General features: G+C 46.9%; 3 protein-coding genes, 1 long non-coding RNA gene and 1 pseudogene across 5 annotated transcripts; 3 read left to right on the top strand and 2 right to left on the bottom strand.

The window, feature by feature from the left end:
* The first annotated feature begins 25,325 nt into the window (after nt 1–25,325).
* Nucleotides 25,326–108,312, top strand: dhcr7 (7-dehydrocholesterol reductase). The gene is made up of 8 exons (XM_072466722.1): nt 25,326–25,491; nt 41,128–41,240; nt 61,870–62,092; nt 75,275–75,365; nt 88,204–88,417; nt 93,315–93,519; nt 96,079–96,210; nt 104,961–108,312. The coding sequence occupies exons 2-8, from the start codon at nt 41,134–41,136 to the stop codon at nt 105,423–105,425; spliced, it is 1,437 nt and encodes a 478-aa protein (XP_072322823.1). The 5' UTR covers nt 25,326–25,491; nt 41,128–41,133; the 3' UTR covers nt 105,426–108,312.
* Nucleotides 96,327–102,708, top strand: LOC140384745 (uncharacterized). Its single transcript, XR_011933131.1, has 2 exons — nt 96,327–96,763; nt 102,308–102,708. It is a non-coding gene; the product is annotated as an uncharacterized lncRNA (long non-coding RNA).
* A 16,626-nt stretch (nt 108,313–124,938) lies between the features above and the next one.
* On the top strand, nt 124,939–184,377 carry LOC140384740 (uncharacterized). Its single transcript, XM_072466719.1, has 12 exons — nt 124,939–124,952; nt 137,395–137,518; nt 139,313–139,572; nt 140,415–140,476; nt 144,569–144,840; nt 151,258–151,368; nt 153,719–154,315; nt 156,599–156,727; nt 162,229–162,810; nt 170,974–171,039; nt 176,045–176,689; nt 183,331–184,377. The coding sequence occupies exons 2-12, from the start codon at nt 137,416–137,418 to the stop codon at nt 183,657–183,659; spliced, it is 3,156 nt and encodes a 1,051-aa protein (XP_072322820.1). The 5' UTR covers nt 124,939–124,952; nt 137,395–137,415; the 3' UTR covers nt 183,660–184,377.
* LOC140384741 (L-lactate dehydrogenase A chain-like) lies at nt 183,963–211,493 on the bottom strand. 2 transcript variants are annotated; one of them, XM_072466720.1, is made up of 8 exons: nt 211,003–211,493; nt 210,147–210,310; nt 208,365–208,479; nt 201,021–201,194; nt 198,628–198,801; nt 196,773–196,878; nt 193,119–193,242; nt 183,963–186,220 (listed from the first exon to the last, which is right to left on the bottom strand). In XM_072466720.1, the coding sequence occupies exons 2-8, from the start codon at nt 210,270–210,272 to the stop codon at nt 186,056–186,058; spliced, it is 984 nt and encodes a 327-aa protein (XP_072322821.1). In that variant the 5' UTR covers nt 210,273–210,310; nt 211,003–211,493; the 3' UTR covers nt 183,963–186,055. The 2 variants fall into 2 exon arrangements, with proteins under 2 accessions (XP_072322821.1, XP_072322822.1); XM_072466721.1 differs by lacking the exon at nt 211,003–211,493 and adding an exon at nt 210,631–210,758.
* Nucleotides 194,061–194,318, bottom strand: LOC140384742 (small ribosomal subunit protein uS14-like; annotated as a pseudogene).
* Nucleotides 211,494–221,819: the final 10,326 nt, after the last annotated feature.

Raw genomic sequence — 221,819 nt, 5'->3', positions numbered from 1 at the left:
GGTTCCAGATTCCCAACACCCTCTGGGTGAAATGGTTTTTCCTCAAAACCCCTGGAAATCTCCTACCCCCTTTACCTTAAAGTCTACCCCCCGTCCCCGTTATTGACCCCTCTACCCAACACCACTGGTCACAGGCTTCCAGTTACAAAAACAACCTGCAACCGCCACCCTCTGCCTCCTGCCACTAAGCCAATTTTGGATCCAAATTGCCCCCGGATCCCATGGGCTCTTACCTTCTTGATCAGTCTCGCACGCAAGACCTTGTCAAAAGCCCTACTGAAGTCCAGATAGAGTGCATCAACTGCACCACCCTCATCTGCACACTGAGTCACCTCTTTGAAAAAATCATCAAATAATAAGACGTTATCCCCTTTTGACAAAGCTATGCAGAGTATGTTTGATTAATCCTTGCCTCCCAAGGGGAGACTAATCCTGTCCCAGAATTTTTTCCAATAGTTTAACTACCACTAAAGTTAGACTCACTGGCCTGTAATTTCCTGGTTTATACCTAACACCCTTCTTGAATAAGGGTACCACATTAGCTGTCCCCTAGTCCTCTGGCACCACTCCTGTGACCAGAGAAGAATTGAAAATTCGTGCCAGACCCTCTTCAATCTCCTCCCTTGCCTCCCACAGCAGCCTGCAATACATCTCATCTGGGCCTGGGGATTTATCCACTTAAGCACACTAAAACCGTTAATACCTCCTGACTCTCAATGTTAATTTGTTTAAATTGTTAGAAGGCAAATGGAATTTTGTCCTTCATTGCTAGAGGGATGGAGTTTAGGACTAGGGAGGTTATGCTGCAGTTGTATAGGGTGTTGGTGAGGTCACACCTGGAGTATTGTGTTCAGTTTTGATCTCCTTACTTGAGAAAGGACGTACTGGCACTGGAGGGTGTGCAGAGGAGATTCACTTGGTTAATCCCAGAGCTGAAGGGGTTGGATTACGAGGAGAGGTTGAGTAGACTGGGACTGTACTCGTTGGAATTTAGAAGGATGAGGGGGGATCTTATAGAAACATATAAAATTATGAAGGGAATAGATAGGATAGATGCGGGCAGGTTGTTTCCACTGGCGGGTGAAAGCAGAACTAGGGGGCATAGCCTCAAAATAAGGGGAAGTAGATTTAGGACTGAGTTTAGGAGGAACTTCTTCACCCAAAGGGTTGTGAATCTATGGAATTCCTTGCCCAGTGAAGCAGTAGAGGCTCCTTCATTAAATGTTTTTAAGATAAAGAGAGATATTTTTTGAAGAATAAAGGGATTAAGGGTATTGGTGTTTGGGCCGGAAAGTGGAGCTGAGTCCACAAAAGATCAGCCATGATCTCATTGAATGGTGGAGCAGGCTCGAGGGGCCAGATGGCCTACTCCTACTTCCAGTTCTTATGTTCTTATGTACATCACAGTCCTGATTTCTATACCTTATATACCCTTCTCCATAGTGAACACGGATGCAAAGTACTCATTTAAAGCCTCACCTACATTTTCTGGCTCCACACACAGATTGCCATTGGTCCCTAATGGGCCTTACTCTTTCCCTGGTCATCTTCTTGCCCTTAATATACTTAGAAAACACCTTGAGATTCTCCTTTATTTTACATGCTAATGTTTTTTCATACCCCCTCTTAGCCCTCCTAATTTATTTTTAAGTAACCGCTTGCACTTTTGATATTCCTCTGGGGCTTCCGCTGTTTTGAGCTCTCGGTATCTGGAATAAGCCACCTTTTCATCCTTATTCAACTCAGGATATACCTTGACATCAGGATTCTCTGGTGGAGACCAGTACTAATCAGCGCTCAGGTGAAGCCTCGCCGTTGCGCCTGGTAAATCCCGGGTGTTGGCTAAATGCGGCCTCAAGTAGGTTGTGCATATTTAAACTAATCAATGGATCATTACAATATTATCTGGATCACACCCGATTGCTCCAGGTGCCACAAGGTGGGTGAACCGCGCGGGTTTTCACCCAGCATGAAGTCCGATTTGGGCCTCAGCCCCGATACATCCGGCGCGCCCAAATCGGCGCTGGCCGCAACATGGTGTTAGGATCGCGCCCATTGTGTAACAAGGTGTACGTTCTATCAGAACACTGTGTTTAATAATTCATGCATCTTAAATTGCATGGGAATAGAGTTGTACGGTTTGTGTGTATTTGTCTTTTCTTTACTTCAATAAATAGTGTTTAATAATTGTTACCCGACGACTGGGCAATTTATTCTCACTGGGACTTCACTGTCTCCTCCCAACAAAACAAAATTGTACACCCCCACAAACTGGTGTTCCAAGTTGGGATACCCTCGGAAATAACATCAATGTGCTTTGTAACAGAAAATTGGGGGCCTCCTGTCCGAAATCTTAGAAAGGCTCAGTTAAATGGGTGCAGGGAATTTTTGACTTTTGAACGTAATGGGGGTGAGAAACAAGTGAAACCAAGTAAGAACATGTCATATTAAGTCAGAAGGCTCAGAAAATGGCTCTTGATCTAGCTCAATCTTATCTGGATGTAGACAATGTAACCGCAGCAAGTTTTAAAAGTGTGCCTAAAGCCAAATTGAGGGAATTGGCAGATAAATTGGAGGTAGTCCTACCTACGGTAGCTCAGAAGGCTGAAAAAATTGAAAGCCTAGCAACACATTTAAATATACGAGAGGGGTTAGCCAGATGCAAAATTCGAGAAGTGAGGATTTTGAATTAGCGAAGCTTCAATTACATAGAGATGTAGAAATTAACAAGTTAGAGATGCAGGAAAAAGAGAGGGAGAGAGCGAGATTAAAAGGAAAATGGTGACTTCCAACTTCGTACACTGGCAGCAACAACTGAAAAGTTAGAGCAAACAGTGGAGGAAGGTGGTTCTCGATGAGAACCTTGTGGGGAGATGTGTAGAATCATAGAATTTACAGTGCAGAAGGAGGCCATTTGGCCCATCGAGTCTGCACTGGCCCTTGGAAAGAGCACCCTACTAAACCCACGCCTCCACCCTATCCCCGTAGCCCACTAACCTTTTATTTGGACACTATGGGGCAATTTATCATGGCCAATCCACCCAACCTGAACCTTGGACTGTGGGAGGAAACCAGAGCACCGGAGGAAACCCACGCATTCACGGGGAGAACGTGCAAAGGGCTATGGGCAAGTACCTCTGACTGAGAAGGTAAAGGCGATCGCCATTTGTGTGATGACCCGAGGACTTTATCAATCCAAAACCCACGCAAACATGGGGAGAATATGCAAACTCTACACAGACAGTTACCCGAGGCCGGAATTGAACCCGGGTCCCTGGAGCTATGAGGCAGCGGTGCTAACCACTGTGCCACCGTGCCGCCCATAATAGTTGTAATATTTAATAATATGGGACAAAAAAGATAAGGGCTGAGAAATGAAATATCTCTCAAATTAAGACATTTAATTGTTTAAAAGTGGGGGCTTGTCATGAATCTGCCTAGAGACCGCACAAGACAGTGTTCAAAGGGCCTCAACTGGTATGTGTGTCTCCCGGTGGTGAGTGGAACTGGTGTACAGATAATAATCAAGTGTGAATGGTTTATGGACGAGAAGCAGATTATAGACGATTGGGAAGGTTTCTGAGAAAAACATACATTAATGTATGGTCATGGAGGTTGATGGGCGCTGTAGGGAAATAGTTTAAATCTAAATTTTAAAAATATTGTGTCTGGGAAAGTACACTGTGGGAACGCATCAGTTGTACAGAACCCAGACTGCAGATGTGACAATGTAATAAAGTGAGTACAGCCAGGAAGTTAGATACCAATGTGAGTGATGGTAAAGACCACTATTCAGAAGTAACAATTCACAAGTTGTAAACCAATAGGAGACAAAAGCGAGGGCAGTATCAAACCATACAGGTATAAGGTTACTTACTAGCGCACGTGTTGCCTGTGTCTTCTCCTTTTTCTCTTCACTTTGCTCTCCTTCCATTGTTTTCTTCCTTATGCGCCGCAGGGCTGTTGTTTCTTTTGTAGTTACTAACTTGATTTTTGCAATAAAACTCAATCTCGCACTTCCATCAGACCCTTGTCTCTTAAGGGATCCTACAGGGACAGACAGCCAAATACACAGAAGGCATAATCAAAGAACAACAAAGGTATAATTGCCCAAATCATAAGAAGCAAGACAGGCAGTTACCATCTAGCAGTCTCAGAAAGCAGACAGGCCAGTTTCCAGCCTCCAATCCTGAAGGTCAAGTTTACAGCAAACAAGTCTTAGAGCCAAGGCAGTGCATAAAACCTTTGCAACAGCAGTTTTAAAATATCTTCAATGGACCAGGAAAAAGACGGTTCCCAGATATGAGTATCATCACTATTGTGCGGTAACATTTGCTGATTATTCAATTTGGATGTTTGAGGAACAGGGGAACTCTTTCAGATTTCAGGTATCATAGATATATTATGTAATATTGGGCAGCACAGTGGTTACCGCTGTTGCCTCACAACAGTGAGATCTGAATCTGTGTATGAGATGAGTCTGTGTGCGTACGTGTTTGAGAGTGTGTATTTGTCCAACATTGGAATCCAGCTTTCCAATATCACTCCTCCCATTAACCACTTGAACCAAAAGAACAGCATCACTCCTTTTTTAAATCTAACTTTAATTATAATAAATGATAAATAAATGGAAAAAACTTGGACAGATCATTTTTCTGCATGTTTGTACCTATTGCGTGAAAACAATCATTTTTTGTGGTTTAACTCCTCATCGTAATTGTTTTGCAGGGGTTCCATCAGCACTCTTGGGAAGTCTAAAGGTTCTGTGGCTGGAAACGTTTGGGAAACTCTTTTCTGCGCCATTCTGTGACCCTTGGACTACAGACCAAGTCAGTGAATAATCTTACCTGGGGCAGTCGCCTGAAGCATCAAAAGATGAAGTTTAATTAATGGGCATAACACATGATTGATGACAGATGAGAAAACACCATTAAGAGCTACCTAAACAACCTGAATATTGTCAAGTCTGCTTAACCCTGTGGTCCCTATGATAAGAACATTGATGATCTGGATATGAATGTGGTGGTATGATCAGCAAGTTTGCGGACGACACCAAAATTGGTGGTGTGGTAAATAGCGACAAAGAAAGTCTCAGATCACAGGACAATATAGACATACTGGTCAGATGGGCAGAACAGTGGCAAATGGAATTTAACCCTGAAAAGTGAGATGTGATGCATTTTGGGAGGACTAACAAGGCAAGAGACAATGAACAGTCGGATGTTACGAAATACAGAGGACCAGAGGGACCTTGGGGGCATGTTCATAGATTCCTGAAGACAGCAGGACAGGTAGAAGGTGGTAATTAAGGCTTATGAGACACATGCCTTCATTAGCCGAGGCATAGAATATTAGAGCAGGGAGGTTATGATAGAGCTGTATAAAATGCTCATTAGGCCACAGGAAGAGTACTGTGTATAGTTCTGGTTGATGCTATAGGAATAACAATAATCTATTATTGTCACAAGTAGGCTTACATTAACACTGCAATGAAGTTACAGTGAAAAGCTCCAAGTCGCCACACTGCGGCGCCTATTCGGGTACACAGAGTGTACAATTCACCGAACAGCACGTCTTTCGGGACTTGTGGGAGGAAACCGGAGCGCCCGGAGGAAACCCACGCAGACACGGGGAGAACGTGCAGACTCCGCACAGACAGTACCCCAAGCCAGAAATTGAACCCGGGACCCTGGCGCTGTGAAGCAGCAGTGCTAACCACTGTGCTACCATGCCACCTAAGATGTGATTGCACTAGAGATGGTACAGAGAAGATTCACCAGGGTGTTGCCTGAGCTGGAGTATTTCAGCTTTGAAGAGAGGCTGGGGGTGTTCTCCTGAGAGCAAAGAAGACCGGGGGGGGGAGGGGGGGGGGCCTGCTGATTGAGGTGTACAAAATTATGAGGGACATAGGGTGGATAGGAAGGAACTTTTTTCTTTAGTAGAGAGGTCAATACCCGCAGGGCATAGATTGAAGGCAAGGGGCAGGAGATTTAGAGGGTATTTGAGGCGAAACCTTTTCACCCAGAGGGTAGTGGGAATCTGGAACTCACTGCCTGAAAGGGGGGCAGAGACAGGAACTCTTTCAACATTCAAGAGGTATTTAGATGAGCACTTGAAAACCATAGCCTACAAGGCGACAGTCCAAGTGCTGAAGAATAGTCAACCCCGGGCGATGGGACGAAGGGCCATAAATAGAGTGACTGACTGCAGTGTCCACCCATTGGGGGTTACTCAGCGACTTGGTAATGTATGTCCTGAGGGAATGGTGGCATGTGTACCAACCTTGGGAGAGCTATCATGGAACAGACTGAATTGGCGGCTATTGTTCGTGTTTAAACAAACATCTGTCTGTTGTCATATAAACACTAAATGCTTTCTCCTTTCAATCGTTATCTTTTTTCTTTTTTCTGGACATTATCTTTTAGATATCCTTTATATATATATTATCAGTTACTATTATATTATTATCATTATTCAATGTTCAATAAAATTGTTGTTTTAACACAATACTTGTCATTCTATTCATTCCTGTTACATCCAGAATACAGCTACGAACCTAAGTGAGAATCTCACAACTCCTTACACAGATGGATATAAGAGGTTATATGATTAAATCCAAGGTTATCTCCAGATTTGCATACAACCAGAGTTACTGTTGCAGGTTGCTTTCTTTTTCATAATTTCATTTTAATATATTCTCTTTGTCTGGATTACAGTGAGGACTATGGATGGTTGAAAAGTCAACACTGAGGAGTACTGGTCGGAGTTGTAACAAGAGATTTCAGCAATGCATTCCGAGTGGTTAATCTCAGAGCCCAGGACAACATATTCGGAATGGCTGTACCTGCTTGGTGAATTGAAATTTTCCAAGATTTGAGATCGAAAAACTGTGGTGGGTGAGGGTGTCAAATGACAAGGAGTTTGGGAGCCTTCAGTCTAGCGAGACAATGGTTCATGCTTTGGTGGTCAATCCTGTGTTACGAATCACTTTCTGTGGCTCAGGAACCCTGCTCCGATATTGCAGTCACTGCAGCATTTGCTGCAGAGGGAGACAGTGAGCTGAGGAGGTGCACGATTGATGCGCTGGCCTCTGATTTCTCTGGGCTCCGTCCACAGCCAGCTGAGCTCTCTGTTGTCCACACTCTTTCCTACGCCCCTCCAAACACTTTCTCCAGAAATCACGGCCATTGGCGGCTGTCTTCCAGTTGGCAGTGTCAATATCACCATCTTCATTTCACGCTTGCAGGTGTCCTTGTAGAAGAAATATGAATGCTGATCAGGTTGTGACTCAAGTGGCCAGTTCATCGTAAAAATGTTTTGGGGTATATGACTGTCATCCATCCAATGAAATAAAAACAGAAAATGTATTAAAACGCATCAGGTTTGGCAACATATATGGATAGAGAATCAAGGATTAACTTTTAAGGTTTAATTTGAAAAAGAGTCATGCAGTCTTGAAACATTAACTCTGTTTTTCTGTACACGGCTGTTGTCAGAACTTTTTTTATTTTTATTCAACATTTTAACATTTTTCACAAACAGTAGCCCCCCCCCCCCCCCCCCCCCCCCCCCCCAACCCCGACCTCTTGGCAGCAACAAGGTCCCCAAAGTGCTAAATGAACAATCCCCATCTGCCTCTCTCAGGGCAAACTTTCCCTTTTCCAAGACCAAAAACTCCCAGCAGATCCGCCAGCCATGCCAAGGCACTAAGGGGAGAAGCTGACCTCCAACCCGACAGGACCCGCCTGCGAGCAATCAACCAGGTGAGGCTAAGACATCTGCCCATGCCCCCTTCTGCAACTCCGGCAGGTCCAACACCCTGAATATGTGGATGCTGTCAGACCTGATGGGTTTTTCCAATACTTACTGTTTTTATTCCATCAGCTCTCACCTTAGGCATTAACCTGATGTGTGCTGCCTTCTGAGAAAGGACAGCAGATTTGTGCTGCATAGTATCACTGTCACTCCCCCAGGGTGGCAGCTCAACAATCCTCGCAACCTGTTGGAGTACAGATGGCTGAACTGCTGTGAAATGCTGCAGACTCCTTTCCACAGCCATAATGGCAGCAGTCTGAGGCTGCATGGTAACAAGCAGAGATTTCATGACCTCAGTCTAAGCTTCCTCTGAAGCACTGAAATGCTGGCTGAGACATCAGCATCAAATGCTATCCGCAGAACCCAATCCCCAGTTAGAGCTAGACTCCTCCATGCTCCATGACAATAGCAACAGGATTTCTGGCAGGAATGACAGAAAAGCGAGCATCTCTTTGTGCATATTCATCTGTCCATCAGCCTTTTCCTGTATGTCTCCCTATCAAAGTCTTTGTCTGAGTTCTTTGCAACAGAATAAAACTTAATCCTCTGAGGAGCTGGCACCCATTCTATCCTTTCCTCCTGCCATGGCTGCAGCTCACTTATGCCCAATGACTCACCACATGCAGGTGCCATCCCTGTACAAGGCATCTTCTGAACTGGTGGTTGCGATTGTCGGATTGAGTGATGATACTCCATTCTACTCAGTCTGTTCTTTCTCTGGGCCTTCAACCCCCCCTCCCTCGCCCTTCACCGTTTCACTGGTTGGCAAGTGCCAGATCTGCTGCATCTGAAAGCATAAATGCACAGGAGGGAGGGGTGGTGGTGAAAAGAAGAGCTGTGCGCTTACACCATCTGTGGCTTATACCAGATTGCAGGTTAAGGGTAAAATGGAAATTCAGAAGGTGCATTCGGCAGGAACAGACTGTCATTCTTGAAAGCTTCAGTACTGTCACTGATCACAACCTCATTGACTGTTGCTCCAGTTAGCCCGAGCACATCTCCTCAATGGGGTCCGTACATATTGTTTTGGTGGGTGAGAAGGAAACTCTTTACTTTTGCTTAAAGCCTGGCCCATGCCTGTATTCTGCTGCTGCTGTTTACTATGTGCCAACTTGTCCGCAAAAGATTAGAAAGTTTTGTCACTGAGCATGTTGTGTATTTCGGCGATGTGCCTGCCACGGTTGAAGAGCTGGCATTATGTGCAAGATGTGAGGGTGATGCTGACAGCAGTGTTAAGTGTGTGAAGATGAGGTAAGGAATTGGAGGTTTGAGTCATTGTTGATAGAAACTGGCGATGAGTAAGTGCTGAAGGGAATAATGTTGGGGCCTGGTGGTACAGTTGATAGGATTTGACATTCACTGATCTTGACCATTTGTGTGAGGTCTTTTAGCTTCTTACCACACTGCATCCAGGTACTTGGCGCCCGATTGTTGACATTGATTGTCACAGCCACTTTATTGCACTGCCTTCTGAGCACTGGTCTGGAGGATTTCCACTGAGGGAAATAGAATCTCTCCTCTGGGCATCTGCGAATCTAGTGCAGCATCGAAAACCTGGGACATACTCTGTTACCTTCTTGTGCAATTTTGGCTCCTTGCAGAAGGTTTTTGAATATTGGGCATCAGTTTCAATCTCTGTGACAGCCAGAATGCACCTTGCCCTTCAGAGGTGCAACCTGGCTTTTAAGTGGAACAGGTTAACTTTCAGTGGTTCTCTCCTTGCACAAACTTGGATTCCCCAATGAGGGATGCAGTCACCCAGCTGTGTGTTCACTGCTGAGTTTTACACCACAATCATGGAAATGAGCAGGCAGCACAAATTTAATATGGTGCCTGGAAGCAGATTCAACCGTCAAAAGAGTTGCTTGATATAAAAAGAAGGAACCTTAACACGTGAAGGCCACTAAAGGCAAGAACTGGCATTCTGAACTGGTTTATCACTAAGAAGCTAATCAGACCTTGAGGTCACCTTCAGATAAGGAAATGATGGAACCTTGGAGTAACTGAAACAGAGAATTGATAACAGAACGTGGAAACAGATGGCTTCGATCACACTACTGTTTGGACTCCCATGTGAGGCACTGAATGATTTACTACCTTCTGGTTTGCGAATTGCCAAAATCTGTCCACGCGCCCAAGGACAAGGTTTAGAGGAAAGAAGATAATGCAAATATTCACACAGTGAGCATGCAGTGAAAGTTGGACATAAGGAGGCATTTTGGCCTCTTCAGAGCTGCAGTCAACAAAGAACAAAGAACAACAAAGAACAAAGAAATGTACAGCACAGGAACAGGCCCTTCGGCCCTCCAAGCCCGTGCCGACCATGCTGCCCGACTAAACTACAATCTTCTACACTTCCTGGGTCCGTATCCCTCTATTCCTATCCTATTCATGTATTTGTCAAGATGCCCCTTAAATGTCACTATCGTCCCTGCTTCCACCACCTCCTCCGGCAGCAAGTTCCAGGCACCCACTACCCTCTGCGTAAAAAACTTGCCTCGTACATCTACTCTAAACCTTGCCCCTCTCACCTTAAACCTATGCCCCCTAGTAATTGACCCCTCTACCCTGGGGAAAAGCCTCTGACTATCCACTCTGTCTATGCCCCTCATAATTTTGTATACCTCTATCAGATCTCCCCTCAACCTCCTTCGTTCCAGAGAGAACAAACCGAGTTTATTCAACCGCTCCTCATAGCTAATGCCCTCCATACCAGGCAACATTCTGGTAAATCTCTTCTGCACCCTCTCTAAAGCCTCCACATCCTTCTGGTAGTGTGGCGACCAGAATTGAACACTATACTCCAAGTGTGGCCTAACTAAGGTTCTATACAGCTGCAACATGACTTGCCAATTCTTATACTCAATGCCCCGGCCAATGAAGGCATGCATGCCGTATGCCTTCTTGACTACCTTCTCCACCTGTGTTGCCCCTTTCAATGACCTGTGTACCTGTACTCCTAGATCTCTTTGACTTTCAATACTCTTGAGGGTTCTACCATTCACTGTATATTCCCTGCCTGCATTAGACCTTCCAAAATGCATTACCTCACATTTGTCCGGATTAAACTCCATCTGCCATCTCTCTGCCCAAGTCTCCAAACAATCTAAATCCTGCTGTATCCTCCGACAGTCCTCATCGCTATCCGCAATTCCACCAACCTTTGTGTCGTCTGCAAACTTACTAATCAGACCAGTTACATTTTCCTCCAAATCATTTATATATACTACAAAGAGCAAAGGTCCCAGCACTGATCCCTGTGGAACACCACTGGTCACAGCCCTCCAATGAGAAAAGCATCCTTCCATTGCTACTCTCTGCCTTCTATGGCCTAGCCAGTTCTGTATCCACCTTGCCAGCTCACCCCTGATCCCGTGTGACTTCACCTTTTGTACCAGTCTACCATGAGGGACGTGGTCAAAGGCCTTACTTAAGTCCATATGGACAACATCCACTGCCCTACCTGCATCAATCATCTTAGTGACCTCCTCGAAAAACTCTATCAAGTTAGTGAGACACGACCTCCCCTTCACAAAACAGTGCTGCCTCTCACTAATACGTCCATTTGCTTCCAAATGGGAGTAGATCCTGTCTCGAAGAATTCTCTCCAGTAGTTTCCCTACCACTGAAGTAAGGCTCACCGGCCTGTAGTTCCCGGGATTATCCTTGCTACCCTTCTTAAACAGAGGAACAACATTGGCTATTCTCCAGTCCTCCGGGACATCCCCTGAAGACAGCGAGGATCCAAAGATTTCTGTCAAGGCCTCAGCAATTTCCTCTCCAGCCTCCTTCAGTATTCTGGGGTAGATCCCATCAGGCCCTGGGGACTTATCTACCTTAATATTTTTTAAGACACCCAACACCTCGTCTTTTTGGATCTCAATGTGACCCAGGCTATCTACACACCCTTCTCCAGACTCAACATCTACCAATTTCTTCTCTTTGGTGAATACTGATGCAAAGTATTCATTTAATACCTCGCCCATTTCCTCTGGCTCCACACATAGATTCCCTTGCCTATCCTTCAGTGGACCAACCCTTTCCCTGGCTACCCTCTTGCTTTTTATGTTCGTGTAAAAAGCCTTGGGTTTTTCCTTAACCCTATTTGCCAATGACTTTTCGTGACCCCTTCTAGCCCTCCTGACTCCTTGCTTAAGTTCCTTCCTACTTTCCTTATATTCCACGCAGGCTTTGTCTGTTCCCAGCCTTTTAGCCCTGACAAATGCCTCCTTTTTCTTTTTGACGAGGCCTACAATATCTCTCGTCATCCATGGTTCCCGAAAATTGCCGTATTTATCCTTCTTTCTCACAGGAACATGCCGGTCCTGAATTCCTTTCAACTGCCACTTGAAAGCCTCCCACATGTCAGATGTTGATTTGCCCTCAAACATCCGCCCCCAATCTATGTTCTTCAGTTCCCGCCTAATATTGTTATAATTAGCCTCCCCCCAATTTAGCACATTCATCCTAGGACCACTCTTATCCTTGTCCACCAGTACTTTAAAACTTACTGAATTGTGGTCACTGTTACCAAAATGCTCCCCTACTGAAACATCTACCACCTGGCCGGGCTCATTCCCCAATACCAGGTCCAGTACCGCCCCTTCCCTAGTTGGACTGTCTACATATTGTTTTAAGAAGCCCTCCTGGATGCTCCTTACAAACTCCGCCCCGTCTAAGCCCCTGGCACTAAGTGAGTCCCAGTCAATATTGGGGAAGTTGAAGTCTCCCATCACCACAACCCTGTTGTTTTTACTCTTTTCCAAAATCTGTCTACCTATCTGCTCCTCTATCTCCCGCTGGCTGTTGGGAGACCAGTAGTAAACCCCCAACATTGTGACTGCACCCTTCTTATTCCTGATCTCTACCCATATAGCCTCACTGCCCTCTGAGGTGTCCTCTCGCAGTACAGCTGTGATGTTCTCCCGAACCAGTAGCGCAACTCCGCCTCCCCTTTTACATCCCCCTTTATCCCGCCTGAAACATCTAAATCCTGGAACGTTTAGCTGCCAATCCTGCCCTTCCCTCAACCAGGTCTCTGTAATGGCAACAACATCATAGTTCCAAGTACTAATCCAAGCTCTAAGTTCATCTGCCTTACCTGTAATACTTCTTGCATTAAAACATATGCACTTCAGGCCACCAGACCCGCTGTGTTCAGCAAATTCTCCCTGTCTGCTCTGCCTCAGAGCCACACTGTCCCTATTCCCTAGTTCTCCCTCAATGCTCTCACCTTCTGACCTATTGCTCCCGTGCCCACCCCCCTGCCATACTAGTTTAAACCCTCCCGTGTGACACTAGCAAACCTCGCGGCCAGGATATTTATGCCTCTCCGGTTTAGATGCAACCCGTCCTTCTTATACAGGTCAGTGAGAAACCGAAGAAGACATCAAGGAAAAACCACGAGAAGACTAGGGGCTGGATTTTACCAGCCCTCTGGAAACTGGCTGGGAGGTGGGAAGACTTGTAAAATGTGGCGGAAGTTGCCGGGAGGGCAGCTGCAAGGATCCTTCCTCTTCCTTCTTATTTATTCCCTTATTTCTCCTTTCTTTTATTTTTATGTTGCATTTTTGATCCATGGATGATTTATGGACATGCGTCTTTAAGGCAGCCTGTGCTTTTAATTCAAGCAGAAGGAAGCCATGCCTGTGCTTTGAATGCAAGCAGAGGATTTGGAAAATGAAAGGAATGAAAATCGCTTATTGTCACAAGTGGGCTTCAAATGAAGTTACTGAGACAAGCCCCGAGTCGCCACATTCCAGCGCCTGTTCGGGGAGGCTGGTATGGGAATTGAACCTGCACTGCTTGGTCTGCTTTAAAAGCAGCTATTTAGCCCTGTGCTAAACCAGCCCCTTTAGTAGCAGGATGAGATCAGTGATAGCTCGGTTTGACTGATTTGGCTGGTGACCAATGTCTTGGCCTAAAAGGCGGTGTTCTGCCCGGTAACAGGTGGTGATTGGATCTGTTCCCACTGAAATGGTTCAGAGACCTCGGGAGCTTCAGCTTTGCTCTGGCAGCTAAGGGAGAAAACATCTAATTTTCACTCTCTGTTTTCTCCAAAAATAATCAGCTAATTCTCACCAAAAAGTCACTCTGGGAACCAACGCTCTCTGCGGAAGAGGCTGAGGCAAGCAGAATCCAGAATCTGATCACTCTCTCTCTGTAGAAAAGGCTGATGCAAGCAGAGACCAGAATCGTACAACTCTCACTGCAAGACAGGCTGATGTGAAACCAGGGACCTCTCCTGGAAAAGCTGTGAGTAAGATATTGCTAACTGCAAGGAAGATCATTACAGGCTATAAATCACAGACTTTAATCCACACTCATACTGTGAAGAATGGGCACAAAATAACTCATCATCGGATGCAAGGACTCTTATCGTTTGACCTCAATCCTTATTGTGTTACCCCTTTCCACTCCTCTGTGTTTGTCTGTCTTGTGTACGTGTGGGTAGAGAATGGGACAGTTAAAGGAGAGGCCAAGTACTAGCTTCTTGTTAAGCAGTTGTATTCACTGTATATTTCATATTTGTTCTTGCAATAAATAAACAGTAATTGTGTTGAAGGTTCAGAGCTTGAGTCAGGCTCTACAAAACCAAAATGGCATCTGCTGACCTCGCAGGTCATAAGACTGAACAATGTAATGTCCTGTGAAACCAGATAAGTCATTATGTCAACCCCTAATAAGAGGAAATAGTCCAGAGTGCGATCAACAAATTGCTTGACCATGCGAAAATAGCTAACAACCAATGGCTAACAGATAACTGGGGCGGGATTCTCCGACCCCCCACCGGTTCGGAGAATCGCCGGGGGCTGGCGTGAATCCCGCCGTTACCGAATTCTCCGGCACTGGATATTTGGCAGGGGCGGGAATCGCGCCGCGCCGGTTGGCGGGCCCCCCCCGGCGATTCTCCGGCCCGCGATGGGCCGAAGTCCTGCTGCTGGAATGCCTGTCCTGCTGGCGAGAATCAAACCACCTCTCTTACCGGCGGGACAAGGCGGCGCGGGCGGGCTCCGAGGTCCTGGGTTAGTGCCCCCACAGTGGCCTGGCCCGCGATCAGGGCCCACCGATCCGCGGGCGGGCCTGTGCCGTGGGGGCACTCTTTTCCTTCCGCCTTCGCCATGGTCTCCACTATGGCGGAAGAGACCCCCTCCACTGCACATGCGCGGGGATGCCGTGAGCGGCCGCTGACGCTCCCGCGCATGCGCCGCACGGCAAAGGCCTTTCCCGCCAGCTGGCGGGGCGGAAATCACTCCGGCGCGGGCCTAGTCCCTCAAGGTGGGCTCGGCCCCCCAAGATGCGGAGAATTCCGCACCTTTGGGGCGGCGCGTTGCCGGACTGATTCGCACCGTTTTTGGCGCCGGTCGGCGGACACCGCGCTGATTGCGGAGAATCCCGCCCCAGATGTGCAAACAGACTATCTCGAAGAAAGAGTAAAAGAATCAACATCAGGAGGCACTAGGCGGTGACAACCCGGGATCAACAGTCACAGAAGAAACAAAGAACCTGAGTGTGATTCAGCGACCAGGGACAACTGCCGAACAAGCACCTGGCCAAGCCTTGAAGGGATAGTATCTTATTTATGTTTTGAGTAGTGATTGAGTAGCAATTACATGTAACTGTATGTGATTAAGCGTTAGCAATAAAGAAAGATTTACTGGCTGATTGACTCAGAGTGTTATTCTGTCAGACATCACGTTACCTCACTGAGACAGAGACCAGTGACGGTCAACAGTGTTTAAATGTACAAACCTGGTGACTATAATTATTGGACAGCCAAGGATCAAAGATTTCTGCTATTTTTCAAAGAATTATTGGTTAATTCACTTGTGTTGTAACTCCGGCATGAGTGTGGCTAGAATTGACCATGCACTGGCAGAGGGTGTTGTAACAAAGCCCAATGTCTTTCCATTGCTACGGAATAGTCCCAGAAGTAGGAAAGGCTACAGCTCAGATTTCCACCGAGCTGAGGTGGACAGTCAATTAATTTAGTTAAGTGTCCAATTAAGAGATCCAAACATGCTGTGGGGGTGACTCAACATGACCGACCACTTCTAATCCCTCACAAAGAGAATTGAGAACAGGAGAAGATAAGACCAGTGGTCGGGGGCCCGAATCGACCCCAGGCCTCGAAGACCGGATACAATGTGCTTCCTCGGACCTGTGCGCCCAGCCTCCAAATCAAGGTTGCTAAAGCATTGCAGCCAATTTTCAAACTCAATTAGGAACTCGCCTCCCATTTCTCACAGGAGACCGGGTTCACACACACTCCTTGTCCACCCCCAATTCCTGAGTCGGTCAGGATAGACATCACCACCATGCAGCAGGATTTCTAAGGACTGAAGGTGGACCGCCACCAGGGAAATTGCACTATCAAATACCAGGATTGTCTTTGCACTTCCACCATTCTCTCCAGGATACTGCGCAGTGTATCAAAGCAAGCACCAAAGACCTGCACCACGGGGCCGTGATCATCATCCAGAATATAATTTGCATTGGCAGCAGGCATCTCAATGCAAGCAGCGTCGCTGAGGCGTGGGGCCACTCACCAGCGAAACGTCACTTTATCCTGGCCTCATCTCAGCCACCTCCGACTGCCTCAATCAAATGAGAATTCGCTCTGATTTACTCGGCTCCTCATCACAAAACTCCAACCGGGGATCATCCAGGAAAAATAAGTGACCTTGCTCCAACTAGGAACAAACATGAATTCACCACACTTTCCTCCCCCTTTACATCAGAGGTTCCTGCAATGGAACACATTATAACGTTAACAATCAAAATTTACACTATGAACGATAAATAAACACAAGTCAATAAGTTTGATCAGGGTTTTCAAAGTGCAGGTGCGACACACTGGCAGGTGTCGGGAGGGTTACAGAGGAATCGATCGCGCCATTCCCGCTGTGGTCCTAATCGTGGGAGATTTGGCCAACGGCCGCTACTGGCTTTTAAATTCATTTTTGTAAACAATGCAGCAAAATGACAAATTAAGTACATGGCAGTAAGCAAGGAAAAAAGCTCAACCTACATGAGTGCAATGTTATAACTGGCTTGATACAATCATTAGACATAGCTTGATGCCTCTATAGCCCCACCAGAGACCAAAAAAGAAACAGGATAAGGCCATGAAACATGGTAAAATGGTGCCCACCCTCCCATGCAGCGGTTGCTCGTAATTACCATGAGAGTTCAGGATATATTTTCACACCATGTTTGGGGACGCACCAATATACGTCTCCCTCAACTTGAGCTGTACCAACGGCACCAATGCCACAGCCTCCTTTCCTCAGATAGGCTCGAAGGGCAGAATGGCCTCCTCCTGCTCCTATTTTCTATATTTCTGTGTAAACCCGTCTGCACCCATGCAGGAACTAATCGCAGATTTATATCCACCCTTACTAAAGAAAAGAAAATACCCCAAACCCCAGTTCTGTAAGGAAGTTACATAATCCACACAGCACAACTTAACCCCAGTCTCAGGCTGTGTACAGAACAAATATCATTCCATACATTTGTATAGAGAGAATCGGCAACAACAAGTTCGGATTCTGATCAAGCCTTCACAGACTCCCAAGACAAACAGAGAGCTACCAGAACTAAACTACAGGGTAACAAAGGATCAACTGGGCTGTGCTGGGCCACCGTGCTAAAATCCAGACTGGGCTGGCCCTATGTGCTGCGAGGCAGGCTGGGCCTCTGTGCTGTGAACCGAGAGCCCCCATGGGTGGCATGGTGACACAGCTGCCTCTCCAGGATACACCCTGCTGGAGCGACTGCTGCTTCCAGATGTGGAAGGGGAGGGAAGAATTAGGGATATATACAAGTGGCTGGGAGAGCAGGGAGGCGAGCCGGTGGTGACGATCAAGGAGAAATGGGAAGCGGAGTTGCGAGGGGTGATCAATTGGGAAGTATAGAGTGAGGCACTGCATAGGGTAAGCGGGACCTCCTCATGTGCAAGAATGAGCCTGATATTGTTTAAGGTGGTGCACAGGGTGCATACGACACGGGCAAGAATGAGTGGGTTCTTTCAGGGGGTAGCAGATGAGGGTGAGAGGTGTGGGCGGGGGCCAGCGAATCACACGCACATGTTTTGGGGTTGAGAAAAATTGGGAAGATTCTGGGTGGGAGTGTTCGCGGTCTTAGCCAGGATAGTGGAGGAGGAGGTGGACCCGGAACTTTGGTGGTAATTTGGGGTTTCAGAGAAGCCGGACCGGCTCATGGAGAGGAGGAAGGCCGATCTCCTGGTCTTCGCCTCTCTGATTGCACGCCGGCGACTTTTGCTGGAGTGGTCGGCATCGCCACCGGGGGGGTAGCGGCTTGGTTGGATGACCTGTATGTCTTCCTGAGATTAGAGAAGATAAAGTATGAATTAAGGGGCTCTTCAAGGGGGTTTGAGGAAAGGTGGGGGATGTTTGTGACTGTGTTTGAGGGGCTGTTCGTCGCGGGGAGGGGGGGTGAAAAAGGGGGAAAATCTGCACAGACTGTGTAGTTGGTTGCTGGGAAGTATGGTTCCCGGGGTGTTTATTCGCTGTAACCAGTTTTGGTACATGTTTGTAATAAAATACATTTTTAAAATAGCAATCTGCCTCAGCGCCAGGGACCCAGGTTTGCTTCCGAACTTCGGGCAGGATGTGGAGTTTGCACCTTCTCCCCGTGTCTGCGTGGGTTTCCTCCGGGTGCTCCGGTTTCCTCCCACAGACCAAAGATATGCAGGTGAGGTGGATTGGCCATACTAAATTACCCCTTAGTGTCCACAGATGTGCGGTTTAGGTTTGGTGCAGGGGTAGGGTACGGACCTGGGTACGGGGTGCTCTTTCAGAGGTTGTTCTGACTCGATAAGCTGAATGGCCTCCTTCTACACTGTAGGGATTCTATGATTTTATAATAGATTCATGATTCCATATTCCCCTGTTGCATGCCGAGCACCCATTAATGAGGAAGAGAACAAGCTGCTCATTCAACCAAAAAACATCCCACCCCGGTGGTGGGGCAGCAGGATAATTAACTAAAATACAGGACTCACCTCAACCCCAGGCACTGGCGCACCGAAGAAGCAATACTCAGCCTCTCAGGATGTCCCTATTAGGCACCTTCAAGAAGAACCATCCCAAGTTCCAGGGGGAAACAGGATACGAGCCACTGCACTGTATCTAGCCTAGCCTAGCACTGCTGGACACAAAGGAATCAGTACCCCCAGGACCACCAATACACCCCAACACCCAGACCCCAGCTGGACCTGCAGCTCTTCAACCACATCCAGGAAAGTGCACCCCCATTTATACTGAAAAAGATAAAAAGATGATTATGCCTGCTCCAGCCGGGGAGGTCCCATTGGATAGGATTGGTTTTGATTTGTTTTATTTTCACATATACCGAGCTTCAGTGAAAAGTGCCACCCATACATGGGTATGGCTGTGTCCGAGGCTGTTGGGGCAGTTGACAATGGTTTGATGGTTTCCTGCTCGAACCGATAATAGAATGCATTGCGTTCATCGGAGAGGGATGCAAGGTAAGCCTTGCCACAACCGACGAGTCCGTGACATTAGTCTGTGACTCTAGCTTAGTGTGGTATTGACTCTGCATCCCTGAAGGCTTTGCAGAGGTCGTATCTAGATTTCTTGTGTAGGGTCGCCTGTCTTGAATGCCTCAGTCCTGGCCTTCAGTAGGGAATGAATCTTCCAATTAAACCAGTTTCCATTTGGGGAACATGCATACTACCTTCTTTGGCATGCAGTCTTCTGCACACTTGCTGGCGAAATCTGTGACGGTGGTGGCATACTCGTTTAGGTTGGTCGCTGAGTTCTTGAATATGGACCAGTCCATTGACTCCAAGGAGTCACGTAGGATTGTTGCCACGGACTAGCACCACACGACCTTCTTATTAACAGGATTCTCCCGCTTAAGTTTCTGCTTGTATGCCGGGAGTAGGAGCATCGCTGAAGAGAAGAAGAATCATCAAGGCACCCAACAACTAGGGACCCTGAAAGCTCCCCAAATGGACAAGAGGGCCTCCGCCTTGACCAATGGACGTGGACGTCTCTCCAGACCTTGCGGGGGGGGGGGGGGGGGGGGGGCGGAATGAGGGGTGTTACAGCCTCTTCGGGTGCCATGGACTATGCTCCATCCGGTTCCCTAGAATTACATCTGTGTACGAGCTACGCTGGTAAAAAGGCAACAAGAGAACCTCACTGTACTGTGCAGGTCGGGGAGGGTGACCCGATTGGGGCAAGGAGTTGGTAGTTGTGTTGATTGTGTAGACTTAAATAAAGTGAGTTCATTTTATCCTACCGTGCGTTTCCATGTCTCTTTCGTTGGACTGTACACTTTTCAATAACTAAGATATCATCTAGGCAGTACTTCACTCCTTCGAGTCCACTTAGAATTTGATCCATGGAACAACACAGGTCCAGGCGTGATGCCAAATTGAAGTCTTTTGTATCTGAATAGACCTTTGCGTCATGATTGTCAAATAGTGTTGTAAATCTGGATTTACATTTATCTGAAGATAAGGTTGACTATGGTCAACTTTACTGGAATGTTGGCCTCCAGCTAATCCAGCAAATAAATCATCAATTAAAGGCAGAACTCTCTGCACACAGTTCCGGATTGATAGTGACTTTAAAATTGTCACATAGGCGTACCGAACCTTCTTTCTTCATCACAGGTACTAATCAGCATGGCCCAATCACTTACATCAATGGGTTTGAGGACCCAGGTCTTGACCAGCCTCTCTAATTCTGCCTCAACCTTAGGCCTGATGGTGTATGGTACTGATCTAGTCTTTAAGCATCTGTCTTAGTTTTTGTCCTTAATCTTTAGCTTGACTGAGTTCTCTTTCATGCTTCCCAGTTCTCCATTAAAGACAATTGTAATTTTCTTTTAAATATTAGGTAGACCTGCTTCGGACTCCGACAAGAGATTCATTTCAGTCCAGTTTAGCTCGATTCTCTCCAGCCAGGTTCTCCGCATTAGGGCTGCATAGTTACCTTGAGGGATGTGCAGGGCCAAGATTGAAGTCTGTCCGTGTAGCTGCACATTTGCAGCGATACAGTCCCTCAACAGAACCACTTCCCTGGGTATATGTTTTAAGTGTTATCTTTGCTGGTTTTGAGGTGATATGACATAGTTTCTCTTGGTTCATAGATTATCATAGAATTTACAGTGCAGAAGGAGGCCATTCGGCCCATCGGGTCTGCACCAGCTCTTGGAAAGAGCACCCCACCCAAGGTCAACACCTCCACCCCATCCCCACAACCCAGTAACCCCACCCAACACTAAGGACAATTTTGGACAGTAAGGGCAATTTATCATGGCCAATCCACCTAACCTGCACATCTTTGGACTGTGGGAGGAAACAGGAGCACCCGGAGGAAACCCACGCACACACGGGGAGGATGTGCAGACTCCGCACAGACAGTGACCCAAGCCGGAATCGAACCTGGGACCCTGGAGCTGTGAAGCAATTGTGCTATCCACAATGCTACCGTGCTGGTAAACATTTACTGGTACCAATGGGATGGCTGCACCAGCGTCCACCTCCTTTTCCACAGGTTGTCTGTCCAGTAATGTACTGACCCAGTAACAGTTTGTTGCATCCACAATGGCCAGTACGTTCAATGACATTTTGTCATCTGACTGTGACTCTGGTTCATTTTTGTATCACATGGATCCTTTTCTATTTGGTTTTACATTTAATACACTTGGTTCTTGCTTTTCATAGTTGTTGTTTGGAACTTGTTCTATCTTTCTCCAACACACATGTTCGATCGCAAAGAATCCCTACAGTGCAGAATTAGACCATTTGGCCCATCGAATCTGCACTGACCCTCCGAATGAGCGCTCTAACATAGGCCCGTTCCCCCGCCCTATCCCCATAATCCCGCCTAATCTTTATACACTAAGGAGCTATTTATCATGGCCAATCTACCTGACCTAATATCTTTGGACTGTGGGAGGAAACCGGAGCACCCAAAGGAAACCCATGCAGACACGGGGAGAATGTGCAAGCTCCACACAGTCACCAAAGGTCAGAATCAAACCAGGGTTCCTCGCGCTGTGAGGCAGCAGTGCTAACCACCGTGCCACCGTGTGCACCCTTTTACCACAGTTCCTGCATTTTGCACGAGCAGTCTGCTGCCGCGTGCCCAGTTTTTGCACATCGGTGGCAATTTCAAACCTATGTTTGCATTTGGGTCCCAGCCAACATTTTATGGATTCTAGTGCTCAAACTTAATTGTTGGGCTTCCTTAGCTGCTAATTCCATAAAGATCGTGACTTCTAAAGCCTTCTTTAGGTTTAACAGTATAGCATAAGATGTATTCTGTAACTTGTGTCATCCTTAAAAATTGGTACATTTGTGAAGAAGTATTATCTTGTAGCAATCTTTTCTTGTTTAATATTTTACTCCTTTGCTAAAAGTTAATTGACACTCCTGTGACTGTTCACCCACAGTAACAAAAAAGAAACGCTAGTCAATTGAGCCAGGGTTCCATTCTGAGGCCTTACCAATCAGCTGGGATCGTAACAACCATCGCTTCCAAATCCATTTGCAAGTCACACTCCACCTTGACTTGAACATACACCATCTTTTCGTCATTGTTTTTGCGTCCACATCCTGGAAATCCCTCCCTAATTCCATAGTAGGAACATCATCTCCACAAGAGTGGCATTGGTTAAAATCCAAGGCCCAGCCATCACCCTGTGAGGCATCTGGAGTGGGCAATAAACATGTTTTTTTACCAGCATCGTGCACTTTCTGAGAACAGAATAAACAAGGGATGGAGAAACAACATGGAGGAGAAAATAGAAGAGAAAAAATATGTCAGAAGTGTCATGTGAGAGTACCTTTAAGAAATGGGTGTTTAAGAAATGTACCTTTAACAAATGGGTAGTATCAGTGATGTCAGAGCTGGGCTGTCTGTCAGCGTTTTACTTTTGTTTTTGAGCAAGCTGCAGGGTGTGTTTTAGTTTTGTTTTCAGTGTTGGAGCTGAAGCCAGACAGAGCAGGTGTACTGTTGATCTCTCTGCCATGAAAAGACTGTCTCTTGATCATTTGGTGAATTCAGAATTATAAATGTTCTCAGTAGTGAATGTAAACCTAATGTGCTTCTGGTAAAAGGTGTTTCTTTTGTCTTCTGGATGTTGTTTGGGAAGTTATGAAGCATTACTTAGTGTTGTATTCTTTGGGGGTTGTATTTGAATTAATGGTTGCTAAGATGTTCACTGTATGTTTTAAAAAGGTTAACTTGAGTTCATAGAGTAAACATTGTTTTGCTTTAAAAAATACTTTTCCATTTCTGCTGTACCACACCTGTAGAGTGGGCCGTGTGCTCCCCATACCGCAATCTATTAAAAGTTGTGGGTCAGGTGAACTCCATGATACACTTTGGGGTTCTCTAAATCCTGGCCCATAACAGAAGCCAAAATAATAATTAAAAATGAAGAAAGAAATTAAGTATATCAAATATTTTTATGTTTGTCCCCAGTTGGAACAAGATCACTTTTAAGATTCCGATCATGTGACAGATGAATGACATCATTGGTTGTTTGCACGAGCAAAAACTCGGAAGGAAACAGGCTGAGCTCAGGGGTAATTTGTTTGAAAAAATAAGCGAGGTAGTGCGAAAGATTTTGTGGCACATTGTGCTTACGCAGCTGAAATGCTTAGGCCAGGACACACTGCCGTAAGGTGTTTAGTCCTCTATTGTTAATTGGCTCTGTTGCTTTCTAATACCTCATGCAAATAGCTACTGTTCAGATCTGAATCTTCAAATGATTATCACTGGGCTATTTGACTCTGGAGCATCACAATCTCCATACAGGTTTCAATAGTTAATGTGAAACTGTCAGCTTGTCCATAATTAGAAGCATAGTTTCAGCCACTGTGCAAAATGAAATTAAGCCAGACTGTTCAATTTGGTCCGAGAGTTTTAAGCTAGTTTGTGAGCGTTCATATGCCTCCAAGATTATGAGGGGCATGGACAGTGGATCGTCAGAAGCTTTTTCCCAGGGTGGAAGAGTCAATTACGAGGGGTCATCGGTTTAAGGTGTGAGGGGCAAAGCTTAGAGGGGATGTGCAAGGGATGTTTTTACACAGAGGGTAGTGGGTGCCTGGAACTCGCTGCCAGAGGAGGTGGTGGAAGTAGGGGCAATAGTGACGTTTAAGTGCGTCTTGACAAATACATGATTAGGATGGGAATAGAGGAATGCGGACCCCAGAAATGTAGACGGTTTTAGGTTAGATGGTCAGCATAGTCAGTGCAGGCTTGGAGGGCCGAAGGGCCTGTTCCTATGCTGTACTTTCCTTTGTTCTTTGTAATCAAGGACTTCCTGGAAATGTCATGGTGTTTATGGTATGATCTACCAACAACAACTTTTATTTATATAGCACCTTTAACAATGTTTCATAGAATTTACAGGGCAGAAGGAGGCCATTCAGCCCATCGAGTCTGCACCGGCTCTTGGAAAGAGCACCCTACCCAAAGTCAACACCTCCACCCTATCGCCATAACCCAGTAACCCCACCCAACACTAAGGGCAATTTTGGACACTAAGGGCAATTTATCATGGCCAATCCACCTAACCTGCACATCTTTGGACTGTGGGAGGAAACCGGAGCACCCGGAGGAAACCCACGCACTCACGGGGAGGATGTGCAGACTCCGCACAGACAGTGACCCAAGCCGGAATCGAACCTGGGACCCTGGAGCTGTGAAGCAATTGTGCTAGCCACAAGGCTACCGGGCTTCCCAAACAAAATTTGACACCCAGTCCCATTGTGAGATGTTGGGTCAGAGAGGTGGGTTTTAAAGAGTGCATTAAAAAAGGTGCGAGAGAGGCAGAAAGGCAGAGAAATGTAGGTAGGGAATGTCAAGGCTTTGAGTGGAGGCTGCAAAAGGCATGGACATCAGAGGTGGTGTGATTAAAATCAAGGATGCACAAGAGACCAGAATTGGAGGAACACAGAGACACCGGAGGGTTGTGGGCAGGAGGGGGATGATGGTTGTGGGCAGGAGGGGGATGATGGGGAGCTGTACTCGAATTAGAATCGCCCACTTGGAGCTGAGCTGATATTAGAAATGCATCAGGTTTGCAATTAAAATCCGGTACTTTGATGGCTGGGGAAGCAGGCTGAGAAGTTTGTATGTGTAATAAGAGACACACGCAGTCCCTGTTTCAAGGGCAGTCATGCTGAAAATATTGTCAACATATTCTGTATATCTCCTAGTCCATTGAACCAGTGATAATTGGGGGAAAACCAGGTCATCTACTTTCTGGACTAGGTTCAAAAAGGGAATGAGTGGATTTACAAATGTACACATCATCCTCAGGCTAAAGTTCACCTGATCCTTGTCTGAATGGGAAAGATGGCCAGACTGCCTGGACCCCTCCACCCACATCGGACTATGGGATGGTTTGAGGTGCTGGGACCAATGGCTGTGCAAGACAAGTCCCTCCCGGTGTGAGATGAGAGGAGTGTGGAGAGGTGATTGGAGAGTGTCTGGGTGGGTGGAAGCTGCTGCTGGAAGAGGCGGAGCTGCAGCCGGGGCTGGGGCTGGTACTGCCGCTGGAAGCGGAGCCGGAGCTGGGGCTGGTACCGGAGCTGCCGGTGGAAGGGGGGCAGCGGGTCTGACAGCAGCTTCTCACAGAGCCTCGTGGGGGGCAGAGCGCAGGGTAAGGATGTTTGCAGTTTCCAGTCGCTCTTTTGTTTATTTTGCTGCCTTATCGCGGTCAGACCTCAGCGTTGGGTAAATGTTTTTGTTAACGGTCCTCTCTCTCTGCACCCTCCTCTGGGGAGCAGTGTACAGTCCGCGCTGAGGGGGTTATGGGGGGATGATGGAGGGTATGGGGGGCGAGGGATGGTCTGGGGGTGAGGGTGAGGGAGAGGGAGCGTCTGGTGCGGGTGTGAGGGAGGGTCTGGGGGGCTGAGGGTGGGTCTGGTGGTGAGGGAGAGGGAGGCTCTGGGGGGGGTGAGGGAGGCTCTGGGGGGGTGAGGGAGGGTCTGGTGGGGGGTGAGGGAGGCTCTGGGGGGGTGAGGGAGGCTCTGGGGGGGTGAGGGAGGCTCTGGGGGGGTGAGGGAGGCTCTGGGGGGGTGAGGGAGGGTCGGGGGGGTGAGGGAGGGTCGGGGGGGGTGAGGGAGGGTCTGGGGGGATGAGGGAGGGTCTGGGGGGGATGAGGGAGGGTCTGGGGGGGTGAGGGAGGGTCTGGGGGGGTGAGGGGGGTTCTGGGGGAGGGGGAGGAAGGGTCTTGTGTGGGGGTGTGAGGGAGGGTTTGGGGGGTGAGGGAGGGTCTGGGGGTGAGGGACGGTCTGGGGGGCTGTGGTCAGGTCTGGCAGTGAGGGAGAGGGAGGGCCTGGGGGGTGAGGGAGGGCCTGGGGGAGGTGAGGGGGGGTTCTGGGGGGGGGGGTGGTGAAGGATGATCTGGGGGGGTGAGGGAGGGTCTGAGGGATGATCTGAGGGATGATCTGGGGGGGGTGAGGGATGATCTGGGGGGAGTGAGGGATGGTCTGGGGGTGAGGGAGAGGGCGAGGGAGGGTCTGGTGCGGGTGTGAGGGAGGGTCTGGGGGGCTGAGGGTGGGTCTGGCGGAGAGGGAGGGTCGGGGGGGGGGGGGTGGTGAGGGGGGGTCTGGGTGATGAACGCTGAGCGATGCCAGCTCTCTGTCACCCTTCGTGCGAATGGACCGGAATAAAGACACCATCTCCCCGGCTCTGCTCTGTGGCACTGGGATTGCATTGACACACTGGGGGGAGGGGGAGGGAGGGTCTGGGGGGGGGGGGGGGTGAGCACACGCCCATCCTCTTGGGATTGAATTGACACACTGAGCACCCCCCCCCCCCCCCCCCACCCCCACCCCCCACACACACACAAACCACTCAGGGGAGGGGGTGTTTAACCCAGCCTGATGCCCCCCCACCACCACTTAGGGGAGGGGACCCTGACCCAGCCTGATGCACCCCCCCCCCCTGCGGAAGGGGGCCCGGCCCAGTCACTAACTCTGAAGTACAGCTGGAGGCTGCAACTGTTACACATGCAGTGTTTAAAGGTCCCAGCACCATGGTGGGGGAGGGGGTGGCTTGAAGTCCTCCCTCTGCCTAATATTCAAATGAAGACTCTCTTTCTCTTCCTATAAAGCAAAGCTCAGAGTTCAGACCAGTGACAGAAAAAAAACTTCATCAGAGTTGAGCTCAAATGTAAACCGGATTTTGTTCTATTTCTCTCTCTCCCTTTCTGAAAAGGAGCAGATGTGGTGAGGAGCGGATGTCAGTGAAACCAACAGTATAGTTGGACTGCAGATAACAGCACAATAGAACTGAATAAATACATTTAATCAGGCTAAAAGAGAGAACAAATAATGTAGGGCCCTTAAGTGATATATTTAGTGTGTGCAGGTGAATCAACAGATCAGAAGAGGCGGAAGAACATTTGACTACTTTGAATGTGTATATATAGCAGCATGTGTACAGGAACTAAAATCCTGGTTTGATTTCACGCGAATGCTGTTGATTCCCAATTTAATTTTGCGCTCGCGTTCAGCCCCTGGACACCAGGAAACCTGGTCTCGCTTCACCTCCCAATTGACAGAAACTGTACCACTGCTATATAAATGAACCGCAAACCAGAAGTTCAACTTTGGTTACAGCCAAGCTCTGGTGTAGCACATTTGTGCTGCCTGACTGAAAGTTCTATTGTGCTTCTTGTAAATTTGCATAAATGTACAGAACTGCAGCCGCCAGCAATTTTAACAGCCATCCAGACGTCCACAAGTCAGGTCTTTAAATTGAATGCTGACGGTTTAAAAGAATCCTGCATGCTCTGAGGATCCTTGGGCATTTTTTGCATGAGGTTTGACACCACAGTGGCGTTACACTCCATTCGGGTGGATGGTGGGAGGTTGTTTACCTTGTGGGAAAGACTGGAACTAAGGGACACGTTTTTTTAAAAGAGGCCTCCCGTATAATACAGATGTGAGGAGTGTTTTTTTTCTCTGAGGCTGGATAGTCTGTGGGCCTCTCTTCCCCAGAAACCAGTGGAGGCCGGATCATTGTGTATTTTAAAGGCAGAGTTAGATAGATTCTTTATTGACTGAGGAGTCATAATAATAATCTTTATTATTGTCACAAGCAGACTTACATTAACACTCCAATGAAGTTACTATGAAACGCCCCCAGTCGCCACACACCTGTTTGGGTACACTGAGGGAGAATTCGGAATGTCCAATTCACCTAACAAGCACGTCTTTCGGGACTTGTGGGGGGAAACCGGAGCACCCGGAGGAAACCCGCGCAGACACGGGGACAACGTGCAGACTCCGCACAGACAGTGACCCAAGCCGAGAATCGAACCCGAGACCCTGGTGCTGTGAAGTGACAGTGCTAACCACTGTGCTACCGTGACACCCAAAGGGTATATCTAGGTGGTAGACAAAAAAAATGGACCACAGTCAGGTCAGCGATGATCTCCTCAAATGGTGAATCAGGCTCAATGGGCCAAACTACTTACTCCTCCCAATCCTTCATCTGGAGACACACTCGGCCTTGTTTTAAAATGACTTGGGGCTGTTATTTCAAATTGACTAACTTCAGTAGCAATGTAAGGTTAGAAGCTAAACTCGCCCCAAATTGTGCAGAAGCTGTACGGCCAATAGTATTAGAAGTCATGTTGAGCCGAATGGAATTCTTCTGAGGTAATAATTTAGTGGACAAGAACCGAGCAAGGTGTTGCTACGATTTCCAAAAATGTCTGACCAAGCAACACAGGTTCTTGAAGAAGCCCAGCGATCGTGAAAGTAATTACAAATTAGCCGCATGAATTGAAACCCCATTTGGAAAGCAAAGGCAGGAGATGATGCTTCATGTTCCGCTGCCGTTAGAGAGCCACAATGCAAGAGTGTGTACTGAATCCTTTGCTGTTCACACTATCATGAAATGTACATTTTGCAACATCATAAAATGTTCTGATGTTGCAAAACTTCATGGGCAGATAAATTAATAGGACAGATTTCGAGGTAATTCAAAGGGCTCTGGATAAATTGATTGTGAAGCAGTTTAATGTGAAGAGGAGTTGTGAAATGTGTACATAGTGAAAAGATGTCAGTTTGAAAAGATGGAATGGGATTATGATTGGTGACGAGAAGTTTACTGCCAATATGAAGCTACTATTAACAAAAGTAGTCAAGCGCATGGATACATCCTAAGGAGATTTCATTATTGCCCGAGTTTTGCAGTAAAGCAGTGAAGCAACAGTGCTTGCTACTGACCTTGAGGAAAGCTCCCCATAAAGATCTAGCAAGATGTGTTGTGCAAACTTCCCCTTTGCTATGGAGTTGATGTGTCTCATGACCTACCTCCTTGAAGCGCTTCAAGGCCACTGGACGGTAGCCGTTGAGGGACGCTGCCTGGTTCTTCTTTGGCACCGGCATGATGGTGGTCTTGTTGAAGCAGGTGGGGACCTCAGAACGAAGTAGGGAGAGGTTGAAGATGTTCGCGAACACACCCGCTAGTTGGTCCGCGCAGGACCTGAGGGCATGACCAGGGATTCCATTAGGACCAGTTGCTTTCCGAGGATTCGCTTTCAAGAAGGCCAATCTGACTTTGGAGGCTGTGACGGTAGGTATGGGTGTGTCCGAGGCTGCTGGGACAGTTGGCAACTTGTTGGTTTCCTGTTTGAAATTAACATAGAATGCATTGAGTTCATTGGGGAGGGGTGCTCTGTTGCCGGAGATTCTACTCGACTTTGCGTTGTAGCCTGTTATGTTGTTTAAGCCTTGCTACAACCGCCGAGAGTCCATATTCTATGCCCGCTTTGAACAGTCAGCCAATACATCAGTGCTACCCGCCCCAACAGCCTTGGACACACCTATACCCACTATTACAGCCTCAGAGGTAAGAGCTGCCTTCTTGAAAGTGAATCCGCGGAAAACAACAGGCCCCGACGGAGTCCCTGGGCGAGCACTCTGATCCTGCGCAGACCAGCTGGCGAGTGTATTCGCAGACATCTTCAACACCTCACTCCTCCGCTCTGAGGTCCCCACCTCCTTCAAGAAGACCACCATAATACCAGTACCAAAGAAGAACAAGGTAGCCTGCCTCAACGACTACCGACCTGTGGCCCTGGCATCTGTTATCATGAAATGCTTCGAGCGACTAGTCATGAGACGGATCCACGCCAGCCTCCCAGACGTTCTCCATCCACTGCAGTTTGCCTACCACCACAACCGTCCACAGCAGATGTTATCTCCCTAGCCGTACAATCAACACTCGGACACCTCTACAACAAGGCCACCGACTGCAATTCATAGTCTACAGTGCCGCCATTATCCCGACAAAACTAATAACCAAACTCCGCAATCTTGGACTTGACCCCTCCCTGTGCAGCTGGATCCTTTACTTCCTCACCAACAGACCGCAATCTGTCAGGATAGGTAACCGCACCTCCTCTACAATAGTCCTCAACACCGGAGCCCCGCAAGATTATGTGCTCAGTCCTTGACTGTACTCCCTACACACACGACTGTGGCAAGATTCAACCAATTTTATCTGTAGGTTTGCGGATGATATGACCGTGGTGAGTCGTATCTCAAACAACAAGTCAGACGACAGAAGGGAGATAGATCACAGAATCATAGAATTTACAGTGCAGAAGAAGGCCATTCAGCCCATCGAATCTGCACCGGCCCTTGGAAAGAGCACCCTATCCAAGCCCACACCTCCACCCTATTCCCGTAACCGGTAACCCCACCCAACCTTTTTGGAAACTAAGGGTAATTTATCATGGCCAATCCACCTAACCCGCACATCTTTGGACTGTGGGAGGAAACCGGAGCACCCGGAGGAAACCCACGCACACACTGGGAGAACGTGCAGACACCACACAGACAGTCACCCAAGCCGGGAATCAAACCTGGGACCCTGGAGTTGTGAAGCAACCGTGCTAACAACTGTGCTACCATGCTGCCCACTTGGCTGCATGGTGTACCAAAAACAACCTCTCTCTCAATGTCGGCAAAACCAAGGAACTGATCATTGACTCCAGGAAGCATATGACACACACCCCTGTCTACAACAATGGCTCCAAAGTGGAGATGGTCAATAGCTTTAAGTTCCTGGGGGGTCACCATCACCAACAGTCTGTCCTGGTCCACTCGCGTTGATGCAACAGTCAAGAAAGCCCAACAATGGCTCTACTTCTTACGGAAGCTAAAGAAATTCGGCATGTCTGCACCAATCTCACAAACTTCTACAGATGTGCGATAGAGAGCATCCTATCCGGCTGCATCACAGCCTGGTATGGCAACTGCTCGGTCCACGATCGCAAGAAACTACAGAGTGTGGTGAACTCAGCCCAACGCATCACACAAGCTTGCCATCCTTCCATTGATTCTGTCTACACCTCCCCTGCCTCAGGAAGGCAGACAGCATTATCAGAGACCCCTCCCACCCAGGCATTGCCTTCTTCCAGATTCTTCCATCAGGCAGAAGGTACAGAAGTCTGAACATCCCTACATCCAGATATAGGAACAGCTTCTTCCCCACAGTTACCAACGACTCTCCCTCGGACTGATCTGTTCCCTGTAAGAACACTATTCACGACGCTCTATGCTGCTCTTGCTTATGTCGTACTTGCTTTGTTATTTTACCCTTATTCCATACTGTAACTAATTACTGATTTGTCGATGTACTGTGTAACTTTTTGCATTCACTGTAACTATCTACTTTTTTTTTGTCTACTGTGTTTCGAGGGTATCAAACTATTCGGAAGGACAGAGTGGATGGTAAGGGAGGTGGTGTAGCTCTGTATTTAAGGATGATATCCGGGCAACAGTAAGGGATGACATCGGTGCTATGGAGGATAAGGTTGAATCCATTTGGGTGGAAATCAGGAATAGTAAGGCGAAAAAGTCACTGATAGGAGTAATCTATAGGCCACCAAATAGTAACATTATGGTGGGGCAGGCAATAAACAAAGAAATAACGGATGCATGTAGAAATGGTACAGCAGTTATCATGGGGCATTTTAATCTACATGTTGATTGGTTTAACCAGGTCGGTCAAGGCAGCCTTGAGGAGGAGTTTATAGAAGGTATCCGCGATAGTTTCCTAGAACAGTATGTCATGGAACCTACGAGGGAACAAGCGGTCCTAGATCTGGTCCTGTGTAATGAGACAGGATTGATTCAGGATCTCATAGTTAGGGATCCACTCGGAAGGAGCGATCACAATATGGTGGAATTTAAAATACAGATGGAGGGTGAGAAGGTATAATCAAGCACTAGTGTTTTGTGCTTAAACAAAGGAGATTACAATGGGATGAGAGAAGAACTAGCTAAGGTAGACTGGGAGCAAAGACTTTATAGTGAAACAGTTGAGGAACAGTGGAGAACCTTCCAAGTAATTTTTCACAGTGCTTAGCAAAGGTTTATACCAACAAAAAGGAAGGACGGTAAAAAGAGGGAAAATCGACCGTGGATATCTAAGGAAATAAGGGAGAGTATCAAATTGATGGAAAAAACATACAAAGTAGCAAAGATCAGTGGGAGACTAGAGGACTGGGAAATCTTTAGGGGGCAACAGAAAGCTACTAAAAAAGCTATAAAGAAGAGTAAGATAGATTATGAGAGTAAACTTGCTCAGAATATAAAAACAGATAGTAAAAGTTTCTACAAATACATAAAACAAAAAAGAGTGGCTAAGGTAAACATTGGTCCTTTAGAGGATGAGAAGGGAGATTTAATAATGGGAGATGAGGAAATGGCTGAGGAACTGAACAGGTTTTTTGGGTCGGTCTTCACAGTGGAAGACACAAATAACATGCCAGTGACTGATGGAAATGAGGCTATGACAGGTGAGGACCTTGAGAGGATTGTTATCACCAAGGAGGTAGTGATGGGCAAGCTAATGGGGCTAAAGGTAGACAAGTCTCCTGGACCTAATGGAATGCATTCCAGAGTGCTAAAAGAGATGGCTAGGGAAATTGCAAATGCACTAGTGATAATTTACCAAAATTCACTAGACTCTGGGGTTGGTCCCGGCGGATTGGAAATTAGCAAACGTGACACCACTGTTTAAAAAAGGAGGTAGGCAGAAAGCAGGTAATTATAGGCCAGTGAGCTTAACTTCGGTAGTAGGGAAGATGCTGGAATCTATCATCAAGGAAGAAATAGCGAGGCTTCTGGATGGAAATTGTCCCATTGGGCAGACGCAGCATGGGTTCATAAAGGGCAGGTCATGCCTAATTAATTTTGTGGAATTTTTTGAGGACATTAACAGTGCGGTAGATAATGGGGAGCCAATGGATGTGGTATATCTGGATTTCCAGAAAGCCTTTGACAAGGTGCCACACAAAAGGTTGTTGCATAAGATAAAGATGCATGGCATTAAGGGGAAAGTAGTAGCATGGATAGAGGATTGGTTAATTAATAGAAAGCAAAGAGTGGGGATTAATGGGTGTTTCTCTGGTTGGCAATCAGTAGCTAGTGGTGTCCCTCAGGGATCAGTGTTGGGCCCACAACTGTTCACAATTTACATAGATGATTTGGAGTTGGGAGTTGGGGACCAAGGGCAATGTGTCCAAGTTTGCAGACGACACTAAGATAAGTGGTAAAGCAAAACGTGCAGAGGATACTGGGAGTCTGCAGAGGGATTTGGATAGGCTAAGTGAATGGGCTAGGGTCTGGCAGATGGAATACAATGTTGACAAATGTGAGGTTATCCATTTTGGTAGGAATAACAGCAAAAGGGATTATTATTTAAACTATAAAATATTAAAACATGCTGCTATGCAGACAGACCTGGGTGTGCTAGTGCATGAGTCGCAAAAAGTTGGTTTACATGTGCAACAGGTGATTAAGAAGGCAAATGGAAGTTTGTCCTTCATTGCTAGAGGGATGGAGTTTAAGACTAGGGAGGTTATGCTGCAATTGTATAAGGTGTTAGTGAGGCCACAGCTGGAGTATTGTGTTCAGTTTTGGTCTCCTTACTTGAGAAAGGACGTACTGGCACTGGAGGGTGTGCAGGGGAGATTCACTAGGTTAATCCCAGAGCTGAAGGGGTTGGATTACGAGGAGAGGTTGAGTAGACTGGGACTGTACTCGTTGAAATTTAGAAGGATGAGGGGGATCTTATAGAAACATATAAGATTATGAAGGGAATAGATAGGATAGATGCGGGCTGGTTGTTTCCACTGGCGGGTGAAAGCAGAACTAGGGGGCATAGCCTCAAAATAAGGGGAAGTAGATTTAGGACTGCGTTTAGGAGGAAGTTCTTCACCCAAAGGGTTGTGAATCTATGGAATTCCTTGCCCAGTGAAGCAGTAGAGGCTCATTCATTAAATGTTTTTAAGATAAAGATAGATAGTTTTTTGAAGAATAAAGGGATTAAGGGTTATGGTGTTCGGGCCGGAAAGTGGAGCTGAGTCCACAAAAGATCAGCCATGATCTCATTGAATGGTGGAGCAGGCTCGAGGGGCCAGGTGGCCTACTCCTGCTCCTAGTTCTTATGTTCTTATGTTTCCTTGGTCGCAAAAAAGTACCTTTCACTGTACTTTGGACAATAAATAAATGAAATCAAATGTAGGTAGTCAGTGACTCTAGCTTAGTCTAGTATTGTCTCTTGGCATCCCTGATGGCTTTGCGGAGGTCATACTTGGATTTCTTGTATCGGTCTGGGTCGTCTGTCTTGAACACCTCAGATCTGGCCTTCAGTAGGGAGTGAATCTCCCAGATAAACCACAGTTTCCGGTTGGGGAACGCACGTACTGCCTTCTTTGGCACGTAGTCTTCTAAACGTTTGCTGGTGAAGTCAGTGACAGTGGTGGCATACTCGTTAAGGTTGGCCACTGAGTTCTTGAATATGGACCAGTCCACTGACTCCAAGCAGTCCCATAGGAGCTCTTCTGTTGCCTCGGACCAGCATTGCACAACATTCTGAACCAGATTCTTCTGCGTAAGTTTCTGCTTGTATGCCAGGAGAAGGAGTATCGTCGTGTGGTCCGATTTTCCGACGTGCTGTCGGGAGCCGGGTCGGGCCTCCGGGGACCAGGGTTGCTTCCTAGGCCGGGTCCGGCGTTCCGGAAACTGGTTCGGGCCTCCAGGGGCAGGTGTCGCTTCTCAGGCCGGGTTGGGCGCTCCGGGAGCCGGGCCAATTTCCACGTGAGGTCCCGGTTGGACTTCCACGTCGGGCCCCTTCCACTTCCAGGTCAGGGTCGGGTCGTTGGAGGAGTCCTGCCGGGTCGGGTCAAGAGGCGTCGGAGGATCTTCAGACATGTAAGTAAACAAAAGAGAAAGGTTAGAGATCGTGTTAGAATTAAGTTTTAAAGGGTTAGTATGGTTATAAGAGATGTAGGAACAGGATCTGTGGGAGAGAGCTCACGGAGAGCCGCCACACACCGGCGCAATCTTGTGCAGGTTTATGTAAAACTAAAATGATGGCGAAATATCTGTGGAGGAATAATAATTTTTATTAGTGTCCCAAGTAGGCTTCCATTAACACTGCAATGAAGTTACTGTGAAAATCGCCAAGTCGCCACATTCCAGTGCCTGTTCGGGTACACGGAGGGAGAATTGAGAATGTCCAATTCATCTAACAAGCACGTCTTTCAGGACTTGTGGGAGGAAACCGGAGCACCCGGAGGAAACCCACGCAGACACAGGGAGAACGTGCAACTCCACACAGATGGTGACCCAAGCCGGGAATCGAACCCAGGTCGCATGCGCTGTGAAGCAACAGTGCTAACCACTGTGCTGCTACTTTGCTGCCCAAAGTAGTTGGTGGAAGCATTCTGGAATTTTACTTATCTTTTGCGGATCAGGAGTTGTTTCCTCTCAACAAATCTGTTCTCTGGTGCTTCATTTGCAGTTGGTTTCCCCCTTCATAAAACATAGAAGACTGGTAGGTTCCACAATGGAGCAGCTTGTGTAAGTTAGCATCGTCAAGATATTAGAGGAGCAATGGCCCATAACAGGTTTACGGCAACTTGTTTGCACGACAATTATGGTGTTACTCGTTAGGATTGTGTCACAAGCATCAAAACCAGCAGCCTCTACCACCTAGAAGGACAACAGCATCAGGTGCATGTCAATACCACCACTTGCAATATCCACACACCATCCTGACTTATAATTTTATCACTGTTCCTTCACTGTCACTGAGTCAAAATCCTGGAACTCCCTTCCGAATGACACTGGGTGTACCTACACAGAGGTTCCCAACCAGTGTGCCACGCAACACTGATGTGCTGTGAATGCTCCACAAATGTGTCGCAAAATAAGATTCAAAATGATTCAACCTTATTGAAAATAAAGTAAATCTAATCTTTTTTTTCAGTCCTCTGGTCGGCATCTCAAAGTCACAATGAACCTCTGGCCTCAGAATGTTTTATGTTGGTAATCTGAACCATGCGTGAACCAGACATGCACGGTTCGGATTTTTAACATTGGTCATGCGCATGGGACTAACCGATGTTTTTTCAAATAAATCCGTTCTACCCATGCGTGGCCCTTTTCCCGGCCGCCGCATGCATGGTTCTGAAAGCATCAAACATTCCGAGCCGCGGACGTGTCACCCTTTCCCGGCTGACTCGTGCGCAGGAGATCCCGGGGTCTTCAGGAATAGGAGATGCTAACCGCAAGGCAAAAAACCAAAAAAGGGCGCAAAAGCCTGGGAGAGGCGAGGGAGACCGACCGGGGAGATGTTGGAAAAAAGACGGGGCAGAGTTTTTAAAAATAAAAGTTGCCAGTAAGAGAATAAGACAGCGAAACAGGGATCAGTAAAGTTAAGAAAAGGAGAAACAGGCTCCAATATTGCATTTGACATGTAAATGGGGATTAGGCTTTCACTGTAAACTTCTTAAAATGGTGGCTTTAACCTGTTTTGGGGGGTTTTAGAGATAAAAGGCTTTTGCGAGAGGGCAGTTCAGTTGGAGAAAATAGCAGGTATGTCTTAAGATCTTTTACCACATATAGGTGTGCCGTGACGCATAAAAGGTTGGGAGCCACTAGACCACAACACATTGGCCAAGAAGGCAGTTCACCACCACCTTCACGGAAGAGCAATTAGGAATGGGCGATACATTCTGGGCCTTGCAGCGACGCCCGTGACAGAAATTCAATCATAAAAATGTTTCCTGTCTGCACTGATGTCTGTGAACGTGAGACAGGTGATTAGACCTGAATCTTCAAAAGCCCTTCGCATATTTAGCTACAGTCCCTATCCTGTAACGTTGTTTGGCAATGGGGAAGTAATTTTAATCTGCCCAGTTGCAATCTGACTTTCATTAGGAACAACCTCTGTTAATGTGTGTGCCAAGCAGAATGACTTGGGTTCTCTGTGCTTTTGTCCCATTCGTTATGTGTTCGAAAGATTGGTTCTACTGTCTGTGGATTGGCATTTGCAGAGTAGCATTTTTGGACATTAAGATATTCTTCGTGTTTGTGATACATGGTGACAGATAGCGCTGGTTTGATGGAAGAAAGGTGTGCTGCATTAATAATCTGGCTGGTGCAAAATGCGAGTGCATGTTGCTTTTGAGTCAGCATTTGAGCCGAACATAACTACATAACAGCGATATTGCCACAGCTGTCCTCTCTGATCTCGCCACCTCCGACTAAAGTAGTGATTTGGAATTCCTGTTGCAAATTAGCAAACGTGCTTTTATACGGCGCCTTCCCAGGTGCTTTTCAGCCAATGAAGAACGTTGGAGGTGTGAAATTAAAACAGAAAATGCCAGAAAGATTCAGCAAACCTGTCTCTGTTTCCCTCTCCACAGACACTGCCAGACCTGCTGAGTTTTTCCAGCATTTTCTGTTCTTATTTCATATTTCCAGCACCCCCAGTATTTTGCTTTTAACTTTTTGAAGTAATTACTTTGTTTCATAAAACTCCTGGGAAGTACCTTGGGATGTTTTATTACGTTAAAGTTATATTTTTTAAAAAGTTGTTGTAGATGCTGTTATAACGTGCTGGTATCGTAGACTTTGACCAAATTGCCTGCTGTTTCATGGCACTATCATATGCATGCGTTGGCAAATGAACTATGATAAAGTGCCGTGCTGGATTTGAAACCGCATGAGTGACGCCTCGGATTGTCGGCTTGAATAATGCAGAATACAAAATAAATTAATCCTATGAACAGCCTCTTTGTAAATAACGTTTCCTTATTTTAGTAGTAAACCATTTTATAGATCATATCACCATGTTCTTTCTTCTCCCCCTGCTTTAAGGCAGCAAAGTCTTAACCCTGTGTCATAACAGGGAGTGTGCCTCCTGTTGTAAAGAGATCTCAAGAACTTAAATTGGTGGTAATGATGTGGCCTGCTACAATCAGCAGGAACCCGAGATTCCCCCGGTACACTGTTAAATAAACTCTTTTTGTCCTCCCTGGATGTTTTCCTTTTTAAATACATAACTTTTCTCAACAGTCTTGATTAGTGAAGACAAAAGCTTTTTTTTAAACACTAAGGACTAACCAGCGAACTGTAGGTGTTACAAGCCCACAAATGATTACAGTGTTTGTACTCGAGCCTTGACTTTTAACTGAACCCTCCCAACAGTAAATTAAACAGCTTGGGATAAACTACAGAGGGAACAGAAAAATACCAACAGCTACACAGAAGCAGGAATGCTTTGAATTTCAAATTCGCACAAAAGTCTTTTGCCACCTCATTGCTGATGCAAAATCAGCTGATGGGTGTTGTCCTGCATCACACTTTTTAATTCCCCGTAAAGATTCTCGCCCTTTCTTCAGGGAACAATCTGATCTTTTGTTTGCAATGGCGAGACTGTCAATTCACTTGCTCACCAACTGCGATCCCCTCCCAATTAGCAGCCAGAGGGTGGGCTTGTTCAAGTAAAGACTGGTGTGGATGGTCTCAGTTGCCTAAAAATTAATGACAAATTTTGCAAAAGGTCCAAGTGAGCAGGAACATGTGGGGAAAATGGGGAAGATCCTGTTAAGAAAATGAAAGTACAATGGGACTTCACCACGTGAGGGCTATCATGAGATTAGTGTGGCCTGGCAGTGTGTGTGGAATTTATACCGTATAATTGTTTGTATCCAATATTGATGGATGTACAATACCCAGTAGTTTCAGATAATAAGGTTAATAGAGGGCAGCACGGTGGCACAGTGGTTAGCATTGCTGCCTATGGCGCTGAGGACCCGGGTTCGAATCCCGGCCCTGGGTCACTGTCTGTGTGGAGTTTGCACGTTCTCCCCGTGTCTGTGTGGGCTTCACCCCCACAACCCAAAGATTTGCAAGTTAGGTGGATTGGCCACGTTCAATTGCCCCTTAATTGGAAAAAATAATTGGGTATTCTAAATTTTAAAAAAAGGTTAATAGGCGTTGGGTAATAATTATATTAAGTATATTCACAGTGGTATATAAAGAGTCATCCTGGTCTTACAGTGGAGAAGTAAGCTTTTTAGCGAGTAATAAATAGTCTACCAAAGCACCCTAGTCTCCATGTCTTCTTCACAAGCAGGCTTGGTAGTTTCCTCTAACCAATATTTACCTGTGCAATGTATTTTCTAATTATCCATTTATTTTCCGCCTTCATTTTTGTGCTGAACATTTTTTAGAAAATGTGCAATTGAAGGAAAACCTGCATATCTGTTCACATTAGTTTGGGCAACAAGGAATCAAGCCTGACATTCCCAAGTTCCTTACATCAACAAGTGGAGATGGTGGGATAGTGGTTGACGTTGCTGATCTAGTAATCCAGAGGCCCGTGCTAATGCATTGAGAGCAGGGTTGAAATCCCACCATGAGTTGAATGTCCTCTACCCAGACTTGGCCACAGCTTTAGAGAAACACCCACCCTCACTGGTAAACCTAGGAAGAGCAGCAAGGGGTGTTATTTGAACCTAGGTTCCAGAGGTGAAAGGGCAGTACTTAAGCCACTGTGCCATCCAGGTCCATATTTAAGAAAAGAAAGATATGCATATTTCATGACCAGAGGATGCCCCTAATCACTTTTCAGACCATTAAATACTAATCACTATTATAATGTGGGCAATGTGGCAGCCAATTTGTGCATGGCAAGCTTCCAAAACCAGATGATAACGACCAGTTAATCTGTTCTCATGATTTTGACAGAAATATTGACCAGGACAGAGCGCCATCCACTACTGAAGAGGCAGATTTCGCCTCAGTTTAATAATAATATTGTCACAAGTAGGCTTACATTAACGCTACAATGAAGTTACTGTGAAATTCTCCTTGTCGCCACATTCCGGCGCCTGTTCGGGTACACAGAGGGAGAATTCAGAATGTCCAAATCACCTAACAGCACGTCTTTCGAGACTTGTGGGAGGAAACCGGAGCACCCGGAGGAAACCCACGCAGACACGGGGAGAACGTGCAGACTCCACACAGACCGTGTTTAATGTCTGCCTGAGGCAGTGGCTTTGTGGTATTGTCACTGGACTAGTAATTCAGTGACCCAGAGTTATACTCTCTGGCCCCGGGCTCGAATCCCACCGGGCAGATGGTGAAATTTGACTTCAATAAAAATCTGGAATTAAAAATCTAAAGGTGATCATGAAACCATTGTCGATTGTCGTAAAAACCCATCTGGTTCACTGATGTCCTTTAGGGAAGGAAATCTGCCGTCCTTACCCGGTCTGACCTACATGTGACTCCAGATCCACAGCAATGTGGTTGACTCTTAAATGCCCTCAGGGGTGGGCAATAAATGCCAGCCCAGCCAGCGACGCTCACACAGTGCAGCAGTGCTTCAGTACTGCTCTGGAGTGGCAGTCTTGGGGCTTGAACCAACACCATTCTAACCAAGAGATGAGTGTGCTATCACCCTGAACCACCGTGAACACTGGTTATACAGGCTATGATATTTGTATTGGATTATGGGATGTTGTGTTGACTCTGTTGTGACCATGAGAAACCAGCAGAATAAAGAGCTGCCGTCAGACTAATACCCTGGGCAGTCTTGGCCATGCAATCGCACTGGCACGATTCCAGAAACCTCCACAAGGAAAATGTGCTTACCTGCTTGTAGCTGCGTGAATACCGCATGGAAATCCTTCTAGAAAAGGATATAACTTCAATAATTATACTTGTGGAACTGCTGAAACATTAAAAATTTGTGGCATGAATAAAACCAAATCTTGGGTTTCAACCCTCTCTGCCGATCTGATTACTCAGAGAATCAGAGTAAAGCCTCCTGTCAGACGATAACCATCTAATTGGCAGCCGCAATGATCTGTTTATGGTACAGGGCTGCCAATGTTGTTGTGAATAATAACTATGCCTTTATTTGCACATAAACCAACCACTACTTGTCTGTCCTTTTGTAACAGACCGCCATGACGGCCACACAATCCATGGAAGCTGTAAAAAGGCACAGCAAAGATCCTGCAAACGGAGTTGGCCCAAATGAGAAAGAACAAGTGGGACAATGGGGCAGAGCCTGGTAAGGAATGAATATTTAACAGACAACAAATCTTTACCACATGGAGACAATCTTGGGCCTGGTGGTGTGCGTGGGAGTTACACTGCATATTTACTCGTGTTAAAACATTACCTGAATTTCTAACTAATTCATTCTTGGTGAAGTGCTTTGAGAAATGCAATAAGGCACCATATAAATGCAATTCCCCCCCCCCCCCCCCCCCCAATTATCCATTTATTTTCGGCTTCATTTTCTTGCTGAATATTTTTTGGAAAACGTACAATTTAAGGAAATGCTGCATATCCATTCAAATTAGTTTGGACATCCAGGATTTAAGTCTTCTATTCCCAAAATCCTTGCATCAATCAATGGTAATGCTGATGGTCTAATAGTCCAGAGTGCATGGGTTCAAATCCCACCCTGGCAACTAGTGGGATTTAAATTCAATTGATAAAAAAATTTGGAATATAAACCTAGTTGTAGTAATGGTGACCATGCCAACTATCATTGATGTAAATTAGGGAAGGAAATCTGCCATCCTTGCCCGTTCTGGCCTACATGTGACTCCAGACCCACAGCAATGTGGTTGATTCTTAACTGCCCTCTGAAATGGCCGAGAAGGTTACCAGGGTCAAAGGCAATTAGGGATGGGCAACGAATGTTGGCCTTGTCCGTGACGTCCACATTCAATGAAAAAAACTACTTTACTTTTGTATAAATAAAGCAGGCATTTCATTGGAGACACTGACAAGAAAGGAGACATTTGGACAGGTGGAGGGATGCACACGATTACAGAGTTAGAGGTTTGGGGGAGGTTGCAAACATAGGGAGGGGAAGATAATTGGAAACAAGTAGAAGAGTTTTCCAGATGTTGCTGACTGGGAGGCAGATCAGGTGAAGAAGCACATGGATGAAAGATGGACAAGACTCCGTGTATTCTACTACCAGACTGTGTTGTAGATTTAATTGGTGGTACATTACAGTAATTCCACCCCCTCTAAATGTGACCCCCCACCCCAAGATTGAAATCGATGAGAACTCTAACTTTCCCAGTCGCTCATCGCTTTACATAGGAACAGGGGTAGACCATTCAACCCCTCGAGCCTGTACCACCATTTAGTGAGATCACGACCGATCTGTGACCCAACTCCATATATCTGCCTTTGGCCCGCATTCCTTAATATCTTTGCTGAACAAAGATAGGGCAGCATGGTAGCACACGTGGCTAGCACTGTGGCTTCACAGCTCCAGGGTCCCAGGTTTGATTCCCCGCTAGGTCACTGTCTGTGCGGAGTCTGCACGTTCTCCCCGTGTCTGCGTGGGTTTCCTCCGGGTGTTCCGGTTTCCTCCCACAGTCCAAAGACGTGCAGGTTAGGTGGATTGGCCATGCTAAATTGCCCTTAGTGTCCCAAAAAAGTATAGGAGGGGTTATTGGGTTAAGGGGACAGGGTGGAAGTGAGGGCTTAAGTGGGTCAGAGCAGACTCGATGGGCCGAAGGGCCTCCTTCTGCACTGTATGTTCTATGTTCAAACCAAAAATCTATCCATCTTTAATAAGGGACAGGGAGTCCACACCGAGTAAATTAAGAAACAAAGTTTTATTTACAGAAACGATACGTATGCTACCCAGTAGATGATCCCAACTGGGTTCCTTCCTAATCTGGTACCCGGTGCCTTACTGGCCAACCTTTTATACATGGGTTAATTGACATACCCCGCCCCTAGTGGGGGAGCTCGTATTCCGCGAGGATCATTGGAAAGAAGAGCATTGCCACCCTGTAGGTTCCGTGTGGGATATTACACAGTCTCAGACTCTAAATTAAAAATTGTTCTAGGTTCAACTGCAGTTTGTGGGAGAGAGATACAAACTTCTACCATCCTTTGAGTGAAAAAGTAAGAAAATACAGAGAGTCGTGAACACAGCCCAGTCCATCAGGGTAACCCACCTCCCATCCATTGTCTCTGTCTACACCTCCCGCTGCCTGGGGAAAGCGGGCAGCATAATCAAAGACCCCTCCCACCTGGGTTATTCTCTCTTCCAACCTCTTCCATCAGGCAGGCGATGCAAAAGTCTGAGAACACGCACTAACAGGTTCAAAAACAGCTTCTTCCCCGCTGTTACCAGACTCCTGAATGACCCTCTTATAGACTGAACTGATCTCTCCACACATCGTCCTCGTACACACTGGTGTACGAGGATACCAGAACTTGCAACGAGACCTGGGTGTCCTTGCATACCAGTCACTGAAGGTAAGCATGCAGGTGCAGCAGGCGGTGAAGAAGGCAAATTATATGCTGGCCTTCATTATGAGAGGATTTGAGTACAGGAGCAGTGATGTCTTTGTGCATTTATACAGGGCCTTGGTGAGGCCACACCTGGATTATTGTGTGCAGTTGTGGTCTGCTTATCTGAGGAAGGATGTTCTAGCTATAGAGGGAGTGTAGTGAATGTTTACCAGACTGATTCCTGAGTTCACAGGAGTGATGTACAAGGAGAGATTGCAGCGGTTAGGATTGTATTCACTGCAGTTCAGAAGAATGAAGGGGGATATCATAGAAACCTTTAATATTAACAGAACTGGACAGGGTAGATGCAGGAAGGATGTTCCCGATGGTGGGTGTGTCCAGAACCAAGGGTCACAGTCTGAGGGTGTGGGGTAGACCATTTAGGACAGTGATAAGGAGAAATCTCTTCATCCAGATAGTGGTGAAACTATGCAATTTGTTACCACAGGAAGTAGTTGAGTCTAAAACATTATATGGTTTCAAGAAGCAATTAGATATAGCACTTGGGATGAAGGGGATCATAGGATATGTGGGAAACGGGATTAGGCTATTGAGTTGGATGATCAGCCATGATAATGAATGACGGAGTGGGCTTGAAGGGCCGAATGGCCTCCTACTCCTATTTTCTCTGTTTCTAGCTTCTCTGCTGAGTATCGCTACACTCCATATAATAATCTTTATTGTCACAAGTAGGCTCACATTAACACTGCAATGAAGTTACTGTGAAAATCCCCTAGTCGCTATGTTGCTAACTTTTGCCTTAGTTTAATTGCTCTGTTCTATCACCTTTGCTCTTGAGTCACCAGGTATCTTTCTGATACCGCCACGTGGTTCAAGTCCGAGTAATGATCAATAATCCAATACACCGCTTAGTAAGAGTTAAATCAAAGCACATTTATTATATACAGTAATCAATACTCATGCATAAATTCTATGTCTAAGCTACTTCCTACAACTAACAGGCCAATACTTAACTTGGAACTGGCCCACCAGGTCAGGGAAACGAATGGTCTTTCTTTTGGGTTCTGAGCCTGTGGGATTCGAAGCTGTTACAGACTGATAGCTAGGAGCGCCTATCTCATTGCGAGCGTTGAAGTAAGACTTACGGGATGTTTCACGATGGCTGCACCGGTCACTGTCAAGGGTTGGTCTGCGTTGCTGAGTGACCCAGTTCGAAGACGAAGAAGGGTGCAGAAGGGTCGATTTGAACTTGGACCCTATTCTTATAGTCCCCAGGGGCTTCCGGCCTTTCAGGGTGGACCCTGTACCTGGTTCCAAGTGATTGGACTTTGTCCCAATCATTTGGTTCGATATTCTCCAATGCTGGAGCGATTCCTTGATCGATGGGCGATCTTGAGGTGGTCGTTCACCTCCCTTTGTGTAGGCTTTTGCTGGCGCCGATGAGTCTGGGTTGGCTTTGTGTGTCTAAAATGTTGCACATTGTTCCCGGGGATTGCTCATTAGTATGCAGATGGCTGGTGTTTTGTTGTGCTGATGGTTACTGGTATCGATCTTGTCTGGTCTTCCCAGAGGTGAATACACAGTCTACCTGCAGCTGCTTGTTTTAGTCCTGTTGGCTGATTTTCCCATCAGCCTTTGCCGTTCGCCATTTTAAATCGGGATTAGCCATTCTAAATTGGGAGTTAGCCATTTTAACTGGCTACAGCTACACTCTGGTACTGTTCGGGTACACTGAGGGAGAATTCAGAATGTCCAAATTACCTAACAAGCACGTCTTTCGGGACTTGTGGGAGGAAACCGGAGCACCCGGAGGAAACCCACGCAGAGAACGTGCAGACTCTGCACAGACAGTGACCCAAGCCGGGAATCGAACTTGGGACCCTGGAGCTGTGAAGCTACAGTGTTAACCACTGTGCTACTGTGCTGCCCGACCACTTAAATCATGAATAACATTTATTAATTAAATTTGAAAATGCTAATATTCCATTCAAAGGTTCACAATTGTCATGGAAGATCGTGCTTCGCACCGAATCAGATAGTTTCCATTTTTCTCCTGTCGCAGTACTAAGTCTGAACTCCTCTCGATGTCCAAGGAATAAAATGCATTTATGTTTTCTGATGTTGGGGGCTCCATGTATTGTTCATTACAGTTCTATGTATGTTTACATTGTATATTTATCACATGTTTATCATGTTGGAACAATCTGCTTGGACTGTAAGCAGAAAATACTTTTCACTGAACTTCGGTCCACGTGGCAATCAAGCTAAAGCTAAGTGCATCCTAACATCTCTCCTGAATGGCCTGGCCCTACGTTTTCAACTATACCCCCTAGTTTTAAAATCTCCAATTAGTGGAAATAGTTTTATGTACCTTGTCTTTCCCTGTTAATATCTGAAACCTCTCGATCAGGTCACACAGCAGCCTTCTAAATTCTAGCGAAAGCAGCCCTAATTTGTGTAATCATTTTTGTAAACCTACGTTGCACTCCCTCCAAGGCCAAAATAGCCTTCCTATGGTGTGGTGCCCAGAATTGTACACAGTGACTCCAAGTGGGGTCTAACTAGAGTTGTGTAAAGCTGCAGCATAACTTCTGTATCTTTATACTCCAATCCTCTAGATACAAAGGCTTGCATTCCATTAGCCTTTTTGATTATTTTCCGCACTTGTTCCTGGCATTGTAAGGCTCTGTGCAGCTAAATCCCCAAGTCTCTTTGAACATCCACTGTACCTAACCCCTTTACATTTCGAAAGTGCTCTGCTCTATCCTTTTTTGTTCCAAAATGGTTCACCTCACAATTGCTTACATTGAATTCCATCTGCCACAACTTTGCCCATTAACCTAGTCTGTCAATAACTTCTTGCAATTTTATGCTATCATCCAGGCTGTCTACAATGCCACCTAACTTTGTGTCATCTGCAAATTTGGAAATTGACTTTCTATGCCATCATCCAAGTCATTAATGAATATTTGAGGTCCCAACACAGATCCCTGTGGTACACCAGCAGTCACCTCCTGCTAATTAGAGTAATTACCCATTATCCGCAGTCTCGCACCTGCCATTCAACTAATTTCCCACCCATGCCAATAATTTACCCTCAGCTCCGTGGACTCCCACCTTAATACACAGTCCCTTATGTGGGACTATATTAAATACCTTCTGGAAGTCCATATAAATTAAATCCATCGACATTCCTCTGTCCAGCACCTTGGTCGCCTCTTCAAAAAATTCAATAAGATTAGTCAGGCATGATCTTCCCTTCACAAACCCATTCTGGCACTCTGTGACGACTGAAATTTCTCGAGGTGTTCAGTTACCCCATCCCTGATTATAGATGCCAGCAATTTCCCCACCAACTGTTATGCCAACTGGTCTGTAATTGCCTGGTTTCCCCCTTTCACCCTTCTGAAAAAGTGGAGTGATTATTTTCCAGTCCAGAGGGACCACCCCATCTAGGGACCTCTGAAAGATTCTAAGTCGGGCATCTACAATGTGCTCCCCTACTTACTTTAACACCCTCTGATGGAAACCATCAGGTCCTGGGTATTTGTCACTTCCATTAATTCCCTCATTACTAATGCTAAACTTGCGTTAATGGTATTATGTAATACATATTAAGCCTCTGTCCTTTAGCAACTATTAATTTTTTCGGGCTTCCAGCAAGTTATCCTCCTTTTCAACTGTAAATAATTTTTTTCAATAAATTTAGAGTATCCAATAATTTTTTACAATGAAGAGTCAATTTAGCGTGGCCAATCCACCTACGCTACACATCTTTGGGTTATCATAGATATCATAGAATTTACAGTGCTGAAGGAGGCCATTAGGCCCATCGAGTCTGCACCGGCTCTTGGAAAGAGCACGCTACCCAAGGTCAACACCTCCACCCTACCCCCATTACCCAGTAACCCCACCCAACACTAAGGGCAATTTTAGACACTAAGGACAATTTAGCCTGGCCAATCCACCTAACCTGCACATTTTTGGACTGTGGGAGGAAACCGGAGCACCCGGAGGAAACCCACGCAGACACGGGGAGAATGTACAGACTCCGCACAGACTGTGACCCAAGCCGGGAATCGAACCTGGGACCCTGGAGGTGTGAAGCAATTGTGCTAACCACGATGCTACCGTGCTGCCCATTATGCTGCCCCCACAATGCCCGTGCTGGGGGGGGGGGGGTGAAACCCACGCAGATACGGGGAGAATGTGCAAATTCCACACTGACAGTGACCTGGGGCCGGGATCGAACCTGGGTCCTCGGCGCACATGAGGCAGCAGTGCTAACCACTGCGCCACCGTGCCATCCTTAGAACATGTTGCTGCAGGAAACTATCCTGGACACATTCCAGAAATTCAACACCTTGCTGACAGGTGCAGTCTGCCTCCCCAATCTATGTGTAAGTTTTTAAAAAAAAAACATTGCTACTACTCTGCCTTTGCTACACAGTTGCATAATTTCTGCTAACACAATCTAACACCTCAGAACTTCTACCAGGGGCCGATACACAACACCCATTACAGTTTGAGATCCTTTTTTGTTCCTCAGTTCCACCCATATGGTCTCCACTGGATGCTTTCCCCATGTATCCTCCCTCACCATTGAGGTGATAGTATTTCTTTTTTAAAAATATATTTATTAAAGTTTTTTAACACAATTTTTCTCCCTTACAAACAATAACCCCCCGTAACAAAAAAAAACGAGAAATCGCGCAGAGCAAGATATATACATGACAAAATGATATATTTACACAGCTTTGTACACTGGCCCTCACCCGTACGTGCCAGTTTCCCCAACCCTTCATGTTATCTCTTGCTCATCCACCCTTCCAGGCAGTCCCCACCCCCCACCCCCAAGGTTGCTGCTGCTGCTGACCGACCTTCCTCTAACGCTCCGCGAGATAGTCTAGGAACGGTTGCCACCGCCTGTAGAACCCCTGCGCAGACCCTCTCAAGGCGAACTTAATCCTCTCCAACTTTATGAACCCAGCCATATCATTTATCCAGGCCTCCAGGCTGGGTGTGAAAGTGTACAAACTCAGCAATAGCATGATGGGAAAAATAGCCAACTTATGTAGCCATGTATAAGAAAGTTGTGTCAGCTAGTGCCAAGACCAGATCCTGACACACTAGACAAAGCTAAGAATCCACATAATCGTATCATACAAGGCCAGAAGAGGGAAAATAGTGCCTGACCTTCGTAAAACCTGATAACAAAGCCACGATCTAGGAATGTCCTAATAACACAACCTCCTCATGACCTAGGTCCATCTGCGTCAAGGCATCATGAGGGCAGAGGTAAAAACAAAATAGGAGCACGTCTTAAACCCTCTAAAGACAAAATACTGCAAATAAGCCGAGTCAGGGTCTTTCCATGACAACATGGTTAGTCAGAAGTTATGACTGTATTGACATTTTTGAACAAGGTCTATTTTTGTAAAATGATACAGCTTTTGTATAAATATTGAACGTTTTCTCCATGTCTTTGCGAGCTTGAGAAAGAATGAGCAGGTTTGCTTAACAGCTCTCTCTCTCTCCAAACTGTAGCCATACTGCATGCAGACTTTGGTCAATAAAGACGAAGTTAGTTTTATCGAAACACAGCTGTAAAGTTGTTTTCTTCACAGTCTTGAAGTAGGAAAGATTTTAAAGACGACATGGGGGGGCTTCGCCTCCTTCCACATTAGCAAGATCCTTCGCCGGGCTACTGGGGACGCAAAGGCCAGAATGCCAGCCTCTTTCGCCTCCTGCACTCCCGGTTCGTCCACTACTCCAAATATTGCTAGCCCCCAGCTTGGCTTGACCCGGACTTTCACCACCTGAGATATTGCTCCCGCCACTCCTCTCCAGAACCCCACAGACCTTCCTCGATCTCCTCCCCCAGCTCCTCCTCCCGTTTATCCTTCAACTCTTCTACCAGCGCTTCCCCCTCTTCTTTCAACTCCTGGTGTATTTCCGACACCTTGCCCTCCCCGACCCATACACCCGAGATCACCCTATCTTGAACTTCTTGTGCCGGGAGCAACGGGAATTCCTTCACCTGTCGCCTCACAAAAGCCCTCACCTGCATATATCTAAAGGCATTTCCCGGGGGTAACTCAAACTTCTCCTCCAGTGCCTCTAGGCTCGCAAATGTCCCGTCGATGAACAGGTCCCCCATTCTTCCAATCCCCGCCCAATGCCAGCTCTGGAACCCCCCGTCCATCTTCCCCGGGACAAACCGGTGGTTACCCCTGATCGGGGACCACACCGATGCTCCCATTGCACCCCGGTGCCGTCTCCACTGGCCCCAGATCCTTAGCGTTGCCGCCACCACAGGGCCCGTGGTATACTTTGTCGGCGAGAGCGGCAGCGGTGCCGTCACCAACGCCCCCAGGCTCGTTCCTTTACAGGACGCCATCTCCATCCTCTTCCATGCCGCCCCCTCTCGCTCCATAACCCACTTGCGGATCATCGCCACATTTGCTGCCCAGTAGTAGCTCCCCAGGTTTGGCAGCGCCAACCCTCCTCGGTCCCTACTGCGTTCCAGGAACCCTCTCCTTACTCTCGGGGTCTTATTCGCCCACACAAACCCCATAATACTCCTGCCTATTCTCTTAAAAAAGGCCTTAGTGATCACGATGGGAAGGCACTGAAACACAAACAGAAACCTCGGAAGGACCACCATTTTGACCAACTGCACTCTACCTGCCAGCGAGAGCGGTAACATGTCCCATCTTTTGAAATCCTCCTCCATTTGCTCCACCAACCTCATCAGATTCAGTTTATGTAGGGTCGCCCAACTCCTGGCTATCTGGATCCCCAGATACCGAAAGCTCCCCCCCGCCCTCCTCAGCGGTAGGTCCCCTATCCCTCTTTCTTGGTCCCAAAGAACAAAGAACAAAGAAATGTACAGCACAGGAACAGGCCCTTCGGCCCTCCAAGCCCGTGCCGACCATACTGCCCGACTAAACTACAATCTTCTACACTTCCTGGGTCCGTATCCTTCTATTCCCATCCTATTCATATATTTGTCAAGATGCCCCTTAAATGTCCCTATCGTCCCTGCTTCCACTACCACCTCCGGTAGCGAGTTCCAGGTACCCACTACCCTCTGCGTAAAAAACTTGCCTCGTACAGCTACTCTAAACCTTGCCCCTCTCAACTTAAACCTATGCCCCCTAGTAATTGACCCCTCTACCCTGGGGAAAAGCCTCTGACTATCCACTCTGTCTATGCCCCTCATAATTTTGTATACCTCTATCAGGTCGCCCCTCAACCTCCTTCGTTCCAGTGAAAACAAACCGAGTTTATTCAATCGCTCCTCATAGCTTATGCCCTCCATACCAGGCAACATTCTGGTAAATCTCTTCTGCACCCTCTCTAAAGCCTCCACATCCTTCTGGTAGTGTGGCGACCAGAATTGAACACTATACTCCAAGTGTGGCCTAACTAAGGTTCTGTACAGCTGCAACATGACTTGCCAATTCTTATACTCAGTGCCCCGGCCAATGAAGGCAAGCATGCCGTATGCCTTCTTGACTACCTTCTCCACCTGTGTTGCCCCTTTCAATGACCTGTGGACCTGTACTCCTAGATCTCTTTGACTTTCAATACTCTTGAGGGTTCAACCATTCACTGTATATTCCCTACCTGCATTAGACCTTCCAAAATGCATTACCTCACATTTGTCCGGATTAAACTCCATCTGCCATCTCTCCGTCCAAGTCTCCAGACAATCTAAATCCTGCTGTATCCTCAGACAGTCCTCATCGCTATCCGCAATTCCACCAACCTTTGTGTCATCTGCAAACTTACTAATCAGACCAGTTACATTTTCCTCCAAATCATTTATATATACTACAAAGAGCAAAGGTCCCAGCACTGATCCCTGTGGAACACCACTGGTCACAGCCCTCCAATTAGAAAAGCATCCCTCCATTGCTACCCTCTGCCTTCTATGGCCTAGCCAGTTCTGTATCCACCTTGCCAGTTCACCCCTGATCCCGTGTGACTTCACCTTTTGTACTAGTCTACCATGAGGGACCTTGTCAAAGGCCTTACTGAAGTCCATATAGACAACATCTACTGCCCTACCTGCATCAATCATCTTAGTGACCTCCTCGAAAAACTCTATCAAGTTAGTGAGACACGACCTCCCCTTCACAAAACCGTGCTGCCTCTCACTAATACGTCCATTTGCATCCAAATGGGAGTAGATCATGTCTCTAAGAATTCTCTCCAGTAATTTCCCTACCACTGAAGTAAGGCTCACCGGCCTGTAGTTCCCGGGATTATCCTTGCTACCCTTCTTAAACAGAGGAACAACATTGGCTATTCTCCAGTCCTCCGGGACATCCCCTGAAGACAGCGAGGATCCAAAGATTTCTGTCAAGGCCTCAGCAATTTCCTCTCCAGCCTCCTTCAGTATTCTGGGGTAGATCCCATCAGGCCCTGGGGACTTATCTACCTTAATATTTTTTAAGACACCCAACACCTCGTCTTTTTGGATCACAATGTGACCCAGGCTATCTACACCCCCTTCTCCAGACTCAACATCTACCAATTCCTTCTCTTTGGTGAATACTGATGCAAAGTATTCATTTAGTACCTCGCCCATTTCCTCTGGCTCCACGCATAGATTCCCTTGCCTATCCTTCAGTGGGCCAACCCTTTCCCTGGCTACCCTCTTGCTTTTTATGTACGTGTAAAAAGCCTTGGGATTTTCCTTAACCCTATTTGCTAATGACTTTTCGTGACCCCTTCTAGCCCTCCTGACTCCTTGCTTGAGTTCCTTCCTACTTTCCTTATATGCCACACAGGCTTCGTCTGTTCCCAGCCTCTTAGCCCTGACAAATGCCTCTTTTTTCTTTTTGACGAGGCCTACAATATCACTCGTCATCCAAGGTTCCCGAAAATTGCCGTATTTATCTTTCTTCCTCACAGGAATATGCCGGTCCTGTATTCCTTTCAACTGACACTTGAAAGCCTCCCTCATGTCAGATGTTGATTTGCCCTCAAACATCCGCCCCCAATCTATGTTCTTCAGTTCCCGCCTAATATTGTTATAATTAGCCTTCCCCCAATTTAGCACATTCATCCTCGGACCACTCTTATCCTTGTCCACCAGTACTTTAAAACTTACTGAATTGTGGTCACTGTTACCGAAATGCTCCCCTACTGAAACATCTACCACCTGGCCGGGCTCATTCCCCAATACCAGGTCCAGTACCGCCCCTTCCCTAGTTGGACTGTTTACATATTGTTTTAAGAAGCCCTCCTGGATGCTCCTTACAAACTCCGCCCCGTCTAAGCCCCTGGCACTAAGTGAGTCCCAGTCAATATTGGGGAAGTTGAAGTCTCCCATCACCACAACCCTGTTGTTTTTACTCTTTTCCAAAATCTGTCTACCTATCTGCTCCTCTATCTCCCGCTGGCTGTTGGGAGGCCTGTAGTATACCCCCAACATTGTGACTGCACCCTTCTTATTCCTGATCTCTACCCATATAGCCTCACTGCCCTCTGAGGTGTCCTCTCGCAGTATAGCTGTGATATTCTCCCGAACAAGTAGCGCAACTCCACCTCCCCTTTTACATCCCCCTCTATCCCGCCTGAAACATCTAAATCCTGGAACGTTTAGCTGCCAATCCTGCCCTTCCCTCAACCAGGTCTCTGTAATGGCAACAACATCATAGTTCCAAGTAGTAATCCAAGCTCTAAGTTCATCTGCCTTACCCGTAATGCTCCTTGCATTAAAACATATGCACTTCAGGCCACCAGACCCGCTGTGTTCAGCAACTTCTCCCCGTCTGCTCTGCCTCAGAGCCACACTGTCCCTATTCCCTAGTTCTCCCTCAATGCTCTCACCTTCTGACCTATTGCTCCCGTGCCCACCCCCCTGCCATACTAGTTTAAACCCTCCCGTGTGACACTAGCAAACCTCGCGGCCAGGATATTAATGCCTCTCCGGTTTAGATGCAACCCGTCCTTCTTATACAGGTCACACCTGCCCCGGAAGAGCTCCCCTGCCTGTAATACAAAGAGCTCACTCTTCCCTACATTGAGCTTATAGCCCGAAAACTCCCCAAACTCCCTTAGAGTCTGCATGACCTCCACCATCCCCTCCATTGGATCTGCCACGTACAGCAACAGGTCATCCGCATATAGCGACACCCGATGCTCTTCTCCCCCTCGGACCACCCCCTCCATTTATTAGACTCCCTCAATGACATGGCCAATGGTTCGATCGCCAATGCGAACAACAGTGGGGACAGGGGGCACCCCTGCCTCGTCCCTCGGTACAGTTGAAAGTACTCCGCCCTCCGCCGGTTCGTCACTACACTCGCCATCGGGGCTCTGTAAAGGAGCTTAACCCAATTGATAAACCCTACCCCGAACCCAAACCTACGCAGCACCTCCCAGAGGTACTCCCACTCTACTCGGTCAAAGATCTTCTCCGCGTCCATAGCTGCCACTATCTCCGCCTCTCCCTCCTCCGATGGCATCATTATCACGTTTAAGAGCCGCCGCACATTGGTGTTTAGTTGCCTGCCCTTTACAAATCCCGTCTGGTCCTCGTGGATTACCCCCGGGACACAGTCCTCGATCCTCGTGGCCAGCACTTTTGCCAGCAACTTTGCATCCACATTGAGGAGGGAGATCGGCCTGTACGATCCACATTGCAGTGGGTCCTTGTCCCGCTTTAGGAACAAAGAAATTGTCGCTTCCGACATTGTCGGTGGCAGGGTCCCCAGGTAATAGTATTTCTAATCAGTGAGGCTACTCCACCCCCTCTGCCGTCTTCCCTGTCCCTCCTGGAAACTTTATAATCAGACATATCTAGCCCCCAGTCCCGATCAGCCTGCAGCCTTGTTTCCATAAGAGTCACTGTAGTGTTGGGTGTTCTGATGTACAGATGAACCAACACGGTTGTATTTGGTACAACGCTGTTTTATTTCAACTTGTTATTTACAGTTCTGTCTTGATACTCTGCACGTGGTGACTCCCTGTGTGTGATGTTAATCAGGTCCTGTCTTGTCCTGGTCTCCAGATCTACTGGCCACCAGGTGTCGTGTTTCTTCTCTTATACTGTCTCCGTCCTTGTCTATGATTGGTTGTGGTGTTGTGTGTGCTGATTTGTCTGTTGGTGTGTCTATCATGATGTGTGTGTTTGAATATCATGACATCCCCCCCCTTTTTTTACAAAATTATGTGCCTACGTGGTGTGTCGTGAGTGCATCTAAAAGTGTGTGTGCGTGATATTTACAGCAGGTGCATGTGGCGTAACTATATACATGGGGCGATGTCGGGTGTGTCATGCTAACGAGGTTGTACAGTAACAAAACAGGAAGACGAAAAACTTTGAAGTGTGGTCCGGTCAAACAATATCTGGAATGATAAAACAGTAACATGTTACAATACAATAGTGTTTCAACTTTAACGTGTGAACAGTCTCATAAGTCCAATCTAGTAGGTATGCGACGAATTCGGGTTGACCGCCTCAAGGGTGGGTCGAGAACCACCGGCTGAGGTGCGAGCCTGGCCACGGGTGGCGATGGAAGGGGCATGATCTGTGGCAGCTCCACAAAGTCATCCTCGGGAACCAGGGGAAGGCCCGGCGTGTGTGCACTGTTCGGTTGCGAGCGTGGAAGGCGGCGAAGGGCTCGCTGATTGCGGCGACGCACTGATCCATCCGGCATGCGTACCAGGAACGAGCGGGGAGCCACACGTCAGAGAACATCGGCAGGTGCTGACCAGCCACCATTTGGCAGATGAATGCGGACTTTATCACCGGAGGACAGAGGGGGAAGATCAGTCGCCCTTGTATCGTACAGACTCTTCTGGCGATCACGCTGCAGTTGCATCTTGTGCAGTACCTTAGCATGGTCCGTTGTTGGTATCAGGATGGAAGGCACAGTTGTCCTGAGGGTGCGACCCATCAGTAGCTGTGCTGGTGAGAGACCCGTAGCTAGCGGGGCCGATCGATAGGCCAGCAGGGCGAGGTGAAAGTCCGATCCGGCAGCAGCAGCCTTGCAGAGGAGCCGCTTGGCAATGTGAACGCCCTTCTCCGCCTTTCCATTTGACTGTGGATGTAGAGGGCTGGATGTTACGTGTGTGAAACCATATGATGCGGCAAAGGACGACCATTCACGGCTGGCGAAACAGGGCCCATTGTCCGACATGACAGTCATCGGAATGCCGTGGCGAGCAAAGGTGTCCATGCAGGCCCTGATGACTGCAGACGACGTCAGATCGTGTAGGAGTATGACTTCTGGGTAATTGGAGAAGTAGTCTATGATGATAACATAGTCCATGCCAAGCGCGTGAAATAGGTCGACTCCCACCTTCGCCCAGGGGGACGTCACCAGCTCATGGGGCAGAAGCATCTCAGGAGGTTGCGCCGGCTGAAACCTCTGGCAGGTTGTGCAATTGAGTACCATTGAGATCGTCATTAATGCCCGGCCAATATACCGCCTCTCGGGCCCTCCCCCGACTCCCAAGTGGCCTTCGTGTATTTGATTGAGAATCATCTGGCGCATACTGTGCGGAATGACGATCCTGTCTAGCTTCAGAAGGATCCCATCAATGGTGGTTAGGTCATCTTGCACATTATAGAACTGCGGGCACTGCCCTTTGAGCCAACCTTCCGTCATGTGGCGCATCACTCGCTGTAGAAGGGGGTCGGCCGCTGTCTCTGCGCGTATGTGGGCCAGACTGGAGTCGTTAGCCGGCAGATTTGCCGCTATCAAAGCCACGTGTGCCTCAACTTGACATACAAACCCCTCCGCATGTGGTGGTGTACTCACTGCTCGGGATAGGGTATCCGCCACGATGAGGTCCTTCCCTGGAGTGTAGATCAGTTGGAAATCATACCTCCTGAGTTTAAGTAAGATGCGCTGGAGGCGAGGGGTCATGTCATTCAGGTCCTTGTTTATTATGTTGACCAGGGGGCGGTGGTCAGTTTCGACCGTGAATCATGGAAGACCATATACATAATCGTGGAACTTGTCCAAACCAGTTAGCAAGCCCAGGCGTTCTTTTTCAATTTGCGCGTAGCGCTGTTCCATAGGGGTCATGGCCCGTGATGCATAGGCAACCTGGGCCCATGACGACGTGTTATCTTTCTGCAGGAGCACTGCTCCAATACCAGATTGGCTGGCATCAGTTGAGATTTTGGTGGGACGAGACGTGTCGAAGAACGCCAACACTGGTGCTGTGGCAAGTTTGTGTTTGAGCTTCTCCCATTCCAGCTGGTGTGTATGTTGCCACTGGAACTCTGTAGACTTCTTTATGAGATGGCGCAGAGCCGTTGTGTGGGAAGCAAGGTTGGGAATGAATTTCCCGAGGAAGTTGACCATGAATCGTAGTACAGCTTTCTTGTCGGCCGGCCGCGGCATGGCTGTGATGGCGCTTACCTTGTCCGCATCGGGACGGACCCCTGATCGGGAGATGTGGTCCCCCAGGAACTTCAATTCGGTCTGGCCAAAGGCACACTTGGCGCGGTTGAGGCGCAGGCCATTGTTTCGTATGCGGGCGAAAACGCGTTGGAGACGATGTATGTGCTCCTGCGGAGTGGTGGACCAGATGATGATATCGTCCACATATACGCGTACCCCTTCGATGCCTTCCATCATCTGCTCCATTATTCTGTGGAAGACCTCGGATGCCGAAATGATGCCAAATGGCATCCGGTTGTAGCAGAATCTGCCGAAAGGGGTGTTAAAAGTACATAGCTTTCGGCTGGACGGGTCCAGTTGGATCTGCCAAAATCCTTTAGAAGCATCCAGTTTGGTGAATATTTTGGCTTGGGCCATCTCACTAGTGATTTCCTCTCTTTTAGGTATGGGATAGTGTTCCCGCATAATGTTATTATTTAGGTCTTTGGGGTCTATACAGATGCGGAGCTCGCCAGAGGGCTTCTTGACACACACCATGGAGCTGACCCATGGCGTGGGCTCCGTGACCCTGGATAGGACCCCTTGGTCCTGGAGATCCTGTAGCTGCAACTTGAGGCGGTCTTTAAGTGGCGCAGGAACCCTGCGAGGTGCGTGAACGACCGGGATGGCGTCCGGTTTGAGGCGAATTTTGTATGTGTATGGCAGTGTCCCCATGCCTTCAAATACCTCCTGGTTGTGAGCAAGGAGGGATTGGAGATTTGCGTTGAAGTCCGCATTCAGGAAGTCGGATGTGTCGTCTGGAGAGAGAGACATAATTCGCTGTACAAGGTGAAGAGCCTTCCATGCCTGTGCGCCCAGCAAGGAATCTTTTTATGAGGCAACAATTTCAAAGGGGAGTGTGGCCGTGTGCGTTTTGTGTGTCGCCTGGAGCTGGCAAGGTCCCATGGCCGGGATGACGTTCCCGTTATAGTCAACCATCTTGCACCGGGATGGCTGGATAGGTGGTTTGACCTTCATGGCACTCCATTCATCGCCGGATTGATGGTGTTGACCCTGTTCACATCAATGACTGAAACCCGGAAGGCACCTTGGTCATCTGTGCTATTTGGCTGGATGTCCTGATGTACGGGCTGGACGGTCCTGACGTGTCTGCGAGGTTGTCGGAGATGTGTAGGATCCATCGGTTGAACCGCTCGACAGTAGGCAGCGTAGTGGCCCACCTTGCCACATCGTAGGCATTGTCGGTTTTTAGCAGGACATTGCCCTTTTAAATGTACAGCTCCACAGTTGCCGCACGTCATGACGTCACGGCGTTCGTTACGCCACTGCGCATGCGCAGTTCGGTCTTGCGTCGGGCGCGCCTGCGCAGTGCGTCCCTCGATGTTGCCGTTGGTTTTGGCGTGCACAAGCGCGGGAGACCGTGAATAGCGCGGGAAACGGCCGCCCTCGTCCGGGCCGCGGGCTGGGAGATAATCAATTGCCTGGATGCGTTCGGCCTCGTGGGCGGCCTGGCTCGCCGATTCGACGGCTAGGGACCCCCTCCGTGCCGATTCGGTCACCTGAAATTGGGCAAAACGGCTGGTTGCATTTTCATGGAGGACACACGCTTCCACCGCAGACGCTAAGGTCAGGCCTTTAATTTTAAGAAGCTGCTGGCGTAGGCCACTGGAGGCAACGCCAAAAACAATCTGGTCCCGGATCATGGACTCTGAGGTGTTGCCGTAACCGCAGGACTGCGCGAGTATGCGGAGGTGCGTCAGAAAGGGTTGAAAGAGCTCATCCTTACCTTGCAGGCGTTGCTGAAAGATATACCTTTCAAAACTTTCATTCACTTCAACGTTAAAGTGCTGGTCTAGCTTGAGGAGGACCGTGTCATACTTGGATTGGTTCTCGCCTTCCGCGAACACCAGTGAGTTGAATACATCGATGGTGTGCTGACCTGCGGTGGTGAGGAGCATCGCAGTCTTTGTTTCGTCCGAGGCACTCTGTTTCTCGTTGGCTCGCATGTACAGTTCATGTACAGTTTCAATCGCTGCTTGAAAAGCTTCCAATTGGTGCCAAGGTTCCCAGCGACTTGCAACGGCTGCGGTTTGTTGGTGATGTCCATATCTCAGGATGGCAGGTTTGCCGGCAGGTATCGATCCACTCCTGTACCATGTAGTGTTGGGTGTTCTGATGTACAGATGAACCAACACGGTTGTATTTGGTACAACGCTGTTTTATTTCAACTTGTTATTTACAGTTCTGTCTTGATACTCTGCACGTGGTGACTCCCTGTGTGTGATGTTAATCAGGTCCTGTCCTTGTCCTGGTCTCCAGATCTACTGGCCACCAGGTGTTGTGTTTCTTCTCTTATACTGTCTCCGTCCTTGTCTATGATTGGTTGACGTGTTGTGTGTGCTGATTTGTCTGTTGGTGTGTCTATCATGATGTGTGTGTTTGAATATCATGACAGTCACTACATCATCTTTAGTTTGCATTTGCGCCTGCAGTTCATCTGGTTTACTCCTTACACTCAGCATTAGCATATAGAACTCTTAATTCGGCTATACCCCAACCTGTCCCTCAGTACTGATGCTTTCCCCTCCCACCACCTATTCATCATGCCCGAGCATAAAAGGGCTCGGAGCATAAAACATGCACGGCATTTTGCTGGTCTGTTTGCTAAACAATTCACATATTTGGTTTGTTAGTCAACAGAAAACCTTATCATTGTGGAAGTAAAGATACGTAACAGAGAATTAAGTATCAGGAGAGAGAGCCCCAGCCGTAAACATACTTCGTTAATCAATGATTATCTGAGCTGTACATTACTGGAAGACAGCAGATACAATCGCCAGTCTGGGTTGTGTTAGTTGACCTTAGATCGGATAATAGCAGGGCTTTTATCATTGACCTCTATATCGTTGTTTTAAAATTTAGAGTACCCAATTCATTTTTTCCAATTAAGGGGCAATTTAGCTTGGCCAATCCACCTACCCTGCATATTTTTGGGGGCGAAACCCAAGCAAACACTGGGGGAATGTGCAAATTCCACACGGACAGTGACCCAGAGCTGGGATCGAACCTGGGACCACGGCGCCGTGAAGCCGCAGTGCTAACCACTGTGCCACCGTGCAGCCCTTGACCTCTATATCCTTGCATTAGGGGCAGGAAATTCAGAGTTGGAGTTGTATCATAGAATTTACAGTGCAGAAGGAGGCCATTCAGCCCATCGAGTCTGCACCGGCTCTTGGAAAGAGCACCCTACCCAAGGTCAACACCTCCACCCTATCCCCATAACCCAGTAACCCCACCCAACACTAAGGGCAATTTTGGACACTAAGGGCAATTGATCATGGCCAATCCACCTAACCTGCACATCTTTGGACTGTGGGAGGAAACCGGAGCACCCGGAGGAAACCCACGCACACACTGGGAGAACGTGGAGACTCCGCACAGACAGTGACCCAAGCCGGAATCGAACCTGGGACCCTGGAGCTGTGAAGCGATTGTGCTATCCACAATGCTACCGTGCTCAACACCAACATATCCCAGAAGGTGACTGATTTATATAATACACTATCGTCCAGACGTCCAGTCCGGAAATCTATTGTTAAGAAACACTAGAATAGGTAGCATGGTGGCAAAGTGGTTAGCACTGCTGTCTCACGGTGCCAAGGACCCAGGTTTGATCCCGGCTCTGGGTCACTGACCGTGTGGAGTTTGCACATTCTCCCCATGTCTGCGTGGGTTTCACCCTCACAACCCAAAAGATGTGCAGGGTAGGTGGATTGGCTAAATTGGCCCTTAATTGGAAAAAATGAATTGGGCACTCTATAAATTTATTTTTAAAAACACTAGGATTTTTTTGAGCAGTCCCATGCAACCTGTGGCATCACTTTACGGTACTTTGGGAACAGGACATTCGGCCCAGTGAGGCTTACACCACTACAAAACATTATTGGCCCACTTAACGGGGCCCCATGGGCTTCACGCTACAATTGCTGGTCTCTCCGGCTCATTCGCCGGGACTGCGCTCGCCAGCCCCCGTTAACAAGGGAGAGCAACACTTAAACCGATCCTGCACAGCCAAGCCCACTCGGCTGGCAGCCATGCCTTGAGAAGATCAGCCCCACTATTTGCGGATGTCGACCTGGGCAGTTTATTGGATGCTGTTGTGGCCAGACTGGATTCCTTGTCACTCAGAGGATCAGTCACAGTGCCACCTGGGAGGAAGTGGCGGTGGCCGGCAGCTTAGGGAGTCTGACCAGGAGGACCGGCACCCAGTGCTGTAACAAGATCAATGACCACCCGCCACACAGGTGAGTTGGCACCGGAACTTCCCCCAACACCTGGCACAGCCCCCTGCCCAACACTGTTCCATGCCCTGGCCCACCGTCTCCCAATTATTGGTTTCTCACCACGTTACAGTGGGATCCTGATCTCACCAACAGGAGCAGGCCGGTTAGATCACAAACTGATCGGTGCCTGGCGTGGTTAGCGATTTTGGCCTCTCCCGCGTTTTAACAGCCTCATTGCGGTCCCGCTAAAGCGCAACGCAGCCATTAAATCACGACCACAGTATTGGAATAAGCAAATCAATCTGTATCACTGTTTTATGCTTCAAGTAGATATTTGTACCTATGTTGTTTTCCAGTTCATGCATTTGTGAGCAGATATTCTGAAGTCGTTCTATAATCTTCAGTGTTGGTGAAAAGAGAGACTGTTGAAGCTTTTCATTTTGCACTCATCAGGACAAACACAAGAATGCCAAATTACAAACGATCACAACAAATTACACAACAGGATAAAAGGGTGCTCGTTGGTTGGCAAGTTGACTCTGATTGGCCAAGGCCTTGCCATGGAGAAAGTGACATCATATAATCCAGAAAATTCCAAAATCCGGAGTGTCTCATGTATTCACATTTTGAAGTTTTCTTAATTTCATACATTGTTTAGTTCCATTTTTTGCTGTTGTACGATGATTCTCAAATTACCATTCGACTTGAAGACAATTCTAACAGCTGCCTGTGCTTGTTTTTTCAGGGAGGTGGATTGGTTTTCGCTGGCATCAGTTATCTTCCTCCTTCTCTGTGCTCCATTAATTGTATTCTATTTTGTGATGTCCTGTGACCAGTACCAATGTGCCCTGTCTGGTCCTCTCCTTGATTTATACTCTGGAAAGTTGAGTGTCAATGACATCTGGAGTCGAGCCCCATCCTTTAGCTGGACAGCTGCTAAAATCTACACCACCTGGGTCTGTTTCCAGGTACGTTTCTGTTTGTCGATTCTTTTTGTGGGTTGCCCATTCTGTCCCAGACTGGTGGTACAGACTACATAAACAATTCCACAGATATATGCCAAAAATGTACTCCTTTTCAGTGTCCCCAGGGCGCAGCCTCGGACTGAAGGGACGATCCTTTAAAACTGAGATGAGAAGGAATTTCTTCAGCCAGAGGGTGGTGAATCTGTGGAACTCTTTGCCGCAGAAGGCTGCGGAGGCCAAATCACTGAGTGTCTTTAAGACAGAGATAGATAGGTTCTTGATTAATAAGGGGATCAGGGATTATGGGAAGAAGGCAGGAGAATGGGAATGGGAAACATATCCGCCATGATTGAATGGCGGAGCAGACTCGATGGGCCGAGTGGCCGAATTGTGCTCCTATGTCTTATGGATTTCTGCCCAATGATGATCAGTGGACAGAAAATCGAGCACATTAATTTCATTTTGATGCCCTAACCAAGTTGAGCTGTATTGTTCAGTGGAGAATGAATCGCTTGTGGGTGGGGTAAGAGACAGATCTTTATGTTTGTGTATGGTTAGACTTGAGGCACCTTATGGCGCTGAGGACCTGGGTTTGATTCCCGGTCCTGGGTCACTGACCGTGTGGAGTTTGCAAGTTTCACTCCCACAACCCAAAGATGTGCAGGGTAGGTGAATTGGCCACGCTAAATTGCCTCTGAATTGGAAAAAATAATTGGGTTCTTTTTTTTTAAAGTTAACTTGAGGAATGTTTAATTACAAGGCAGCCTCTGTAAAACCAAAACTTTGAAGGAATGAAGGGGTGGAGAGGAGTAAAATGGGCACTCGAAGCACTGATTGTACAAAAACACGTCCAATAAGGTGCCTGTAAACATCCTGCAGTAGGATTTCTGCCAGGATATCGTGTCATTACATAAATCTTTACTTTAATAACAAAGAAAATCTATAAAATAAGGCTCCAGTAGCGTTGTGGTTCTATTTTTTTAAAAAAATATTTTATTAAAGTTTTTCAATCACAGTTTTTTCCCCTTACACATCAAACAAAAGAAAATTTAAAAGTACAAGTAACATGATAACTACAATCTAACATTGAGTAACTAACTAACATGGTAAACTAACCAAATAACATAAAAAGAAACTCCCCCCCCCCCCTCCCAGAACCCAAACATCTTACCCCCCCCCCCCTCCCTCCCCCCCCCCCTCCCCCCTGGGTTGCTGCTGCTGGTCATCTATCTTCCCTCTAACGTTCCGCTAGGTAGTCGAGGAACGGTTGCCACCGTCTGGTGAACCCTTGAGCCGATCCTCTCAGTGCAAACTTAATCTGCTCCAGTTTTATGAACCCCGCCATATCGTTTATCCAGGCCTCCAGTCCGGGGGGTTTTGCTTCCTTCCACATGAGTAAAATCCTACGCCGGGCTACTAGGGACGCAAAGGCCACGACATCGGCCTCTTTCGCCTCCTGCACTCCCGGCTCATCCGCAACTCCAAATAAAGCTAACCCCCAGCCTGGTTTGACCCGGACCTTCACCACCTTCGAGATCACTCCCGTCACTCCCCTCCAGTGCCAGGCACAACCAAAACATATGTGTGTGGTTTGCCGGGCTTCCGCCGCACCTCCCACACTTGTCCTCCACTCCAAAGAACCTGCTCAACCTTGCTCCCGTTATGTGTGCTCTATGTAGCACCTTAAATTGAATCAGGCTAAGCCTGGCACACGAGGAAGAGGAATTTACCCTGCTTAGGGCATCAGCCCACAAACCCTCCTCAATCTCCTCCCCGAGCTCTTCTTCCCATTTTCCTTTCAGTTCGCCCACCAGCTCCTCCCCCTCTTCTCTCATCTCCCGGTATATCTCTGACACCTTGCCCTCCCCAACCCACACCCCCGAAAGCATTCTATCCTGGATCCCCTGTGTCGGGAGCAACGGAAATTCCCTCACCTGTTGTCTTGTGAACGCCCTCACCTGCATATACCTAAAGAAATTTCCCCGGGGCAGCTTATACTTTTCCTCCAGCGCTCCCAAGCTCGCAAACGTCCCGTCTATAAATAAATCTCCCACTCTGCTAATTCCCAACTGGTGCCAGCTCTGGAATCCTCCATCCAGCCTCCCTGGGGCAAACCTATGGTTGTTCCTAATTGGGGACCCCACCAAGGCTCCCAGCACACCTCTCTGTCGCCTCCATTGCCCCCAGATACTTAATGTTACCGCCACCACTGGGTACGTGGTAAATTTTCTTGGTGAGAGCGGTAGTGGCGCCGTCACCAGCGCTTCTAGACTCGTCCCTTTACAGGACTTCATCTCAAGTCTTTTCCACGCCGCTCCCTCTCCCTCTATCATCCATTTACGAATCATCGCCACATTGGCGGCCCAGTAGTAGTCGCCCAAATTCAGCAGTGCCAGTCCCCCTCTGTCTCTACTACGTTGTAAGAACCCCCTCCTTACCCTCGGAACCTTCCCTGCCCACACGAAGCTCGTGATGCTCCTGTCTATTTTTTTTAAAAGGCCTTAGTGATCAGTGTAGGGAGACATTGGAACACAAATAGGAACCTCGGGAGGACCATCATCTTAATTGCCTGCACTCTGCCCGCCAGTGACAGCGGCTGCATGTCCCACCTCTTTGAAGTCCTCTTCCATTTGTTCTACCAGTCGTGTCAGATTAAGTCTGTGCAAGGTTCCCCAGCTCCTGGCTATCTGAATCCCCAGGTATCAAAAGTTTCTTCCCACTCTCCTTAAAGGCAGGCCATCTATCCCTCTACTCTGGTCCCCAGGGTGTATCACGAAAAGTTCACTCTTTCCCATGTTAAGCCTATATCCCGAGAAATCTCCGAACTCCCTCAATATCTGCATGACCTCTGTCATCCCCCCCACTGGGTCCGTCACATACAGCAGTAGGTCATCCGCGTAGAGTGACACTCGGTGTTCCTCTCCCCCTCTAATCACCCCTCTCCATTTTCTGGAGTCTCTCAGCGCCATGGCCAGTGGTTCAATTGCCAACGCGAACAGTAATGGAGATAGCGGGCATCCCTGTCTTGTTCCCCTGTATAGTCGAAAATACTCCGATCTTTGCCGACCCGTGACCACATTTGCTGTTGGGGCCCCATGGAGGAGTTTGACCCAGCTAACAAACCCGTCCCCGAACCCGAACCTCCTCAGCACCTCCCATAGATACTCCCACTCCACCCTATCAAATGCCTTCTCTGCATCCATTGCCGCCACTATCTCTGCCTCCCCCTCTACTGGGGCATCATTATCACCCCTAATAGCCGTCGCACGTTGACATTTAGTTGTCTCCCCTTTACGAATCCTGTCTGGTCTTCGTGCACCACCCCCGGGACACAATCCTCTATCCTCGTTGCCAGCACCTTTGCTAGCAATTTGGCGTCCACATTTAGCAGTGAGACAGGCCTATAGGACCCGCACTGCAGCGGATCTTTATCCCGCTTCAAAATTAGCGATATCGTCGCCTCCGACATTGTCAGGGGTAGAGTCCCCCCTTCCCTGGCCTCGTTAAAAGTCCTCACCAACAGCGGGGCCAGCAAGTCCACATATTTTCCATAAAATTCCACCGGGAACCCATCTGGTCCCGGGGCCTTCCCTGCCTGCATGTTCCCCAGCCCCTTGGTAACCTCGTCCACCCCAATTGGTGCCCCCAGGCCTTCCACCTCCTGCTCCTCCACCCTCGGGAACCTTAATTGGTCCAAAAACTGCCGCATCTCCTCTTATCCCTCCCGGGGGTTGGGACCTATAAAGTCTTTCGTAAAAGGTCTTAAACACCTCGTTTATCTTCCCTGCTCTCCGCACCGTAGCTCCCTTTTCATCTCTAATTCCCCCTATCTCCCTCGCCGCTATCCTCTTTCGCAGCTGATGGGCCAACAGGCGACTAGCCTTTTCCCCATATTCATATCTCATCCCCTGTGCCTTCCTCCACTGCGCCTCCGCCCTCCTAGTGGTCAGAAGGTCGAACTCCGTCTGGAGTCGTCATCTCTCCCTGTATAGTCCTTCCTTCGGGGCCTCCGCGTATTCTTTATCCACCCTTAAAATCTCCCCCAGTAATCTTTCCCTTTCCTTGGCCTCTATTTTCCCTTTGTGGGCCCTGATGGAGATCAGCTCTCCTCTGACCACCGCCTTTAGTGCTTCCCATACTACTCCTACTCGGACCTCCCCGTCGTCATTGGCCTCCAGGTATTTCTCGATACATCCCCGCACCCTTCCACAGACTCCCTCATCCGCCAGCAATCCCACATCTAATCGCCAGAGTGCACGCTGCTCCCTCTCCTCTCCTAGTTCCAGGTCCACCCAATGTGGGGCATGACCTGAGACAGCTATGGCTGAGTACTCAGTTTCTTCCACCCTCGAGATCAGCGACCTTCCCAAAACAAAGAAATCTATCCGGGAATACACCTTATGAACATGGGAGAAGAAGGAGAACTCCTTGGCCTTCGCCCTAACAAATCGCCATGGATCCACTCCCCCCATTTGGTCCATAAACCCCTTAAGCACCTTGGCCGCTGCCGGCTTTCTTCCGGTCCTAGATCTAGATCTATCTAACCCTGGGTCCAACACGGTGTTAAAGTCTCCCCCCATTATCATTTTTCCTACCTCCAGGTCCAGGATACGTCCCAGCATCCGCTTCATGAATCCCGCATCATCCCAATTCGGGGCATATACGTTAACCAACACGACCTCCGTTCCCTCCAGTCTGCCACTCACCATCACATATAGAACATAGAACAATACAGCGCAGTACAGGCCCTTCGGCCCACGATGTTGCACCGAAACAAAAGCCATCTAACCTACACTATGCCATTATCATCCATATGTTTATCCAATAAACTTTTAAATGCCCTCAATGTTGGCGAGTTCACTACTGTAGCAGGTAGGGCATTCCACGGCCTCACTACTCTTTGCGTAAAGAACCTACCTCTGACCTCTGTCCTATATCTATTACCCCTCAGTTTAAAGTTATGTCCCCTCGTGCCAGCCATTTCCATCCGCGGGAGAAGGCTCTCACTGTCCACCCTATCTAACCCCCTGATATCTGCCTCCGCTATCTGCTACAATGCTCCTAGCTTTGAATGATACCCGTTTCCCCACCAGTATGGCCACTCCTCTATTCTTTGCATCCAGCCCTGAGTGGAACACCTGTCCCACCCATCCTTTCCTTAACCTAACTTGGTCCGCCACCTTCAGGTGCGTCTCCTGAAGCATAGCCACGTCTGCCCTCAGTCCTTTCAAGTGCGTGAACACTCGGGCCCTTTTAATCGGTCCATTTGGGCCCCTCACGTTCCACGTGATCAGCCGCACTGGGGGGCTACCTGCCCCCTTCCTGTGTCGACTAGCCATCACCCTCTCTAGGCCAGTCCCACGTCCCGGTTCTGCGCTCCCACCCATTCCCCAGGTGGCGCATTCCAGCCCCGACCACCCTTTCTTTAACCAGTTCCTCTTTGATTTCTGCAGCAGCAACCCAGTTATCCTTCCCCCCCCCCCCCCCGCGCTAGATCCCCATCTAGCGTGATTGCTCCCCCCATATTACTTCCGAAAGTCAGCTGACTTCAACTGACCCCGACTTCTCCCGCTCACTCCTTGACCCCCCCCCGTGTGGGGAACTCCCATCCACCTTGCGCCTATCTTCCCGCCATCACCTTTCTGGCACGGGAACAAGGACAGTAAGCCCCGTATTCTCTATAGTTGTCCCGCCCCTTGTGGCGCAGCTCCCTCTACCGCCCCACACCCATTCTCCATCCCCCGCCTATGTCTCTTCTTTCCCCCCACCGGCGCCCACATTTCTTAGTGTCCGCCCCCTTCCCAATTTACATCCCTATATACATCGGCATTGTCATTTCCCCTCTAACATCAGTCCCTCAGTTCCGATCCAGTTTCTCGTTTTTAATAAAGGTCCATGCTTCTTCCGCCGTTTCGAAGTAGTGATGTCTCTCCTGGTACGTGACCCATAGTCGCGCCGGCTGCAGCATCCCGAACTTCACCTTCTTGTGTAGCACCTCCTTGGCCTGATTAAAACTCGCCCTCCTTCTCGCCACCTCCCCACTCCAATCCTGGTACACCCGTACCACCGCATTCTCCCATCTACTACTCCGTACCTTTTTGGCCCATCTCAGAACCACTTCTCTATCATTGAAGCGATGAAATCGCACAATTGTCGCCCGAGCTGGTTCTCCCGCCTTTGGTCTCCTCGCAGGGACCCGATGAGCCCCTTCCACTTCCAAGGGGCCCGAGGGGGCTTCAGCTCCCATCAGCGAGCTCAGCATCGTGCTCACGTAAGCACCGCAGTCCGCTCCTTCCACTCCCTCGGGGAGACCCAGGATCCGAAGGTTCTTTCTCCGTGCTCTATTTTCTAGGGCTTCAATCCTTTCAATGCACTTTTTGTGGAGCGCCTCGTGCGTCTGCGTTTTGACCGCCAGGCCCAGGATCTCGTCCTCGTTGTCCGTCCCCTTCTGCTCCACCACGCGGAGCTCCGTCTCCTGGGTCTTTTGTGCCTCCTTAAGCCCCTCAATTGCCTGCAGCATCGGGGTCAGCACCTCCTTCTTAAGTAGCTCCACACACCGTCTTAAAAATTCATCTTGGTCGGGCCCCCATGTCGCCTGGGCTTTCTCCGCCGCCATCTTGCTCCTTTTTTCCTCTTGTCCCTATCCTCGAGGATTCTTCGCGATGCATCCGCCGCCGCCGATATTTTTCTCTTTCGTTGGGGGGGACTCCCTGTTATCTCACCTCACACCGGGTTTCGTCTTGAAAAAATTCCCCGCTGGGGCTCTTTAAAGAGCCCAAAGGTCCGTTTGAGCTGGAGGCGGCGAAACGTGCGGCTTAGCTGGACATCGCCGCAACCGGAAGTCGCGTTGTGGTTCTATTAATGAACCGGTGATCCAGGGACTTGGCTTCAAATCCCACCGTGGCATCGAGGGAATTTAAATGTAATTCCTTAAATACATCCAGATTTTAAAGCAGTCTCTATAATGGTGACCAGGAAACCACCAGATTGTCATCAAAGCCCCCAAGAACCATCCTTACTGGACTGGTCTGTCTATGACTCCCGGACCAAAACAATCGGGTTAACACTTAAATGCCCTCTCAAATGCCCGGGCAAGCTGCTCCGTTGTACTAAACTGCCATGGTAAAATCCAATAAGCACAACAGAGACTGAACAGCTCCAGAAGGGCATCTCCCCACCAGACCCTCAAGGACAATTAGGGATAGACAACAAATGCTAGCCCAGCCAATGGCACCCATGAGTGATTCAGAAAGACAATGGGCAGAATTTTACTGCTGGCGAGGTTTCCCGCCCTGCCATTAACAGAAGTTGGTGGGAAACTCACAACTGCTCTGCAGACGTGGTGAGCAGGAGTCATTTGGCGAGGAAGTCCGGCCTTTGGGAGCTGCTGGCAGGCTGGGGATTGGGGGGGGGATCTTTTGAGGAGGGGTACGTGAAGGGGGCACCTGCCACACCCACCCGAGGCTTCCTCCCGCCCGTCAGGAAATAGCGGCCAGGTTGGGGAGTGGTCATTATTTCAGTCCAGTGGCCATGGGTCTTCCCACCTAGAACTTAATTTCAGCCGAGGTGGGGGCAACGGCTGTAATTCCTAATGCCAATCCACTAAGTTTTTAGGCCCACCCACTTAGTGCAGCATGCAGGAGTTGATGATAAATTCTGTCTGTGGTGGGTTCAGGAACACGAGGTAACAGAGCAGCACTTTATGGTTTCTAGGGAGTGGAAACAAGCTACGTGCATGTGAGAAAGAGCACGGAAGGTAGTTTAATGTGTGCTTTTAAAATAATCCCCTCGCGTTGTTTGAAAGTTAGCGAGCTTGGCCCAGACTGTAGACATTACACTGTATTCGATTAATACATGGAGCATTGATCCCTGCAAACCCTCACACACTCGCTTTTTGTTCTGTGCACGGGTCAAGTTCAAATGTTGACGATTACACCAGATTGCTGAGCAATAACTTCGTTCACAGTGATTTGCGACACGGTGTATCGCTTGAGAGGGTCAACTCACAGAAAGTTTCCTCTCGAGCACTTCTCATCAATTTTTTTTTTTTTAATTAAATATTTTATTGAAAATTTTTGGTCAACCAACACAGTACATTGTGCATCCTTTACACAATATTATAACAACACAAATAACAATGACCTATTTTATAAACAAAAAATGAATAAATAATAAATAACAAAAATGAAAACTAGCCCTAATTGGCAACTGCCTTGTCACAAGTAACACTCTCCAAAAATATAATTTAACAGTCCAATATATAATTATCTGTAGCAACGACCTATACATACTATACAGTATATATTAACAACCCTGAGAGTCCTTCTGGTTCCTCCTCCTCCTCCCCCCCCCCCCCCCCCCCCCCGATCCTGGGCTGCTGCTGCTGCCTTCTTTTTCCCATTCCGTCTATCTTTCTGCGAGGTATTCGACGAACGGTTGCCACCGCCTGGTGAACCCTTGAGCCGACCCCCTTAGGACGAACTTAATCCGCTCTAGCTTTATAAACCCCGCCATGTCATTTATCCAGGTCTCCACCCCCGGGGGCTTGGCTTCTTTCCACATTAGCAATATCCTGCGCCGGGCTACTAGGGACGCAAAGGCCAAAACATCGGCCTCTCTCGCCTCCTGCACTCCCGGCTCTTCTGCGACCCCCAAATATAGCCAACCCCCAGCTTGGTTCGACCCGGACCCCTACTACTTTTGAAAGCACCTTTGTCACCCCCATCCAAAACCCCTGTAGTGTCGGGCATGACCAAAACATATGGGTATGATTCGCTGGGCTTCTCGAGCACCTCGCACACCTATCCTCCACCCCCAAAAATTTACTGAGCCGTGCTCCAGTCATATGCGCCCTGTGTAATACCTTAAACTGAATCAGGCTTAGCCTGGCACACGAGGACGACGAGTTTACCCTGCTCAGGGCATCTGCCCACAGCCCCTCCTCGATCTCCTCCCCCAGCTCTTCTTCCCATTTCCCTTTTAGTTCATCGACCATAGTCTCCCCTTCGTCCCTCATTTCCCTATATATATCTGACACCTTACCATCCCCCACCCATGTCTTTGAGATCACTCTGTCCTGCACCTCTTGTGTCGGGAGCTGCGGGAATTCCCTCACCTGTTGCCTCGCAAAAGCCCTCAGTTGCATATACCTGAATGCATTCCCTTGGGGCAACCCATATTTCTCGGTCAGCGCTCCCAGACTCGCGAACTTCCCATCCACAAACAGATCTTTCAGTTGCGTTATTCCTGCTCTTTGCCACATTCCATATCCCCCATCCATTCCCCCCGGGGCAAACCTATGGTTGTTTCTTATCGGGGACCCCCCCCAAGGCTCCAGTCTTTCCCCTATGCCGTCTCCACTGTCCCCAAATCTTCAGTGTAGCCACCACCACCGGGCTTGTGGTGTAGTTCCTTGGTGAGAACGGCAATGGGGCTGTCACCATAGCCTGTAGGCTAGTCCCCCTACAGGACGCCCTCTCTAATCTCTTCCACGCCGCTCCCTCCTCCTCTCCCATCCACTTACTCACCATTGAAATATTAGCGGCCCAATAATACTCACTTAGGCTCGGTAGTGCCAGCCCCCCCCTATCCCTGCTACGCTGTAAGAATCCCTTCCTCACTCTCGGGGTCTTCCCGGCCCACACAAAACCCATGATGCTCTTTTCAATCCTTTTAAAAAAAGCCTTTGTGATCACCACCGGGAGGCACTGAAACACAAAGAGGAATCTCGGGAGGACCACCATCTTAACCGCCTGCACCCTCCCTGCCATTGACAGGGATACCATATCCCATCTCTTGAAATCCTCCTCCATCTGTTCCACCAACCGCGTTAAATTTAACCTATGCAATGTGCCCCAATTCTTAGCTATCTGGATCCCCAGGTAACGAAAGTCCCTTGTTACCTTCCTCAACGGTAGGTCCTCTATTTCTCTACTCTGCTCCCCTGGATGCACCACAAACAACTCACTTTTCCCCATGTTCAATTTATGCCCTGAAAAATCCCCAAACTCCCCAAGTATCCGCATTATTTCTGGCATCCCCTCCGCCGGGTCCGCCACGTATAGTAGCAAATCGTCCGCATACAAAGATACCCGGTGCTCTTCTCCTCCCCGAAGTACTCCCCTCCACTTCTTGGAACCCCTCAACGCTATCGCCAGGGGCTCAATCGCCAGTGCAAACAATAATGGGGACAGAGGGCATCCCTGCCTTGTCCCTCTATGGAGCCGAAAATATGCAGATCCCCGTCCATTCGTGACCACGCTCGCCACTGGGGCCCTATACAACAGCTGCACCCATCTAACATACCCCTCTCCAAAACCAAATCTCCTCAACACCTCCCACAAATAATCCCACTCCACTCTATCAAATGCTTTCTCGGCATCCATCGCCACTACTATCTCCGTTTCTCCCTCTGGTGGGGCCATCATCATTACCCCTAACAACCTCCGTATATTCGTGTTCAGCTGTCTCCCCTTCACAAACCCAGTTTGGTCCTCGTGGACCACCCCCGGGACACATTCCTCTATTCTCATTGCCATTACCTTGGCCAGGACCTTGGCATCTACATTTAGGAGGGAAATAGGTCTATAGGACCCGCATTGTAGCGGGTCCTTTTCCTTCTTTAAGAGAAGCGATATCGTTGCTTCAGACATAGTCGGGGGCAGTTGTCCCCTTTCCTTTGCCTCATTAAAGGTCCTCGTCAGTACCGGGGCGAGCAAGTCCACATATTTTCTATAGAATTCGACTGGGAATCCATCCGGTCCCGGGGCCTTTCCCGCCTGCATGCTCCTAATTCTTTTCACCACTTCTTCTACCTCGATCTGTGCTCCCAGTCCCACCCTTTCCTGCTCTTCCACCTTGGGAAATTCCAGCCGATCCAAGAAGCCCATCATTCTCTCCCTCCCATCCGGGGGTTGAGCTTCATATCATTTTTTATAAAATGTCTTGAACACTCCATTCACTCTCTCCGCTCCCCGCTCCATCTCTCCTTCCTCATCCCTCACTCCCCCTATTTCCCTCGCTGCTCCCCTTTTCCTCAATTGGTGTGCCAGCAACCTGCTCGCCTTCTCCCCATATTCGTACTGTACACCCTGTGCCTTCCTCCATTGTGCCTCTGCAGTGCCTGTAGTCAGCAAGTCAAATTCTACATGTAGCCTTTGCCTTTCCCTGTACAGTCCCTCCTCCGGTGCTTCCGCATATTGTCTGTCCACCCTCAAAAGTTCTTGCAGCAACCGCTCCCGTTCCTTACTCTCCTGCTTCCCTTTATGTGCCCTTATTGATATCAGCTCCCCTCTAACCACCGCCTTCAACGCCTCCCAGACCACTCCCACCTGGACCTCCCCATTATCATTGAGTTCCAAGTACTTTTCAATGCACCCCTCACCCTTAGACACACCCCCTCATCTGCCATTAGTCCCATGTCCATTCTCCAGGGTGGGCGCCCTTCTCATCAATTTTTTTAATAATTTGGAAATAAAATCATTTTTTAAAATGTAATCTTCTCCTTCAAGGTTGTAATTATGGAATTTGTTTCATTTTCACATTTGTGTAGCAGAATTGATGAAAAGCTTGAAAATTTGATTTGATCATTTGAAAGTCTGCATTGAGAGTCCCACGTACTTTGTAGAGCTAGTTTGCCAGTGACCACAACCATGTGACATGCCTGTAGTCAAAGGGTGCACTGGGTCACCCAGAATCCTAATACTGCTGTCACTCTTTGTTTAATTTTTTTTTAAAGGGAAAAACCCAAAGGAATGCTGTGTAAAATAATTAAAAATGTGAAAACCTGTCATTAAACAAATCCCTGAAAAATCCCCCTCGTGACTGCCACCAGAAGCTTTTAATAATCTTTATTAGAGTCACAAGTAAGCTTACATTAACACTGCAATGAAGTTACTGTGAAAAGCCCCTAGTCGCCACACTCCGGCGCCTGTTCGGGTACACTGAGGGAGAATTCAGAATGTCCAATTCACCTAACAGCACGTCCTTTGGGACTTGTGGGAGGAAACCGGAGCACCCGGAGGAAACCCACGCAGACACAGGAAGAACGTGCAGACTCCGCACAGACAGCAACCCGAGCCGGGAATCGAACTTGGGACCCTGGAGCTGTGAAGCAACAGTGTTAACCACTCACAAATCTGAATAATGTTTCTTTATAAAACATCTTTTATTTAAACAACTTTTCAACTATGATCCAATGTATAAATAGATTCTCTCTCAGTTTTCGACACGGCACATTTGATCATACTTTCTATGTGGATCGATGCTGGCCCTCAATTGGAACCCTGCAAGGGTGATCCTTGTTCTTACCACCAAAATCTTTAACCTTGTGTAGCCTGGGAGCTACCTCTCGTCATCGGCACATGGGATGGACCAGGACAAGTTTTAATTTTGTTTGTTTAACCAGAATTTAGGTAAGGAAGCCCCGGATAATACGGACATGTGTTAACTGCATGTCAGAATGGAATCCTTTATTTCATGAGGGAAATCATTTTTGGTTGCTGGATCCGACAGAACTGCTATGGGGTTAATTCTGGTACATCAGTCGAGCCTAATTGTGTGCTTACCATGACAACTGAATAGAGCATGTCCAAGATACTGGACTGCATAGAGCCCATTTGAACACGGGAGCGTGCGTGCATTACAAGCTGGAGGTGCACAGTGCGCCATAGACATATTGGTGAAGGCCCAAAATAATTAGTGTGCAGTTTCCATGCCTGAAGTATAGGTAAGACATCCTTTTTGCATGTGCAAATGAGGACCCTAACACCTTACTGGAGGCCCGCACATCAATATTGCTTTGCCTTGAGGAAGACAGCACTGGGTGAACTCAAAATCAGGTTTCTATACGACCTTAAAGGGAATTCCCCTGCCTGTTAGGCCACATCCAACAAGCTTAAGATTTTTTAAAGTATAATGAGCTGAATGTACAGCGCTCCTCATCCCAACGACCTGTGTAATGCTGCCGGCCACTGATATCCCTAGAGTGATAGTTGCAACTCTTGCTGTTTTGAAAATGTGTTCTGTTAATATCGTCCAGTATTCTGTTAATATCCACCGTCCGCCAGCACGACCCACTGCTGAGGAGACAGCCGAGCAGTGCAATTAAGTCTTCCTAAATTACCCAATCCAACTGGTTTGTTGCCAATTACTAAGACTATTTCTTTTCTGTGCATGGATTTTCAGGTGTTTTTGTACATGTGTGTGCCTGATGTTTGTCACAAGTTCCTGCCTGGCTATGTTGGTGGCGTGCAAGATGGGGCATGCACTCCTGCAGGTGAGATTCATCTCATTTTGTTTTGAAGAACAACTTTTTTAAAAAAATACTCTTCCAAGTCGTATTGTTTTGCAAGTTTGCTGATAGCAACAAGTAGAAAAAGAAATGGCCATTGTCGTGGAAAAGGGGGGAACTTGTTCAGGGATAAATAAGACTTGAGGATTTCTTATTATTCAAAGTCTTTCCAACTCAATGCATTTTTCCACTTGACTTAATGCTGCAAAGTTTTTTTAAAAAATGTTTTTATTAAAGTTTTTCAATTTACACACTATAATAAACAACGCTCTGTGGATCCTCCCCCCTTTTTGTTGTAAGATATTTTATTGGAACATATATTTTACAAAAGCTGATTCTCATCTATTTGCATACCTATAGTTCTTTCCCCTCCCCTTCCCCTTCTGTCGATTGGCCGCATTCCTCCCCTCTCTACCTGTTTTGTTGGCTACTATGTGCTCTCCTCCCCTCGCTCTATTGGCTGTCGGCTTCAGACAGGTCCTGGAGCAAGTTGGCGAATGACCTCCATGTTTTGTTGCGGCGCCCGCCTCTGACCCTCGGATGGCGAAAAGAAATTCCGCCAGGTCTGCCAGCCACTCTGCAGCTGTGGGTGGTGCTGCTGATCGCCAACTGAGCAGGATTCTTCGGCGGACGAATAGGGAAGCAAAGGCAAGGGCGTCGGCCCCGTTCCCCATAAAATAGTTCTGTCTGGTCCGATACCCCGAAGACTGCCACCTTTGGGCTTGATGCCACACTCACCCCCACAACCTTAGACATTGCGTCAAAGAAGGCCGTCCATTACCTGACAATCCGGGGCAGGCCCAGAACACGTGGGCGTGGTGGCCGGGCCTCCCTGGCACCGTTCACACTTTCCCTCCACCTACAGCAAGAACCTGCTCATTCGGGTTCTTGTTAGGTATGCTCTCTGCACCCCTTTCAGTTTCATGAGGGTTAGCCTTGTCAAGTGGAGGTGGAGTTGGTCCTGTTCAGTGCTTCGCTCCAGAGTCCCCACCATATTTTAATTCCTAAACTCTTCCTCCCATGTTTCATCCAATGGGGAGCGTACCCTTTCTAATAGTCCGGACAAGTCCCCGCAGTTCCCCTCTCCCGGGTTACCTGCATCCAGTTGTTCTGTGCGTCCTGGGGTCTTGAGGGTATGTTGCCCTCTCCTCGCAGAGGAAGTTCTTTACCTGTGTGTCGGAGTTCGTTCCCATTGGATAGTTTTAGTCTTTCTGTCAGTTCCTCTAAGGTCGCTAGCCTGTCCTCTGTGTAGAAGTCGCTGATGGTCAGTGTCCCTCCCATCCTGTCTCCACCTCCTAAAGATTTTGTCAGCTCCACTGAAGAAGGCCTTGGGGATGTAGATCGGTATGGATATGAACAGGAAGAGGAACCTGGGTAGCACATTCATCTTGATCGTCCTTCCGTCCTCCCCGTTAGGGAGAGCAGAGGTGTGTCCCATCTCTGTAGGTCCTTTTTCACTTCCTCCGCCAGACTGGTTAGGTTCCACTTGTGAATCCCCGTCCAGTCCAGAACAATCTAGATTCTCAGCTAGCGGGATTTGCTTTGGGCTCGTTTGAATGGCAGTCCCTCCACCTCTGCCCTTCCCCCTTTTGGGTTCACAGGGAAGACTTCACTCTTGCTCAGGTTGGGCTTGTAGCCCAAGAAAGTTCCAAACTCTCTCAGGAGCTTCATGATTCCTTCCATGCCGCTTTCCAGGTCCGAGATGTAGAGGAGCATCCGCTCCCAAACTGACCCCTCCTCCACTTCCTTACCATGGTTATATTTGCTGCCCAATAATAATTCATTAAATTTGGCACGGCCAACCCGCCTCGTCCTCGCTCCAGCAACACCCTCTTTACCCGATGGGCTTTTCCCGCCCGCACAAATCCCAATATCAATGACTTAACCTTCTTGAAAAAGGCCTTGGGGATAAAAATCGGGAGGTTCTGGACTGCAAACAAGAATCTCCGGAGCACAGTCATCTTCACGGACTGCACCCGCCCCGCCAATGACCTGCAAGCACATCCCACCTTTTAAATTTGCCCTTACTTTTCTCCACCAACCGAGCCAGATTCAAGTGGTGTAGCTGCTCCCACCCCCGCGCCACCTGAATACTCAGATACCTAAAGCTCACCCCCACCACTTTAACCGGCAACCTGCCCAATCTCCTGTCCTACCCCCTCGCCTGAATTGGAAAGACTTCACTCCCATGTTTAGTTTGTACCCTGAAAACCAACCGAATTCCACCAAAGTGTCCATGATACCCCCTATGGGCAGCACGGTAGCACGAATGGATAGCACTGTGGCTTCACAGCGCCAGGGTACCAGGTTTGATTCCCCGCTGGGTCACTGTCTGTGCGGATTCTACACGTTCTCCCCATGTCTGAGTGGGTTTCCTCTGGGTGCTCCGGTTTCCTCCCACAGTCCAAAGACATGCAGGTTAGGTGGATTGGCCATGATAAATTGCCCTTAGTGACCAAAAAGGTTTGGGTTATTGGGTTACGGGGATAGGGTGGAAGTGAGGGCTTAACTGGATTGGTGCAGACTTGATGGGCCGAATGGCCTCCTTCTGCACTGTATGTTCTATGCATTCCAGTGGATCCAATATATGCAACAGCAAGTTGTCCGCACGATCCCTTCCCAACCCCTAGACGCTCTAAGCGCCGTTGCCAGTGGCTCTAGCGCCAAGACGAAAAGCAACAGGGAAAGTGGGGAACCCTGCCCCATCCCCCTGTACAATCTAAAGTATCCCAAACTAACCCGATTCGCTCTGACACTCGCCCCTGTACAGCAATCTAATCCAATCTGCAAACCCCTGCCCAAACCCGAACCACCCCAGCATCTCCCACAAATACTCCTACCAGATCAAAGGTCTTCCGCATCCATCGCGACCACCACCTCCACATTTCGTCCCTCCGGAGGCACCATTGTAACATTTAGTAGGCGCAGGATATTGGCCGACATTTGCCTCCCTTTTACAAATCCCGTCTGAACCCCCCTCTCACCTCCGGCACAGAATCCTCAATCCGCGAGGCCAAAAACCTGAGCCAGCAACTTGGCATCCACATCCCTAACTCCTCCCCCTTTTTAAAGAGGGCAGCCTTCATCTGATTAAACCCGGCCTTCCTCTTCGCCAAGTCCTGTTATACTCTCAGCTCACTCCCCTCCCAACTGCATCTCATTGTGTGTCTCGCCAACTCAAAATCATCTCCTTACCCAGGAACTGGTGAAGACGCACCACCATTGCCCTGGGTGACTCGTTCGCCTGTGGACTCCTTATTAGCTCCCTGTACGCTTGTTCAACCTCCAGGGGCAGGCCGAAGCCTCCCTCTCCCATCAGCTTCTCCAACATTCCAGCCACGTACGTGGCAGCGTACACTCCCTCGATGCCTTCAGGCATCCAGACAGTCCTTACGTTCTGCCTCCGGGAGTGGTTCTCGAGGTCCTCGACCTTCTCCTGCAGCCGTGTCTGGTTATCTCGCATTACTCCCGCCTCGGCCGCCAGCGAAGCCAGCTGCTCCTCGTGCTCCCCCACTGCCACTTTCCCGATGGCCTGGCCCTGGGACTCCAGCCTCTGCCCCACTCGATCTTTAAGACCATAAGACATAGGAGCGGAAGTAAGGCCATTCGGCCCATCGAGTCCACTCCACCATTCAATCATGGCTGATTTCAACTCCATTTACCCGCTCTCTCTCCATAGCCCTTAATTCCTCGAGAAATCAAGAATTTATCAACTTCTGTCTTAAAGACACTCAACGTCCCGGCCTCCACCGCCCTCTGTGCCAATGAATTCCACAGACCCACCACTCTCTGGCTGAAGAAATCTCTGTTCTAAAGTGGCTCCCTTTTATTCTAAGGCTGTGCCCCCGGGTCCTAGTCTCCCCTGCTAATGGAAACAACTTCCCTACATCCACCCTATCTAAGCCATTCATTATCTTGTAAGTTTCTATTAGATCTCCCCTCAACCTCCTAAACTCCAATGAATATAATCCCAGGATCCTCAGACGTTCATCGTATGTTAGGCCTACCATTCCTGGGATCATCCGTGTGAATCTCCGCTGGACCCGCTCCAGTGCCAGTATGTCCTTCCTGAGGTGTGGGGCCCAAAATTGCTCACAGTATTCTAAATGGGACCTAACTAATGCTTTATAAAGCTTCAGAAGTACATCCCTGCTTTTATATTCCAAGCCTCTTGAGATGAATGACAACATTGCATTTGCTTTCTTAATTACGGACTCAACCTGCAAGTTTACCTTTAGAGAATCCTGGACTAGGACTCCCAAGTCCCTTTGCACTTCAGCATTATGAATTTTGTCACCGTTTAGAAAATAGTCCATGCCTCTATTCTTTTTTCCAAAGTGCAAGACCTCGCACTTGCCCACGTTGAATTTCATCAGCCATTTCTTGGACCACTCTCCTAAACTGTCTAAATCTTTCTGGAGCCTCCCCACCTCCTCCATACTACCTGCCCCTCCACCTATCTTTGAATCATCGGCAAACATGGCCAGAATGCCCCCAGTCCCGTCATCTAGATCGTTAATATATAAAGAGAACAGCTGTGGCCCCAACACTGAACCCTGCAGGACACCACTCGTCACCGGTTGCCATTCCGAAAAAGAACCTTTTATCCCAACTCTCTGCCTTCTGCCTGACAGCCAATCGTCAATCCATGTTAGTACCTTGCCTCGAATACCATGGGCCCTTATTTTACTCAGCAGTCTCCCGTGAGGCACCTTATCAAAGGCCTTTTGGAAGTCAAGATAGATAACATCCATTGGCTCTCACCTATTTGTTATCTCTTCAAAGAACTCTAACAGGTTTGTGAGGCACGACCTCCCCTTACTAACTCCATGCTGACTTGTCCTAATCTGACCCTGCACTTCCAAGAATTTAGAAATCTCATCCTTAACAATGGATTCTAGAATCTTGCCAACAACCGAGGTTAGGCTAATTGGCCTATAATTTTCCATCTTTTTCCTTGTTCCCTTCTTGAACAGGGGGGTTACAACAGCGATTTTCCAATCCTCTGGGACTTTCCCTGACTCCAGGTGACTTTTGAAAGATCATAACTAACGCCTCCACTATTTCTTCAGCTAGCTCCTTTAGAACTCTAGGATGTAGTCCATCTGGGCCCTGAGATTTATCAATTTTTAGACCTCTTAGTTTCTCTAGCACTTTCTCCTTTGTGATGACTACCATATTCAACTCTGCCCCCTGACTCTCCGGAATTGTTGGGATATTACTCATGTCTTCTACTGTGAAGACTGACGCAAAGTACTTATTTAGTTCCTCAGCTATTTCCTTGTCTCCCATCACAAAATTACCAGCGTCATTTTGGAGCGGCCCAATGTCAACTTTTGCCTCCTGTTTGTTTTTAATGTATTTAAAGAAACTTTTACTATCATTCCTAATGTTACTGGCTAGCCTACCTTCATATTTGATCCTCTCTTTCCTTATTTCTCTCTTTGTTATCCTCTGTTTGTTTTTGTAGCCTTCCCAATCTTCTGACTTCCCACTACTCTTTGCCACATTATAGGCTTTCTCTTTTGCTTTGATGCATTCCCTAACTTCCTTTGTCAGCCATGGCTGCCTAATCCCCCCTCTTGATAACCTCTCTTTTCTTTGGGATGAACCTCTGTACTGTGTCCTCAATTACTCCCAGAAACTCCTGCCATTGCTGTTCTACTGTCTTTCCCACTAGGCTCTGCTCCCAGTCGATTTTCGTCAGTTCCTCCCTCATGCCCCTGTAGTTACCTTTATTTAACTGTAACACCTTTACATCTGATTCTACCTTCTTTCTTTCAAATTGGAGATTGAATTCTACCATATTATGATCACTGCCTCCTCAGTGCTCCCTTACTTTAAGATCTTTAATCAAGTCTGGCTCATTACATAACACTAAGTCCAGAATGGCCTGTTCCCTCGTGGGCTCCATCACAAGCTGTTCCAAAAGCCCTCCTGTAAACATTCAATGAATTCCCTTTCCTTGGGTCCACTGGTAGCATTATTTACCCAGTCCACCTGCATATTGAAGTCCCCCATGATCACTGTGACCTTGCCTTTCTGACATGCACTTTCTATTTCGTGGTGCATTTTGTGCCCCCGGTCCTGGCCACTGTTAGGAGGCCTGTACATAACTCCCATTATGATTTTTTTGCCTTTGTGGTTCCTCAACTCTACCCACACAGACTCCACATCATCTGACCCTATGTCATTTAGTGCTATTGATTTAATTTCATTCCTAATTAACAAGGCAACCCCGCCCCCTCTGCCCACCTCCCTGTCTTTTCGATAGGTTGTGAATCCCTGGATGTTTAAATGCCAGTCCTGAAACCCCTGCAACCATGTCTCTGTGATGCCTACCACATCATACCTGCCAGTCACAATCTGGGCCACAAGCTCATCTACCTTGTTCCGTACACTGTGCGCATTTAAATATAGCACCTTTAATTCTCTATTGACCGTCCCTTTTTGTTTTTTAGTGTGGTGGACCTTGGTTTACTGAGCCTTTCCATACACTGTGTCATATTTTGTGGGATGGGGACTCTCGTAACCTCTCCTGAGTTTTGTCTTTTCGTGCTTTTTTGTATACCTAAGCATCTACGCGTCCCACTGATTACTTCACCTCTTGGTTCCCTGACTTTCCCTTCCCCCCCCCCCCCCCCCAATCTTTAGTTTAAAGTCCTATTGACCACCCTATTTATTCTTTTCGCCAGAACACTGGTTCCAGCTCGGTTCAGGTGGAGACCATCCCAACGGTATAGGTCCCCCCTGTCCCAAAACTGATGCCAGTGTCCCATGAAAAGGAACCCCTCTTTCCCACACCACTCTTTCAGCCACGTGTTAACTTCCCTGATTCTTGCCGCCCTATGCCAATTTGCACGTGGCTCGGGCAGTAATCCGGAGATTATGACCCATGAGGACCTGTTTTTTAATTTGAATCCTAGCTCTTTATAATCTCTAAACAGGTCCTCTTTCCTAGACTTGCCTATGTTGTTGGTACTGACATGGACCACAACAACTGGATCCTCCCCCTCCCTCTCCAGTATCCTTTCAAGCCGGTCAGAGATGTCCCGCACCCTAGCACCGGGCAGGCAACATACCATGCGGGACTCTTTATCCTGCTCACAAAGGATACTATCTATCCCCCTGATAATAGAATCCCCTACAACTACAACTTGCCTATTTACTCCCTCCCCTTGAATGGCCTGCTGAACCATGGTGCCTTGGTCAGCTGACTCATCCTTCCTGCAGCCCTGTTCGCCATCCACTCAGGGAGCAAGTGCCTCATACCTGTTGGACAGAGTCAAGGGCTGAGGCTCCTGAGTTCCTGACTGCTGGTTCCCTTTACCTGCCTGACTTGCAGTCACACCCTGCTGTCCCTGGCCACTGGCAGGATTTAAACTACTTACTCTGACAGGTGTGACTGCCTCCTGAAACACAGTGTCCAGGTAAGTCTCCCCCTCCCGGATGTGCCTCAGTGTTTGAAGCTCAGACTCCAGCTCATCAACTCTGAGCCGGAGCACTTCGAGCAGCCAACACTTACTGCAGATGTGGTCGCTGCAGCTCGCAATGGGATCTGCCAGCTCCCACATCAAGCAGCTCAAGCACATCACCTGACCAGCCATCACTAATTAATTAATTAGTTTAATTTAAGTTTATGAGTTTAGCTGTGTTTTTTTTTAATTTGGGGCAGATTTGTTATCAACCACTCAGATCACAGCTTCCCTCTGACGTCACTTTTGGAAAAAAAAACTGGAAAACAGGAAGTTACCGTTAGGTTTTTATACTCACAGAGACTGCTCCTCCTCCTCCGAACGGCTCCCGAACTTAGGCCCGAAGAAAGAGAGAGAACAAAACAGTCGGGAAAAAGCACCTTTTCCCACTCTTCACCGAATTACCTCACTGCACCAAATCAATCCCTGACCGCCTTGGCTAGGTCCTCATGAGCCTCTCTCCTCTAAGATAGCAATCTGATACAGAGCATGTTACCATGGAGTCTGCTTATTACTCCTTTGGAATCTGCACCTCACACTGACCATTCACCTGTCTGTCTTATTACCCTCTCAATCTTCTTCTCAAGATGGCCGAATGTGTCTCCCCTTAAATGGGATTAACTGGTCACATGACCTTGTTCTAGAAACCGCATGGTGTGTCTGCACTGCCACCTGCTGGTTGGAGTTCACACACCTTCCATCTATGATTATAGCCCATAGTCATATCACCACAGAGCTGGCCATCAGTGGGTCTTGTGTGCAGTTGAAGTTCTCGTCCCCCTCCTCCCCCAGCCAGATCAGCCCCAATGTCCTGGTACACCCTGATCCTGTGTGCCTTCCAGCTGCAGGCCTCTGGTTGTCTGGGCCAGCAAAGGATCCTTTCCCAGTCCTGGCATTGTGCAGCTTAGCAATGACCGCTCTCGGCTGCTCCCCCTCCTTGGGTTTCGGCCAGAGCGACCTGTGGGCTCTGTCGATCACCGGTGGCTTGGGGGATGCTGTCTCTCCCCACGAAGTTACCCAGCATCTGGTCCATGTGGTCAGTCGATTCTTTCTGGCAGTCCCACTATTCTAATATTTTGGCATCTTGCCCGATTTTTCCTGCTCCTCCTCCACTTTTCCTTTCCACTGGGTCACCACAACCTCTTAATTTTGGCCTCCAGGACGGCGATTCGGTCAGTCTGGCCACTGAGGTTTTCTCCAGCACGGTAGCACCGTGGTTAGCACTGTTGCTTCACAGCGCCAGGGTCCCGGGTTCGAATCCCGGCTTGGGTCACTGTCTGTGCGGAGTCTGCACGTTCTCCCCGTGTCTGCGTGGGTTTCCTCCGGTTTCCTCCCACAAGTCCCGAAAGACATGCTGTTAGGCGAATTGGACATTCTGAATTCTCCCTCAGTGTACCTGAACAGGCGCCGGAGTGTGGCGACTAGGGGCTTTTCACAGTAACTTCATTGCAGTGTTACGGGGGTAGGGAGAGGAGGGGGGCTTGTTTTTCAGGTTGCTGGTCTTCCTCTCTCGGGAGTAGCCAGGGACCCCTCGCCTCATGTGTCCTCTGACCTTTTTTCATAGATTATCATAGAATTTACAGTGCAGAAGGAGGCCATTCGGCCCATCGAGTCTGCACCGACTCTTGGAAAGAGCACCCTACCCAAGGTCAACACTTCCACCCTATCCCCATAACCCAGTAACCCCACCCAACACTAAGGGCAATTTTGGGCACTAAGGGCAATTTATCATGGCCAATCCATCTAACCTGCACATCTTTGGACTGTGGGAGGAAACCGGAGCACCCGGAGAAAACCCACGCACACACGGGGAGGATGTGCAGACTCCGCACAGACAGTGACCCAAGCCGGAATCGAACCTGGGACCCTGGAGCTGTGAAGCAATTGTGCTAACCACCATGCTACCGTGCTACCTGCTTGCTCGTTGCTCCTTGCTGCCATTTTTGGTGTCTCTGCAGCCTATTGAACAGCTGCTTCCTGGTATCCTTGCTGTTCTTAGTATTGTTGAGAGTGAGCAGATGTTTTAGTCCGATTTTTATGGGCTAAATTCAGCCAAAAGTGCCTCTTATCTTGTCTTCCGGAGGAGAGCCACCTGATGTGCGACTGCTCAGCACATCCCCATTACCGGAAGACCCCCCCCCACCCGGCAAAGTTTGGTTTTGCTAACATCACAGAATGGTTACGGCACAGAAGGCTTGGCCCGTTGGATGTGTATGTAGCTCTCCAAAGTAGCAATTCACCTCTTCCCACTCTCCCCGTAGCCCTGCACATTCTTTCTATTAGTTGCCTCTTGCAAGCCTGGATTAAACCTGCCTCCACCACATTCTCAGGCAGTACATTATAAATCCGAACTACCCGCTACGTGAGCAAACTTTTCCTAATGTCGCCACGGCTTCTTTTGCCAATTACCTTAAATCTGTGCCCTCTGGTTCTTAATCCTCCCACCGACAGGAAAAGCATTTTCCTACCTACTCTGGCCAGACAATTCGTGATTTTGAATACCACTTCTCTTCTCAACCTTCCCTTCTCCAAGGTCATAGAACAAAGAAAGGTACAGCATAGGAACAGGCCCTTCGGCCCTCCAAGCCCGTGCCGACCATGCTGCCCGTCTAAACTAAAATCTTCTACACTTCCGGGGTCCGTATCCCACTATTCCCATCCTATTCATGTATTTGTCAAGATGCCCTTTAAACGTCACTATCGTCCCTGCTTCCACCTCCTCCTCCGGCAGCGAGTTCCAGGCACCCACTACCCTCTGTGTAAAAAAACTTGCCTCGTACATCTCCTCTAAACCTTACCCCTCGCACCTTAAACCTATGCCCCCTAGTAATTGACCCCTCTACCCTGGGGAAAAGCCTCTGACTATCCACTCTGTCTATGCCCCTCATAATTTTGTAGACCTCTATCAAGTCGCCCCTCAACCTCCTTCGTTCCAGTGAGAACAAACCGAGTTTATTCAACCTCTCCTCATAGCTAATGCCCTCCATACCAGGCAACATTCTGGTAAATCTCTTCTGCACCCTCTCTAAAGCCTCCACATCCTTCTGGTAGTGTGGCGACCAGAATTGAACACTATACTCCAAGTGTGGCATAACTAAGGTTCTATACAGCTGCAACATGACTTGCCAATTCTTATACTCAATGCCCCGGTCACCTGTTAATCATTCGGACATGAAAGAGACTGCTTGTGTCCTGAAGCACATACTTGTTTTAGTATATCAAGTTTTCAAAGTGCATCGATATATACACTGGCCCCATTTTGGTTGCATGGCAGTTGATGAGGCGTGCATCAATTCATCCAGATTTCCGTAGAATTATCTTTCTCAGAAAGCAGTGGTGGCCGGGTCATTGAATGTATTTAATGCTGAGTTAGGTAGGTTCATGACTCACAAGCGGGTCAAGTGTTATGGGGTGGGGTGGGGGGGGGGGCAGATAAGAAAGTGGAGTTGAGGCCACACTGAGATCAGCCATGATCTTATCAAGTGGCGGAGCATGCTCGAGGGGCCAAATGGCCTACTCCTGCCCCGAATTTGTGTGTTAATTTGTTCATGCACTTGTGGTGGCACCACAGCAAGGACCATGAAGGGAAGCTTGCTTGATCTTGTTTTGGGAGGAATAATTGGTTCTGTCGAATAGAAGGGAAAGGTTGATGGGTTGGAGTTGTGCATTGTTATGGTCAGACCAGTTGAGGTCGTTGCCCTTCAAGATCAATGGGGGGATCACTGTGATTCTGGGGTAATTTTGTGTTGAGTGAGTCTTCAAGAAGTGGCACAAGACTTGGCCGCCTTGGCGCAAGTTGCAGATTTTGCTTTTTGCAAATCCAGATTATTCCAAGAATACGTTCATAATTAAACTGATCCAATTGGATTGATTTGAATTAAGATTTCCTATGGTCACTCCGTTTACTGCTCATGTCGTGGTGAAGCTCACTATATTTTGGTGAGGCCCCACTAGACCCTTGAAATCACACATTTATTTGTGGGAGAAAACCCTTAATCTCATATTGAACTAGCCACACCTCCGCTCCTATCACTCTCACTTCTGGAGTCAAAAGGTTGAAGGTTCAATTCCCACTCTCAGAGACTTGAGCACAGAAATGTCGGCTGACACTCCAGCGTCAGCACTACAACACTGAGAGAATGCTGTACTGCCCCGATGCCGGCTTCCTGATTCTCTGGCACCCGCGGGATTTCTGCAGGGCCAATGCCGCCCCCCCCGCCCCCGGCGATTCTCCAGGCCCCGACAGGCCGAGTGACCGCCGAGTTTGGCCAAGACCCGCCGGCTTGGGTTACTCCGGTCCCACACGGCGGGACCTGGAAGGTGTGTCTGCACGGGCCGTCCTGGAGGGATCCGACCCCGGGGTGGGCTCCCACGGTGGCCTGGCCCGCGATCGGGACCTACTGATCGGCCGGGGGGCTGGTTCCATGGGGGCCTATGTTCCTCCGCACCAGGCCCCTGTAGGGCTCCACCATACTGCTCGGGGCCCGGGGCAGGGAAGGGAACCCCGCGCATGCGCAGAATGACGCCGGCCATTCCGCGCATGCAACTCGCACCAGCCGTTCCGCGCCAGCTGGAGCTGCAGGGACCACTCTGGCGCCGCTTTTCACGTCGGCGTGGGGACATAGCCCAATTATTGGAGAATCCCACCCAGGGAACTTCCCCCGCAGTATCCAGGCCAATATTTAGCCCTCTACTGACATCAGAAGAAGAGATTGTCAGGTCATTTTTGCATTGGTGTGTGTGTGGGGGGGGGGACACGCGGCGAGAGTAAACAAACCCGCCACCAGCGAACGGTGCGCCCAAATCCCCGACCTCACTGGCCGCAGTAGCGGGGGAATCTCACAGCGGAGAATCCCGGCCAATATCTGCTTTTGAAAGTGTGTACCGGTAATGGCCTTTTGCTTTTCATTAAACAAATTATTTTCCAATCTGGATTTTAGCTGTCCGGATAAAACTGGTGTATGGTCACTGAGGCCAACCAATACTGCAAATAGTTAATGGTATGGTAACCGTTCTAACTGGTTAATGGTGAAGTAACTCAGCTACTTAGGCCTTGTATTCGGAAACTCCCTCCCTTAAGTCACTCAGCTTTTCTAACCTATCTCTCCTCCTTAAAACCTACTTCTTTATCCTACGTTTTGGTCACCTGAATAAGTCCTTTAATGGCTCCATATCAGATTTTACTTGTTGTGAATCTCCCTGGGACTTGATGCTGCATTACGCATGTTAAATAAATGCAAGTTGTTTGCTAGAATATGTTTGAGAAAAGGTTATGAGAAGGCTACTGAAATATTTAGAATTGTTTTCGAAAGGACCAAGAGCCCTAAGTTTGTGTACTTACTCTACAGGTCTGATCAATAAATATGAGGTCAATGGACTACAGGCCTGGATTATTACCCATGTGCTCTGGTTTGCTAATGCCAACTATCTTCATTGGTTCTCTCCCACAATCATGTTTGATCATTGGATCCCTCTGTTGTGGTGCGCCAACATCCTGGGCTATGCTGTGGCGACATTTGCAATGCTGAAAGCATACTTCTTTCCCAGTAATGCAAAAGACTGGTAAGAATTTAACCTGTGAAAATGTTTTGGAAGAATTGGTCAAAGACGGTCTTGTTCTTGGCTTGTATTCGTCATTGGTTGTCCCTCCAGCTTAAAAGCTGAACATGCAAGTTTATTGAAGACGTTTACAGAATAATAACGGGGTATCTATATGTTCTACGAGCTGTCATTGTCAATGTCTCCGCGTTCTCTCTCCTCTCTTTTAAAAACTGTTGTTGTTACCAAATTTAACCCCTCTGACCTTCCAAACTCAACTCTAGACTTTCATTCCTCTCCATGCCCACATCTCCTCTAACTCAGCACTTTGATATGATTTTCAACCCTCCCACAACATTGAAACAACTCTTAACAAAAGCCACCCAAAAATCGCTGTGACAGCGATTTATTATCTCCCTTCAAGCGTCTCCTCTATGGCAGCTTTTAAGTCTTCCTCCTAGTGCAGCACAATGGTTAGCGCTGCTGCCTCATGGCGCCGAGGACCCGGGTTCGATCCCGACCCCAGGTCACTGTTTGTGTGGAGTTTGCACATTCTCCCCGTGTCTGCGTGGGTCTCACCCCCACAACCCAAAGATATGCAGGGTAAGTGGATTGGCCACCCTAAATTGCCCCTTAATTGGAAAAATTAGGGGGGGGAAATGTTTTCCTCCTTCAGTGCACCTCCATCGTTCTCCAGCTCAGTGGAAATGCCCTAGCTTGGTCCACCTCTTTATCTATTTGATCAGATGCAGACCAGCCCTACCAAAAGAGTTCCCTTGTACCAAACATGTTCAACTAGCTGCACGGATGTGCAGCAATCTTGAATGTACCTGCAATAAGCAGGCTGCACACAATGAAGAAAAATTAGAGGGGCCATTGTTTGCACCTCTGATCTAACTGTGAGGCCCCATCTCTTCCTTGTGTGTTGTTATAATCTGCGGCTGGTGAATCAGCTTCCACCTGTATACTGATGACCCTATCTCTGCATCGCCAAAATCTCTTGTGAACCCCACCATTACCTCTGTATTGTCAGACTGCTCACCTGCCATTTAAATTTGAATGAGCTTCCTCCGGCTTAAATCAAAGCGGAAAATGCTGGAAAGACTCGGGAGGCTGGGATTTTCCGGCCTCGTAGAAACTGGAGCCACCGTGGGAGATTCGGCAGCCATGCCAAAGTCTTATCGACTTTCAGCGGAACTGGATGACCCGGGTGGAAGGCGGGCCCTGAAAATCCCATCCTCAGTCTATGAGGCAGTGTCTATGCAGTAAGGTTAATGTTTCAAATCAATGATCTTTCATTAGAAGTGGGCCTTTTGGGCCTTTGAGTCTGTTCTGCCATTCAACTAGATCATAGCGGATCTTCTACCTTGACATTTCTTGAACCATCCTTCCTTGATAGGGTCTTCAGTATTTTTGTTTTGTCCCTCCAGCTAAGCACTGTTTTCAGCTCCCACTATTAAGCTTCTTAAGTTGCCAAATCTGTGGATATACACTTGGAGGTTTCAACACATGATTTTCAACTGCCATGCTCATGGGCAGTGTTAGCACTGCTGCCTCACGGCGTCAAGGATCCAGGTTCAATCCCGGCCCTGAGTCACTGTCTGTGTGGAGTTTGCACATTCTCCCCGTGTCTGCGTGGGTCTCACCCCCACAACCCAAAAATGTGCAGAGTAGGTGGATTGGCCGCGCTAAATTACCCCTTAATTGGAAAAAAAAGAATTGGGTACTTTAAAATTAAAAGAAAAAAACTTAGAGCCTTCATTAAAACATCTCCAATAATTTTATAACGAATAAATGCACTTTCTTTGTCACACACTTCGATATTTCTCTTGGGTTTGCCCACAGTATTGTTCTAGAAATCCATCTTTAATTCCTGGAGACTCCATACAATCCTGGAGTGTTGGCAACCCAACCCTTTCCCCTGATTTTATCCCTAGGTGCTGTCCCAAAGTGAACCTGACTTTCACAAACTCAGTATCCTGTCCAATCCTGGGGTGAACTTTGGGCCTGATATCCTACCCATTCTTCACCCTCCTGTAGTCTACCCAACACCTATTGCTGCTCACTCATCACCTCTTTCCACACTAACTCCAAATTCCCAAAAGATTCCAATTTAAACAGCTCCCCTGTATGTTGAAATCAGTCAAATGTCTCGGCCCTCCTTGTGCCTGTTACATTCTCCAGCATTGCACTTTCTCCCCTCTTCTCGCTCCTTTTACATCCGTCTCTTATGCATTTGCCCCACCTTTGGTCGCCATGCCTTCAGTCACCTAGGGCGAGATTCGCCGACCCCCCCGCCGGGTCGGAGAATCGCCAGGGGCTGGCGTAAATCCCGCCCCCCCCCAGCAATTCTCCGGGCTGGATGGGCCGAAGTCCCACTGCTAGAATGCCTGTCCCGCCGGCGTGGATTAAACCACCTACCTTACCAGCGGGACAAGGCGGCTAGGGCGGGCTCCGGGGTCCTGTGGGGGGGCGCGTGGCGATCTGGCCCCGGGGGGTGCCCCCACAGTGGCCTGGCCCGCGATTGGGGCCCACCGATCCGCGGGCGGACCTGTGCCGTGGGGGCATTCTTTTCCTTCTGCCTTCACCACGGTCTCCACCATGGCGGAGGCGGAAGAGACTCCCTCCACAGCGCATGCGCGGGGATGCCGTGAGCGGCCGCTAACGCTCGTGCGCATGCGCCGCCCGGCAATGTCATTTCCGCGCCAGCTGGCAGGGGGAAAATCAGTCCGGCGCGGGCCTAGCCCCTCAAGGTTAAGGCTCGGCCCCCCAAGATGCGGAGGATTCCGCACCTTTTGGGCGGCGCGATGCCTGACTGATTTGCGCCGTTTTTGGCGCCGGTCGGCGGACATCGTGCCGATACCGGAGAATTTCGCCCCTGATCCACACACCCTCCAGACCCTCCAATTTCCAAAAGCCATTTTGCATTCTCACCTCCCATTGTTTCATTAAGACCCTCCCTAAAGCCCACTTCCATAACCCAACTTTTCATTCCCTCCCTTCTGCCATTTGTCTCCACATCTACATTTTTCTTTGTCCCTCTGAGAAGCAGTTTGGTCATTTGTCTAGACCATAAAACCATAAGACATAGGAGCGGAAGTAAGGCCATTCGGCCCATCGAGTCCACTCCACCATTCAATCATGGCTGATTTCAACTCCATTTACCCGCTCTCTCTCCATAGCCCTTAATTCCTCGAGAAATCAAGAATTTATCAACTTCTGTCTTAAAGACACTCAACGTCCCGGCCTCCACCGCCCTCTGTGCCAATGAATTCCACAGACCCACCACTCTCTGGCTGAAGAAATCTCTGTTCTAAAGTGGCTCCCTTTTATTCTAAGGCTGTGCCCACGGGTCCTAGTCTCCCCTGCTAATGGAAACAACTTCCCTACGTCCACCCTATCTAAGCCATTCATTATCTTGTAAGTTTCTATTAGATCTCCCCTCAACCTCCTAAACTCCAATTAATATAATCCCAGGATCCTCAGACGTTCATTGTATGTCAGGCCTACCATTCCTGGGATCGTCCGTGTGAATCTCCGCTGGACCCGCTCCAGTGCCAGTATGTCCTTCCTGAGGTGTGGGGCCCAAAATTGCTCACAGTATTCTAAATGGGGCCTAACTAATGCTTTATAAAGCTTCAGAAGTACATCCCTGCTTTTATATTCCAAGCCTCTTGAGATAAATGACAACATTGCATTTGCTTTCTTAATTACGGACTCAACCTGCAAGTTTACCTTCAGAGAATCCTGGACTAGGACTCCCAAGTCCCTTTGCACTTCAGCATTATGAATTTTGTCACCGTTTAGAAAATAGTCCATGCCTCTATTCTTTTTTCCAAAGTGCAAGACCTCGCACTTGCCCACGTTGAATTCCATCTGCCATTTCTTGGACCACTCTCCTAAACTGTCTAAATCTTTCTGCAGCCTCCCCACCTCCTCAATACTACCTGCCCCTCCACCTATCTTTGTATCCTCGGCAAACTTAGCTAGAATGCCCCCAGTCCCGTCATCTAGATTGTTAATATATAAAGAGAAAAACTGTGGCCCCAACACTGAACCCTGTGGGACACCACTCATCACCGGTTGCCATTCCGAAAAAGAACCTTTTATCCCAACTCTCTGCCTTCTGCCTGACAGCCAATCGTCAATCCATGTTAGTACCTTGCCTCGAATATCATGGGCCCTTATTTTACTCAGCAGTCTCCCGTGAGGCACCTTATCAAAGGCCTTTTGGAAGTCAAGATAGATAACATCCATTGGCTCTCCTTGGTCTAACCTATTTGTTATCTCTTCAAAGAACTCTAACAGGTTTGTCAGGCACGACCTCCCCTTACTAAATCCTTGCTGACTTGTCCAAATCCGACCCTGCACTTCCAAGAATTTAGAAATCTCATCCTTAACGATGGATTCTAGAATCTTGCCAACAACTGAGGTTAGGCTAATTGGCCTATAATTTTCCATCTTTTTCCTTGTTCCCTTCTTGAACAGGGGGGTTACAACAGCGATTTTCCAATCCTCTGGGACTTTCCCTGACTCCAGTGACTTTTGAAAGATCATGACTAACTCCTCCACTATTTCTTCAGCTATTTCCTTGAGAACTCTAGGATGTATCCCATCTGGGCCCGGAGATTTATCAATTTTTAGACCTCTTAGTTTCTCTAGCACTTTCTCCTTTGTGATGGCTATGTTAAAGGCACCATTCAAATGTATGTTGTTACTGTTTTTGTTGTTATAAATTCTGAGCCAGTGGCCTTGGTCTGAAACAGAAGCCTGGTAGATACATCCAGCTGCCGAATAGATTTGCCAATGAACACCTCATAAAAAAGGGATGAAAAAGCAGTACAAAAATATTATCAGTATTACATTGCTGCTGATTCTATTAAAGTGGGAAGTACAGTTTTAATATGTTTATTCCCTTTAGCAAATTCACTGGCAACTTTTTCTACAACTACATGATGGGAATTGAATTTAACCCACGGATAGGGACGTGGTTTGACTTCAAGCTATTCTTTAATGGCCGTCCTGGTATTGTGGCATGGACTCTTATTAACCTTTCCTTTGCTGCCAAACAGCAAGAGCTCTACGGTCAAGTGACCAACTCCATGATCTTGGTGAACGTGCTGCAGGTAATTTTATGACTTTTTTAAAAAATATATATTTATTAAAGTTTTTTAACACAATTTTTCTCCCTTACAAACAATAACCCCCCCCCCCCCCCCCCCCCCCCCCCCGTAACAAAAATAAAAACGAGAAATCGCGCAGAACAAGATATATACATGGCAAAATGATATATCTACACAGCTTTGTACACTGGCCCTCACCCGTACGTGCCAGTTTCCCCAACCCTTCATGTTATCTCTTGCTCATCCACCCTCCCAGGCAGTCCCCACTCTTTCCCCCCCCCCCAGGACGTCTCCCCCCCCCCCCCCCTCTCTCTCCAGGTTGCTGCTGCTGCTGACCGACCTTCCTCTAACGCTCCGCGAGATAGTCTAGGAACGGTTACCACCGCCTTTAAAACCCCTGCGCAGACCCTCTCAAGGCGAACTTAATCCTCTCCAACTTTATGAACCCAGCCATATCATTTATCCAGGCCTCCAGGCTGGGGGGGCTTCGCCTCCTTCCACATTAGCAAGATCCTTCGCCGGGCTACTAGGGACGCAAAGGCCAGAATGCCGGCCTCTTTCGCCTCCTGCACTCCCGGTTCATCCACTACTCCAAATATTGCTAGCCCCCAGCTTGGCTTGACCCGGACTTTCACCACGTGAGATATTGGTCCCGCCACTCCTCTCCAGAACCCCTCCAGTGCTGGGCATGACCAAAACATATGGACATGGTTCGCCGGGCTCCCTGAGCACCTTCCACATCTGTCCTCTACCCCAAAGAACCTACTCGACCTCGCCCCCGTCAAGTGCGCTCTGTGGACCACCTTAAATTGTATCAGGCTGAGCCTGGCACACGAGGAGGAGGAATTAACCCTGCCTAGGGCATCAGCCCACAGACCTTCCTTGATCTCCTCCCCCAGCTCCTCCTCCCATTTACCCTTCAACTCTTCTACCAGCGCTTCCCCCTCTTCTTTCAACTCCTGGTGTATTTCCGACACCTTGCCCTCCCCAACCCATACACCTGAGATCACCCTATCTTGAACTTAAAAGTTTTCAAACTTATTGGGAAGCCCTGCATTGTGTGCCAACATTGGCAGGCAACAATGTACGGAAGTAGTTGTTGCGAACAGTCTGATTTGAGTGAGGGCATGAAAAGAGCTAAAGGAGATTTTTTTTTTGCCACAAAGGAATCCTCCGATCACGGGGAGCAGAATCCATTACGGCTTTAAAAAGGGAAGTAGATCTCACCCCACAACGATGTGCAGGGTAGGTAGATTGGCCACGCTAAATTGCCCCTTAATTGGAAAAAAAGAGTTGCATACTCTAAATTTAAAAAATAAATAAATAAAAAGGAAAGGAACTGGATATTTGAGAAAGATATGAGGGAGGGGCAAGGGGAATCCTATTTGCCGTCTACATGCTGATGCTTAGCAACATTGGTCAAAAACAATACATTTCCAAATTGGCAGCCCAGATATTCAGCTGCTCCAGAATTTTTTGTTTTATAAATTTAGAGTACCCAATTCATTTTTTCAAATTAAGGGGCAATTTAGCATGGCCAATTCACCTACGCTGCACATCTTTTGGGTTGTAGGGGCAAAACCCACGTAAACACGGGGAGAATGTGCAAACTCCACACGGACAGTGAAGCAGAACCGGGGTCGAACCTGGGACCTCGATGCCGTGAGGCAGCAGTGCTAGCCAAGCTACTCCAGAATTATCTCCCTCTCTCACTTAAGATGCTCCTTAAAGCCTACCACTCAGAGGGTCGGTGTAGACTCGGTGGGCCAAATGGCCTCCTTCTGCATGTAGGGATTCTATAATTCTCATAATCTGGAATTTAAATGCTTGTCTAACGGTGACCATGAAACCAGTGATTGTCGTTAAAAACCGATCTGGTACACGAGGTCCAAACGCTCTCCAATTTCTCAACTCCCATTGTTTCATTAATTCCCTCCCTTCCCCAATATCCCCTCGTTTTTCTTTGTCCCCCTTTGTCTATTTTAAAGGCATCATTAATAATAATAATCTTTATTGTCACAAGTAGGCTTACAATCATACTGCAATGAAGTTACCGTGAAAATCCCCTAGTCGCCACACTCTGGCGCCTGTTCGGGTACACACAGGGAGAATTCAGAATGTCCAAATTACCTAACAGCACTTTGTGACTTGTGGGAGGAAACCGGAGCGCCCGGAGGAAACCCACGCAGACACGGGGAGAACGTGCAGACTCCGCACAGACAGTGACCCAAGCCAGGAATCGAAAGTGGGACCCTGGCGCTGTGAAGCCACAGTGCTAACCACTGTGCTACCGGGCCGCCCACAAATGTATGCTGTTGTGTCTTTGCTGTTGTAAACTCTGAGCCAGTGGCCTTGAGGGAAAGAAATCTGCCATCCTTACCCGGTCTGGCCCACATGTGACTCCAGACCCACAGCAATGTGGTTGACTCTTAACTGCCCGGTGAAATGGTCGAGCAGTTCAAGGGAGATTGGGGATGACCAGCAAATGTTGGCCTTGCCGGCGGTGTAAAGAAAATTATTAGCTTTTCATGTGACCACTATAAAGTGACTGACTATTTTTAGGCAATTTATGTGGTGGATTTCTTCTGGAACGAAGCATGGTATCTGAAGACGATCGATATTTGCCATGACCATTTTGGTTGGTACCTGGGTTGGGGTGACTGTGTCTGGCTGCCATACCTTTACACTCTACAGGTAAAACCATTTTAAATCATTATATCAACAGCAACGTCACTTTTAGATTTGTTTGGGTTCACTTTGATGGGGGAGTGGTAGGTCGATTCTTGACTTGCAAATATTATCGGGAGGGTGTAGAAGCCAAGTATTTCAAATACAACTAGTATAGGTAAAAGATAGCTGTTTAAGCATAAATGTTGAGCCCCAGTTTTAAATACCCATTTATACAGCATAATTCACTTTTACTGAAGTCCGTTGTTCTGGCAAATGCATATTTTCAAGATAATGACACTGTCTTGTGCTAATTGTCAAGGTCAAGGGATTGAATACACAGCACCATTGTTCACAATGCAGATAACAGCTAGGTCAGAAAAGCTGATGTTGCACATTGAAGATGGACGGCTTGCCATCAAATCAAATGTGTTTGAGTCTAACCCAAACCAATTAGGATTATATTGGGGTGTAATTAGACGATTTAAGACAGATATGAAAGTGTATAACTAAAAAGTTTCTCCCCGCCATTTTAGGTTTTATTGTCTTTGTAAGGTTAGGTTAGGTTAGGTTAGGTTAGGTTGGGGTTTTGTTGTCTTTGTGAGTATTGTCTTTGTAGCTTAAGTTTTGTCTTTCTGTTAGTTTAGTCAGTTTTTGCCTTTGATTCTAGTCTCCATTTTAGTTTATGTCTTTTGGGGGTTGTCAGTTTAACAGTCTGTGTCAGTGATGTTAGTCCATTTTTGACTTTGAGTTTGAGTTTAGCTGAAGATAAGCTTTCTCTCTCTCTTCATGTTTCATTGCCAGACTTTGACCTTTAAAAAGTTACTTTCGAGCTGTCTGCCTAAGCAAAGAAAGATAATGTCTGTAATTCTCTGAAAGCTTCGAATTGTCTACGAATTGCCTTTTAAATGACTTTCAAATTGTAATCAAGCGACTACAAATAAAACAATTCTTTTTGGCACCTGAGGAGTTTATACTGCAAATTTCTGCTGAGTTCCAGTATTCGCAAAGTGCTACTGATAACCGAATAGCAGAGATGATATAAATTCCTTCAACTATACACAGTCGAATAATACAAGGAATCAAACAACTTAACACTCAGTCTACAAATATTACAAATCTTACAACTTGTCGTATTGCGCCAGGACTTGATTCATCAACTAAGCTTCCCCCAAACTTGGCGTGGTTCGACAGGTTAAGATCCTATAAATTAAAGTTTCCTTCAATTGGCGAGTCAGGCAGGAGTCGAACCTAGAATCTTCTGATTACAAGAATCCCTATAAATTAAAGTTTCCTTTAATTGGCGTAGTCAAGCAGTCGGGGGGGGGGGAGTACTGAGGACGACCTTCGGAGGCCCAGGTGACGACGGAAAGCTTCGAAGATAATCGGAGGAGGTCGGGAACCTTCGGGAAGCTTCGGAGATAATCGGAGGAGGCCCAGAAGACAGCCGGAACCCACGGCTAGACTGGGGTAAGAAATATCTTTTTCACCCATTAAAAGTCTTAAAGCCGCATCAATCAGTACTTCGACCCTTGAAAAGAACATTTTTTATAGACTGTGTTAAATAAATCAAGTGCCTTCGGTCAGACTATCAGACGTGACTGAAAGACTAGTCACTGCAGTAACTAAAATAAAACGGCAGTCAGCGATCAAGAAAAGTTATGGCTGATCCAATTCAAAGTGTAGATTCAGAGCCTTTAGCAGACAGAAAATTACTCCCCACTACATCCAAGGGGGGTGCTGGAATACCAGATGTTTCTGTTGAAGATATGTTGGGGGATTGTAGATCTTTCACTCGTAGACATTTTAACCTATGTGAAACCTCAAAAAAAATTGAATCAAAGTATGATATCCCCAGAGGACAGTGGTCCTTCAATAATATCAAGAGAGCATGGGGAAAATGCACACGATTACACGGTGCAGAACATGTAAAATGGTCCCTGGTAATTACGGGACAGATACACAGTCAGCAAGAGATCATTGTTAAAAATAAAAGTGATCATCAGCTTCAGTCCACTAAAGACCAACTAAGTGCAGTTCTTGAAGATTTGCAAGATGCAAAATCCAAACTTGAGCATTATGATGAAATTAGAACAGATTTGCAAAATAAAACCTCTGAACTCCAGCAGTTAAATGTTCAAATCGCAGAATTTCAAAATCAAGTTTTTGAAGTGGAGTCAGAATTCCAAAATCAAGTTTTTAAAATGGAGTCAAAATACCAACAGCTGCAATTAAATACTGAACGAAGTGATGATGAGTATAGGTCTACTAAAAAACAATTAATTACAGTTGTTGAAGAATTGCAAGATGCAAAATCCAAACTTGAAACAGAATTGCAAGTTGCAAAATCCAAACTTGAGCATTATGATGAAATTAAAACAGAATTGCAAGTTGCAAAATCCAAACTTGAAACAGAATTGCAAGTTGCAAAATCCAAACTTGAGCATTATGATGAAATTAGAACAGATTTGCAAAACAAAACCTCTGAACTCCAGCAATTTCAAATCCAAGTTTTTAAAGTGGAGTCAAAATACCAACAGTTGCAATTAACTACTGAGCGAAGCGATGATGAGTATAGGTCCACTAAAAAACAATTAATTACAGTTGTTGAAGAATTGCAAGATGCAAAATCCAAACTTGAAACAGATTTGCAAGATGCAAAATCCAAACTTGAGCATTCTGATGAAATTAAAACAGAATTGCAAGATGCAAAATCCAAACTTGAAACAGATTTGCAAGATGCAAAATCCAAACTTGAGCATTCTGATGAAATTAAAACAGAATTGCAAGTTGCAAAATCCAAACTTGAGCATTATGATGAAATTAAAACAGATTTGCAAGATGCAAAATCCAAACTTGAAACAGAATTGCAAGATACAAAATCCAAACTTGAATATTATGATGAAATTAAAACAGATTTGCAAGTTGCAAAATCCAAACTTGAGCATTATGATGAAATTAAAACAGAATTGCAAGATGCAAAATCCAAACTTGAAACAGAACTGCAAGATGCAAAATCCAAACTTGAGCATTCTGATGAAATTAAAACAGGTTTGCAAGTTGCAAAATCCAAACTTGAGCATTATGATGAAATTAAAACAGATTTACGAGTTGCAAAATCCAAACTTGAGCATCATGATGAAATTAAAACAGATTTGCAAAACAAAACCTCTGAACTCCAGCAGTTATCTTTTCAAATAACAGAATTCCAAAATCAAGTCTTTGAAGTGGAGTCAAAATACCGACAATTGCAATTAAAAACTGAGCGAATTGAACTTGAAAATTGCAAGTTAGTGAAAGAAAGATGTGTTTTAGAAAGAAATATAACCAGCGTGAATGAACATTGTAAATCTTTGACAAACATGCTTTCTGTACAAAAGATTGAACAAACTCAGAAAGCAGTCCAAGCCACCCACCTAGTGGCACAATCGGCAATTGCACAGCCGAGATCAATTGTTAAAAATAAATCATTTTCTCTGTCGGATGAATCAGACGAAGATAGTGTTCCTACAATACAAAATACTAAAGCAATTCGACTAGCCCCTTTAAAACGCAAACGGGTTAGAGTTGGAAGCAAAAAAATAGAAGAAGATGGTGAAACTATCACTAGAAACATATTTGACCACCAATGGGTTCATGAACAAATTGATCCTTCTAAAATTGACGAATGGTCCAAGGGTCTTCCACACCCTAAAAAGGGTGGTATGACCACATGGGATGGAATTCACAGATTACAAGCCATTTACAGTCTCCACCCACTTGATGGAGTACAAATTCTGACTATCATGCTAGGTACTCGTATAAGTTCGACCCTTAGAAATGAAGTAGAAGTTGCCCTTGGAGACGATTTGCAAAATTTAGAAGCTGGTTGGCTAACAATCAAGAATTGGCTATTACAATTTCGCCCCCCGAGGACCAATTGGTCTAAGATCACAGCTTGCTTTCAAAAAAAGAATGAAGATATTCAGGATTTTGAGGAAAGATTTTTACGTACTTGGATGGAATATTCAGGGATGACACTCGACCAGGAAAATGACACATGGGATGCAAGCACTTTAAGTCCATTAAAAACGGCTTTTATAGCCGGTGTTAAACCTGGAGTTTCTGCTGCCTTGAATTTGGTTTTACCAGCTTGGGCTACAGCTGGCACATACCGAGACATAGTTGACCGATGCATTCAGATAGATCGTGGTTTGCACAATCAGGCAACTTTTAACACTGCAGCTGCTCAAATGCAGCCTATTGCTCAAATCCAGCCCATGTTACCTGCTGCTCCAGCGGCGGCTGTTGCAGCACCTGCAGGAATATCAGCACTAACTACAACTTCACCACCAGCGCTAGAGCAAACATGTACCCTTGCTCCATTAAAATCACGTAAGGAAATACCACAATGTCTTTTCTGTGGTAGAATAGGACACTGGATGGCAAAATGCTATCAAAAACAACGGATGGATTCGAGAGATGATAATGAAGTAGACAATGTTCACTACAATACATTTCCACCTCATGGTCAACCATGTAACACGTACCAACAAGACACACCCAGTATGGCTTCTGGTCAGCAACACTGGCTAAGCAACTACAACCATGGGTTGCTTTTACAGTTAATCAACAACAGTATCATAATAGCCCAACTGTTTACCACATGGCTTTACAGAATCATCTCAGGCAACTGCCTGTTCGGCGTTCCACCATTATCCAATATGAAGATGATGTTCTGATAACCTCTATCAATAAAGATGATCATGACAAAGATTTACGGATGGTCTTGAACCACCTCAGTACTAACAGTCGCAAAGCTAGCTTTCACAAAGCACAAATTGCCCAGAAAGATGTTTACTTGGGACAGAAAATTTCCAAACGAAAAAGGGAACTTACTCAGAAGAGAACGGCTGCCATCAAAGCAGCTAAAGAACCCTCAATGTATCGCTAAAAAGTTGCCAAGAACTGTCAACTTAAGAAAACTGTCATTCTGAACGTTGCTTTATTAATTTAAAGAAATTAACATATCTTGTTAGCTGTGTTTCCTTTAACAGAATCGGCAAATTCATCGACAGAAAATCAAGATACAGCACACGATTGGTTCAGTTATATATTTAATAAGTTATTGTATTTGATATTTTAAAATAAATGTTTGGAATTAGCCTGGAAATTAAAACTTCAAACAATGTGGAAGCTGTTTTTTTAAAAAAAAAACAATCTTTGATTAAAAGCCAAAAGAACATATCGTTCAAAGAAATTTGATAACGGGAATTTGGCAGCAATCCAACTTTTACTCCCAGTCCATTTGAGTGACAAAAAAAAAAGTTTAAAGATGCGAATGGCATCATTCCAAGCTATACGCCTCTTTTTGTCTCTGCAAGAAAATTAACCCTTTCAACAAGCTTTTGTGTATTATCCAGAAGATGTCAAAGACTTGACATCAATTTTGATAATCATTTTACCATTTATTACTAGATCATATGTTCAACTTTTATTGTATAATAATTTTACATGAAGTTATTATTAATTACCAATGTGATCAAATTTGATTAATCTATTAATTATAATAATTATTTTGAAATGCCTGTTGCAATGTTAATTCCATTTTGTTGTTTAAAACTGCAATGATTCTTTGCGCTTTTACCTATCCTATCGCATTAATGATGTATTTTAATCTTTCCTGATATATCTCAATTTTTCGATTTATCAAAGGGCCGACTGTAGAAGCCAAGTATTTCAAATACAACTAGTATAGGTAAAAGATAGCTGTTTAAGCATAAATGTTGAGCCCCAGTTTTAAATACCCATTTATACAGCATAATTCACTTTTACTGAAGTCCGTTGTTCTGGCAAATGCATATTTTCAAGATAATGACACTGTCTTGTGCTAATTGTCAAGGTCAAGGGATTGAATACACAGCACCATTGTTCACAATGCAGATAACAGCTAGGTCAGAAAAGCTGATGTTGCACATTGAAGATGGACGGCTTGCCATCAAATCAAATGTGTTTGAGTCTAACCCAAACCAATTAGGATTATATTGGGGTGTAATTAGACGATTTAAGACAGATATGAAAGTGTATAACTAAAAAGTTTCTCCCCGCCATTTTAGGTTTTATTGTCTTTGTAAGGTTAGGTTAGGTTAGGTTAGGTTAGGTTGGGGTTTTGTTGTCTTTGTGAGTATTGTCTTTGTAGCTTAAGTTTTGTCTTTCTGTTAGTTTAGTCAGTTTTTGCCTTTGATTCTAGTCTCCATTTTAGTTTATGTCTTTTGGGGGTTGTCAGTTTAACAGTCTGTGTCAGTGATGTTAGTCCATTTTTGACTTTGAGTTTGAGTTTAGCTGAAGATAAGCTTTCTCTCTCTCTTCATGTTTCATTGCCAGACTTTGACCTTTAAAAAGTTACTTTCGAGCTGTCTGCCTAAGCAAAGAAAGATAATGTCTGTAATTCTCTGAAAGCTTCGAATTGTCTACGAATTGCCTTTTAAATGACTTTCAAATTGTAATCAAGCGACTACAAATAAAACAATTCTTTTTGGCACCTGAGGAGTTTATACTGCAAATTTCTGCTGAGTTCCAGTATTCGCAAAGTGCTACTGATAACCGAATAGCAGAGATGATATAAATTCCTTCAACTATACACAGTCGAATAATACAAGGAATCAAACAACTTAACACTCAGTCTACAAATATTACAAATCTTACAACTTGTCGTATTGCGCCAGGACTTGATTCATCAACTAAGCTTCCCCCAAACTTGGCGTGGTTCGACAGGTTAAGATCCTATAAATTAAAGTTTCCTTCAGAGGGCTCATATGTCTGTGGCTCGGATGAGCAGGTTTTTTGAGGAGGTGGAGGACAGGTGTGGGGGACGTCCTATGAATCATGTGCACATGTTCTGGGCGTGTCCGAGGTTGAGGGGCTTTTGGCAGGGATTTGCGGACGTCATGTCTGAGGTCCTGCAAGGGAGGGTGACTCCGAGTCCAGAGGTGGCGATATTCGGAGTGTCGGAAGATCCGGGAGCCCTGGGCGAGGAGAAGAGAGGCCGACGCTTTGGCCTTTGCTCCCCTGGTGGCCCGGAGATGGATTCTGTTGGCATGGGGGGACTCGGAGCCCCCGAAGTCGGGGGTCTGGGTTAGCGACATGAAATGAAAATCGCTTCTTGTCACAAGTAGGCTTCAAATGAAGTTACTGTGAAAAGCCCCTAGTCGCCACATTCCGGCACCTGTTCGGGGAGGCCGGTACGGGAATTGAACCGTGCTGCTGGCCTGCCTTGGTCTGCTTTCAAAGCCAGCGATTTAGCCCAGTGTGCTAAACCAGCCTCTAATGGCGGGGTTTCTCAGGATGGAGAAAGTCAAATTCGCCTCAAGGGGTTCATTACAGGGGTTCTCTCGGAGGTGGCAGCCAATCATCGACTTCTTTAAGGAAAATTAGTCTGTCAGCAAGGGGGGGAAATGGTGGAGTGGGGGGGAAGGGGGGAGGCATGGAAGTGACGAATAATGGTAGGAAAACCATTGAAGGGAGGGCTGTGAGACGGAGTGTGTATACGGACCATGTTGGTTGGGGGTCTGTGTTGCGGGGGGGAGGGGGGGTTGGCTATGTTATTGTGGGTTTTTTGTCTTTGTTGGATTTTTCTGTTTAAAAGTGTTAAAATTATAAATGCCTTAATAAAATATTTTCTAAAAAAAAAACAAATGTTATCGGATTAGACGGAGTGTGGAATTAAGGCCACGTTCAGATCAGCCATGATCTTACTGAATGGCAGAGCAGGCTCGAGGGGGCGAATGACATATTCCCGCTCCTGATTGGTATGTTTGTGTGTCAGTGACCACTTACAGGCCTCATCTCGCGTTCGCTGCAATTTAACCAGCGGTAGGAGAGGCTCACCCCTGTTGTCCAACTCAACAGCTTTTTGACAAGTAGCGGGGGTGGGGGGGGTGGGGGGGGGGGGTGGTCTCCTCAATGGACCATTGGAATCTCCCCACCCTCGGTTCCTCTCCATCCCCAGCACTGACAGCATGAGTAGAAATGGTATGGAGATGGAAAATCCGATACTGAGTGCCAGAAACTCTCCACTAACTCACAGTCTGTATTCCCCATCCAGGCTTTATGAGGGGATTGGGAGTGGGATGTTATGATACAAAAGCGTCTGTAGAACTTCAAAAAATCTGTCAGTGAAGGGGAGATCTTCCTGCTCTTCAATGTCGGTGGCTGATTGCAAAGATACATTGTCATAAAGGACACAGTCACAAAAAGTGACAAGAGCTTGTGAGATTGCAGTGCTATCATGGAACCTTACCCCACGTAAGGAGTGTTATGGGAGCTGACACATTTATATGACGCCTGATCAAACCTCTGGAATATCTCTGCTTCGTAGGCAATAAATTCTTGTGCAAGATCAGCATTGAAATAAGTCACAAGTTTGTCTATTTCTGGAGATTTTACGGAGGGAACCATGCCTGTCCACCTCTGTTTTTTAAGTAACATTATCTGATCCACCTGAATCACTATAACAGGCAGATAGGGCCTCAGTTTAACACCTGGACCAAAACAATGGCCCCACTGACAGTTCGACCACCCTAATTCTGCATTAAACCATTAATTGAAGCTTATAGCCACAATCTTCTGGTAGGGACAGGAGTCCCTCAGGTTTTCTGGTCTGACAACATCACAAGAGGGGGGGAGGAAAGATGAATTTCACACTTGTTAATACTGTACTTGTATAGAATATCTTTGCCAAGAAACTATGATTAAAAAGACTGCAAAGTTTGAAGTAATTTTTCTTTTCAATGTCGCAGGGTCTATACCTAGTCTACAACCCAGTCCAACTATCAACTGCCAATGCAATCGCTGTCCTTCTCTTGGGGCTGGTTGGCTACTATATCTTCAGAATAACAAACCACCAGAAAGACCTCTTCAGACGCACAGATGGAAACTGCAAGATCTGGGGCAAGAAGCCCGAGTACATTGAGTGTTCCTACCTGTCCATTGACGGTAAAAGGCACCACAGTAAGCTGATGATCTCTGGGTTCTGGGGGGTGGCACGTCATTTCAACTACACTGGGGATCTCATGGGCTCACTGTCCTACTGTCTGGCCTGTGGATTTGGACACCTGCTGCCTTATTTCTATATCATCTACATGTCAATCCTGCTGATTCATCGCTGTATCAGAGATGAACATCGCTGCTCAAGCAAATATGGCAAGGACTGGAGGCGTTACATTGAGGCTGTGGCCTACCGCCTGATACCTGGAGTGTTTTGAGGATGGTTTCTATCATCAATGTACAGTTTCTCTCGGCTTGATATTCTTTAGCCAATGAAAGTTTGGCATCACAAATTCCGATTTGCAAGTACATGTTTTTACAGGTTGTTCAATTACATAACAGAGGAGGACATGTGGCTTCAGGATATAACCGAAACCTGGTCACATCTACAAAAGTGGCGCACCCATTTTTTAATGAAACACCTGGGATTTCTGTGTAAACTGACCTGTCTAATTTTCATTGATGTGTGAGAAAGGTGCTGCTTTAATTTGAATCGAATGTCTCTGCATCGATTGATGTAAGGGGTAAATATCAGTTCATTCCGGCTGGAGCTGACAAATTGCACGTAATGGCATTTATTAACCTGTCAGCTTCTGATTATTACGTTCCCACATGTTCTAAATATTTTTCATAACTTCATTTTGAAAATAATTCCCAGAAAGACTGTTGTGTTTCAATTCCTGCCAGGTGTGTGCGCATAAAACTTTCTTCCGGTGCAATGTTAGTGCAGTTGTTAAGCCGTTGGTTTTAAGTGAGGTAATGATTGTGCACCAATAGTAAGAGAAAGGCCTGTCCTTACGTTTCACCTTTCTCAACCTCCGCATGTCCCAAACTACTCTGCAGCTATTCAAGTACCGTTGACGTGTAGTCACGGTCTTAATTTAATGAAATGCAGCAGCCAATGTTCAACAAGCTCCCACAAACAGCAGCGATAACGATCTGCTTTACTGACATTGATTTAATGGTCAAATATCGTCCAGAATGCCAAGGATAACTCCCCATCGCCCAACTTTCAGCTGAAATTGTACGACCAGTTTCTTTTTTCTTAATTTAGAGTGCCCAAATCATTTTTCCCAATTAAGGGGCTATTTAGCATGGCCAGTCCACCTACCCTGCACATCTTTGGGTTGTGGGGGCGTGCTGATCTTTTCCTGCGCTACGAGTCTGAACGACTCTTAACCCGATCTGCTTTTGGGCTGCCCCACCTGATCCAAAAAGCAGCAGGATCATGATCCAGCAGAGATGCAGTCCCAAGGTTACTGGTTTTGAGACACTACCAATATAACAACACCAAAGGCCCCTACATTAGAACACTTAGTAGACTCTCACCTTTGAAAAATTATCCTGCTTTTCTCATCTTCCTACCAACATGCATGATTTCACATTTGACCACATCAAACTTCATGTGTATACACAAACTCACCTATCTATATTTCAAATACAGTCTTCTCTTGGCTTACCTTCTCACCTGGCTTTGTATCGTCAAACAGCTTGAAGAGGTTACATTCACCACCTGCGTCATTGATACAGACTGGTAAAGCTCAGGCCCAATTGCTGGTCCTTGTAGCATGCACTAGTTCCAACCTGCCAAACCAAAAATTACTCTTATATTCCTGGTCTTTCTTTTGTCTGTTAACCAATCCTCAATCCAACCTAATATATGAGCCCCAATCACATGAGCTGTATTCTTTGTAACAACCTCTTATGTGGCACCTTATCAATTATGGAAGGTTTTTTTTCGGTCTAACAGATTCTGATAATGTGCAAAAGCCTTAAAAAATATATAATGCAGATCTCAAAAAGGAGGATTTCATTTTTTTTTTAAACTACCCAACAACACCAGAAATGGTTACCTTTGGCAGTCATTTTGGGAAATACATTTTTCAACCATTCAAGAGTAGCAAAACTTCAGGGACCCCACGAACTTTGGTCAGTTGCATGGGCAGACCAGACTATCAATGAGTGAAGCAGGGATATAAACCAGGAGTGGTTGCAATTTATTGAGGAATTTTGCATGTAGCCTATCAGTTACATACAAATTTCTGCAGAGGAAGAAAGAACTCAACTCCACCCCCACCCATGCAGTAATTATTCATGTTTTAAATATACATTTAAAGTACCCAATTCATTTTTTTCCAATTAAGGGGCAATTTAGTGTGGCCAATTCACCTACCCTGCACAAATTTGGGTTGTGGGGGTGAGACCCACGCAGACACAGTGAGAATGTGCAAACTCCACACGGACAGTGAACCGGATCGAACCCACTGTGCCGCCCTGCAGTAATTAGTCATTGATAGCAATTTATTTCAAGAAGTGTTCTGAGACATGCTGAAGGATCAAATTTTTCTCTGCTGTTGTTGGGAGTCTGTAGCTACAGAGGTTTCAAACTGCCTTAATATCATTTATTGAAAAGCTCTAAACTGTTTACTGGCCACATGTAGCAGTTGACAGCTGTAACATTTGCACATGGGATCAGAGGCCCTCAGTGTTAGAAATGACCCAGCAAGTCAGACTATTGGTTTGTTTGTAATGACTGAATTAAATTTGCATGTCAAACCCATGCAAATAAAAGCACTAGATTTTTACCACCAGGACCACAAGTTAACTTATTTTTGAAAATCACTGAAATTGGAGGAAAAAACTATCAGAAACAGTTTAAAAGTATAGTGGCTGTTTATTTTTACTTGTATTAATTAAACATGAAGTTATGTTTGTATTTATAATTCTTGAAAAATATTGGTCTTGATTTCAAACTCTGTTTTTGATGTAAATCCTCAAACCTGCACTCATACTTTCTCCCTCTATCTCAAAGTACATCGGAGGTTAAAAAAACACAAACTAGGATTTCCAACTTTTTATATCGTTGAAATTGATATATTAACTTTCTGCCCCCATCTCTTTAGATAAATTAATAAAGATGTAGTAAACTGCCTAAATATACTGGAACAGTATAAATTAGTACCATCTTCTGACTTGTTTTTAGTTTTATTCTTTGTTGACTAGTCGTATACTGTGAATAAATCGTGTGCTTGGCAGTTCTGCGTAAGGTTTACTTGTCTTTCATTATATTTACTTTCTATTGAATAAATTCACTTTATATGACTACCCTGTGTTGGCATCATATCATGATCGTCGTTCCTCTGATGATATGACTCTTTTTTTTGAAGTAAAGGTTTGCTTTGTAACAGCACTACCTCCAGCCCTAAAACATGGTCATGTTTTTATAAGAAGTGTTAGTAAAGCACTCGTACAAAAGGAAAGTGCTGTGGATGCTGGAAATCTGAGATAAGATAAAACTGAAAATGCTGGGAACAAACTACTTGGCAGCATCCACGGAGAAAGGAACCAAGTTAACATTTCGGGTATGTGACCCTTCATCAAAATTGCCAAGGTCACAGACTTGAAATGTTGGGCTTGATTTTCAGTCCAGGACTGGGACCTGACGTCCAGATAATTGACCCACGTAGTGCAATCTTCGAATGTAAATATCCGAATTGGACCAGCGGCAAACTCGGCACCCAATTATCAGGAGGTGGTGACTGCCTGGAGAGTGTGAGCTGCGAGATGGCAGCCATGATGGACCTGCCAGGTGTATTGCAAAAGAGCAAAGGCAGCATGTCGGAAGGCCACCACACACAAAAGTGGCCATGGAGAGCTGATAGGATAGTCTGGGAAGATAGTGGTAATGTCATTGGATTAGCAATCCAGAGACCCTGGCTAATCCTTTGGGACGGGTGTTCAAATCCCACCATGGCAGCTGTTGCCATTTTATTTAAAACCTGGAATTGAAAGCTAGTCTCATGAAAATAGCACTGATTTTTGATAAAAAACCCTCTGGTTCACTCGTGCCCTTTACAGAACAAAATCTGCCATTCTCACCTGGTCTTGCCAACATGTGACCCACAACATTGTGGTTAGCTATTAGCTACCTTTTGAAATGGCCAAGCAAGCTATTCAATTTTTTTTCCAATTAAGGGGCAATTTAGCGTGGCCATTCCACCTACTCTGCACATCTTTGGGTTGTGGGGCTGAGACCCATGCAGACATGGGGAGAATGTGCAAACTCCACACGGACAGTGACCCAGGGCCAGGATCAAACCCTGGTCCTCAGCGCCGTGAGGCAGCAGTGCTAACCGATGCGCCACCGTTCTGCATGGTTCCTCATTTCTAACCTCTGGGGACTGGTGACAGAATTAAGAGCTGTTCCATAGATTTGTCCTGCAACTGCGTGTCATGGTCATACTCATGGAATTGTACCATGCAACCAATGTCTCAGGTGCCAACATCAGCGTGCCAACATCAGCATCCCAAGTTATGTCCTGCTCTACCGGCAGGGCAGCCCCAGGGGAGGGTGTGGCACAGAGGTAGGTGGTGAGGGGAAAATCTACTAGAACTTCTCCCTACCAATAAACCTGTGGCTGATACATCTGCCCATGCCAGTCTAGACAGGAGTGACCACCACACAATCCTTGTGAAGACAAAGTCACGTTCTCACATTGAGGATACCTCCCCGCCCTCCCCCATTGTATTGTGTGATGCTATCATTGTGCTATATGGGATACATTTTAAACAGATCTAGCAACTCAAAACTGGGCATCCATGAGGCGCTCTGGGCCACCAGCAGCAGCAGAATTGTATTCGACCACAGTCTAAGCTCATGGCCCGGCATATTCCCCACTCTACCATTACCAAGTAGGGAATCAACCCCAGTTCAATGAACGGTGCAGGAGGGAGTGCTGGTAGCAGAACCAAGCGCACCTAAAAAATGAAGTGCCAACCTGGTGAGGTGGCAACACAGGACTACTTGCAGGTCAAACAACGGAAGCAGCAAGTGATGGGCAGATCTAAGCGATTCTCCAACCGATGAATCAAATCCAAGCTTTGCAGTTCTGTCACATGCAGTCATGAATGATGGTCAACTATTAAACAATCAGAAACTGCGCAATTATCTCCATCCTCTATGATGGGTCGTCCAGCACATCAGTGAAAAAGACGATTTGCAACTCTTCGTATACTGAAGTAGTTTGTGCCAAGATCTGCACAACATTCAGGTTTGGCAAGTAATATTTGCAAGTGCCAGGCAATGATCTCCAACAAGAGAAAATCTAACCATTTCAACTTGGCATTATATGAACAAAGAACAAAGAAATGTACAGCACAGGAACAGGCCCTTCGGCCCTCCAAGCCCGTGCCGACCATGCTGCCCGACTAAACTACAATCTTCTACACTTCCTGGGTCCATATCCCTCTATTCCCATCCTATTCATGTATTTGTCAAGATGCCCCTTAAATGTCACTATCGTCCCTGCTTCTACCACCTCCTCTGGCAGCGAGTTCCAGGCACCCACTACCCTCTGCGTAAAAAACTTGCCTCGTACATCTACTCTAAACCTTGCCCCTCTCACCTTAAACCTATGCCCCCTAGTAATTGACCCCTCTACCCTGCGGAAAAGCCTCTGACTATCCACTCTGTCTATGCCCCTCATAATTTTGTATACCTCTATCAGGTCTCCCCTCAACCTCCTTCGTTCCAGTGAGAACAAACCAAATTTATTCAACCGCTCCTCATAGCTAATGCCCTCCATACCAGGCAACATTCTGGTAAATCTCTTCTGCATCCTCTCTAAAGCCTCCACATCCTTCTGGTAGTGTGGCGACCAGAATTGAACACTATACTCCAAGTGTGGCCTAACTAAGGTTCTATACAGCTGCAACATGACTTGCCAATTCTTATACTCAATGCCCCGGCCAATGAAGGCAAGCATGCCGTATGCCTTCTTGACTACCTTCTCCACCTGTGTTGCCCCTTTCAATGCCCTGTGGACCTGTACTCCTAGATCTCTTTGACTTTCAATACTCTTGAGGGTTCTACCATTCACTGTATATTCCCTACCTGCATTAGACCTTCCAAAATGCATTACCTCACATTTGTCCGGATTAAACTCCATCTGCCATCTCTCCGCCCAAGTCTCCAAACAATCTAAATCCTGCTGTATCCTCCGACAGTCCTCATCGCTATCCGCAATTCCACCAACCTTTGTGTCGTCTGCAAACTTACTAATCAGACCAGTTACATTTTCCTCCAAATCATTTATATATACTACAAAGAGCAAAGGTCCCAGCACTGATCCCTGTGGAACACAACTGGTCACAGCCCTCCAATTAGAAAAGCATCCTTCCATTGCTACTCTCTGCCTTCTATGGCCTAGCCAGTTCTGTATCCACCTTGCCAGCTCACCCCTGATCCCGTGTGACTTCACCTTTTGTACTAGTCTACCATGAGGGATCTTGTCAAAGGCCTTACTGAAGTCCATATAGACAACATCCACTGCCCTACCTGCATCAATCATCTTAGTGACCTCCTCGAAAAACTCTATCAAGTTAGTGAGACACGACCGTCCCTTCACAAAACCGTTTTTGGTTTTACCATCACTGAATCCCCCACTATTAACATCCTGGGGGGTTACCGCAACAGATCTAAGCTCTGTAGCCTGCCACATCCAGCTGTGAATGGTGGTGGACAATTAAACAACTCACTGGAACAGGGGTCTCCACAAATATCCCCATTTCGGTCTCCTCCGGAGATCCCCAGCATCACAGATGTCAGTCTCCAACCAATACGATTCACCTCACGTGATATGAAGAAATGGCTGAAGGCACTGGATACTGCAAAAGCGATGGGCCCTGACAATATTCCGGCAATAGCACTGAAGACTTGTGCTCCAGAACTTGCCGCACCCCTAGCCAAGCTGCTCCAGTACAGCTACAACACTGGCATCTATCTGGCAATATGGAAATTTGCCCAGGTGAGTCCTGTACACAAGAAACACAACATATCCAATTACTGCCCGATCAGTCCACTCTCCATCATCAGCAAAGTGATGGGAGGAATCATCAACGGTCCTATCAAGCGGCACTTACTCAGCAATAACCTTGTCACAGACACTCAGTTTGGATTCCGCCAGGGTCACTCAGCTCCTGACCTCATTACAGCCTTGGTTCAAACATGGACAAAAGAGCTGAATTCCAGAGGTGAGGTGAGAGTGACTGCCCTTGACATCAAGGCAGCATTTGACCGAATATGGCCTCAAGGAGCCCTAGCTAAACTGGAGTCGATGGGAATCGGGGGAAAACTCTCCGCTGGTTGGATGGCTGTGGTGGTTGGAAGTCAATCATCTCAGCTCCAGGACATCACTGCAGGAGTTCATCAGGGTATTGTCCTAGGCCCAACCATCTTCAGCTGATTCATCAACGACCTCTCATCGTAAGGTCAGAAGTGGGGATGTTTGCGGATGACTGCACAATGTTCAGCAACATTCACGACTCCTCAGATAATGAATCAGTCCATGTCCAAATGCAGCAAGGCCTGGACAATATCCAGGCTCGGGCTGACAAATGGCAAGTTACATTCACCCCACACATATGCCAGGCAATGACCATCTCCTACAAGAGAGGATCTAACGACCACGCCTTGACATTCAATGGCATTACCATCGCTGAATCTCCCACAACGTCCTGGGGGTTACCATTGATCAGAAACTAAATTGGACTAGCCACATTAATACTGTGGCGACCAGGTCAGGTCAAAGGCTGGGAATCCTACGGCGAGTAACTCACCTCCTGAGCCCCCAAAACCTGTCCTCCATCTACAAGGCACAAGTCAGGAGTGTAATAGAATACGCTCCACTTGCCTGGATGAGTGCAGCTCCAACAACACTCCCCTCTTCTCCCGATGGCCGGGCCTCACCAGGATTTTCAGCAGCCCCACTACCTCACTGGTTAGCTAAGTTCTGTATAAAGGACAGACAGAAAGCGCACTCAGTCAGCTTCGCACAGGTGAAGGAGACACATCCTGAGTGAGTGAGACACAGCCAGAGTGGGAATTGGAACTTGGTAATTTGGTGCAGTGAGGTAATTCAGTGCAGAGTGGGAGAAAGTGCTTTTTCCCTACCGTTTTGTTCTCTTTCTTCTGGCCTGTAACTGTTAATCTGCAGGGAGAGAACCAGAGAGCATCCCGGGAAGATAAGTGATTTTTATTTTTACTACCTTTTTAAATTGTGTGGGGGGGAAACTATAAGTGACATCACAATAAAGCTGTGACCTGATTGGCTGGTTGTGAGTCTGTTAAATTTGAAAGAAAAAAATAACATTGCAAAAAAAATCTAATTGATTAACTAGATAGTGGAGTTACTAAACCTGAGGGCAGAGATCGGTATTTAGCATTTAAGTTTACAGTAAAAATCATCTAGCGTCAGGGCCATATAGTTAATTGTAACTCAATCTAACAATAATTTAAGTGTTTATTTTAAATGACTTAATTAGTGCTTAAATGTCACTCAGCGGGGTGCAGTGCTCCGACTGTGAGATGTGGCAGATCTGTGACGGTTCCAGCATTCCAGTCGACTACATCTGCAGCAAGTGTAACCAATGGCAGCTCCTCACAGACCGCATGGTTCAATTGGAGCAGCAATTGGATGCACTTAGGAGCATGCAGGTGGCAAAAAGCGTCACAGACAGGAGTTACAGAGATGTGGTCACACCCAAGGTGCAGGCAGAGAGATGGGTGACCACCAGAAGGGGCAGGCAGTCAGTGCAGGAATCCCCTGTGGTTGCCCCCCCTCTCGAACTGGTATACCGCTTTGGATACTGTCGGGGGGGATAGCCTATCAGGGGAAAACAGCAGCAGCCAGAGCAGTGGCACCACGGCTGTCTCTGATGTTCAGCAGAGAGGGTCAAAGTGCAGAAGAGCAATAGTCATAGGGGACTCTATAGTCAGGGGCACAGATAAGTGCTTCTGTGGACGTGAAAGAGACTCCAGGATGGTATTTGCCTCCCTAGTGCCAGGGTCCAGGATGTCTCAGAACGGGTAGCGGGCATCCTGAAGGGGGAGGGCAAACAGGCAGAAGTCGTGGTACATATTGGCAAGAGTTCAGGGAGCTAGGCAGAAAGTTAAAAGACAGGATCTCAAGGGTTGTAATCTTGGGATTACTCTCTGTGCTACGTGCCAGTGAGGCTAGAAATAGGAAGATAGAGCAGCTAAACACATGGCTAAACAGCTGGTGTAGGAGGGTGGGTTTCAGTTATCTGGACCACTGGGAGCTCTTCCGGGGCAGGTGTGATCTGTAGAAGAAGGACGGGTTGCATCTAAACTGGAGAGGCATAAATATCCTGGCCGCGAGGTTTGCTAGTGTCACACGGGAGGGTTTAAACTAGTATGGCAGGGGGGTGGGTACCGGAGCAATAGGTCTGAAGGTGAAAAGATTGAGGGAGAACTAGGGAATAGGGCCAGTATGACTCTGAGGAAGGGCAGACAGGGAGATGTTGCTGAAAACAGCGGGACTGGTGGCCTGAAGTGTAAATGTTTTAATGCAAGAAGTATAACAGGTAAGGCAGATGAAATTAGAGCTTGGATTAGTACTTGGAACTATGATGTTGTTGCCATTACAGAGACCTGGTTGAGGGAAGGACAGGATTGGCAGCTAAACGTTCCAGGATTTCGATGTTTCAGGCAGGATAGAGGGGGATATAAAAGGGATGGAGGAATTGCGCTACTGGTTAGGGAGAATATTACAGCTGTACTACGGGAGGTCACCTCAGAGGGCAGTGAGGCTATATGGGTAGAGATCAGGAATAAGAAGGGTGCAGTCACAATGTTGGGGGTTTACTACAGGCCACCCAATAGCCAGCGGGAGATAGAGGAGCAGATAGGTAGACAGATTTTGGAAAAGAGTAAAAACAACAGGGTTGTTGTGATGGGAGACTTCAACTTCCCCAATATTGACTGGGACTCACTTAGTGCTAGGGGCTTAGATGGGGCAGAGTTTGTAAGGAGCATCCAGGAGGGCTTCTTAAAACAATATGTAGATGGTCCAACTAGGGAAGGGGCTGTACTGGACCTGGTATTGGGGAATGAGCCCGGCTAGGTGGTAGAAGTTTCAGTAGGAGAGCATTTTGGGAACAGTGACAATAATTCAGTAAGTTTTAAAGTGCTGGTGGACAAGGATAAGAGTGGTCCTAGAGTGAATGTGCTAAGTTGGGGGAAGACTAATTATAACAATATTAGGCGGGAACTGAAGAACCTAGATTGGGGGCGGATGTTTGAGGGTAAATCAACATCTGACATATGGGAGGCTTTCAAATGTCAGTTGAAAGGAATTCAGGACCAGCATGTTCCTATGCGGAAGAAGGATAAATACGGCAAATTTTGGGAACCTTGAATAACGACAGATATTGTCGGCCTCGTCAAAAAGAAAAAGGAGGCATTTGTCAGGGCTAGAAGGCTGGGAACAGATGAAGCCTGTGTGGAATATAAGGAAAGTGGGAAGGAACTTAAGCAAGGAGTCAGGAGGGCTAAAAGGGGTCACGAAAAGTCATTGGCAAATAGGGTTAAGGAAAACCCCAAGGCTTTTTACAAGTACTTAAAAAGCAAGAGGGTAGCCAGGGAAAGGGTGGGCCCACTGAAGGATAGGCAAGGGAATCTATGCGTGGAGCCAGAGGAAATGGGCGAGGTACTAAATGAATACTTTGCATCAGTATTCACCAACCAAAGAGAAGGAATTGGTAGATGTTGAGTCTGGAGAAGGGTGTGTAGATAGCCTGCGTCACATTGAGATCCAAAAAGAAAGGTGTTGGGCGTCTTGAAAAATATTAAGGTAGATAAGTCCCCAGGGCCTGATGGGATCTACCCCAGAATACTGAAGGAGGCTAGAGAGGAAATTGCTGAGTCCTTGACAGAAATCTTTGGATCCTCACTGTCTTCAGGTGATGTCCCGGAGGACTGGAGAATAGCCAATGTTGTTCTTTTGTTTAAGAAGGGTAGCAAGGATAATCCAGGGAACTACAGGACGGTGAGCCTTACATCAGTGGTAGGGAAATTACTGGAGAGAATTCTTCGAGGCAGGATCTACTCCCATTTGGAAGCAAACGGACGTATTAGCGAGAGGCAGCACAGTTTTGTGAAGGGGAGGTCGTGTCTCACTAACTTGATAAGAGTTTTTCGAAGAGGTCACAAAGGTGATTGATGCAGGTAGGGCAGTGGATGTTGTCTATATGGACTTCAGTAAGGCCTTTGACAAGTCCCCTCATGGCAGACTGGTACAAAAGGTGAAGTCACATGGGATCAGGGGTGAGCTAGCAAGATGGATACGGAACTGGCTAGGTCATAGAAGGCAGAGAGTAGCAATGGAAGGGTGCTTTTCTGATTGGAGGGCTGTGACTAGTGGTGTTCCGCAGGGGTCAGTGCTGGGACCTTTGCTGTTCGTAGTATATATAAATGATTTGGAGGAAAATGTAACTGGTCTGATTAGTAAGTTTGCAGACGACACAAAGGTTGGTGGAATTACGGATAGCGATGAGGACTGTCAGAGGATACAGCAGGATTTAGATTGTTTGGAGATTTGGGCGGAGAGATGGCAGATGGAGTTTAATCCGGACAAATGTGAGGTAATGCATTTTGGAAGGTCTAATGCAGGTAGGGAATATACAGTGAATGGTAGAACCCTCAAGAGTATTGAAAGTCAGAGAGTACTAGGTGTACTGGTCCACAGGTCACTGAAAGGGGCAACACAGGTGGAGAAGGTAGTCAAGAAGGCATACGGCATGCTTGCCTTCATTGGCCGGGGCATTGAGTATAAAAATTGGCAGGTCATGTTGCAGCTGTATAGAACCTTAGTTAGGTCACACTTGGAGTATAGTGTTCAATTCTGGTCGCCACACTACCAGAAAGATGTGGAGGGTCCAGAGAGGCAAAAGAGATTTACCAGGATGTTGCCTGGTATGGAGGGCATTAGCTATGAAGAGAGGTTGGATAAACTCGGTTTGTTCTTACTGGAACGACGGAGGTTGAGGGGCAACTTGATAGAGGTCTACAAAATTATGAGGGGCCTAGACAGAGTGGCTTGGCAGAGGCTTTTCACCAGGGTAGAGGGGTCAATTACTAGGGGGCATAGGTTTAAGGTGCGAGGGGCAAGGTTTAGAGTAGATGTACGAGGCAAGTTTTTTACACAGAGGGTAGTGGGTGCCTGGAACTCGCTGCCAGAGGAGGTGGTGGAAGCAGGGACGATAGTGACATTTAAGGGGCATCTTGACAAATACATGAATAGGGTGGGAATAGAGAGATACGGAGCCCGGAAGTGTAGAAGATTTTAGTTTAGACGGGCAGCATGGTCGGCACAGTCTTGGAGGGCCGAAGGGCCTGTTCCTGTGCTGTACTTTTCTCATCCCGCTCCCGGGACTTTACTCCTCGTCCCGCTCACAGTTTCAGCAGCACTCCACCCACACTCCATGCCATACAGATTCCTCTTAATTACTTCCCCCTGAGAGCTGGTCACCCAGTTTAGAACAAGGGCAACAGACGCGCGGTAACATCACCGCCTGCAAATTACACACCATCCTGGCTGGGAACTATGTCATCTTTCCCGCACTGTCCCTAGATCAAAGTCCTGGAGCTCCTTTCCCAGCAGTACTCTGGGCGTACCTGCACCAGGTAGACCTCAGCAGATCAGAAAGGCAGTTTCCCGCCGCCTTCTCAAGTGACGTTGGAGATGGGTCACCTCGCCTTGCCAGCAAAGCCCACAACACCCCCTGAAAAATTAAACCAGCCAACTGATTTTCAAATTGAAAATCATCTTCTGCCCCCACCGCAGTCTGTTAACGAGCTCCTTAAGGAGATTAACGGGCCATTAATAGGAGGCGAGTGGTTTCCCGATTCCACCATCCCTTCTTTGAAAATTCCAATGTTTCCTCCAGCTGTCAGGATATTGACACATCACCCCCGAGTGTTACTTTGAGAGTGCACCCGTTCCTGTGGCCGTTGACCCATGTTTATGAACAATCCTTCCGTGGTCAACAAGTCCTGGCTTTGGACTTAAACCCGGAGCTTCAGGTGCCAAGGCTACCCACTGTACCACAAGACCTCCAACCCTGGTTCCTAACTGTGTTTCTCTCTCTTCACAGATGCTGCCAGGTATTCTGTGTATTTCCAACATTTTCTGATTTTAAGTAAAGTACTTCTCCTGTTTGGCCTCAGTTAAATCTGATTTATATATTACCTATGTAAAAATTGACATGTAAAACTTGGATATGTTTTTTTTAATGATATTATTAGCGTCCCAAGTAGTCTTACATTAACAAGTTGTTGATTCATTGTCAGTCTGCCCTCAAGGTCAACACTTTAAAAAATATAAAATATTTAACCGAGGAAGTCTTTTCCTTGGTTGTGAAGGGATTTGCAGATACAGGGTGGGGTTTACCGACCAACCCGCCACGTCCTTTTCGGCAGTGGAGACGGCCCGCCAGCGGGATTTCCAGGTCGCGCCTGTGTCAACGGGAAAGCCATGCGCCGGCGTGGGACCGGAAATCCCGTCAGCTTTAAATTCCACCCACAATGGTAAAAAGAGAAAATGCTGGTTAACCCCAGTAGGTCTCAGAGCAAGTGTGGAGAGAAACCGAGGAAGTAGGGGCGGAGGATATCATTTGGCCCTTCGAGTATGCTCCACCAATCAATAGGATCACAGCTGATCAACCAACTCAATATACTGTTCCACCAACTCAATATACTGTTCCACCATATCCTGTGATCCCTTTAGGTCCAAGTGCTGTATCTAACTCCTAATTGAAAACAGACATTGTTTTGTCGGCAACTACTTTCTCTGCTAGAGCATTCCACACTCTGGTGAAGGAATTTCTCCTCATCTCTGACCCCGGTTATGGACACCCCCACCCTGGGACCCTGGAGCTGTGAAGCAATTGTGCTAACTACCATGCTTGTTTAAATTAATATTGATGTGGAGATGCCGGCGTTGAACCGGGGTGGGCACAGTAAGAAGTCTTACATGTGGTGAGCCACGTATGCCTGTTGTATATATTACTGTATTCTCACTGTTACTGTTGTTGTGTTGATGTTGTTGTTGGCTCCGCCTGTGGCTCCGCCCCTCGGAGAAGGTATATAACCCGTCGATCCGGGACAGGCTCTCGGTGCGGGAGAAGCTGCTGGTGGGCACATTCTAGCTGATTAAAACCACAGTTCTTGTTAACTACCGTTTCGACTGGATTGATTGGTATCACAACACCAGGATAAAGTCCGACAGATTTGTTTTGAATCACAAGCTTTTGGAGCGTAGCTCCTTCATCAGCTGAGCTTTGATGAATGTGCTGAGCTCCGAAAGCTAGTGATTCAAAACAAACCTCTTGGACTTTAACCTGGTGTTGTAAGACTTCTTACTAAATTAATATTGTTAAGGTAGTGTTTCTTCAAAAAACATGCAGACTTTGTACTAAATCAATTTATTTACACTATGCTATAAATTGTGAATTCTTAAGTATGGCGAAAAAGCTAAGTATTAGATTAAATAACTGCAGTACCCAGAACTACTGAAAACCACGGCTGTCTCCAACCCTCTCGACTAACTCCAAGGGCACATGGACCACCGTGCGGGTTGTGATCTTACTCCATCTAGTGGCTGGATGCTGTAATTGAACACTATTCTACATGATCATTCACATATACAAACATCATAGAATCATAGAATTTACAGTGCAGAAGGAGGCCATTCGGCCCTTTGAGTCTGCACCAGCCATTAGAAAGAGCACCCTACTTGAGCCCCCGCTTCCACCCCATCCCCATCCCTGTAACCCAGTAACCCCATCTAACCTTTTGGACACTAAGGGACAATTTAGCATAGCCAATCCACCTCCCCTGCACATCTTTGGACTGTGGGAGAAAACCGGAGCACCCGGAGGAAACCCACACAGACAGGGGGGAAAAGTGCAGACTCCACACAGACAGTCACCCAAGGCTGGAATTGAACCTGGGACCCTGGAGCTGTGAGACAGCAGTGCTAACCACTGTGCCACCGTGCCACCCCTGTAATCTTTATCATTGTCATAAGTACGGTCACATTAATACTGCAATGAAGTTATTGTGAAAATCCCCTGGGCGCGATTCTCCACTCCCACGCCGGTTGGGAGAATTGCCTGGGCCGCCAAAATTTCCGGGGACGCCGGTCTGATGCCCTCCCGCAATTCTCCCAAGTGGCGGGAATGGCCCCGTCGAGTTTCGCGGGCCGCAGGCCGGAGAATCGCCGGAGACACCCAAAATGGCGATTCTCCGGCACCCCCGCTATTCTCAGGCCCGAATGGGCCGAGCGGCCAGGCCAAAACGGCGGGTTCCCCCCGGCGCCGGCCACACCTGGTCGCTGCCGTCGTGGGCGGTGCGTGAACGCTGGGGGGGGGCGGCCTGTGGGGGGGCGAGGGGGGATCCTACACCGGGCTTTACCTGGAATGTGGGGTGGCCCGCGCTCGGTGCCCACCGATCGTCGGGCCGTCCTCGCTGAAGGAGGATCTCCTTCCTTCCACGGCCCGGCAAGATCCGTCCCCCATCTTCTTGCGGGGCGGACTTAGAGAGGACGGCAACCACACATGCGCGGGTTGGCGCCGGCCAACCCGCGCATGCGCGGATGACGCTCATTATGCGGCGCCGGCCGCGTCATCTATGCGGCGCCGCTTTTACGCGGGCGACAAGGCCTGGCGCGTGTAGATGACGCGGTCCCGATCCTGGCCCATTGTCAGGTCCTGAATCGGTCGGGACCGGGGCCGTTCCGCGCCGTTGTGAACCTCGACGCCGTTCACGACGGCGTGGCCACTTCGGTGTGGGAGTGGAGAATCCCGCCCCCTAGTCGCCACACCCTGGTGCCTGTTTGGGTACACAGAGAGAGAATTCAAATTGTCCAATTCACCTTACAGCACGTCTTTCAGGGACTTGTGGGAGGAAACTGGAGCACCCGGAGGAAACCCACGCAGACACGGGGAAAACGTGCAGACTCCGCACAGACAGTGACCCAAGCCGAGAATCGAACTTGGGACCCGGCCGCTGTGAAGCAACAGTGCTAACCACTGTGCTACCCTGCTGCAGACAAGATTATATATTAGATATCATTACAGGCAGCAATGGCGGGGGGAACTCAGATCGGAGAATCCTGGCCATATGTCAGTCCTGCCACCCCAGGAATCAGAGTGGTAAACCTTCGCTGATCCCTGTTAATGTTCCATGTCCATTGACCCTTCCACAGTTCTGATGCTGCCAGACTGGCTGCGTTCACCCTGCATTTTCTTGCTCTTATTTTAGATTTCCAGCACCTGCGGTATTTTGCTTTGATATGCAGACGCATGTTATCCAATATGCATGTCAAATAGGTCACATTACAATGGCACAGTAAACCAAACTGGAAGTATCCATTCATTTGTATCAGATATGGATATGTGGGCAGTAAAGTCCTGGATATGAAGCCTCCTGATTTTCTGTTCCCTTGGGAAAGTAAAACACTTCAGTTAACAGTGCACGCAGCTTTGTAAACACGACACTAAATTGTCCCGGGCTGGGCACCTGGCCACTCTTCAGCCAGGAGTGCTGCATTACAAGGCGTGAAGGAAATGTTTTTCTGAAAAGGGAAGAAATTTACAATAACTGTGAATACAAAGTGTGTTTTTGGTCAGAAATCATTGTCACTTGTTAAGCTTGAAAGGGATAAAGATACAGAGCTTGTTCCCACAGTGTGGATACGATTACACATCAATTGTGCACGAATTGGCTCTTGCTATTTGTTATATTACCCACCACAAGGTGAAAGGATAGATGTGAACTCTACAAGGAACACCATACAGTGAATTATTGAACAAGTGGAGATAAAATCCTTATCTGCCAATTTTATTAAAAAGACACAAATGAAATGGGGTATGCATTTCATCGCCAACTTTAGTCAGTTGTACTCTGATGATAAAACCCATTGTAAATACCTGATAGTGGATAGTGCTCTGCTAGGAGCTTCAAATATGTGTGCCACTTTATGTCTGCCACAGAATTAATTTGTTTGTAGGACCGAGACAATGGGTATGGGTAGTAATGCACACATATATATTTGTTGCACCTTAGTTACTCTGTGCTTGCTTTTACGTTTACGTTCCTTACATTTCAATTGCTAAATTTTCAAAGTTTTATAAATTTGCTGTTGCTTTTACTAAAGTTGCTTTTCTTTCAATTTGCGTTGTCTCAATACTTTTGAAGGGGTTTTGTTCTCCCCTTGTCTGCGTGGGTTTCCTCCCACAAATCCCGAAAGATCTGCGGTTAGGTGAATTGGACAGTCTGAATTCTCCCTCTGTGTACCCAAACAGGTGCCGGAATGTGGCGACTAGGGGATTTTCACAGTAACTTCATTGCAGTGTTAATGTAAGCCTACTTATTATTATTATTATATCATTTTAAACAATTCTTTGCTGATAATCCTCAACAATTTCATGTGGACAATTATCGACATTGGCCGGGCCTCTGACTGAAAACCGAAAGTGCTGGAAATATTTAGCGGATCTGTGGAGGGAGAAACCGTGGCCTGGATCTTCCAAACAGTGGCAATGATGGCGGGATTGCCACTGCACTCGCAAATTCTCCCGACTGGACGCTGCTGCACCTTTCTTCCAGGATCTGCCAACCCCGACTTTCACAAAAATGTGCAATGCAGAATCCCTCAGGGAGGTCTATTGGAGTGGAGTAGAGTCAAGGCAAGGCAAGGCAGCCCCCCCTTCTTACAGTACTAGAATTGTACGTTTAAAAGTCCAGTCTTGATGTTAATGTCAGTGGGTGAGTGGGTGGTCAGGTCGGGTCCGTTGGTTGGGGACAGTCAGGCTGGCGGAGGCAAAGTAGTCAGGGATAGTCATGTTGGGTAAGGAGGATCAGGGAGCAATCGTGTGAATGGGAGACCGGTCAGGGGTTCAGGAGGGGAGGAATGGAGGTCAATTGTGTAGTTATCCAGGTGCTAGACTGGGTTTTAATCTGTCTAACATTACCTGGGTAACACAGAACTGTTCACAGTTTCGAGCCTAGCTCAAAGTCGGAGACATTGCAGGGGATCCCAGGGAGCAGGGGCATTGCCCATTGAAAGCTGAAACTTGCAGGAAAATAGGTTAAGCTTTCAGTGGCCAAACGCGAATCCTCAGTCATATGTCCAATCTCTGATGATCTAGAGACCGAAACGTTTGGCACAGACTTAACATTCCAAATCATATTTAGCACGTTAGAACTGAAAGAGGGATGAACTGTAATGTGATTTATGATGTCAGGGTGGGGGTAGGGGATTGGGGGGAGAGGCAAGATCAAAAAGGAACATCTGGGATAGGGTAGAGAGTGAGAGAGATTAAATGACAAAGATGTCATGGAGCAAAGGGCAATGGGAGTTGTAATGATTGTATTGAAGAGACAAAGCAATTGTCCAGAGTGAGGGTAAATGCCTGAACAGCGCCTATACTTCCTCAGGAAACTAATAAAATTCAGCATGTCCACATTGATTCTTACCGATTTTTACAGATGCACCATAGAAAGCAGCCTATCGGGCTGCATCACAGCCTGGTATGGCAACTGCTCAGCCCAAGACCGTAAGAAATTAGAGAGTCGTGAACACAGCCCAGTCCATCACACGAACCTGCCTCCCATCCATTGACTCTGTCTACACCTCCCGCTGCCTTGGGAAAGTGGGCAGCATAATCAAAGACCCCTCCCACCCTGGTTATCCTCTCTTCCAACCTCTTCCGTCGGGCAGAAGATACAAAAGTCTGAGAACACGCACTAACAGGTTCAAAAACAGCTTCTTCCCCACTGTTACCAGACTCCTGAATGACCCTCTTATGGACTGAACTGATCTTCTCGCTTCTGATGATTAATCACTTGCTTGAAATGTTAATTCTACCTCACCCTCCACAGATGCTGCCAATCTGCCGAGACCAAGAGTGCAAGGGGAGTGTTGTACCAGTGGTTAAATTAAAGATCCCATGGTACTCTTTCAAGGAAGAGCAGAGGAGCACTCCCTGGTGCATTGGCCAATATTAATGCCTCATTGAATATTTTAAGGCATAATTAAGATTCCTGACTAATGAGGGAGCCAAAGGTTATCAGGGATAGGCTGAATGTGGAGTTGAGGCCACAATCAGCTCTGATCTTATTGAATGGCACTTTGGGATAGCCTGAGGTTGTAAAAAGGCACTATATAAATGCAAGTTCCTCCTTTTTTGAACATGCTTTATTTGAAGAATCATACAATCCCTACAGTGCAGAAGGCCACTCAGCCCATCAACTCTGCCTACTTATGAGTGTCCACCCCGCCCTATCCCATAACCTAAACTGCATATCCCGTACCAGCGCCGGAATGTGGCGACTAGGGGCTTTTCACAGTAACTTCATTGAAGCCTACTCGTGACCCTAAGCGATTTTAATTTCATATCTGCAAAGGGGCAAATTTATCATGGCCAATCCACCGAACCTGCACATCTTTGGATTGTGGGAGGAAACCGGAGCACCCGGAGGAAACCTACATAGATAGAACGTGCAAACTCCGCACAGACAGTGACCCAAGCTGGGAATCGAACCTGGGACCCTGGAGCTGTGCGGCAGCAGTGCTAACCACTGTGCCACTTGTCAATTTACTGAGGCTCCTGAAGCTGGATGGAGTGAGGCTGCAGTCAGCCCAGCTCCCACGTGCTTGGCATCTGAGCCCCGCCCCCTCCGCACGGCGCCTGCGCGCTGGGCCCGCCGCCTGGGAGGGAGGGAGGGAGCTATTGCGCATGCGCAGTGCAGGACCGTGCGCGGCGTCATTGGTGCGGAGCCGGCAAGGAAGGGGGTTTGTGACGTTGCTGCGCCGCCCCTCTCCCTGTGCGCGGCGGCCGGAGGTGCGCATGCGCGGGGAGCAGCTTCCGGGCGCAGGGAGGTGACGTATGGGGAATGGTGTCTGTCTCTGTCTGAGTGTCTCTGTCTGTTTGCGTCTGAGTATCTGGGGGCGGTTGAAATGAGGCAGCGCCCGGGCCGCTCCCCGGGGGAGGCAGCCTCCAGCTGTGCTGGTCACAGCCACGCTGTGAGGTCTGGGCGAGGGGCTCCGTGTCCCTGAGAGACCCGGGGGCAGGGCCCAGGCCGACCAACTCTAAGGAATTACACCGAGGGCCACATCAGCCATGGCACTGGAGTGGGGGTTCGGGGGGGTTGCGCTGCCATGAGTCTGCCATGCGGGAGGGGTGTTAACGACTATAACATTTGGGTGTTAGCAACTGTAATGTTATTGGGGGTGGTTAGGGCTTGTTAACGAACATAACAGTTCAGGTTTGAGGTGCACAGCACAGTAGCACAGTGGTTAGCACTGTTGCTTCACAGCGCCAGGGTCCCAGTTTCGATTCCCGGCTTGGGTCACTGGCTGTGCGGAGTCTGCACGTTCTCCCCGTGTCTGCGTGGGTTTCCTCCGGGTGCTCCGGTTTCCTCCCACAAGTCCCGAATGACGTGCTTGTTAGGTGATTTGGACATTCTGAATTCTCCCTCAGTGTACCCGAACAGGCGCCGGAATGTGGCAACTAGGGGATTTTCACAGTAACTTCATTGCAGTGTTAATGTAAGCCTACTTGTGACAATAAAAGTTATTAATTAATTGTGGGAGGGTGGTGGTAGCCTATTCTCACTGAGGTAAATAAAGAGGCATGAGGGCGCACCCAGGCTCACTGTTTTTTTTCCAACCTGGGGACTTCACAATCGTGAAGGGTTTGTAATCCAGCCAAAACCCACCTTTGATCCAAATCCCCCTATAACCTGCAGGGATGAGTGTCGGGGCCCTTGCTGTTTGTGGTTTATATAAATGATTTTGACATGAATGTAGGCGGATTGATCAGTAAATTTGTGGACGATACGACAATTGGTGGGGTGGTAAATAGTGAGGAGGCTAGCCTTTGATTACAGGATGATATAGACGGGTCAGATGGGCAAATGGAATTCAATCCAGATAAGTGTGAGGTGGTGCACTTGGGCAGGACAAACAAGGCAAGGGAATACATGATAAAAGGCAGGACCCTGGGAAGCACTGAGGATCAGAGGGACCTCAAGGTAGCAGAGGAGGTGGATCAGTGGTTAAGAAGGCATATGGTATACTTTTTTAGATGAGACATAGAGTTTAAGAGCAGGGAGGTTATGCTGGAACTGTATACAATGTTGGTTAGTCCACAGCTAGAGTATTGTGTGCAGTTCTGGAATCCATATTATAGGAGGGATGTGATAGCACTGGAAAGGGTGCAGAGGAGATTTACCAGGATGTTGCCTGGGCTGGAGAGTTTTAGTTAAGAAGAGAGATTGGATACACTGGGGTTGTTCTCCTTGGAGCAGAGGAGACTGAGGGGCGACATGATTAAGATGTATAAAATTATGAGTGGCATATATAGAGTAGACAAGAAGAAACTTTTCCCCTTGGTGGGATCATTGACCAGGGGGCAGAGATTTAAGGCAAGGGGCATGAGTTTAGCGGGAATGTGCTAACCACCGTACCGCCCCAAATCAAAGTGGAGAATGTTGGGAGAATTGCTATGCACACTGGTGAAATGTTGGTGCTGAAAAATCTTTTATATGGAAGAGTAGAGAAAAACCTGACATTCTGTTAAAGTCCACCAAAAAAATATAAAATGCTGATCACATACTTAGGTAAATGTATAGCTTCAATAGATTAATCGCACACTGGAAACATCCAGACACTACATTGTTTTCTCCATAGAATCATTACCGGGCAGAATGAGGCCCATTGAATCTGCACTGACCCTCAAAGAGCCCTCTATGATTTGATTTATTATTGTCACATGTATACAGTGAAAAGTATTGTTTCTTGCATGCTGTACAAACAATGCATACCGTACACAGGGAAGGAAGGAGAGACTGCAGAATATAGAGAGTTTAAAAGAGTTAGAATGAAGTTTCAGAAGCATGGAATGAGAGTAAAAGATAGAATTAGAGGGTATGCTGGGCACAGCTTGCAAGAAGTCGCCTCGCTCCGGCGTCATCTTGGAAACTCTATGGCCCAACCTATCCCCATAGTCCCACCTAAACCTTTGGATACTAAGGGGCAATGTAGTATGGCCAATCCAACTAACCTGCACATCTTTGGACGGTGGGAGGAAACCTGAGCACCCGGAGTAAACCCACACAGATATGGGGAGAATGAACAAATGCCGTTTGCACTTGTCACCAGTGCAAAAAGAGTGAGCATTTAGTGAAGAAGTGCCAGGGTGCTAAGAGAAAGTCAAAGGCTGAGCAGGGAACTTCAAATGCAAGGAATCCTCCTGTACACACGACTGCGTGGCAAAATTTGGTTCCAACTCCATCTACAGGTTTGCTGACGATATGACCATGGTGGGCCGGATCTCGAATAACAATGAGTCAGAATACAGGAGGGCGGTAGAGAACCTAGTGGAGTGGTGCAGTGACAACAATCTATCACTCAATGCCAGCAAAATTAAAGAGCTGGTTATTGACTTCATGAAGCAAAGTATCGTAAACACCTCTATCAGCATCAACGGGGCCGAGGTGGAGATGGTTAGCAGTTTCAAATATGTAGGGGTACACATCTCCAAAAATCTGCCCTGGTCCATCCATGTCGACGCTGCCACCAAGAAAGCACAACAGCGCTTATAGGTCCTCAGGAAACTAAGGAAATTCAGCATGAAAACATTAACTCTTACCAACTTTTACAGATGTATCATAGAAAGTATCCTATGTGGCAGCATCATAGCCTGGTATGGCAACTGCTCGGCCCAAGACCGCAACAAACTTCAGAGCCCAGTCCGTCACACTAACCTGCCTTCCATCCATTAACTCCATCTACACCTCCCGCTGTCTGGCGAAAGCAGGCAGCATAATCAAAGACCCCTCCCACCCGGCTTACTCACTCTTCCAACTTCTTCCATCGGGCAGGAGATACAAAAGTCTGAGAACACGCATGAACAGACTCAAAAACAGCTTCTTCCCCGCTGTTACCAGACTCTTAAACGACCCTCTTATGGACTGACCTCATTAACACTACACCCCTGTATGTTTCACCCGATGCCGGTGCCTGTGTAGTTACATTGTGTACGTTGTGTTGCCCTATTATGTATTTTCTTTTTCTTTTCATGTACTTAATGATCTGTTGAGCTGCTCGCAGAAAAATACTTTTCACTGTACCTCGGTACACATGACATTAAACAAATCCAATCCAATGAGATGTGAGCATCACTGGAAAGCCAGCATTAATTGTCCTTCCCCTGTGTTGTAGATACACCAATGTTGTTAAGGAGGGAGCTCCGAGACTTCCGGGTGCGGCGATGACCAGCTAAGTCGCACGTTTCGGCAGCTCCCGGTGGAACGGACTTTTGGGCTCTTAATAAGAGCCCCAACGGCAATTTTAACGTCTAGAAGCACTGTGCGGTAAACCAGAAGGGAATCCCCCCGGAAACGAATGGAAAAAGGAGAGGGAAGTGGCCAGATTGCAGTGGATCCTTTGGAGCAGCGGCAAGGAAGGCAAGCAAGAACCAAGGTGGCGACGGAAGGTGGCAGTTTAACATGGGGCCCTGAACAACAAGAGTTTTTGAAATGTTGCGTGGAAGAACTTAAAAAGGAAATGAAGAAGGAGCTGTTGGCCCCGATATTACAGGCGATCGAAGGGCTAAAGGATGAGCAAAAGACCCAGGAGCGGGAGCTTCGGGTCGTGAAGGCAAAGGCTGCCGAGAACGAGGACGATATACAGGGCCTGGTGGTGAAGACGGAGATGCACGAGGCACACCATAAACGATGTGTGGAAAGACTGGAGGTGCTGGAGAATAACTCGAGGAGGAATAATTTAAGGATTCTTGGTATTCCTGAAGGTGCAGAAGGAGCAGACGTCGGGGCATATGTGAGCACGATGCTGCACTCGTTAATGGGAGCGGAGGCCCCGGCGGGTCCGCTGGAGGGAGCATACTGAGTGATGGCGCGAGGACCGAGAGCAGGAGAAATTCCTAGTGCCATAGTGGTGAGATTCCTCCGTTTTAAGGACAAAGAGATGGTCCTTAGATGGGCAAAGAAAACTCGGAGCAGTAGGTGGGAGAACGCGGTGATCCGCGTATATCAAGACTGGAGTGCGGAGGTGGCGAGAAGGAGGGCGAGCTTTAATCGGGCCAAGACGGCTATCTTCACATAAAGAAGATAAAATTTGGAATGCTGCAACCGGCAAGACTGTGGGTCACATATCAAGGGAGGCACCACTACTTTGAGACGGCGGATGAAGCGTGGACTTTTATTGTGGAAGAAAAACTGGAATAAGCGGGTTATTAAAAAAGAACGTTTGAAACAAAGTGGTGGGGCGAGTATGGGGGGGAAAAGGGGGAGGAAAGATGAGTTTTATGTTATTAATCCTGCGATGCGGTAACTTTTCTCTCTTCCACAGGTGGTGGTGGAGGGAGGAAGGGAGGTGCAGGAGATGGGGCGTTGGCCATGGGGGGCGGGGCCAAAAGGGAAGCGCGGGCTTTGTTCCCGCGCTATGATAATCATGGCGGGAATAGGGAAGGAGGGGGCGTCGCACGGTGCGAGCCGAGGTCACGGGGGGAAGCCGAGGTCGGCCAGAGTTTGCTGACTTCTGGGAGCAACATGGGGGGTGTAACTACGCTAGTGGGGGATCTAGCGGGGGTGGTGGGAGGGGGGAGTTACTGGGTTGCTGCTGCTGGGGAGAGGGGGGAGCCGGAATGGGGTGGGGTGGGCGGGGGGGCACCGCCTGGGGGGGACACAGCTGCGTGGGAACCGGGTGAGGAGCTGGAAAAAGGGGATGGCTAATCGACAAGGGGGGGGGTAAAAAGCCCCCCAACCCGGTTGATCACGTGGAATGTGAGAGGGCTGAACGGGCCGATAAAGAGGGCACGAGTGCTCGCACACCTTAAGAAACTTAAGGCAGACGTGGTTATGTTACAAGAGACGCACTTGAAACTTATAGACCAGGTTAGACTACGCAAAGGATGGGTGGGGCAGGTGTTTCATTCGGGGCTAGATGCGAAAAACAGGGGGGTGGCTATACTAGTGGGGAAGCGGGTTATGTTTGAGGCAAAGACCATAGTGGCGGATAGCGGGGGCAGATACGTGATGGTGAGTGGCAAATTACAGGGGGAGGCGGTGATCTTGGTAAACGTATATGCCCCAAACTGGGATGATGCCAATTTTATGAGGCGCATGCTAGGACGCATCCCGGACCTAGAGGTGGGAAAGTTGGTAATGGGGGGAGATTTTAATACGGTGCTGGAGCCAGGGCTGGACAGGTCGAGATCCAGGACTGGAAGGAGGCCGGCTGCAGCCAAGGTGCTTAAAGATTTTATGGAGCAGATGGGAGGAGTAGACCCATGGAGATTTAGCAGACCTAGGAGTAAGGAGTTTTCGTTTTTCTCCTATGTCCACAAAGTTTATTCACGAATAGACTTTTTTGTTTTGGGAAGGGCGTCGATCCCGAAGGTGAGGGGGACGGAGTATACGGCTATAACCATTTCGGATCACGCTCCACATTGGGTAGACTTGGAAATAGGGGAGGAAACAGAAGGGCGTCCACTCTGGAGAATGGACATGGGACTAATGGCAGATGAAGGGGTGTGTCTAAGGGTGAGGGGGTGCATTGAAAAGTACTTGGAACTCAATGATAATGGGGAGGTCCAGGTGGGAGTGGTCTGGGAGGCGCTGAAGGCAGTGGTTAGAGGGGAGCTGATATCAATAAGGGCACATAAAGGAAAGCAGGAGAGTAGGGAACGGGAGCGGTTGCTGCAAGAACTTCTGAGGGTGGACAGGCAATATGCGGAGGCACCGGAGGAGGGACTGTACAGGGAAAGGCAAAGGTTACACGTAGAATTTGACTTGCTGACAACGGGTACTGCAGAAGCACAGTGGAGGAAGGCACAGGGTGTCCAGTATGAGTATGGGGAGAAGGCGAGCAGGTTGCTGGCCCATCAATTGAGGAAAAGGGGAGCAGCGAGGGAAATAGGGGGAGTGAGGGATGAGGAAGGAGAGATAGAGCGGGGAGCGGAGAGAGTGAATGGAGTGTTCAAGGCATTCTATAAAAGATTATACTAAGCTCGGCCCCCGGATGGGAAGGAGAGAATGATGTGCTTCCTGGACCGGCTGGAATTTCCTAAGGTGGAGGAGCAGGAGAGGGTGGGACTGGGAGCACAGATCGAGATAGAGGAAGTAGTGAAAGGAATTACGAGCATGCAGGCGGGGAAGGCTCCGGGACCGGATGGATTTCCAGTCGAATCTTATAGGAAATATGGGGACTTGCTTGCCCCGATACTGATGAGAACCTTTAATGAGGCGAAGGAAAGGGGACAGCTGCCCCCGACTATGTCGGAGGCAACGATATCGCTTCTCTTAAAGAAGGAAAAAGACCCGCCGCAATGCGGGTCCTATAGACCTATTTCCCTCCTAAACGTAGATGCTAAGATTCTGGCCAAGGTAATGGCAGTGAGGATAGAGGATTGTGTCCCGGGGGTAGTCCATGAGGACCAAACTGGGTTTGTGAAGGGGAGACAGCTGAATACGAATATACGGAGGCTGCTAGGGGTAATGATGATGCCCCCACCAGAGGGGGAAGCGGAGATAGTGCTGGCGATGGATGCCGAGAAAGCATTTGATAGAGTGGAGTGGGATTATTTGTGGGAGGTGTTGAGGAGATTTGGCTTTGGAGATGAGTATATTAGATGGGTACAGCTGCTGTATAGGGCCCCGATGGCGAGCGTGGTCACGAATGGACGGGGGTCTGCGTATTTTCGGCTCCATAGAGGGACGAGGCAGGGATGTCCTCTGTCCCCATTATTGTTTGCACTGGCGATTGAGCCCCTGGCAATAGCATTGAGGGGTTCCAGGAAGTGGAGGGGAGTACTCCGGGGAGGAGAGGAACACCGGGTATCTCTTTACGCGGACGATTTATTGGTGTATGTGGCGGACCCGGTGGAGGGGATGCCAGAGATAATGCGGATACTTGGGGAGTTTGGAGAATTTTCAGGATATAAGCTGAACATGGGAAAAAGTGAGCTGTTTGTGGTGCATCCAGGGGAGCAGAGCAGAGAAATAGAGGACTTACCGCTGAGGAAGGGAACAAGGGACTTTCGCTACTTGGGGATCCAGATAGCCAAGAATTGGGGTACATTGCATAGGTTAAACTTAACGCGGTTGGTGGAACAGATGGAGGAGGACTTCAAGAGATGGGACATGGTATCCCTGTCACTGGCAGGGAGGGTACAAGCGGTTAAAATGGTGGTCCGCCCGAGATTCCTCTTTGTGTTTCAGTGCCTCCCGGTGGTGATCACAAAGGCTTTTTTCAAAAGGATTGAGAAGAGTATCATGAGTTTTGTGTGGGCCGGGAAGACCCCGAGAGTGAGGAAGGGATTTTTGCAGCGTAGTAGGGATAGGGGGGGCTGGCGCTACCGAGCCTGAGTGAGCACTACTGGGCCGCCAACATCTCAATGGTATGTAAGTGGATGGGAGAAGAGGAGGGAGCGGCGTGGAAGAGATTGGAGAAGACGTCCTGTAGGGGTACTTGCCTACAAGCCATGGTGACGGCGCCGTTGCCGTTCTCACCGAAGAAATACACCACAAGCCCGGTGGTGGTGGCTACTCTGAAAATTTGGGGGCAATGGAGACGGCATAGGGGAAAGATGGGAGCCTCGGTGTGGTCCCCGATAAGAAATAATCATAGGTTTGCTCCGGGGAGAATGGATGGGGGATTTGGAACATGGCAAAGAGCAGGAGTAACACAATTGAGAGATCTGTTTGTAGATGGGACGTTTGCAAGTCTGGGAGCGCTGACCGAAAAATATGGGTTGCCCCAAGGGAATGCATTCCGGTATATGCAACTGAGGGCTTTTACGAGGCAACAGGTGAGGGAATTCCCGCAGCTCCCGACGCAGGAGGTGCAGGACAGAGTGATCTCAAAGACATGGATGGGGGAACGGTAAGGTGTCAGACATATATAGGGAGATGAGAGACGAGGGGGAGATTATGGTAGATGAGCTGAAAGGGAAATGGGAAGAAGAGCTGGGGGAGGAGATTGAGGAGGGGCTGTGGGCTGATGCCCTAAGTAGGGTAAACTCATCGTCCTCGTGTGCCAGGCTAAGCCTGATACAATTTAAGGTGTTACACAGGGCGCATATGACTGGAACACGGCTTAGCAAATTTTTTGGAGTAGAGGATAGGTGTGCGAGATGCTCGAAAAGCCCAGTGAATCACACCCACATGTTCTGGTCATGTCCGGCACTACAGGGGTTTTGGGTGGGGGTGACAAAGGTGCTTTCGAAGGTAGTGGGGGTCCAGGTCGAACCAAGCTGGGGGTTGGCTATATTTGGGGTTGCAGAAGAGCCGGGAGTGCAGGAGGCGAGAGAGGCTGATGTTTTGGCCTTTGCGTCCCTAGTAGCCCGGCGCAGGATGCTGTTGATGTGGAAGGAAGCCAAGCCCCCGGGTGTGGAGACCTGGATAAATGACATGGCAGGGTTTATAAAACTGGAACGCATTAAGTTCGTCTAAGGGGATCGGCTCAAGGGTTCACCAGGCGGTGGCAACCGTTCGTCGAATACCTCACAGAAAGATAGAGGGAATGGAAAAGAAGAAGACAGCAGCAGCAGCCCGGGGGGGGGGGGGGGGACCAGAGGGATTCTCAGGGATGTTAATATATAAGTATAATATGTATAGGTTGTTGTTATAGATAATTGTATATTGGACTGTTAAAAAACATATTTTTGGAGAATATTTATCTGGGACAAGGCAGTTGCCATTTAGTTTTGTTTTTGTTTATATATTATTTATTTCTTGTTTATAAAACTGGCCATTGTTATTTATATTGTCATATTACTGTGTAAAGGATACACAATGTACTGTGATGGTTGGCCAAAAATTTTCAATAAAATATTTATAAAATAAAAAGGAGGGAGCTCCAGGATTTTGACCCAGTGACATGGGCGCAGGGTGGCACAGCTCCCTCTCGGGGCCTCTGGTTCAATTCCGGCCTTGGTGACTGTGTGGTGTTTGTACTTTATCCCCGTGTCTGCGTGGATTTCTTCCCACAGTCCAAAGGTGTGCAGGTTAGGTGGATTGGCCATGCTAAATTGCCCCTTAGTGTCCAAAAGGTTAGGTGTGGTTACAGGGATAGGGTGGGGAGTGAACCTGGATAGAGTGCTCTTTCGTGGGGCCGTGCAGATCGATGGGCTGAATGGCCTTCTGCACTCTTGGGATTCTATTAAACATGATACTGTTATGTGTGGAAAGGCCCACTCAATGCTTTAACTGTTGAGTAATTTACAATATAGGCAGAATTTGTTAGTAGCAAATTGAGTTTAAAGCTTACAACTGTCTCTTCAGCAGCACAGTGGTTAGCACAGTTGCTTCACAGCTCCAGGGTCCCGGGTTCGATTCCCGGCTGGGTCACTGTCTGTGCGGAGTCTGCATGTTCTCCCCGTGTCTGCGTGGGTTTCCTCCTACAGTCCAAAAATATGCAGGTTAGGTGGATTGGCCATGCTAAATTGCCCTTAGTGTCCACAAAAGGTTAAATGGGGGCTACTGGGTTACCGGGATAGGGTATTTACGTGGGCTTGAGTAGGGTGCTCTTTGTAAGGGCCGCTGCAGACTCGATGGGTCGAATGACCTCCTGTACTGTAAATTCTATGATTCTAATCCGGACCCCTGCCCAAGACCCATGGACTGATTGTGATATAGAATTACAGAATTTTACTTCGCAGGGCACCATTTAGAACATTGGCCCCCAAACTAGCTCTCTGAAAGAGCTACTGAATAGCTTTTCTCTTCTTTTCCATAGCTCTCAGTTTTTCCTTCTGGAATTATGATCCGACGGCCTTTTCAAAGTTGCTGTTGAAGCTGCTTCCACCTCTTTTTTTAAGCTTTGCAATCAGATCATAATTCAGAACAAAACATCTTCCTAGAAACAGATTCATGTAATGAGAGTAATGGAGTAGAATCTCATTCCTTTCAATTTTTCATTGTTGTTGGAGATGCATATATATTAAAAAATACTTTTCCCCCCTCTTTTAACCTAATCTTTCTTTCCCTCTATTTATTTTTATTTCTATACTTGATTTGAAGTTGAATTCACCATTCTGAGTTGCACTTCCTTGTTCAGGAAGTTGCACAATTAATTTCACAATTCTTCAATCTGATTAGTTAAAGAGACCATAACAAATGGGAACAGGAAGAGGCCATTCAGCGCTTCGAGCCTGCTCAACCATCTAATAAGGTCATGGCTGATCTAACACTCACAATGTCCACTTTCCTGCCTAACCTCAAAAACCCTTAATTCCCCAACTGATATAAAACCTATCAATCTCAGCCTGGAAAATGTTCAAGGACTCGGCCTCCATAGCTTCCTGAGTTAAAGAATTCCAAAGATTCACCACTCTGAGAGAAGAAATTCTTCCTCAAATCCGTCTTAAATGTGTTCCCCCTCATTATGCAAATCTGCCCTCTGGTCCTACACTCTCCCACGAGTGGAATCATCTTCCTGAAATTTACCCAGTCTGACACCCTAAGAATCTTCTATGTTTCAATCATATCACATTTCATTCTTTTCAACTCCAAGGAGTACAGACCCAACCTGTTTAATCTGGCAGTTCCTCCATACCCAGTATCATCCAAGTAAAATCTCCTCTGTACTGACTCCAATGATGATATATCTTCCTTTAAATAAGGGGACCAAAACTGTACCCAGTATTCTAAATGAGCCTTACTTGAACCTTGTGCAGTTGCAGCAACACCACTTTACTTTTATACTCCAGCCCCCTTTTGATTTGATTGATTTTATTGTCACGTACCGAAGTACAGTGAAAAGTATTTTTCTGCAGCCAAGGAATGTTCACAGTACGTACAGAGGAGAGAAAAAAGAATAATCGACAAAGTACATCGACAAACAGTGATTGGTTACAGTGCGGAATAAGGGGCCAAACAAAGCAAATACAGGAGCAAGAGCAGCATAGGGCATCTTGAATAGTGTCTTACAGGGAGCAGATCAGTCCGAGGGGGAGTCGTTGAGTCCAGTCGCTGTGGGGAAGAAAATGTTCCTATGTCTGGATGTGCGGGACTTTAGACTTCTGTATCATCTGCCTGATGGAAGGGTCTGGAAGAGGGCAAAGCCTGGGTGGGAGGGGTCTCTGACAATGCTGTCTACCTTCCTGAGGCAGCGGGAGGTGTAGACAGAATCAATGGGAGGATGGCAAGCTTGTGTGATGCGTTGGGCTGAGTTCAAAGCCAGCATTCCATTTGCCTTCCCTGTTACCATCCGCACCTTGTATGCTAGCTTTTTGGGTTTCATAAAACCCCTTTGTGCTACAGCTTTCTGCAGTCTCCGTTTAAATAACAATCTGCCTTCTCATTCTTACTTCCAAAATGAACAATTTCACATTTTCCCACATGGGATTCCATTTGCCAATTTTCTGCCCACTCGCTCAACCTGTCAAAAGCTTTCTGCAAACTCTTTATATCCTTCTTACAACCTGCCTTCCCTCCGACAAATCTGGCCACTGTGCGCTCTGTTCCTCCAAATCATTAATATATGCTGTGTAGAGCTGCGGTCCCAGCACTACCCTCCAACCTGAGGAAGACTCCTTTATCGTTACTCACTGCTTCCTGTTAGTTAACCAATCCTCTCTCCATGCCAGAATATTATCTCCAACAAAATTACAAGGTTGTTTGCTTGGTCACTGAGATGCCAGATGCTCTGTAAAAAACACCACAAGGTTCCCATCTCACAATTCCCGCTAGTTGCCCTGCAAAATATGGAGATTAAACATGAAGAACATTGTGGTGGCCATTCACTGAATAAATAAAATAAATTTTATTTTTTGAGGCTATGAAACAGCTCGGAGTCATGGCTGTTTTGAGTCATGGCTTTGTAAAAAAAACATATGTTCGTTCATGGGGATGCGAGCATTGCTGGCAAGGCCAACATTTATTTCCCACCCTGAGTTGCCTTTGGAAACGTGTTGAGTTCCCTTCTTGAACTGCTGTAGTCCATGAGTTGTAGGAACACCCATTGTGCTGTTGGGGAGGGAGTTCTAAGATTTTGACCCAGCGACAGCGATGGAACAGTGATTATAGTTCCAAGTCAGGGTGGTGTGTGGCTTGGTGTTCCTGTGCATCTGCAGCACTTGTCCTTCTAAGGTGGTAGAGGACAGGGGTTTGGAAGATGCAGTCGAAGGAGGTCACCACCTCCTTGCTTCATTGCTATTTAGACATCAGATTCTCGGTCTTTTGAGTGGTTGTTGATTTTTCAAATGATGATTGAGTTTCTGAGTGTGTATTTTATCTAACGACTGAGATGTATGCCTCTTCCCTTCTTATTAAACTACCTCAATTTATTCTTGTAGGAAGTAATACTTGATGGAAATATGGATTCAAACCAGTCTGAGGAGATGCAGACAATAACTCTGAGAGAATTAATAAAAAACAGCAATTCTCCTCGACAAAGCAGTAGCGAAAATGTTAACTTATGTAAGTAAATCTTCATTTTGGACAATTGCTGTGTTAAACAAAGTCTTTTTTTTTTTTTGCAGGGTTAGGATTTTCAAAGAAAGTCACACAATTAAGGTCTGCGTATCTCTAGTGCAAAATTGCTCCCATGAAATTGTTCAAAATGTTCTTCGAGAACATTTGTTTGAATGATTTCAGGGCCAGGACCTGTTTCTGACCCTTTTATTTAATTCAGGATTTCATCTGCATCTACTTTTGACACTTGGTATGTAATTAATAACGGACCATATTGGACCAGCCTATTGAAGACTGATGCAACGTATCCACTTGAAACATCTGTCATGTTCTAGAACTTGAGACCATTGGAACCAGAGCAGACCTCCACTATTCAATTCGGTCACACTTCTGATTCTTAATTCCATCTACCCACCTCTATTTCTTCACCAAAAGGTTTTGTCTTTATGCTTGGTCAAATACTTCACTGGAATCTGCCAAAACGTCCCTTTCACCTCTTTTTTCGTGCATATCCTGTTTAAAAATTTATTTTGCGATATGTTATCCCAAATATTTGATCTGTGAGGCCAGTCTTTATACTTTCAGAGTACCCAATTCTTATTTTCCAACTAAGGAGCAATTTAGCGTGGCCGGTCCATCTACCCCGCACATCGTTGGTCCACCTACCCCATACATGATGTGGGGGATACATCGTTGTGTATCCCAATGCAGATACGGGGAGAATGTGCAAACGGGCGGCACGGCAGCAGAGTGGTTAGCACTGTTGCTTCACAGCATCAGGGTCCCAGGTTCGATTCCCGGCTTGGGTCACTGTCTGTGCGGAGTCTGCAGTTCTCCCCGTGTCTGCGTGGGTTTCCTCCCACCAGTCACGAAAGACGTGCTGTTAGGTGAATTGGACATTCTGAATTCTCCTTCTGTGTCCCCAAACAGGCGCCGGAATGTGGCGACTAGGGGCTTTTCACAGTAACCTCATTGCAATGTTAATGTAAGCCTACTTGTGACAATAAAGATTATTATTATATTATACTCCATGTGGACAGTAACCCGGGACTGGGATCGGACCCGGATCCTCGGTGCCATGAAGCAGTAGTGCTAACCACTGTGCCACCGTGCCATCCTGATGTAATGTTTTTACCTCTTGTCAGTCATGTATTGTATGGCTTCAGTATCTTAATCCAGTACAATGGTGAGTGAACCATGACTTGTTTAAGCTTCAGGAGGATGGCAGCAAACATGTGCCACAGGGCCTCACTATACATGGACCAGCAAATAGTTGCTTTATTTGTAATTACTATGGGTGAGATGCTCTGGCATCCCCGCAGCATGTTTCCTGGTGGCGGGAGGCAGCCTGCCGGTGGATCTTCTGGCCCTGCCGCTGTCAGTGGGATTTCCCATTGAATTCACACCAGGACGCTGGGAAACCCGGGGGGGGGGGGGAGCGCCATCGGTGGGAGTGAAAGATCCCGCTGCTGTGAACAGCTGGAAGGTCTCTCCCTGTATGTCCTGATTTTCATTTTCCTCTTTAAATGTGACCCAAAACTGTTTATTTCCATACGGTATTTCTTCAGTTTCCACAACAGCAGCATGTGATTTAGAATGTTCCCGTGGTTTTAAAGGAGATTTACTTTGAGAATGAGCTTGATTCATAATTTGTAACTATTTCTGCACAAGTTAAATTAACAGATTTCATCTTTGCCTTTGTTTAGAAATTTGTTATAAGAGAACAATTCTCTTGAGGCTTGTTGCCTTCTTTCTCAGAAACTGTTCCTGAATGTAAAGGTTTTTTTTTGTTGTCCTTAGCCTATGAACACTGCCAGGAGAATTTTGTGGGTGGCCATGGAGCACCAGTGTTTGTCACTGACACGCCTATTGCGATTGACACCCCTTCAAGAGCATTTTACACCATTCCTCAAGGGCTTGCAGTGGGACCATCAGGGAATCGAGATGGGCTTGGAGTGTGGTGCACTGCGAAGGCCATCCCTAAAGGTGTGATATTTGGACCATATGAAGGCCAGATTGCAGTCGAACAACTTTCTACGGAAAAGCTATATTCCCAGATGGTATGAATTGTTAAGATAATAGTATGTGGTGGAGGGATAACACAGCAGCTTGACTTTTACCTTTTGCAAGTTTATTCTTCATACAGCTCAGTAGCATTACAAACTCCCCGCTGTTCCAGCTGTGTCCATTTATACTCTTTTGGATGTTGAGCCAATGATCCTCACCTGCTATGTCTTTAACAATGCAACTGGGAGGCGGCATGTGGCGCAGCAGTTAGCACTGGGACTTAGCACAGTGGTTAGCGGCGCTGACGACCTGGATTCGAATCCCGGCCCTGGGTCACTGTCCGTGTGGAGTTTGCACATTCTCCCCATGTCTGCGTGGGTTTCACCCCCACTACCCAAAGATGTGCAGGTTAGGTGGATTGGCCATGCTAAATTGCCCCTTAATTGGAGAAAAAAATAATTGGGTACTCTAAATTTATATTTAAAAAAAACAATGCAACTGGTTTGATAATGTAATTAGCAAAGCATGCAATTGCTGACACATTGACATGAATGGCTTATTTTTGGTCAACTTTTTTATTACTTCTAATTCCCCATTTCTCTCCCATTAAATCTATTCATCCCCAAGGGCCATTATGATGGCTATTTATTCCGCAGCAGCTAGTATGCAATAAACTGAAAACAAATGCAGTCGGCAGCCACATGTTGCTTTCGATGCTGAATCATTTTTTTTGTTCCATGTCGCGGTTGTACAATTCAGCTAGAGACTTGTCAATGACTGAAATCCCTCCCCTGCTCATTGTAAAAAGTGCCCGAGGCACATTAGATGACATGTTCGTCAAAGCATGTAGCTTCTTTATAAGTGCACCAGTACAAAAAAAGTTTTCAATTCACAGGTGCAGGAGAGAACTTTTGTCAAACCGGGTGCCTTTGATGAATCTAAATGCAACTGGATGAGGTGAGTTAACAGTCAAACCTCCTTTATCACACAGTGTATTTAATGCTTTGTTTTACAGTTCGAATTTTCTGCTTATTGTCCGCCAAACAATATGGATTTCCCCAAAAGTTTATTCTCCATTTTGAGATCTCGGGGGAGTATATGGGTGGCACAGTGGTTAGCACTGTTACCTCACAGTTCCAGGGACCCAGGTTTAGTTCCAGCCTCGGGTGTCTGTCTGGAGTTTGCACTTTCTCCCCGTGTCTGCGTGGGTTTCCTCCGGGTGCTCCGGTTTCCTCCCACTGTCCAAAAATGTGCAGGTTAGGTGGATTGGCCATGCTAAATTGCCCCTTAGTGTCCAATAGGTTAGGTGCGTTACTGAGTTACAGGAATAGGGTGAGGGAGTGGGCTTAAGCAGGATGCTCTTTCCAAGGGCTGGTGCAGACTCAATGGGCCGAATGGCCTCCTTCTGTACTGTAAATTCTATGATTCTATGTCCTGACTTCCCTCAGTTAACTATTGCAACTTACCGGTTTAGATTGCTTTTCAATTAAGTTTTCCAAAGAAACTATTTACTTTGGCCCATATATTCTGCTAAATTTAATAAATATTCCTCGGATTATTTTTCTTCCTTTCCCTCCCCTTCTACAGATATTGATTTCTTGGTGGGCAGTACCTCAGTCAAGTGACTGTTGTCCAAATGTCTGCAAATTACTGAGCAACAGGGAACCAGTCACACCTCAACTCAAACCTATCCTTGCCCTAAGTACGCACGCACCATTTCAGGTGACGAGATAACGTCAGTGGTAACCTTGGCCAACTTTCTTTCCTCTAATCGTGGAGACACTGAGACCAATTGTCTCACCCCACAAATGCCCCTGCTCAGATCAGTGAACTTTACAAGTTTGATAGCTCTTTTCCTCTGGAGCCTTTGAAGAAATAATTAGTAACAGTTTTACTGTTTAATTAATAAAAATTAATGTCTAACTTTTGAATGGACACTGTTGTTGCAGTGATGGCACACAATGAAGTTAATACCTGACCAGTTCCCACTCAGCAAATTGGGTGGACAATCGTTGAGAGTAAGGCTTTTAAAAAATTAAAAGATTTCATTAAAGATTTTCCATTTTGCCTGCAAATTTTATAAGCGAGCCCACATTACCCACAGCAGATGTTACACAAAACCAACATAACAAAAACCCAACCAACTGTACACACCTCATCCACAAAGAGAAATACTCCCTAAGCTCCCCCCCCCCCCCCCAACAACTGACTGTGACTAATTCCTTAAAATAAGTAATGAATGGATTCCACCTCCAGTAGGACCCGTCAACCAACCCCCTGATGGTGTACCTGACCTTCTCTAGGTCAAAGAACTCCATTAGGTCACCCAACCACACCGAGGCACTGGGCAGAGTAGGAGATCTCCACCCCAGCAGAACTCACCTCCGGGCAATCAACGAGGCTAAGGCAAGGATACTCCCGTCTGCAATCCCGGCGAGTCCAACACACCAAAAAAGGCCACCACAGGACAAGGCTCCAGGTCAATATTCAGAATCGCTGGCATGGGCTAAAGAAGGAGACCCAAAAACTTACCCATTTGGGACAAGGCCAGCACATGTGTGTGTGTTTGGCTGTCCCCCAGAACACGCTCGCACCTATCCTTTACCTTCGGAAAGAAGGCACTCATCTTAGCTTTGGCAGGTGTGCCCTATGCACCACCTTAAGCTGGATCAGACCATGAAGGTGTGGAGTTCACCCTGTGAAGGGCCTTACTCCATGCCTCATCATCCACTATAGGCCCAGTTGAGAATAAGGTTGGTGCGATCTCGCCACAAGGAAGGAAAAGAGGAGGGAGAGTCACATCTGTGCTGCTCTTAACGCAATTCATATAAAACCTGCTGAGACTCTGGAATAGTGTCAGCTGCAGTTGTTCTTTTTTAAATATTAACCTTTTGATCGAGAACCAGGCCAGTACGCTCAGCACTAGTACTGTACTTGGAACTTGTCATTCTTCGTAAGTTACACAATAATAAATATTGTTTATAAATATGTGAAGAGAAAATGATGAGAAAAGGCAAATGTAGATCCCTTACAGTCAGAAGCTGGGTAAATTGAGATGGGGAGCAAAGAAATGACAGAAGAATTGAACATTGGTTCTGTCTTCACAAAAGCAGGCACAAGTAACCTCCCAGACAGGACAGCGAACCAAGGGTCCAGTCAGAGGGCGGAATATTAGTAAGTAAATGGTGCTAGGGAAATGAATGGGGTTGAAGGCTGATAAATCACCAGGCCCTGATAATCTACATCCCTGAGTATTAAAGAACATGGCCCTGGAAATATTGGCTGTATTTGGTGGTCATCTTCCAAAATTCTGTAGACTCCAGAGCAGTTCCTCCAGATTGGAGGGTGGATAATGTAGCCCCGCCGTTTAAAAAGTGAGGGAGAGAAAAAAGGGGGATTTACAGGCCAGTTAGCCTGACATCAGTGGTGGAGCGGATGCTCGAGTTTATTATAAAAAATGGAATAACAGAACATTTGGAAAGCATTAATGGGATTAGACAAAGCCAGCATGGGTTTATGAAAGGCAAATCAACCTTAGCAAATCTACTGGAGTTTTTTTGAGGCTGTAACTAATAGAGTAGATAAGGGAGAACCAGTGGCTGTGGTGTATTTGGACTTTCAGAAGGCTTTTGATAAGGACCCTTATAAGAGGTAGTGGACAAAATTAAAGCACATACGCTTTGGGAGCCTTGTATGGGCATGGATCGAGAATCGATCAAGACAGGAAATAGAGAGTGGGTATAAATGGATCTTTTTCCGAGTGGCAGGCAGTGACTAGTAGGGTGCTGCAGGGATCAGTGCTTGGGGCCCCAGCTGTTCACGATATATCTGAATAACCTGGATGAGGGAACCAAACGTAATATTTCAAAGTTTGATGGCGACACAAAACTGGGCGGAAATGTGAGGAGGCTTCAAGATGATTTAGACAGGTTGAGTGAGTGGGCAAACACATGGCAGATGCAGTACAATGTGGCTGAATGTGAAGTCATACGCTTTGGTGTGAAAAATAGAAAGGAAGAGTATTATTTAAATGGTGAAATATTGGAAAGTGTGTATTTATAAAGGAATCTGGAGTGTCCTTGAACACCAGTCAATGAAATTGGAGAGCCAGGTGCAGCAAGCAATTGGGAAGGCAAATGGTATGTTGACCTTCATTGCAAAAGGATTTGGGTTCAGAAGTAGTGATGTCTTACTGCAGTTATACAGCGCCTTGGTGAGATCACACCTGGAGTATTGCGTGCAGTTTTAGTCCCCCTACCTAAGGAAGAGTATACTTGCCAGAGAGGGAGTGCAGCGGAAGTTCACTAGGCTGATACTGGGGATGGTGGGACTGTCCTATGAGGAGAAGTTGGTTTGACTGGGCCTGTATTCACTAGAGTTAAAAAGGATGATAGAAGATCTGATTGAAATGTGTAAAATTCTAACAAGCTGGACAGACTAGATGCTGGGAGGATGATTCCTGGTTGGGAAATCTAGAACCAGGGGACAGTCTCAGGATACAGGGTAGATCATTTAGGACTGAGATGAGGAAAGATTTCTTCACTCAAAGGGTAGTAAATCTGTGGAATTCTCTACCACAGAAGGCTGTGGAGGCCAAGTCACCTAATGAATTAAAGAAAGAGAATATTTTAGGTTTTAATGGCATCAAGGGAGAAAATGGGAATATGGTATTGCGATCGAGGATCAGCCACGATCATATTGATTGGTGGAGAAGGCTCGAAGGGCCTTTCCTGCTCCTCGTTTCAATGTTTCTATGTTGATGTTGTTGCAGCCTCCAGTGGCAAATTATTGTTGCACCATGAATTCACCCATTTATTCCAAAGTTTATTATAATTGATTGTTTTCTTATTTTCCTGCTGTAAAGGCACACACAAGATTTTCAACCCCTCACTGCTAGATCACTGCCTCTCTTAATTCTGTGTTTGTTGGGTAAATGTGAGCAGACGCAGATACAGCACGAGCACAGGGATAGGTAGAATACTTTTCTGATGACTAGAGGGAAAATTGAAATGTGGCCCATGCGATAAGAAGATTCTGTACTTGATGCAGGTTTGTGAATCTTGCCGAGACACCAGAAGAGACAAATCTGACCCTGTCCCAGTGTAGTGGAAAGATCTATTACAAAGTGTGTCGCTCAATTGAACCAGCACATGAACTGTTCATCTGGCACGGGGAGGAAGCAGTAAACAGAGCTTTGCTTAAAAGCAGACCCGTCACAGGGAAACATGGTACTATTTGCACATACAACAGAATAGAGGTGGCCGGGGCATATTCTGTGCAACAGAAACAGGGAACAAAAGCTGAGGAAGTGCCAGACCAAGGTGAGTGGAACTAGTTGCTTCTGACTTCCTTTCTCAGTTATTCAGGATCTTCTCATTTTTAAAATTCTGTCTTTTGGACACTTCAGCACAAGTGAATCGGTTGCCCTGATTGGTTTTGTCAGTTCACTTCATGATCACAAAAAGCTTTCAATTGCATATAACCTCTCTTATTTTATGCTTACTTAATAGTTGAAATTCCTGGGACTCAGAATCATCCTCCGTTGTCCCCTTGAGCACCAATATATTCAAATAGTTGTTTGGGAGCACAGATCTTGATATTGCTGAAAAATAGATTTTGCCGAAGCTTTTTGTCTGGCACAAATTGGTCCAATCACAAGAACGCCAAAGTCAGGGGAAACAACAACTTTGTACGTTATGAGGTTCAGCTCAGTTGGCTAGACAGCTGGTTCGTGATGCAGAACGAGGCCAACAGCGCGGGTTCAGTTCCCGCACTGGCTGAGACTATTCAGGAAGGCCCCGCCTTCTCAACCTTAGCCCTTGCCTGAGGTGTGGTGATCCTCATGTAAAATCACCACCAGTCAACTCTCCACCTTCAAGGGGAAAGCAGTCTATGGTCATCTGGGACTGTGGCGACTTTATTTACTTACTTTGCTATATGAGAAGAGAGTGCTGGTTGATTGGTAGAGGTGTTGCCATGGAGAATGCACAGGTTGATGGTGACAGACCATTAACAGAATCAAGCTGCCATTCCGAACAATGGCAGTTAACTATCAGTCACCATCAACTGGTGCATTGGCCATGGCAACACTTCTACCAATCAGAGTCCTATTGCTCGGGCGGCACGGCACCGTGATTAGCACTGCTGCCTCATAGTGCCAGGGATCTGGGTTCAATTCCGGCTTACGGTGACTGTGGAGTTTCTCCCCCTGTTTGCGTGGGTTTCCTCCGGGTGCTCTGGTTTCCCCTCACAGTCCAAAGATATGCAGGTTCAGTGGATTGGCCATTCGAAATTGCCCCTTTGTGTCCAGAGATGAGAATTTTTTTTTAAAAGACAAAGAGTGGGCGACGCAGTGGCTGGCACTGCTGCCTCAAGGCACCGAGGTCCCGGGTCACTGTCCGTGTGGAGTTTGCAAGTTCTCCCCGTGTCTGCGTGGGTCTCACTCCCACAACCGAAAGATGTGCTGGGTAGGTGGATGACCACACCAAATTGCCACTTAATTGGGGGGAAAAAAATGAATTGGGTACTCTAAATTTATTTTTAAAAAAGACAAAGAGTTCAGTTGCCAACCTATCATCACTCTTCTCATACAGTATGAAGTTGTTGCTCCCCCTGACGTTGGTATTCTTGCAATTGTCCTGTTGAGTACAAAATGAAAAGCTTTGACAAAGTGTCTTTTTTTTCTGCAATACTAATTGTTTCCTTAGTGTGAACAGAACTGCCCACAATATTCCAGATGGGATCTGCTGAACACTTCATAAAGCAAAAATACCACCTCTTTAGATTTATATTCCCATCATCCTATAATTAAATCTCAGTACCTTGTTTTTTTCACTTGGATTTTAGGACAATTGCTCACAACCGTATAGACTTAACTGCTAAAGATGCCTTATCTATAAATGCTGTTTCATTTATCACAGAGTCCTTTGGTTCATTGAGTCACACAATTATTTTACACGTACCTAAATTAAATTGCATCACCCCTTGCATTCCACCTGGTTGCTTAAGCATTCACAATCTTTTTGAATCTGGGTGCATCGGTCTCAATCAATTCTCTTTTGATGACAGATCACAAATGTAACAAGCAGAAAAGAACTTTGAAAAAATCATTAATGACATTATACATAGAAGTTACAAATAGGAACGGACCATTCAATTCATGCAATTTTTATTGGTTTTCACACTCCATGCAGCAACTAGTCCTACACTGTTCCCAGACCCATTCATATTCGAGCTAATTTTGGATGTTGATAAAGTTGCTAATATTTGTACTACAGCCACTAATCTCGGTAAATTTATAGCGTTGCAATGCTATGTGAGGATGTTTTTCCTCTAATTTGTTCTGAAGTTCTGATGTATTCTTTCACCTATGGCTGCTTCTTTGAGTCCTTTTAATTACTGACAACAATATGCTATTATCTATCTTGTCCCATAGTTTCATAATTGTAAATATTCATATCGCCCCCTAATTTGGTGCTATATTGAAAAATACCTCATTTTTTCAAATCTTCACAGCGACAGGATCCCAGTTTCGATTCCCCGCTGAGTCACTGTCTGTGAGGAGTCTGCATGTTCTCCCCGTGTTAGGTTAGGTGGATTGGCCATGATAAATTGCCCTTAGTGACCAAAAAAGGTTAGGAGGGGTTATTGGTTTACTGGGATAGGGTGGAAAGTGAGGGCTTAACGGGGGGCGGTGCAGACTTGATGGGCCGAATGGCCTCCTTCTGCACTGTATGTTCTATGTAAAATTAGCATAGAGTAAATAAAGTCAGAGAGTTAAATGTGTAACTCAAAGATTGGTGTGGGGAAAGTAGGTTTCGATTCATGGACATTAACATGAGTACTGGGGGAAAGGGGAGCTGTACTATTGAGATGGCCTTCACCTGAACCATGGTGTAACCAGTGTCCAGGCCACTATTGTAACTAGAGCCGTGGACAGGGCTTTAAACTAGATAATGGGGGAATGGTTTCTGTGAGGGAAAAATTGGAAGTTAAATGAAAAAGGGTGAAACAATAATGCAGATTAGCGATCCGGGTAATGGTAATCAGAGTGTGACAGGAAGAGAAAGAGTGTATGAACATAAGAGTGTGCCAGCAGATATGGTCAGAGTAGGTAAAAATTACTTGAAACTAACAGAGGGTGAAGACAGAGAGATTTAGAAATCCAGAAATAAAAGTTCAGGCAATAGGAATCAATGTAGGTAAAGAGAAAATGAGTAGGAGCGGAAGGGACTGAGAGTTTAACTGTAACAGTGCATCATGCAGGGAGCAGTAGTAAAGAAAATAAAATTGCAAGCTCTTTTCTGAATGCATGGAGCATCTGCAATAAGACAGGGCCTAATGGCACAAATGGAGATAAATGGTTTGCATCTAATTGTTAATGCAGAGACATGGTTACAAGGTGACCAAGATTGGGAAATAAATATTTCAGGTTACACAACATTTCGATAAAACAGGCAGAATGGAAAATGAGAAGGGGAAGCCCTGATAATAGAGGATTACATGAGGACTTCAGGGAGAAAGGATCTTGGCTCAAAATCAAGAAATGGAATCGGTGCAGCTGGAGGTTAAGAATAGCAAAGATCAGAAGTAATTGGTGGAAGCCGTTCATAGGCCCCTAAAAGTTGTCATACCATTGAACAGAGCATTAAACAAGAAATTATATGAACTTGTCACAAAGGCAATGTTATATTTATTGTGGAAGATGCTTTAATCTTCATGCAAACTGGATCAGTCAAATTGACAGAGGTGATCTTGGGGATGAGTATAGAGAACGCTTTTGTGACAGTTTCCTGGAGCAATATGTTGTGGAATCAACCAAGGATAAAACTGTTCTAAATGTAGTATTGTGCAAAGTGACAGAGTTAATTGGTCTACTGTATTCGCTACTCCCAATACTGTCTCCTCGACATTGGGGAGACGAAACGCAGACTGGGTGGCCGCTTTCTGGAGCACCTTTGCTCAGTTTGCAAGCATGACCCCAACCTTCCTGTTGCTTGTCATTTTAACTCAGCACCTTGCTCTTATGCCCACATGTCTGTCCTTAGCCTGCTGCAATGCTCCAATGAGGCCCAATGATGCAAGCTGGAGGAGCAGCATCTCCTCTTCCAGTTAGGCCCTCAGGACTCAACATTGAGTCCAACACTTTAAATTGTGACTGTTCTCTCCACCTTCAATCCCTTTTAGGGGCTGGTTTAGCACAGTGGGCTAAATAGCTGGCTTGCCATGCAGAACAATGCCAGCAGCGCGGGTTCAATTCCCGTACCGGCCTCCCCGAACAGGCGCCAGAATGTGGCGACTAGGGGCTTTTCACAGTAACTTCATTGAAGCCTACTTGTGACAATAAGCGATTATTATTATTATTTAAAAAATCTCCTATACATTTATTGCCTCGGTGCTATGAACAGCATCTACAATATTTTGCTTATTTAAGAGTTAATTAGTAAAGATCCACTGGCAAATAATGATGATAATTGAATTCCACATTAAGTTTGAAAGCAGCAAACCCCAATCACAAACAATAATCTTAAACTTAGTCAGCTGCATAATCCTGAGGGGTGAACTGGCTCAGGTTGATTGGGTAAATAGACTAAAGGACACGGGAATACACACTGGGAAATATTTAAATAAACAATTCCAAATATATTCCTTTGAAAAACAGAGTTGGCGAGAAAGATCCACCCATGATTATTAAGGAGATTAAAAGATAGTATTAGATTTACAAAAGAGGTTTATTACGTTGCAAGGTATAGTAGTAAGTCTGAGGATTGGCAGCGTTTTAGAAACCCGCAAAGGACCACCAAAACATTGATGAGGAAGAAATATAGAATGAGAGTAAATTAGCTAGGGTATAAAAACAGATTGTCAGAGCTTTCACAAGTATAGAAAAGGGAAGAGAGTTGCTGAATTAAATGTTGGCAACTCAGAAGAAGAGATAGGAGAAATTAGCATGGGGAATGAGGAAATGGCAGAGACTTTGAACAAATATGTTGTGTCTCATTTCGGAGATGTATGTTACGTGCCAGAAATAGAGGACAACCTGGGAGCTAATACGAGTGATGAAATTTAGAGAAAAAGTACTGGAGTAATTCAAAGGACTAAAATCTGACAATTTCCCAGGACCTAATGGCCCACATCCAGGGTTCTGAAAAGATAGTGGGCGTGTTGGCTTTGATTTTCCAAAATTCCCTCGATTCTAGAGTGGTCCATCAGATTTGGGTGTCAGCAAATGCAACACCACTATTGCGGAAAGGAGGGACAGAGAAAGCTGGGAACTACAGGCCAGTTAGTCTGACAATATTGGGAATGTACTGGAATCTATTATTATGGAAGTGTTCCCAATGCATTATATGATTGTATGATTAGAACAAGTCAATATGGTTTTAGGAAAGGGAAATCCTGTCTGGCAATTTTTTTCAAGATGCAACTAGTAGGGTAGATAAAGGGGAATCAGTAGATGTAGTATACTTGGGTTTCTAAAAAGCATTTGATAAGGTGCTACATAACAGGTTAATACACAAGGTCAGGGATGATGGAATTGGGGGTGCGATACTAGTTTGTGGAGATCATATCAACTCCGGGTTAAAAAGCTGAGTGGTGTGTTTCTGTGCCATAACATTCTATGATCAGTCTATGAAATCCATTGCCCCCCTTCTATTACCTCTTCACCACCTATAAAGTTTCTATTTGTGGCCAATCTCTTTTTCAACTCCAATTTCTACGGCAGTGCCATGTTTTACTTTTGAAATGAAAATGAAAATCGCTTATTGTCACAAGTAGGCTTCAAATGAAGTTACTATGAAAAGCCCCTAGTTGCCACATTCTGGTGCCTGCTCGGGGAGGCTGGTACAGGAATTGAACCGTGCTGCTGGCCTGCCTTGGTCTGCTTTCAAAGCCAGCAATTTAGCCCTGTGCTAAACAGCCCCATAGTTTTTAGTTTTAGCCCTGTGCTAAACAGCCCCATATGTTTTTGCACTTGTTAAAATTATGAATGAAAATTCAAATAAATTAACAACTATGTTTCATATTCATAGAACATAGAACATAGAAAATACAGCACAGAACAGGCCCTTCGGCCCACGATGTTGTGCCGAACCTTTGTCCTAGATTAATCATAGATTATCATTGAATTTACAGTGCAGAAGGAGGCCATTCGGCCCTTTGACTCTGCACCGGCTCTTGGAAAGAGCACCCTACCCAAACTCAACACCTCCACCCAACACCAAGGGCAATTTGGACATTAAGGGCAATTTATCATTGGCCAATTCACCTAACCCGCACATCTTTGGACTGTGGGTTCTCATACTCAGAACAAAGCCCAGCCGATTGGTTACATTGGTTGTTTTCAACCTAAATTCAATTGATAGTTCTCCTGCGGAGAGCCTTGACATCTTTGACCATGTTCAAGGCGCTATACAAATACAGTGTGCTGTATTTGGCCTATCTATCTGTCCTTTCAGAAGTTCGCCTTCTGTTGTTTAGTAAAATTTCCCTCCAATGGATGTCCGGTTTGCTTGTCTAGAATGTACACATTTGGTCACTGGTCCTGGCTTTTAGTCCTTGTGAATCTCTGCTTGAATTCAACAAGTACACAAAATGTAAATTCAAGTTTCAAAAAATTCAGTCCTCGTTTTCGCTCTGGTGACTTCAGATCACAGTTGTGAAGTCGCTGCCAAAGGCACTTGGTTTAAACCATTTTGTATGACTGGTATGTTTTCAGCTATTGTTTAATTTTCTAGGTTTCACTAAATCGTATTATCATGACACATGTGAAGAGGAGCAAGACTGTGGGATTACTCCACAACCTCAGTCACACCACAATGCCGACCAGATGAAGTCACCCCAGGGAGGTAGGAGATCACACCATGTTTTTGGCAGATGAGAAAATAAATCAAAACCTCCATTCACCCCACAACTTCAGGAACAATAGAAGTTCCAAAATGTGGCGCAGGCTGAACTCCAGTCACAGGACACATGGGAAAGGAGGCATGCTTGTTGAAAATGGCAGCATTGGTGACCAGAAGTAAATTATATGTGAATATTATATGGAAACTATTTTTTTGGTGCTTGAGAATCACTTCATGCACACGCACATAATGACACTGTGGATGTATCTACACCACCTGAACTGCGGCCGCTCAAAAGAAAGCAGCTCGCCACCACCTCGGGGGCAATTAGGGGCGAGCAATGAATGCTGGCCTAGCCAGGCAAAGCTTACATCCCTTGACTGAATAAAAAAAAACACACAGACTAACAGCAGACATTTATTTTTTAAATTTAGAGTACCCAATTCACTTTTTCCAATTAATGGGCAATTTAGCGTGGCCAATCCACCTAACCTGCACATCTTTGGGTTGTGGGGGCGAAACCCAAGCAAACACGGGGAGAATGTGCAAACTCCACACGAACAGTGACCCAGAGCCAGGATTGAACCTGGGACCTCGGCGCCGTGATGCAGCAGTGCTAACCACTGCACCATCATGCTGCTCCTGAACAGCAGATATAATGAAAGTGGATAAGGTTTCTTGAAAAAAGTTGAGCTTAAATGAGCCGACACAGAGGAGTACCCCTGCAAATGTGGCACTTCTGAGGAAAACATTTAATTACAGCACTCAAGTTCTTGTGTGTTTTCACGGGAGAAGAGACTTTTAAACGTGATGGTATGCTAAGACCAAGGAAAATAGCTAGACCCTTCTAATGTAGTTAACTCCTTCAAGTTAAGTTATATTTTGGGCATTTTCATAATGGCAAGTGACTTTTTGAACAAATTACTGCCATGTTTACAACATTAAGTTTATATTTTGCTTGGAAGAAGGAAATCGCTGCAATTGTAAAGGTTAACATGATTTCCATATTTTAGTTGTTAAAGAACGGTGGTTCTCAAACTCTCTCGTCAACAGGCAATTTGACACATGAAATATCCACAGCCACCTACTGGTCGGGCCCCACCTTCTTCTGCTTGCTACTGCGAAAGAACTTATCAGAATTAATAGAAAGAATGGTGCTGCTTCTAATGAGACACCAATGAGATGATCTCTGCTTCCAAGCTGGAGAGCTTCAGTCTGGCGTTGGGTTTGGCTGGTTTCTCCACATTATTTTCAACCTGCAAGTGCTGAAAATCCAATCTCATAGTTGTATGTTGTAACACCAACATAGATTTTGCTTCTAAATCTGCATTGTTGGTGCTCATGTTGACAGTTCGTGTGGCGCGAATATCAACAACAAAATGTAAAAGGAACCCAATAGAATTAAATACAAAACAAAACAACCCAGTGTCCCCCTCCCCCCTATACATAAATAATAAATTAACACCCGCCAAAACACATAGCAAACAGCAAATATATACACCCCCTCAGATCCCCCAGTATAGACAAACAAAAATAAAATAGAACCCCCCCCCCCCCCCCCTCCTCCCCGGGTTGCTGCTGCTGACCATTGTCTACCGTTCTGCCAGGAAGAATGGTTGCCACCGCCTGAAGAACCCTTGCACCGATCCCCTTAAAGCAAATTTCACCCTCTCCAATTTAATAAACCCCGCCATATCGTTGATCCAGGATTCCACGCTTGAGGGCCTCGCATCCTTCCACTGAAGAAGAATCCTTCGCCGGGCTACCAGGGACGCAAAGGCCAGAATACCGGCCTCTTTTGCCTCCTGCACTCCCGGCTCCCCTGCAACCCCAAATATTGCGAGCCCCCAGCCTGGTCTGACCCTGGGTCCTACCACCCTCGACACTGCTCGCTACGCCCTTCCAAAATTCCTCCAGCGCTGGGCATGCCCAGAACATATGGGTGTGGTTTGCTGGGCTCCCTGAGCACCTAACACACCTGTCTTCACCCCCAAAAAACCGGCTCATACTTGTCCCGGTCATGTGTGCCTGTGCAGCACCTTAATCTGTATGAGGCTGAGCCTCGCGCACGAAGAGGAAGAGTTCACCCTCCCAAGGGCAGGGAGCTGGTCTTGTGTAACGTCGGCAGAGTGGTGAGGTTTCTGACCTGTTCACCTATGGCCTCGGCTGTGGCATTGCAAGCCACCGCCTTGCATTTTGGGCCAGCTGCGAATACCCAGAAGACCCTCCCATACCCCCTAGTGGTCCATGATCCATACTTTGGGAACTGCTGTATAGCAACAAAATCTACTGATATTTTCTTGAATCCCATCAAGGATCTCTAAGCTATGTCTCTCATTTTTTTTAAACACAGATTCAGTTAATGGAGTTCATCCAGAAAGGGAAGTCTATGATCCCAAAAATACTTGGCTTGAGAATCAGCGTGGAGATAATGAAGGAGAGACTCTGCCTGGGGATGGTTCGGTGATTAGTTTGAAACGTTTGCAATGCACTCTCTCCCAAGATGAGCCAGACACTTTTAAGAATCCAATAAAGTTTGGGAACTATAAAGCACAAGGTAGGCTCGACGGTAAGAAGAAAAGGACGATGAATCCCAGCTCTCTGACCTGTAATAAAGAGAAGCGTTTTAAATGTGACTATTGTGAAAGGAGATTTTATCGTAAAGAACATTTAACGATGCACCGCCGCACACATACGGGGGAGAAGCCCTTTGCGTGCGAGGAATGTGGAAGGGCTTTTGCAGAGAAGTGGAACCTCAAAGAACACCGTCGCACTCATACCGGTATACGACCTTACTCCTGCCACTTTTGTGGCAAAGCGTTTTACCGCAGCTCCCATCTGAAGGTGCACCTCCGTCGTCATACTGGAGAGAAACCCTATAAATGCGATAACTGCCACCAAACATTTGTGGATTCGTCATCTCTTCAGAAGCACAAGCGGTTACCGTCAGGTAAGGTGCTGACTTGGGAACAGTGTTCCAAATGTGGAAATGTAGTGTAAATATGTATTGGCACCATCGGCATTTCGGTGGAAGTTTGTTTTGCACCTTAATACTTGTCAGGTATTAAGGAGTCAACATTACAGTTTTTATCATCAATTGTTTATGCAAAGGCATGTCCTGTGAAACTGAGCTGGTTACATGTACTTTGTCATCAATTCTATGCAATTCCTCAACCCACTGACTTCTAAGACTCATTGCAAAGCTGTGTTTCTCGAGCAGTCAGTGGAATGATGGATTCTGAATTTGCAGTGAAGGTTGCAGGAAAGTGGAATCTGGGCGGGATTCTCCGTTCTGGAGTCCCAAGTGCTGCCGCCAGCAGAGAATCGGGACTGGTCCCCACCGGCGCGAAGTGCATGGCCCGGGTACGAGTCCTATACCGCCATGCAAATTTATCCACAGCAATAGCTGGTCTGCCTACACTTTCTGGTCTCGACCTGCCATTTTGAACAGGTATCCCAATCCCAGCGTTGAGCAGCAGCCCCCCTCCCCATAATGTAAATGCTCTCTCCACAGCCTGGCAGCAACAGAGGGGCACATTAGCAGAGGATTGACCCCCTCCCTCGGGGTCTATCACGCCAGGACTGCGCTTGGCACGACTCACACCAAATTGTGGTGGTGTCCCACTGTGGGGGTTGGAGCATCAGGGGGGGGGGGATGTTAATTGTATTCTATTCCATGCAAATCAGACGTTTCCGTGTTCCTGTCAGCATGGGATCGGGAAGCCTGCTCTGACCAACGGTACGGGAATGGAGAATGGGGACGGGTCTGTTGCTCGTTGCCAATCGCGCAGCCGGACGCTGGATTCTCAACTCAATCGAGAATGTCATATATTTTCTCTCTCTCTCTCTCTCTCTCTCTGTCTCACTGTCTCTCTCACTCCCACTCTCACTCTCTCTCTCACTCAGAGCTGCTTCATCAATTACCTCTCTTCCATCATTATGTTTGCCGATGACTCCACAATGTTCAGCATCATTCGCGACTTCTCAGATAATGAAGCAGTCCATGTCCAAATGCAGCATGTCCTGCACAATATCTAGGCTTGGGCTAGTGGACAAGTGGCAAGTTACATTCATGCCACAAAAGTGCCAGGCAATGACCATGTCCTACAATAGACAATCTAACCACTGCCCCTTGACATCCAATGGCATTACCATTGCTGAATCCCCCACAATCAACATCCTGGGGGTTACCATTGATCAGAAACTGAACTGGACCCAGCCACATTAATACTGTGGCAACCAGGGCAGGTCAAAGGTGAGGATTCCCAAGGCGGGTAATTCACCTCCTGATCCCCCAAAGTCTGTCCACCATCTACAAGGCACAAGTCAGGGGTGTGATGGAATACTCTCCACTTGCCTGGATGGGTGCAGCTCCAACAACACTCAAGAAACTCAACCCCGTCCAGGACAAAGCAGCCCCGCTTGATTGCTCCTCCTTCCACAAACATTAGAACCCTCCACCACCGAACATTGGCAGCCCCGTGTGTACCATCTACAAGATGCACTGCAGTAACTCACCGAGGTTCCTTAGACAGCACCTTCCAAAACCACGACCACGACTATCCGGAAGGACAAGTTCAGCGAATAACTGGGAACCCCACACCTGGAGGTTCTCCTGACTTGGAAATATATCACCGTTCCTTCACTGTTGCTGGGGCAACATCCTGGTACACCCTCCCTAACAGCAGAGTGGGTGTACGTACACCTTAAGGACTGCAGCGGTTCAAGAAGGCAGCTCACCGCCACCACCTTCTGAAGGGCAACTAGGGATGGGCAATAAATGCAGGTCTAGCCAGCGACACCCACATCCCGGAAATGAATTTTAAAAAGTCTCCAGATTGCCAATGGTCCCTTCCGCATTCTGCCTGGTAGTCCACAGAAAGGCACCACACTCCTCTCTGCTCACCACGCTAGTTGCAGCCTTTTTGAGAGCTTGGGATGAATTCATTACAGAGTCACCCCCTACACCACTCTGTTTCATCTTGAATTAACGAGGCAGTCAATCTTTTAAATCCTCGCATCATGGCATTGTATAAATGGTAGATGACGTATTAATCTTCTGAAACCAATTCAGGCAAAACTTGTTCTGAAATTTGCGTCCTGATATCAGCTTAAGCTATCCAAGTTGAAATGTTTTCTCCTAAGAGGTGGAAGTAGAACTGGTCAGTTTTGATGCTTGGCATGTGGCTGTGAATGTGGTGTACCCTTAATTCAGTTTGTATATTTTTCATAGCCTGCTGTAAACCTGAGGGCGCGACGTTAATACATTCAGAGGGGATGAAACCAACAGAAAGACGAGAGTCGGGCAATTGCGATGGAGCTAACATTGGTGAAAGGCAGCTAAACCCATCAGGAAATAAAGGTAAACTAAATGATTTTACTGCCAAGCAGTGCTTTGTTCCATGTTTATGTTAAAGATTTCAAGGAGTGGTTTCATTGACGAAAATATGAATTTATTGTCCTTTTATGGCCTAATTTGTGTAATCTTTCCTCGTAACCTAACCCCTGTAGTCCAGGTATCATTTTTGTAAACCTACGTTGCACTCCCACCAAGGCCAAAATATCCTTCCTGAGGTGTGGTGCCCAGAACTGCTCCCAGTGACTCCCAAGTGGGGTCTAACCTGGGTTTTGTACTGCTGCAGCTTAACCCCTGTGTCTTTCTACTCCGATTCTCTAGATATAAAGGCTAGCATTCCATTCGCCTTTTTGCTTATTTTCTGCACTTGTTCCTGGTATTTTAAGGACCTATGCACTTGAATCCCCAAGTCTCTTTGAACATCCGCTGCACCCAACCTCTTTCCAGGCTTTCCTCCGGGTGCTCCGGTTTCCTCCCACAAATCCCAAAGACGTGCTTGTTAGGTGAATTGGACATTCTGAATTTTCTCTGTGTACCCGAACAGGCGCCGGAGTGTGGTGACTGGGGGCTTTTCACAGTAACTTCATTGCAGTGTTAATGTAAGCATGTACACTGAATTCCATAAGACATAGGAGCAGAATTAGGCCACTCGGCCCATCTAGTCTGCTCCGCCATTCAATCATGATATTTTTCTCATCCCCATTCTTTGCCTTCTCCCCATAACCCCTGAACCCCATATTAATCAAAAACTTATCTATCTCTGTCTTAAAGACACTCAGTGATTTGGCTTCCACAGCCTTCTGTGGCAAAGAGTTCCACAGATTCACTGCCCTCTGGCTGAAGAAATTCCTCCTCATCTCTGTTTTAAAGGATTGCCCCTTTCGTCTGAGATGGTGTCCTCTGCTTCTAGTTTTTCCTACAAGTGGAAACATCCTCTCCACGTCCACTCTATCCAGGCCTTGCAGTATCCTGTAAGTTTCAATAAGATCCCCCCTCATCCCACTAAACTCCAACAAGTACAGACCCAGAGTCCTCCACCATTCCTCATACAACAAGCTCTTCATTCCAGGAATCATTCTTGTGAATCTCCTCTGGACCCTTTCCAAGGTCAGCACATCCTTCCTTAGATACGGGGCCCAAAACTGCTCACAATTCTCCAAATGGTGCCTGACCAGAGCCTTATACAGCCTCAGAAGTACATCCCTGGTCTTGTATTCTAGCCCTCTCGACGTGAATGCTAACATTACATTTGCCTCCCTAACTGCCGACTGAACCTGCACGTTAACCTTAAGAGAATCATGAACAAGGACTTCCAAGTCCCTTTGTGTTTCTGTTTTCCTAAGCATTTCCTCATTTAGAAAATAGTCTATGCCTCCATTTCTCCTTCCAAAGTGCATCACCTCACACTTTTCCAAATTGTATTCCATCTGCCACTTTGCCCACTCTCCTAGCCTGTCCAGGTCCTTCTGCAGCCCCCTTGCTTCCTTAATACTGCCTGTCCCTCTACAGATCTTTGTATCATCTGCAAACTTAGCAACAGTGCCTTCAGTTCCTTCTTCCAGATCATTAATGTATATTGTAAAAAGTTGTGGTCCCAGCACTGACCCCTGAGGCACACCACTAGTCATCAGCTGCCATCCTGAAAAAGACCCCTTTATCCCCACTCTCTGCCTTCTGCCAGTCAGCCAATCCTCTATCCATGCCAGGATCTTACCCTTGACACCATGAGCTCTTAACTTATTTAACAGTCTCCTATGCGGCATCTTGTCAAAGGCCTTCTGGAAATCTAAATAAATCATGTCCACTGGTTCTCCTTTGTCTAACTTCCTTGTTACCTCCTCAAAGAACTCTAACAGATTTGTCAGACATAACCTCCTCTTGACGAAGCTGTGCTCAATTCAATCATGTTGTGATCACTATTTGCTAAATGCTCACGCACGTTAGGCTACTAACTAATTTGGGCTCATTACTCACAACTAAATCTAACATTGCCTGTCCCCTTGTTGCATCTGGAACATGTTGCTGCAGGAAACTATCCCGCACACATTCCAGAAAGTCAGACAGGTGCTTGTCTGCCTCTCCCAATCGGTTAAAATCCCCCATTGATACTACTCTGCCTTTGTTACACACTTGTCCAATTTCTGCATCTCTACAAGCTAACACTTCAGAACTGCTACCAGGGGGTGATACAAAACACCCATTACAGTTTTAGATCCTTTTTGGTTCCTTCGCTGTGGTTACTGCAGCTTGGAATGGAGTTTACCAGCTCCCACATCACGCAGCTACAGCACATCACCTGCCCAGCCATCGCTACTTTACCGAGTTAATTTCAGTTGGAAGTGATTTTCCAAACCTCCCTTTTCTGTAGTATTTTCAATAGCTCCCGCTCACTGGTTGCACGTGTGAATTATAGGACCAGTTATCACAAGCATCGTGCCACCAGCATGTGTTTCAAATAATTTTGGCATTCTAAAATATTTCAGTGCATTTAGCACACAGATGCCATCTAATGGCCATAGGTGTATACTAGTTTTCACTTGACTGCCTGAAGGATTTTCCCAACAAGCCAACACAACCATTTTAGACAACATCTTTTTCCTTGTCGTGCCGGTGCAGTTTATTTTCAAACCTTTTATATTGTCCGCTTTGGAGAAAGTGGATGGGGAGTGTGGTCCTCCACCTATACCAAGGCCATTTTGGAACACACATGAAGTAAAAATGATTGTCTCGCTTTATTCAGTACCATCAAATGCTTGGCAGTGCACCCAGGTCTTTGTTAGTATTTTTGGTATTTATTAGTACTGTTGGGATGAAAACCAAAGATTCTGTTGTGTGTATTTCCCTTTTAAGAAGTTCTGAAAATATAGCCGTATTTCGTGTAGTCATTGCTAATTTGTAATCTGCTGTCAAAGAACTGCACAAGCTGAGGAATTTTGGCAAAAGCATGCGACAGACTGGATATATAATGCTGATGACATCATCATTCTGGAGTACGGTCTTTCCAGATTGCCCTTTTAATGATTAGACTGGTCACTGGTTCTCTAGATTTTCTTGGCAGAATCTGACTTCTGCCACTCTTAAAAAGAGAGTGTGTAGATCAGGGTTGGCACAGTGGTTGGGACGGTTGCTTCGCAGCTCTGGGGTCCCAGGTGTGATTCCCGACTTGGGTCGCTGTCTGTGCAGATTCTGCACATTCTCTCTGTGTCTGCGTGGGTTTCCTCCGGATGCTCCGGTTTCCTCCTACAGTCCGGGGATGTGCAGGTTGAATGGATTGGCCATGCTAAATTGCCTTTAAGTATCCAAAAAAGGTTTACGTAGAATTTACAGTGCAGAAGGAGGCCATTCGGCCCATCGAGTCTGCACCAGCTCTTGGAAAGAGCACCTACACAACACCTCCACCCTATCCCCTGTAACCCAGTAACCCCATCCAACACTAAGGGCAACTTTGGACACTAAGGGCAATTTTTCATGGCCAATCCACCTAACCTGCACATCTTTGGACTGTGGGAGGAAACCGGAGCACCCGGAGGAAACCCACGCACACACGGGGAGGATGTGCAGACTCCGCACAGACAGTGACCCAAGCCGGAATCGAACCTGGGACCCTGGAGCTGTGAAGCAATTGTGCTATCCACAATGCTACCGTGCTGCCCGTTAGGTGGGGTTACTGGATAACGGGGATGGCGTGGAGGTGTGGGCTTAGGTAGTGTGTTCTTTCCAAGGGCCGGTGCAGACTCGATGTGCCGAATGGCCTCCTTCTGCTCTGTAAATTCTATAATTTAATGAAAGTGGTGAGACAGGGGAATGTTGAATAGCCAATTGGTTCATTGATGGTGTACATTTTACCCGACTGTGGCCTCAGTTTGTGAAACTTCTTTCGTGGGGTGTGGGAATCGCTGGCAGGGTAAAACATTTCAGAGGGCATTTTAATGGTGAACCACATCGCTGTGGGTCTGGAGCCACATGTCGACCAGATCAGGTAGGAATGTAAATTTCCTTCCCCGAACGACATTAGTGAACCAGATGGTTTTTTAATGATGATCAAGAATGACTTCCAATTCATGATTTTATGATTGAATTCAAATTTTCACCATCTACCCTGGTGGGATTCGAACCCGGGTCCCCAGAGTGTTACCCTGGGGTCTCTGGAATACTAGTCGAGTGACAATACCGCTACACCACCGCCTCCCAATTACTCCCGAATGAGGTGAATTACAACTGGTAAAACTTTCAAGAAGATGAAACCTCTGCAATGTCTTTATGTTGTTGCTTTCTGGAGTTGCAAACACTTGAGGAGCTGGCAATTAACATTACAATTCGGCGGTGTGCCTATTCCAAACATTGTCCCTCTTTTGTAAATTTCAGAACTTAATTCAGCCACGGCATTCCTTGGTGGGTTAGTACTTTTAAATTATGGAAGAAGTTGGCCTGATGAAAACGGGTGATTCTTTACATTTCTGACAATGGATTTGCGAGCGAACCAGCCCTTTGGGGGTCTGTGTTTTACTCTCGCCGGCCTGTTTTCTTAATCTGGTTTCCACTGCTGGGCAGGGACCAAAGAATCTCTGCCGAGTGAAAAACAGTTTAGAAATGTTTTCTTTCAAAGTTAAAGAGCGAGGGAAAGAAAGTTGAGTGATGGGGAGATGAATGAAGAATTTTTAAATGCGCTTAGTCTACCCTGGATGCTGGGAGGAGAAAGAAAATTAGGAAAGCTTGGTGTGTGTGGGGGGGGGGGGGGGGGGGGGGGGGGGGGGGTTAGCTATGGTGGGGGCAGTGGGAAATCAAACTGCACGCAATAGAGCTATAAATTCAAAATGGAAAGAAGAAGAGACCAATAAATATTAAAAGAAATACAGATTTGGAACTGAGGATCACCACATTAGCACTTTATATTAAAATAATAGGATGTGGCGTTGCCCTGCGTGTGGCGTTGCCCTGCGTGTGGCGTTGCCCTGCGTGTGGCGTTGCCCTGCGTGTGGCGTCGCCAGTTATGGCTATGAATTTGGGAAGTGTGTATTTCCTCACAAACAGTGGGTGAAGGTGGATCACCTGGAGATTAATACTTATCATTTCTGCGGTTTGAAAGGATTGTGCACTCTGTAACCACAGACGGTAGGAAGTAGAATTCTACCAAACTATTCCTCAACGCTGTCAGTTCTTGTGTCAGACATGACCTGTCTGGTGAGAAGTGAGAGCTGCATTCACATGTACGTCCTGTTGGCCTACTTAGGGGTAGATAGAGGCCCAATTGGGAAATGATTTGGGAAGTGGAAGACGTAAAAGGAGAAGAGATGCCATTTTTGCTTCAGAGAATGAAGAGAATGAAAAGAATGCAGACTTTACTCTCTTCGAAAGCTGCACCAGGCTTGGCATTAATGGCAAATCACTGATGAAACAAACTATTTTAAATCTTCTCAGTCATCCACTCTTAAGTAGCACATTCTCCAATCCTGTGCATGGTGTTTTGTGGGGATTGTTGATCTTTTATCTTTTTCTACATTACCCAGTTTCAATCAATGGAATTCTTCTGGAAAATGGCGGGTGTGATCTTCCGAAGCCTTGGCTTGAGAATGAAGGAGGGACTGTACCTGGGGATGTTTTGATGAATGATTTGGAGCGTTTGGATAGTGATCTCTCCCAAGATAAACCGGATACCTTTGCGCACCCGTTGAAGTTTGGGAACTATAAAGCACAAGGCCGACCCGACGGTAAGAAGAAAAGGACGATGAATCCCAGCTCTCTGACCTGTAATAAAGAGAAGCGTTTTAACTGTGACTATTGTGAAAGGAGATTTTATCGTAAAGAACATTTAACGATGCACCGCCGCACACATACGGGGGAGAAGCCCTTTGCGTGCGAGGAATGTGGAAGGGCATTTGCAGAGAAGTGGAACCTCAAAGAACACCGTCGCACTCATACCGGTATACGACCTTACTCCTGCCGTTTTTGCGGCAAAGCGTTTTACCGCAGCTCCCATCTGAAGGTGCACCTCCGTCGTCATACTGGAGAGAAACCCTATAAATGCGATAACTGCCACCAAACATTTGTGGATTCGTCATCTCTTCAGAAGCACAAGCGGTTACCTTCAGGTAAGGAGCTGACTTTGTTATTCAAATTTCGAAACAGATTACAATGCAAACATATCGCGTTAGCTTCTGCAATTGGTAACATTTCTGACGTTTGTTTTCTGCACATTAATACTTGTTAGGTAATATCAAGCCTGGAGTCAAAATTACAGCTCTTATTATAATTGTTTATGTGAATTTGAGTTCAATCAGCAGCATTTCCTCCTGCAGTACAAAGTGTTGTGATCGTTTGAAATTTGGTGGGTGGGATTCTCCAATCCCGCGGCAGAGTGTCCTCGCTGTCCACGCCCGCTCCCATGACTAATTCTGGCCCCTCCAGGGGGCCAGCACGGTGCTGGAGCGGTTCGCGCCGCTCCAGCTGGAGATCCCGTCGCGAACTGTGCGCCGCAGGATCCGCATATGCGCAGTTGTACCGCGTCAACGAGGACATGCGCAGTTGCACTGGTGCCGACATGCGCAGTTGCACTGGCGCCAACATGCGCATGCGCAGTGGCCTCCTTCAATGCGCCGGCCCCGATGCAACATGGCGCAGGACTACAGGGCCGGAGAATCGGTGGGTCGGCCGCGTAGAGCGGCCCGTGACCGGTGCCGCGCCAACCTCGATTCTCCGCAGTGATGGCGTCGATGCGGCGTGACGCGATTTGTGCGGCCCGCCGGCGATTCTCCGGCACGGGCTCGGAGAATCCCGCCCGGTATTCTTGCATTTGGCCAAATACATTGTTGAAGCTGAGGAATAATGCTTTGCAATTTCTAATGTGCAGGTAGCTTCTGAAACAGGTGTTTGTTTGGAATCTCCTTTACATATGTTAAAATTGTTACGCTTGGTTATAGTTTTTCACTCTTTATATATTTAACTATTGAAGGAGAGAGGGAGGGGCTTTGACTGTGAAGCTGGTAACCACTGTTTATGTTATCTAGTTATTATGGTCATCTCATATTTTGCCAAAGGTGTAGCAATTCTGCCACTTGTGTTTTCTTTTTCTCCTGCAAAACAAGGAGCTAAAAAACAGATTTCCTCTGAAAATGGCCCACCTAGTTTTGAAATATGGTAACCCCAGAGTATAGTTGTTGTATTCCTGTAAATTACTTGAAGGATTATCCAAGTCACTCAATTTAAATAGACATTTTGTGGTTTGTCTTTGCATATTTGATTGGCGGCTCTTTCTAAGCCACATTTTAAATTTACTTTAGCCTGACTGATGAGCTTTTAAAAATTAATTTGTTTATTGGATGTGAATGTTGATGACAATGCTATTATTTATTGTCAATCCATAAGTGCCCTTGAGAATAATAAACTTTATTAGTGTCACAAGTGGGCTTACATTAACACTGCAATGAAGTTACTGTGAAAATCCACCTAGTCGCACAGTCCGGCGGCTGTTTGGGTACACGGAGAATTCAGAATGTCCAATTCACCTAACAGCATGTCTTTCGGGACTTGTGGGAGGAAACCGGAGCGCCCGGAGGAAACCCACGCAGACACGGGGAGAACGTGCAGACTCCGCATAGACACTGACCCAAGCTGGGAATCGAACCTGGGACCCTGGCGCTGTGAAGCAACAATGCTAACCACTGTGCTGCCTTGCCACCCAGGTCTTGGTGAGTCACTTCTTGAACTGTGGTTCTGTACAGTTACGCCCAATGCTGTCAGGAAGCGAGATCCAGGTTTCTGCCTCAGTGACAGTGAAGGAGCTGCAATATAATTCTAAGTCACGGTGGTGTGTGGCCTGGAGGGAACCTGCAGGTGATGGTGTTCCTCTGTGCCTGCTGCCCTTGTCCTTGGTTGTAGAAGTTGTGGGTTTGGAAGGTGGTGTCGAATGATGTTTTGCTATTTGCTGCAGTGCATCTTGTATAGAGTTTCTCTTCTGGCCATGGTGTTACAAATTCCCGCTGGTGTATGTCTGACCTGAAACACTGGTTTTGTGTGGTGCATTTTATTTTGAATATTTGAGAGAAACGTCTGCAAAAACAGGACTCAAAACTCTCTTTCAATAAACAACAAGTATTTAGTAAAAGTAGAATGAGGACGATGAAATGCTGCAAAGAACAATTTTATACTTTGGCGCATTAACAGTCAGCACTTAGTTCCTCAAAGACTGGAAATGAGTCTCTCAAAGACTGGAAATCCAAAAGCATCTATTTCCCCCGTAATCTACCACTCTATTGAGACCCCTCCATTTCCCAACCATAAATCTATTGGGCAAATCCAGCCAGCGCCTGCCACACCGTACAGCTACCGCACCGTAGAGCTACCGGCCCGTACCGTACAGCTACCGCACCGTACCATACAGCTATTACACCGTACAGCTACTGGACCGTACCGTACTGCTACCATGCCGTACAGCTACCGCACCGTACAGCTATTGCACCGCACCGTACAGCTACCGCACCGTACAGCTACCGCACCGTACAGCTACCTCACCGCACAGCTACTGCACCGTACAGCTACCGTACCGTACATCTACCGTAACGTACAGCTACCGCACCATACAGCTACCATACCGTACAGCTACCGTACCGTACAGCTATTGCACCGTACCGTACAGCTACCGCACCTTACAGCTACCGCACCTTACAGCTACCGCACCTTACAGCTACCGCACCTTACAGCTACCGCACCGCACAGCTACCATACCGTACAGCTACCGCACCGCACAGCTCCCGTACCGCACAGCTACCGCACCGTACAGCTACCGCACCGTATCGTACAGCTACCGCACCATACAGTACAGCTACCGCACCGTACAGCTACCGCACTGTACCGTGCAGCTACCGTACCGTACAGCTACCGCACCATACAGCACAGCTACCGCACCATACAGCTACCGCACCGTACCGTACAGCTACCGCACCGTACCGTACAGCTACCGCACCGTACCGTACAGCTACCGCACCGTACCGTACAGCTACCGCACCGTACCGTACAGCTACCGCACCGTACCGTACAGCTACCGCACCGTACAGCTACCGCACCGTAGAGCTGCCGCACCGTAGAGCTGCCGCACCGTAGAGCTGCCGCACCGTAGAGCTGCCGCACCGTAGAGCTGCCGCACCGTAGAGCTGCCGCACCGTAGAGCAGCCGCACCGTAGAGCAGCCGCACCGTAGAGCAGCCGCACCGTAGAGCAGCCGCACCGTAGAGCAGCCGCACCGTTCAGCTGCCGCACCGTACAGCTGCCGCACCGTACAGCTGCCGCACCGTACAGCTACCGCACCGTACCGTACAGCTCCCGCACCCTACCGTACAGCTACCGTACCGTACAGCTGCCGTACCGTACAGCTGCCGCACCGTACAGCTGCCGCACCGTACAGCTGCCGCACCGTACAGCTACCGCACCATACAGCTACCATACAGCTACCACACCGTACCGTACAGCTACAGCACCGTACAGCTACCGTACCGTACAGCTGCCACACCGTACTGTACAACTACCACACCGTACCGTACAGCTACAGCACCGTACAGCTACCGTACCGTACAGCTGCCACACCGTACTGTACAACTACCACACCGTACCGTACAGCTACAGCACCGTACAGCTACCGTACCGTACAGCTGCCATACCGTACTGTACAACTACCGCACCGTACCGTACAGCTGCCACACCGTACTGTACAACTACCGCACCATAACGTACAGCTACCGTACCGTATAGCTACCGCACCGTCTTTCACTCTCACTCCCTTTCTCTCTCTTGCTCTGTCTCTGTGACTCTCTGTCTCGCTCTCTCTCTCTCTCTCTCTCTCTCTCTCTCTCTCCCCTCCCCTGGCTGCACAGCTGTGACTACTAAATATATCAGTTGCAAAGAAAACCCTGTTCCCTATTCTTCCCTTTTTCTTAGTTGCTGCCCATTTTTAATAGTATCCTCCCATTTGGTGACAATGGTCGAATAAAATAGTGCTTATTTGTATTTGAATTAGGAAGTCTGCATTCTCCAGCAATAAAATGGTTTTGGTAACGTTCATCGTGGATGCTTTTGGAAGGAATCCACCCATTGAGTGGGCGGCACGGTAGCACAGTGGTTAGCACTGTTGCTTCACAGCGCCAGGGTCCCGGGTGCAATTCCCGGCTTGGGTCACTGTCTGTGCAGAGTCTGCACGTTCTCCCCGTGTCTGCGTGGGTTTCCTCCGGGCGCTCCGGTTTCCTCCCACAAATCCTGAAAGTCGCCCTGTTAGGTAATGTGGACATTCTGAATTCTCCCTCGGTGTACCTGAACAGGTGCCGGAGTGTGACGACTAGGCGATTTTCACAGTAACTTCATTGTAGTGTGAAAGTAACCCCACTTGTGACGCGAATAAAGATTATTATATATATAACTTTGAAAGTATTGTTCACATTCAGCTCGATGAGGAAGTAAATTATATTCTCTAACTAAATATCAAGCTTTTTGTTGTGATCCCAGTTGATGTTCTGACTGGATGGGAAGATCCCAGATTGGAACCCTGGCTCAAAAGACCGTAACTTTTATTTATTTTTAATATACCGTGGAGGGTCAGAGTCGCAGAAACGTTCATCAGTTCTCACAAACATTGGATTCGTTTTGAAATTACACGCTGGTTTTAGGTTTAACACAGACTACAAAGTGCATCTTAATCTACAATGGTCTCATTAACACAGTATCCCTTTTAAATATTTTTCCAATTAAGGGGCAATTTAGCGTGGCCAATCCACCTACCCTGCACATCTCTGGGTTGTGGGGGCGAAACCAACGCAGACACGGGGAGAATGTGCAAACTCGGCATGGACAGTGACCCGGGGCCGGGATCAAACTTGGGACCTCGGTGCTGTGAGGCAGCAGTGCTAACCACTGGGCCACCTTACAGAGTCCCTTTTAAGCACACACGATGACTGTGGGCAAATACACTCGCCACTCTGAACCTCAAGTGAATTTTTGTGGATGTCTACTCAAAATCCCCCCAGATGATTGACACGTGAGGGTTTCCAAACTCCACTCCCCAAAAAACACGCTTTAAAATCTACTCTCATAATTATATTTTCCCTTAGCAGTTTGCATTCCGAAGTCCAGACCAGGTTTTCCAAATAACACTTTTAACTAAGGTTTACGCTCCACTTTTGCAGTGCACACTCCTTTAACTCTCATAGAAATATAGGAAATAGGAGCAAGAGTATGTCATTCGGCCCTGCCCTGCCATTCATTATAATCACGGCATCATCCAACTCAATAGCCTGATCTGACCATTTGAACCCCTTCTTCTTTCATATTTTGTTAGTGGGGTTGCTGGGTTATGGGGATAGGGTGGAGGCATGGGCTTTAGTTGGGTGCTCTTTCCTAAGGACCGGTACAGACTCGATGGGCCAAATGACCTCCTTCTGCTCTGTGAATTCTATGATTCCCTCTTGAAAACATACAATGTTTTGATGGCTCCACTGCCACTAGCTCCGGGGAAGTATACAGGGAGCCCGGTGATACAGTCAACGGTCAGGGTGTGAAATCAGCTAAGGAGGCACTTTAGGTTGGAGGGGGTGTCGGTGTTGACACCGCTGTGCGGGAATCACAGGTTTAAGCCGGGGAGATGGATGGGAAGTGGAGCGAGGCAGGAGTGGTGAAGGTGAGGGACTTCTATCTGGAAGGGCAGCTTGTAGGTCTGGGAGAGGTTGTGAGTTGCCACGGGGGAGTGAATTTAGGTACATGCAGGGGAGGGACTTTGCAGGGAAGGAGCGAAGGGTGTTTCCCAGGTTGCCAGAGTACACCCTATTGGAGCAACTGCTGCTCCCGGATGAGTCGGGGGAGGGTAGGATTGGGGACATGTGTAGGTGGTTGGGAGAGTGGGGGGGTTTGGGCAGCAAGGGGGATGCTGCAAGTGGTGAAGATCAAATGGGAGGAGTTGGAGGGGGAAATAGGCTGGCGGACAGTGGTGAGAGGCGATGCGTAGGGTGAATTCAACTTCCTCTTAGATGAAGAAGTGCTTGATTCAGTTCAAGGTGGTGCACAGGGTACATATGACCCGGGCAAGAGTGAGTGGCTTCTTCCAAGGGGTGGGTGATGAGAAACGTGGGCGAGGGCCGCGAATCATGTGCATGTGTTTTGGGGTTGCAAGAAGCAGGAGAGTTACTGGGAGGGGAGGTCAGGGTGGACCCAATGGTGGCGATCTTTGTGGTCACGGAAATGCCAGAGCTGCTGGAGGGGAAGGAGGCCGATGTCATGGCCTTCGCCTCTCTAGTTGCTCTAGTTTCCCGGCAGAGGACCATGCTCAATTGGAGGTTGGATAGGCTGCCGGGGGGTAGCGGCCTGGCTGGGGGACCTGCATGACTTTCTTTGGTTGGAAAAGATCACGCTTGACTTGAGGGGGTCGGCGGAGGGCTTCGAGGCACAGTGGGGGCTGTTCAGGACAACGTGTGATGAATTGTTCATTGCGGGGGATGGGGAGGGGTAAAAAGGGGGAAGACTGTGAGGTTGTGGAGTGAGTTGTTGTATATGTTACTGTTTTTTACACATGTTTGGAATAAAATATACTTTATAAAAAATAGGAAACATACAATGTTTTGGCCTCAACTGCTTCCTGTGGTAGTGAATTCCACAGGCTTCCCACTCTTGGTGAAGAAATCTCTCCTTAACTCAGTCCTAAAAGGTTTACCCCGTGTCCTTAGACTGTGATTCCTTGTTCTGGACATTTCCACCATTGTGAACATCCTTCCTGCATCTACCCTGTCCAGTCCTGTTAGCACCTGCATGCTTACCTTCAGTAACTGGTCTACGAGGACACCCAGGTCTCGTTGCACATTTCCCCCTCTTAATTTATAGCCATTCAGATAATAGTCTGCCTTCCTCACATTTATCCAAATCATACTGCATCTGCCATGCATTTGCCCTCTCACTTGTCCAAATCACACTGAGGCATCTCTGCATCCCCCTCACAGCTCACCCTCCCACCCACTGGAGGCAGAGATGATTGTGCTGGCGGTGGAGCGGAGGGTGTTAAAGGCCAAGGTAGACGATCTGGAGAAGCGCTCCAGATGGCAAAACTTGAGGATCTTCGGGCTGCCCGAGTCCCTGGAAGGCTCCAGCTCCACGGACTGTGTGTCCAGATGTTTGGAAAGCTCGTGGGGGCGAGGGTACTTTTGACTCTGGCTGAGTCCATGCTCATGCCCATCGATCACTGAGGCAGACGCCTAGATCAGGGAGCCACCTCGTGCAGTCATAATCAGTTTCCAGCGATACCTGGACAATTAGTTGTCTGAACGTTCATGTCCATTTAATGTCCATTTCTATCGACCTTGCAGTCCTTGTGGTGCTGCAGTGGTGAACGTTATTTTCCAAATCCATTTGGAAGCATTTTAGATCAGCCACGTGGGTCAGACTGGGAGGGGTAGGTCGGGTCCTTTCCCGGATGGACATTCGCCAACATTGTGTTTTTGGCGATAATGTGGATGTTTCTCTCTTTTTTTGAAGCCCACGTTGACTTCAATTTCACAGACACCCATCTGAATGTAACTTTTCATCACAGTCCGTTCTAAGTAGTGCATTGCTCAGGAACCACTGTCAGGAAGAGCCTATCCTCTGCCTGCCGTTTAATCCAGGCTTTGTCCAGTGTACTAACCACACAACTACCACGACCCGCAAATGAAATGGCCAAAAATTGAAACCTTCAAAAGCTGAGCCTTTAGTCCTGTTGGACTATATTTCTCTTCAGCTGTCCAGGATCCTCCGTCAAACTGGCATTGATGATTGAAATCAGAGGCTTACTGCCCAGGAAAAAGCAAACACAGGATCATGCCACTCCTCTGAATGGTACAAGCCATTGGTTACAATTCCCATCTTCGATGATAAGTTCGTCCTAGACACTCACAGGCTCTGCAAATATCGGCCGTGGGCTGAGAACATTGTAAAGTAAAGATTTGCATTTACATAACCTTTTCCACAGTTTTGGCAATATCAGAAAGTGTAATAAAGGGAAGGAAGTGGATTTGAAGTGTGGCCCCTGTTTTAATGAGGTGAATGTTTTGAATGATAGTCTGATTAAAGCTAATTATGCTTTCTCTCTCCAGGGCATGAGGTTGTTTAGGTGTGTTAAAGTATTTGCATTATCCTGTGCAGCTCACCAAACTGATAGCTGAGTTTAACAGGGAATAGAACTTTGTTGATAACGTGCTTATACAGCTATGATCATCGCTTTTAATCCTTAACTTGCTTTTATTGTTCTCTTAGCTTGCTGTAAAACTGACCAGATAGATTCAGCAGCAGTGCACCCAATTGCACCAATGACCGAGCAAGGTAAGAATTGTCATACAAATGCCACCGATGATTTGCAGTTTACCTGAGGAAATGGAAAACAAAGGCAGTACAGAGGTAACCACACAATGTTCAATGAATCCAACCCTATAGACAGTAGCCAGCGGAGCTGATCCTAAAATGTTGTGGAATACTCATTCGATGTGAAGCTGGGGACAAATATTTGAAATCGGAAAAGGATGAAAAATGTTGGCATGGGCAAGAGGTTTTCCTTAACTTTTCCATAGTGGTTTGATACAACTCAGCAGTTTACTGGCCATTTTAGAGGCCAAGTAAGGATTACCACATTGCTGTGGGTCTGGAGTCACACACAGGCCAGACCAGGTGAGGTTGGCAGATGTCCTTCCCTAAAGCAGTGTTCTTCAAACTTTTTTTCCGGGACCCATTTTTACCAACTGTCCGACCTTTGCGACCTACGCCGGCTGACCTGCATGACCACGCCGGCCGACCTGCGCGACCCACCATATTCTCTTACCTTGTTTGCTGCTGACAAAAATGGAGGAAATGGTTGTGGGTCCCTTTGGCCCTCGTACACGCTCCTCCAATAGAACCTGTTGGATGAAAGTGAAGCCTTCTGGTGTCGGAAAGTATGGAGTCTCCATCTGTCCAAAGTTTAGAATTTTTTTCCTGTAAAGTTTTATCAAATAAACCCCCCCCCCCGAACTTGTAAAAAAAAACATAAAATGAGTAAAATAAATGAAAAAAATGAATAAAACCCCCCCCGAACTTGTCAAAAAAAAATGAATAAAATAAATGAAAAAAATAAAAATTAAATAAATGAATAATAACCACTAAAACTTGTAAAACAAAAAGCTGCAGCCTTTAAAAAAAAATAGCGGCAGCACTGCACATGCGTGCCTGATTATCGGCGCGCATACTCATCGTGCGCAATACGGCCAAATTTTTTTTTAACATGTTCGCGGCCGCTTGCAGCCGGCGTTATGAAAAGCCGGCTGCTGCGCGGGGATTTGCACGATCGGAACGCTGCGGACAATGGCTCCGCGACCCTCCCGACACCCGCCCGCGACCCACCCGCGGGTCGCACCCCCGACTTTGAAGAACACTGCCCTAAAGGACATTAGTGAACCAGATGGGGTTTTCATGTCTGTCTGGTAGTTTCATGGTCTCCATATTGAGCCCACCTTTGCAATTCAGATTTATACTTTTAAAAAAAATCTACATATTTTCACCATACAAACGAAAAACAAGAAGAACAGGAAAACAACAGTATAAAAAACAATCCCACCCAAACCCAGACTCAGCCACAACCCTCTCTCTCCCCCCCCCCCCCCCCCGAATCTCCCCCCCCCCCCCCCCAACAGTCAAAACGGTAACCACCGAAAGTACATGATGAACAAACTCCAACAATTGTAGAACCCCTCCTTCGCCCCCCCCCCCCCACCCCACCCCCAGTTCCAACTTCACCTTCTCCAGGTTCAGACATTCCAGTAGGTCCCCCCACCACACTGGGGCACAGGGTGGAGAAGCTGACCGCCACCCCAACAAAACCCGCCTACGAGCAATTAATTTGATTTGATTTGATTTATTATTGTCACATGTATTAGTATACAGTGAAAAGCATTGTTTCTTGCATGCTGTATAAACAATGCATACTGTACATAGGGAAGGAAGGAGAGACTGCAGAATATAATGTTACAGTTATAGCAAGGTGCAGAGAAAAGATCAACTTAATTCAAGGTAGGTCGATTCAAAAGTCTGATGGCAGCAGGGAAGAAGCTGTTCTTGAGTCGGTTGGTACGTGACCTCAAACTTTTGTATCTTTTTCCTGACGGAAGGAGGTGGAAGAGAGTATGTTCGGAGTGCATGGGGTCCTTAATTATGCTGGCTGCCTTTCCGAGGCAGCAGGAATTATAGACAGAGTCAATGGATGGGAGGCTGGTTTGCGTGATGGACTGGGCTACATTCACGACTTTTTGTAGTTTCCTGCGGTCTTGGGCAGAGCAGGCTCCATACCATTATGTGATACAACCAGAAAGAATGCTTTCTGTGGTGCATCCGTAGAAGTTAGTGAGGGTCGTAGGTGACATGCCAAATTTCCTTAGTCTTCTGAGAAAGTAGAGTCGTTGGTGGGCTTTCTTAACTATAGTATTGGCATGGGGGGACCAGGGACAGGTTGTTGGTGATCTGGACACCTAAAAACTTGAAGATCTCGACCCTTTCTACTTCGTTCCCATTGATGTCGACAGGGGCATGTTCTCCACTACGCTTCCTGAAGTCGATGACAATCTCCTTCGTTTTGTTGAAATTGAGGGGGAGATTATCTATCTCATTCCTGTACTCTGTCTCGTTGCACCTCCGAAACTTCGCATCCATCCTCCCCGGCAATTATTGAGGCGAAGGCTAATACACCTGCCCCCGCTCCCGCCTGCTGCTCCGGCCAGTCTGACACCCTGAATATGGCTACTGGGGAAATGGTATTCACATCCATATGCAAGACCCCTGAGATTGTGCTGAACACCATCCTCCAAAACCTTTCCAGCTTCGGGCACGACCAAAACATATGAACGTGGTTCGCAGGGCCCCTCTCATGTCACTCACAGACATCCTTCACCCCCTTGAACAGTAGCTCATCCTTGACCCTGTGAGGTGTGCCTCATACACTACCTTCAGCTGTATTAGCCCCAACCACGCACACGAGGTCGAGGCAGTCAACCTCTGCAGCACTTCACACTACAGCCACACTTCCAGTGCTTCTCCCACCGCCCTCAGCTCCTCCTTTCACTTTGCCTTAATCCCCTCCACGGACACCCTATCCTCCAGGATCCTCCCATAAATCGCCGAAACAACTCCCTCTCCAGCCCCCCCCCCCCCCCCCCCCCCCCCCCCCGGTGCAACGGGGAGGCCGGCGCTGTCGGGAAACCTTCCTTGCAAAGCCCTGTACCTGAACCCTTCCCCCTGCGTCAACCCATGCTTCTCTCCCACAAGGAACAAATCCATCATTTCCTTAATCCCCCTCTCGTTGCACCGCCGAAACTTTGCGTCCATCCTCCCCGGCTCAAACCCATGATTCCCCCCTAATCGGCATCCCCTTGACCCGGCCCCCAGCTTACAATGCTGCCTAAACTGCCTCCAAATCTTCAACGTGGCCACCACCACCGAACTCACCAAAGTGCAGATTTATTTATTCATTGGATTTAAATTCCTGTTGTTGGTGCTTGAACCTGTGTCCCCCGAACATTAGTTGAGTCTCTGAATTTTTCGTCCAACAAAATTACCGCTACACCAGCGTCCCAACAAAAATAATGCTAACAATGCTGAGTACATATCTCAATTGTTATCGCAACTTTCATGACTTCAGGACATTGCAAAGCACTTTACAGCTAATATAGAGCTCAGAGATGTGGCTATTGATTGGATAAAATTACATTTCTATTTTGGGACACATTTGTGAAACCCAAAGTTTGGGAGTCTTTTCAAAAGAAGTTCTTCCTCCACTAAACCACTCAGATTAAATTCAACCCATTGCACTGCTGGAGGAGTTCTACCACAAAGATACAGACTGGCATTTTACACAACTGTTCAACTATATATTTTTAGAATCCCTACAGTGCTGAAGGAGGCCATTTGGCTCATCGACTCTACACTAACCCTCTAAAAGAGCACCCTACCTAGGTCCACTGCCTGCCCTATCCCTGTAACCCAGTCACCCCACCTAACCTTTGGACACTAAGGGGCAATTTAGCACGGCCAATCCACCTAACCTGCACATTTTTGGACTGTGGGAGGAAACCGGAGCACCCGGAGGAAACCCACGCAGGCACTGGGAGAAAGTGCAAACTCCACACAGACAGCCGGAATTGAACCTGGGTCCCTGGCGTTGTGAGGCAGCAGTGCTAACCACTGTGCTACCATGCGACAGATTACATGGGACGGTTTAATTTGAACTCCAAAATCATTGAGTGCATCATGTGCACCATTGAGTGTATCACGTATTGTGCACAGTTTGGTATCTGACAGTGACACGTGCTAAGCTACCGTTCCTCACACCAGTTGTAAACACTGAATTGCAACACATCACACAGCAACTTCCTTCTATCTCAGTCCAATTTCTCTAACTACACCTTGCTTCACAAACACAAAACATTAGTTTTGTTTCATGCTGTTTGACAGTTATGCAAGTTGTAACAACAATGAATTCACCAACAACCATGCGGTAGCATCACTACAAAATTCATGTGTCGTGGAGCTACAAATTCCAATGTAAAATCGTAATTGTATTTTCTTAATCGTTTCAAGAACAGATTGCATTTAAATTACAATGTTATCCTTCAGATATATTTGAAGGCATTTCACACCTCTGGGGTGGGGACCAGCTTGCTGAACATGTATAAAATATAAAATGAGACTCAATCATCCACACAAAAATAAACTGCGAGTAAAAGTACTTGAAATTCTGGATTTTTCCTTTAATCAATTATCTACCCACCAAAGACAAAGTGAAGGAAGACATATGTTTGATTATATAGCGGATTTCCAGTTTTTTGGCATGTCCCCAAACACATCGCAGCCAATGAAGTACTTTTGAAGTCACTGTTGTCGCATATGCAAGTGTGGCAGCCAATCTGGATCCTATAAAATGACTAGATTGTGTTTTAATGGTGTTGGTTGAGTAACAAATGTTTGCAAAGCCGCCCAGACAATCTCTGCTCTTCTGTGAATTGTACAATGGCTTCCTTTCCATTTGTCAGTCGAATGTGGCCTTGGGTTAAGACTCAATCAGAAAAGGTGGCAACTCTGGCCATGCAGTGCTCTATTGTTACTGATGTTTTAGCTTGGATTATATGCACACAGTTTCGGAGTTAGTCTGGAACACTCAACCTTTTGCCTTGGGTTCCAGTGATCTCACTGGACTGAGGTAAACCTATAAGCCTGCCAAACTGTCCTCTTGGGAATACATTTGCATTGTATGTGTTTGTTTTCTGCTTTCAAATTGCATCAAAACCTTGTGTATTTTAAATTATTATAGGCCCAATTTTCGCACTTCCTGACCTAAATCGTACTGAAGCAACGTGCTTTGGGGATTCAAGCTACCGTTTCCCTCAGGACGCCACGAAGCGTGGTGATTATGACAGCAGCTTCGCAGCAGACATTTTTTGGGGTGGTACTTTGTTGAATGACTGCCCATTAGAAGACAGAAGAACTAACACTTCTCATTCTCGAATGAATTGCATTAACTATAAAACTGATGACAAAACCAACTCCTGTTTGAGACCTTTCAACAATGTAAAGACGTTTAAAGAGGTTGCATCTTTAAGCAATGACGTTATTTCCGTTGGAAGGAATTGCTTTAAATGTGAATATTGTGGGAGGAGATTTTTGCGCAAAGCACAGTTGACAATGCACAGACGCATTCACACCGGAGAGAAGCCATACGTGTGTAATGAATGCGGCAGAGGTTTTGCAGAGAAGTCCAACCTAAATGACCATCTTCGAACTCACACAGGTGAGCGTCCTTATGCTTGTACTTTTTGTGTGAAAGCATTTCATCGGAGTACGCACCTAAAAATACATCTCCGTCGCCACACTGGAGACAAGCCGTACAAATGTGATGATTGCAAGAAAACATTTGTGGATTCCTCCTCCCTTCAGAAACATAGACGATTTCCCTCAGGTAAGATTCTCCCCGTCTGGACTTCCAAAACACTTGTGATTAAGCACCTCATAAGATGCTGCTCTGCAAGATCGAATCTTGTGGTATTAGTGGCAATCCGCTGCAGTAGTTTAAGAATTGGTGGACAGTTCGCAATGGATTTTGTTTTTCCTTGAGGAGTATCCCTCAAGGATCAATGTTGGGACCATTTCTATTTCTCACTTTCATTAATAACTTAGCTGCTGATGAGGCGGGGGGGGGGGGGGGGGGGGGGGGAGGAGAGAGAGTAATCTGTAAGTTTGTAAATGATACCCCCGTGTGTGTGTGTGTGTGTGTGTGTGCTGGGGGAATGGTCCTACATTTGGAAGATTATGTTTATCTTCAAAAAGTATATTATTAATGCACTTGGGCAGGATCTTTCTTTATTTTCTTTATTCATTCGACGGATGTGGGCTGACCAGGATTAATTGCCCATCCCTCGTTCTCCTGGGGAAGGAGGTGGTGAACTGCCTTGAGCCGTTGCTGTCCATGTGGTGCAGGTACACCCACAGTGCTGTTAGGGAGCGAGTTCCATGATTTTGACCCAGTGATAGTGAAGGGACAGCCGATATATTTCCAAATCAGGATGGTGAGTGACTTGGAGGGGAATTCCAGGGGTGCTGTTTCCATGTGCGTGCTCCACCCCCCCCCCCCCCCCCCCCCCCCCTTGCCGTTCGAGAAGGTACTGGTTGTGGATTTGGACGGTGCAGGGATTAGAATTGAAGCCTGTGAGAGAGTTGGATCTATTCTGGCTGGGGTGGAGATGAGAACAAGAGGTAGGTACCCTTGACTAAAAATCTGGGTTAGTATGATCTGGAATAGCTCAAATCGCCTGGAGCAGTCACAGAGAGGAATTTTCCAGATTGCACCCCTGTAACTGGCCTGGATTTTAAATTTATTTTTGTTTTGCCTTGCCAAGGAGATTAGTTGGTTGATGATGGGTGAGGTGTGTCTTTATCCTGACGTGCAAGATGTCACAACTCTTGTGAGACCAAGTAGATGGACCAGTGAGTCCTTTTCCTATTCTGACTTTACATTCAATATAATTTTGGTTGAGAACAATTTGAAGAGTGGAGTTCATAATCGACACCGGCTGAGCGTTACTGTGCTGTGCAAAAACAGGATGGAGATTTGTACCCATGAGTTCCCAAATGTAATGGTGAAAAGGCGCAGAGAAACCATGCGTTTCTCCCCAGTGGGGAAGTGGAAACCCAGCCATGTTTTGAACACCTCTGAATGGATGGTTGACGTTAGGGAGCTGCAGTTTACCCTGCACTCTCTGTACATGTCTTGAGGAAAACAACCCTTTGGAAATGATTGGTCATAGTCATAGAATTTACAGTGCAGAAGGAGGCCATTCGGTCCATCGAGTCTGCACTGTCCCTTGGAAAGAACACCCTACCCAAACCTATGCCTCCACCCTATCCCCACACTTCCACCCTATCCCCGTAACCCCACCTAACCTTTTTGTGGACACTAAGGGCAATTTAGCATGGCCAATCCACCTAACCTGCACATCTTTGGACTGTGGGAGGAAACCGGAGGACCCGGAGGAAACCCACGCACATATGGGGAGAACGTGCGGACTCCGCACTGACAGTGACCCAAGCCAGGAATCGAGCCTGGGACCCTGGAGCTGTGAAGCAACAGTGCTAACCACTTTGCTAACATGCAATGGTAAAAAAAAACTCCACTCACCACGACTTTAGAAATGTGACAGTTTTTAAAAAAACGTATTTTATTATTTTATTACAAACATGTATCAAAGCAGGTTCCAGCAAGTAAACACCCCGGGAAACATACTTCCCAACAATCTGTACAGATTGTTCTCCTTTTTCATCCCCCTGTGACGAACAGCTCCTCAAACACGGTCACAAACATCCCCCACCTTTTCTTAAACTCCCCTGCTGAGCCCCTTAACTCATACTTTATCTTCTCTAACCGTAGTACAGGTCACCCAACCACGCTGCTACCCCCAGTGGCTTTGCTGACCACCACTCCAGCAAAATTCGCCGCTGTGCAATCAGAGAATCGAAGGCCATGACATCAGCCTTCCTCTTCTCCATGAGCTCCGGCTTCTCTGAAACCCCAAATATCGCCACCGTGGGGTGTGGATCCACCTCCTCCTCCACTATCCTGGCTAAGACCGCGAACACTCCCGCCCAGAATCTTCACAATTTTTTGCAACCCCAAAACATGCGCGCGTGATTCTCTGGCCCCCGCCCACACCTCTCACACTCATCTGCTACCCCTTGAGTCATATGTACCCTGTGCACCACTGTAGAAGCCAAGTATTTCAAATACAACTAGTATAGGTAAAAGATAGCTGTTTAAGCATAAATGTTGAGCCCCAGTTTTAAATACCCATTTATACAGCATAATTCACTTTTACTGAAGTCCGTTGTTCTGGCAAATGCATATTTTCAAGATAATGACACTGTCTTGTGCTAATTGTCAAGGTCAAGGGATTGAATACACAGCACCATTGTTCACAATGCAGATAACAGCTAGGTCAGAAAAGCTGATGTTGCACATTGAAGATGGACGGCTTGCCATCAAATCAAATGTGTTTGAGTCTAACCCAAACCAATTAGGATTATATTGGGGTGTAATTAGACGATTTAAGACAGATATGAAAGTGTATAACTAAAAAGTTTCTTCCGGCCATTTTAGGTTGGGTTAGGTTGGGTTAGGTTAGGTTAGGTTACGTTGGGTTTTGTTGTCTTTGTGAGTATTGTCTTTGTAAGTTTTTGTTTTAGCTTAAGTTTTGTCTTTCTGTTAGTTTAGTCAGTTTTTGCCTTTAATTCTAGTCTCCATTTTAGAGATGTCTTTGTAGGTTGGGTTAGGTTAGGTTAGGTTAGGTTGGGTTAGGTTAGGTTAGGTTAGGTTGGGTTGGGTTAGGTTGGGGTTTTTTGTTGTCTTTGTGAGTATTGTCTTTGTAGCTTAAGTTTTGTCTTTCTGTTAGTTTAGTCAGTTTTGTCCTTTATAGTCTCCATTTTAGAGATGTCTTTTGGGGGTTCTGTCAGTCTAACAGTCTGTGTCAGTGATGTTAGTCCACTTTTGACTTTGAGTTTGAGTTTAGCTGAAGATTAGCTTTCTCTCTCTCTTCATGTTTCATTGCCAGACTTTGACCTTTAAAAAGTTACTTTCGAGCTGTCTGCCTAAGCAAAGAAAGATAATGTCTGTAATTCTCTGAAAGCTTCGAATTGTCTACGAATTGCCTTTTAAATGACTTTCAAATTGTAATCAAGCGACTACAAATAAAACAATTCTTTTTGGCACCTGAGGAGTTTATACTGCAAATTTCTGCTGAGTTCCAGTATTCGCAAAGTGCTACTGATAACCGAATAGCAGAGATGATATAAATTCCTTCAACTTTACACAGTCGAATAATACAAGGAATCAAACAACTTAACACAGTCTACAAATAGTACAAATCTTACAACTTGTCGTATTGCGCCAGGACTTGATTCATCAACTAAGTTTCCCCCAAACCTGGCGTAGTTCGACAGGTTAAGATCCCTATAAATTATAGTTTCCTTTAACCACCTTAAACTGTATCAGGCTCATCCTTGCACAAGAGGCGGTCCCGTTTACCCTTCGCAGTGCCTCACTCCATGCTCCCCAATTGATCTCCATTCCCAACTCCTCTTCCCATTTCTCCTAGATCTTCACCATCCGCTCACCTCCCTGCTCCCCCAGCCACTTATATATATCCCTAATTTTTCCCTCCCCTTCCACATCCGGAAGCAGCAGTCGCTCCAGCACGGTATCCCAGCAACCTAGTGAATCCCCTCCAGACCTATCGTGCAAAGTCCCTAAACCTGCAGATACCTGAACTCACTACCCCACGGCAACTCTACCCTCTCCCTTAGCTCCTCCAGACTGGCGAACCCTGCTTCCAAATACAAATCCCTCACCTTGACCAGCCCCACTTCCCTCCACCTCCTACACACACTATCCAAACCCCCCCCCACCCCGGCTCATACCCATGATTCTCGCACAGCGGCGTTAGCACCGACATCCCTTCCATCCTAAAATGCCTCCTCAGCTGATTCTGTATATTCACTGTGGACTGCACCACCCGGCTCCCTGAATACCTACTCGGAGCCATTGGCAACGCTGCCGTCACCATAGCCCTCAAACTAAACCCCTTACAAGATTCCTCCTCCATCCTAACCCACTCTGTGACAGTTGTAACTATTTTCAGGAAGGGGAATAATTCATGCCGTGGGAACTATTGAAGTCCCTCTTGTTCGGGGAAAATTCTGACATGCTTTTTCCTGAATTGCCTATTTCCTGTGGCTGAGGAAACCCTTCCAGAAACGCAGTGTGGCTTCCAGAGAAACCGCCAACAAGTCAAGAAAAATGTCAAGAATATCACCAGGTGATCACTCCATGCCCTCCAGCCCCTTGATTATTTCCTCAATCTCAATTGAGGCACCCAGCCCTCCACCAGGTCCTCCTCCACCCTCGGGAACCTCAACTGATCCAGAAATTGCCTCATCCCCTCCACCCCAGCCAGGTGTTCCGACTCATATAATTTACTATAAAAGTCCTTAACACCTTGTTCACCCCCGCTGGGTCCAGGACAGTATTCCCGTCTCTACTCTTTACTTTACCTATCTCCCTGGCTGCCTCTCTTTTCCTGAACTGGTGCGCCAACATTCTGCTTGCCTTTTCCCCGTTCTCATAGATCGCCCCCCCCCCTTGCCTTCCTCAACTGTTCCACTGCTTTCCCTGTGGTCAACAGCCCAGACTCCGCCTGTAACCTCCGCCGCTCCCTCAGTAGCCCCGCGTCCAGGGCCTCCAAGTATCTCCTGTCCACCTGGAGTACCTCCTCCACTAATCTATCCCTCTCAGCCCGTTCCACCTTTTCTCTGTGAGCCTGTATCGAGATTAATTCCCCTCTGGGAAGCCTTCAAAGCTTCCCAGACCATCGCTGCAGAGACCTCCTCTGTATCATTTGTTTCCAGGTAGTTCTGGATGGACTTGTTAACCCGCCCACAGATCGCTTCGTCCGCTAGCAACCCCACATCCAGTCTCCACAGCGGGCATTGCCCTCTCTCCACACTAACCCGTAGATCCACCCAGTGCGGGACATGGTCCGACACTGCGATTGCCGAGTACTCAGTATCCACCACCTTCGGTATTAGCGCCCTGCTCAGAACAAAAAAGTTGATGCGAGAGTATACCTTGTGGACATGTGAAAAAAAGGAAAACTCCTTCGTCCTCGGCCGTGCAAATCTCCATGGGTCTACTCTCTCTTAACCCCCCCCCATTCCATAAAACCCTTCAATTCCTTTGCCACAGCCGGCCTCCCTGTCTTGGATTTTGACCGGTCCAATTCCGGATCAATGACTGTGTTGAAGTCCCCTCCCATGATCAGGATATGTGACTCTAAGTCTGTGATCTTACCTAACACCCGCCTCATAAATTCCACGTCGTCCCAATTCGGAGCATATATGTTCACAAGTATCACTCGCACCCCCTCCAGCTTCCCACTCACCATTATGTACCTATGCCCTTGTCTGACACGATTCTCCCTGCCTCGAATGCCACTCGTTTGCTGATCAAGATCGCTTTGAGTCCAGTCCTGAGTGGAACACTTGGCTAACCCACCCCTTGTTCAATCTCGTCTGGTCTGTAACCTTTAGGTCTGTCTCTTGTAGCATTGCCACATCCGCCTTCAGTTCCCTCAAATGCGCAAACACGTGAACCCTCTTGACCGCCGCATTCAGTCCTCTCACGTTCCATGTGATTAGCCTGCTTCCCCCCCCCCCCTCCCCCCGCCGACTAGCCATCACCCTTTTTAGGCCAGCCTCGAGTCTCCACTCGGGCTGTCGCCGTTTCCGACCTCCCATTTGTCCCCTCGTAACAGTTTATCCCGTCAGCAAAGCAGCTCCCCCGCCCTCCCTCCCCCCTAGCAACAGCACTAGAAACCCAATCCCCCAAGTCAAGCTCCAGCTTAACACCTGCTCACCCCCCAACGTGCTTCCAAGAGTCAGCTGAACGATGTATACTTTCAAAAGCATAAATGATTGATTTTTATTTCCCTTAGGCTGCCCTAGAGCCAAATATATAAAATCTTTGCAAAAAGAGTCCGTGAGAGATCGGGAAACTTATTCTGAGGCAAACAGCAGTGCTAATGTAAAATTGAAGTGGAAGGAAAATTGTGGTAAGGTGGAGGGTGCAGGTAAATGTCTTGTGAAATGCACCAGTTCTTGTTTCTATAAACTCTTCTTTCCCAAGCCCCCATGATATGTGTCCCTTGGTGGAATCCCTGATCTCAGCTGTGCCTACCTGGGGAAATGCTTCACTTGTTGGAGGGAAGAGCTACATTTCGGCACCTAGCTACACCCAACTGAGTGTGAAATAGATGGATTGTTTGTCCTGTCAGAAAATTGAGATACAACACTTCTGCATTGTATGCAGTCGGGGAATGCCAAAAAACATGTTTATCATGTAGATAGCTGTTCATTCACTAAGATATATTCTTGGGCACTAACATGTCAGATAAACTAACGATAAATTATCAAAAGCATGACTATTTATGGGCATCAACACATTTCTAAAATGGAAATGAGCACAATGTTTTTTTTTTTGTCTTATCTTTTTTCCAGATTTATGCAGTTCGCTGAGCAAACAAAACCCTGAAAATAATTTGTGTGATGCAGAAGTTTTTGTGCGTTGTAACTCCACCCGTACCTCAGACTGCAGTAGATCTGAAAGAAAGCCAATTGCCAATATTCACTTTGGCAATAGTAATGGAGAGAAACCGGAACCTTTTGATTACACGTTGATATCAGAGAGTGGGAGGTATGTAAAGAACAGTCCTAATACGCTATTTAATGAGCGGTTACTGACTCCTAAAATCGAAGTGGAGGAACCCGCTACAGGTACCAACTGTCCAGTAACTATTTCCGCTCAGCAGGCAGCTCACCATTTGTAGATAGACAGCTCTAAAGACTCTGCAGTCACATGCAACAGAATGTAGCTGCAATGAGCATTGTTCTTCACATACAAAAAAGTGACCTTACATCTGCATTTCCAGACAGTTCGACCAACAGAGTCCTAGCTGAGAAAATCCTCCCAAGAGCAAGATACTAGATGATGAAGTGTTGTCCTTTGACAATGGACATTTTGGCCAGAACGTGTATCTTCAACATGGCAGACGCAGAACCAGCATCGCACAAATCATTCAGCAGCCCTTTCAGTACATGACCAGCAATAATTCAGAAGCCGTTACTTCTAATTATGTGATACGTTCCATTTAATTTATTGAAACTTCTTAAACATTGTAGAATAGTCTTTTATGTATTACAAATAATAGGTGAAGATTAGCCAACGAAAGATGCACACTTCCAAACCACAACCTTTCACAAGTGGCAACAAAAGAAAAATCTTTGCATGTAGTTTATCCTGTAACTGAATGAAAGTGCTACACAAAATGTACTGAGCTAAACCCCAAGACTGAATTAATGGGCGAATTAATTTTTAACTCGCTCAAAACCCATTCACTGGCAAAGAGTTAAAATTGGGTCCCCTATGTCAGTGGTATTTAGAAATAACCATATTCCAGGTGTACTCCTTTCATTTGCACAGGTTGTGTTTTTTTTATTAAGGCCCTGCTTTCACAATTTCAGAATAAAAAAAGAGTTTTACTTCAATTTCCTTCAGTTTGTTTCACTTCTATGTACTATTTTGGTCTGTTTTAAATGCTGGAAATATAAATAGAAGTCGATGGTGGGAGTAAAATGAACAAAATCCAATCAAAATAGAAACTGGCTGGGATTTTCTGGTTGACCACACAGGCGGCGCATTCCCGCCGTGGGTTTTGCAGCAGTAAGGGGTGCGTTCAATGGGAACGGGAAACCCCATTGGCAATGGCCGGTCCAGACAATCCCTCTGCCGGCCACTGGTGGGGTGCCCTCCGCCTCTGCAGAACATGCCACAGAGGGAGAGGACAACTTCACCCCTTGAACAATGTTGTCTATACTTGTAATTTGTAAAGTAAGAAGTAATTTTTAACTGTAGGGCAATTTGCAATAAAATATTTGAAACAACGGAGGAGATTTTCCTCTACCTGGAATTAACGTACAAACTTGCAGCAGCGATATAGAAACATCAGGTGAAGAGAAGCACATTGGGGCGGGGGAGGGGCATCAAGTCTGGAATTTCCAAATAAAAACAGAAAATGCTGCAAGGATTAACGCCCAAAATATTAACCTGTCGCCTTATTGCAGATGGTGATGGGCCAGCACTGCATTTCCATCCTTATCTATTTTTGTTGTAAAATTCCTACAATTGACAGCACTTTGGTTATACAGTGGAAATAGCTTGCTAACCAACAGGGCAACTTCATTGCTGTATCTAAAACCAGCTGGTTTAGTTGCTGCCTGAAAGTATGACATTTGGAAAGAATTCGCTGAACTCCTGACTTAACATTCAGCAATTATAGTTGGAGCTGAAGAAGTACGACTTGCAGAGCTCCACACAATTACTGTGAGGAAAGTATATTTTCATCACTTGCCCCTCAATGCAAGCGTAGCAGAACTGCATCATACTATCAGCTGTTTTCCGAAATGAATAAAATCATTGTAGTTACTTTACAAACAAAAATAATACAACTCATGCATAATAAATTGATGGAGGTCTCTCTGTGTGCTGCACATTGATTTTCACCAACAAGGTTGCAATTTATTCAGGCATTTAGACAATTGGGGAAGTTGACATTCCAGTGCACAGATCTTTATTATTAAGTATCCTTTAATTTTTAGATTTAGGCAGTGTGCAGACTGGATGTTGAGTTCTTAAAGTGGAGGTAGTCCTTCTCCTCTGCATTTTATGGGTTGATATTAATGGTTATGGCTATTGATATGTGGTACACGTGTATATTATAAGGAGTTATTCAATTTTATATTGGAAGAACCTGACTCTTTTCCAATTAACTCCGTGTTCATGCAGCTGGACTTCTTCAATTTGGAAGTAAAGGCAAAGACCTTGAGGGTTACTACATCTCGTTATACCCTTGTCAGTTCTTGATTATTAACCATCAAGGCTAATGTATTCTCTGCTTTGACGTGGATAGTAAATGCCACATTAAGTTAGCATGCTTGTGATTTGGTTTCCGTTTTATTGCATATTGGTTATTGGATTTAATATAACTCTAATAGGCAACATTTAAAATACATTTGCATCTAATTTCTGTGCAACTTTTACACTGCAAACAACTTAACTAATATTCACAATGATTATACACTATTATATAATGATGCACCCACAAGTGATATGACAATGGTGCTCTGATAACCAGTTATATAAGGAAGCCGGCGCTTAGCATTTTGTTCACAATGAAATTTCTCGCTGGATCCTCAGAAGGTTTTCCACACTGCTTTTCAGTTTTGTTTCCTCTTTCTCCTTGAGTGGCTGCTTTAAGATTCCACATACTCCTGTTATTCCCAGGACACAGGGGAGACTTAGGAACACATCACTTGTGATATTGTGCTCATCCTAGTATATCAGAACAAATGTCACGTATGTTACTTTAGAGGTATTTTTAAATGCAAATTTTACACTCACTCAATAAACAAATTCAGCAAGTCATTAAATATGGAAATGAGGAAAAGAAACGCAACTTTCGAACACATCATCATTCCAACAGGAAATATTGCTTTTACACGCTAGAGGGTTGAGCGAGTTCATTGGCTGACAAAGGGAACACATCCTTGGGCAAACAGATAATGATGCTTTCAATGTCAGCAGATGTTAACATTGGGCCGCACTGACCTCTGCAATCATTGCAATACTTACCAATAGAGGGACACTGAATATGTGCCCTCTGACAAAGCCTGATGATTGGGCATGCTGGGAGCACCATGGATAGGGAGTGGTGCTGGGGAGAGGCTAGCTTCTTACAACCAACGTACACCTTAAAGTGACTAATAGCCAATGGGGTACTTGCTGAAGTACAGTCACTGTTGCAATGGAGGAAATGCAGCCATAAAGTGCACACAACAAACTTCCACAAACTGCAGTGTGACAGTGACTAGATAATCTGTTTAATGCAGTGTTGATTGTTGGATATTATCCTGCACAATAGGGTGACTCCTACTCTTATTCAAGATAGTACAATGGAGTTATTTTGCTCCGGAGGCGGGGGGGGGGCCTGGATTTTAATATCTCATCTGAAAATCTGTACTTCGAGCAGTGCAATGCTCCCTCAGTATTGCATTTAGCGTCAGCCTTGATTTTTATACTCAAGTCCTGGAATGGGACTTGAATTCAGAACCTTATGATTCAGCGGCAAATGTGCGATCCACTGAGCTGCAGCTGGTACAAATAGACGATACTCATTGCTGGAATGCCACTAGAGGAACATATTTATTCAGCATTCCCTGTACAGCACTAAGAGAACGACGATCATTGTGGCTGGCAATGGATGTCCCAACCATTAGATATATTAAAGATTGCATCATCCAGAGTATCGCCGTGTTTGACAAATTTATGTCATTACTTTTTAAGGCAGCTGTACATATTTGCACATGTTTCAACAATGCCCCAGGTGGATTTTGCACAATTTGAATAGGCACTGAACCATTGGCTTTCCTGTTGTATTGGAAGTATCAGTAAATAATGTACTCGACGCAAGTCTTTGTTCAGGAAATTGTTTCTTTATGGAGGCGGCTTCATGCAAGGACACCAGTCTGGGGCGTTGGTAACTGCGCCTCTGCTGTTCCCGCCGGCACAGTACTCCGCCAGCCCCGTGGTGGTGGTGGCCCTGAGAATCTGGGGGAAATGGAGGAGACATGTGGGATCATCGGTCTGGTCCCCAATCTGTAATAATCACCGGTTTGCCCCGGGAAGTATGAATGGGGGGTTCTGGATATGGCAGAGAGCAGGAATTGAGAGGATGGGGGATATGTTTATAGAGGGGAGCTTTCCGAGTATGAGGGCGCTGGAGGAGAAGTTTGGTATGGTGAGGGGAAAAGTATTCAGGTATCTGCAGTTGCAGGACTTCCTACCTAAACAGGTGTCAACCTTCCCGCTCCTACCGCTAAGGGGGATTCAGGACAGGGTAGTTTCCAGAGGGTGGGCAGGAGAAGGGAGCGTCTCGGACATTTACAAGGAACTTATGGGGTCAGAGGAGACGCAGACCGAGGAGTTGAAGCGCAAGTGGGAGGAGGAGCTGGGAGGAGAAATAGAGGATGGTCAATGGGAGGACGTGTTGAGTAGAATCAACGCGTCCGCAACATGTGCCAGGCTCAGCCTGATACAATTCAAGGTCGTTCATTGGGCTCACATGACAGTGGCCCGGATGAGCAGATTCTTTGGGGGGGAAGATAGGTGTGCAAAATGTGCAGGAGGACCAGCGAACCATGTCCACATGTTCTGGACATGTCCAACGCTTAGGGGATTTTGGCAGGGGTTTGCAGATGTCATGTCCACGATGCTAAAAACAAGGGTGGCGCTGAGTCCAGATAGTTTCATGAACATTGTTTATTTTGTTGTTGTTACAATACCAAAAATACCTCAATAAAATGTTTGTTAAAAAAAAATGAAAATTGTTGCCCTTGGTCCCACACAGGACACTTGCTGTTTTTGGTGCAGCGCTTAGTGACAATCATTCTAAAAGGTAAAAGCAATGTCCAATTCTGATTTACAAGACTGAGGTCCCTAAACTAGAATCTAAAAAAAATGCACTTTAGGCAGGCCAACCACATGCATTCCAAAAATCACATTCATTATGCCAAAGCAAATACATTGATTGACATCCTGTTCCTGTAGTTCAATAAATAGATCAGCAGGAGCGAGAGTCTCTTGAAGTGTGACAGGCCCTAAAGATTACACGTGCTAAGTGGTTTGAAAGAAGAGTACAAAAACTGATCTAGAGTCAAATTGGATACAAAGCCCTTGCCGTACGATGGAATTTCAATTTCCAGTGGGCCTTTAAAAATAAAAATTGGTGAACTTGGTGCAATAGTGGCATGAGGGGAAACCTTTTTTGCACATTGGTTAGGATCTGGAATGCATTGCCAAGAGTGTGCTGAGGCAAGGTCACTCATGGTTTTCAAAAGAGAATTGGATTATTATCTGAAGAGGAAATTCTGCAGGGCCATGGGAAAAAGGCTGGAAATTGACACTCGGTAAATTGGTCTTGCAGAGAGCTGGCACAAACAAGAAAGGCCAAATGGCCTCCTTTTGTGCTGTGTAAGTAGAGAAAGTGGATCTTAAAACAAGCAATTCAGATGCACGGAGCTGAATATAGCTGGAAGACTGAATTGCTCCATGAGTCTCAATTATTCTGTAATATGTACTATGGTGTCATGGTGAATCGTTTTGACCAATTTGGCTCAACATGCATCACCGAACGTGCAGTGTTGGTCAGCAGCAAGACCAATGGTTCATGCTTCAATTGTGACCTCTCTATTTTCCTGTTTCTCCCTCCTTGAATGATTCACTGGATCTCTGAAGCTGATGCCAGGAAATATTCTGAGACGGATATCATTTATCCAGAACAGTTACCTTGGACACCTGTGTCTGTAAACGACACCCTACCCCCATAAAGCGTCACTTAGAAACTTGCTAGATAGCAGAAGAGGTGTTGCTAAAGCACCTAGACAAATTTGGAATCTCGCGTGTTGATCAAGATGAATTCCTCCAGGCATGAGGCGATGCTGAAGTAACAGAGGGATGGGCGAAATCGGGCAATACAGAACTTTGTTCAGAGGGGTAATACTGTACCTTCGGGGATTTATAACTAACAAACCAAAGGTGGCAATTGCTGAATGTTTTACAATTATGGTTGGTATTGAACAACTCTCCTGCACTAACTGATTTTCAGGTTATGGGATTGTCGGGTTAGAGGGGGATGGGATTTGATGGTGATTGATTTAGACTCTGAGTCATGCTGCAGTGTTTTATATTGATACCAAATAGAGCAAGTGCGGGAGATTCACCACCACTGACTGTCCTAAATGACTGTCTCGTTAACACACATTACAATAACCCACCACTCGTTTCTTCAAATAAAAATAGAATTTTAAAGAAAAAGATGTTTTAAAATATGCTTTAAATGCTATCAAAATGATTACATTTGCTCTTGGTACCCACAGGAGTGTGAAACCCAGTGTGCTGATTAGAACATGTAACAGGAGTCTGAACTCGGCAAATTCATTTGATAGCCAGGGTACCCCTTCAGAAAGGTACGGTATCCCTTTGGATAGGGTTCCGGGATACCTTCAGGAGAGGTATGGCGCTCTTTGGGAAAGAAATAGGGCGCACTTTAGTTTTGTTAAAATTAAACATGATTATGCACTTGTTATGCACAAACTCATTGGAACTGTCCAGCTGTCAAGGAAGTGTCAAAGCTGTGAAGGAAGTGTCCAACGATACTAGGTGAGTTGGCATGGAGGTAAGGGCATGGGTTGGCATGCCTGGGGCACAGGGAGCATGTGGTGGGGTGAGGCCTAATGGCTATTTTTTGGATCTATTATTTATTTAAACAGCATGCTGGTGCACAAAGGTGGGCCTTTCACCCAACCTGCCTCTTTACCCGGCAGCCTCTCCACTTGTTCTGGGATCACTCGCCCTGATTCCTATTTCAACCTGCACCTACAGACAGACATTTTTGAAGGTCAGGTTCATAGAACCTTAAAATCTCCCAACCCAGCCTCGAGAATCTGAGCTTGTGTGTTCACCTTAATATCTGAAAAACGTTGACGAACTCAACTGTTAAACTTCCATAGAATCCTAATCCATTTGATATTTTGTTGACCTGAATTGTGTTAGTAATTGAATATACCGCCCCTGTGTCACTTTCAGCTGTGCTGATGCATCATTTCAAACTGATGCAGACAATAAACTCAATCACTCTGTGCATTATGGCCACAAGAAGGAATGTGCTCATTATTCTCAAGCTTTCTATTTTCCTCTTTCTTCAGCTACCCCAATGCTGAGCACGGGCTTCCATTAGATTGGTCCCGAATTGCACTCGGCAATGCACTGCAGTGGTTTGCTGTTGCCTTCTGCAGTATGGTTGACCAGGAAACTCCCACTCTTTACGTCCCACCTTCAGGCATATGGGAAGGATTTACAAGCTGATAATTGACCTGTTTGGCCACCTTCCATGTCCTGAAGTGGGACTTGAACCCAGAGCTTCTGACCCAAAGGTAGTGATGGTACCACTGCACAAAACCTCCCTCAAACATGCTATAAGCTTTCCAAGCTAGGGTAAAGGACCTAGCCTGGTCATGCAGGAGACCACCAAGACTGAGAGAAGACTGAGTGAGTGAGCACCACTACAAATCAATAGGTGAATGCATTGCACTATTCCTTTCTAAGCAACAAAATAAAAAAGACTTGCATTTATATCGCACTTTTTAAGATCACAGGAAGCCCCAAAATGTTTTGAAGCCAATTTCTGAAGTCCCTGTTGTACCATAGAAAATGCAGCTATATGCACAGAGCAAGCTTCCACAAAGAACAATGTGCTAATAACTACTCAATCTGTTTTACTGCTCTTGATTTGAGAAACAAATACTGACGAGGAAACCAGGAATAACTCCACTACTCTTTTTCAAAATAGTGCCATGGGATCTTTTACATCCCCTTGAGCATGCAGCTGGGACTTTGATTTTAAAGTCACATCTTCAACACTGCAGCACTCCCTCGGTACTGCAGTGTTAGCCCTGGTTTCTGTGCTTGAGTCCTAGAGTGGGCCTCAAACCCACAACTTTCTGACTCAAGAAGCAAGAGCTGCAGCTAACACTCAGAACAGAAGGCATCAGGTTCATACTGTGATCTGGACCCAGTTGCCAGCCAGCAAGTCTATGTGATCAGATAAGGGTAGAAATGACCAGGGTCAATGTCTTTCAGCATCCAATAACTGACCCAAATGTATTAAATGGTTAAGGTACCAAAGGGAGTTTCCACTAGGGCCAAGAGTTGGAGAAAACAAGAGGAATCAGGAGATAATGATGCGGTGATATAAATGTTTTGTTTTAAAGTCTGAAGATTGGGGTCTGAAGGTGGGGTTGGTGGTGGGACTGGGGGAGGGTGTTCTTACGAGTGGTGAGAATGCAGAGCTTGCTACCACATGGAGTTTTTGAAGCAAATAGTACAAATGCATTTAAGGGGGAGATATACAAGCAGATAAGGGAACAGTAGGTCATGGTTTAAATAGGAAAGATGGGAGGAGATGAGTGGAACATAAACATCAGCATAGGTTGGTTGGGCTGAATGGCCTGTTTCAGAGCTGTTTATGTTGTGTCATCCTTGGGGTGGGGATGTCAAGGTCCTCTGGGGAAAGGCCAAATGGAGGGGTACCCAATGTGAAGATTCTTCAGCTAAGCACCTAGATCCAGGAGATAAATGTGAAGGCACTCCCCTGAATCCAGCTTGCTTTCTGAATCCACCATGCCTTTGCCTTGTGGAAGCTGTCGGGTTCCCTAACACCCGGGGAAACCAGCCAACAGAGGTGAAAGCTGAAAACCTGCACGCCGTTGAGACTCACGGCCTCACTACCATTTCTGAAGATCCAACTGCCTCCTTGAATCCAACTGGTTACCCGAGCAACTCGCGGCACCAGGTGAAGTTGGGAACGGGTGTTGGAGGGGGTTTGGTTTGCTAAGTCCCAAAACCTGCCTTTTTTTGGGGGTTACATTTTATAAAATTTAACGTCTGTAAAAAGAAAAAAAAATATGCTTGATGGTCTTGTTCTTTGAATTCTGGAAACTGTTTTCCTATCACTACAATACATAAAGCACTGCATGCAATGTCCTGTGGGACCAACCAACAGGAGGTAGAAACTGGACCAGTCCCATGGTCATTGCATTATCGGTTTTAATTTATCACATCAATGCCAAATTGCAAATTTGTGACTATGTTGCTTGTGAGTATATTAAATTTCTGACTGTGAAGGAAAGCTAATGTACTGTCCTCATTATTGTTCATTAAACAATCAGTACATCAGCCAGCTAACATCAGGACTTGCAAATCTTAGGGCGGCACGTAGTACCGTGGTTAGCACTGTTGCTTCACAGCTCCAGGGCACCAGGTTCGACTCCCGGCTTGGGCCACTGTCTGCGGAGTATGCACGTTCTCCCTGTGTCTGCGTGGATTTCCACCGGGTGCTCCGGTTTCCTCCCACAAAAAGGCGTTAGGTAATTTGGACATTCAGAATTCTCCCTCTGTGTACCCGAACAGGCACCGGAATGTGGCGACTAGGGGCTTTTCACAGTAACTTCACTGCAGTGTTAATGTAAGCCTACTTGTGACAATAAAGATTATCATTATCTATCATATATGGAGAAAACAGCACTTACAAAAATTGCTGTCCCAGTTACCACCTGTGGTATAAAATTTGCAGCAATATTTAACCAATATGGAAAGACAGCTGTTTAAAACCTACTTTTGCATTGACAGACACCAGGTGGATGGATCTGATATTTTTCAAAATTGCGTTGACAATATTGGCCACGCTTAAACCAATGGCCCAAGAAGTGTATCCTTTCAGCTTTATAACATCATGGGTGCTATAGTTTAAAAAATAACAGTCATTAAAACCAAAGTTTTACTGTAAAATGTAATTCCACATCACACTACTGTTAGTTAATGAGTCACATGCTAACAGACACCTTGTTTTACATAAAAGGGGAACATTTACAAACCACAATATGAATATTAAAGAGTTTGGTGATTTTATAGGTATATTGGTGCTTGAAGTCAAGCTGAATGATTTTATAGATAGAATCAGTAGGTTCAGTTCACAGACAAGCCACTTCCAGCATAAAAACATAGAAGCTGGGAGCTGCCATGTGCAGGTTAGGTGGATTGGCCATGATAAATTGCCCTTAGTGTCCAAAAAGGTTAGTTGGGGTTACTGGGTTACGGGGATAGAGTGGAGGCGTGGGCTGAAGTCAGGTGCTCTTTCCAAGAGCCGGTGCAGACTCGATGGGCCGAATGGCCTCCTTCTGAACTGTAAATTCTATGTGGCCCTTCTAGCCTGCTCTGCTATTCAATAAGATCATGACTGACCTGCGACGTCAACTTCACCGTCACACACTATCCCCATTATATACCTCCGTGCCCAAATTAAATTTTGTTTTCTGGTTCATATGAAACTTTTAAAGCACTGCTCCCCCATTTACTCTCTGTGAACTTTCACCCTCGAGTGTTAGTGTCGCTTGGTTCCCAGAGCATCGGTTTTACTCCGTCAAATTGTAAGGTACGTAGAAACATATATGGAAAACAGAAGCAGTTTGTGGCCTTCTTGGAAACTAATATGGAATTTGGTTTTTTTTGGACAATTGAATTTTATTTACAGAAATGGAGCATCACAAAAGTTTGCTTCTTCCAGGTGGAGGTTAGAATTGTTTGACAAATGCTACATTTCCATTTCGTACTGCATTAGAATGCACTCTTGCTCCTTTTGTAATTTAGTCCAGCTTGACGAGGCCAACGTCTTTAGCGTATTGTCCGAAGCACTGCGGCACATGTTGAGGCTGTATTTCCGGATCAGGCCGTGTCGGTTCACACAGACTCGGCATGAGCGGGAGCCCTGACCAAATTTCCTAGGGTGAGACCAGTAAAGCTGCTGATGACCCATGGCGGCCAGACTCAGAAAGAGCCTAATTATGGCATTTGTGTCCTCTACTCACTTTACAGTCTTATTTATGCATTTTTAATGACAACAGCACCACACTGTTTGAAGTCAAGCTGAATGCACGCAAGTTAATCAAATAAAAGTTCATACACTTTGTCAATACTAAAACTCCATCCAAGTACAATCATTGAGAAAATGAATGATGTGTTCATTCATATCTGAACATTGGAGTAACTTATAATATAGATGATAATGTGGAAGCACAAATAGCAAGAATGTATTTATTGGTTTCCTTTCAAATTCTTGAATTTTTGCTTCGGTGGAGAATGAGGAAGGAGACACAAAATTGGATTGGAATGGAAATCAAGGCAGGAAAGCATCCATTAGGGGATGTGGGAATCTTGGCCCAAAAAGATGGATTCATGAGAAGATTTCCAAAGCTGGAGAGAGGTAGAGAAATAAATAGAAAGAGGGACCAGTGCAGCTAAAACTGGTGGATTAGAATGTGTGGGGGAAGGGGTGGGGAGGGGAGCTGGTTATTTATGATGGATGAATTGAAAGCCGGATACTGAATAACAGAATGTTTGAGAGTTGATTGCATTGAAGAAACTTACCAAGGTAGGTGAGGTCATGAAGGGATTGAAAGACTGAAAAGTGGACTTTGACCGTATTAAATTTGGGAATGAGAATCCAATGAAGGCCAATGATGAGGATTTGAAAGGAAAGAAAACAAAGGATGGAGATATTTAGGTGAGTCAAGTATGTAATCACAAAGCCAAGTACCAAGAGTTTCAGCAGCCAAGAGGCTGATGTAGAAGGGAAGGCAGGTATTGGGCACGTTCTAACTAAAAAAGTGTCAGTTCAGGGCAGGATTAGTGGGAACATTCCCGGCAGAGATTGTGGAGCCCCGATCTTTTGACCCAACCCCGGACCATCCTCCCAATGCCCCAACTCTCCTGTTGGGGGAGGGGTCATCGGGTCCCCACTCACCCCATCACACACAGGCAGGGCACTTCTGGGCCTGATCCATGGTGTGGGCAAAATACCATCTTGGCATTGCCAACTTGGCAGTGTAACCTGGGCACCCTGGCAATCCGAAGGTGCCAGGTTGACACCAGTGCTAGGGTGCCATCATGCCCGGCCTCTGATCGCCTGGAAGACACCAACCCCCCCCCCCCTCCCCCACCACCACCACCCAGGTGTTGTTCTGCCTGGTCCAAATTTGTTGGGACAAGTACTGAACAGCGCCCAACTGGGGACTCCTCAGCGAGGCCAATAATGAAAAAATGAAATGAAAATTGCTTATTGTCACAAGTAGGCTTCAAATGAAGTTACTGTGAAAAGCCCCTAGTCGCCACATTCCAGCGCCTGTTCGGGGAGGCTGGTACGGGAATTGAACCGTGCTGCTGGCCTGCCTTGGTCTGCTTTAAAAGCCAGCGATTTAGCCCTGTGCTAAACCAGCCCCAGTTGATGGCGGGCAACCTTTAGATTCAACCTGAGCACAGCTGAGTGGGTAGTTTTAAACTCACTTGGTCGTGCGCAACTAGGTCCCGTCTATTGTCCCGATCCAGATCCCGACATCTCATGAGATCTGGTTAATCTCACGGGGCATAACAGATGCCGAGATTCCCGTGAGAGGCCTCTCCTGGGATCTATAATAATAATCGCTTATTGTCACAAGTAGGCTTCAATGAAGTTACTGTGAAAAGCCCCTAGTCGCCACATTCCGGCCCCTGTTCGGGGAGGCCGGTACAGGAAGTGAACCTGTTCTGCATTACAAGTCAGCTGTTTAGCCCACTGTGCTAAACCATACCAGCCACGCCTCGCCCCGTGGGGTTCTGCCACGGTGCAGCCGGTAGGTCGCGCCCATTGTTTCAGCCATGGAAAGGAACACTTGTTTCAGGTTTAAAGATTAACTTTGGATCAAACAATTCACCGCGATTGTGAATGGCCTGGTTCAACCTGAGTGGTAGAGAGTGGGATGGAGTCGATGATAAAGAACAGGTTGTGAGGGGTAAGTCAGAGAACAGATTTTGGTATCTCCAATGCTGAGCTGTAGATTGGTGACGCTTGTCCATGTCAGAAAAGGAGTCTGAGAGATCAAAGGGAGGCCAGGAGTCATGGACAGTAGCAAAGCTTCAGCATTTTCAGCACACATACACACACACACAGTCATCTGGAGGAAACACTGTGTTTAAGAAAGGTAGATTGAAGGCACGGTTGTAATTGGGGTTTTTTGAGAGAGGCGATGAAAGCAGTTTTGCGATGGGGGGAAAAAAAATTAAAAAGCTGAAAATCACCGTGAAGGAAACAAATATGTAATATTCCCCTGTGGAGTACCAAAGAAATTGTTAAACATCTTATCTCCAGCTCCAAGGATGGTTTCACTCATCACAAATGTAACAAGCACACAGATCTGCCACTGTAAGCAACCAGTTACAAGAACTCATTAACATTCACCTCTCTATAACCTTTCTATGAATTTGCTCTCCCTGTTCGTTTGCTAGTTTTTCATCTAATTTCTCCAGGTTGACACCAGCCACATTTGCACTGCTCCAAATAGCCACTGCAGTTAAGGGGGAAAAAGCACAGCATTAGTTACAAGAACATGTTTCATGCTTCATGAAGCACAAAACTCAGAAAATTAAATCAAGTGGGCCCGTTCTAATGACGAAGGACCAGATGGCGTCCTGGACGATCAGTAAAAAGATTGGTCATCACATTCAAGAAAGGCTTTCTTTCATTTGAACCAAGTTCTGGGGAGTAATATTCAGGTGGATCATCTTAATTAACCCTGTTGCTATGGTGTTCTTTAATGATAAGTACCTGTCTGAAAAGCTGCTCTTGCAAAGTTAAGTGAAAGATGAAACATTAGCAAGTGTGGAAAACAGATTACATCCTGGTCACGTATTGAATGCACTCTTCAACCAGAATCATGATAGAGAGAAACTTACAGCACAGGAAAAGGGCAAGAAGCTCACCTTGCCTGGGCTGGGCCTTCTGAAGAGCAGCCCTGCTTTTTATCCATAACTAGCCATGTTCCTCACGCTCAACTCACTTTTCCCACCAACTTTTCAGGTCCAACATTTCACCCTGACAACTCTGAGTGAAAATAACTCTCCTCAACACTCCTCAAGATCTTTTGGCAATTATTTCAAATCCAAGTCTGGCTATTGCCCATTCGCCACAGGAAACAGTGTTTCTTCACCGACTCTTGTCAATATCTTTAAAAGCTACATTAGATCATCTCTTAACCTTTCTCTTTCAAGGAGAATGGTCCAAACTTTTCCGACATTTTCTCATGACCGGTGGCACAGTGGTTATCACTGCTGCCTCACGGCGATGAGGACCCGGGTTCGATCCCGGCTCTGGGTCACTGACCTTGTGGAGTTAGCACATTCTCCTCGTGTCTACGTGGGTCTCACCCCCACAACCCAAAGATGTGCAGGGTAGGTGAATTGGCCACACTAAATTGCTCCCTAATTGGAAAAAAAAAATAACTGGGTACTCTAAACGACCCCGGCACCGGAAATTGCCGTCACCGCAGAGTACACCGCCGGGGGCCATTGCCAGAAGCCCGCTCAGCAATACTCTGCTCCCGACCGGCCAAGTTCCCGACGGCGTGGAACTAACCATCTATTGTCTGTCGGGATGCTGGTGTGGCGGGTGTGGACTTTATTTGCAGGAATTGCAGGAGTAAAACTCCACCGTTTTGACGCCGGTGTGGGGACATAGTCTCAATAATGGAGTATCCAGTCCCATATATTTACCACCCTCTGTGTAAAAAACGTTGCCTCGCACATCAGTTCTAAACTTTTCCCCACGCACTTTAAACCTATAACTCCTACCCTAGGAAAGAGCATCTGACTATCCAAAAGAGCATCTGACTATTCACTCCTCATGTTGGAGCCCAAATCTCACTCCCAGCTCCGGATTTTTTCTATCTTAAGTTCTCTCACTGCATCAACCCTATACCATCTAGAAAAATATGTCCCTTCCAAGCATGAAATATCTTGTGACCATCACTGATGGCTACTGATGGGTACCTAAATGCCCAAAAATTGATGAAGTACACCAATTTGTGGGAAGTTCTTCGAAGGGTTAGTCCTGGGATACAATGGGACATTTTTCTGTTTAATCGTTAAAAGCTTGAGCTTTCAGCAAAGTTTAGTATGAAAAACAGCCATCCAAATTGAAATGGAGAAATAGTGCAATCTTTATCAATCATTTAGAACAATGCCATAAAGCACGTGTGCTTCATAGGTATATGTACAAAACCATGATGAATATTGTATCAAATTGGCAAACTACTTACCGCTATCATCTCCTTGTTCGCCGATGATATATGCGTGAACACTGATTGGATTAATTCTCAACTTTGCGCCGAGTAAAAAACGAAACCTGGCAGTGTCCAAATCGGTACCGATGCCAATCACACGGTGCTTTGGGAATCCACTCAGCTTCCAGGCAACATAGGTCATCGGGTCCACTGAAAAGCAAGTAAAGTCCAAATAAATGAATTTCTCCTGTAATTGGAAACTAGTTAAAAATGGAAAATTAACATGTGAAAAAGATTTAATTTTCTGTGGGCAGCACGGTAGCATTGTGGATAGCACAATTGCTTCACAGCTCCAGGGTCCCAGGTTCGATTCCGGCTTGGGTCACTGTCTGTGCGGAGTCTGCACATCCTCCCCGTGTCTGCGTGGGTTTCCTCCAGGCGCTCCGGTTTCCTCCCACAGTCCAAAGATGTGCAGGTTAGGTGGATTGGCCATGATAAATTGCCCTTAGTGTCCAAAATTGCCCTTAGTGTTGGGTGGGGTTAATGGGTTATGGGGGAAAGGGTGGAGGTGTCCAAGTAGGGTGCTCTTTCCAAGAGCGGAGTGCTATCCACAATGCTACACTATATCATTTTACTGTAATCCATGTACCTATCCAATAGCTGCTTGAAGGTCCCTAATGTTTCCGACTCAACTACTTCCACAGGCAGTGCATTCCATGCCCCCACTACTCTCTGGGTAAAGAACCTACCTCTGATATCCCTCCTATATCTTCCACCTTTCACCTTAAATTTATGACCCCTTGTAATGGTTTGTTCCACCCGGGGAAAAAGTCTCTGACTGTCTATCTATTCCCCTGATCATCTTATAAACCTCTATCAAGTCGCCCTCACCCTTCTCCGTTCTAATGAGAAAAGGCCCAGCACCCTCACCCTTTCCTCGTAAGACCTACTCTCCATTCCAGGTAACATCCTGGTAAATCTTCTTTGCACCTTTTCCAAAGCTTCCACATCCTTCCTAAAATGAGGTGACCAGAACTGTACACAGTACTCCAAATGTGGCCTTACCAAAGTTTTGGTAAGCAAAGAGCATGAGTCCTGAATGCTCAGGGCTGGAGAGGAACTTGCAGTGGGAGAGGGATAATCTCGGTCCACGTGGATACCGACAAGATAGGTAGGACAAGGAAAGAGTTCCTGCAGAGACAGTTTGAGGAGCTCAGCACTAAATTGAACAGCAGATCCTCAAAGGTTATAATCTCTGCCGTGTAAATTGGCGTAGGGTACACAAAATTCTGGAGGTGAATATGTGCCTCAAAGACTGGTGTGGGAGAGTGGATTTCAGTTTGTGGGGCACTGGCACCAGTACTGGGAAAAGCGGGAACTGGACCGTTGGGATGGTCTAACCCAAACCTTGCTGGGAACAGTGCCCTTCTGAACTGCATAACTAGGGAACTAGAGGGTAAGGGATCAAATGTGGAAAGATGTGGTACATCCAAGAGTAGTGAAGAGGGGAAAATAGTAATATGGAAATAAAGGTCATAGAATGGCAGGAAGTGACAGAGAGAAAAAAAAACTAAGAATGCACAAAGAATCAAGACTAATTGTTACAGAAATAGAAAAAAAGTAAACTATAGGCGCTGTATCCAAAAGACAAAACGAATTTGGTCTTGTTCCGCACTGTAACCAATCACTATTTGTTGATGCACTGTCAATGTACTCTGTCGATTAGTCTTTTGTCTATTATGTACGTACTGTGTGTGTTCCCTTGGCCGCAGAAAAATACTTTCACTGTACTCCGGTACATGTGACAATAAATATTAATCAAATCAATCAATCAATCATCAATAAAGTCCCAGAGATGAGGCAATAAACCAACTCTTGTTCACATGGGTGCAAAAGGTCTCAAGATTCCAGAAAGTTATCTGAGCCAATATTCTTCCCTCGACCAGCACTTCAAAATATTGAGATTTGCTGCTCACGCATTCATTGGCCACTTGCGGGGTTGTGCTGTGCACAAATTGACTGTGTTTGAGTAACAACAGTGACACCATTGCAAAAAGTAATTTGCTGAAGTACTTTGGTACATTCCGAGGATACGAAAACGAGGTAGGTACTTTAAAGATTATTCTTCCTTTCTTAACTAACTTCCATGAAAAATGTTTGAATACCAGTCGTTGGACTGGATCTCACAGATTGTCTGGCAAGAACCAATGACATTCAGAAAGGAGGGAGGAGAGAAAATTGCTCAGGAAAGAAAATGAAACAAGTGTAATAGTACAATTGTCTCATGGTGCCAAATTCTTGCCTTTCATCAAGCATTTTACCAAAATGAAGATATTCGTTGCTGGGAGATAGCATTCTAGATTTTTCCAGTGAAAACACACAAGCAACTGAAGACATACCCAGCAACGCTTAATCAATTGAAACTTTACCTGGAATAGTTACAACAAGTAGAACAGCACTTGGACTGTGCTTAGCCAATTGAGGGATGATCTCCTTAAAGGTAGCTATGTTCTTTTGCAGCTGTCTTCTTTTGACTTCTCCCACTGCCTGCCGTACACCAGCACAGATGATACACACCTTTGAATCTTCTGTAACTAAAAAATCTGCGGGATGGTCATTGTAAGAGAAAATTATTCAGTTAAAAAAGAGACACAGATATTTTATGTCAGACTTGGACTGTACCAGGATTTTCACAGTAACTTCATTGCAGTGTAACATGAGCCCACTTGTGACACTAATAAAGATTATTATGATTACATTCCTTTCTAAATAATGTGAGTGTATGACACTGTGATTCGCAATGGTACTCACCAGACATCAATCTTCAAACCTGCACAGTTTTCTATTCTTTAGAACTGCTAGTCAATCAATTAGATTTAGAAAATGCTAGTTTCCTCACATTGTTCAATGTGCCTGGACTCACAGAACACAGAAGAGGTAACAGAACTGATGTTTACAATGTTGTATTTCCCACTTTGATTATTGTGCAAATGTGTAGAACAGAAATTGAGAAGCAGAAAATTCTAACCAGCAAATGTTACATTGAACAACAAACAGGTTTTTCTATAGTTCATAGAATCACAGAATCGCTACAGCGCAGAAGGAGGCCATTCGGCCCATCAAGTCTGCACCCACCCTCTGAAAAAGCACCCTACCTATGCCCTCTCCCTATTCCCGTAACCCCATCTAAACTTTAGGACACCAAGGGGCAATTGAGCATGGCCAATCCACCTAACCTGCAGACGCTGTATTTTAGATGAGGCATTAAGCCGAGGCCTTGTCTGCACTCTTAGATGATGTAAAAGATTCATGGCACTATTTCAAAGAAGTGTAGTGAAGTTTTGCCTCACGCTCCAGCCGCACGTATTTCTCAATCGACACCACTGAGACAGATGATCTGTCTGTGGGACTTTGCTGTACACAAATTAGCTGCCACATTTTCTACATTGCAACAATGACGACAGTTCAAAAGTACTTCAGGGGCCTGTAGTCATGTATAAGTATTTAATTGTATGAAAAGAAACAGGCTGGATTCTCTGTCCCTTTTGCTGCAAAAATGGGCCCCCGCACTTCCGCACCGTGCTCCATGGCGGACTCGGATCGCAGAGCGGGACCCTGAAAATAGACCACCCCCCCCCCCCCGATCAGCCGTGTGCCCGACCCTGACTGCCCGCCCAAAAATACCCCGGGCCCGTATAAGGCCGCCCCTGCCCTCCGATTGGCCCACCCCCGACCAGGTATCACGCGGGTATCATGGACGGTAGGACCATAAGTGGTCCACGCCGTCGGGAATTCGGCCGGTCAGAGGCAGAAAGTGGCCCCAGGTAGGTGCTAGGTGGCTTGGCATACTCGGAGAATACGCCACTTTTAGGGGCCCGGAGAATCGGGGAACTGGTCCCGATTCCGTGCTGGGAATTGGATTCTCCGGCCCCGCGCCGGCCGCGATTTCAGCATCGGGATGCGGCGAATCCAGCCCCACATGTTCCTGCAATCAGATCTAGCAAATCTGGTAACGTTTCACAGGGTTGGAGCTGGCTGGAGTGACAAATAAGCATAGGATATCATTTCTCGAATTTAGCTTACTATTGGAAACAACCTTAGGCTTCTAACACTGGGGCGGCACAGTTGCACAGTGGTTAGCACTGTTGCTTCACAGCGGCAGGGACACGGGTTCAATTCCCGGCTTGGGTTACTCTCTGTGCGGAGTCTGCATGTTCTCCCCATGTCTGCGTGGATTTCCTCCGGGAGCTCCGGTTTCCTCCCACAGTCCAAAGATGAGCAGGTTAGGTAGAGTGACTGTGCTAAATTGCCCTCCTGTCCAAAAAGGTTAGGTGGGATTACTGGGTTACGGGTATAGGGTGGAGGTGTGGGCTTAAGTAGGGTGCTCTTTCCAAGGGCAGATGCCAACTCAATGGGCCGAATGGCCTCCTTCGGCACTGTAATTTCTATGATTCTTTGATGATCCCAGTGATGTGGAATCTGTAACCAAAGTAGACACTCTCAACCTATTGAGATAAATCACGTCCAACTATATTACACAGTGTCGATTGTAAAAGCAGGTTAACTGATTCACATAATCAAGTTTGTACTTGTTGTTTTTGTTTAAAAAGGTACATGAGAAAATACTTAATTTTAAAAACGGAACCAAATTTGGTGACATCCAAGACACCAAATATCTTTAGTAATACATCTATGCCTATTTAAATTAGGGTTGACCACTGCGAGTCACCACTCCTGAATCGTCTCAGCTAGTAGGAGCAGTAGATAGCCGAGCCATATACATCAACCTAGAACTCACCCTCTGCTGACCTAGCTGTTCTCAATGGGTTTTGGTCCTCTGTACCACCTATAAGCGAAGCTCAATCGCTTCAGCTGTTGAATGATGAGATGTACGGCAAATGACTACTAATGTGACCTTTCTGACATCCCCCTTTCTCGTTATGGCCAGGTAGATGATATAAGCCACATACAGGCGAGGGCTGCTTACTAATGGATTTTCGCAATGTCCATCACTCAGCAATCGAATGGTTAGCACATTTAGACTGGCATGCTTGGCTTGACAATTTATATAAATGCAATAACATCAAGAACAATAAATGAGGCATCAAGAGGGTGGTTTAACTGCACCCCAGTTTCTCAGAATTAGAAAGCTTTCCAGCTCCTCGGTCACTGTCGAGCTGTTCCTTTGGCACGTTCTCCTCTTTCGAACAGCCAACCTTATTCCACCTCTCATTTAAAATCCGCATTATCTAACATCCACCCAAGTAACTTGAATTTTTAAAATTAATATATCCTCACTGTTTTGCTCCCTCTGCACCGAGTAACCTCGCATCCTAGACAATTCTGGCCTCATTGAGTATCTCGGACGTTAATTGCTCTGCCAATGGTGGTTATTCTTTCAACTGCAATGGATCTAAGCTCTAATATTCCCTCCCAGAACCTCTCCAATGCTTTTTTTTCCTTTAATACCTACTCCTTGACCAAGCTTTTGGTCATCTACCTTAATATGTCATTTGACTTGGTGTCAAATGTTAACACAGCGCCTGTGAAGCATCTTGGGATCACAGATCGGCCCGATCGCATTGCATGGTTGAAGAGAGCTCAGGGGCTAATTGGCCTACTCCTATTCCTATGTTTCACACAAGAGCACAAACGTATTGGAAGTAGGAATAGGCCATTCGGCGCCTCGAACCTGCTCCACCATTCGATAAGATCATGGCTGATCTAATTGTGGTCTCAGCTCCACTTCTCTCGCTTCCCGTCCACCAAACAGCACGGTAGCACAGTGGTTAGCACAATTGCTTCACAGCTCCAGGGTCCCAGGTTCGATTCCCCACTGGGTCACTGTCTGTGCGGAGTCTGCACGTTCTCCCCGTGTGTGCATGGGTTTCCTCCGGGTGCTCCCGTTTCCTCCCACGGTCCAAAGACGTGCAGGTTAGGTGGATTGGCCATGCTAAAATTACCCTTAGTGTCCAAAATTGCCCTTAGTGTTGGGTGGGGTTACAGGGTTATGGAGATGGGGTGGAGGTGTGGACCTTGGGTAGGGTGCTCTTTCCAAGAGCTGGTGCAGACTCGATGAGCCGAATGGCCTCCTTCTGCACTGTAAATTCTATGATCTATGATCTAAACCCCCCCCCCCACCCCAATCTCCCTAAATCCACCCCTCATAACCCTTGCTTTACACGTCAATCAAAAGTCTAGCTAATTCAGCCTTGAATATATTTGATGACCGAGCCTCCACTGCTCTCTGGAGAAGACAGTTCCACACACTAACGACCCTTCGCATTGTTAAAGACATTTTCAAGTTCTTAGTGTATAAGTGTATATATGTGGCTATTGGCCCAGAAGAAATGCCGCTTATAGACTTGAACTAGCCATGGATGAAATAGTATAGAGTACCCAGCATTTCTGGAAGCACATTACAAGCTGGAGGCCAAGGATAAGGAAGGGGAAATCTCTAAACAGAAACCAAAGACAAGATTCTTTACTAAAGATTTCAGTCTCATCACAGCCTTTCAGCCCTTTTTAGGAAATTCTACCTCTTCTCCTCCCAGTTCCCATTTCTTTCTTATTTCCCCAGTGAATGCCACTTCCCAATAATCAAGAGAAAGACTATCATTGAACACTCAACCATCAGAATTGTAATAGAAACGGCAGCACGGTGGCGCAGTGGTTAGCCCTGCAGCCTCACGGCGCCGAGGTCCCAGGTTCGATCCCGGCTCTGGGTCACTCTCCGTGTGGAGTTTGCACATTCTCCCCGTGTTTGTGTGGGTTTCGCCCTCACAACCCAAAGATGTGCAGGCAAGGTGGATTGGCCACGCTAAATTGCCCCTTAATTGGAAAAAATGAATTGGGTACACTAAATTTATTTAAAAAAAGAATTGTAATAGAAAAATCCACAGCCATCAATGTTACAGGGGTATCCAGAAACAATTTAATTGCTATTCTATTTAATTGCTACATGAGAGACGACCACGTGGTACAAAAACCTGCTCAACCACAAGTGAAAATAAAGAGTCTTTACAGCAAAAACAAATCCATAGTATCTAAAAATATCACCGGTTGCCGAGCATCGATTGAGTCTATGGGATGGTTGTCTTTCCTTGACTTCTGCAATCTCCCTGGTGACTTGTCACCATGCCAACTGCTCAGTATGCGCAGAGACAGCCCGGGAATGATGGCTGATTCATTACCTTTGATGACTGCACTATACCTCGAGGCAATCAAAGAAGTAAATAGATTGCTGAACAATACACATCAGACCAATCTCCAGAGGTTGTGCTGGAGTTCTCCAATTCTAAATTGCCTTCTCGTTCAAAATATGCAAACCTGAAGACATTGCAGGGACAAGCAATGAGGCTAATCTCAGGTGAAAAAGAGATAGGCCATGAAAGTATAAACTTAAGTTCCACAGTATTGAAAGAATATTGGGGAAACCTTACTGTGCTATATCATTTTTTTTAAAAATTCATTTATGGGGTGTGAAGACATCATTGGCTGAGCCTGCATTTATTGCCCATCGCAAGTTACCCAAGAATATAGTAAGAAGTCTTACAACACCAGGTTAAAGTCCAACAGGTTTGTTTCGAATCACTAGCCTTCGAAGCTAGTGCTCTGAAAGCTAGTGATCCGAAACAAACCTGTTGGACTTTAACCTGGTGTTGTAAGACTTCTTACTGGGCTCACCCCAGTCCAACGCCGGCATCTCCACATCATGACCCTAGAATATGTTACACAATATAGGGTTTTGTTCATCAGATATTACTTTAAATTGAGCCAGAACCAAGAGAATACAAGTTCATTTCTTGAGGACTAGTTTTGGAATGGGCGTGAAGAAGAATAAGGTGAAAATAGTTTCTTTAGTTTAAATGAATGAATTTAATTAATTCATTGCCTTTCAAAGGTAATAGATATTTTGCTCCTTGTGTTTTATTCTAACTGCACGGTGTAAAACAAAACACTCGTCGACTTGCCATGAAACAGAAATTTAGTTTTGCTTGTCGTCGATACAAAGAAACCAGCATCAATCCTGTTTTATGCCAAGTCCACATGAATACCTTCTGGGACATGAAATCTTTTAATAGAAAGTAAAACAGAACCTTTATCATGCATCCCAAACATAGAATCTCTTCAGTGCAGGACGAGTCCATTCGGCCCATCAGGTCTGCGCCCACCCTTGGAAAGAGTATCCTACCTGGGCCCAGACCCAATCTTAACCCAGTAACCCCAACTAACCTTTTGGACACTAAGGGGAATTTAGCATGGCCACCTAACCTGCACATCTTTGGACTGTGGGAGGAAACCGGAGCACCCGGAGGAAACCCACGCAGACACGGGGAGAAAGCGCAAACTCCACACAGACAGTCACCCGAGGCCGGAATTGAACCCGGGTTCCCTGGAGCCGTGAGGCAGAGGTGCTAACCACTGTGCAACCGTGCCGCCCGTAAATACCATACAGCACACTGCAACATGGGGCTCTTCGCCATTATACCAGCCATTTTCTGGTCAGTGAGGGCAGAGATAAAATGTGAATGTGGGAGTGCGCTTTCAGGTACGGACAGCTACAGGAGGCCTGGATGACCTCAGGTTTATGACGAGTGGAAGATGGGAGGTTGGCCAGGGAAGTATTGAGATAGTTGGGTCTGGAGGTCACCAAAGCAGGGATGGAGACCTCAACAGCAGATGGACTGAGGCAGAGACAGGCCTATTTTGTGGAGCTGGAAGTAGTGTTGGATATTCAGCACAGGGTCTAACAGGTTGAATCCAGCCTGGTTCAGTTTGAGCCAGTCATTCTTCCCATTTGACCAACCATTCTATATCTTCCTGCAACCACCCTACCAATCTTCATGTCATCCACAAACTTTCTCAACCCCCCCACAACGTTCTCATGCAAATTTTTTATATATCATGAACAATAAGGGTCCTAGCACTGATCCCTCTGGTACGTAACTGGACACCAGTCTCCAGTCACACAAACAACCTTCTACCACCACCTTCTGTCTGCTACCACCAAGCCAGTTTTGGATCCAACTTGCCACATTACCCTGGATCCCATGTGCTTTTACCTTCTTTACCAGTCTCCCATGTGGGACCTTGTCAAAGGCTTTGCTGAAATCCATACAACTGCACTACCCTCATCTATACACCTGATCATTTTCTCAAAAAATTCAATCAAATTTGTTAGGCATACCCTCCCTCTGTCAAAGCCATGCTTTGATCAAACATCGCCTTTCCAAGTGGAGATTAATTTTCTCCTTCAGACTTTTCTCCAATAGTTTCCCTACCAATGATGTGAGACTCACTGGGCTGTAATTCCCTGGATTATCGCAACCACCCTTCTTGAAAAGTGGAACCACATTAGCTGTCCTCCAGATTTTCCCACCAGAAGCTGTTCCCAGTCCACTCTGGCCAGATCCTACCTCATTTTAATAAAATCTGCCTTCCCCCAATCCAAAACCGTTTTTTTGCAGACCATCATTTTCCTTTTCCATAACAGATTCTTAATATATCGGTGGGTATGTTAGATGAGCAATTTGTGAGCAACAGCATGCTTTAAATAGTATGGGGCGGGATTTACCAGCCATTCATTGGATTCTCTGGTCCCGTGGGTTTCCTGGCAGCATGGTTGGGGGGGAGGGGGGGGGGGGGATCAATGGGAATTCCCATTGGGCGGACTTGCAAAAGAGCATTTCGCCCATAAAATTATATTTTCACTCCCAACAATTCAACAGCATTAAATATGCCATAAAAAAAACCCATGGCCCATCACTGACCTGTGTCTGCCGAAATTTTGGATTTTAGAAACAGGCTACCGTGTAACAAATCCAGAGCTTCTCCCTTCAGTTTGTCTGCCACTCTATCAACCAGAGCCAATTCATCAGCAATATGCTAGAGGGAGAAATAATACAAAATACATCATGTTTGGAAAATACTGGATGTAGGTTGGTGTTTGAGAATTATCCAACATTCTAGCAAAATATCAAACATATATTCATAGATGTGGAGATGCCGGCGTTGGACTGGGGTGAGCACAGTACGAAGTCTTACAACACCAGGTTAAAGTCCAACAGGTTTGTTTCGAATCACTAGCTTTCGGAGCACTGCAGGAAGCACTAGCACTAGCTTTCACCTGAGAAAGGAGCAGCACTCCGAAAGTTAGTGTTTCGAAATAAACCTGTTGGACTTTAACCTGGTGTTGTAAGACTTCGTACTATATTCATAGAGTCATGATAGCACAGAAGAAGGCCATTTACACCAGTAAAGTAACTGGGTACATAACAGCCCTTTCCAACTCTCATTGGCAGAATGATACTGCACATTGTTGTGCCAACTCCCTTTCGATTTTAAAATGGTGCAGAGGAGGTTTAGGTAAAGTGTCCCTCTCAGAATAGCACTGAGTGATTGACCTACATCAGCTCCCAGTCAAGCAAAGGCTTGATTTTAAAATTGTTTTCAAATCCCTATACAGGCTCTCCCCTCTGCATCTCTCTGACTTATGTAGCTCGTGGCATACTTTGTTTTTTAATGCTTCTGTGAAGCACCTTGGGATATGTCATTGCTATATAAATAAGGTGTTGTTGTAAGGGACAGGCAATGAATGCTGAATTTGCCAGCAGTGCCTGCATCACATCAATAAGTGACCAAAGTAGATCATTCATTGAACCATAGAATTTGAGGGTGGCATGGTCGCGCAGTGGTTAGCACTGCTGCCTCACGCCGCCGAGGACCCGGGTTCCATCCCGGCCCTGGATCACTGTCCGTGTGGAGTTTGCATATTCTCACCGTGTTTGCATGGGTTTCACCCCCACAACCCAGAGGTGCACAGGTTAGGTGAATTGGCCCCGTTAAATTGGAAAGTGACTAGACTAAGGAATTAATTGACAGTGAAGCATTTTGGGATATCCTGGGGTTGAGAAGGGCGCTATAGAATTGCAAGTCTTTCATTTTTCTATTTGCCAGTTAGCATTGAGAAGGTGGAGGTGAACAAATGAGTCCCTTCAAAGGCCATCTCAGTGGGTCATCCACACTGGTGTGGATCACAAAGTCTGGGTCATCAATTTTATTCAAAGCTGGGCTAGTTAGATTCTTGAAATGAAAATCGCTTATTGTCACAAGTCACCACATTCTGGCACCTGTTCGGGGAGGGCGGTATGGGAATTGAACCCGCGCTGCTGGCCTTGTTCTGCATTACAAGCCAGCTGTTTAGCCCACTGTGCTAAACCAGCCCCTCTAAATGACGAGGGGAGTCGAAAGTTGAGGTGACATATAGACCAGAGTAGGTAAGGATCAGAGATTTCCTTTCCCTGGGGATCTTTGGGAACCAGATGGTGTTTGTATTCATGACATCCATTGTCACGATTACGAATAACTTTTTTTTTCCATTATAGAATTATTTAATTAATTGAATTCAAACTCTCGAGTTGCCTTTTGGGATATGGGATTTGCACTCATGGCTGCTGATCAAGGACAGTAACATTGTCGCCATGTTGGCATATACAAAATGTTAAATAAAAACTTTAACTGCTGCCCAGAACAATGAAAGTGATACCCCATACCTGCTGCAGGATAGAAATGGCACACGACATGCCAACTTGTCCAGCACCGATTATTGAGACCTTTGAAGTCGCCTTCATGGGAGTGTCGGCGTGCACCTCATTCATCAATTTATTTTTCAAACTCATTGTTTTTAAACTGAGGTCAGCCTAATAAGGTGAAGAATCTGAAGGGGAACAGCATTTTCTGTTAATATCATACAGCAGTGTGTGTGTGTGTTAAAGAAAAACACGAACATATACCCTTGACATCCCCAATTTAAACTTGAGCTTCAAGTGACATTTCACCATCCCTCTCTGGGTGGATGAGTTCTTATTTTTTAACAGGGGCCGGGTCTCTCAAAGTCCGGCATCGCAACCTAAGCCCAGCTCTGTGGAGAAGAGCCAACTCGAAGTGTTAATGAACCCTCTTCCTCGCTCCCACAGAAAGCTGCCCAGGGCAAGCTGTATGTTCCCCAGCATTTTCTGGTTTGTAAAATTCCCTTACCTCGGGGTGGGGGGGAGCGAGATCCAGACTGTTTCAGGCGAAAAGGATAGCAGGGAATTCTCTAAAGCGAGAGAAAGTGTGAGCTAGGACACAGCATTCTGATTTATTACTGCTTTACTCCTAACGACCCTGAGGAGCAGCAATGTTGAGTTCCTGGAACTCAGCACTTTTTGATACTTTCCTCTGGGGTGTGTAACCAACTTGTATCAAGATCCTTTGTCATTTTAGTGACACCAATCAATTTCAACAAAGTATTTATGGGTGACAGAATTACAAAGTGGCATTTCCAGGCTGTGATACTCATCTCAATTCTCTCTCCCGATCAATATTTCCTTTCAATTCTTTCAATATTGTCTTTTTTTTTACACTTACACAGACTTTATTTTTTTTCTGGCTTCTCCCTCTGGCTCCTGCTTTCAGTGTCGCTGCTGGCAGGGGGGCTTGTGTGTGTCCGTCTCTCTTCCTTCGCCTTCAGCGAATGTTTTCTCCCAACCGTCTCCCCTCTTCTCCGTTGTTATTCAAACTCTGAAACCTCCGCTCCACATTCTCTCCGCGAACCTCGCGCCTCTCACCGGGAGCCGACAGCAACGAGTCAGCCTCTCCTGGTTCCAACCCAGCTCCTTGCAACAAAAAACCCACCCAGGAGCCAGGGGTGGTGTTGGACAGGAGCTTGGCACGTTCACACAGCCCAGGCTGAAGTACACACAGGGCACAATTTATATTTATAATGTGGAATCTACAACAGAGAGAGAGTGAGAGTGTGGCAACACCCTTACCTGGATTGTACACACCTTCCACAATACTCACTGCTTCTGGAGGATCTGAATCTTTCCTGACTTTGAACTCCGGACTACACACCGTTTCTAACCCAGTGATGCATTTGGACTTAATGCAACATCACCCAATGAGTTCAGGTGGATTCAGATCGTTTACTGGATGTGGGCGTCACTGGTTCGCATTTATGACCCATCCCCAATCGCCCTTTTATCTTCTAGATCTTTAATTATTAGAGTTATTCCATTTTTACAAACAAACCTCAAAGTTGCCCAGTGCAGCATAAATGCTTCTGTGTACATGAATACAGGGAAAGACGGGACAAGGGCAACACAGTTGATTCAGTTGTGGTAGTCACCACTGTTGTAATATATTGTATATACTGCACTACATACGAGGGTGTGACGGTAAGGCGGTAAGGCCCCTGTACTACACCTGTACTACAGGTAGGGGGGAGGGGGTAGATCCCGGCCTGCTGGCTCCACCCAGTAGGCGGAGTATAAATGTGTGTGCTCTCCGAACTGCAGCCATTTCGGCAGCAGCTGTAGGAGGCCACACATCTCTATAATAAAGCCTTGATTGCTCTCTACTCTCGTCTCATCGTAATTGATACACAGAGACTTTACAAAGATGGATCTCCGCATCAAGCCGGATCGCCTGCAGCTGCATCTGCAAGCAGACAACGACAAAAAGGACTTCGCACATTGGCTATCTTGCTTTGAAGCCTACATCGGATCTGCGACAGATCCAATCTGTCAGAATCTGACAGAAGCACGGAAGCTCCAGATTCTGTACTCGCGGCTGAGCTCCGATGTCTTTCCCCTCATCCAGTACGCGCCTACCTACACAGAGGCTATGGCGCTACTGAAGGAGAAGTACGCTCAGCAGACCAACACGATCTACGCCAGGCACCTCCTGTCCACGCGGCACCAACTTCCCGGTGAGTCTGTGGAAGATTTCTGCCGTGCTCTGCTCGCCCTGGTGTGATTGCCAGGCCATTTCGGCTGCTGAACATTCTAACCTGCTAATGAGAGGCGCGTTCATTACGGGCAACGTACAGGCGTATGCCCCCGACCGCACGGCTCACCCCTCCTGGGCCTCGTGGACCCCGCCAGTGGCCACCCCATCGTGGATCCCATCAGTGACCACCCCCAGCCAACCCCACGCCTGTGCCGCGTGGCAGCCGACCTACCCCGGGGGACCCAAGTGCTACTTCTGCGGACAGACAAAACACTGCCCGCAGTGCTGCCCAGAGTGGAGCACGCTCTGCAAGGCCTGCGGCAAGAAAGGACATTTTGCTGCAGTGTGCCAGGCCCGCTCAATCACCGCTATTGTCCCTGCACCGCCCGTGTGCGGCCAGTGGGCGCCTCCATCTTCCTCGCCTCAGACCACGTGCGGCCCATGGGTGCCACCATCTTGCTCCCCTCAAAACACGTGCAGCCCGTGGGTGCTGCCATCTTGCTTGCCACACAACCAATGGGCGGAGCCATCTTGCCTACCCCAGGACATGTGCGGCCCGAGGGCGCCGCCATCTTGCCTGCCTCAGGACACGTGCAGCCCGTGGGTGCCGCCATCTTCCCCACCTCAGGACCCCTGCCCGTCAGGCACCTCATCGGGCCGCTCATCGCCTGCAACCGCCGACGATCAGCTGCGTCTCGCGTCCGTCACGATCGACCAGTCCCGACCGTACAACCTCGCGACCGCATCGACAAAGATGAAGGTCGATGGGCATGAGATACCCTGCCTTCTGGACTCTGGGAGCACTGAGAGCTTCATCCACCCCACAAAGGCAAACAAAACATAATGGGAGTTATGTACAAGCCTCCTAACAGTGGTCAGGACCGGGGGCACAAAATGCACCACGAAATAGAAAGTGCATGTCAGAAAGGCAAGGTCACAGTGATCATGGGGGACTTCAATATGCAGGTGGACTGGGTAAATAATGCTGCCAGTGGACCCAAGGAAAGCAAATTCATTGAATGCTTACAGGAGGGCTTTTTGGAACAGCTTGTGATGGAGCCCACGAGGGAACAGGCCATTCTGGACTTAGTGTTGTGTAATGAGCCAGACTTGATTAAAGATCTTAAAGTAAGGGAGCACTTAGGAGGCAGTGATCATAATATGGTCGAATTCAATCTCCAATTTGAAAGAAAGAAGGTAGAATCAGATGTAAAGGTGTTACAGTTAAATAAAGGTAACTACAGGGGCATGAGGGAGGAACTGACGAAAATCAACTGGGAGCAGAGCCTAGTGGGAAAGACAGTAGAACAGCAATGGCAGGAGTTTCTGGGAGTAATTGAGGACACAGTACAGAGGTTCATTCCAAAGAAAAGAAAGGTTATCAGAGGGGGGATTAGGCAGCCATGGCTGACAAAGGAAGTCAGGGAATGCATCAAAGCAAAAGAGAAAGCCTATAATGTGGCAAAGAGTAGTGGGAAGTCAGAAGATTGGGAAGACTACAAAAACAAACAGAGGATAACAAAGAGCGAAATAAGGAAAGAGAGGGTCAAATTTGAAGGTAGGCTAGCCAGTAACATTAGGAATGATAGTAAAAGTTTCTTTAAATACATTAAAAACAAACGGGAGGCAAAAGTTGACATTGGGCCGCTCCAAAATGACGCTGGTAATTTTGTGATGGGAGACAAGGAAATAGCTGAGGAACTAAATAAGTACTTTGCGTCAGTCTTCACAGTAGAAGACATGAGTAATATCCCAACAATTCCGGAGAGTCAGGGGGCAGAGTTGAATATGGTAGCCATTACAAAGGAGAAAGTGCTAGAGAAACTAAGAGGTCTAAAAATTGATAAATCCCTGGGCCCAGATGGGCTACATCCTAGAGTTCTCAAGGAGATAGCTGAAGAAATAGTGTAGGCGTTAGTTATGATCTTTCAAAAGTCACTGGAGTCAGGGAAAGTCCCAGAGGATTGGAAAATCGCTGTTGTAACCCCCCTGTTCAAGAAGGGAACAAGGAAAAAGATGGAAAATTATAGGCCAATTAGCCTAACCTCGGTTGTGGGCAAGATTCTAGAATCCATTGTTAAGGATGAGATTTCTAAATTCTTGGAAGTGCAGGGTCGGATTAGGACAAGTTAGCATGGATTTAGTAAGGGGAGGTCGTGCCTGACAAACCTGTTAGAGTTCTTTGAAGAGATAACAAATAGGTTAGACCAAGGAGAGCCAATGGATGTTATCTATCTTGACTTCCAAAAGGCCGTTGATAAGGTGCCTCACGGGAGACTGCTGAGTAAAATAAGGGCCCATGGTATTCGAGGCAAGGTACTAACATGGATTGACGATTGGCTGTCAGGCAGAAGGCAGAGAGTTAGGATAAAAGGTTCTTTTTCGGAATGGCAACCGGTGACGAGTGGTGTCCCGCAGGGTTCAGTGTTGGGGCCACAGCTGTTCTCTTTATATATTAACGATCTAGATGACGGGACTGGGGGTATTCTGGCTAAGTTTGCCGATGATACAAAGATAGGTGGAGGGGCAGCTAGTGTGGAAGAGGTGGGGAGGCTCCAGAAAGATTTAGACAGTTTAGGAGAGTGGTCCAAGAAATGGCTGATGAAATTCAACGTGGGCAAGTGCGAGATCTTGCACTTTGGAAAAAAGAATAGAGGCATGGACTATTTTCTAAACGGTGACAAAATTCATAATGCTGAAGTGCAAAGGGACTTGGGAGTCCTAGTCCAGGATTCTCTAAAGGTAAACTTGCAGGTTGAGTCCGTAATTAAGAAAGCAAATGCAATGTTGTCATTCATCTCAAGAGGCTTGGAATATAAAAGCAGGGATGTACTTCTGAAGCTTTATAAAGCATTAGTTAGGCCCCATTTAGAATACTGTGAGCAATTTTGGGCCCCACACCTCAGGAAGGACATACTGACACTGGAGCGGGTCCAGCGGAGATTCACACGGATGATCCCAGGAATGGTAGGCCTAACATATGATGAACGTCTGAGGATCCTGGGATTATATTCATTGGAGTTTAGGAGGTTGAGGGGAGATCTAATAGAAACTTACAAGATAATGAATGGCTTAGATAGGGTGGATGTAGGGAAGTTGTTTCCATTAGCAGGGGAGACTAGGACCCGGGGGCACAGCCTTAGAATAAAAGGGAGTCACTTTAGAACAGAGATGAGGAGAAATTTCTTCAGCCAGAGAGTGGTGGGTCTGTGAAATTCATTGGCACAGAGGGCGGTGGAGGCCGGGACGTTGAGTGTCTTTAAGACAGAAGTTGATAAATTCTTGATTTCTCAAGGAATTAAGGGCTATGGAGAGAGAGCGGGTAAATGGAGTTGAAATCAGCCATGATTGAATGGTGGAGTGGACTCGATGGGCCGAATGGCCTTACTTCCACTCCTATGTCTTATGGATACGGTAAGGTGCTGCTCCCTCGCGGTACACTCCATTAACCAAAGAATCTCCCTGGCCTCCGGATCCCACTCCGGGCGATGCGGGGGTACTGCATCGCCACCTTCACCATCTAGGACGTAGAGTTCAGCGGCTTCCGGCTCTACGTCCTCCCCAACCTCTGCGCTGCCTTGCTACTCGGCCTGGACTTCCAGTGCAACCTCCAGAGCCGAACCCTGAAATTAGGCGGGCCCCTACCACCCCTTACTGTATGCGGCCTCACGACCCTTAAGGTCGACCCGCCTTCTCTGTTTGCAAACCTCACCCCGGATTGCAAACCCATCGCCACCAGGAGCAGATGGTACAGCGCCCAGGACAGGACCTTCATCAGGTCTGAGGTCCAGCGGCTGCTGCAGGAAGGCATCATCAAGGCCAGCAACAGCCTCTGGAGTGCCCAAGTGGTAGTGGTGAAAACGGGGGAGAAAAACAGGATGGTCGTTGACTACAGTCAGACCATCAATTGGTACATGCAGCTCGACATGTACCCCCTCCCACGCATATCTGATATGGTCAATCAGATTGCACAGTACCAGGTCTTCTCGACAGTGGACCTGAAATCTGCCTACCATCAGCTCCACATTCGCAAGGCCCGTACACCGCGTTTGAAGCGGACGGCCGCCTTTACCATTTCCTTAGGGTTCCCTTCGGCGTCACTAACGGGGTCTCGGTCTTCCAACGAGAGATGGACCGAATGGTTGACCGGTACGGACTGCGGGCCACCTTCCCGTACCTGGATAACGTCACCATCTGCGGCCACGATCAGCAGGACCACAACGCTAACCGTTCCAAATTTCTCCACACCGCCAAACTACTCAACCTAACCTACAACAAGGAGAAGTGTGTGATCAGCACGAACCGATTAGCCATCCTCGGCTATGTGGTTCAGAAAGGAGTTCTAGGGCCCGACCCCGATTGCATGTGCCCCCTCATGGATCTCCCCCTTCCCCACTTCCCCAAGGTCCTCAAACGATGCCTGGGGTTCTTTTCGTACTACGCCCAGTGGGTCCCTAACTATGCGGACAAGGCCCAAATCCACTCCACCGTTTCCCACTGACGGCCGAGTCTCACCAGGCCTCCCCTTCCAAGTCGAGAGCGATGCATCAAACGTCGCTCTGGCCGCCACCCTCAACCAGGCAGGCAGGCCCGTGGCATTCTTTTCCCGCATCCTCCATGCCTCCGAAATTCGCCACTCTTCCGTTGAAAAGGAGGCCCAAGCTATCGTTGAAGCTGTGCAGCACTGGAGGCATTACCTGGCTGGCAGGAGATTCACTCTCCTCACAGACCAACGGTCGGTTGCCTTCATGTTTAACAACACACAGGGGGGTAAGATCAAAAATGATAAAATCTTGCAGTGGAGGATCGAGCTCTCCACCTTTAATTACAAGATTTTGTATCGCCCCGGTAAGCTCAACGAGCCCCCCGATGCCCTGTCCTGACGTACATGTGCCAGCGCACAAGTGGACCGACTCCGGACCCTCCACGACGATCTCTGTCACCCAGGGGTCACCCGCTTTTATCACTTCATTAAGGCCCGCAATCTGCCCTACTCCATCGAGGAAGTCAGGGCTGTCACCAGAGACTGCCAGGTCTGCACGGAGTGTACCGGCCAGACCGTGCGCACCTGGTGAAGGCCTCCTGCCCCTTTGAACGCCTCAGCGTGGACTTCAAAGGGCCCCTCCCCTCCACCGACCGCAACACGTATTTTCTCAGTGTGGTCGACGAATATTCCAGATTCCCCTTCACCGTCCCATGCCCCAATATGATGTCTGCCACCATCATCAAAGCCCTCAACACCATCTTCGCTCTGTTTGGTTTCCCCGCCTACATCCACAGTGACCGGGGATCCTCATTCATGAGCGATGAGCTGCGCCAGTACCTGCTCAACAGGGGCATTGCCTCGAGCAGGACGACCAGCTACAACCCCCGGGGAAACGGGCAGGTGGAGCGGGAGAATGGGACGGTCTGGAAGGCCATCCAGCTGGGCCTATGGTCCAGATATCTCCTGGCCTCCCGCTGGCAGGAAGTCCTTCCCGACGCACTTCACTCCATTCGGTCGCTCCTGTGCACGGCGACTAACGAAACCCCCCATGAACGTCTCTTTGCCTTCCCAAGGAAGTCCACCTCCGGGGTTTCGCTCCTAACATGGCTGGCAGCTCCAGGAACCGTTCTACTCCGCAAGCACGTGTGGCTCCACAAGGCAGATCCGTTGGTTGAGAGGGTACAGCTACTCCAGGCGAACACGCAGTACGCCTACGTAGCGTACCCCGACAGCCGCCAAGACACAGTCTCCCTCAGGGACCAGCTGGGTCCCCACCCCCCCCCATGCCCCGACACCACCCTCCCTTCTGCCAGCGTACCCCACCACAGCCCCCGCTCCAGGACAATCCGTCCTCCCCTTGGGTCCCACCCGGGGATGAAGAGGATGTCGACACGCTCCCGGAGTCACCGACGACCGACTCGCCACCAGCACTGCGGTGCTCTCAACGACGGATCAAGGCGCCCGACCGTCTAAATTTGTAACCTTCTCTGAAATTTTAATGACAACCTGTATGTAAATAGTTTTCCACCCCCCCCCCCCCCCGCTGGACTCATTTTAACAGGGGGTGAATGTGGTAGTCACCACTGTTGTATTATATTGTATATACTGCACTGCATACGAGGGTACTACGGTAAGGCCCCTGTACTACTGGTACGGAGGTAGATCCCTGCCTGCTGGCTCCTCCCAGTAGGCGGAGTATAAATGTGCGTGCTCTCCGAACTGCAGCCATTTTGGCAGCAGCTGTAGGAGGCCACTCATCTCTATAATAAAGCCTTGATTGCTCTCTACTCTTGTCTCGTCGTAATTGATAGTGCGTCATCAGTTTAATCACTAAACCTGGCCTAGGGATGGGTTTCCAGCTTGAATCGACAGCGGTGAGTCAGCTTTGTCATTTGCGTGGGGTGTTTTGTGAGTACGGTGAGAAGGCTGGCCGTTTATTGGCTCACCAGTTGAGACCGAAGGTGGTCGCGTGGGCAGATAGCCCAGGTTAGTGGGGGGAGGGCTGATCACTGCCCCAGGTCAGAATGATGGGGCATTTGAGGCTTTATACTGGGGGCTGTATAAATCTGAGCCTCCGGAGGTTGTCGTGGCGATGGAGCAGTTCTTGGATAGGTTGGACTTCCCCGTAGTGGACAGGGAGAAGAGGCAGGAGTTGGAGGCACCTCTGGGGTTGGAAGAGATTATGGACTGTATTGGTTCCATGCAGTGGAGAAAGGCACAGGGGCCGGATGGTTTCACGGTGGAATTCTATAAAGAGTTTGTGGCCTTGTTGGCACCACACTTATTGGGGATGTTTAATGACTGTCTGTCTCAGAGGGTGCTGCTGGCCGCTTTCGCGCAGGCGTCGATCTCTCTGATCCTGAAAAAGGACAAGTATCCCATGGATTGTGGATCATACAGGCCTAGCTCACTGTTGAATATGACGCAACAGTGTTAGCAAAGGTGCTGCCGACGCTTCTGGAGGGGTGCTTGGCATGGGTTATCTCTGAGGACCAGACAGGGTTTGTCATCGGCCGGCAGTTGTCAACCAACATCAGGGAGACTTTTAAACGTGGTCCTGTCACCCTCCTTGGGGAATATTCCGGAGATAATCATCTCCATGGATGCTGAGAAGGCATTTGATCGGGTGGAGTGGAGGTATCTCTTCGAGACTTGGGGGCGATTTGGGGTTGGGCTAACTTTTATCTCCAGGGTGAGACTGCTGTACAGTACCACCACGGCTAGTGTAGACCATCGCAGTGAATTCAGGGTGTTCCCGGTTGTATAGGAGCACAAGGCAGCGTTGCCCGCTGTCCCAATTAAGGCTTTGCCAATTGAACCACTGGCCTTCGATCTTACATCATCAGGTGGGTGGAGGGTATCATGAAACCTGGTGCCTCCGTTTATACCGGGAAAGTCAATGGATGGGAGGCAGGTTTGTGTGATGAAATGGGCTGCGTTCATGGCTCTCTGAAGTTTCTTGCGGTCTTGGGCCGAGCTGTTGCCATACCAGCCTGTGATGCAGCCAGATAGGAGATGGGGGAGAGTGACCTACTTCACCACCCAACAGACCCTCCACCTGACCCAGGTAAACGCAGTTACGACTGCCCTAACCTACTCAGTTAAGAGGTCACTATCACTACCTGCACAGCCAAGTAAATATAGAAGACCAACCCAAGAAAGGCTGGATATCCAAGGATTAACCAGCAGCACCCAGGCGTGCACCAGTACATATTCTCCCCCCCCACCCCACCCCCGCCATCCCCCCGCTCTGACAACACCAGAGGCACCAACCACAGAACATAATGAACCCAGTCTTTTCCAGTAAAGACAATTTTTGAAAAATTAATTTACAGGACGTGGGCACCGCTGGTTAGGCCAACATCTATTGCCCATCCCTAGATGCCCTTCAGAAGGTGGTGGTGAGCTGCCTTCTTGAACCGCTGCAGTCCATGAGGTGTAGGTACAGTTGCTGTGCTATTCGGGAGGGAGTTCCTGGATTTTAACCCAGCGACAGTGAGGATTCAGTGATGTATTTCCAAGCCAGGGTGGTGAGTGACTTGGAGGGGAACCTCCAGGTGGTGGGGTTCCCAGATATCTGCTGCTCTTCCAGCTGGTAGTGGGCATGGGTTTGGAAGGTGCTGTCTAAGGAACCTTGGTGAGTTACTGCACTTCATCTTGTAGATGGTACACACGGGGCAGCCATTGTTCGTCGGTGGTGGAGGGTTTGAATGTTTGCGGACGGGGGAGCAATCAAGGGGTTGCTTTGTTGTGGATGGTGTCGAGTTTCTTTTTAAAAAACTACATTTAGAGTACCCAATTATTTGTTTTCCGATTAAGGGGCAATTTAGCGTGGCCAATCCACCTCCCCTGCACAGCTTTGGGTTGTGGGGGTGAAACCGACGCAGACATGGGGAGAATGTGCAAACTCCACACGGACAGCGATCCACGGCCGGAATCGAACCTGGGACCTCGGCGCCATAGGCAGCAGTGCTAACCACTGCGCCACCGTGCCGCTCGGGTGTCGAACTTGTTAAGTGTTGTTGGAGTTACACTCATCCCGGAAAGTAGAGAGTCTTCCATCACGTTCCTGACTTGAGCCTTGTAGATGGTGGACAGGCTATGGGGATCAGGAGGTGAATTATTCATCACAGGATTCCCAGCCTCTGACCTGCTCTGGAAGCCACACTAATAATGTGGCTAGTCCAGTTCAGTTTCTGATCTGTCTGTACCTTCACAGGAGGCAAACAAAGATTCCTTAATCCCATAATAACAAAAGTACAAAAGAAAAATATGACACTAATAGTTCCAATGGGGGGATTCCTCACCCACAATGAGGATTATAAGGTAATACCACCTTTATACCAAACCCGCCACACTGCTATTCATCTTATCTATCAATAAAGTGAAGGGTGCCTCAGAAAAGTACTCCCCCTCATTGTAAAACCAGAATTACAGCACTTTAAAAAACACTAGGTCAATACTTTACAACCCTCCTGTCACACAACCAATTCAGCATGATTTTTGCAGTATAGCATGATAACGGGCAACCGACTCCTCTGTGCTCATATATCATACACCCTTGTCAGAATAAAAAGCAATAACATGAAATCAGAGGAATACGGGGCGGCACGGTTAGCACAGTGGTTAGCACTGTTGCTTCACAGCAGCAGGGTCCCAGGTTCGATCCCGGCTTGGGTCACTGTCTGTGCGGAGTCTGCACGTTCTCCCCGTGTCTGCGTGGGTTTCCTCCGGGCGCTCCGGCTTCCTCCCAGTCCCTGAAAGATGTGCAGGTTAGGTGGATTGGGCTCGTGGGGATAGGGCGGGGGTTGGGCCCTGGGTCGGGTGCGCTTTTGGTGGGTCAGTATAGACTCGATGGGCCAAATGGCCTCCTTCTGCACTGTGGAGTTTCTATGCTTCGATAAAACAAACTCCCAGAAGCAGCAAGTAGCAGTTTGCGCGGCGCTGAGTGAATTGACCTCGACACCGG

The sequence above is a fragment of the Scyliorhinus torazame genome, chromosome 10 (assembly GCF_047496885.1).
Source record: "Scyliorhinus torazame isolate Kashiwa2021f chromosome 10, sScyTor2.1, whole genome shotgun sequence".
NCBI classification, from domain to species: domain Eukaryota; kingdom Metazoa; phylum Chordata; class Chondrichthyes; order Carcharhiniformes; family Scyliorhinidae; genus Scyliorhinus; species Scyliorhinus torazame.
This window is presented reverse-complemented; position numbering and strand designations above follow the sequence as displayed.

Bases quoted from the DNA above. Each gene is read 5' to 3' on its own strand.
- dhcr7 (XM_072466722.1), top strand. From the start codon at position 41,134: ATGACGGCCACACAATCCATGGAAGCTGTAAAAAGGCACAGCAAAGAT. The intron at 88,418-93,314 runs GTAAGAATTTAA...TATTCCCTTTAG, and splicing joins CCCAGTAATGCAAAAGACTG to CAAATTCACTGGCAACTTTT. The intron at 96,211-104,960 runs GTAAAACCATTT...TCAATGTCGCAG, and splicing joins CATACCTTTACACTCTACAG to GGTCTATACCTAGTCTACAA.
- LOC140384740 (XM_072466719.1), top strand. From the start codon at position 137,416: ATGGATTCAAACCAGTCTGAGGAGATGCAGACAATAACTCTGAGAGAA. The intron at 162,811-170,973 runs GTAAGGAGCTGA...TTGTTCTCTTAG, and splicing joins GCACAAGCGGTTACCTTCAG to CTTGCTGTAAAACTGACCAG. The intron at 171,040-176,044 runs GTAAGAATTGTC...AAATTATTATAG, and splicing joins TGCACCAATGACCGAGCAAG to GCCCAATTTTCGCACTTCCT.
- LOC140384741 (XM_072466720.1), bottom strand. From the start codon at position 210,272: ATGAGTTTGAAAAATAAATTGATGAATGAGGTGCACGCCGACACTCCC. The intron at 193,243-196,772 runs GTGAATGTTAAT...TTTAAACTATAG, and splicing joins CATAGAAAGGTTATAGAGAG to CACCCATGATGTTATAAAGC. The intron at 186,221-193,118 runs GTAGGTTTTAAA...CTGATATACTAG, and splicing joins TGGTGTCTGTCAATGCAAAA to GATGAGCACAATATCACAAG.